Genomic DNA, 288,358 nt, shown 5'->3' on the forward strand with positions numbered 1-288,358 from the left:
AAGAATCAACCAAAATACCTATCTATTTCCTTGTGATCTTTCATCTGCATAATAATATATTTAATAGACGATTATTGCATCAATATTAAAAATACATAATTGAACAATCAATTTGCGACGCAAATACACAAATGCCAGTGACCTGACGCATTTTCCCCTCAAGGGGCTTCTTGAGAGGATTTTTAGAGCTGGCTTAATAATATGGACACAGTAACCTTTAAGGCCTGCTTTGCAGAGTATGAGCAATATAGTATAGCTGGATTCAGCATAGTGCAGCTGGATTTCATTCAGAACTGTGTATATCCCTCACCAGATTGTAACACCCAGCTAACTGGTCGCCCCCTCTCTCACCTCTCACCGCTCTAATGCATCCTGAGCACTACTGCCAGACTAATTATTCTATCCCATCGCTCATCATCTACTGCCCCACTGTCATTCCATGGGCTCCCGCTGATTTTGTGACCCATTACCGCCCACTCCCGCAACATGTGTGTCCAATCCCGCCCGCTCCTGCAACATATGTGTCCAATACTGCCCACCCCCTTACCTGAACTGCAGGTACACTCCCGCAAGGCTGCCTTCATGTTGCTCCCTCACAGCGTCTCTTCTCTTGTTCCGCCCAGGAACGGAGCAGAGTCATGTGACATGACGTAAAATCATGTGACTCTGCTGGGTTCCTGGGCGGAACAAGAGAAGATACGCCGTGAGGAAGCAACGTGAAGGCAGCTTTTGCGGGATTACCGGGACCCGCAGGTACATTGTCTGACGGCCTGCTCCCGCTTGCAACTCCCGAAAAACCGCCCGCAAGTTTTCTTGGCTGTAAGTTTTTCCCCCCAATGCAGTTCTGTACCCTATACCCTCCAGAATTCAAACTTCTCTCCCCGACCTACAGTGCCCTCCACTGCTCCCCTTAACTTTACTCTCATATCCAAATACTCTCTTGGCCCCCTCTTCATTCCCATGATATGCGGCTGTCTTCTACTGCTGATGTGTAGTAGATTATGTGAACGGTACAGATCAGGAGGAGATTCGAACTGGTGAGAACTTTCCCTTTTAAATAAGATGTCCTGGTTATCGCATTAAATATAATAATTTATTAATAATAATATTAATAGTTTATATGGTGCCAACAGACAGCGCAACGCTGTACAACCAGTTACCAGAGTTACTGCCCCCATTCATTAGACTATTATTTTTATATACATTTAAATAATATTTAGTGTCCATTTATATTGTGGTTTTATATATTTAATCTTCTTAGCTTGAGTTATGGGAATATTACGATTCTTAGTGCATGACGTTGAGTTGATATATACGTTGTTGCCGTTACTCGGCATTAATGTCTGTAGTTAATTCACATAAATCTATGCTTTTTCTGACTTCTCATTTCATCGTATTGCCCAGGCGTGGATTAAGCAGCGCGATACCGGATTCAATTATTCCTATGCCTTTATTTATTTTTATAGGGGTTGAGCAGTGCATCCAGAAGTTTCTAGATGTCGCCAGACAGACGGAATGCTTCTTCCTCCAGAAAAGACTACAGCTTTCTGTCCAGAAGCCCGAGCAAGTTATTAAAGAGGTAAAACACGCTGAACCAGTTGGTGTATTTTTGCGGCCGCACGGTATAGAACTTGGGTGTGTAAAGAGCGTGATGCGTTAGAATACCAAGAATACTCCCGCACTATATTTATCTTTGTGACTTTATTCTTCGTGGTCGATTTATTCTGACGGCCGTGTTCTTGTTCTGCCAGGATGTTTCTGAGCTGAGAAACGAGTTGCAGAGAAAAGAAGCCCTAATCCAGAAGCATCTGACAAAACTTCGGAGCTGGCAGCAGATTCTAGAAGAGATAAACGTTCAGCATAAAAAGTCTAGTGAAATGGCTCAAGGGCCGCTTGCCTACCTGGAACAGGCTTCTGCCAATATCCCTGCTCCCATGAAGCAGAAGTGACTGCGCACTCTGCACTGGGCGAACTTGTTTATACCTTTTTCACAGAGAACAGAAGGATGCTGTTGGCACATAATTCATCAGGTTAACTGTTTTTGTTTATCAACACACACAATAATTAAAGTGTTTTTTTCCATCTGGAAGTCCTGCTTTTAGCCCTTAGTGACTCGTTTCATCCGAAAGTCTTGCCTTTAACCCTTGGTGTGCTGTTCCACGCGTATCTAATGAGCAATCAATTGCTGCATATCACGAAAGTGAGCATTTGGCTCTCACCTTGTTGAATTTGAAGGTTGTGTATTACGGCGAGCACTATTGTGTAGTTTTTTTTTTTTTTTTTTCTTCCCTTTTATATATACTTCAATGTAAGAGGAGCATCCCTCCCTGGATACTTTTATTTTAATTTTATTATTTTTATTGTTTATCTGCACATGTTCACATTGAGGGTGCTCCAGTTCTAGTTTGGTTTTACCTGTTCTTTTTACTTTTAAGTGTAGGAAAAGAGTTGTTGCACTTGCCTGTTTGAGCAGCCCACTGATATATGATTTTTTTTTTTAATGTTTATATACACACCGATCACCCACAGCATTCGGACTATCGGCCTCATATTGTGTAGTTTCTCTGTTTTGCTGCCAAAACAGCCCTGACCCCTCGAAGCATGGATTTCACTAGATCTCTGAAGGTGTGCTGTGGTATCTGGCAGATCCTTTAATTCCTCTAAGTTACAAGGTGGGGCCTCCATGGATCAGACATGTTTGTCCAGCACATCCCACAGTTGTTGGATTGGATCGAGGTCTGGAGAATTTGGAGGCCATGTCCCCACCTTGAACTCGTTGTGTTCGTAAAACCATTCCTGCAAGAGGCCAATGCCATCAGGGAATACCGTGTCCACGAAAGGGTCTACATAATCTGCAACAGTGCTTAGTTAGGTGGTATGTGTCAAAGTAACATCCACATGAATGGCAGGACCCAAGGATTCCCAGCAGAACATTGCCCAAAGCGTCACACTGCCTCCGCCAGCTTGCCTTCCTCCCGTAGTGGTGCCACGTGTTCTCAATGTAAGCGACGTTGTGGCCCCATAGGCGACGAACTGCGATGCACTGTGACGAGCTAGCTACACTAGCTCGTCTGTTGGATTTGATCACAGGGCCTTCGTCCCCCCCCACGTGTATCAATAAGTCTTGGCCACTCATGATTTTTTTTTTTTTTTTTTTTGTTTGTTTTTTTCTTGCTTTTAACACATGAACTTTGAGGACATATTCACTTGCTTAATATATCCCCCCACTGACAGGTGCCATGATAACAAGATTATCAGTGTCATGTCTACAAATGCTCGCAGTTTAGGGAATAAGATCCATGAACTTGTAACAGTTGTGGCAACTGAGAATGTTGATATAGTGGCTGTTACTGAGACATGGTATAATGAGAAAAATGACTGGGACATATCAATACCGGGGTACTCTTTATATAGAAAAGATAGAAAGGGCAGGAAAGGGGGAGGGGTGGCCCTATATGTGAAAAATAACATCAAATCTAACTTAATACAAGTTGGTGAAGAGAACTTAGAGTCGGTTTGGGTTACAGTACAATTTGGCAAAAGTAAAGTAACTCGCATAGGTGTGATTTATAGACCCCCAGGACAAGTAGAAGAACTCGATAATCTACTAGTGGAGGAAATAGCTAAAATGACAGTGAAGGGGGATGTTATAATCATGGGTGACTTTAATCTCCCTGATGTGAACTGGAAAACGAAAGTAGCTGGTTGTACCAGGAGTGCGGATATTCTAAACTCCTTATTGGGATTATCTTTAAAACAGGTGGTTGAGGAACCAACTCGTAAGGAGGCCACATTGGATTTAGTGTTCACAAATGGAGATTTGTTAACAGATATTTCTGTAGGTGAAAGTTTGGGATCTAGTGATCATCAGTCTGTGTGGTTTAATATACGAACAGTGACTGAGTCACACCACACAAAAACAAAAGTTTTAGATTTTAGAAAAGCTGACTTTTCTAAAATGAGAAAATGTATAGAGGGGTCATTATCAGACTGGCACAATTTAAATGGTGTTCAGGAGAAATGGGATTTTGTAAAAGCTGTTTTATTGAAGATAACAGAAAATTGTATTAGGTTGGTCAGTAAGAGTAAAAAATTAAGGAAACCGCTGTGGTACTCTGCAGAAGTGGCCAAAATCGTGAAAGACAAGAAGTTAGCCTTTAGTAGATACAAAAATACCCAAAGTGAGGAAGATAGACAGATCTATAAAGTTAGGCAGAAAGAGGCAAAGAAAGTTATAAAAACTGCCAAATCACAGGCAGAAGAGCGAATTGCCCTATCAGTAAAAAATGGAGATAAAACATTTTTTAGATATATAAATGAGAAAAGGAAAGTTAAACAAGGATTAGTTAGACTAAAAACAAAAGGCATATATGTAGAAGAGGATAAAGGTTTAGCTGACTGCCTCAACGAATATTTCTGTTCAGTTTTTACAGATGAGAATGATGGAATGGGACCTCAGTTGGGAAAAAAGACTGAATCATTTGAAATATGTGAGTTTATCGAGGCGGAGGTTTTACTTCAGTTGTCTAAGGTAAAGACAAATAAGTCGATGGGGCCTGATGGGATACACCCCAAGTTATTAAAAGAGCTTGGGGGTGTACTAGCAAAACCGTTAACTGATATATTTAACGAATCATTGGTAACGGGAGTTGTCCCTGGGGATTGGAAAGTAGCGAATGTTGTGCCTATACACAAAAAAGGCAGTAGGGAGGAGTCGGGCAACTACAGGCCAGTTAGTCTTACATCTGTAGTGGGAAAATTAATGGAAACCATGTTAAAGGAAAGGATTGTTGAACATCTGAAGTTACATGGCTTTCAAGATCAAAAACAACATGGGTTTTCCTCAGGAAGATCTTGCCAAACAAATCTTATTGATTTTTTTGATTGGGTGACTAAAGTAATTGATCAAGGTGGTGCAGTAGACATTGCGTATCTGGATTTCAGTAAGGCCTTTGACACTGTCCCACATAGAAGATTTATAAATAAACTGCAATCTCTGGGTTTAGATCCCAATGTTGTTGAATGGATTAAGGAGTGGCTGAGTGACAGAAAACAGAGGGTTGTAGTCAATGGCGTATATTCAGAACAAGGTCTTGTTACCAGTGGGATACCTCAGGGATCTGTACTTGGACCCATTCTCTTTAATATTTTCATTAGTGATATTGCAGATGGTGTTGATGGAAAGGTATGTTTATTTGCCGACGACACAAAAATTTGCAACAGGGTTGATGTTCCTGGAGGAAGAAGCCAAATGGCAAACGATCTAGGTAAGCTGGAAAAATGGTCAGAGCTGTGGCAATTGGCATTTAACGTGGATAAATGCAAAGTAATGCACCTGGGGCATAAAAACCCAAGGGCAGAGTATAGACTATTTGGTACTGTCCTAACCTCAACGTGTGAGGAAAGGGATTTAGGGGTAATTATTTCTGAGGATTTAAAGGTAGGTAGACAATGCAGTAGAGCAGCAGCTAATGCTAGCAGAATGCTTGGTTGTATAGCGAGAGGTATTAGCAGTAGAAAGAGGGAAGTGCTCATGCCGCTGTACAGATCACTGGTGAGACCTCACTTGGAGTATTGTGTACAGTACTGGAGACCATATCTCCAGAAGGATATAGATATGTTGGAGAAAGTGCAGAGAAGGGCTACTAAAATGGTTTATGAATTACAAAATAAACCTTACCCGGACAGGTTAAAGGATCTTAACCTATATAGCCTGGAAAAAAGACGGGACAGGGGGGATATGATAGAAACATTTAAATACTTAAAGGGAATCAACAAAGTAAAGGAAGAAAGTTTATTTAAAAGAAGAAATAAAACCACAACAAGAGGACACAAGCATAAACTAGAGGGGCAAAGGTTTAATGGTAACATCAGAAAATATTACTTTACGGAAAGGGTAGTGGACGCATGGAATAGCCTCCCAGTGGAAGTGGTAGATGTTAATACAGTAAAGTCATTTAAGCAAGCATGGGATAGGCATAATGCCAAGCTAGATATAGGATAAGGGCAAGTACTAAAGGAGAGTACTCAGAGGTTGGGCAGACTGGATGGGCCTTCTGGCTCTTATCTGCCGTCACTTTCTATGTTTCTATGTTTCTATGTTTACTTCTCCTGTCAGTGGTCATAGTGTTATGGCTGATCAGTGTATTTTATATAGGAGCACTGACACGTATTCACTTTCTCTTTACGTGCATAGAATGTGCTCCCATTGATTTCACAAGAATCAACCAATATACCTATTTCCTTGTGATATTTCATCTGCATAATAATATATTTAATAGATGTTTATTGCATCAATTTTAAAAATACATAATTGAACAATCAATTTGCGACGCAAATACACAAATGCCAGTGACCTGACGCATTTTGCCCTCAAGGGGCTTCTTGAGAGGATTTTTAGAGCTGGCTTAATAATATGGACACAGTAACCTTTAAGGCCTGCTTTGCAGAGTATGAGCAATATAGTATGGCTGGATTCAGTATAGTGCAGCTGGATTTCATTCAAAACTGTGTATATCCCTCACCAGATTGTAGTCATCAAATTATTGTAACACCCAGCTACCTGGTCGCCCCCTCTCACCGCTCTAATGCATCCTGAGCACTACTGCCAGACTAATTATTCTATCCCATCGCTCATCATCTACTGCCCCACTGTCATTCCATTGGCTCCCGCTGATTTTGTGACCCATTACCGCCCACTCCCACAACATGTGTGTCCAATCCCGCCCGCTCCTGCAACATATGTGTCCAATACTGCCCACCCCCTTACCTGAACTGCAGGTACACTCCCGCAAGGCTGCCTTCATGTTGCTCCCTCACAGCGTCTCTTCTCTTGTTCCGCCCAGGAACGGAGCAGAGTCATGTGACATGACGTAAAATCATGTGACTCTGCTGGGTTCCTGGGCAGAACAAGAGAAGATACGCCGTGAGGGAGCAACGTGAAGGCAGCTTTTGCAGGATTACCGGGACCCGCAGGTACATTGACGGCCTGCTCCCGCTTGCAACTCCCGAAAAACCGCCCGCAAGTTTTTTGGCTGCAAGTTTTTCCCCCCAATGCAGTTCTGTACCCTATACCCTCCAGAATTCAAACTTCTCTCCCCGACCTACAGTGCCCTCCACTGCTCCCCTTAACTTTACTCTCATATCCAAATACTCTCTTGGCCCCCTCTTCATTCCCATGATATGTGGCTGTCTTCTACTGCTGATACCTTCTCTTTCATGTGTTTTCAGGACTTCACCTGTGCTAAATCACCTCTAGTGTTCCCTTCCCAATTTCTCAGTACCTTTATTTTAAATGCTCACAAAAAGCCACCTATATCCTTGCCTCTTAATACCCTCAGCCGGCACCCTAAAGAAACCATCTTGCCACGTAACCTACCGTAAGCAAAACAATTGTAAAAACTGAAAAACATTTTAAACTCCAAAAGGTGTGACCTCTAAATTAATCTGATTCTGGATTTTTAACCAGGAACATTTGAAACATTTTACTTATATGAAAGATCAACAAATCCTAGGCCTATGAGCAGTTGGTATCAAATGCATTGGTGGTGTGGAAAACAATTTATCCGTAATAAAGTGTCAAAGGTGTAAATGTAATTTAAGGAACTTTTATGTTGGTAGGTCAGTGGAACAGGTTCTCATCAGAAGTGGTAGAGGAAATTTAAACATGGATGGGATAGACATAAATCTATCCTGTGTCCAGGGCCGGCCTTAGGGGTGTGCGACCGCACAGGGCGCCATGGTAGCAGGGGCGCCTGCCCGGGACTTAACTTAAAACATCGTTTTTTTTTAAGCTTTATTTAACATCATTCATGTTAAATAAAGTTAAAAAAAAAACGATGCTTTAATCTAAGTCCCGGGCAGGGGCGACGAGTGGTTGCTCGTGAAGTTCTCAACAACCGCTCAGCGCCCCTTACTCTCCATGACTCCGTCGCGGTGCCGGCATCTCATGAAATGCCGGCACCGCGGCATAGCGAGAAGACGGATGCCTCCCGCTCTCACCGCAGGACTCCGGCAACAAGGTAAGTGGGGGGGGGATATAGAGGAGTAGTCCGCACAGGGCATCACAACGCCTAAGGCTGGCTCTGCCTGTGTCTAAGACAAGATCAATGATTGATTGAGGTCTGAGTCTGTAAACGATTAATACTATTTTAAGGATGTTTGTAAAAAAAAAAAAAAAAAAAAATAAGGTTTATAAGGTTTTAACTGATAAGCTGTCAGTTGCCTGGAAATCTGTTAAACAGGACTATGCATAGGACACGTGGTCAGCATTTAGACTGGAAGAAAGGAGATTTAGTCTAAGGCAGAGGAAAGGGTTTTTTTACAGTAAGGACAATAAGGATGTGGAATTCTCTTCCTGCAGAGTTAGTTTTATCAGAGTCTGTACATTCATTTAAACAGCAGCTGGATGAATACTTGCAAAAACATAATATTCAGGGATAAAACAGCTTCTTGATCCAAGGAGAGATCTGACTGCCATTCTCCCGGGACAGAGGTCACCATGAGGGGGATTTCCCTTGAAACCATATCTGATCAGTAAAGCTGGGACCCTCTGCTTAAGAATACAAAGCGTGTGCAGGACAATGTTCCCCGGTGCTGGCTTAGCAACAGCAGACAAAATCAACAAGGGCGGCAGGAGCAGCAGACCATAATCATGACATATCCTGCGCCAATTTTCCATAGTTGAAATATTTGGAATGTAGAGTTGTTAGTTTGTAATATTGTTATAGTGTCTTAATCAAAACCATGTCTAACTGATTTAAAACATATTTCGTGTGTGCCAGATTTAAGTAACAAAAAATACACATTTTTGACACAAAATTCAGATATCATTAGCGTTTTTGGCACACGTGAATTATACAATCATGTAAAAAATCAGAATGAAATGAAAGATCTGTATTAAAGTACCTAGAAATCCTGGGATTATTGGTTAAGACATTGTGAGTTTATATGGCTGTAAATGTATATTTTGTTATTGATATCTGGACCCTCGTGGTCTCATATATATATAGGCAGAGTGGCATATCAGGGGGCAGGGTGGAATATCTGGAGGACAGAGTGTCATATCTGGGGGCAGAGTGGCACATCAGGGGCAGAGTGTCATATCTGGGGGCATAAAGCATATCTGGGGGACAGATTGGCACAATTTTATGTGCTTTTTATACATGGAAAGACAACCAGAGAAGTTGCAAATATATTTTATTATATTTTAAACTTAATAATAATAGAAGTAAAATGCACAATAAATGTAGTGCACTTGAATCAAACCCAAAACACCCCGCCCACGGTCCGTGGAAAAATTGTCTTCCACAAAACCGGTCCCTGGTGCCAAAAAGGTTGGGGACCTCTGTGTTAAAGCACTGCTTTAGCCTATACGGTTTAACCCTTTTGGTTCCATAGTATCAAGCTCTTTTATCCAATATTGCTCCTTTTCACGCAGCCTCTCTTTATTTTCAACCTTTTGAATCACAAGAAGTGATATATCCTGCTCAGAGTGGTCAGCTTTATTGAAATGCATGGGAAGTGAAAGCGGCTTCTTGCATTTTATTGTAGACATGTGGTCCACAAACCTACGGCGTATGCAATTGCTAGTTTGCCCAACATATTGCACTTCGCATTTTTTGCACGTGACCAGGTATATGACACTTTTTGTTGTGCAAGTCACCACATGGTTGATATTGTATGTCTTCTTTGTACTAGAGCTTCTGAAGGTGGTGGCGCTGTGAATGTACTGACAGACTGAACACTTTATTTCTCCACAAAAAGTACATCCCGGTTGTGATACAGGGCTGAGGGCACGCAGCATGAACTTGGCAAGGTTATCAGGCCACCTGTGTAGATAAGGTAAAGCTTTCAATTAAAAAGTAAGTGTGTGGCTATACAAGTATATAATACAGGTTACATAAACCAACCACTGATATATTTCAAGCTATTTTCTAATAATGCAAACTAACGAAATGTCTCTAAGCTCCCATCGTGGATTTGTTAAATTGCCTGTTAGAAAGTGACTGCATATGCCCCAACATTTCATGGGTCCAGACAGTAGAGATCTTGATTGATATCATTAATTAATTGTCCAGGTATTCCACTTTTTGCCTTACCCTGTCTGTTATCAATCATGCATTTGTATCATTCCTTTGTTTGTCCTTTGATTTGTCTATATTGAATTATTAGTACCCTGTTAGCCATCCTCCCCTCTCCCCATGTGTCTGTGAGTCTATTACGGGGTAATTAATCAATTGGTAAATAACTAACAAGCAGCCATCCCTATGTCAGTAGTGACAATGGAGGCACAAGCCTCTTAGAGGCACAGGCCACATTCCATCTGTGTGCCACTTTCCACCCAAGTGCACTGTTTTGGAATTTACCAAGGGAGTTGACCAAGGAGGACAACAAGGAAGGACAAAGAGAAACCTGGAGGCTCCTTTCAATCAATACGCCACTGAACTGTAATCAAGTGCTCCCTACTGCTTATTGTGTTTGCTCCACCACCACTCCATCACCATCTTTCCCCAGTTACCATGCTCACAATCCTCTTGTTCCTCTTTTCACTTTCCTCTAAGTAGAACAGTTATCACTCTTCAGCCACCAGCACCTCCACACTACGTCTGTATTGCACCATCATTACATTCTTCTCCCCTTCTCTCATCCCAAGCACTTTTCAACTTCACCTCCTCCCTTTCCCCCACCTCCCCTCACTCCCAGCAATCTCTCCGCTCATACAAGTTCTATTCCCACCTCCTCTCACTCTCTCTTCTACTTCTTTTAGCAGCTAGGGATATTTCCCCAAATCCTGGCCCTCCTGTGGTTCTCTCTTCCCCATCCTCTCCCAGTCAACATTCCAGAAACTTCAACAATCTTGTCCACATACCCTGCCACTCCTCCTATCCCTATTTACCTTTGCACTCTGGAATGCATGTTCTCTCTGTAACAAACTAACAGCCTTACATGACCACTTTGCCTCTAGTTCCCTGTACCTTCTCGCTCTAACTGAAACCTGGCTAACCTCTTATAATACTGCATCTCCCGCTGGTGGGATAGGATTCCTAAAAAACCTATTCCCTCTGCTCCATCACTCTCTTTCTCCTCATTTGAAGTCCATGCTATCCGACTATTTAATCCCATCTCCTTACGCATAGCTGTTATATACCGCCCTCCTGGCCTGGCTAACATCTTTTTTGACCACTTCTCCTCATGGCTGCCTCTCTTTCTCTCTTCTGATATTCCTTCTGTTATCCTTAGGGACTTCAACATCCTAGTTGACACCCCATTAAGTCCCATGGCTTCAAATTTTTTTTCTATTATCCTCTTTTGATCCCACGCAACATATTAACTCCCCTACTCATGATCATGGTCACACCTTGGACCTTATTTTTTCTAGCATGTGCTCTCTCACTAACCTCTCTATTTCTCCCTTTCCCCCTCTCTGACCACCACTTCCTTTCTTGCCTCCTACTCACTCCCCTGCACCCTATCCTTGCCCAACTAGAGACCTCAGCTCTATTAACCTTCAGAAGTTCTCAACCAATTTACTCCCTCTCCTCTCTCCAATCTCTAACATGTCGTGCCCTAACAACGCTACCTTTCTCCACTCTCATATCTGCTCTTGAGGATGTAGCCCCAGTTACTACTCGCTCTTCCCACGCTCACGTTTCCAACCCTGGCACTCGACTGTAACCCGACACCTACGACGATGTTCCCGCACTACTGAGTTGGCAAAAGTCTCATTCCATGGCTGACTTTCTGCACTACAAATTTATGCTACGTTCCTACTGCTACGCTCTCAACCTTGCTAAAGAAATCTACTTCGCCTCCCTCATCTCCTCCCTGTTTCATAACCCTAAACGACTCTTTAGCACTTTCAATTACCTTCTTTGACCTTTCCCTAATACCTCTTCCACTAACCTTAATGCCTCTGACTTTGCCACATATTTCAATAATAAAATTGTTATTATCAGATATCACATATCTGTACAGTCACCACCCTGCCCTCACCCTCCCTTTGACTATGCGCCCTCCTACCCACTGACCTCTTCTCCCTTCACTACATTACATCAATTCTCTGCTGTCACTGAAGAGGAGGTACGTTCTCTTCTTCTTTCCTCATGCCCCGTTGACCCGATCCCTTCCCATCTCACCCAGTCTCTTTCATCTACTCTTGTCCCTACTCTAGCTCACATCTTCAACCTCTCTCTCACTACTGGATCTGTCCCATCCTACTTCAAGCATGCTACCATTACTCCAATCTTAAAAAAGCGCTCCCTTGACCGGACTGATCTGTCCAGTTACCGTCCCATCTCTCTACTTCCTCTCACCTCTAAGCGTCTTGAAAGAATTGTTTATACCCAATTAACTAAGTTTCTTGATTCCAACTCCCTACTTGAACCTCTTCAATCTGGTTTTCGCCCTATACTGCGACCGCCTTTACTAAAGATACAAATGACCTACTAACTGCTAAATCCAAGGGCTACTACTCCATGCTAATCCTACTGGACCTTTCTGCTGCTTTTGACACTGTGGACCACCCTCTTCTCCTTTAAACTCTTCATGCACTTCATGCTCTTGGTCATGCTTCTTGCTCCGTGACACTGCTCTCTCCTGGTTCACTTCCTACCTCTCTAATCGTACCTTCAGCGTCTCTGTCTCCAGTAACACTTACCCTCCCCCCTCAGTCGGGGCACCCCAAGGCTCAGTTCTAGGACCTCTTCTGATCTCTCTCTACACTTCCTCACTTGGCAAATTAATCACATCCTTTGGCTTTCAATACCACCTGTATGCTGATAAAACCCAGATCTATCTATCCTCTCCTTATCTCTCTCCTTCTGTCTTACATCATGTAACTGTCTTGCAGATGTCTGCACATTTCCTGAAACTCAATCTCTCCAAAACCGAACTTCTTATTTTCCCTCCCTCCAACACTAAGATTCCCCCATCAGTTTCCCCCAATGTTAATTGTGCTATCATCTCCCCATCTCCTCATGCCTGCTGTCTTGGTGTCACCCTTGACTCCGACCTTTCGTTCACTCCCACATTCAGTCTGTCTCTAAAAACTGCTGTCTCCATCTTAAAAACATTGCCCGCATCCGTCCCTTTCTAACACAGCATGCCACTAAGACTGTTGTCCATGCCCTTATTATCTCCCGCCTTGATTATTGTAACTCTGTCTCAGCTGGTCTCCCTCTTAAACGTCTCACCCCTCTACAATCCACCATGAATGCTGCTGACAGACTTAGCTTCCTCTCCCATCGCTTCACTAATCCCTCTCCCCTCTGTCAGTCTCTTCACTGGCTGCCTGTGCGCTTCAGGATTCAAAATCTTTACTCTTACTTTCAAAGCCCTTCACAGTGGTCTCCCCCCCTACATCTCCTCAAACATCTCTAAATACACTTCTAACCGGTCTCTCCGTTCATCCAATGATCTCCTTCTATCCTCTCCTTTGATTTCTAGCTCTCATGCATGCTTACAAGATTTCTCAAGGGCTGCCCCTTTCCTTCTGAAATGCTCTCCCCCGGTCTATCCGTCTTTCTCCGTGCCTTTATTCCTTCAAAAAATCCCTCAAGACCCACTTCTTTAAGGACGCTTAAAAAATTACACATTAACGTCATCCCATATTCCTTTAGCTCACCTTTCCTAGTCCCTCTCCTGCAATACTTTTACTAGTGTGGCTGGACCATCCGTAACAACGGCACTTTTACCTATTGTGTAATAAACTCTAAATCCCTCTAGATTGTAAACTCGTTTGAGCAAGGCCCTCCTCACCTGTTGTCTCCATAAGTCAATTGTTATGCTACATACTACTTATTAAGTCCTGTCCACCCATTGTACAGCGCTATGGAATTTGATGGTGCTATATAAAACAATAAATAATAATATCATAGCTCCATGGGCCTGCAGGAGAGAAGCAGCCCATAATTCCTTCTGCCTGTAAAATCGGTGGGACGGACAAACAAATGGGACAGTTGGGAGGTATGTGACTGGAAATACAGAGTTCTTGCTGAGCTCACTGGTTTGAGTGAAGTAATAGAAACTGTCTAGACAAAAACTAGTGGCCTCATTTATGAGGTCAGGCACTGATGTTGGACGAGAAGGCATGGCTCACAATCTCTGTTCCATGTCATCCCAAATGGAACATACCAAGACATTTTGGACAAAGTTGCTTCCAACTTTGTGGGAACAGTTGACTGTTCCCCAGTGCACAAAGCAAGGTCCATACAGACATTATTGGATGAGTTTAGTGTGAAAGAACTAACATCAGTGCCCGACCTCACAAATGCTCTACTGGATGAATAGGAAAAGATTCCCACAGAAACTCCAAAATCTCGTGGAAAGCCTTCCAAGAAGAGTGGCAGCTGTTATAGCTACAAAGGGGGTACCAACTACATATTAATGTCTATGTATTTAGATTGCAATTACTGTATTACTGCTCTTCAGTAGCTATTCCATGTCAAGTGTCTATGGAATCATCAGTCAGACTTTGGAGCAGAGATCAGCATACCTGGGAACTCTCAGTGATGTTTCTCAGCCTAGGCCGACCAGGAGTCCCCCTTTTACAAAACTGAGGACAGATCACTTTCTTGTGTGATCAAGCCCCATGGTGTCCCTCCGCACAATGGGCCGGTTACAAGGGAGATATTGGGTCTCCTTGACCTATTTATGCTATGGAGTCTGTGACAGCTCAGAACAACATCCATAGACTTTATTAGACACCCTGCTTTGTCATTTACCTGCTTTACACATGTAAGTCCCTGTTTTTACCTTCATCTTACCTTTCATCATAAAGGGAAATGACATTCATTAAGAAAGAGTTCTGTAGTTCCAACAAAACATTTTCTATGTTACTGTTCACCTACAAAAAAGAAACATAATTGTGATTGATCTTATGAAATCTGGTGCAACCCAATCAAAAAAAAAAGAAAAGAAATCTGGTGCAACCCAGCTTGACCACAATGAAAGCATTGGACAATTGCTGGAAGTAAAGGATAGTAGAAAGTCAAAAGACATTGTGTATCATATAAGTATCAAGTCTATACCTTATATATGTATGCAGGATAATGCAATACTCACATATCACTGCATAAGAAAATATTGTTGTATAGACTACATTGTTAAAATGCAAGCTGGGATTTCCACAAATCGTGGCCTGTTTAAGCTGTCATTAGCATAATTGATAATTATATGAAAAAGAAACATGACATTCTTGTTACCATTAGTCACTGATAGGAAACTCATATTTCACAGGATATCCCTCATTTCTGGGCAATGCTCTCCTGCCCTGGTGAGTTGTCTGACCGTCTTGCTTTTGAAGGGAATGGGGATCATAGGCCAGTTAGGCAGATCAGAAGATCTCCTCTGGTCATCCCACTGAGGTGTAAATAAGATTACGGTTTGTGCTTTGCACCTAAAATGTTGATGGTTATTAAACTGGGTATGGAGCAAAGGAAGACATTTGTCCATGAAGGGCTTACTGCTGACCTCGATTCCACCATTAGAAAAGGGCCCTGTGAATCAATGAGCTCTTTTACAATCAAACATCTATCAAAGCTACAGCATATTTACTCAGTGTATTGAATGTAGGCCTAAGAACTGGTGTGAGTGAAGAACATCCAGTATGTGCTCAGTAATGAGGAGCATCTGAGGGGTCTGGAACATCATTTTAGAAGAGTGTTTTCCAACTTTTTTCATGCGGATGGGTAGATGGACAATAATTAAATTATGTAATTAAATACATTTGGTGTGCTTAGTTTTAGATGATGGGGCATATGCACACAATATATATGACACATAATAGGTAACCATTTGGATAACAATAATCCATATTACTCAACTAGCAAAGAGTATGATTAACTATCATGGTAGTTGCAGCCCAGCAATAGTTGTAGGGCCACATGCTGCCAGATCCTTTTATATGGAATGACTGATAAGGAGGACAAGGGCTAATTTACTCGTCCTTCTCTAATTTAAAGATTTTGGGCCCATAGCTGAATACTAGAATTTCTTTAGTGAGCATTGAGTGCATACTTTAACTTTGTATTGGCCTGTTTGTTACTGGGCCATTTCAATGGGCTTTCCACAGCTCTCTCTTGACCTGCTAGCCAGCTAGCTGAGATCAGTGAATATTGCAGTAAGGCTGCATAACCATAGGCTGGACTTGATATTAAGATATTTCCAATTAACCAAGAATCCTACATTTTCCGTAGTGGTTTTAATGCCGCTTCTGAAGACTGGTTCTAATATGTGTTTATTCAAACTATCCTGCAAATGATTTTCAAAAATTTTCCTGAAGGTGTCTTCATTCAAACCAGAGCGCCTTCTCCCAAAATACCTGTCATAAATCAAATAATAGACAAGAGTTAAAGGAATACCCCATCAAGTTATTAGAAGATTTTACATGACGATCGGCTGGCGTCATAAATAAATCTTTCATGCTGGATTTCACTTCTTGTTCAGCTACGGCATTGTCTGACAGGTATTCCAATGCAATGTATTTATGTAAAATAAACACAGATAATGTGGTAAAACTGAAACCCATGTTGTTTCTCCTTGTATGCTCACAAGATTGAATTGAAATAACTATATTTTGCTCTGGAGGCTCCAGGTATAGAAGATAATTACTAGCCCTCAAGACCAGTTACTGACACCTGACCTGTTCAAGGTCTTGATGGCTAGGTTAGAAATCTCACTATAGACAACAGATACATAAATAAATGTGTATGTGTGTTCAACACCTGGATATAATCTTTTCTTGTACATATTATTGACAGAATACTCACTGCTTTATTTAAGAAGATCCAGGTACTGATTTTTACAGTTTTTACAGTCAAGGCTTTATCAATATGCCTCTTGAGAATAAGATGTGGTAAGTACTGAACCATGCCCTGTTAGTGTGTCATGAGGAATGGGTTAGGAACCACTGACCTAAGAAATTCACCTAAGAAATTTACACTAAGTTGTCCAAAATATTATCCAAGCTGGGGTTTCCTGGTATAATATCACAACACGTTCACCCCTATTTCTGAGGCTACTGAGAAACCTAAGAACTATCACTATGCAAGTACTGTGTCTATTTTCAGGACCTGATGCCAGTGGGTGCATTGAAAGGGTGTAAGCTTACATTTTTGTAGAACGCTTAGGACGGCATCTGTATGTAATATTTTTTCATATAAAAAGGGCAAAGTTATACAGGTTCCAACGCTAACGTATAACCATATATTAGTTGAAGAAAACAAATGATGAAGCTCACCAAGTCAAGGCAAACTCCAATGACCTTCCAGTGACTATGAGCACATTTGCTTTTCCTTGGTCTTTCAGCTCCTCTGTAAACATTGTGGTGGCCTTTGTCTGTTAAATATCACAAAGTTTCTAAATTACTGTACGTGTAATATATACATATACTTATTTTAAACACAGTTTTTGGGATTTGATCTTTTTTTATATATTATATTTACATTGCATTTCATATATAGGGGGCAAGCTGAATATATGTAGCCAAACCACTAATTGTTTTTAAAAAGCTTCAACTTTGGGGAAATATGTGTCTCTTGGTAAATTAAGTAAAACTACTTGTTTAGGAACCAGGTTATTACTATCTAATGGATTGTTTATATGTTGTGCTTGCAACACACGTCAACATTCTGGTATCATTAATGATAATTCCTTACTGTTAGCACAGTTACATCTCAGCAGTGCATGTCTACAGCCTCTTGTTTGTAAAATGTCACTGCTTAGTCTACCCAACATTGCCTCATGTGTGGGTGGTAGTGGGCACCATTGATGAACATTAAGCAATGGATGTGCACTGGAAGCCATAGTTGCTGTGAACTGTGTCTAGAAGTAGGTGGAAATCCCTTCTGACCTGCAGTCAGCCTCTGCCTCTACAAAGCCAGCTGACATATTGTAATATTCTTGTATCTGGTGTTATCACACTACCAGACCCAAGCTACTACCTGACAAATTTAGAGCAAACCAGTGACAGTATTGTCCCTTTTTAAAAAGCCTTTTAAATTTTAAGTTTTCTTCTTGTTGAAGCCCAAAATGCACTTTAGGATCTACTTACCAAACTCCGACTGTATGTGAGATGCCTATAAATGCTAGTTTGTGCCAGAGAATTGGGGGAACTTACAAATTTACTAAAGCCAACTTATATTTGCCCGAGAAAAAAATCACTCACAACACACATACATTTGCCTGTAGGTGAGCTGAACTAATGCAAGTTAATGTACGTTTTAGAAAAGCAAGCAACTAGAGTTTCTTGTGACTTTGGAACTTGGCCAATGTGTCTAGCCCATTTCTTAGTTAAATGATTTATCACTACATTTCCCCCTGTAATGAGAAGGCATCATACCTTGTAATCTGTAAGTGCATTCTGTAGTTTGGAAAACAGCTCTTCGAAAATTGGGTTTATATCTTGAATGAGCTTACCGAACAAAACATTGATCATTTTAACCTGAAAAAATGAAACAATGGTTTAAGCATCATATTGATTCACATAGAACAATGCAGATTTTGTATAATGTTGATGTTACATATAAACAAACATGCGTTATGTGCTATAGCTCTTCAGTAACATGTGGTTTCTAGTCATACCCCTGACCTCGGGACGGTGACCTGTGCCGTATGTCTGTGCTGACTCTGCGGAGCAGTGAGCACTGACCGCCCCGGGTAGCATGTCGCCACTCAGCGTGTCCTTCAGGTGAAGCTCGACTCTAGAGAGTGTCATTGTGTGTCCCCTCCTGAAAACACCCAACTTGGTCACCAGAAAAGGTTGTATCATAAATGCTTTGGGAAAATATTCACATTTCTAAACTTAAGGGAGTATTTTTCCTTGGTAAAGAATCAGGAATTTCAGCCCATGGAATATGTTTAGGGCCTCATTCGGTTTAATGACAAAAAAATGGATTTTCATGCTTTCAGTTTTCAGCTTCCCCAAGTGTCCAAACAAATGATGTTTCTCATAGTTATCTACCTTGAACTCGGGATGTTTTCCCTTGTACTGAGGATTAAAAATTCTTGTTTTAGTAACTGTGCTTTCCATCTCAGCCCACTTGCTCACAGCTATTGGCGTATATGATTGAATTTCATGTTTCATCTGAAAGAAAGATAAGATATATTTGAATTAACACGAATTAAGAGGTTCAATAAACCTCAATTGCTGCAAAATGATGGCTTAACTAATAATGACCTAATTATTACTTGACACTGGAAATCATATTCTCCTGGTTGAAATGTATTTTATCCTTTGGTAATCCAAGAGGTATCAAGGTCTTTAATTCCCAAAAATGGTCAGGTGCAGTCAACAAGGACTACTCAACATGAGGGTGTACTTTTCCTAAAGATATTCTGGAAATAGCTTCTATCCTGTCATACATATACTGACATACTTGAACAACGCTATTTTTAAGATACTACTTTTATGGATGGACACTCATTATGTTCACATGAGAATGCCATGATCCTCTTACATATAGATAATTTGGGTAGTAATTAATAAAACACTTACCGGTCCATTGACAGTTACGGTAATTATTTCCTTGTGCTTGTTTTTAAGATTGTTGAAGAGATCTTCATTTTTCTTTATAAAGTTTAATTCATCAAAACTAATGCAATAAATGCAAAGGTGTTAAAATAACAGAAGAGAACACCAGATTAGACAGTGTTATTTAATTTGTAGAAGTTGGCAGAGTGAAATTAATTTTCATTTCAACTGCATAGCATTGGTTTAATTTATTTCTGATGACGTTGATAACACCTACCTTATGCTTTGTGAAGCAGTCTCAATATTGCTCGGTCGTCTACTGTTTACATCATAGATGTCATTTTGAAAATCTTGCATTTTGTTTTCAATCTACAGTATAACGAGATGATAAGAGTTTTCACACAAACACATTATTTCGCATTTGTTTAGTTCACTTTCCAGCCATTAATACAACATTTTAATGACCTAAAATTTCAGGGCATCACATGGGAAGCTATAACTACAGATCCAATGTAAACACAGCCAGTTCTGTAGAGCTGTGAGGGCACAAGGACAGGAGATGGCATCATTATTCTGCTGTATCCAATTTGCAATATCTTTGTAGGCCAGATTATAGAAATAGGTATGGGGCCATCTAAATAAGGAGAGAGGTTGAGAACAGGGGACTAAGCGAACAACGGTTTTTATGTCCAATGGAGGCCGTGGACCATGAATGAAACCATGAAACTGTGACAGCCAACTAAGGTTTTAAATAAATCCTTTTCCGCTACTTCCAGCTTTCTCTCTTTTGTCTCGTCTCTCTTAGTAATTAATCCCCACCTCTGTCTCTACTCTGTACTCCTTCATTTTTCCCCTTTTTTGGTCTTCTTCATTTGCTAACATCCCTCTCCATTAATTTAACCCCTTAATGACAAAGCCCGTACATGTACGGGCTCAAAATGCATTGTTTTCAATGGGTTTAGGGGCCGCCCATTGTCCTGGGGTTAAAATTGTATTCTGCCCAATTATCCCTATTGCTTCACCATTACTGCTTTGGGTTCTCTACAGATAACATGGATACATTTTGCTTATGTCACCTTTGGATCCATACTGGATCATTGTGCCGGGCTCAAAGGCTGTGCCTAACACAGAAGAAATAGCAAATGAGACTGCCCAACGAATAAGGAACCAAATTTTCATACCTTGTGTCTTTGTGTTCGAGTCTTAGTCGTTGACATGCCCATATTGGAGTAAGCATATTTTGTTTTTTGCCATAATTTCATAATTATGAAAACACTTATTTAAACTCAACACCTGATGTATTCCTGTCCGACCCATGTACTTTGATATTTTTTTGTTTAATTACCAACTAAACAATGTACAGTTTCTTAACTATTTTTGTGCAGCATGTACCAAATAAAAAAATCTAATAGTCATTTTGGAGATATAATGTAAGTGGGTTTTGTTTAGACAAAATACAAGAACACCGAAACACGTTACTGTACCTAAAAGTTCTAAAGTGATCAAACAGATCAAACAGATCTGAATATAAAACACATTCTAACAACAAGCAGTTAATATAATTACCTCCTTGATCTGGATTGTCTGTCTCTGGAAAATACATTTATCAAGCTGACTTATTAATTGATTGATTCCAGTCTGCTTCAAAAATTCATAATTTTCCTCAATTATCTGATGTGGTATTCCCTGAGTGGAATAAAAACATGTTCTATTTCACAAATAATAGAGTAAAACACACAGCCACAGATTGGGTATACGATAAATGAAAATGACGAGACTAATCAAATGGCTCAAATAATGTAGCAGCCCATAAAAGTTAATTGGATTAACTGGGGATGGCATATAAACCTCATGACTGGAAGTCCAGGAATTCCGTGTTAGATAAGTGACACTGTTTTTTTTTTTTTTTTTTTGTATTCTGTATTTTTCTATCACTTTCCAAGTTAAATGGCCTTAACCTTTTCTGTATATATTTATTACAGAACACTTACCTTCTGCGCGTGAATTGAAGTATACAGTACAGGCAGCGCATACGATGTAAATATATTACTTTCCATGGTATGTGACAGAGAATTCTAGAGAGAAATAAATGCATAAAATGTACTTTTATGTGAAATCAAATGAAGTTCTGTACAGTCTGTAACATTAGAGTTTAGTAAGTTTAGTTAATGTAGTCTTTTTATAATCAAAAAGGGTTGCGATCCTTGAAAAAATAAAGTCTCATTTGCTAAATCAATACAATTACACAAATATTTTTATATTATAAATTGAAGTATATTTAGACTAATTAGTGAGGTTTTTGTAGTTTTGGGGTAGCCTCGTCACATGGCATAGTACCGTATTTGCTCGATTATAAGACGACCCTGATTATAAGACGACCCCCCAAAATCTGAATATTAACTTAGGAAAAAAAGAAAAAGCCTGAATATAAGACGACCCTAAAGGAAAAAAGTTTTACCAATAAATGTTAATTCATGTAAACTTTTTTTTTTAATAAAAGCTATGATTGAGAAAAATATTTTTTTTTTGTTTTTATTTCTTGTATTTTCCAACCTGTCCCCCAGTTACGCACATCTGCCCCCAGGCTTGCCACACCAATATGGCACTGTGGCCCATGATATGCCTTTTAACCCTCTATATGCCACTGTGCCCCATGGTATGCCTTTTGACCCCCTATGTGCCACTCTGCCTCCAGAAATGCCTTATACCCCTATATCCCATTCTGGCATTTAGGGGGTTAAAATGCATATTATGGGGCAGAGTGGCATATAGGGAGGTATAAGGCATTCCAGGAGGCAGAGTGGCATTAAGGGAGTTAAAAGGCATTATATAGAGCACTCTGCCTCCAGAAAAGCCTTATACCCCTATATGCCACTCTGGCATTTAGGGGGTTAAAAGGCATATTATGGGGCAGAGTGGCATATAGGGAGGTATAAGGCATTTCAGGAGGCAGAGTGCACTATTAAATGCCCCCTTAACGCCACTCTGCCTCCTGAAATGCCTTATACCTCCCTATATGCCACTCTGCCCCATAATATGCCTTTTAACCCCCTAAGTGCCAGAGTGGCATATAGGGGTGTAAGGCATTCCAGAAATGCCCTACACACACACACACACACACACACACTTACTTACTTACCGGTGCTTCCAATTTCCTGCTGTATTGCCGGGGCAGCGGGTTGACGTCTCATTCCGTGGCAGCCGGAAGGAGGTGGAGTTGGCAGCGGGGGTTTGTATGCGTCCGTCGCAAATACCTTCCCCGGCTGTCAGAGATCAGGAACTCTGGAACTCGGATCTCTGACAGTCGGGGAAGGTATTTGCGACGGACGCATACAAACCCCCGCTGCCAACTTCACCTCCGGAAGCACCGGTAAGTGTGTGGGGGGGGGGGGGGCGACGACAGGAGGATCCAGGTCCCCTGCAGCGGTGCGGGGGATCTGGATCTTAGTCTCCTAATCAGACCTCTATTTGAGGTCTGATTAGAAGACGACCCCGATTATAAGACGAGGGGTATTTTTCAGAGCATTTGCTCTGAAAAAAACCTCGTCTTATAATCGAGCAAATACGGTAATAAAACTGTCACCAATTTCTGAGCTTGATTCCAAAAAAACAAATAAAGTACATCAAGGTTTTTTAATTTTCCTACAAATGTAATAATTTCAAGTATCTTGGTAGAATTCCACATACTTTTTCATTTTAAGTAGCTTTTCATCAATTGATTAATACATTTCTGGAATGAAACCTAGACAATCAAGTTCTCATCTGTACATTCTGCTTGTTTGAAAACCTACCTAAACATTTTGAATCTGCCTGTGTAGAACTCCAAAATATGTTACTGGTCATTTTTCAACAAATTAAACCATACATTAATCATACATGGATACATTTCTCCAGGAAGTAGCTGAAAGACTTGTAGTGTCTCTTAGTTAGGCTTCATGAATATTATGAAATGATTCAACTCTCACCGGATGTATTAGTTTGCCAAATTCTTCCATCTCCTTCTTCCTCTTTACGGTTTCTTTATCAATCAGCCGCCTTAGTTTCTCTAAGTTATCTTTTCTAATATGGCACCAGTTTTCCTAAAAACAAGAAGCCAACCGCTAAAGGGTGTGCCTGCATATCTTAGCCATTACTTTTTCTAATTATTGCCTAATTGTTTATCAACATATTTCTCAATATCTATTATGAGCAGGTAGACTACTAAGAATAAGCAGGAGCAAAGTTATATGTAGTTCTAAGACATATTTATTTTTGGAAAGAGAAACCCGACATGGAGACAAATAATTAGCAGTGTAGTGTAAAGATTTTAAAACAAAAAAATGATTTTCTACATTATACTAGTTTGTGTTCAATAACATAATTCGAAGATGAATATACCTTTTCTGGGTAGGAAAGGAACATCAGTTTATACTTTTCTGGGTTGTTGATCCAGTTTTTCATAAAACCACTATTTTTCAGAGTGTTTTTAACTTCTCGTCCAGCATTTTTAAAACTGGACTCCAATAAGAGAACCACAGCATCAACCTAATTGGTTACAAAAAGATGTTAGTTTGCAATCTATTGGTCTTACTTTGATAGCATTAAAAAGGCTCTCATTATGAGTAATAATATAATTCTCTATATTTTATTGAAAGCTTCTTACAGTTGTTTTTCTAAAAGAAGAATGGGGGGGTTTGCAGGAAAGTTGCACTTTACTTTTTCTGCTTTCACCATGCATTAGGAAGAGACAACACTGGCAAGTTTCTTCAGCAAATTGGGCACTCGTGGTCCCGTATAATGCATATGTCATTGGGTGGGGAGCCTTTTGAGAAATCTCACTTATTTAACTAAACATTAGACAGGGCCGGCCAAGTTCTTGGCTCTTCGCACTGGGAATTATTTGAGACTTTACAATCTCCTTATATTGCTATGTTTAAATGGTAGGCTATACTGCACACTGAGTTATCGGCTCAGAAATATTTCTCCCCACAAAAACATCAGACTGAGATGACTGGCCCCGGTAAAGTAGGCTGCCCTTGTTTTTCATTGTGTTTCAAAAAGCAGCAGGAATAGATCGTTTGGAATTTTTATCTTGCAAGATCACTTAATACTGAAAATTACTGAACTATTCTGAAAATATGGTAGTATGGTGCATACGATACCTACAGTATGTGGCCCCTTTAAATATTTGTTGCATCTCTGTTTTGTAAATGCATTTTGGGGGGATTCTGCAGAATCCACCCATATGCACTTGCTCTTTCTTTGCCCAAGTTATTTTCAGCGCAGGAAATGCGTTATACTTCCCACCAGTCAGCTCCAGCGCTGGCTCCGCGAGTACTGCGGACGAGGTAATTGATTTTTTCTTTTTTTTTTTTAGTTGTCAAAAAAAATTAACGTTCTCACAGAGTAAGTTAGACGGCCACTTTAAGACTCCATCATTATTGTGCCATAAGAAGTAGTTAACTTTTAAGAGGCCTAAATCAACATGCACCTTCTGAAATTTTTATTGTAACCTCTAGAATAGACTCCTGCCCAAAAAAGTGGTCCTGGGCAGTAGCCTACTTTGAATCTGCCTGTGAACATAGGAGATTTGCCCTTCTGATGGACTGGATCTATAGGCCCCTGTTATAATAATAATAAAAGGTCACAAGCAGCTCCCTGGCCTGGGCTGTCCTTCATGTAGGGCAAAATGGAGGGCCCCCTGCTCCCAGTTGACTCTGTACAAATGTTATGTTCAGCCTGGATTAGTATTGTTTTATTTCTCAGAAAAATGCATAAATATTTTAAAATTAAAATAAAATCATTTTAATTTGTTGAGTAAAGTAAAGTATTCAGGTAAATAAAAATGATGAATCAGAACTCACTGTATCCAGAGCATCTTGTATAAAACTCATTGACAGTGGATCCGACTGATCTGTTCCTGGCAACTCCAAAATTTCTTTACCACCATACAGTAGCTTGCTGGGCAAATAAATCACAATGCTTTTGATTGCCGCTCTTTTCTTTGTGCTGTCTTCATTTGTTAGTTCATTCAAAAGTTCCTATATACAAATTATAAATTAATTAAATTAAATCAATACTTAGTAACCAGAAAGGCATTAACCTTATTAAAGGAACCTGCAGCACATACCACTGTCCAAGTTTATTACTTTTACACCCAAAAGAAGCATTGCTGAGGAAAACTGCCTACCCTGGGAGCAATTTAATTCCCAACACTTGGTGAGGAAGTTGAAAATTAGTAAAATACTTATGAACCCAATCCCATGCCCCCTATCCCCATCCTGTGGAATAGAGCAGGTTAAGCTTCATTAAATTGTAAATAATGAATCCCCCCAGCCCATCTCTAAGTCTCCTGAGGTCCATCCAGGAATACAATGGTGCCATGAGATTGGCACCCAAAAGGGGGCCACCTGCAAAGAAAATAGGGGTGCCTTCATTTTTAAGGGCCTATCTAGCAACGACTTATGAAGTTCTGGCTCCTCAGTATTCAGTGCATTAAAAGAGGCCATTTCCGAAAATACAGGCGAAAAAACAAAAACCTGACACATAAAGGAAAATAATCTTTACAATTCTAAAACTTACTGGTTGCGCTGCAGCACTCTTATATACTTTTGGTGTATATAATATTACACATTATATTTTAAAATATGATGCGTAATATTATATTTTATATTATTTTATATTGTAATTTACATATTTTGTAAAACAGTTTGTATTAACAGTTCTTTATCATAAACTCAAGTTTTGGTTGTTTTTAATGTTTTTTATTATTTTACTGACATCTGATGGCTTAAAGAAAAAACTATCCGTTCTAAACATGTAGCTATTTTGCAGGACTTGAACCCTTTGTAGGTATTGTATGACTTATACTTTTCACTATGTCGCATTGTACATTATGAAGTTATGTGTTAATTGCTGGTTTAACATGTTCATTCATGAACAAATAATAAGATCTTTATATTTGGAGATCTGATTATTCAATTATAAGAAATAAATGAGATGATTGCGCATATAACTTTTATATCACTGTTCTATAACTAGCATTTATTCTATTTTCTGGGTGTAAAGGGTTAATTAACTCCTCCTGACTCGGTGTTTACTCTGTATGAGAAGATTGCAGCTCACGGGTGTTTTCAATTTTTCATTCATTTTGTATTTACGTAATGGGACATGAAACATTTGTTTGTGGGCAGCTTCTGAGAAAGCATTGGATGTGCGAAACGCGTTAAGCATCTGCCTGTTTAGATGATCAGTGATATGCCTCTGATATTGTCTGGAATACATTTGATATTGTTATATATGACACAGTTACCTGGGATTATTTAGTGTATAGAGCTATACAATAGATTTACCTGTAATGCAAATCTGTCCTCAGCAGCGTGTATTCCACTTCCGATGTACAGCTGTGTTTTGCCAGCAAATGTCTTAACTTCCTCGCAAAGTTTGATGTCATCAGGAAATGTAAACAACTCCAGATCAGACCTAAATTTTTGCTAATTTTTTTTAAAAAAAATATACTTTATTTTTGTTATATTTAGAATAAGAAGAATAATACGAAGAATTGCACTTGTTGTACCTGGCTGTAATCAGTTAAAACTTCGAGTCTTGATTCCAGTGACTCCAAGGCGTTGCTTTTCATATTTTTGTATATAGACTGAGATTCTATATCATCTGACTCTGTAATATCAATGGTGATACAAGTATTTACCAGAAGCAAAGCAATTTCATACGTTATGAGATGCAGTGAAAGACTTCCAAAATAAAATTTGGATTTTTTGATAAGATGTTCTTTTTGATTAGTCCAATCTCTACAATGCAGACCAGTGTAGTGCTGTGTTAGCATATGTTCATCAATAGAGGAATGTATGTTGCTTGCCAATGATTGCCACTGTGCATATTTACCATCTTTTCAGGATCCCACGCCAAGACATTGGAAGTCATGTGACATCATTGGTGGCCCTACCAACAATAAATGGGTGGCATTCTAATGAGATGCTTAACCCAGATTACATTGGCAACGGCACAACATCACAGGGCCCACAGAATGTCCCATCTCCACCCCTTGGAGCTATGTTGAAAGTGATATGTTTGTAGTTACCGTAGGTACATCCTTATTATTTATGTATTTGGTAGCTATACTACCTAATAGTTTACTCTGTAAGATCCATCTTTATGCATAATATTTGACTGTACTATACCTTTATACAGCAGTACCAGTTCAAACAACTGATTTTGCAATTGAGCCTCATCAAAATATTCCACTTTCATTTGAAAGGTAGTGCCATATCTCAGATGTAATACACAGTTGGTTGTGGAGAAAAAAGCTCCATCAATAGATTTCCTGCAAAGTAGAAAATCTGGTTAATTTCCAAGAACCCTCCCTTGAGGGAGCAGGACACCAGCCTACCTCCTCTAGTGTGTGTGTGTAAGTATGTTGCTGTTTGTGTGTATGTTAGTATGTGAAAGTAAGGCTGTTAGTCTAGGTATATTACTGTTTGTGTGTGAATGTTAATATGTGTGTGTAAGTATGTCACTGTGTGTGTATGTGTGTAGGAGGAGCTTGAAGATCTCAATCTATGTCTCCTGGGGGGGCACCTGCATTTTTTTGTTATGCCAGCAGAGTTAGCAGTGTGTGTGTATACGTGTATGTATGTGTACTGTGCTATAATGAGAAAGAGACCTGTGTGTCGAAACAAGAAATTGGAATACTTAAACCCACTATGTGGACTTACTGTGGAAGTAAGTAAGGTTCAATGCTAATTTGTTCTCCATCTGCGAAATAACCACTCAGTGTGTTGAATAAATCTGTGTTTCTCCTTGGCTCCTAAATGCAAATATACAAATAAATGGTATGGTCAATATGAGGTATCATATACATACATAAATACACATATATATTTTTCAGTACTCACTGGATTATGCTGTCTCCTGCAAGGCATCAAGGTCATGAATGCACACTCAATATTGTGCAAACATTCATAGGCATTGGGGAAGTCGGCTTTCACACTTCTAGTTCTTCATCCCCTAGTAGCAGAGCACAGGACTGACCTTACTAACCTCGGTATGTGCCCATGGCACACTGTCCTGCTATAATATCCAACATAATATCAGATAGAACCAAGCCATTCTGCAGGGTGTTTCTCAATGAAGAGCATGAGAAAACTAGGAGAGGGCTGAAAACTTTTAACCTGAATGGCTTTGTGATCGTAGTACTCTTATTGCATATATAAAATAGAATGAAAGAAAAATAAATCACTACCTCTTCATTGGCGAAATGTAACTCTTGGCATAGAGGTTCTACGAAAGCTTTGAACTCTAGCTCCTCATCTTCAATATCGCTAATAAAATCTTTAATCTGCAATGTAAGAAGTGAGTGACGAATGAGACAGCATTTATATTTGTGAGCTAATACCTCTTTTACTTTGAAATCAATACTCTTCTCCTTTAGTTAGCATCGTATCTATCGTGTAATTCATGGAAAACGTAAAAACACATAATAAAGTCATCCAGTGGGTATACATGTTTATATCGTTTTCAATGGTTCTCCCTCTTTTCAAATGTTTAAGAAAATTCTAAAATAGTTTATTAGCTTGTACATCCAAAACATACTTTTCTAGAAACATATTAATATATTATACAATATGTTAATGCCATACTTCACATTTTAGTTTATATCTTACTTAACATGGATATTTTCAAATTTTATTTAATTCTTACCACTTCTGGCAGTTCCTCAAAATATTCATCCTTTACCATTTTAACTGTTGGATCTCCTTCAATCTCCTAAATGAAACAAACATTAAAAATAATTTCTGACAAAATATCCCTCAAATAATTGAGAGGTAGATCCTCTTGTTTGCAATGTAGACTATGTAGACACACATAATTTGTGTTTTAAGGTTGAGTCCTGGCCTATGTAAGATCCCTATCCTAGGATTGGCAGGTCGAAGGGGTGAGGGGGCCCATTTGAGGAGCACAGGCTCCATATTGACTTAGTCTGAACAGCACATCCTTAAAATCCAGCACAATGGGATACAAAGTCATAACCCAATTCTCGGCATACAAAATGGCAGCCACAGAAGCAAGTAGTGGGTTGGCAGGGCGCTGACTTGGATTAAGCACCATGATTTTAGAATCTGAGGATACATCTATTGTTGAGCATTATCATTACTTTTCTTCAAAGAGTTCAATAGGTGTTTCTTTTCAAAATCTAGTTCTTATAGAACACAGACTGGCCATACAGGTCTAGTTCCAAATGTATTTCCACAGTTATTGGTACACCATCCACCCTTTTCACTTAACAAGCAGATTGGATCATTTTAATGCTTTATGGAAAGCTCCACTTTTACCTTTTACCAAACATATGCTCAAACTAGATTGCCAATACATTAGATGAACAAGCTCAAACATTGACACATACCTTTGGTAGTTTTATCATTTTCTCTCTGTGGTTATTCTCACATTCCTCCTCACTTTCAGCAGTCAAAAGCAAGAGCAGATTGAGAAAGAAACTTTTACCTACAGCTGGTATACAAAAAGAAGGTATTGATCTTAAATTAAAAATGATTTTATCTGATTTTTTTCTTTATACAACAAACACAAATAAATAAAATATAAAAGCATTCATGCTAAACGTGACAATATTGTGTTTTATAGAATGACTTAAAATGGCTTAAAAATATAAAACACTTACGGTCTCCATTAGGCACAAAAGTTACAACTGTCCACGGGCTATACAAAAATATTATTAGTACTAATAAAAATATAAGAACGTTTAATTTCTTTTTTAAATCATGGAGCTCCATTTTATGAGCAGTATAAAAAAAAGATTTTTAAGGAAACCAAAATTGCATGCCGAAGGTATACTCCCCACTAAGCAATTCAACGTCCAAGGCATTTAAATGGTGGCTAAAATGATCGCTAACTGAAAGAATGCACATACATATTTGGCTAGGATAACATAACACACTGTGAATGGAGGTCAATGCACCTTCATCTTCAATTAAGATTAAAGATTTCAAAGTAGTGTCACTTAATGTTTGATTACATTAACTAGTCATGTCATTGTGGTACTTTTCTGGCATAAATCAAGGTGAAAAAGATTGTAACACTTTAAAATATTTTACAATTTAACCCTCTACATTTATTACGGTATTGAAAGGGATACATTGTTCATATTGTACTGTCTTCAACTGATTTACATTTTTACAGTTAATAAGTTTAGATGTTTGTACTTTTGAACGTCTAGAATGTGCACATAAAACGTATCCACTTAAGGCGTTCTAATACTCTAGGTGGCTCCACTGATTCTCTTAGGATAAGTAGTTTGTTTTTAGCCATGTAGCTAGATGTCCAACTATGCACTTTCAACCTCCATTTCCTCCTACTACTTAAGATTTAGCTGGCTCATTACATTGAGTCCATTGTATCCAAAACAACATGCAAGCGGGGTGAACATCATGATGCCATATATTGGCAGATAGTTGCAGGCATTTCAGTTCAACATACGTTAAGGATACCCTACAATATAGAGTCATAAAAAGACGCCACCAAAGTGTTTGGTTTAAATAAAATATATAAAATCCAAACCATTATGTGAGAATACAGCAATCCGAATTCTGCTTTCCTTTAGCTCGGTAAGTAATGTTTGGATGGCCTGTAATTCAGTAGGAACGATATCAGGATCTGCTTGTCTTCTGCTTTGCTTCACTAGGTTTTCATATTCTGAAGTCAGCTTATAATTCCAGAAGTCAGTTTCTGCAGAAATTAAATGTATGTTTAAAACATTATTAGTTTTTTTTTATATAATTATGTTAAATATACTTTAACATTTATAACGTAACATGAAGGGTTTACAAAGACCCTGCTCATGGACTTAATATACCATTTCAGTGTGAATATCTTATGTGCGTGATACATACACACATACAGAAGCCTTGCGTGCGGTGAGTAGACAGGCAAGTTTAAGCACATATAATGGCTCTGAGCAGAGTTATTTTTAAGGATAATTGTGACAGAATGACCTGTCATACAAGGCCAGAAGGTAGTCAGATATGGCTCCAGCCTGGCTGCCAAACAGGCAGGAACTCCATTGTTTAATAAATCCCATCAATAGGATTGCTGATTGGGGATTAAAGGTTGGGTTGAATACATGTATCTGTTAATTTATGTTAATGAAGTTCTGTGGCTATATCAGTCTATGTTTACTTCAATAAACTGTTCATTCCTGCTGTACTCAGTTCAAGGTAGTTGTGTCTACTTATTGGGTACACATAGCAGGGCTGACTGGTGCTGTAAGCGATTCCGGGGACAACAGGAGGATACATGTGGGTGATCTCTGGGAGTTACTACAGCTCTCTTGGTGAACCCGTTACAATAATAAACAGAAGTATTTAAGTATGTAGATAAATCATACAAGTATGATGCATCAGAAGAAAAAAAAAAAGGATCTATGATATTATTGATGTTCAATGAACTCATCTTTAAGCTTTCTTTCCTAGAATCAGCTCTGGTATTATAATGAGGCTGCGATATATTATTAAGACTAATCAGTAAAATTCAGAGATTGACAATTCTGTCGTAACAATGTCATTAATCCATTTCGATCTGCAACATTTATAGCGGTCATTTATACAAATGTTCAATGTATAACTAGAATTAACAACCCCGATTAGGCAGGACAGTAATAACATTGTCTGTTCTTTCCTGTAAAACCGCAACCTTTCTGCAAGAGATCACCTTGTCACAAGTTCCATACAAGATAGAAGAGCTTTTTCTAAGTAATACCTTTCTGCCAGCCACCACAAGCTTTAACACAACAACATAAAAGCTTATGGACTTTTTTCATCTTGCACCCACTAAATCATGGCTTCATAGTGCTAAAACTCTTTTATCCATACTTTTATCTAAGTTAGCCATTTAATACATTTTTAGAAGGTACGACAAGATTTAGAAGTTTTGTGGAAGAAATATTACATTTGAAATTTGTATGAAATTTTATTTTGCGTATTATCTTTGTTGTTGGTAATTACCTGAGATCATCGGCTGTGAAATGGTTGACAAATCCTCCATTTGATGAATTAAGACACCGGTTATGTTAAAATCTTGTAGCTTTGATTTGACTTGCTCTGCATAGCTCTGGAAATTATCTTCAGTCCACAGCACAGACGTTGTATAGTAAATAAACAAATTACCATCATAGTTTTTGCTGCATTTGTTATGAGGATGCCATTTAATATAGGAAAATTCTAGGCCAGACTTTTCTCCTGTTTCACATACTAATTTCTTTAGTACATGCGGTTGAAGCTTGTAAAAAACACGTATTGATTTTTTACAAGTAACAATGGGGCAGATAATTTTTTCAGATGTATAATCAAAAGAATCACATATCCGAATAACAACTGTAAAAGCTTCAGCACGCCTTAATTTTTTGGGATCTGTTGCCATTTTTTTTCTTGATTAAAAAAAAAAAACAAAGAAAAAAAACTTTTGATCCAAAAACAATCCTCTGCTTTTGAATTCAGCATTCAAAATGTGCTAAGCGCCTTGTGTCTTTGTGAAAAAAGTATTGAGCAATGAGGAAATAGATAAAGGAAGGCTGATTTTCTTTATGTAAAAAGAATGGGAGTGCCTTTTGCTCAGAGTATTAGAAGCACCGTCAACAGTGTCGTGCTATCTTCAAGTACACATTCTTTTTTTCCATAATAAAACTAAGTCAGCTGCACAGTGTACACAAGAAATGCTGAAATAAAGACATCAGCTTTCAGCTTCATGCTCTTACATGCTCACTAGCAGGTTGAGTGTTTTGGTATTTGTAGTCCACAACAATTATAGTGATTGCTGACTAGAGGGCCGGGGTGTATATATCTGACAGGCTCAACTTCAGTCTAATTCACTAATCTCAAACAAAAACGATAGTGTAGAGTGTAAAACCAATATTATATGTGAATAGAATATTGCACTCACAAAAATAATGGATGAATCAGACCCGTCTATGTTGAATGCAAAGTGTCTTTAATGTTCTTGTAAATCTAAAAAATAAACTTAAAATAGTGCAATATCCGAGAGGATATAAAAATAGCCAGCAGGAAATCCACTCACATTTTGTTCATGCACCAAAGTGCTTGGAAAGTGTCAGCAAGAAGTCCACCGGTATAAAGATGTAAAATGATAGTAGTAGTCCAAGAAAAGTACTTCCAAACGCGTTTCGCCAACCTGGCTTCTTCAGTAGAAGTATAATCCGTAAAGTAATTGATTTTATTCGATTGCTGTGTTTTTATACAGCTACTTCCGCATGTACGTCGTCTTACGTCGTTCGTTGTCGTCATCACGTCGTCCGTTTTCGTCATCGCGTTGTCCGTTTTTTTAACACGCCGTCTATTTTCGTTTATTGTTGTTTTTTCGTCAATTTGCGTCATTCCGCCCTATCACGAGTCATCTTTATCTTCCGTTTTCCCTTTTTATTCTTGTGTATTTTTCTTTCTCCATGTAGGTAGAGATCGAGGAGTAAAATGATTGTGTTGCCTGGTTCCGTATATCTACGAGAATCCTAGGTGAGCGACTCGAGTAGGCGGCTCAAATGGGCGGCTCAATTTGAGATGCGATCGTCTCAAGAATTAAAGAGAGACATATAGTTAAAATTGATTACCTAGGTAAGTAAAAGTTCTTATCATATCCTTATCGGCGGATATAGACGGTAAAGATACGAGGAGAGAACGCAACGGAGAGAGGACATAAAAGGAAAAACACATCCACCAAGAACAGAATTGTGTATGAAATTAAAAACAATATTACGAGTGTCTAATAAATAAATATAAAACGTGTCTCCTAATGAATGAATCAATATTATTTTTATGATATATTAAATAAAAATATAAATATAATATATGTGGTGTGGTCTGATGATTACTATTCTAGTATAGATAGAATCATTTCTCTGTGATGTGTGACTTATCTGTGATGTGTGACTTGTGATGAATGTGAATTAATGTGATAATGATTGGATCTTGTCTCTAAATAGATAAACACTTAATGTCTACATTCTGTTAATTCAATCTAAATACATAAATATCTGAAGTGTATAAAAGTTACATTGTATAAGTTATAAAGTGTAATCAATAAACCCACTAGATGATGCTAAATGTGATGCAGTAGCGTACCTAGCGTGGGGCGGGGGGGGCGGTCCGCACCGGGTGCCGCTCATCAGGGGGGTGCCAACTTGCGGCACCCGGCACCCCTCCAGAGACGGACAGTAATGTCCGCCGCTGGAGGAGAAGGCTCGCAAGGGAGCGGTATCGTTGGTCTTTAACAGACCTCCGGCTCCCTTCAGTGATTTTAAGCTGGGAACCGGCTTAAAATCACTGAAGGGAGCCGGAGGTCTGTTAAAGACCTCCGATACCGCTCCCTCGCGACCTGCGCGGCAACTGCTGCTGTGAGCCGGGGTTTGTTGTTTGATCCCGGCGCACAGCACTGAAGCCGCGCCCACCGCCGTCTGTGCCCTCTGAACCGGAAGAAGACAGAAGAAGAGGAGCGAAGAGGAAGAAAAGGAGCTGACTGCTGTTAGAAGAAAAGAGGAAAGGTAGGAAATCATTCAGTGAGAGTGGGAGTGGATTGGTATGTGTGGAATCTGTGGATTGGTATGTGTGGAATCTGTGGATTGGTAAGTGTGGAATCTGTGGATTGGTAAGTGTGGAATCTGTGGATTGGTATGTGTGGATTGGTATGTGTGGAATCTGTGGATTGGTATGTGTGGATTGGTATGTGTGGAATCTGTGGATTGGTATGTGTGGATTGGTATGTGTGGAATCTGTGGATTGGTATGTGTGGATTGGTATGTGTGGAATATGTGGATTGGTATGTGTGGAATATGTGGATTGGTATGTGTGGATTGGTAAGTGTGGATTGGTATGTGTGGAATCTGTAGATTGGTATGTGTGGAATCTGTGGATTGGTAAATGTGGAATGTGTGGATTGGTATGTGTGGAATCTGTGCATTGGTATGTGTGGAATCTGTGGATTGGTAAATGTGGAATGTGTGGATTGGTATGTGTGGAATCTGTGGATTGGTAAGTGTGTGAGAGTGATGGGTGTTATGCTGTACCATTTCCAATGTCTTTTTCATTATGCTCTAAAGTACATCATAACTCCCATCACTCTATACTGTTCCATACAGTGGCAGAGCTGGGAGACAGAGGCCTTGCACCCCCACCGCAGGACTCCTGAAAGGTAAGTGAACTTCAGAGGGGGGAGAGGGTAGATAGTTAGGAGGGGGAGATAGGGAGAAAGGAGTGAGACAGGGGGATAGGGGGTAGATAGGGAGAAGGGAGTCAGAATGGGGTTGAGAATGGTTAGATAGGGAGAAAGGAGGGTAGCAAGAATATTGAAATAAAGAGTCAGAATGAGAGAGCAAAAATGAATGGATTAATGTGTGGATGAATTGTGTGAATGAGTGAGAGAATTAATGAATTTGTGAGAATGCATCAATGAATATGTGTAAATAATCTGTGTAAAAGAATAAATGATTGTGTGAATGAATTGTGTGAATGAAAGTGAATTAGTGAGTGACTGTAAAAGTGTTTGTGTTAATCATAGGTGTATAGTTGATTTGTCAAAAAGGCAAAGATGGTATAAGCAAGGTGTTTATTGGACAAAAATGGCACAGGCAGGGTGTTTATGGGACAAAGATGGCACAGGTAGCGTGTTTATGGGACAAAGGTGGCGTACACTCGGCTGTTTGGGAACAATGCTGACTCATGCTGGGCTGTTTGGGGGCAAAGATGGCACGTCCTATGTGTGTGTAATTTGGGTGCTGGTCAGGGTCTATGTGGGCAATGTGGACGCCGTTTTTTTGGAGGGTTATTAAAGAAAGCACTATTATATGTTCAGTAAATGTTATTTAAACGTATTTATTTTACTTATAAGTTATTAATTTATTTTTTCAGATTTCTTGTTGTTTACAGTTGACATACAGTTTACAAATTGGTGCAATAAATATTCTTGCCAACATAATTTTGTAGATGTCTTTACATTTGGGGGGGGGGGGTGCCACTTACAGGATCCGCCCCGGGTGCCAAATACTCTAGGTACGCCCCTGATGTGATGAGAAATGCTTAAAACTCTAAAATAGACAACTTGTTATGTTTAGGGATATGAACAACTTATTATTGGTATCTCTCAATTTCAAGAGGTTGAGATATAAAAATGTCTAAAAGGGATATCAAGGGGTTAAACATCAAAAGGAATCTCTCCACTAAATGTATAAAATATCCAATTCTTAATAAATAATATGTTGAAAGATCATAAAGATAAAAATGAAAAATAAAAATAAATCTAAATATAATTAAAAAATGCTAAATTACTATATGTGTGTAAAGTAATTTAAATATAAATATTTGTATATATAATATATAAAAATATATTAAAAATATATTAAAAATATACATTAGAAAATATATATAAAAAGATGTAAAAATGTAGAGTAAAAAACTAATCCATAAAGGCTAAGATGTCAAGTTCCATATTTAGCCCCCCTTTTTTGTGTGTCTGGAATTTGTATATCCACTCGGTTTCACGTTTAGCGAGTGTTTCTTTAATGTTTCCTCCACGCCAGTGTGGAGTAACGATATCTATCCCTATAATTTTAAAACTTTCGAGGGAAAAGGCTTTACAGGTATTTGCATGTCTAGGCACACTGTGTTTTGGATTATTATTTCTAATGCCCCCTATATGTTCAAGTGCTCTGATTTTTAGTTTTCTTGAGGTGCGTCCTATATATTGAGCACCACAATTGCATTCTAACATATATATGACATTAGTGGTATTACAATTAATAAAATGTTTAATTTTATATTCCTTCCCCGTGTTAGTGCATCTAAAATCTGTACTTTTCAAAAGATTCCTTTTGATGTTTAACCCCTTGATATCCCTTTTAGACATTTTTATATCTCAACCTCTTGAAATTGAGAGATACCAATAATAAGTTGTTCATATCCCTAAACATAACAAGTTGTCTATTTTAGAGTTTTAAGCATTTCTCATCACATTTAGCATCATCTAGTGGGTTTATTGATTACACTTTATAACTTATACAATGTAACTTTTATACACTTCAGATATTTATGTATTTAGATTGAATTAACAGAATGTAGACATTAAGTGTTTATCTATTTAGAGACAAGATCCAATCATTATCACATTAATTCACATTCATCACAAGTCACACATCACAGATAAGTCACACATCACAGAGAAATGATTCTATCTATACTAGAATAGTAATCATCAGACCACACCACATATATTATATTTATATTTTTATTTAATATATCATAAAAATAATATTGATTCATTCATTAGGAGACACGTTTTATATTTATTTATTAGACACTCGTAATATTGTTTTTAATTTCATACACAATTCTGTTCTTGGTGGATGTGTTTTTCCTTTTATGTCCTCTCTCCGTTGCGTTCTCTCCTCGTATCTTTACCGTCTATATCCGCCGATAAGGATATGATAAGAACTTTTACTTACCTAGGTAATCAATTTTAACTATATGTCTCTCTTTAATTCTTGAGACGATCGCATCTCAAATTGAGCCGCCCATTTGAGCCGCCTACTCGAGTCGCTCACCTAGGATTCTCGTAGATATACGGAACCAGGCAACACAATCATTTTACTCCTCGATCTCTACCTACATGGAGAAAGAAAAATACACAAGAATAAAAAGGGAAAACGGAAGATAAAGATGACTCGTGATAGGGCGGAATGACGCAAATTGACGAAAAAACAACAATAAACGAAAATAGACGGCGTGTTAAAAAAACGGACAACGCGATGACGAAAACGGACGACGTGATGACGACAACGAACGACGTGAGACGACGTACATGCGGAAGTAGCTGTATAAAAACACAGCAATCGAATAAAATCAATTACTTTACGGATTATACTTCTACTGAAGAAGCCAGGTTGGCGAAACGCGTTTGGAAGTACTTTTCTTGGACTACTACTATCATTTTACATCTTTATACCGGTGGACTTCTTGCTGACACTTTCCAAGCACTTTGGTGCATGAACAAAATGTGAGTGGATTTCCTGCTGGCTATTTTTATATCCTCTCGGATATTGCACTATTTTAAGTTTATTTTTTAGATTTACAAGAACATTAAAGACACTTTGCATTCAACATAGACGGGTCTGATTCATCCATTATTTTTGTGAGTGCAATATTCTATTCACATATAATATTGGTTTTACACTCTACACTATCGTTTTTGTTTGTGCTTTTTTTCCTTATATGTATCTGCGCCCCATTATTGTCTGGTTCGTTGGATTTTTCACACCCTGAGGAAGAGTGTTCGTTTTTTTGGGTTGCTGCAGTCTTATCAGGGAAGTATTATATCATTTGTACACTATATACACCACACGTGATTTTAGGTTATTTACGTCTTTTTTTCTAATTCACTAATCTGCAAGTTGTTTTTAGTGAATTAGTGGCAGATGTAGAGACTGATCAGACTAACACAGACACTAACACACCAAGGAACTCACACTAACATACCAACACACACATACTAACACACCCAGAAACTTACCCAGATACATGCACAGACAACGCAACCACTCACATATACAGACCCACACATACACACATGCTAACATGGACACTAACACATCCAAACACACACATGCTAACATACTCAGACACACACAAATAGTTACAAACGCATGGAGCAGGGATGTGTAAATGTTTGTGTATGAACATGGATGTGTATGTCTAAGGATACGTGAGAATGTATTTGTAAGTGTGTGTGAGCATGGATGTGTGCCTGTGTGTGCACGGATGGGTATGTGTGTGTCAACATGGATGTGTAAATGTTTGTGACAATAGATGTGTATGTGAGAGTGTGTCTTAATGAGTATATGTGCATGTGTGTTGGCATGATTATGTAAGTCTGGGCAAATGTGAGTGTGTGTGTAAAAATGTGTGCAACTGCTTTTGTAAGTTACTTGGGGAGAGGCAAGCGTAAGATGGGGGAAATATGCCAACATAATAATGAATAAGAGAAGAGATAAGGAGAAAGGAAAGAGATATTGGGCAGGGGCGTACCTAGAGTATTTGGCACCCGGGGCGGATCCTGTATGTGGCACCCCCCCCACACACACACTTTAAAACTACCTGGCCGAAACTGAATATGACCCCCCCCCACACACCATAAAAAATATAACACTTTTATTTAAAGTAAGTAACACACCAAAATAGGACAAAACAATTAAATAACAATATATATATATATAATTGTTAACAGCAATCACATTCCTATCATGCCCAGGCATACCCAGATTCCAGGAGGCACTCGCAGACTTGGCATGATAGGAGTATGATTGCCCTATCTACCCCTTCTCGCTCCCTTCTGCCCTATCTACCCCTCTTAACTATCTACCCTCTCCCTCTTTGAAGTTCACTTACCTTTCAGGAGTCCTGCGGTGGGGGTGCAAGGCCTCTGTCTCCCAGCTCTGCCACTGTATGGAACAGTATAGAGTGATGGGAGTTATGATGTACTTTAGAGCATAATTATATAATGAAAAATACATTGGAAATGGTACAGCATAACACCCATCACTCTCACACACTTACCAATCCACACGCATACCAATCCACACGCATACCAATCCACAAACACATACCAATCCACAAACACATACCAATCCACAAACACATACCAATCCACACACATACACCAATTCACACACATGCACCAATCCACAAACACATACCAATCCACACACATACCAATCCACACACATACTAATCCACACACATACACCAATCCACACACATACACCAATCCACACACATACAATCCACACGCATACCAATCCACACGCATACCAATCCACACACATACCAATCCACACACATACCAATCCACACACATACACCAATTCACAAACACATACCAATCCACACACATACACCAATCCACACACATACACCAATCCACACACATACACCAATCCACACACACATACCAATCCACACACACATACCAATCCACACACACATACCAATCCACACACGTACCAATCCACACACATACACCAATCCACACACATACACCAATCCACACACATACACCAATCCACACACATACTAATCCACACACATACCAATCCACACACATACCAATCCACACACATACCAATCCACACACATACCAATCCACACATACCAATCCACACACACATACCAATCCACACATATACTAATCCACACATACACCAATCCACACACATACACCAAGCCACACACATACTAATCCACACACATACCAATCCACATATACCAATCCACACACATACCAATCCACACATATACTAATCCACACATATACACCAATCCACACACATACACCAATCCACACACATACACCAATCCACACACATACACCAATCCACACACATATACCAATCCACACATATACCAATCCACACACATACACCAATCCACTCTCACTGTATGCTTTCCTACCTTTCCTCTTTTCTCCTTACAGCTCCTTTTCCTGCTCTTCGCTCCTCTTCTTCTTCAGTTCTTCTATCTTCTTCCGGGTCAGAGGGCACGGACAGCGGTGGGCGCGGCTTCAGTGTTGTGCGCCGGGATCTGACAACAAACCCCGGCGCACAACAGCTGTTGCCGCGCAGATCGCAAGGGAGCGGTATCGGAGGTCTTTAACAGACCTCCGGCTCCCTTGAGTGATTTTAAGCCGGGTTCAAGGGAAATCCTTGAACCGGCTTAAAATCACTCAAGGGAGCCGGTGGTCTGTTAAAGACCTCCGATACCGCTCCCTTGCGAGCCTGCTCCTCCAGCGGCGGACATTACTGTCCGTCTCTGGAGGGGTGCCGGGTGCCGGCAAGTTGGCACCCCCCTGATGAGCGGGTCAGACAGGCAGGAGGCAGGGGGCAGGGGGAAACTGGGATCCAGAGAGCTCTGGTGCATCTCCCTGGATCCCTGTAGCCATTGCAGTTGTGGGGCAGAGGTCAGTGGCACTCTGCCCTGTTGCCAGTGCTTCAGGTGGGGCTAAGGGATCTGGGCAGACTGCCCACCATTCCAAGGACCCAGGTGTGGAGACCGCAGTCTTATCCACCCCTCCTGGGTTAACATCCTCAGACAAAAAAGCTAATAAATCCACAGTCTCTGGATCCGGTTGCTCCTGTATCGGATCCATGCTATCTACCCAGTATCCCTGTGATTCAGAGATGGAAAATGCAGCCCCCCCCAGTCAACATCCTCTGATGAATAATAAATAAAATCCATGGTCACTGGGGCATACTGTTTAACACAGTTGAACCCTTTTTTATATGCCTTCTCCAGTTCCCATTGCTGCGCAACTAAAAAGTCTAGATGACCTCCCAGTCCAAGTGCAATGGGGAGGTCCAACTCTCTGAGATTCCAGATGTCCTCAATCCGCCACTTCGCTGTTTTGCCAAAGTCCGGATCCTTCTGGAGACTGTCTCATATAAATCCCGAGCCGCCAAAGTCATAGCCCTCCATGGGCTCTGTATCCTCCAGCCACGAACACACCTGGGCTGCATACCATCGTAACGCCCTGTATCCGTCATCCCACATCATCTCTGTTTGGACCAGCCCATCCAACTCTGACACCCAGTATGCACCGCACACCTAGCCAAAAGGCTGGGGCTAGTGCATACAAAAATAAAAGGTGCATGGAGGGGTCCAAAGTGCTAAAAGGGGGGGCAGCTCAGAATAGCTACCTACCAAACCAGAAAAACCAGACCTTTTTAGGGGACCCGGCTCCACCATGGCTTTTCAGTGTGCGTCGTGCCTGTGTCCATCTTAATCTGATTGAAATAAATCCTCAAATACAAAATATCGAAACAAAACATATACACGTGCTCTGTGGAAAAAAACTGTGCAAATCGTGTGCAAAACTATATACAAAAGTGCTCCTCATGGAAGCCCCAGCCTTTCCGCTGGTGTAATAAACAATTATCCTGTATGCACCGCACACCTAGCCAAAAGGCTGGGGCTAGGGCATACAAAAATAAAAGGTGCATGGAGGGGTCCAAAGTGCTTAAAGGTGCTTACTGGCATTGTCAAAAATAGTGCAGTGCGCTTAACCACACACTAAGACCCATTGCGCACCGAGGCTTACGCCCGAGGTTCTTTCTTCGCTGTGAAGAAAAAAAAAAAAAAGTGCCGGTGCCAACGTGCCATAAGGCCGCAGTGGAGACCAGGTCCCCTTCTTCATTTTCTTCGAGGGTCGCACTCCCGAAGGATATGCGTCCCCTTCCGTCCCCGGCCATAAGGCCTACAGGAGGGCCGGATCTTCTAGGTCCTTCCCCGCAAGGAGAAGAGCTACCCACCAAACCCGGCTCCCCCATGGCTTTTCAGTGTGCGTCGTGCCTGTGTCCATATTAATCTGATTGAAATAAATCCTCAAATACAAAATATCGAGAAAAAAAGCATACACACATGCTCTGTGAAAAAAAAACTGTGCAAATCGTGTGCAAAACTATATACAAAAGTGCTCCCATGGGAGCCCCAGCCTTTCTGCTGGTGTAATAAAAAATGATCCCGTATGCACCGCACACGTAGCCAAAGGGCTGGGACTAGTGCATACAAAAATAAAAAGGTGCTTGCTGGAATTGTCAAATTCAGTGCGCTTAACCACACACACCCATTGCACACCGAGGCTTACCACAAGGACAAGAACAAGGACAAGGACAAGGACAAGGACCCGTATTAAAGTAAAACAAAAAAAATTAACTTTATTGAGGAAACAATCACCACCAGCCTCCAAGAGCCTTTCAATAGGGTGGCGGTGAGTTATGACTAGCATGCATCACACCATATGTAAAACGTAATATGCAGATCATATGCAAATTAGTTATACCAGAAAACCACACTAACAGAATCCTGTCAGCAGAACAATAATATTGGTCAGACAGGCAGGAGGAAGGTGGAAACTGGGATCCAGAGAGCTGTGGCTCTCTCACTGTTGCCACCCTGTACCCCTAAACAGGTACAGGGTGACATAAACATAAACCCAAGCAAAGGAACCAGATTTTGCACTGCAATTAGTGTCCACTGTCACCTACTAGAAGTTTGTAATGCAATCCAGGGGTCCACCGTCTATAATGGGAAGTACAGCCTCCAGGCTTCCCCCAAGTCCCAAGTCACGGAGGCTTCTGGGGGAGGGGGGTAAAAGGAAAAGGGGAGACATAAGAGAGAAAATGGAGAGGTAGGTAGAAAAGGGAGAGAGAAAAAGGAGGGTGAGAAAGAGAAGGAGAGAAAATGGAGGGGAGGTATACAGAGAGGAGGAGTGATAAAGAGAAAGGGGGATGATAGAGAACAAAGAGACATAAAAATAAAGGGAAGAGGTAAAGAGAAAGGGATGAGATAGAAATAAGAGGTAAAGAGAAAAAGGATGAGAGACAACGAGAAGGGGAGAGAGAAAGGAAAACAGGGAGAGATAATGGACATAGAAAATGGAGAGATAAGGGGAAAGAAGAGGAGAACTAAAGAGCACAGGGGGCTGAGATAAAGAGAAATGGAAGAGATAATGAAAAGGGGAAGCTCAAGAGGAGACCTGAGACTTTGAGAGGAGAGCACTGTGGGTGCAATGTAAGTGCAAGATAAGTCCTGCAAATGGAATCTGGGCAAATCCTGTGGGTGCACTCCGGGTGCTGGGTGCAACATATTATAGAGTTAAAATTGAATGTCTAAAGCAGATAGACTTGGTTGCATATTTCACAGAGTTTGGTGGAAATGAAGAAATCAGAAGTTTGTTAATTTATAAATGTTTTGCAAGCATTTGTGTGTGTGTAGGAGGGATCTTCTGCTAGTTTAATTAACTACTAACATATCCCATCTCCAGAAACATAACAACCAATTCTTTGGCCCTTTGTTGGTACATTTGTTCAGTACCACAAATGCTTTTGAGTCATAAAAAATTGTCCCTTGGGGTTACCCCTAACAAGAGGACATGGGTGACAAGAGTAAAAGAGTAATCTTCTAATTTGGCTTCCCGTATACATCCATATATATAACCTCTGTATGCATATCAATGTAACATCCAAATAGTGTATTGTAACAGGTTGGAAACTCAAATGTAACTGTTTAAAAATAGATAGAAAATGAGGGGCAAATTTGGCCACCGTAGCTGTTCCATATAATTGGAGGTAAAATTCCTCATCAAACATAAAAAAATTCAGCTACTTTAGGTGAAAAAAACCCATTACTCACTAAACCATCATCTACCAATATTTTCAAAATTGGCGTGTGGGATTATATTTCATTTTAGCATAAGAATTAGTGTATGATAATAGTCTTAATGCCTCCTGTATTGTATATAATCTAAAACTACTACAGCACCCCCTTTGTCTGAGTTTTTAATTATTTCTTAGATTGGTAAGGGCAGATCATTCGGCTCCATATTATTGCCTGTGATTTTGGAAAGGGGTGTCTAATATATACAATGTTCTACAAAAAAAGTATTTGCCCCCTCCCTGATTTTCTAAATTTTTGCATATTTGTAACACTTACATGTTTCAGATCTTTGGCTTGTTCTTGTGTAAGAACCTTGGTCTTAGAGTTCCTGCATTGTAGATCCTAACCAAGAACAAATCCTAACCAATAGAAATATTAGATAAAGAAACCTGAGTAAACCGAAAATCTATTTTTAAACAATGATTTTATGTATAAAAGGGAAAAATCTATCCAAACCTACCCGGCCTTGTGTGAAAGCTACTTCTTGTTTGTTCAGCTGTCTGTGTGTACGCGTCTTTCTAAGTAATTCTTAATATCTAATTTAATTCCTGGCCACACATGTTTACCAGCACATTGTTTCATAGGAATAATTCCCATCTGTCCTTCATATAATGAGTGCAGCATATGTCCCTGCTGACTTATTGGCAGTACTAGCCCAGTACCCAATAGGATACAATTATTTGAAATGAACAAATCCCATTTGTGATTTTTATATTGCATTAAGTTTGAGTCTATGATCCATGAAAAGCATATTGTGCTCAATTTCACTAGACACACCCAGGCATGATTACTGCTAGCCCTGTTGAATCTAGTGTTATCCACTACCAAGGATATTCATTGCCCATAGAAGTGTGCAGAACAGCAGTTGAAACAAGTGCATCCTCACCCTATGTCAAATAACTCTGACTTCATCAGTTGTATTCAAGTGTATTGGGATCAGAGGAGTCCCTGCAGACTTCCTAAAAAGGGAAATACTGTTTTAAATTCAGCGATTAATGGTGATTAATGGCTGTGCTGCAGTGACGTCCTCCCCGATCCTCTAATCAGGGAAGAAGAAGTCACTGAAAGTTCACGTGAGGGCAAAATGACAGAGCTTGTGGTGACGCCATCTCCTCCAATTGGAGCATCTGGAAGATGCCATCACCACAGTGCTGCGATATTGTCTTCAGTTCACCTGAGAGCAATATGGTGGTGATTGCAGTGACGTCCTCTCCCCTGATTTTGGCGTTGTTGGGTTATGTCGTGCGGACGAAGAAAGAAGATTAACGATTAAAGATTGAAGATAGAATAGAGAAGATAGAAGATGAAGAAGAAGATGTGGATGTGGTCGGGAGAAGCAGAAGTGGTTGGCAGAGAAGGTAGGGAAACATTTAGAGAACGTGAGAGAATGAACGAGAATTAGAGTGTGAGAGACCGAGCAAGAGGGAATGTGGGCACCAGGGAAATTATTTCATGTCCGGATTAAAAATGCCCTCAAATTTTCGGTTAAGCTAAATAAGCAGGGAATTAAATTAGTTGATGGAAAACAAATGGGCCAAAAACTAAACAAAAATGTGTCTGAATTATTTTCAGCCCATTTGCACATGTCTATTGTCTATATCCTTCTGGAGATAAGGTCTCCAGTACTGTACACAACACTACATTTGAGGTCTCATCAATGCTCTGTACTTCTTTCTACTGCTAATTCCTCTCCCCTATACAACCAGTAATTCTGCTAGTGTTTCCTGCTGCTCTATTGTTTTATTGCCCTAGGTGTATTATCTGGCACACATTAAATGTGAGTTGCCACAGCTCAGACCATTTTTCCAGTTTACTTAATCCATTTGCCATATCCCTCTAGGAACATTAGCCCCATTGCAAATCTTTGTACCATCAGCAAAAAGACATACCATCAAGAACTTCTGCAATATAACTAATGAAGATATTAAAAAGAATGGGCCCAAGTACAGATCGCTGAGGTACCCCATTGGTAACAAGACCTTGCTCCAAATATACAACCCTCTGTTTGTCACTCAGCCACTGCCCAATACATTCAACTATATTGGAATCCTGAGATTGTAGTTTATTTATAAGTCTATGTGGGACAGCGTCAAAAGCCTTACTAAAATCTATATACGCATTGTCTACTGCACCACCTTGATTAATTATTTTAGTCACTCAATCAAAAACATCACTAAGATTAGTTCGGCATGATATTCCTGAAGTAAACCCATGTTGTTTTTGATCTTGAAACTCTTGTGACTTTAGATGTTCAACAATCCTATCCTTTTGCATAGTTTCCATTAATTTCCCCACTGTGTAAGACTCACAGGCCTGTAGTTGCCAGACTCCTCCCTACTGCCTTTCTTGTGAATGCGTACAACATTTGCTAATTTCCAATCTTTTGGGACCACTTCTGTTAACTGTAATGATTGGTAGTAGAGGATCCCGTAAAGCATGGTAGGCCTGCCCTCAGACGACAATTCCGAATAAACAGAGAACCGAAGAAGATGTAGTCACACAAGCCTGGTCAGAACCAACTGACAATATCGAAGCCAAATCAGATCCAGAAGCAGAGTCAGGACATGCTGGGTCAACAGGGATAGGAATGGAGCCAAATCAGGAACCAAGAAGTGAAGTCAAGGGCTAGCATGGTCACAACAGGTTAATCAGCATCAAAATCAAGCAGGAGTATTAGCACGGACTATACCAACCAAGGGTACTGACAGAATAATGACTCAGAGCTAATATAGGCAGCCTGGAGTGAAAACAAGGTAATTGGGGTCATCAGAGTTCATATATGTGTGTCATTCATGCATTCACAAGTAGTGATCACATGACCCTGCATCCCATTGAGGAGGTACGCAGTCCACCCCGCAGTCTGCGAGGCTGCAAGGTAGTGGGTTTGAAGCTGATGCCCACTACCTCCGAAGGTTCATGGCGGGCAGAGGAGGTCTCCGGAACAGGTCCCACTGCAGTGGTAGAACAGATTTGCTAGTACACCACTAAGCTCTTTTAATAACTTGGGGTGTATCCCATTAGGCCCCAACTACTTATTTGTCTTTACCTTAGACAGCTGAAGTGAGAGCACATTTTTAAGTGTGTGTGGGTGAGAGCATGAATGCATATGTGTGAGCATGAATGCGTATGTGTAATGTGTGTATGAATGTGTGATTGTGTGTGTTAACATGGATATGTATGTGTAAGTGTGTGTGAGCATGAATGCGTGGGTGCGAATGTGTGTAAGTGTGTGTTAGCCTGTGGGTGTAAGTGTGTGTTAGTAAGACCCTGCTACCATTAACTACAGATGTTATTCTATAAGCTACAAATGAAGATAATACATTTTGTAAACTTTAAAATTTTTACACAATAGGTCTCTCCAGTTTTTTTTTTGGGCAGTTAAAAAAGAAAGTATCTTTTTTTTTTTTTGGGAGGGGGGGTCATTTTGTCATCAGAAGCTCCTTTCCCTAATTCACTCACTGGAGTTACAATGTAATGTACTCCTGACCCCTCATTCTCTCTCTGCCAGCTGTCACTGATGGTGGGGGAGGGGTCATCTGATGGCTATCATAATGAGTAGATCACTACTGCATTTTAACCTAATGTAGAAAATGTTCCCTACCTTCTCTGCCGATTACTTCCACCTCTGCTGACCACTTCAGCTTCTGTATCATCTTTTTCTTCAAGATCTATATTATATCTTCTCTCTTCATCCACATCTCTCTTGACATAACCCAGAGGTAATTCTGCCAAAATGGCAGTGCTTGCATTGACGTCCTCTCCCCAAACATCCAAAAGCGTGGTCATTTTGCCCCCACTTGAACTTGGGGGCAATATGGCTGCGCTTCCGGTGACGTCCTCTCCCTGATCTGATAGATTCGGCTATGATTACTTAGCAATGCTAAACTCATCTTACTCAGAGGTTGCCAAGCTCAGGAATACTTCATTAGAGCATGTATACAAGAGATTACAGGCTATATTTTCATGGCTTGGCATCCCTATAATCATTCGGACAGACAATGGGCCCCAGTTCTCCTATAGGTACTTTAAGTCATTTTCTGAAGAGGATTTCCTCACAAAAAAGAGACTACTTAAAAAGGCTAGTCACTCAGGTGAAGACCCATAGGTAGCTTTGCTTAATTATTGAGCAACACCTTTGGAGGGGCTAATCACCCACAATAGCATTCTAGGAGTAGCTTGCTTAGTCCAATATAGACAAGAAGGAAAGAACAAGGGAACGTAAGCTCTGTTGTTTCTGTAAGTCCAATTGTTATGTTTTATACTACATGTTATGTCCTGTCTGCCTGTTGAGCAATGCTGAGGATTCAGAAAAGGATTGCCCTCAAATGCAACATGACCAGGATGTAACCGGCCATTGTCCATTTCTTGTCCAGGAACCTGATGATGGGTCATCATTTAAGGATACTGACAACGCAGAGGACATTCCTGACCCAGACTCTACAACAATCTTCACAGGTGGACCAGCATACATCAAGTGGCAAAGCTGTGAGAAGGCCACAAAGACTCATTGCAGTTTGTAAACTACAGACTAACAGTAAACTCATTTCTCCTCACACTATGTTATATTCAGTTCATGTGTTCTATGTTGATTGCCATGTCACAAATTGTAGTACTATTGCAGATGCCTTGTCGCCCCAAGAGCATGCCGCAAGGGCTTTAGCTTGCCTATAAACCTTTGGCAGTTGGCAGCAGACTCTTAATCCAGTTCATACGCTACACATGCAAATGGAATAAGTGAACATGAATTAAGTATGGTCAGAAGAGGTCCCAGAAAGATGCCGTAGGCTTGAGTAAGTATATTGCCCTGTTCCCCCTTGTCATAAAGTCGGGCACTAACCTTTTGTAGTTCAATAATGACCGACAGAAGTCCAGATTAGTGGCGACAACAGGGGTAGGCAAATATAGTCTCGTCATCGGAAGCGCTAATACGGCCTTCCCTCTTCCCAAGGTTAACACCCTCTGCAGTTTGGTTTGGGCCAGAATTGGGCACTGACTTTGTGGTCAGGCCTGGCAATGGCATATGGCTGGGTGAAGGCATGCAATTCCAGTGATGGAATCGGTCGATGGTAAAGACTGATTTTGTGGTCAGGCTTGTTTTCAGGTCCCAATGGGGCTTTTGCCTGAGGCACATAAGGGTGCGGATGGGGAGGGCCATTCTGATAATGCAGTGGAGGTCCACCACAATAGCAGCTGGGTGTGGTGACCCAGCTCGCTATCTGTTTTGGGAGAGGGCTTGATGTCTAGTTGAACTCCTCGCCTACCCCTCGAGCCCACATGTCATGCCAGATGTAGGATGTAGGATGTAATGACTCAGCAGCTGTCCTCAGGGATAGGGGATGCCACATTAGTTTTAACTTGTCACAACACTTATGTTTCGGCCTGTTTATTGGTTACATAGTATTAAGAGTATTTTATGGGTATAAGTTAAGAGCCACGTTCAGGGGTACATTGTGGGGTATATGCACCTTACAACAGAACTCACTATGGGCTGGGTCCCTGGTGAGTGGCAAGCAGTGTGTCCACTGTGAAGGGGATGTTACGTGATGGTTATGCTGCGTGTATCCGCATATGGTGTTAAAGTGTCAGGGGCAAGTCAGTGTTTTTATGTACGGTGTAATAGTGAGTGGGTAACCCTAGGCTCAACCCTGTATGCCATTTTTAACAGAAGACCCCCCTAATAATTTTTATAACATAGATCCCAAGGACACATTTTGACCTTGTTCCTTTCTGTTTTCTTGTTAAGGTCCTTTGCATCCTTTCATTCAATGCACAGCAGAAATAATTTTTGGCTCCCCTGCTGTTTCCATTCCTCTCTTATTTTACACAATACTTCTCCTGCCCATTGAGTCCGGATGAAAATGGGGGGGGGGCATTTTTAATTTGGGAATGAAATTCTGTGCCTCCATTCACTCTCTCCTATACTCATTCACTCTGCTCACCTTCTCTTAATGTTTCCCTACCTTCTCTGCCAGCCACTTCGCTTTCACATGTTCTTTTCAGTGTTCCATTTTGCACCATATTATGTCCAATTCTCCAATTAGGTGAGAGGATGTTTCTGAAAGCGCAGACATTTTGCCCTAAGGTCGCGGCACTTCCCGTTATGTCCCGAAATGGGTGGCATTTGAAGGATCCCCAGGTTACGTCCAGGGCAGTGCAGATGAAAAGGGAAGAGGGAATATAAAAGAGAGGATAAAGAACAAGAAAATGTGCAAAAGGGAATTGGTCGGCAGAAAAGGTAGGTAAACATTTAGTGAGTGGGAGAGAGTGAACTAGAATGAGAGTGTGGGAGAGTAAGTGAATACGCCCGTGAATTAAGGGTGAAAATTCTGAGCTTTTTCCTTTGTTTTTGTCCACTTCGTGGGATGGGGAGGTCTGGCCTTTTTTCGTGGCTTTGTACGAATAGCAGAATTTGCAATTTGTAAGAATCTCTTTGCACAAGTCTAGTTCCTAACTATCCGCCAATTGGATAAGAAACTAGAGCCTGAAATGTCTCCACCTGGCATTTATTTCATAAACAGAACACCCCATATGCAGAGATGAAAAAAAAAAATCATACTTACTATGCAATATCAAGAGTTCATCCATCATAGTTAGTTGACAACTTAGTTATTTCACAACTTACTTGACCGTTAATATGACACATGAATAAAACATTTTAAAGTATGAAATATAATAATATGGAGTATATCAACCTTAAGGCAAGACATCTGCTCTCTATTCTGGTATGCTGGTAATTTCACAACAGTTTGACACGAAATGCTTAAGGGTGGAGGGAATAACCTTTTACCCTTTGAAAATACCATAAACTTGTAATCATTTCACATCAAATCTCTGCCTCGCAGCACAATGTATAGATATTTCAGTCACTTTTAGTTTCGTTTCTTGTTTGAAATTACATCTCTGGGTTTTCTTCTTGATTAGACACACCTCCTTGCCTTTATATAACGTATATATTTTTGCTGCAGGATATACCATATTGGCTTGGTTATAGGCCGCACCCGATTATAGGCCGCACCCTAAAAGTTAGGTGCTTTTTTAAAGAAAAAATTTACATTTTTAGAAAAAATACACATTAGTGGAATAGTAAAACAGTATTCTAACTAACACACTGTATTTTAACATTTTTGGTATCTATTATGCAGTTAGTCAACATATGTTACATACAAACAGAAAACCAATTTAATGCACCTTATTGCAACTTATAGATATGCCCATTTGCCCCCAGATATGCCACTCTGCTCCAGCAGATATGTCACTCTGCCCCCCCAGATACGCTGCCACTCTGCTCCCTTGAAGAGGATCAATGGGAGCTATGACAAGTGGGAGGGACTGTGTGTAGGAGGGTACATATCACTATGTCTCATTGATTGTTATGGCTGTGATTGATGGGTCCAACAACCTGTGGGAGTTTTTCCTCACTCTTTTTTACTCTGGCCAATCAGAGTTTACAAGGGGAAGGGCCCAGCATTAGATAAATAAGTGTGCTGGCGCCATTTTTACTTCTCAGTAGCAGCAGTTACAGACTGATGGGAGTTGGAGTGTGAGACAGTGACAGTTAACTTAGCAGAGGCTGAGATTGATGCTCATTAGTCATATGCAATACTGCAAGTTAATTAAAAGTTTTTTTAGTTCAGAAAATGTACTTTCGTAGGGTGGATTAGAGAAGCTGTAGTGACTACTATAGTGTATTACAGGGACTGCAGCAGACATTTTTTTCTCTGTTTGTGAGTAGCTTTCATTTGCCCGTTTATGCTACTTGCAAAACCTGTAATTTGTGGACAAGTCAATGTTTTATCTTTCTATCATATCATCTATTATTCTTCATTGATAAATAAATATTGGTGACAAAACCAGGCTTTTTAATATATAATATTGGGGAAATTCAGTTTTGCTTCACAGGGCTGCATGTGCCTATGATTTGCCAGTGTCTGCCTTCCCAGGCCCAGCACTCTTCTACCGCTGTTGCACCTCTTTGACCATCCTTACTCTGGGGGAACAATTTTTTAAAATTTCTATAATATTGGGGAAAACCTAGTCCTACTCCATAGGGATACATGTGCCTATGATGTGTGAGTGTCTGCCTGCCGAGGTCCAGTGCTCTACTACTACTACTACTGCTGCTGCTACACCTCTTTGACCGTCCTAACTCTGGTGGAACCTTTTGTTTTAAATTTACATAATGAGAGTCCAGAAGGTGTCCGGGTCCTCCCTCTTTTGGGAACACCTCCCAAAGGTTTCCGAATCAAAAAAGACCTCCTTCCGGCTGTAACTCGGGTCGACCGGGAAACAAAATTTGCTGCCTGAAAACGAACATGTCTATCATATTTGTCTTTGAAGCTGCTTACTGTAGTGTTCACAGATACAACTTGTATCTGTATACAGGCGAATTTGATCTGCAGTCAAATTACTGCTCTTTCACCTTCCAAAGACGAAATAATATTTGTAAAATTAAATCACTGCGGGACACTTAAAAGTTAGGATAAGCCATGACCTGGGTCAGCTGTACCTTTTGCTACACAAAATTGTCTTTATTTAGGCAATTGAAACTTTTAAAATGCTTGCAGCCTATTTGTAAAAAAAAGCCTCACAGTACAAAGTATAGATATTTCAGTCACTGTTAGTTTCGTTTCTTGTTTGAAATGTCATCTGTGGTTTCTCTGCTAGACACACCTCCTTGCCTTTACATAACGTATATATTTGCTGCAGCATATACTTGTCTATGAAGTTGCAAAATCACTGCGGGACAATGGAGCCTTCTGCCAAGAAAGCAAAAATTCAACCATCTTCTAAGAAAATCATCATTCGTCTGTGTGATGCATTCATTCGTACGGATGGAAATATTATTTGCCCGGTCATTAAGGCAGAAAACTCCATTCGGGTTTTGTACAAACTTGAAAAAGGATCTTTACTAAAAATTCTGCAGGATGTTGGAAGGCAAAATGAACTGATTTATCAAGACATCGAGCTGAAGTCTGTCACTGATAATAGAAAGATACAGGGCAATCTGTTTATTGAGTATTTGGCTTCAAAGAGCATCAACTTGGAACTGAATAAATACAAAGAAGAATTATTATCTAAACTAACTGAGATCTCTAATGTAAAAGACATTTTAATTCATAATGTCGAAGACAAAAGCAAAATGATTCCACAGCCAATCATCTCAGGTGCAGTATTTGAACTGATTTAGTGACATATATTATCAAGGCAGTGTATACAGAACAGCGTTCAGTGCAACCACCTGGGTTTGGGCATGGAAGATGCGGGTTGTCACTATTACTATGGCATTCAAAGGGCTAAAAGTGCTTAATATTTTATACTGTGTTTAAATGCATTAAATGTTTTGCAACAAAACGTAATCAAATTATTGCTTATTACAGGAGTCATACAAGTCAAGGTATTGCTGGAAATGTTTTTAATTTTTTATTTAATTATGAATTGATTTTGCATTTATTTCTTTATAGACTCTGATTTTGAAATGCACAAATTGGAATTATGCTCCAAACGCCTCTCTGAAATGTCAGAGGAATCTACAGCAAGACCCGATCTGGTTATCGCAGCAGATAACATCAAGTCTCAATTAGAAGATTTGAAAGACCACTACACCAGATTTGCAATACTTTCACAGAATGGTAGGTTGCTTTTCTTGTTTGTCATTTACTCAGGGCCAGATTTCCCAAAATGCACACTCGGGATTGCTTTCTATTGAGCCAGGGCAGAGCCGGCCTTGGGCGTTGTGGCGCCCTGCACGGACTACACCCCCCCTCTTCAAACTACACCCCCCCTCTTCAAACTACACCCCCCCTCTTCAAACTACACACCCCCCCCCCCTTACCTTGTTGCCGGAGTCCTGCGGTGAGAGCGGGAGGCATCCGTCTTCTCGCTCTGCCGGCATTTCATGTTGAGCGCCGGAATAGTCCGGCGCTCAACATGAGATGCCGGCACCGCGACGGAGAACTTCACGAGCAACCGCTCGGCGCCCCTGCCCGGGACTTAGATTAAAGCCTTTTTTTTTTTTTTTCTTTTTTCAAAACCGATGTTTTAAGTTAAGTCCCGGGCAGGCGCCCTGCTACCATGGCGCCCTGTGCGGTCGCACACCCCTAAGGCCGGCCCTGAGCCAGGGTGTGCTTAAATAACAAATCCCACTTCGAGCTGTTTCACCAATTATATTGTTAAGATTACTGTAGCATTAAGGCATGAGGATATGCATTTGTAGTAATGTTACCATGAACAATGTGTATAACCATTCAATATTCTAACATTTGCTTTACCAATTTAGGAAAAGGAAAGAGTTTCATACTTAACCTACTTATGCTGCTGACAGCTGACAACGAGGATGAATATCGTGAAAATAATGCAAATTTAAAACTACCGGAGGTTTGTACTTTTTGGTTTGTTCATTGGCATATCGAGATAAATTATGAACTGGCGTATCGAGATTAATCATGAAATATGATCAGTAAATTATATACACGTAAATGGGTAATATATGGATTGTGTGGTTTTATATTATATTTAATGTTTACCGACTGGTGTCAGGGGTATATAATCATTCTCATCCTCCTCTTTGGACATGGTTAATTTCTATTGGTAATTGGGATTACCGGTATTTAAACCCACACAAGAAAACATGAACAAGGGGTCGCCTGGGTGCCCTAGAGGGACGGGCCAATGTCGCAGATGCGACCCCTGTAGTTACACCACTGCTCCCTCCTTCATTGCCCTATATTCCTCTACAACTGCCATCTCTTTCCCCTTTAAGAAATGATTCATTATCTAAATTAATTAAGGTTAATTATAAAATTCCAAGTTATGATAATGTGACAGGAAAATTATTTTTAAAGGTGTACAGATATCTACGTGTATTTTATTGTAACTAAGAAATGTTAACCCTTCTTTCATCATACAGGATATTCCACAAAATACAACGTTGGAAAGTTTATCTGAAATTCATTTAACTAATCTTCCAGACGTGGTAATTTTTTTTTCTCTTATGTTACTGTAATATTCAAGTTAAAAATACATAACTTTGCTTTTTGAATTTTATACTTCTATATATTGTAGTCATAACGATTCCTGGTAAAATTACTATTGATAACATTTAACAGATTGGCAGACACACCTTAATGGCATAGTGTAGTGCAGTAATGGCGAACGTTTTTGGGCCTGAGTGCCCATTTTTGTGCATCAAAACAAGTTGCAGACCTCAAAGTGCCAACACTGCATATTAAACATGGAGAGGACGTTTTTTCGGTACAAAATGACTATACACAACAGTATGCATCAATGTAACATATTAATAGAAAGAGATTATTTTAGGAAAGGCAGTGGGACCCAGGGGACATTTCAGAGGACTGTGGGAAACAAGAGATGCAAACTATTGAGCTTAAATAATAACAACAGAGAATTAAGTATTAGCTCTTTCCAATATCTGCGGTGGGAGCGGGAGGCGTCCGTCTTCCCGTGGTGCGCGCTTCACAGCTGAGCGCCGGAACAGCAATCACATTCCTATCATGCCCAGGCATATCCAGATTCCAGGATGTACTCGCAGACTTGGCATGATAGGAGTATGATTGCCCTATCTACCCCTTCTCACTCTCTTCTGCCCTATCTACCCCTTCTCCCTCCCTTTTCCCCTATCTACCCCTTCTCACTCCCTTTTCCCTATCTACCCCCTTTCCCCTATCTACCCCCTCCTAACTATCTACCCTCTCCCTCTTTGAAGTTCACTTACCTTTCAGGAGTCCTGCGGTGGGGGTGCAAGGCCTCTGCCTCCCAGATCTGCCACTGTATGGAACAGTATAGAGTGATGGGAGTTATTATGTACTTTTAGAGCATAATTAGATCATGAAAAAGACATTGGAAATGGTACAGCAACACCCATCACTCATTTACCAATCCACACATATACCAATCCACACACATACTCATCCACACACATACTCATCCACACACATACTCATCCACACATATACACCAAACCACACATATATACTAATCCACACATATACACCAATCCACACATATATACTAATCCACACATATATACCAAACCACACATATATACCAAACCACACATATATACTAATCCACACATATATACTAATCCACACATATATACCAAACCACACATATATACCAAACCACACATATATACCAATCCACACATATATACTAATCCACACATATACACCAATCCACACATATACACCAATCCACACATATATACTAATCCACACATATACATCAAACCACACATATATACCAATCCACACATATATACTAATCCACACATATACACCAATCCACACATATACACCAATCCACACATATACACCAATCCACACATATATACTAATCCACACATTTACCAATCCACGCATATATATTAATCCACACATATACCCATCCACACATATATACTAATCCACACACATACCAATCCACTCTCACTTAATGCTTTCCTACCTTTCCTTTCTTCTTTCAGCTTCTTTTCCTCCTCTTCGCTCCTCTTCTTCAGTTCTTCTGTCTTCTTTCGGGTCAGAGGGCACCGACAGCGGTGGGCGCGGCTTCAGTGCTGTGCGCCGGGATCTGACAACAAACCCCGGCGCACAGCAGCTGTTGCCGCGCGGATCACAAGGGAGCGGTATCGGAGGTTTTTAACAGACCTCCGGCTCCCTTGAGTGATTTTAAGCCGGGTTCAACCCTTGCGAGCCTGCTCCTCCAGTGGCGGACATTACTGTCCATCTCTGGAGGGGTGCCGGGTGCCGCAAGTTGGCACCCCCCTGATGAGCGGCGGCGGTGGCGGACCCCGCGGCGGCGCCCCTTGGAGTGTGGCGCCCTGTGCGGTCGCACAGGTCGCACACCCCAAAGGCCGGCCCTGCGCGGGAGCCGACGTCATGACTACAGTGTATGACTGTAGTCACGGCGTGCCCACAGAGACGGCTCGGCGTGCCAAAAGCGGCACACGTGCCACGCGTTCGCCATCACTGGTCTTGTGCTTCAAACAACCTCACTAACCATAAATGCATTTTAAGTTACTAAGTATGCACCTTAATCTAGTAAGTACCTTAAACTTTGTGGCAGGAGGAGCAGGGCAGAAGGTGAACATTTTTTTTTTAGATTGGCCCTAATTCAAGGCAGTTTCCCAGTAGGCCTTTCCAGCCCTTAAAGACATCTAGACAGATTAAAAGCCAACATTTTTTCACTACGCTTATATTATTATACCTTCAGTATATATCATATGAGGTGACATGCCCCTTTCTCCTTATTATGTAGTAGTTAGGAATTTAAATAAAATAAACCTGTTCTTTTTCAGTGGTGCATAAAAATAATATCATGTATCTCATTTTTTTCATTTTCTAGGTAAAAGGCTATGTTAAAAGCATTCTAGAGAAAAAGCAAGACACAAACCAAGACACAAACCAAGACTTCCATACTGTAGTCACCCCTGTTTGTCAGCTGCTTAACTCTGATTTAGTAAGTATGTTAAGAAAAGCACCGTGGGAATATTTTAAACTGTAGCTGCAATTCAATAAAAATGTAAACACAAGTAAAATAGATTTTTCTTCTAGTAAAATATTTTGAGAGGCTCAAAACAATACTTTAAATAAAATACTTACAAACATTTAATCTTTAAGCAATCCATGCCATCTCCTACGTGTAGGAGACAAGATTTAAGATAATTTCCTTACTTGATTAAGATGCTTACTAGACTTGGGCACCAGGGGGCTCTTCGTGTTCGTCTTCGTGCTCGTCTTCAGCAAAAAAAAAAAAAAAAAAAAAACTTCGTATTCCGAGAATATTCGCCTGGTCCTGTCTTCTCTTCGGGCGAATATTCGCGGACATTCTTCGTGCTCGGGTTTTCTTCGTTTTCCCCGGTTAAGGGGTTAAAACGGGGTTAAAGCTGCTCTGGCGCCAGGAGTTTAAATGTCCGTATGAGCAACTCTATTGGTCGTCAGCAGGGGGTTCGTCTGCCATTGGTTGATGGAAGACGAGCCCCCTGCTGGCGACCAATAGGGTCGCTCGTACAGACTGTTATACTCCTGGTGCCGTAATTGTTCGGCAGATCCCGCTGGTCTCCCTGTTCTATCATTTATTAACTGATCGAACAGGGAGACCAGTGGGATCTGCCAGGTAAGTTGCAGCATTGGGATTTTAAAAGTCTGTACGAGCGACTCTGTTGGTCGCTCGTACAGACTTTTAGGGTCCTGGTGCTGTAACTTACCCGGCACATCCCACTGGTCTCCCTGTTCTATCAGTTAAATGTCCGTACGAGCGACCAATAAAGTCGTTCATACGGACATTTAACTGATAGAACAGGGAGACCAGTGGGATGTGCCGGGTAAGTTGCAGCACTGGGGTTTTAAAAGTCTGCACGAGCGACCAACAGAGTTGTTGGTGCAGACTTTTAAAACCCCAATGCTACAACTTACCCGGCACATCCCACTGGTCTCCCTCCCTGTTCAATTAATTAAATGTCCGTACGAGCGAACAATAAAGTCGCTCGTACGGACATTTAACTAATTGAACAGGGAGGGAGATCAGTGGCATCGGCAGGGTAAGTTGCAGCATTGGGGTTTTAAAACCCCAATGCTGCAACTTGCCCTGCCGATGCCACTGGTCTTTAACTAATTGAACAGGGAGGGAGACCGATGCCACTGGTCTCCCTCCCTGTTCAATTAGTTAGTCTGTGCCGGGTTAAATGTCCGTACGAGCGACCAATAAAGTCGCTTGTACGGACATTTAACTATCTGTACAGGGAGGGAGACCAGTGGCATCGGCAGGGTAAGTTGCAGCATTGGGGTTTTAAAACCCCAATGCTGCAACTTGCCCTGCCGATGCCACTGGTCTTTAACTAATTGAACAGGGAGGGAGACCGATGCCACTGGTCTCCCTCCCTGTTCAATTAGTTAGTCTGTGCCGGGTTAAATGTCCGTACGAGCGACCAATAAAGTCGTTCGTACGGACATTTAACTATCTGTACAGGGAGGGAGACCAGTGGCATCGGCAGGGTAAGTTGCAGCATTGGGGTTTTAAAACCCCAATGCTGCAACTTGCCCTGCCGATGCCACTGGTCTTTAACTAATTGAACAGGGAGGGAGACCGATGCCACTGGTCTCCCTCCCTGTTCAATTAGTTAGTCTGTGCCGGGTTAAATGTCCGTACGAGCGACCAATAAAGTCGCTCGTACGGACATTTAACTATCTGTACAGGGAGGGAGACCAGTGGCATCGGCAGGGTAAGTTGCAGCATTGGGGTTTTAAAACCCCAATGCTGCAACTTGCCCTGCCGATGCCACTGGTCTTTAACTAATTGAACAGGGAGGGAGACCGATGCCACTGGTCTCCCTCCCTGTTCAATTAGTTAGTCTGTGCCGGGTTAAATGTCCGTACGAGCGACCAATAAAGTCAACTTTTTTTTAAAGGGTTAAGGGGCCGTGCAAGTGAGCCTATTGGTCGCTTGCACGGCCCTTTAACCTATGGATTTCCGCTCCCGTTAACCCCGAAGGGGGCGGAAATCCATAGGTTCGCTGTCAGGGGTTACAAAGACCGTGCGAGTGAGCCTATTGAGCCAGAGGGGGTCCCTGTAGGCGACCAATAGGCTCATTCGCACTGCCCTGTAACCCGTGACGGCGAACCTGCGGATTTCCACTTCCGGGAACTGCCGCGATGCCGCGAAGCCGCGAAGACAAGACAAGGTAAGATAGAAGGGGGGGAATGGTAGACGAAGACGAAGACAATCACGAAGATCTTCGTGGTGTGTGTCTTCGTCTTCGCCTACGTTTTACCGCCGCCGTCTTCTCTTCGGTGTGTCTTCGGAACGAACACGAAAACGCACTCTTCGTGTTCGTTTCCATGTTCGCCCGAAGACGAATGCACAAGTCTAATGCTTACTAGAGTTCCTTTTCAATTAGGTGCTAGATTTCTTTTTAAAAATATGAAACAATTTTAGTATAATCTGTTTTATTTGAAAAACTCGCCTTATATTGAGAAACACGCTGTATATTAGAAATAAACAGCAATTTTGTTGCGCATGAAACATCCACAGCTATACGTTTCTGCCATGCTTAATCTAACCAATTAAAGTAATCCATGTGATTAATGAAAGCTCCATTTATCAGTTGCCTTATTTTAATTTGAAGAAATAATATTTGCTGTGTTTTTTTCTTTTTCTTCTTTTGAAATTTGTGTGTATTATGTTTTTAGGAGACCGGTACCTCATCAGCATCGTTCTCAGATATAAGCAAATATTTTTCCGAAAAGAAAGGGCTTGATATAGAACCCTACATTCTTCCTCAGTAAGTTTAACCTTAATTACCGTATTGGTTTGATTAACCCGATTATAGGCCGCACCCTAAAAGTTAGGTGCTTTTTTAAAGAAAAATGTTAATATTAATAGATATGCTGCCACTCTGCCCCCCCCCCGAGATATGCTGCCACTCTTCCCGTGGGAAGTGCTGGCAGGGAAGGCTGTCTCAGCGTATGGGACCCTGCAGCGCTGTGGGGGATCTGTCTCCTAACCCTGCTGCCTGCCTGTAAGAAAAAAAGCTTTACTCATAAATATGAATTCACTTGTAAACCATTTTTTTCATATTTAATTTAAAAAAATGCATTTTATTTCCTTTTATTTGCCAACCTCCTCTCCAGTTATGCCTTATACCCCCATATGCCACTCCGCCCCCAGATAAGCTTTATACCCCATATTTACCACTCTGTCACCCAGATAGGCCTTATCCCCCCTATTTGCCAATCTTCCCCCTCTGATAAACCTCATACCACCCTATATGACCACTTGGCCTGCCAATGCATCCCCAGACTTTTCCCCCCAGACTCCCTGGTGTCAAATGAGGACAGCCGGTGGACGTCTGCGCACAACCTCCACTGCTACCCGACACGGAAGGTCACGTCACGCTCCATCATAGAAGCCCCAGAGGAAGTGCCGGCAGCAGCGGAGATTGTCTGCGCGCCTTGTGCAGATGTCCACTGGCTGCAAGAGAGGAGGATCCAGGTCTCCTGCAGCGCTGAGGGGGATCTGGATCTTAGCCTTGTAGTCACACCTCTATTTGAGGTCTGATTATAAGACGACCTCGAATATAAGACGGGTATGTTTCAGAACATTTTGAAAAAAACTTGTCTTATAATCGAGCAAATAAGGTAATTAAAAATTGGATATCTGCGCTATAGTAATATAATATCATATATCATATATTGGTAGAGAAAACCAGTAGCTAATTATACACCGGATTATCTATTTTATTTCAAACAGGAAATACATTCTCCAAAATGTGGCAAAAGAAACTAATAGTTGTAGCACAAGTGTCTCTTAATAGATAAGGCACGTGTGTATATATATGCAGTATCTCACAAAAGTAAGTACACCCCTCACATTTTTGTAAATATTTTATTATATCTTTTCATGTGGCAACACTGAAGAAAGGACGCTCTGCTACAATGAAAAGTGGTGAGTGTACAGCCTGTATAACTCAACACACAGCCATTAATGTCTAAACCTTGACTCTATTGAGCATCTGTGGGGCATCCTCAAAAGGAAGGTGGGGGAGTGCAAGGTCTCTAACATCCACCAGCTTCCTGATGTCGTCATGGAACAGTGGAAGAGGACGCCAGTGGCAACCCGTGAAGCTTTGGTGCCCACAAGGGTTAAGGCAGTGCTGGAAAATAATGGTGGCCACACAAAATATTGACACTTTGGGCCCAATTTGGACATTTCCACTTAGGGGTGTACTCACTTTTGTTTCCAAGGCTTAGACATTAATGGCTGCGTGTTGAGTTATTTTGAGGGCACAGCAAATGTACACTGTTATACAGGCTGTACACTCACTACTTTACATTGTAGCAGAGTGTCATTTTTTCAGTGTTGTCACATATATACACACACATACATACAGCACATCAGTAAATATTATGTCCTATGTATACTATATTTAGAGTATTTTAATAATTTGCAGGAAAGCAATGCTAGGAAGCTATGAATCTACTACAAAGTGCATCATTCACCTAAGGTATGGCACTGTTTACCAAATGAGAGTGGACTATTTTGAAGAAAAAGAACTTCAAAATCAACTTTTTGAGCTGGTGACATTAAATGAAAAAGGTAATTTTTACTGCATTATAATGCACTGAATAAAATTAAATAGGTACTGAAGTCTGACTAAGACTGTGGTCAATAAGTACCGAGGCATCAGATCATTCAAAATAACATCTGGGAATTCCACATCCAAATTCCAAAATGCCACTGCTTTCATGATATTTGTTATCTGCCACCAAATTTGTCAAAACTTTTCCAAAAACCTTTGAGTTAAATGGCTTTATACACTTGGGCAAAGAAGAGTAATTGGTATGACAAATATGCCTATTTTTCTGATGTAATACACAAATCTTAACCAGTCCTATGCATGTTTTACCAAAAACAAATTGATTTAAATTGCCCTTTTACCCCAATGGTGGCCATAAGTCTTTAACAAAGTCTAACTTTGCTATTTCTGAAGACTGTTCAAGAACATTTTTACACAAGAAAAACAATTATTGTCATTTTCTCTAAAACTTTAAGGGGGGAAATGTGAAGATACATTTGTAAATTATGATGCAAGCCAATAATGAGACCTCTCCCCCATCCATTTTCTAAACTAAGTTTAGCTTAAGCTGTTGCATGCTTTAATTTGTCAGAAACATCAAGTGACATGAATGAAGACATAAAAGAAAAAGCCATTGAATGTCTTAAGGCCAGATTCGAAATTCTAACTCAGCAAAACATCTCAGAAAATGCAGAGGTAAGATTTACTTTGCTTAGTGGCATATTTCATCAAGCTGTAGGGGACCTAATTCAAGTGTATGTAAAGAAACATATATGCAAATAACCAAAAATAAAGACACAACAACAAACATTGGATGAACCAGGCCATGGACTTTTATTTAGTTTTACCATTACATACAAAATAACTTTCAATATAACTTGTAACCGATACATTTAAACCCAACCACTTCAGCCCTTGGCACAAGCCCCAGAGCGCTTACTTAATCAAAAACCTATTGCCAACCGCCCTATAAGCCAGCTGGCATAACCTTAAACATCAGTTCACCCCATTAAATTATAGGGTAACCATACCCTAATAAAAGCGCAAACACCATTTAGGTTATATAACATTTTTTTTTATATACTCCTGACCTTTTCCTGACCCCTGTACTAAAGCTATAAGCACCAATATAACTAAACCTGTCCCCACATCTTCATGTCAGCCTGCCCTATGGGTTGCAGGCTTTATCATTATATAATTATATACATTTAAAACCCATAAGCTTTAACTTCTGAGTATACGGTATGTTTCAGTTGCTGGAAAGTTTAAGCTCCCCTGAAGATATTAAGCTTTCTGAAGAAGTCCAGCAATTCGCAGGAAAAACAGAGTTATACTTTGGTAAAGGAAACAATTCAGCACAGGACCGCCTGGCTTTGAAGGTAACCAAATATAAAAACCGTGGAATACATGCCTCTCTGCTAATCCGATACGCTTTCAACAATCACAGGTAGGGGCCACATGGGGGGACAGGAACAAAAACTGGGGGCAATTATGAAACCCTGTATATAGAGATGTAGCCAAGTAGTGCGCATGATCTATGTTACTGCTGAGCACCGGGATATCACATCAGCATCAATAGTCATCACGCTGAGGGAGCAGTGAGACAGGACAGTATGAACAGACCATTCCCTCCCTTTATTTTGGGCTTGTTAGAGGGAGATCTATGACCTCTCCAACCAGCCCTAGTCCTCCAGCAACGGGCAGTCATTGACAGCATTTCAGTTGGGGGGACAAGATATGCATACCTGGAAACTTCTTCACTCCGGCTACCCGGAGCCTTCCCTTGCGGGATGCGTCCAGGACTGCCTGCTGCTGTTGGTGGGAGTTCCTGCCGACGTCGGGGACGTTCCCGCTGATGCCAGCGGTCCAATGGGGGAATTTTGTTTTACCCCATGTAGAATGTTGAAAAAATGCCAGTCCCTAACTACTGGGCAGATATTTTGGGCACTATATCTTTAAATTTCCACTTTAAAAACACATATTGTAAGATATAAAAGAGGGTGTGTGTGTGAGATATGTGCAGTGTAACTGTGTTGGTCCAATGGAGGAATTTTTTTTAACCCCATGTAGAATGTTGAAAAATCACATTTGCTATCTATTGGGCTGATATTTGAGGCACTATATCTTTAAATTTCCACAGTAAAAATGCACCATATTCACAGATATAATAAAGGGGGTGGATGTGAGATATGTGCATTGTAACTAAATTGGCCCAATGGGGGAATTCTTTTTAACCCTATGTCGAAAGTAGAAAAATGACATTTACTAAATACTGGGCTGATATTTGGGATGCTATATTCTTAAATTTCCACAATAAAAATGCACCATATTCTCAGAAATAATAGAGGGGTGTGTGTGAGACATGTGCAGTGTAACTGTGTTGGTCCAATGGGGGATTTTTTTTAACCCCATGTAGAATGTTGAAAAATACCAGTTGCTATCTACTGGGCTGATATTTGGGGCACTATATCTTTAAATTTACACAGTAAAAATGCACCATATGCACAGAAATAATAAAGGGGGTGGATGTGAGATATGTGCAGTGTAACTATATTGCTCCAATGGGGGAATTTTTTTTAACCCCATGTAAAATGTTGAAAAATGACAGTTGCTAACTACTGGGCTGATATTTGGGAAGCTATATTTTTAAATTTCCACAGTAAAAATGCACCATATTCTCACAAATGATAGAGGGGTGTGTGTGTGAGATATGTGCAGTGTAACTGTGTTTGTCCAATGGGGGAATTTTTTTTAACTACATGTAGAATGTTGAAAAATATGCTGGGCTATCTGGAGCACTATATCTTTAAATTTCCACAGTAAAATACACCATAATGTAAGATATTATAGAGGGGGTGTGTGAGATATGTGCAGTGTAAATATATTGGTCCAATGGTGGAATTTTGTAGTATATGCAGAAATGTTAGAAAATGTAATTTGTTGGCTATGAGCTAAAGAAAAAGAATCTGATTGTATGACCACTGATTTGAAACTGTCTGATAGCTTGACTCCAGTTGAATGAGAGGGGTGGTAGGAAATTCGATAGCTTGGTCCTTTGCTGGGAATTCCAGCAGGGACAGGGCCGGCCCAAGACAAAATGCCGCCCGGGGCGAAGTTTAAAATGCCCTCACATTATCTACCCTTCCTCTCCCGCACTGCCGGCCCCCCCTCCCTACCTATTATCTACCCCCCCTTGTACTTACCTTTCAGCAATCCTGCGGCAAGTCTCCCTGCTCGGTCCCGGTGCCGCCTTGTGATGCTGAGCGCCAGAAATTATGTCATCTTCTGGCGCTCAGCATTACAAGCCGGCACCGAGACCGAGCTAGAGGGCTCGCAGAGGAGAGAGAGAGGGGCGCCGAGCGGGTACTGATAACTGGGTAAGCGAAAACCACTCGGCATACTCTCTCTCCTCCACTTTAAAAAAAAAAGGGCTTGGGAGCCACTCGGCTCCATTGTCGGGCTGGCCCTGAGCAGGGAGTTATGGAAGTGATGGATTTACCGAGTGAAACCAGTAGATCCTGTTTTACATTTCACTGTGGATCTCAGGGCAGAGTTAGCTAGATAATGTGACAAGCACGTGTCCGCTTCTCCACTCCACACAACGTGATTTCCGGTTCCCCCTCCACACCAAGGCAGCGTTGACTGACAAGGGTGTAGGTCCTTCACTATGCAGCTCAGCCCTGAACTTTCAATTCCTCCAGGTTAACAGAGCACCAGTCCCCTTTAGGTTCATTTCCATCTGGAGCATGATGGGAGTTGGAGTCTGCAATCATCTGGAATGGCCCTGGCATGATTGCACAAAACCCTAAAATCAAGGAGTAATGATTTTGAAGGGAAATGCAAATTCTTGATTACTTTAGAATAAAAGTAAGAAAATGTAAATGTAAAAAAATTGTACAAGCGCTCCCTTTTGGCTGTATAAACTGTCAAACACTGTGTCTGTATGAGATTAATTGTGTAGATAGTGTGTCTAATCGTTTATCATTGTTTAACCCTTGGGCCTGCATTGTATTATATTGAACCCCCCCATCTTCCCTTTGCAGAATCTTTTTATTTATTGTTACTTTTAAAATACACATTTTCCCCCAAGAAAGTGTATATTTGTCTTTTATTCTACTGAAATCTATATCTCAGTATCTAATATATATATGTAATTATTCTTCTACTTCCATATGAGAAGTCAATGTATAAAACATGCTAGGCAACCACAAATGAAATTTTTTATTGAAATCATTTTTTATGCTACCTCAAGGATGTTCTTAAAACATTTACACCTTCTCAAGATGACAATTTTGAGCAATATCAAAGAAAAATTGCTGCCGTGAAGAAAATTGTGGTCTATCTGCCCAGCAAAATATTACATGGTGGAAAAGAGATTCTAGAAATGCCAGGGACCGATGATTCTGATCCAATGGCTACGCATTCTATCAAGAATGCCCTGGAAGATGTGAGTACACACACCTTATCCAATTTCCTGTTAACACTGTTTTTTCTTTAAATGAAACAATTTATATATTTTACATTTTCAAAGACATGATTTTAACCCATGTGCATGGAAGCCTTCAATAGACAAAGGTAATGTTTATTTAGAACATAAGAGTTATGTTACGGTTTATCACACGAGCATCTGCCAACATTTTATTTTAAGCTTTTGATCAGTGCGATCATTATAAGTAGTATTTATACCACTGATTCTTTTTATTGTTTATAACTAGATTCAATTGGAATACAGAATTTAGTTGATTAGTATTCTCATACTCAGTTACTCATAGTAAATTGGGAAATTTATTCATTTAATGTTTTTAAAGTAATATCATTTTCAGAATAGCATTACTATGTAGTCTTGTAAATTGTTTGGTTGGCTTTTTGGCAAAGTAGGGTGTTTATTAAATTTATTTTGTGTAAACAAACTTACACAAATTCACACATGCTAACACACACACTATATTACTAACACACATGTACACACTCATTCTAACACACACATTGCATATCACAGCACGTACACATACATGCTCATATATACACTTATACATAAACATCAATGCTCACCTACACATATACAAAGACATCCATGCAAGCATCTGAAATGGCCTTGGCATGATTGCACAAAACTCTAAAATATAGGAGTCATGGGGTACACTGGGGTCACTATTTTTTATTGCTATTTTTTTCTTTTTTACTTTTGCTCTTTGTGGGAAGGAGGAGAAATGTTTTTTTCTCACTCTCTTCTCTCTGATCTCCCCTGCAGTGATCACACACCAACTTGTTAGGTGCTGCTAGGCTCTTAATTATGTGTCCAGATGGCACTTGTATACTGTATTTTGCACCCTTAATATAATTGATATTAGAGAACTTAGCTACACCTGAAGCAATATAAGCTCGACCGTGGTACAGGAGGTGTTCACAATTACAGTAGTTTAACACTTGACCTGTCACAGAGATTTACTATTTTGTTGTCATGAAGAAAATAAACAGGTCTATGATGTAAATAATTATTTAGATACTAGGCATCCATTTAGCCCATTTAGTGCTAACCACAGAGGTGAAACATGGTTGGCAAAGTGGACCCAGGATGTCAATCACCTATTTTATACATGGCGGCACTTCAGGGTCCCCTCTCAGAAAAATGCTAGAAGACACTAAATAATAATAATAATAATAAATTACTAACTGCACAAAATTACCTCTAATTTAAAAGACAATATTAAGTTAAAAACAGGCAAATCCATGGAACCTGATGCATCCAAAGTTATAAGAAGTGCTTCAAAGTGGCAAATCCATTGGCAGGCTTATTTAACCAATCACTAGACAAAAGGAGTACTTGCTGAAGACTGGAAGTTGGCAATTTTGTAGTACTATTTCACAAAAAAAGTAACCAAGGGAGCCAACCACAGTAAGTTTTACATTAATAGTTGGGAAATTAATGAATAACCATCCCAAAGGAGAAGCTTGTAGTTCTCACTCCAGGAGAACTACATTATAGTAAAATGGATTCCTTCCTGGCACCTAGCAGCTGGGAGGTGGTAATACAGTCTAGTCAGATTTTAGAAAACTAATTGTTCTCACACCTGGAAGAGATTATCTCAGTAAATGAATGACAGTAAATTCCAACAATAGCTGTCCAGGATACCTGTACAATAAAATAAAATTCCCCATAAATTTAACCAGGTGAATAAATCCCCATTTTAAAACAAGGGTACCCCAAATTTGTCGAGCACCACAGTCTTTAGAGTCTCTAGTAATTGGGGAAACGTGATACTCTGTACCGGGGAAAGAAGTAGTCCCAACGGAACCCTTCTAACCACCTCCCCAAAAACAGAACTCCTTCCAAGGCCAAGGCCCATAGTCTGTAGGGAGTCTGTCCCCCTCCAGGAGCCCAGGACACGAAGGCTTCTGTGGCAAAATACTTTCACAAAAAGGCGGAGCCACAACATGCACCAAGGGAGAAGCCTTGCCTCATTCTTCCAATCAGGGGAGAGATTGTGTGTGGAAGCTCCACCCTTTTATGAAATCAGTCTTGGAGGCTTGGATAGCGGGGAGAAGCAGACCAAGAAAGAAGAAGCAAAGAAGAAGAAGAGTCAAGAAAACAAATGGAGCTGGAGATAAGGTGGCAGGGACACAGAAGTGGTTGTTGGAGAAGTCAGGGAGACATTGGAGAGTGAATGAGGGTGAGTGATAAAGAATTTCCAAATGAAAAAGCCTTTTAAAGTTTGTCCCAGCCGAAAGGACAGGAAAGAAAATTTGTTGTCCAAAAACGAATGGACCACGACAAAATGAAAAATGTGTCCGAATTGTTTTTGGTCCATGGGCAGTGTCTAGTAGATATAGCCTGTCTTGGTTTCAGTAAGGCATTTAACACTATCCCTCATATTAGGCTTAACAATAAGTTCCAGTGTTTGGATGTTAAAATAGTTGAATGGATGAGGCAATAGTTGAGTTACAGTGTAGTTTATGGTGTAAATTCAGAGGAAGGTCTTGTTACTAGTGAAGAACCTTAAGCATCTGTATTGGAACCCACACGTTTCAATATTTTTATTAGCAATATTACAAAAGGTTTTAATGGTAAGGTATGTATTTTTGCAGATGATACAAATGTCTGCACTTGGGTAGACATTGCTCGTGGAACAAGCCAAATGGCAAGTGAAATTAGAAGAATGGTTCAGAGTGTGGCAGTTGTAGTTTAATGTTGATAACTGTAAAATAATGCACTTGGGACGTAGAAACCCCAAGGCAGAATATAGGATTAGTAGCACTGTCCTGTCAGTAACAACAGAAGAGAGGGACTTGTAACTATTTCTTTTTGAGGACTTAAATGTAAAAAGGAAATGCAATAAAGCATCAGAAAAAGCAAGCAAGGTGCTGGGTTGTATATATAGAGGCTGTGTTTTTACATTAAAGTATGGTTATTGGGAGAGCTGGTGGCATAAAACAGAAGTAGTGTTTATATTTGAGGGTTTTTTTTTAATGAGAATTTATATTTTTAATGAGCCATTTATTGAATAGCAGTACAGAGCAAACAGCAGATCCAGACCAGCGATTACATAGCACTGAAGACTTTTACTGGCTATAAATTACTTTTTAAAACAATGTTTGTCAGACTGTTCACATTTAAGCAGCTTTGGGCAGTAGACACCTTCTCCAGTAACTTGCCCCAAGCAGCCTTGTTGGCGTCAGTGAAGTCCTCTGGAAAGTGAGCAGCCAGGGCAGTCTCGACGGCTTGAGACAGCAGCTTGAAGTGTCCCGGATCTACCTTCAGTTTGTCCACGTGTAGCTCGGTCAGACTGGCCATGCTGGTGGGAAGGTTGTCCACGTTCTTGATGACATCTCCAAGGGCATTCATGATTTTCCCGCCATGCTTAAGGAGGTCAGCAGACTTGGGAGTCAGGTCAAAGTGGCCGAAGTGATTCTTGGCTTCTGGGTGACTTGTTAGAAATCTGTTCATAGCTTCCCCTCCAATGTTATCAGCCTCCGGGGCAATTTTCTCCCAGAGAGCTTCCACTTTTCTCACTGTCAGAAATATTCGGTTGTCATGAAATACCTCATAGAAAGTGATCATAGATTGATTGTTACCTGACCGTTTTTTGTGTGACATGCCTGGTCAGTCATTGGACATTAAGGGGTTAATATTGTGTGACAACTGAAAAAAAAGACAAATCTGCTTGATAGTTACAATTTTGGTAAATTTACTTTAAGGACATCAACTTACCTAGAAGGCCTATTTTTTACAACCTTCAATTCATTTTTTGTGCTTTTTTGCAGGTGGATGCTGTAATCCTTATTTCTGACTTTTCTTTCAAAATTGTGGAAAAAGAAGTAAAAGATATGTTAACCGAATCTACATTTCTCTCAAAGTTTTTGAGTAACCCTAATGACTACAAACTTATGCTTCTTTCATATCCAGAAAAGGTAATGTAATCAGAATATGGCGTGCTGAAATGCTTTATTTTCATTTTCCCAACTTGGGTACTATGGAAAAGAAAAGCAATGGAAATAGCTGGGGCAGCATCCCCCAAGCGGGACCACACTGCTGTCATACTTCCCTTTTAGAAATCTAGAATTAAATTAGCATGTGGGCTGACAAAAATCTTCTTACAGGAGAAGCTCGTGGGGGTTTGCCCTTGATAAGCCATAGTGATATCTAATAGTTAAAATGTTCTACTTTTCTGCAAATTTCCTCTTTAGTGAATAGGCAACTGACCTTCACCCTGTTGGCTATGCCATATCAGGGCTTGTTTTTTTTACCATGTTGCATGCTAGACTGACTCAGCTAGCATCAAGCCCTGCCACACAAACAGCTGGCTTGACTCCAATGTATATGGTAAGAAAGTTGATCTTTTCAAATATGTCTGCCACTTCATTTAGAACCAAGGGTTCCAATATAGAAAAGATAGTAGTCGTCAAATAATAAAACTGGAACAGGAGGAGCAGAAGAAAAGGAAAGAAGAATTAAAAATGATGACCAAACTGATAAGGATGGTAAGTAATTAAATTATTTTCAAAATCACTCTTCCATTGTTCCCAAGGCATCTACTGTATTTGCTTGAATGTAAGACAAGGTTTTTTACAGAGCAAATGCTCTGTAAAATACCCCTCGTCTTACAATAAAGATCTAACTATAATACTAAGATCCAAATCCCTTGCAGCGCTGCAGGGGACCTGGATCCTCCTCTCGGGCAGACGGTGAACATCTGTGTGCGCAACCTCCGCTGCTACCTGGCACTTCCGCTAGGGCTTCTATGACGCATCGCTGGCGTGACATGACTTTCCTGTGCTCAGTCACAGAGGCCCCAGCGGAAGTGCATCACGCAGACAACCACCGGCTGCCCCACTAGACACCGGGGAGGCAAGTCTGGCCATGTATTGGTAAGTTGCATTTTAGGGGGCAGAGTAGCATATAGGGTGGTATCAGGCATATCAGGGAGGCAGAGTGGCATATAGGGGGGGTATAAGGCATATTTGGGGGCAGAATGGCAAGCCTGGGGTCAGATGTGCATAACTGGGGGGGCAGGTTGGCAAATAAAAGGAAATAAAAACAAGAAATGCATTTTTATTAAATATTAAAAAATAATTAACATGTGAATTAATATTTACTAGTAAAACAGGGTCATCTTATAAGGCAAATGCGGTATTTGAGTTAATTTGCTCATAGCTATACTATTGAATGCAATTCCAGTGGATGTGGTGGGCATTCTTGTCTCATATACCTCCCCTAGTACTTGTTGAGTGCTGCTAGGCGTCCTAATCATGTGTCCAGATGGTACTTCTATGTTTTGTGCCTTTAATGGAATTTAAATGAGAGAATTTAGCTACTCCTGAAGCAATATAAGCTTGAATGGGGAAAACAGTTTAACACGACCTTGTCATGGAGCAAATAAACACAGGTCTATGATGTAAATAATTATTAATAACAAAACATCCGCCAAACACAGATTTCCTGATAGTAAGGAGTGATCCATCAAAGCAGAGAACACATTTCCACTGCTTCAGAGTCCAGAGACTTACTGATATATTCCTGTCACACTGCTCTTCATCTGTTGCCTTACTGTGCCAGTCCCTCCATTGGCTCTCTACATCCTCCAGAATGAAATTCAAACTCCTCACCTACTGAGTCCTTAATTCTTTTGCATCCCCTTTTATCATCTTCATTCTTCCCATGACTTACATGACCTCTCCCAAGCAGTGATCCCCTACTGTCTCAGTGCCCCTTGGCCCAACATATTGTAAACGTGCAAGGGCAGTGCCTTCTCCTTCTGTACCAGACTGTCTTAACATCTGTTTAAGTGATTACCAGTGTGACAGAATGACCTGTCATACAAGGCCCAAAGGTAGTCAGAGATGGCTCCAGCCTGGCTGGCTAAAAAAGATTGCACAGGCAGGAACTTCATTGTGTAAACTAATCCCATTAACAGGATTGCTGCCAGGGGGAGATTCAGTAGCTAAAGGGGATTATAGGTTGTGTTGAATACATGTATCGGTTAATTTATGTTAATGCAATTCTGTGGATATATGAGTCTATGTTTTACAACAATAAACTGTTCATTCCTGCTGTACTCAATTCAAGGTAGTTGTATGTCTACTTATTGGGTACACATAGTAGGGTTCCAAGGTGTGCATGCTGGCTGGTGCTGGAAGTGATTCCAGGGACAACAGGAGGATACATCTGGGAGTTACTACAGCTCTCTTGGTGATCAGTTTTAAATATTTTTCACTCTTCCCAATTGTAACAGCACTATGATATCTGCATGTGCTATTTAAGTGAATGTAATGTAATCTAGTCTATCATTAGCAAAAAAGTATGTATATAGTGTTTCTTAAAGGTTTGTCTTTTCTGTAGGACGCAATATCTGAAGACATAGAAAGAAATATCATTACTTCCTACATACTACCTGTGCTGCACACGTCGATCCTTTCGCAACCGGTAACAAATTTAATCCTAAATCTTGTTTTTTCTTTGTTATTTAAGCAGGGTGCCACTGTATTTTTGGTTGTAAGCATGGGAATTATGGCTTGTTAATGGCCAGGGCCTAGGAATGACATCATATCCTGGCACGTTAAAGGTGGTATAACAACCTCCTGGAAGAAATGTTGGCGGGTGTGACATACATTTACACACAGGCCAGCAGACACACTCACTGTAGCAGAAGCACTTTAACACACAGATACACACGCACCTTTGCAGCCTCTGTACTGGTGTACATGGTGCCGTTGCATTCTACGTCGAGTGCATCATTATCACTGCAGTGTTTTTGGCTGCTTAAAACCAACCAATGGCAGGAAAGTGCTTCCATTGTAATATTGTTAGACCCCCTGTGACAAGCAAAGAACCACTAAACAATATTTTAAAGGGGACACAAATCGAATGTATTTATAACTGGATATATAATATCTTACTTTAAAAATCAATCATTTGTGTACAGTAAAAAATGTTTTACCACAAACCTTTGTACTCATTTTTTTAAAAAAATATTTACTTATTTTCTTTATTAGGGACCAGAACATGAAGTGCTCACCAAACACGATATTTTTTTACGCCGTACTGGAATTCTCAATCTCATCAATCTCAGTAATGAATATGTTGCATCAAAACACAGGTCTACCTATGATGACGTAAGGAAAATAGCTAATAGTAAAGCGAATTGCAGATTAATCTCATTGACATTAGTGTATATTTGAGCATTGCTGGGGTCAAGTAGCTAAATACATAGAGAAGCTCCGTTGGAATATAGCGGCAGAGAACCCAAAACTAGAAGGTAGGACCCAGTGATTTCCATTTTCACAGAGTTACTAACAGAATGTATGATTTTACTTGAGAAAACAAGCACTTCTCACCTACAGGGTTTGTATCTATAAGGTAGTAGAAGTCATATTGTAAGCACTGGTTACGTCTGCCATAGATTAGATGATCGCCTAAAGGGCCATTTGCTATAATTGGCCTGTATTCACAAGGTCAAGAGAGATAAAGAATATACCGTGTTTGCTCGATTATAAAACGACCCCCCAAAATCTGAATATTAATTTAGGGGAAAAAAAGCCTGAATATAAGATGACCCTATAGGGAAAAAGTTTTACCAGTAAATGTTAATTCATGTAAGCTATCATTGAGAAAAATATTTTGTTTTTAATTCCTTTTATTTTCCAACCTGCCCCCCAGTTATGCACATCTGCACCCAGGCTTGTCACTCTGCCCCATAAATGCCTTAAACCCCCTATATTCCACTGTGCTCCATGATATGCCTTTTGAACCCCCTATGTGCCACTCTGCCTCCAGAAATGCCTTTTACCCCTATATGCCACTCTGGCATTTAGGGGGTTAAAAGGCATATTATGGGGCAGAGTGGCATATAGGGAGGTATAAGGCATTTCTGGAGGCAGAGTGGCATTAAGGGGTTTAAAAGGCATATCATAGAGCACTCTGCCCACAGATATGTATTATGCCCCCCATTTAACACCCCCCCCCCAAAAAAAACTTACCGGTTCTTCTGACTCCCGGTGTGTTGTCCGAGCAGCGTGTAGACGTCTACGCAATTCGCGTAGACAACTTCCGCTGCAGCCATCACGCAGACCATTCCTGGCTGTCAGAGAGAACCCCCCCCGCTACTAACCGCACCTCCTTCCAGCTGCAGCGGAAGTTGTCTACGCGAATCGTGTAGATGTCTACACGCTGCCCCGGCTACACACCGGGAGTCAGAAGCACCGGTAAGTTGGGGGGGGGGACAGGAGGATCCAGGTCCCCTGCAGCGCTGTGGGGGATCTGGATCTTATTTTCATAGTCAGACCCAGAGCCGGCCTTAGGTGTTCTGGCGCCCTGTGCGGACTACTCCTCTGGCACCCCCCCATCCCAAAAAAAGAAAGGAATAAAAACTTGTAACAAAACCCCATATCACTATAGACTACGCAAAACATTGATGTGGTGTAGGCCTACCACTTCATTGTCTAGCTTAGTAGTAGGGATGCACCGAAACGAATTCTGGACTGAAACCGAAAGTGCAGCATTTACCTGGCCAAAACCGAATATGACCCCCCCACACCATAAAAAAATCTAACACTTTTATTTAAAGTAAGTAACACACCAAAATAGGACAAAACAATTAAATAACAATAATATATATATATATATATATATATATATATATATATATATATATATATATGATTAACAGCAATCACATTCCTATCATGCCCAGGCATACCCAGATTCCAGGATGTACTCGCAGACTTGACATGATAGGAGTATGATTGCCCTATCTACCCCTTCTCACGCCCTTCTCCCTATCTACCCCCTTTCCCCTGTCTCACTCCCTTCTCCCTATCTACCCCTCCTAACTATCTACCCTTTCCCTCTTTGAAGTTCACTTACCTTTCAGGAGTCCTGCGGTGGGGGTGCAAGGCCTCTGCCTCCCAGCTCTGCCACTGTATGGAACAGTATAGAGTGATGGGAGTTATGATGTACTTTTAGAGCATAATTAGATCATGAAAAAGACATTGGAAATGGTACAGCATAACACCCATCACTCTCACACATTTACCAATCCACACATATACTAATCCACACGTATACCAATCCACACATATACCAATCCACACGTATACCAATCCACACGTATACACCAATCCACCAATCCACTAATCCACACATATATACCAATCCACACACATACTAATCCACACATATACCAATCCACACATATACCAATCCACACATATACCAATCCACACACATACCAATCCACACACACCAATCCACACACACACTAATCCACACATATACCAATCCACACATACACTAATCCACACATATACCAATCCACATACACATACCAATCCACACACATACCAATCCACACATATACCAATCCACACATATACCAATCCACACATATACCAATCCACACATATACCAATCCACACATACACTAATCCACACATATACCAATCCACTCTCACTCTCACTGAATGCTTTCCTACCTTTCCTCTTTTCTCCTTACAGCTCCTTTTCCTCCTCTTCGCTCCTCTTCTTCAGTTCTTCTATCTTCTTCCGGGTCAGAGGGCACGGACAGTGGTGGGCGCGGCTTCAGTGTTGTGCGCCGGGATCTGACAACAAACCCCGGCGCACAGCAGCTGTTGCCGCGCGGATCACAAGGGAGCGGTATCGGAGGTCTTTAACAGACCTCCGGCTCCCTTGAGTGATTTTAAGCCGGGTTCAAGGGAGATCCTTGAACTGTCTTAAAATCACTCAAGGGAGCCGGAGGTCTGTTAAAGACCTCCGATACCACTCCCTTGCGAGCCTGCTCCTCCAGCGGCGGACATTACTGTCCGTCTCTGGAGGGGTGCCGGGTGCCCCCCTGATGAGCGGCACCCAGTGCTGACCGCCCCCCCCCGCTAGGTACGCTACTGCCGGCGTCGGACCGCGCGGCGGCGGTGGCGGACCCCGCGGCGGCGCCCCCTGGAGTGTGGCGCCCTGTGCAGTCGCACAGGTCGCACACCCCAAAGGCCGGCCCTGGTCAGACCTATTTGAGGTCTGATTATAAGACGACCCCGATTATAAGACAAGGGGTATTTTTCAGAGCATTTGCTCTGTAAAAAACCTCGTCTTATAATCGAGCAAATACGGTAATACCATTATAGAAATATATAATAATAAGTGTCCCGGTCTAGTCCTAATTGCATATTTTTGCAAGAGAAATTGGTCCTGAAGGGAGATAAAGCTGAAGTATCTATGTCACAGAAGAAATGAGATTCAGAAATTTGTATACTTGTGTAGTTGACATTGTCTGATTAGGGATGAAATGTTTGTAAATGTGTTTTTGAATAGGTAGCTAATATTTGTTTTTGATGGTGGCTGTTGATGTTAACATATCTACTGCTACCACCAGAATGCAGATTTTGCCCTCTTGACAATTATTCTGCTGGGGCACATTTATCACCATATTTACGTATATGTGTGCCATTCTGCACATTAGTAGATGGCTCTGCAAAAAAGAATACATTTACCTACAAGCTTCAACAGGCCCGGACTGGGACAAAAAATAGGCCTGAGCATTTAAGACTGGGCAGACCTTTTTTTTTTTTTTTTTTCTTAAACCAAATTCTGACAAATTTAATATACAATTTCTTGTTGTCTATTAGTTATATTTCAGCATGCTTTTGTCACTGTAATCAATTAGCATTACATAAATATATAATAAATGAATCATAAAGTCATGCAATTTATAAAGTGCTATATCTTTATTGAAAGATTCAAAACAGTAACTAATCTTTGACCATTTAGTTGGTACTTAGAAAGAGGTAGCAACTTTGTAAAAAACAAAGAAACTAAGCCTTGTTTACTTAAAAGGGTACTCTAAGCACCAAAACAACTTTAACTTAATAAGGCCGTTTTGGTGTATAGATCATGTCCCGGCAGTCTCACTGCTCCTTTCTCTGCCATCTCGGAGCTAAATCACTTTTGTTTGTTTATGCAGACCAAGTATACAGTGTGGCTGGCCCAACTGAGCGCAACTGAGCGCTCATTTGGGCCAGCAGAGCTCTAAAAAAATCCAGTTTTGGCCCAGCAAGAGGAAACTTAGACCAGCCCAACTGAGCCTGTCACGTTGCGCTCAGCCAATCCTCTAGGCGGAGCAATGTGACGTCAGGTAAGTATGCAGCCCCATGACCAGCCTCCCAGGACTGTAATGCGCAGTGGCGACTCTAGAAACAATATAATGGGGGGCATATAAAATACCACAGTCAAAACTGGGGGGCATTAATAATTTCCACCATTAAATTATATTACTGAAAAAACATACATATACATACATAATACTTGGTCATTCAACATGGGAAGCCTGAAGCCACAATTTAGTGCGACTTGAAATAAATATTATAGAGTAAATAACACAATACCTTATCTTTTCCACTAAATGATTTCAGGTCCTTGAATGTTTTGTCCCCTGAAGTCACTACAAATTAAGAAGGGCATTTTATCTCTGGATAAGTAAAAATGAAATAGATCCTACTGTAAATTAAGTGCCAGGAAACCGATAACCAAACACCAGGACAGGCTTTTCCACACAGACACACACACCAGGACAGGCTTTGCCACACCGACACCCAAACACACACACATACACTAATCCACACATATACCAATCCACTCTCACTCTCACTGAATGCTTTCCTACCTTTCCTCTTTTCTCCTTACAGCTCCTTTTCCTCCTCTTCGCTCCTCTTCTTCAGTTCTTCTATCTTCTTCCGGGTCAGAGGGCACGGACAGTGGTGGGCGCGGCTTCAGTGTTGTGCGCCGGGATCTGACAACAAACCCCGGCGCACAGCAGCTGTTGCCGCGCGGATCACAAGGGAGCGGTATCGGAGGTCTTTAACAGACCTCCGGCTCCCTTGAGTGATTTTAAGCCGGGTTCAAGGGAGATCCTTGAACTGTCTTAAAATCACTGTAAATTAAGTGCCAGGAAACCGATAACCAAACACCAGGACAGGCTTTTCCACACAGACACACACCAGGACAGGCTTTGCCACACCGACACCCAAACACACACACCAGGACAGGCTCTGCCATACCGACACTCAGACACACACACACCAGGACTGGCTCTGTCACACCAACACACACACACACACCAGGACAGGCCCTGCCATGCCGACACTCATACACACACACACACACCAGGACAGGCTCTGTCACACCAACACCCATACACACACACACCAGGACAGGCTCTGTCACACCAGCACCCATACATACACACACCAGGACAGGCTCTGCTACACTGACACCCACACACACACACCAGGACAGGCTCTGCCACACCGACACCCAAACACACACACCACGAGAGGCCCTGCCACACTGACACCCGCATCTGGAGGGTTTCACACCGGTCCAGAGTGGGCCTATTTTAAGGTAGGGGCCTGGAGCTGCAGCTCCATCAGCCCCTGCGTTAATCCGGCCCACCGTGCAATTGCCCGGTGTGCCCGATGGCCAGTCCGGGCATGAGCTTCAATGCAGGGCTGGTGCAAAGTTTTTGCCATCTTAGGTAAACTCTAATTTTGCCCTACCGTTGGGGGCAGAGTCATGTGAGCACAACATACACATGCCCCCCCCACACACACACATTGATGGCGCCCAAGTCTCCAGTCCTTCTCCATTACAAAATGGAGGAGCTGGAGTCACGAGTACACACACACACACACATATATATATATATAACAAATAGCCCTGCACTCCTACCAAAACATAAATATGGTGACATATACTACCGTATTTGCTCGATTATAAGATGACCCTGATTATAAGATGACCCCCCAAAACCTGAATATTAATTTAGGAAAAAAAGAAAAAGTCTGAATATAAGACGACCCTTTAAGAAAAAAGTTTCACTAGTAAATATTAATTCATAGAAACTATTTTTTCATATTTAATGAAAGCTATGATTGAGAAAAAATATTTTCTGTTTTGATTTCCATTTGCCAACCTGCCCCCCCAGTTATGCACATCTGCCCCCAGGCTTGCCACTCTGCCCCCAGAAATGCCTTATAACCCCATATTTGCCACTGTGCCCCATTATATGCCTTTTAACCCCCTATATGCCCCTCTGCCCCATGATATGCCTTATACCCCTATATGCCGTAACTACCGTATAATTAGATCATGAAAAAGACATTGGAAATGGTACAGCATAACACCCATCACTCTCACACATTTACCAATCCACACATATACTAATCCACACGTATACCAATCCACACATATACCAATCCACACGTATACCAATCCACACGTATACACCAATCCACCAATCCACTAATCCACACATATATACCAATCCACACACATACTAATCCACACATATACCAATCCACACATATACCAATCCACACATATACCAATCCACACACATACCAATCCACACACACCAATCCACACACACACTAATCCACACATATACCAATCCACACATACACTAATCCACACATATACCAATCCACATACACATACCAATCCACACACATACCAATCCACACATATACCAATCCACACATATACCAATCCACACATATACCAATCCACACATATACCAATCCACACATACACTAATCCACACATATACCAATCCACTCTCACTCTCACTGAATGCTTTCCTACCTTTCCTCTTTTCTCCTTACAGCTCCTTTTCCTCCTCTTCGCTCCTCTTCTTCAGTTCTTCTATCTTCTTCCGGGTCAGAGGGCACGGACAGTGGTGGGCGCGGCTTCAGTGTTGTGCGCCGGGATCTGACAACAAACCCCGGCGCACCCCGGCGCACAGCAGCTGTTGCCGCGCGGATCACAAGGGAGCGGTATCGGAGGTCTTTAACAGACCTCCGGCTCCCTTGAGTGATTTTAAGCCGGGTTCAAGGGAGATCCTTGAACTGTCTTAAAATCACTCAAGGGAGCCGGAGGTCTGTTAAAGACCTCCGATACCACTCCCTTGCGAGCCTGCTCCTCCAGCGGCGGACATTACTGTCCGTCTCTGGAGGGGTGCCGGGTGCCCCCCTGATGAGCGGCACCCAGTGCTGACCGCCCCCCCCCGCTAGGTACGCTACTGCCGGCGTCGGACCGCGCGGCGGCGGTGGCGGACCCCGCGGCGGCGCCCCCTGGAGTGTGGCGCCCTGTGCAGTCGCACAGGTCGCACACCCCAAAGGCCGGCCCTGGTCAGACCTATTTGAGGTCTGATTATAAGACGACCCCGATTATAAGACAAGGGGTATTTTTCAGAGCATTTGCTCTGTAAAAAACCTCGTCTTATAATCGAGCAAATACGGTAATACCATTATAGAAATATATAATAATAAGTGTCCCGGTCTAGTCCTAATTGCATATTTTTGCAAGAGAAATTGGTCCTGAAGGGAGATAAAGCTGAAGTATCTATGTCACAGAAGAAATGAGATTCAGAAATTTGTATACTTGTGTAGTTGACATTGTCTGATTAGGGATGAAATGTTTGTAAATGTGTTTTTGAATAGGTAGCTAATATTTAATAATAATATACGGTAGTTTCCCTAGTTTAAAAATGGTGCCTGGTGCTTTGCTGTTAGCAAAATAACAATAATCAAATGTCTCACACAGTCTTCAATATTACTTAGCTTTTATTGCAAGACACTAAAATATCAACGTTTCAGTCCAACTTGTGGACTTTCATCGGGACATGGCTCTCCTCTGCAGTCTGTCATAAATGCTGCTGCTAGGCTTTTCTTCCTTGCACGCCACTCCTCTTCTGCTTCCCCACTCTGTGAAATCCTCCACTGGCTCCCAATTGCTCCTCCATACATTTCTGCCCTCATAAGCAAATACTCTCCTACTCGATCCTTACGTTCTTCTCATGGGCTAAGGCTCTCCTCCTCACTTATCACCTCTTCCTTTTCCCGTCTACAAGATTTCACTCTGGCTGCCCCATATCTCTGAAATCTACTTCCACCGAACCTTCAACATTCACCCTCCCAACATTCAAGAAACATCTCAAAACTCACATACCATCTTAGCTGCTAGAACTTCCTTGTCATTGATACATCCACCACACTACCTCTCACCCTTTCTCTGTGCCTTATGTTTGTCACCCCATTCCCTCAAGATTGTAAGCTTGCGAGCAGGGCTCTCTCCACCTAATGTAGCGGCTTGTCTTAGTCTGTCAATTCTCGTCTTCTCATACCCCTTGAATATTTGTATTGTATTAAGTGCTGTGTAGATTGTTGGCACTATATAAATAAAAGATAATAATAATAATAATACAAATATAGCATATGTTGGTATAGAGTAACTGAATAACACACAAACCCAGCATTGCAAGTATAGACCAACTGAAAAATCACAAGCAAACTCAGCATTGAATAAATCAAATAAATAATGTATGAAAACCCTCAATTTCATAGATCACAGGTCACACACCCCAAAATCAGCCCTGGCATCCATGTAAACATAGAACTTGCCCTAATACACAGGACTTGTCCCATCAAGCAAGTTGCATCCACGGACTTTCTCCAATACCCAGGTTGCATCCTTGGAATGCCCCGTACACACATACACTCTACCCTTACACAATCATCAGGCTTACACTGGCCCCTGCATCCACACATGTTTACCCTTAGACATACTTGCCCTAACACATTGTCTCTCTTCTTTCTCTTTATCTCCTTAGATAACACTTTGATCCTCCCCTTTTTCGTTCTCTCTCCAATTTCTCTATCTCATCTCTCACTTTTTCTCTCTCCCTTTTCTCCCTACCTCTCCCCTTTTTCTTTTATCTCTCTTCTTTCTCATTATCCCTACCTTTTCTCATTATCTCTCCCCTTCTCATTATTTCTCAGCTTTCTCGTTCCTCCTCTGCCCTATATCTTTATATCTTTTTGTTTTTTTTTAATACCTATTCTATACTACCTATCCCCCCCTTTCTTCCAATCTCATCCCTGGTCCTGTGGCGGAAGTGTGTGCTCTCTTCTCCTCAGTTTCACTGCTCCCTCTCAGGGCACACAGCTTCAGTGCTAAGGTGGGGTTATGACATCATATCCCTGGGCTCAGGATCAATTGCCAGGAACATTGCCAGGGAACATTGAAATCACGCACCCTTTATTCTCCAGAGGCAAAAAGTCCAGTCATCTGCAGAGGGGAAACCTCAAGCAGATCTGCGCTCTAGACGGGTGCATACCTTTCCTATAGCATTTTCAGCATCAGTTAGAGTATTTTTAATTGTTGCAAATGTTCTCAATATTAGCATAGGTGTTTACGACTTCTATTTCGCCAAAAAGAAAATTATATTGCTGAAAAAATCTTAGCAATGTTTTGTTCTTCATATTTTAGGTCTATACTGAACTTTCTCGCTTTAAAGATGAAATAACTGAAGGGATGACTGCAGAAGATGCCAAGTGCATACTAAATTTGTTAAGCAACAAGGAGTAAGTAGTCAATATTCTGTATGATAGTAATGGATTTATGAACCAAGAGTCCTCAAGCCAGAATAATTAACTGCTCAATAGCTAATAATTTTGGTTGAAAAAACTACATGTCCATTATGTTCAAACCCATCATTGATCCAAGAGAAGGCTAAAACCCCATATTTAAGCAATTTTCAGTTGTGAAACAAAAAAAGGATACATTCTTTGCTCGCACCAAAATGGATATCGGATTTTAATACACTATAATCATTTATGCCCTTTTTACTGTTATATCACTGTATATTCTTCTTTGGTAAAAGTATAAATGCTGTACACAGTAAATTCCACATGTTTTTTTTTTTTGTTAAAGAATTGTCTATCCTTAAATTAGAATTAGATCCTTAGATTAGAATTTCTTTTATCCGCAGGGTAAAAAAAATCCGTGAACCAGAACTTACTCGTAAAAACGAACATTTGTTGATTGACCTCAAGAAAGAACTAGACAATTTGCTAAACATGTGGGTAACTAAAGAGGTGAGTATTTTATTTAACTTTGGTATTTGTACCAGTTTAGTTTAAACTTTTGACACATCCCAAGTGCAGGGACAATACAAAATATACTGTCTATTCGAGTGCATCGAGTGTTATTGTTTTTCATCTTTGTGTCCATGTTTCCTTCTCGTAAGAGTTCCTGGCATTTGTGTTCTGGTGCATCATTTTATCTAAGTGGTGAAATGCTTTTCCTCAGTCCATTCCTCACACAATTGCATAGATATCCCACTTACCCCAGCATGTTACTCCTTTGAGGCATGAAAAATAGCCAAATATAAAAACAAATATGAGACTTTAGCACTTCAGTAATTTGTTCTTGTTTTGGCCATTTTCCATATCTGCTGCCCAGAAAATAGGAAATGGGTGCACATTTAATTTAACCCTATACGAATTTACACCTAGCAGTATACAATCTTTTTAAGGCGCAAAAACAAATTTATTTTTAGAAAAAAAGGTGCATTGACATTTAGGCTGGAGTCACAAAAAGATGTAGCTTCAGCTCAAGAGCTCGGCTCAGCCCAGTTACCCAAGAAAATAGCACCACCACAAAGTATGGGTTTCAAAATGGCACAGCTGTTTTATTTAACACAGTCATTGTCCTGTAAAACCTGACATAGTAATAATGGATGCATTTACCGAGACAATGCCTTCACCAAAACCAACCTAGCTTTTCAAGTTACCCAGGTACCATGCCACACACATACCCTGATGCCCCAACCCAGACCTGATGTTCCAAGCACCACTCCCTGCAAGGAACCTCCAACCAGTTATGACCACCAATGATCATAACCACCACATTAACCCCTTGGATACCTGGCAAACTGCTGCTGACAACTGTGACAAACAAAGCAACACTCTCCCAAAATTCAAACACGTAAGGGAAGGGTGACACTGTATGTAAATTAGAGCTCCCCTCTTATGGGGTGCCTTGGAATGGCAAATATGTGATTTGGCCAAAATACAGTATTAAAGCCTCATATATTTTTAAAGCATTAGTAATTTGTGCAACTCTCTGTTTAAGTCTTGCTCCGATATAATACGAGAGTACCCCTAGCTGCTACACCACACACACTAATAGATTAAGAACCCAGAAAACGTTAAAAACGTTTGTACACGTTTAATGCATCAAACAAAAACATAACTAAATTATATAGTGATCTCTAAAATTCCTAATCACCCTATATTACTGCCTGCATAGGGCTCTGTTAACAGAGTAGTCCAATAATCTGGTTCATATAAGTCTAAACAAGAAAAGCCTCTATATCACTGTGGGAGAGACTAATGGTCATACCTGGGAACTCCTAGGGTTTGACCCAGAGTTCTACACTGTTGTGATCATACATAAGAGTCCCGGTTGGAGCTTTTGCCACCAGTTTGTAATTGCTAATATCCCTGCTTGAAGTTAGGTGACACAATTAAGTGTCAAACAAGTCAAACTCTCCATGAGGATGGGTATTTGGTTAACACATTTGGGGAGTCACTACATATAATTCTCATGAAGTGCTACTAAAAAGTTAATATAAAAAGCGTCTCAGGGTCAGCTCATTTGGAAAGTTCCTAGGTATGCAACGTTCAAAGTCACTTAAATCCCCTTTCTTCCCCATTCTGATGCTCGGTTTGAACTTCAGCAAGTTGTCTTGAACACGTCTTGTACCTAATAAAGTGAGTGTATGTTAAAATAACCTATTTGCAACCACCACAATTAATAGGTTAAACAAAATAATTATCCTGTATATAATTAAACAGGTTCTTACATTCAGGTATACTTATTGTCCTTTGAAGAGCACCTTGAATTTTAAAATTTAAATTACAGTCATGCAATTTTATATATGCCACATAACAAATATGTGTTATTTGCACACATACTTCAGAGCACTATGAATGTGGTATTATGTAGACGTGGGTGCTGGCCAAACCTTCGTTTTAGTCTTCGGGGAGAAACAAATCTTTGTGTTCTTCGAATATTTGCCCGTTCCCTTGCTAGTTTCAGGCAAATATTCGTAAAAGTTCGAGAGTATACGCCACAAGTGTCACGACATAATATGCCACGAAACAAAATTACATATAATGCACCTTGATATTTTACTTTCAATAGTTTTTTATTAATTTTCAAAGAAATAAGAAGTACAAATAACACCAATAGTAATACATGGGAGACAGTCACAGCTGTCAGTTATGATCAAACCAAGACAGTCGCAGCTGTCATTACATTGAAAATTCAAACCATCTTGATAAGCATGTATCTCAGTTACATTGTAACGTTATAAGGTAATAAAAAACGTAAACAAGAAAACTTCCCTGTAAAGGAAGAGGAACAGAACAGTATGCCTGAGTGAATTTTTTTTAAAAAAGTGTATATCTGCTCAAGTATTGTATAGTGAATAGTTTTAATAGTTGACATGCCATACCAGTGAGGATGACTGTAGTTACAGATAGCATAGAGAGTAGGTCTGGAATCCTTAAATATACTAAAGAACCTCAAATATCTATACAATAGGATGAAGAATACCATGGTTTCCATCTGATAGAGAATTTTTTTGTGTCGCCTGAACCTCTAGCTAGAATTTTTTCGTAGGAATATGTAGTATTTAGTTTGGAAATGACTATATCAATAGAGGGAATCTCCACAGTTTTCCATTTGCTTGCAAGAGTGTTTTTTGCAATAATGCAAATGATACAGAATAATTCCCGATATTGTGGGGAAACAGTTTGTATCCCTAGAAAAAGTAAAATCAATTGAGGCGACCAATTTATAGGGCAGTTTAATATCGTAGAAAGAAGGCTTTTACACTCTACCCAATATGATTGTATAAGAGGGCAATTCCATAAGATATGGTATAAGGTTCCCTTCTGGCCACACTTTCTCCAACATTTATTTGAAGAGTTAGGGAAAGCTTTAACTATCCTATCTGGAGTATAGTACCAACGCACCTTGATATTTTATAATTTAGCTAAATGTTTATTGTTTGATCTATTAAAAGTTAAGTTTTAACTTTCAGTGGGTTATTGGTTAACATATCAACCTAAATAAAATATGCATATAAAATGTATAAAACGTATTAAAATATTCTGATTTTGATACAGGTAACTAAAATGTTACAAGAAACCATAGAACACGCAAAGGAAAAGTGGGAAAAAGAAAAGCATAAAGTCACGTCCATTTCACTTTATAACCCATACTTTTATGGCAAAAATCCTACAGCTAAGGTAAGAGTTTTCTTCCAAACCATACTATCAGGGAACATAGAAATGTTATATGCTAACATTACTTAAAGAGGTCTATTCACTATTCACTATACATGCAAACTGGTCTACCAACTCACATTGGTTGGAGAAACTGACACAACTATCATAGACCAAGTGGCACCCCAGGCAAGAATATTCTCCTGAATCTCTGCTATCCATTATTTTAAATACACAGCAATAATTTTCAGATATAGCAGGATTGAGTAGAAGCTGTACCCAGTCACAGGAAATAATTGCCTACTCTGTACAACTTCTTCACTGCTCTTGCCCCGTGCATGTAACTCTGTACATCACCTTTCCGGCAACATATGTAAACACACCCTCTGTCTAACATCATATGCTAGAATACATTATATTATATTCCTCACACATAATACACCTAACACAGGTCACTCTCTTACATATCACACCGCCCTTACACTATGACTTATCACACCTCATGCCCTCACACATAACATATACTCACACACACACACTAGAATATGTACCTTCATCTTCATCATAGCCCTACCTTCACTGCAGCCATTTTCTCTAGCTTCTCCCAACCTGTGCGAGAGGCCACAATATAACTGAAGGGTGACGTAACATCACGCTAACTGACCGCAGCACATTACCACCTCCAAGCGGGCTGGTCCAAGTAAGAAAGTCCTGTTTCAAAAATTTTTGACCTGTCCCCTGGCCACACTTGAATTTAAATAACCAGGCCAAGGGACATAGGTCAGAAAATAGGTCAACCAGGTGTCAGTCCAATTCAAAACACCAAATATCAAAAAAGTCCAGGGAAACAATCTAGGGGGTAATTCAAGATCAATGCAAAACGAAGGTGCAGAGAAAACGATCCAATGCAGCAGAGAACGAGACCGCCAAACTGAACACAATCCAAATAACTCCACCAAAATCCGTATGCAAAAGGACTTTATTAGGTGGCAATAAACATGGTGGGACAATCAGCAGGAAGTAGATTTAGAGTGGCATGGATTATTTTATAGCTTACTACAGTCTACAGTTTGGTGGTTTTCTAGTTTGTTTTTGTTTATATTGTCTATTGAGTAATTCAAGAGCCAGGAAAAAAACAGGCCATGCTAAAAGCAGGTCATGCAGGGTATCTGTGCTGCTGTTTTTTTTTCTGTCTAGTACTGTTATCAGTTCCTGATTCAAGCAACATGGGAAACCTGAGGACTCACTAACTGAATTTAATACCTGGCTCCTAATTGATTGGCCGCAAGTGAAAAGGAAGCCATCCAGACTGATCACTACAGCCACGTAGTCTCTAAGTGTAGACAATGGTGCAGAGCAGGGGAGGGCTGGCAGCCTAAGGTCTGGGGGGCAAGTCAAGTGAAGTGGCTCCGTCCCCTCGCACTCACCTTTCGCCCCTCACGCTGCTCCCATCACTATGCTGAGCACTCTGCCCACAGATATGTCTTATGCCCATATCATATCATATTAGATTCGATTTCCAACAATCTGATGGCCGCATAGTGATGGCCGCAGCGTGAGGGGTGAAAGGTGAGTGCGAGGGGGCGGAGCTTTCACCCCTCACGCTGCTCCCATCACTTGGCGGCCATGGCATACGGCCGCTGGGTGCTGATGCCGCCGGCCGGCGCTGCTTTAATACTATTGTTTTTTTTTTCATTTAATAGCCGATCCGGCTTGCCATATTCAGTTTTAAAAAAAAAGTATTAAAGTAGCGCCGGCCGGCGGCATCAGCACCCAGTGGCTGTTTAGATTAGATTTCGGGCGGCCTGGGGGGCAATTGCCCCCCTGCCCAGCCCGCCCCTGGTGCAGAGTGCTTGGTAGCACAAGGTTGCAAGTTCAAATTGTGTGCCCACAGTTATAAAGTTGATAAATAATTAAAAATGAATGTTGCAGCACAAATCATTTTTGATGACAGCAAAGATCAAATCTAAATGTTCAGCATGCATGTGTTAGCAGTTATGAATAGAACTAATCCAATGTTGTCAGGTAGCCAAACTGGTGCTTCGTGATTCTTTACTGGATTTAAAAATATGCACACAGATCAAGGAAATTATGTGCTATGCATTTCCTAAGGTATTACATTAAGTTCCCTCAATGCATTTGTAACATATCTTTGATTCATATTTAATGATATAAAATCTCTTTTACGTACCTAAATTAATCTGGTTTTGCTTATGCCCAATTGTTTAATGTTATTTTGTTTGTACTACAGGTGCGCTTATTCAATGTTTTTTTTGATTCGCCGGTAAAGGAGGAAATATTTTCTATGATTAAAGATAAAATTGAACTCTGTCTCCAGAAATATAAGGTAAGTTAAATGATAAGGAATAGTGTCTAAGGCTTCTATCTGAGAAAACAGCAGGTGTCAAAAAAGATGTCTCTCCATATATAAAGGCGGCTCATTCTTTGTTTAATCAGAGTGCTTCTGCATCTAGGGGCAATCAGAAGCAAGTGATGCAGAGGGTGCAAAAAGAGTGACATACTGTACATTTGGAGATGCTTATTAATTACAAAGAGTCTGTTTCTTTTCCATATGGTATGGGGTGTAAACTTCTAAGATATCTCTGCCCTGCAATCACATATATTATTTAGTTTTAGATGCTTTTATAATTTGATTTGGAGTTTTGGGATAAAACAAAGTGTAATCATTTTTTGAGGGGAGGGGTGTATTTTACCATAGCATCACACCAAGGGGTGTGACTTAGAGGGGGGCGGGGATAGCCACATATGCAGACGGGGCGTGGCTATCCCTAGATACCTTAAACCTGTATAGGGAAGGGGAGTGGGCGTGTCTAAATACCACCCCCACGACACAGAGATACGGATCAGTGATTCGGAGAACCAGAGAAACAACACCTTACCCGCAAACTCCAAGCAAAACAGATCGTTTCCAGGCATATATATACCGTATTTGCTCGATTATAAGACGAGGTTTTTTTCAGAGCAAATGCTCTGAAAAATACCCCTCGTCTTCTAATCGGGGTCGTCTTCTAATCAGACCTCAAATAGAGGTCTGATTAGGAGACTTAGATCCAGATCCCCCGCACCGCTGCAGGGGACCTGGATCCTCCTGTCTCACCCCCCCCCCATCATACACACACTTACCGGTGCTTCCTGCTGTGTTGCCGGTGCAGCGGGTTGACGTCTACGCGATCCGCGTAGACAACGTCCGCTGCAGCCGGAAGGAGGTGTGGCTAGCAGCGGGGGTTGTCTGCGTCCGTCGCATAGACCTTCCCCGACTGTCAGAGATCAGAGTTCCCCGCACCGGTGCGGGGAACTCTGATCTCTGACAGCCGGGGAAAGTATACGCAACGGACGCATACAAACCCCCGCTGCCAACTCCACCTCCTTCCGGCTGCAGCGGAAGGCGACGTCAACCCGCTGCCCCGGCTGGACGCACCGGTAAGAGAGGGGGAAGGGGGGTGAGAGAGAGGGAAGGGGGTGAGAGAGGGGGGGAGAGAGAGAGAGAGTGTGTGTGTGTGTGTGTGTGTGTTAAATGGGGGCATAGGGCATTTCTGGAGTGGCGTTAAGGGGGCATTTAATAGAGCACTCTGCCTCCTGAAATGCCTTATACCTCCCTATATGCCACTCTGCCCCATAATATGCCTTTTAACCCCCTAAATGCCAGAGTGGCATATAGGGGTATAAGGCATTTCTGGAGGCAGAGTGCTCTATACAATGCCCTTTAACTCCCTTAATGCCACTCTGCCTCCTGAAATGCCTTATACCTCCCTATATGACACTCTGCCCCATAATATGCATTTTAACCCCCTAAATGCCAGAATGGGATATAGGGGTATAAGGCATTTCTGGAGGCAGAGTGGCACATAGGGGGTCAAAAGGCATACCATGGGGCACAGTGGCATATAGAGGGTTAAAAGGCATATCATGGGCCACAGTGCCATATTGGAGTGGCAAGCCTGGGGGCAGATGTGCGTAACTGGGGGACAGGTTGGAAAATACAAGAAATAAAAACAAAAAAAATATTTTTCTCAATCATAGCTTTTATTAAAAAAAATAGTTTACATGAATTAACATTTACTGGTAAAACTTTTTTCCTTTGGGGTCGTCTTATATTCAGGCTTTTTCTTTTTTTCCTAAGTTAATAATCAGATTTTGGGGGGCCGTCTTATAATCAGGGTCGTCTTATAATCGAGCAAATACGGTATATATCTTGTTATGTGATACACATATCCATAAACTAGGTGTCTATGAATAGCTTAATACTCTAATTAAAATGTAAGGCATTTCTATGGTTGTCATTTAGATATAAAATATATAAAAATACAAAATTGGCTTCCCGTGGGGAAAAATGCATCATGACTCCCAACACTCAAAAAATTGTTGTTGCTCCTGTTTAAACCTCTCTGCATTTCTCTAGTGAAGGAGGAGGCTGCCAATTGTCTCCTGAGGTGACCAGAGGGGGAGGAATATACACAAGATTGTGATATCACAGGTGCACCCCACATTGTAATAAGAATGAGGTTCAAAAATAAACAAAAACCTACAAGAATGTTGCATTCTTTTTAAAAAAGAATAGGGGTTTCCTCTCCAAGAGAGATCCATAAAAATGAGAAAAAATGGAAAAAAGGAAAATAAAGTGAACTACATTGAAGGATATGTTTTCTATAGTGTATATGTACAGTATATCACACACACACACATACATACATATATTCACAAGACTTGGGTGCCGGCCAACTCTTCATGTTCGTCTTCGTGGGGGAAAAATCTTCGTATTCCATGAATATTTAAATATAATATATGAATATTGGTCACCGGCAGTGAGCTCCTCTACGAGCCCCTTACCGGCGACCAATAGAGTCGCTCGTACAGACTTTTAAAATCCTGGTGCGACCAACGAGTCGCTCGTACAGACCTTTAACTCTTGGAGCGGGGAGACAATGGTCTCCCCAGGCCAAGTTGCTCCATCAGGAGTTAAAGGGCCGCGCAAGTAAGTCTATTGGTCTCCTGCAGGGGCCTACTCTTGCATCAGCCAATTGGTTGATGCCAGTGGAGGCCCCTGCAGGCGACCAATAGAGTCGCTTGCACTGCCCATTAACTCCTGAGGGGAAACTTGGCCTGTCTCCCCTCTACAAGAGTTAAAGGTCTTTAACTCCTGACGGCGAGCCTACGGATTTCCACTCCCGTTATCTACGCAGCATTGCAGGGGTTAACGGGAGCGGAAATCCGTAGGTTCGCTGTCAGGAGTTAAAGGGACATAAGGAGCAACCAATAGAGTCGGCCACATGTACCATTGGTCTCCCCGCTCCAAGAGTTAAAGGTCTGTACAAGCGACTCTATTGGTCTCCGGCAGGGAGCTCCGCTGCCATTGGTTGATGGCAGACAAGCCTCCTACCGGCGACCAATAGAGTCACTCGTACAGACCTTTAAAATCCTGGTGACGCAACTTAGCTCCAAGAGTTAAAGGTCCGTACGAACGACCAATAAAGTTAAAGATCCAATTTGTTGATGCCAGAGGAGGCCCCTGCAGGTGACCAATAGGCTCACGCGCACGGCCCGTTAACCCCTGCGATGCTGCGTAGATAATGTAGGCTAGATGGGGAAGGTACCAGGGAGATTAGTAAACGAAGACGAACACGAAGATTCTTCGTGTTGTGTGTCTTCATATACGATTTGCTGCCGCCATGTCCGTTTCTTCGGTATTCGGGCTGAACAACGAAAATGCTCCCTTCGTGCTCGTTTTTATGTTTGCCGGAATACGAATGCACAAGTCTAATATTCACAAATATGGGTAAATGAACATCATGGTTGAGGTACAATGACCCAAGGTGAAAGGGAGACAGATCTTAGAAACATAGAAACATAGAAAGTGACGGCAGATAAGAGCCAGAAGGCCCATCCAGTCTGCCCAACCTCTGAGTACTCTCCTTTAGTACTTGCCCTTATCCTATATCTAGCTTGGCATTATGCCTATCCCATGCTTGCTTAAATGACTTTACTGTATTAACATCTACCACTTCCACTGGGAGGCTATTCCATGCGTCCACTACCCTTTCCGTAAAGTAATATTTTCTGATGTTACCATTAAACCTTTGCCCCTCTAGTTTATGCTTGTGTCCTCTTGTTGCGGTTTTATTTCTTCTTTTAACCCCTTCAGGACCGGGATTTTGATACTAACGTGTCGCTAAAGGACCGGAGCCGTTTTTGTGTTTTTGCCATGTCTTTCTTCAACTGTAATTTCTCTCTTATCAATTGGTGCACCCACACAAATCATATATTGTTTTTTTTAGGACAAGTAGGGCTTTCATTTGAAACCATATTTAGCTGGGTAGTACATTGTTTTGTTTGAAATAAACTGGAAAAAGTGGTGAAAAAATGAAAAAAATGCATTTTTTTACAGTTTTGTATACATACAAATTGTACACACATTGAACCAATGGGAAAAAATTATCCCAAATATATTCATTAAGTTGTCCTGATTTGGAAACCACCCAACATGGCCAGGATTTTCATCTATTTTGACCAGTATAGGGCAAATATTGCTAGGCATGCATCGTGTTTTTGAAATGTAATTTTTTGCAAATTTGGCATGGTAGTCTAATAACTGCAATAGTTGTCACAGATACTGATTATCCCCCCAAAATTATATGTTTATGAAAAGTAGATAAGTCAAGGTGTACAACTAGGGTCATTTTGACACTTTTCAAACAGGGATTTTATCGCCAGTTGCTGCCAAATTTTGAGGTATTTGTATATTTTTTTGGGTTTTTTTGCATATGTTGCAATGTTGCTTTAGATTTTATATTATATTTTGTATAGAATATGTGCAACTGCAGAAAAAAACACCAAATTGTGTTCACCAACATCCCCCGGTTCCAACAAGGCCTCACATGCATGGTTCATGCATTTTTTGAGGAAGCTATGAGGGCAAAACTGGAACATGTGCATTTTCGTTTTCATATTTGGAATTTTCAGAAATTGGTTTCCTGGGCCCATATCCCATTTGGGACATTTTGGAAGCCCCCCACTGTAAATTACCCCATAAAAGTATATATTTATGAACAGTAGACAAGTCAAGGTGTTCAACTAGGGTAGTTTTGACAGTTTTCAGCTAGCCATTTCTTCACTGATGTCTGCCAAACTTCACAGGGAAATTATTTTACTGCTTTTTTAACGCATACATTTCAATGTTGCACTGAATTTCTTGCACACCATAAGTGCAACAGTGGAAGAAAACACCACATTTTGTTCACCAAGATCCCCTGATTCCAACAAGACCTCACATGCATGGTTCATGCATTTTTTGAGGAAGCTATGAGGGCAAAACTGGAACATGTGCATTTACATTTTTTTAAATATTTTTTTTATCAGATTACTTGTAAGTGACAGGTTTAGGCCGCTGACATCAATCAGGGAGACCGATCAATAATCAGCGACTTAAAATGTCACCGACAAGTGATCAGGTAATAATTATGATTATTTCATTTATTAATAATTTGTGTTTTTTCATAATTACCCTAGATGACCCCTCTCTCTTTGTAGAGCAGGGTCATCCGTGGGCTGCCATAATGATCCGATCACTCCTATTGGCCAGGAGCGATCTGATCAGCCCAGCCCAGCATTTGACCTGGAAGCACCCTGGACTTTCAGGTCAGTGCTGTTATTTTTTTTTTTTATTATTATTATTTTATTATTTTTTTTAAATTTTTTTTTTAATTTTTTTTTATTATTATTATTATTATTATTATTATTTTTTACATTTTTTTTAACTCTTTCAATGCTGATGCTCCATTGAAGCACAGCATTGACTGATATTTAGTCCCCACAAGCTTGTGGGGACTAATATTAACCCCTGCAATGCTGCGATGGGGGTCATACACAATCGCAGCATTGAAGGGGTTAATTGAGGAAGAGGGGGGGTAGGGGTTAACTGAGGAAGGGTGGGGGGGGTCTGGTCTCCACACTCATGTGGAGACCAAAGAACCCTGTCTCTCTGTCCCTGAAGCTGCCTCTGGCAGCTGGGACACAATCTCCAATAGACTGGAGATTGTAGGGGAGGAATCTCTCTGATCAGTCCTACAGGACTGATCAGAGGACTTCTGGGGGGTCGTTTTTGCTGTTGCTGGTCTGCCTGGGCTTTCAGGCAGACCACCAGCAGCAGAGCCCCCTACAAAACGGGAATTAACCCCTTCAATGCCGCGATCGCGGTATTGAAGGGGTTAACGCTGCACTGACGCTCTCATGGAGCGATCAGGCAGCAGGGGGGTGTTGGATCAGGTCCCCACACTTGTGTGGGGACCCATTCAACACCCCCCCCCTTCCCTGAAGCTCCGTGGGAGTGATCGTAGGCTTGGGGGCGGGCTTAGACAGGCTGTGCTGTCTGCCCAGGAGTCCTGGGCAGACAGCAGCAGCAGCGACCCCGCGATCACCGCGATTGTGGTGATGTGGGGGCGTTTTTTGGAGGAGACGTACCTGGTACGTCCCGGTCTACCGGTGACTGTTAACCAGGAAGTACCAGGTACGTCCCGGTACGGAAGGGGTTAAATAAACTTTCTTCCTTTACTTTGATGTTTCTATCATATCCCCCCTGTCCCGTCTTTTTTCCAGGCTATATAGGTTAAGATCCTTTAACCTGTCCTGGTAAGGTTTATTTTGTAATCCATAAACCATTTTAGTAGCCCTTCTCTGCACTTTCTCCAACATATCTATATCCTTCTGGAGATCCGGTCTCCAGTACTGTACACAATACTCCAAGTGAGGTCTCACCAGTGATCTGTACAACGGCATGAGCACTTCCCTCTTCCTACTGCTAATACCTCTCCCTATACAACCAAGCATTCTGCTAGCATTACCTGCTGCTCTACTGCATTGTCTGCCTACCTTTAAATCCTCAGAAATAATTACCCCTAAATCCCTTTCCTCACACGTTGAGGTTAGGACAGTACCAAATAGTCTATACTCTGCCCTTGGGTTTTTATGCCCCAGGTGCACATGAGCTGACTTGCTCTATAGATGCAGACATGCAGACACAGGTCCTTGGGGCAATCACTGTGAGTGGCAGCACTATCCTGCCTACTCACAGTGAGTGTACTTGAGATGAGGTGAAAATGTAATTTACATAGTTTTCTGTTGTGTCACATCTAAATTCTGCATGCAGAAGAAGGCATAAGTAAAAAGTCATCCTGATGCTTTCACCTGAATTCTGCCTGATTCTACTTAGATGGAGTTTAGGATTAGCTACCTGGGTAGTTTTAACTTTGTGATATTCAAAAACAGGCCCTTAACATACAATGAATTAACCATTTTCCCTATTTTTTCACTGCTTTGTCCACTAGGAGAAAACAATTTTGCTGTTCACCGAAGAGTTAAATAGCCTGTTGACAATTGAAGAAAAGCCCACTGTGTCTTCAGATTTCGTTGGAAAAATCATTAACAGCCAATTGGACGATGCCCTAAAGTGGTAGGTTTCAATTATTTTATAGATCAGGTCATTCCCTGGTGGAAACAATAGTGTAATAAGTGGGAGGAGGGTGTGTTTTGTCAGGGAATGTTGGGATTACAAAACACAGTATATTAAAATATATAGAGTTTGCATTCATAACTTGTTTACCATTTGTTCAGGTATGAAGGTAATATAAAGCGCCCATTCAATATAAAGACAATGACAAAAATGTTTCAAGAAAGCCAACGAATCAGTCTGAAAGACAAAATATTGATACCAAACTTTAAAAAATGCTCGTTAGAAGAGGCAAAATCTAAGGCAAGTCATAAGCATGCTACTTAAGTTACTGTTATTTTCATTTACATACAGTTTTGCTGTCTTTAGCAATCAGTTTTTTTCATTTTAATTTCCTTTTTGCAGACTTTGTTGGCATCTTCATACTTCGTATAAATGCTGCTGCTGATACTTCACTTTTATAACGTTTGAATGCCATTTTCTTGTTTTTTTTTTTTTTAATTTTATATCTTACGTTACTAACAAGCCACATTTGTTTTAATTTGCTTCTTTTGTATTGTTTTCCAAAGGTATACATTGATGTGTCCAATAGATGTCCTCAGCCTTCTAAATTTGAGGTGTTTTGGTGGAGTAGTTACCCGTTTGCTTTTTTAACCCCTTCAGTCCCCTATGGATGTACCGGTATGTCCAAAAAACTCATCCCAAGAATCCCCTATGGACATACCGGTACGACACATCCCTGCTGTTGCAGGGAGATCAGGCTGGACTCCCGCCTAACAACAGAAGCCAGCATCGCCGGCTTTCTGCTGCCCGATCTGATGTAACAGCTTCTGGCACGCAAGCCGGAAAACTACATTTTTAGACGCCGATCGCACGATCGGGCCTTCCCTTCCGGGTCGCGTCACTGCTGATGTCACCTGGAAGGGGATATCCTGTCCTCCGATGAGGGACAGACACTGTGATCTCTATGCAAGTCTGTGGGGACTTACATAGAGATCACAGTGTGATTGGTGCAGGGGGATCGCAGGGAGGAGAGTGAGAAACCATGTTTCTCACCCTCCTCCAATGCTGAAAAACGAAACTGAGGGGGGAAAAAAAAGGTTAGTGATTAAAAAAAAAAATCACTAAAATAATACAATAAATAATAATTAAAAAAAAACAATAAAGTGAGCTAAGTTATGTAATTGTAACATCACTGGCATTAATAACATGTTCAAGAGGACCTCTAACCATTTAAAAAAAAAAAAAATATATATATATATATATATATATATATATATATATATAAATACCAAAAAAAAAATATATATATATATATATATATATATATATATATATATATAAAAGATAATAATAAAAAGAAAAAAAACCTTACATACCATTGCCCTAACACAACATCTGCCCAGTATAACCCTCCTGCCCCCGTTCACAACCCCCAAACCTGTTAAGCCATAAGCATAAAAATTCTACGAATAATGTACACCTTATAGTATGTTCCCTAGAAGTCCTGGGAAAGTATAGAAAATCTATATAAATTAGGTATTTCTGAAATCAGGACACCTGAATTGATAAACTTGGAGGGAATTTTCCATCACTTTACCTAATTTTGTGAGGATTCAGAGGGAAAATTTATTAAAAAAAAGTAGGTGTTTTTTTTCTAATTTTCGCTAGTTTTTACTAAATTTCTCATTCTAAATTTTCAGCTAATCATCTAACTATGGTATCAAAAGAAAGCTATATCTCTCCTTAAAAAACAATATATAGTTTACATGGGTACACTATTCACAGGAAAAGAGAATAATCGCTGAACCGACATAGCGCAAAAATGGCAAAATTGCTCTGGGACTTGAGGTACCAAAAACCCCTGGGATTGAAGAGGTTAAATTAATCTCAAATGAAACCATGTTTTGGTCACTGTTAGATTATTCTTTGTCTTGAATATCTAAACTGTTCCAGTGACCAAACAGCAATCAAGGCCACAGCTTCTAAGTCTTCTTAAGCGGGTCATAGGAGCAGTCATAGGATACACCAGCACTCCACAGAAGTTTTTAAGAACCTATGTTCCTGGCACTCAAGCTGCATTCAGGAACAGAATAAAAGTAAAACAATGATTTCTTACAGTCACTATTACATCTCTTACTTAGATGTTTGAGATCCAGAAAGGCATCCATTCTGGTTGGGGTCTCTACTAATTGTGACATAAATTTGTAATTTAGCAGGTTAAAAAACTTGATTCCCTTAGTGGAACTAGTTGTACCACAATTCTGATCTATATCTGGGTAATTAAAATTAGACATGCACCGAAATGAAAATTCTGGAACGAAACTGAAAATTTAGGATTCCCTTGGCTGAAACTGAAAATAACCCCACACCTTTAATTAAAAAAATGATCACTTTTATTTAAATGTAACACAACAAAATTGGACAATATTACCGTATTTGCTCGATTATAAGACGACCCCGATTATAAGACGACCCCCCAAAATCAAAATATTAATTTAGGAAAAAAACAAAAAGCCTGAATATAAGACTACCCTATAGGGAAAAAGTTTTACCAGTAAATATTAATTAATGTAAATTATTTTCATGTTTAATAAAAGCTATGATTGAGAAAAATATATTTTTTAAATTTCCTTTTATTTGCCAACCTGCCCCCCCCCAGTTATGCCACTCTGCCCCCAGAAATGCTTTATACCCCCCTATTTGCCACTCTGCCCCATGATATGCCTTATACCCCTGTATGCCACTCTGGCATATAGGGGGTTAAAAGGCATATCATAGGGCTGAGTGGCATATAGGGGGGTATAAAGCATTTCTGGAGGTATATAGGCATATCATGGGGCTGAGTGGCATATAGGGGGTTAAAATGCATTAAAATGCCACTCAGCCCCATGATATGCCTTTTAACCCAGCATGTACTGGCTGCCTTGGCTTGATAGGAGTGTGATTGCTGTTAGCAGTTTGATATATATATATATATCAAACTGCTAACAGCAATCACACTCCTATCAAGCCAAGGCAGCCAGTACATGCTGGAACCTGGGGATGATAGCAGTGGGATTACAGCCTCCATATGCCATGCTACAACCCCCACCCCCCTTACACATCCATGCTATCACACACACACTCACACTCATTCACAAACATTTAAATACTCATTCATTCCCTTAATCACACACACTTCACACATACTCAAAAACCCTCCCCCACCCCCTCACCTGAACTGCAGATCTCCCACTCGCAGACTTCTGCAGGGGACCGGCTGTAGCAACTTCTCTGGCCCCGCCCTCAGAGGAGGGAGGGGGGAGATAGAGTTCTGTGAGGACGCTGCAAGCTTCCTGCCCTGCTTCTAACAGAAGAGACGCTGCTCGCGATCGGTAAGCAGCATGGCGCCAGCATTTATTTGGGGTCTGATTAGAAGACGACCCCGATTATAAGACGAGGGGTATTTTTCAGAGCATTTGCTCTGGAAAAAACCTCGTCTTATAATCGAGCAAATACGGTAATATATATATATATATATATATATAACCGCAATCAGGCTCCTATCATGCCCAGGCAACCAGTACATGCTGGAATCTGGGCATGATAGCAATGTGATTGCTGTTAGCAATTACACTCCTATCATGCCAAGTCAGCCAGTACATGCTGGGATCTGGGTATGCCTTGGCATGATTGGAGTGTTATTTCTGTTTACAATCATATATATACATTTGATGTAGCACTCACACTCCTATCATGCACAAGCAGCCAATACATGCTGAAACCTGGTTAGCTGCCCCCCTTGTATATTGATGCTGCCACCACAGATACAATGGTGCCAGCAGTATGGAATCTGCACATCACTTACAGCCTCCTGTGGACGATTATTTTTGGCCATTTTTTTTATTCTGGCATTTTGCCGATAAAGCCATTTTCGGCTGATACGTTTCAGCCACCAATATATCAGTTCATCCCTAATTAAAATCTCCTATGATTGAAACTTCACCCAGATTTACAGCTTTTTTTTCAGTTTGCAATAAAGGCTGATCTTCCCCATCAATGCTCGTGCTTGGCTGCTTGTAGCACATATGTACAAGTAATGTGCGCCCCTTTTTAAATGTCTGTGCTAATCTCTACCCATAGTATCTCCACATTAGTCCCAGTGTCATCCACACCTTCCTTAATACTGGGCTTTAAAGTAATATAAAGAAACCCCTCGTCGTTTTCTAATTTCTCTGTCCCTTCTAAAAACCGAGTAACCTTGTAAATTTACTGACCAGTCATGTGTATCTTCCTACCACATTTCAGTAATACCAATCAAATTATACTGTCCCTCACTTATATGATTTAACTTCATATTTGTTTACAAAGTAACTGTTACTTAGTCCAGACGGCCTTTCTAAGAATAGCAGAAGGGTGAAAATTGATTATACAGTATATGCTAGTTAAAGACTCAGACACTAATCAGCCCTTGTTCTCATTATAGATTCACAATAGCTTTATGCCTATCCCATGAATGTTTAAATTCCCTCACTGTATTAGCCCCACCACTTCTGATGAGAGCTAAAAAGAAAACTTAACTTTAAAATAACCAGTGTAAAACAAATTGAAAATCTGTGGCAGGTGCCAAACGCTGCAAATCACACAATAAGTGAATCAAAACGTAAATCAAAAAAGTGCTGGGCAAAAAAAAATAATGTACAACACATATAATTACCAGTAATATGCTTAAACTAAAGTACAACAAATACAATATCATGTTGCAGCGTTCTACTATAAGCAGTGATATGTGCAAAAATATCCTTTTTGGGGGGTGCAGCTTAAGGTGAAGGAGCATCAAACCTGAATGTTGATTGTGAAAGAGTTAGTAGACATCAAGGTCTTCCTTCCTTCAAAATACCAAAAGTGATAGATCATTTATTGACCAATATTAGTTTAGTGTAATCAAACCTCAAATAAGCAAAACAAATACGATATAGTGCAATATGTTACTAAAAACAAAAATGTAAAATAATGTATCCTCCCCCGCACCCTCCAAAGTGTAACTTACACAGAGAGAGCCTCAAACCAGGCTCTTGAAAAGCAGTTGATTGTAGCGAAAGTATTTCTTCTGATCACGGAATTGGCAATAATGGATTACAAATGGACAGAAACGTAGGACAGAACTTTGGTACAGACAAATTTATTATGGATGAAGAAGGCTTACTTTAAACAATGGTGATATGACAGACCACGCTACGAGCACATAAAACTGCAATCATCACTACTGTAATATTTTTTACTGGATATTTTTTCAATTTTGTGTGATTGTAAGGTGCAGATTGATCTGCTTTATCAACATTATAGTGTCTGAACATTTTCTAGGTAATCTACATTATTTAAAACACAAAAGAAAAGTACAAAAATACATCTATTCTTTAGAATTAAAGTGCATGTGGTACAGAATATATGGGTAAATTAATATGAAATCATTCTCCCTGCAACAAATTTGCAACCGTTGTAACAACATTGTGAACTTTATTTGTCTTTTTTCTCCAATACAGACAGAGAGATCAATGTCAACCTGCATATTAGGAGTGGCAAACTATTTTTTTTACAGACTGTTAAAGCTGCATAACTACAGGTAAGAATATACTCTGGTGCAGGGCAGGACTGGTAGCATTCAGCCCAGTGGAGAAGCCCACCCAAACAAAATAGTCCCCGGCATTATATTTTTTTAAAACATATTTTATTCCATTTTCCAATACAATGTACTGCACGCAAACTGCAGTATACATTCTTTAGTTACCGGAGTTAGAAAACAAGACCTCTACTTCATCAAATTCCTCTTCTTAAATTTAGGCATAGAGAGGAAAAAGGAGGAGAGAGGAGAGGGGTTGGTGAGAGAGAGAATGAGATGAGGGAGGGTGAAAAGGAGGAGGGAGAGAAAAGGCAAAAGAAAAAGATTTGCCTACATAATTCCAATGGCAGACACATACGTTAGTCACATATAAACATTGACTTAAATGGAGACCCAGCCTCCATTTACTTGGGAGTTCTACTGAACATGTGTGAAAAACTACTGAGAAGAACTATGGGAACAATTAAATAAATAAAAGTGTTATTATAATTATCCAATAACTAATGAATATCACCTAATTTCCTGTACCCTGTGAGTGGTGAGGTGGTCATCATAAAATAAGCATTGGGGTTAATATATAAGAAATACCCTATGTGAGGCAAAGGCTATGGAGTCCATTTAAGTCAATGGAAGGTGCATGTGTACGAAACAGAACTATGCACACCTGTTGATACAACATTTTGGACAATGTTATGCGTCCAACTAGGAACAGTTTGGGGAAGGACATTTTCTATTTCAGGATGACTGTGCCCAAGTGCAAAAAGCGGGTAGATAAAGACATGGTTGGATGAGTTTGGTGTGGAAGAACTTGACTGGCCGCGTAGACCCCTGACCTTAACCCCATCGAACACCTTTGGGATAAACTGGAACGGAGATTACAAGCCAGGCCTTCTCATCCAACATCAGTGCCTGACCTCACAAATGCTCTATTGGATGAATGGGCAAATATTCCCACAAAAATACTCCAAAATCTTGTGGAAAACCTTCCCAGAAGACTGGAAGCTGTTATACCTGCTAAGGGGGACCAACTACATATCAATGTCTATGTATTTAGAATGCAATGCCATAAAAATCCATGTTGATGTAATAGTCAGGTGTCCAAATACTTTTGTCCATATAGTGTATGTGTCATTTTGTAAAACTGGATTTCTTATTTTTTAAGATGGAAAAGCCTGGAGTCCAAGCTTAAAATGTCTAATGGAACACCTAAGGCTTATCAGCAACTGGTGCAGCGTATCAAGCTACTGGCTAAAGAGAAGGATGGACAGGACTATAAGGAACAAGTGTCAGCACTGAGTGAAATGGTAACTAAACAATTACATGCAATTGTTTTGTTTTAATATCTTGGTTATATGCAATTGATAAACAAAGAAAACTGGGAATGGGAAGTGTACTTGTGTAAGAAAAAGTTGAAATCCGTTTTACATATTTATGGATTAGTATGTGCGCCTCACCCTATACTAGACATGTGCAAATGGGCCAGAAACAACTCAACAACAAATGTTTTGTTTCATTTTTGGCCCATTTTTTTCAACAATGAATTCTGGTTTTCGGCTTTTCAGATTGGATGACATTCTAAGGGCTTTTTACATTTGAAAATGAAATTCATTGTCCCACACTCTGAATTACTCTCTCATGCTCTCTCACACCCTCATTCACTCTGAATGTCTCTCTACCTTCTCCGACGACCGCTTGCACTTCCATCTCTCCATGCTGCACAGATCCACTTCTTCTCTAGCTTCTTCTTATGCATCTCTTTCATCTTCTTGTCTTTCTGTTTTCTGTGTCCAGTCTTCCTTTTTCATTCGCTTCTCTATGGGCATGACATGTGAACTTCCAGAGAATGGTGGGACTTCAGGGCACACCTTTCCCCCATTCCTCCAGTCCTTCACCCTTCCCCCGTTCCTCCAGTTTCCCAAAATTTTATCCGGAGGTCAGAATAATGAAGACAGCTTTGTTGAGGGGTGGATAAAGAGGAAATCAGAAGGAAAGTGCGAGAGATCATGAGTAAATGTGAAAGAGTCCACAAAAACGGAAATACAGAGCTTTTTGTTTTCGTTTATTTCATTGGGGACCCAACTTATTTTTCAGAAACTGGCAAATCATTACATTTGCAATTTGTACAAATACAAATGTACAAGTCTACCCTATATCAACAGACACTGATGATGTGCATCTGGGTATTTACTTTTAACTTGGCAAGATGTCTCCCACTGTTATTTTTCCTGGGTTCAAAGTTGCCTCACTTTAAACCAACCTAAACGAGAAAAATTATCCTGCCTGGAAAGCCTTTCAAGACACAATATGACATCAGGATCACAAGAGCCCTGCTGCTTACCTGTGGGAGGTTCTATTGTACTGCACAGAGGAAGCAGAACCTGATATCACATGACTCTGCTCCAGTCCTTCTTCCTCTGTGCAGTACAATTCTGATGAAGTGGCCCACTGCAGAAAAAACTTGGACACCCCTGTTCTAAAGCATAAAGAGCTTTCACTTGATGTAGATGAGGCAGACTGTTGCAGGAAGTGGAGGTCACGTCTGCTGCATCTACATCAACGCTGCAAAACTAAAGTTTAGGTAAGGAGAGTGGGAGCCTCCTACCATACATTAAATGTAAAAAATAAAAATAATAATAATAATAAGTTTAAAAAAATAATAATAATAATAAAAAAAAAAAATTTCTTTAAAATAGCACCAAACTATAAGGGTACGGCCTATAATCGAGCCAATATGGTATTTGGCATATTAATTATTTTTATATTTTTTTATTTAATTTGTTATTTTTAATGTTATAATATTTGATTACTGCCTTCTTGCTATTGGATAACTTAAACTTGCTGCCTCATTCTCAGATTTTCGTGATAACCTCTTAACAGAGCAACTGCACTGTTGTAAATAATTCTTAGCACCAGATAGGGGTGCATCACCTTGCTGCTAACATGCTGTGGTATGATTTATGTATTAGTCCGTATTGGGGTCCACTTGGTCCATGGGCTCCATTTACTACAGCAGGAGTATTTCCAGAAACACAAATTCCATTTCTGGAGTATGATCAGCAATGGCAGAGAGATCTTCCTATGTCTTGTCATGTGACAAACGCAGTGAGTAAAAAACTAATTGTGTAGCCATAAGCAGTGTTCTCTCTAAGCTGTGCGCTTGTGCACGCGCACATAGCTTTTTTAGAGAGCGCACGCCAACTAAGAAAAATTAGATGGAACATTGGCCATAAGCTGTCTGCTTGTAAGCAAAAGGCAAGGCTCAAAGTTACTGTGTTAAGATCCCCTAGACAGGAAGCTGAAGCTACTGGAAAATAGATACTTTACATGTTTGGTTTGTGTGAAAGTCAACCTGTAAGCATTTATGTGCATTATACATTGTGTGTGTCTGTATATCAGTGTCTAAACACAAGAATAGAAGCAGCTTCCATGACAAATGTTAAGATTTGTACCGTATTTGCTCGATTATAAGACAAGGTTTTTTTCAGAGCAAATGCTCTGAAAAATACCTCTCGTCTTATACTCGGTGTCGTCTTATAAATCAGACCTCAAATAGGTCTGACTATGAGACTAAGATACAGATCCCCCGCAACGCTGGATCCTCCTGCCCCCCCCAACTTACCGGTTAGCCGGGGCAGCGTGTAGACGTCTGCGCGATGGACGCAGACAACCCCCACTGCTAGCTGCATCTCCTTACGAATCGCGTAGACGTCTACACGCTGCCCGGAAAACACACCGGGAGTCAGAAGCACCGGTACGTTTTTTTTGGGAGGGGGGCCACTAATGCCACTCTGCCTCCAGAAATGCCTTTTAACCCTCTATACACCACTCTGCCTCCTGAAATGCCTTATACCTCCCTATATGCCACTCTGCCCCATAATATGCCTTTTAACCCCCTAAATGCCAGAGGCATTTCTGGAGGCAGAGTGGTACATAGGGGGTCAAAAGGCATATCATGGGGCACAGTGGCATAAAGAGGGTTAAAAGGCATATCATGGGGCACTGTGGCATATAGGGGGTTAAAGGCATTTATGGGGCAGAGTGACAAGCCTGGGGGCAGATGTGCATAACTGGGGGACAGGTTGGAAAATAAAAGGAATTAAAAACAAAATATTTTTCTCAATCATAGCTTTTATTAACCCCTTAAGGACAATGGGCGGTCCCTAAACCCATTGAAAACAATGCATTTTGAGCCCGTACATGTACGGGCTTTGTCATTAAGGGGTTAAAAAATAGTTTACATGAATTAATATTTACCGGTAAAACTTTTTTCCTAGAGGGTCGTCTTATATTCAGTTTTTTTCCTTTTTGTTCCTAAATTAATATTCAGATTTTGTGGGGTCGTCTTATAATCGAGCAACTACGGTATTTATACTGCCTTTTCTTCCCATTGAGAGAAACCGTATGCTATTTACTAACTGACATATTTTATCTTTCAACAGATGAAGGTGAAATTCGATTAATCCTCTGGCATTGCAGAAAATCCAGCACCTTTCCTGTCGAATAATATAGAAAGATTATATTTGGGAGAAATATGTCAAAAATATTTTCTGACTTTTTCTTTTGCAAACATTTTAGCATTTCTCAAAATAATGCAACAAATTTCTTTGTATAGAACATTTCCATGGTGCAAATAATTATAATTTTGTGTATGCAGTTATTACTCTAAACTTACATTGGTGTTAGTGCTTCCAATATAATCAATTAATAATAATCAATTTATCAATGATCAATTTGTATCACGCTATTGAATTAATTAGAAGTGATGTAGTGACTGAGGTTCAAAAAGCAACAAATATATAATTTAGCGTTATTCACTTCCAAGCTGTTGTTCCAAAATGTATGGGCCCAGGACGTAATATATTACATCCTCTGCTGCGATAACTGATCACGGATAATTGTAGCTTGAAGACCCAATCATACGCACAATGCCTTTGGCAGCGATCACTGCCTCTCTTCTTCACAATAATCATGAGGCGGAGAAAAGTCAAGAAGAAAGCTGGAGTGATCTGTTTTCTATAAATTTGTATTTTTAGCTGCTTGATCAACAGGCGTTGTATAGATCCCCTTTTTTTATACCTAAAGGCTGAATTTTGTAACACTTAAGGTAGGGAGGATAAGTGATAGAGGGGTATATCTTAGTGCTTTGGGCTAACAGTAATATAAAAATAAACACAAAAAAATGAAAAAGTGGATGTACATGATCCAATTGTAACTTCCAGATTCAGGACACAAATACCTTTTTTATTCATCTGATCTGGCTATCTATATTTTTTTAGGTAAAATTCTATTTTTTCATACTAAATGATGATTTTTCAATTTGTAAGGTTTTTTAAAAAAACAATATGTAATTTTGTGGTCATACTAAATGAGAGGGGGGTATGCTTAAAAAGCAAGCGTGCTAAAAACCCCTTTGGTCCTTAATTGTAAAAAAACAAATACCCTTGATCCTTAAGGAGTTAAAATGATGATGCATTTTATATGTAAGCTTCCCAGAGCTGATGATAAGGATTATTATGTTTTTTTTAAGGGAACAGTTGAAATACACCACTATATATTCCATCCAGACAAATATTTATACTTAAAAAGTAAAGATTATTATAATTTTAATTTACATACAATGTCTATTGCAAAAGAAAGGTCATAGCTAATTGAGGGACTCTTTGACAATAAGAATAAGAAGAACTTGCTCAGAATTTGCATGGAATTCCTTGAGGAGATTTTTTATTCAGCTGTCTCCATTTTGATGTTGAGGTTTAAATTTAGCTGTAGATGCCAATAATTGGAATAAAATATTAAATACAATAAAAGCATCTCATTGTATGGATCTACAAGAATTGCAGTTAAACCCCTTGATGACAATTGACGTGCCAGGCATGTCACAGAAATGCATCCTCATAACCACAATTGATGTGCCTGGGGTTAAACGAGTGTAGAAAGTGTTCAACGATCACCTCCTCTAAGCTCAGCCAGTGTTGCTCGATAGTGCCTCGATATCAAGGCATTCAGCCACACACAAAAATAGTCAGGGGCTCTCATAGGAGAGTCTAAAAACACCAATTGAAAGAGACATGCTTGGCAGCAACAATTCAAAATGAAGGAGGGTCTGTTCAGGTACTGCAGCTAACCATGCAGGTCAATGGAGCGCAGCCCACTAATCACTATGTGATAAGTAAAATAAAATTAAAAAAATAAAATAAAAATAGTTTAATAAAATGTAAAAATTAAAATACTCCAGTGATGTCACTATGACATCATAAGGAGAACCATCCAGTTGTTTATTTTTATGAGCAAGTCCTAAAATTGGCACTGTATCTTCCCAAAAATCCTGACATGGGAAGAGTAAAAAAAGTAAACTTCTTCCTTCTCCACAAATTGCTTTATTACACTTGACTATAGATTGTTTGAGCCAGAATGAACAACTTCTTATCATACATATTTTATTGGCAAGAAAATGGAGACAGAATTCAGAGGTTTTATGGTTTCAGGTGAGGAACTAGGGTTCAGGCATAGTATAGAAAAGGGCTCATCCTTTGCTCATCCCTTGCTTCATTTAGTAGTATTACTTGGTGTTTGTAACAGGTAAAGCAGCATGCATCACCACAGCGCTAAATTCAAATTGTAATGGTAATTGACCTTTTAAGAATGACAGGATCTGGTATATTTTTAGCAAGTATTTTATAACCTTTCTTTTTGCTAAATAATACTTTGTTTTATATTTTGACATGTTTATGAAATGATGTTTTTTGTATTTCATTTTTTTGTATTTTATTCAAACCTTATCCGAATTTATCTGAAATAAAATCCTCATAAGCAATCCGCTGAGACTGTACTAGATTTCCTCCTTTACAATGGGCTTAATTATTCTGCAAAAATGTATCTTTTTTTGTTTTTGGAATAACATGAAACCTTAACCGGCTAACTGAATTGCATTAGATTCCAAGTTTTAACGCTACCTATGATGTTTTATTATTTATTATTATTTAACACACTTTGTGAGCGTGGTGGGGATAGGCAGAGGCATACAACCCCAATTTGTTAAGGACAAGGGGGCACTTGGTGACCCTGCTGTAAACAATGATATGATTACGTGATTACGTTGGAGCTTTAATACTTACATTTGGGGATAATCAAAATTTTAATTGAATAAGAGTGTCATACATTGCTTCAGTGGGTGTAAGCAGTGGTAAGCACACTTAGAAGACAAAATAATTCCTGGAAAGTAATATGTTAGCATTCAGACTTACAAAAAAAAAACACACACAATAGTACCACGACTCCAGATCCATTATTATATTTATGCTGAACCAGTGGGGACAAAGCTATGCTTGCTTTAAAAAGCATCTTACTGTCACCAACCTTTGTCACAATAAAGTAGTTATTTTTATGACGTTTTTTAAGCTGTTGAGAGAAGCAGAATATACCTGCTGGGGTGGTGGCTGCCACCTCGTTATGATCACCTTTGCTGCCTCCATAAGTACCAGTGCCTGCTTATTTTATGACAAACAGATGCAGTTGCACTTAAAAACATTACTGCTGCTAAATACACCATTGGACTCATTAGGACAGCAAACAAACGGGGAAGAAACTAAGAACATGGGAGGTATTTTTCCCTTAATAGCAGAAGCTGCAGGGAAAGGAGGGGTTTTCCCTCGCGTTGCAGTAGAAGCAGGGCACTATATGCAAGCTGGGCCCATCAACCCCCCCCCCCCCGCTAAAAGGTGAAAGCCCTTCCTTTGGTAATCGTATCCTTTCTCCAAAGCAAACAAGTACAATTTGTTATGATACATGGTTAAGTGACACATCACTGGTACTCTCTGCATTAAAACCTTCACCTTTACATGAATACGATGGTGTTGAGGCAATATCTACCACGGGGTAGTGTTGTGTACCGTTTACTAACATATATTCACTTCCATTGTTTTCATCACGCCAAGAAGATTATTCACAATAAATGTCAAGTCAAAATTCTTGCAAAGGGTTTTTTGCTCCTCCCAACCACTTGTTACTCATAATATTCATGTAAAGAAGTGGTTGTTAAACCTTTATATAACCTTTATATAACCTTTACTTTCTCATTTTTCTTGGGTAAATGTATGGCTTTTCCGATCTTAATTTGGTCACTTTAATTTTAGTAGAAGAACAAACAAAAAAACACATTCCATTAATTATTTTAAATTGTTCCAATAAAATATGAAGATGTCAGCTCCAGTTTGTGTGTCACTAAGAATCTGTTCATTCACCCTGAGAGTAGAATGAAACATTTTAGACTCTTGGTTGAACCATGCAAGCTCCATGGTATGCCCACATTGTGCATATGTGCGTGCATAGACCTGGTACAGCCAATTGGTTAAGTGAATGAGCAGAATGTTTGCTTAAATGCCTGCAGCAACTAGTTCCATGGCCAATTGTTAAAGAAATTCAGCCCTATAGCATGCTGCTGGATGTATGTCTCCATTGGTGCAGTTGTTGCTGGTCTTATAATGCAAAATCAAGTTTGGATCTTGAGATGGTGCCCTTGTAAGAACGCATTTGGAAATGCCCCTGAATTCTGTGCACAAATCTGATGTCCTCTTTCTCCCATGTTGTTTGTTGGAGCCCCTGATTTGGGCAATATCAAAGAATCCTAATGTTCAGGGTCACAAGGAATATAAGGTCACAGTCTACACATACCACCTTTTGTTAAAGGTTTTCACAACTGCGAATATCATTGTCTAATTTAGCAAAAAAAAAAGGGTTATTTTGGAGACCTTGCAAATTTTAAAATTAACACAGGTCAGAAACCTTGAATTTTTTTCACCGATTGGTCTGAGGAGGAGAGGTTAAGCAATTCTTTACATATCTGATGGTGCCAGGGCAAACATAAAAACCTGGGACCTCCATCACGAGCAACATATCGCAATCATACAAACAGAATTTTTATCCACTGCTAATGACCCTTCAAGAATACCCATAGGAGCCCTCGGCTGAGATACACTTTGCTGTGTCTTCACATGTCTCCAGACATGCTCAAATGTTATCAAGCAACCTACTGAGGGGGCTCCTGTTGCCCCAAGACCCAGACTTCCCAGAGGGCTGTTTATCATCTGTTTGGGGGTTCCTTCAAATCCCACAGCCACTTAGAGTTCAAAATGTTGTTTTGGATGGTTCGCTGAAGGCTTTTGAGCGGTTACTGGCAAAGCTCTGAGCTTTAACATACTCCAACTGCTATCCATGAAAGTAAAAAATTATCATTAGCATAAAATAGGTACTCAGAATTAGTAAATCCCTATAGGATTGTGGCTTCAATATTTATCCAAATAATGAGGGCAGCAAAACACACAATTTATATATATATATATATATATATATATATATATATATATATATATATATATATATATAATATGACAAAGTCTGTCAAAAATAGCAGTGAGAATGTATTTTCCACCAATTACATATAAACAATATGCATCGGCACTTTAAATAAAGCATACATTGTGTAATAACTAATGCTGGATGTTTTAATTGCTATAATACTGTAGTCAGTACAAAAAAACTGACATCGTATCCTGACACTTCCCATGTCTCAAATTTCTTGTTTCAGTTTCAATTCTTCTTCAAAATTTGCCTTTGCCCCTCCTGGCTACACCTTTATATACAAACTTTGTATCTTGAGCCTCAGCTGTTTATTCTGTTGACGGCGGGAGATTTGGCTTGTGCTAAATAGAAATTCACCCTCAACTTCTCCAAGTAATCAATTTGAAAACCTGTTACCAGAAAAGAAAAAACTATGGAACCTCTTCGTAAAAGAACAAAGTTTGATATAACGACAGGTACTACGCTGCTACTTCGTCTGTGTGATGCATTTGTTCGTACAGATGGGAATGTCATCTGTCCCATCATTAAAGCAGAAAACTCCATTCGGGTTCTGTACAAACTGCAATACAATTTGTTCAAGGATATTTTGGTAAAAGTGGTGAAAGAAATTGGACTGAACAAAATAACGATTAACTACAAATCACAGACTTCCCACACAATTAGAGACGGCAACCTATTTATGAAGTGTGAGGTTTCATGGTGGGCAAGTGCTGAAAAACTCACTGAAATACTGGCATCGGCTTTTAAAAGAGATTCAAAAGTGAAGGATGTTTTGATTGATATAGTACAAGACGAAGAAGAAATACTCCCACAACCTATGATATCAGGTGAATACTTTTCTTTTAAATACGGTTTCAAAATGCTTTCATTTTTAAATTTCATGTAACAAACAAGGAAGTACCTAGAGTACCTCCTAATGGGTGGCACTGGGCATCCCCCTGATGGGTGGCACCCGGGGTGGACTGGTAACAAAGTACTTGCGGTTTTATTATGTTTTAGCGTGTGCTTTGCAGGGTTTTGCCTTGCAGGAGAAACACTCTGTTTAAAAATTAGAAAATAAGTTTACCAAGTTTTTTCACTGGGTTCTTGGCTACAACAAGGTCAGGGTCTTGCCGAGAGATCACGGGTTGATTAACGAAGCTGTTATAGTTATATATGGTTTATTTGATTTTCTAGGATATGGCTTCTTTTAATATTTATGTTTATGATGCCCAGTGTGATTTATTCCAGCACATATTAGCAGCCAAAATCACACAGCAAAACTGAGAAGTCAGTGAAAGCTGGGCAGATTGTTTTTTTCCATAGTACAAAGTAGACTTGTGCATTCGTCTTCAGGCGATAATGAAAACGAACAAATGTAGAACAGAATACAGTGCCGGTAAAACGTAGGCGAAGACTCACAACTGCCAAAATTTCAAACAGGAGTGAGCTGATCCTCTTCTGTCCAATCAGCTCGCTCTTGTGATGTCACGCCAAGGGTCTCGTCCAATGCCTGTGCTGCTGTTTTTTGAATTTCTGAAACCGCCTTTATAAGACCAGAGCTTGCCTGAGAGATCCATTCATTTTTTGCTGTGACTGCTTTGGCAACACTGCTGTGCTGCATCCGAGCGTTACAGAGAGAGATTGTTCTGTTCTGTGTGAGACTGGTAAGCCTCAGCCTTCCATCTCTCACAGTGTACTGTTCTTCACTTCAGTTCTACTGAATTAATAATTTTATTAATTTAGTCATTTTTTAATTACATTTTTTTCAGTGCTTCTGTCATCAACTGTGTAGTGCTGTTGAGTTGAGGCACTGGGGTGCCCTTGCCCTGGGCTGGCAGTGCCTACTGCCTGCCCTGTTTTCACTTAGATAAATTAAAGAAATAACAGAATTTATAAATAATAATTTAATAGAATATATAATAATTTAATACATTATATTATTATATATATTTGTCAGTCACATATACTATAGTATACTAGTGTAGAGTGCAGACATTCAAGACAACTACTAGTGTCTAATCTAAAATCATTATAGTAATATTATATAATTAATTTTAGCTAGCTTAATAATTAATTAGCTATAAATAAAATTACTACTAGCTTATTTTGCTTGAGACTGTCTGTCAGGTAGAACGGTTAATAATTTATCCAACATAAAGATTAACCAGTCCACTACTACCTTTAAGCTCAATCTAGAATTTGATAATTAATTTTATTATTAATTAATAATTAATAAATAATTATTAATAATAACTTAGTTAATAATTTAGTTAGTTAATAAGTTTATAGTTCAGCTAATCTTATTAGTACTGGTGCTGCAGCTCTTTAGTTTGTGCTTTGTTTTAGCAAGAGCAAGAGACCAAGTACATTTTTCTTAATTAATATTTAATTTTATTTCATTTGTTTTGCTCACCTCAGTCCATCAGTGAAGTGAACTTGTTGGGCTAGTGAGTGCAGCCGCATAAGTGCTGTGTGTTTTTGTTCAGCAAGCAGTGATGCTAACTGTTTTGGTGTTACATTTTATTTTCTAATTTCTGCTAGATTGACTGTGTGACAACAACAACTGTACTAAGCAAAGCTTCAAGGTACTAGCTGTAGTACTATTAAAAAAACAAAATAATTCTAAGATTTAATCTTAATCTATAATATATTATATAACATAATATAATAAATTCTAATTCATAATCTATATTCTATCTATAGACCATAATATAAATCATACTAATCTATTAATATTATATAACTTAATATTAATTAATAAATCATATACTGAATCTGATTTAACCTCACTTTAGCTTAGTGGGCTTGAGAGCGTCTGCCTAGAGTTAGACTTAGAATAGTAAGGAAATATAACTTTAGCATTGTAGTAGGCTAGGCTCTTAGGCCCGTGTAAATTTAAATTAAAAATAAAATACTGCTAGTTAAAATAAATAGTTAATCTCGAGTTAATAACTTAAATAACTTGAGCACTTTGGCAGATTGCACACAACAGCACAGTGCCCTTGTGCATAGTTTTACTTTTTCAGCAGTAGCACTGAAGAGAAACTTCCTCTAATTTTTTTGTCTTTAATTTTTTTTTCCTTTTTTTATTTTTTTTTAATTAGTTTTTTATAGTTTTAAACACTACACTACACACACAACACAAAATTTGAAATGTATCCTCCTTTTAGGACTAAGGAGGGACAAGCTCCATCTACCACCACCACCACCAGCATCACCACCAGTTCTAAGATGCAGCCTTTGCGTCAGTCTAGTCTGCCAAGTAGGCCAAGCTCTCGCTTATCGTTTGGGGAAGCATTGCTTGAAGGATCATCAAGTAAAGGAAAGGCACCAAAAGCAGGCAGTAGTAGTGCTGCTAGGCCCACAAGCTTTATGGTTTTTTACGGAAAGCCTAAAGCACCAGAAGCCAGTTCAAAGTTAAAGGGTAGCACAACTAGTACTTCTACTAACCCAGTGAGTAAAAAGAAGCGCTTTTTGCCCCAAGCAGCATCTTCCCCATCCACAAGCAGCATGCAAGGTATCAAGCAGAGCCAAATTAGCAGCACGACTCAGAGGGGTTTTCCCAAACCAAAGCTATCTCATTCCTTCGTAGGGAAAACCACCACCTCTACCACCACTAGTGCTGGGCTTACTGTTCCCACAGGTACCGCCACGCCATGTCCTCCTAGCACCTCTAGCAAGCCACCAAGTCCTTACAATATTTTTGTAAAGACAGTTAGAGAGAGGGCTACACATAGTGGAACTCCACCTAGCGAGGTACTAGAGGAGCCTGAGACTGAGAGGCCAAGTGCAGAGTCTGTTCTTCCTGCTCACACTACAATATGATATCAGTCTTAGCTCCAGCCTAGCAGGAATTCCATTTGATCTGGTTAATGAAGAACTAGACTATGAGCCAGAGGAAGTAGAGGAGATGAGTGGTCAGGAATCATATTCCTCAGGGAGCAGTGTACAAATGACTAGTGCACAACTTTCCCCTGAGCCTCCACCTTCTCCACTACGATCATCTCCACCACCAGCAGCAAAACCTACCAAATCTGGTAGAGTTAAAGCAATTAGCAGTCCCACTATGGCCAGTACTGGTACCACCAGTGCCACCACCACTAGTTTTGCCGCTGTTCATCCACCCCGAGCAGTAGAAGCAGCACCCAAGGCACACCCCAATTTGGGAGCACTTTGAAAATGTCGAAGAAGGGCACTATGGAAAGTGCAAACATTGTGGGAAGCTAATAAGCAGAGGGAAAGTGTCTGGACATTTTACCAGTGCTAGGATGAAGCATCACCTCAGCACTCAACACATGGCTGTGCTATTGGGGAAAGATGCAGCAGAAAAACGTAGTGCAGGTAGCATAGCTGGTGGCCGTGGTACTACAACAACAACTAGTACTATCTCCAGAGAGAGGAAAAACTCCAACAGCTGCTTCCGAGCCAATAGCAACAACAGCTAGTGCTGGCAGCCAGATACCAAAGCAGGTTGGAGCACTGCATATCCAGCCCACCCTGGAAGAATTTGGGGCATTCCACTCCAAGAGATCAATGCCCAAACAGCAGGCCAATAAAGTAACTCGACTTATTGGTCAGTTCATTGCTGTTGGAGGGGCATCCTTCTCCATGATTGAAGGGGAGCCTTTCAAACAATTGATGGCGGCTGTGGCTCCACAATACACAGTTCCGTCACATTCCACTTTCAGTAGGAGCATTGTCCCCTCATTGTATCGGTCCTGTGTTTCAGCAGTGAAAGAGGAGCTTTCCAAGGCTGCTGGTCAGTGTGTTCATTTCACAACAGATTTGTGGAGTGCACCTAGTGGGCAGCATGCCTTTCTTTCTTTGACAGCATACTGGTGGCAGCCCGGTGTGTCTAAGGAAGCTGCTGCAGCAGGCTACCAATCATTCCTTCTCCATGGAGAAGTGATGGATGAAAAGCACACTTCCAAAAATATTCTGCACGCAATGAGGAAAATGTTTAGCCTTTGGGTGGGAGCAGAGGTGGGCACCAATGTTGAAGTTGGTTTTGTGGTAACTGACGGAGGTGCCAATATGATGAAAGTGCTGCGAGATGGTCATATTGTTGGTGTGCGCTGTGCAGCCCACATCATCCATCTTGTAGTGAAGGCAGCAATGTCAGAAGGAACTAACGTAGCAGCAGTAGTTCTGTCCCGCTGCAGAAAGATCGCTGGGCACTTTCACCATAGTGTTAAGGCTAGCCAACTTTTGAGGGAAGAGCAAGAGAGGGCAGGTCTTCCCGTACACTGCCTACGACAGGATGTCATTACGCGGTGGAACTCCACTTTAGACATGCTGGAGAGGATTTTGGAGCAGCAGAGGGCAATCCATAATCTTGCCTCAGAGCATAATATTGGGATTACATCTCCATTGAATAGGGAGGAATGGACAGTGATCGCCCAGCTAGTGGCAATTGGTTCAAAAGGTACATGACTGGAAGCGTAAAATGGGAATGCTGTCCGAGGAGGGAGAGGTGCAGGAAGAGGAAGAGATGATGTGGTCCGCTACTCCTAGCAGCAGCAGCAGCAGTGCCACAAGCAGCACAATACAGCTGAGTGGAGCAGCTGCATTTTGGGAAGAGGCACTTGGGAGTATAGCTGGACCATCTGACAGCGCTACCAGCAGAAAGGAGAGTAGTGCTGCTGAAATGGTCAAATTTTACCTCTGTAAAGTTCCTTCTGCGCCTAATGTTGACCCTCTTAGCTACTGGGATGAAAGGAAGAGTGTGTAGCCTGCACTCTCATGGGTTGCGTAGCAGCTACTATCATGTCCGCAAACCACTGTTCAAAGTGAGCGCGTGTTTTCTATGACTGGAAACATACTGAGTCCACAGCGCTCACGCATGGCACCTCATCTGATGGAGCAGATTGCCTTTCTTAAATTCAATCTGCCCAAGTTGGGTTACTCAGCTCTTAGTTTGGAAAGTTAATTTTCTCTAATGTTCAAGGTAGTTTCTCCCCCTGGTTGCACGAGTTTGCGGTGTGGCAACGTCTGCTACCTCCGCTGGTGTAGCCAATTTACGCTAGGGCCTTGTGTCTGAGTTCTGGAAGTCCGCTCCCAAACGTCAAGGACTGACAGTTTTTGGATGCTTTGCTCTGGGGTGAAACAGGTGAGCGGGTCGCCAATTGCCCACTCATTCGCTTTTCCCAATGCTGCTGCTGGTGGTGGTGCCAGCGTCTCTTCTCTGCCAGATCGCTTCCTGGCTAGTGTCATAGCTCAAATGTCCCTAATGTTCAAGGTTCAAGATGCTTTGCTCTGGGGTGAAACAGGTGAGCGGGTCGTCAATTGCCCACTCATTTGCCTTTCCCAGTGCTGCTGCTGGTGGTGGTGCCAGCATCTTTTGCCAATTCGCTTCCTGGCTGAAATCATGCCTCAAATGTCCGTAATGTTCAAGGTAGTTTCTCCCCCTGGTTGCACTTGTTTGCGGTGTGGCAACGCCTGCTACCTCCGCCGGTGTAGCTAATTTACACTAGGGCCTAGTGTCTGAGTTCTGGAAGTCCGCTCCCAAACGTCAAGGACTGAGAGTGTTTGGATGCTTTGCTCTGGGGTGAAACAGGTGAGCGGGTCGCCAATTGCCCACTCATTCGCTTTTCCCAATGCTGCTGCTGGTGGTGGTGCCAGCGTCTCTTCTCTGCCAGATCGCTTCCTGGCTAGTGTCATAGCTCAAATGTCCCTAATGTTCAAGGTAGTTTCTCCCCTCTGGCTGCGTCTGTTTGCGGTGTGGCAACGCCTGCTACCTCCGCCGGAGTAGCCAGCTTACGCTAGGGCCTAGTGTCTGAGCTCTGAAAGTCCACTGCCAAACGTCTAGGACTTACAGTTGTTTGGATGCTTTGCCCTGGGGTGAAACAGGTGAGTGGGTCGCCAATTGCCCACTCATTCGCCTTTTCCATTTTTCAATGCTGGTGGTGGTGCCAGCGTCTCTTCTCTGCCAGTTCGCTTCCTGGCTAGAGTCATGCCCAAAATGTCCCTAATGGTAAGGGTAGTTTCTCCCCCCCTGGCTGCCTCTGTTTGCGGTGTGGCAACACCTGCTACCTCCACCGGGGTAGCCAGCTTACGCTATGATTTATGTGATGCCCCAACTAACCCCCTCCCTTGTGTATTGATGCCCCCACCACTTTTGTATTGGTTAATGTGACACCCAAGCACACTCTTGTCTATTGTTGATGCCCCCTGCCATGTGTATTACCCCCAGCCACACATTTGATATTGATTTTGTGATGCCACATCCCAGCCTTTTGTATTATTTAATTTTTAATGATGTCCCAAGGCAATCCCCCCTCCCTTGGATATGGGTCTGCTTTTCTTTAACCCCTTATTTTTTGGTAGTGTTTTTTTTTCCTGCTGTCCTCCTACGTGACGATCCTCTCCCTGTCACGAGGAACTCTTGACAGCCGCTGAGCAGATGCGAGCGAGATTGAAAGCGGCCGTTGTGCGGCAATAATGAAATTAAAGTGGCTAGCATGCACACACTGCGCTGCCCAATGGCTGTGCCTCAACTCTTTGTCCCACCACTTTTGAGACGTGGGATGAAGAGCTGAGGCACGGCCATTGGGCAGCACGGAGCGTGCACGCCGGCCGCTTTAATTTAATTACTGCGGAGATGACCTGACTGCCGGACGGCGGCCTCTTTCAATCCCGCTCGCAGCCGCTCAGCGGCTGTTTTGAACTTTGCAGCCGCCTTGAATGTTGGACGGCCGGCTAGCCGACGGACCGGCCGGCCCACCAGGAAAATTCCCGGTATCCCGCTGGGCCAGTCTAGCCCTGTCTAGGAAAATGCATAGGACTATACAGGATTCATAGTGAAACTTTTAGGTATGTGATAAAAGTACAAAAGAGCATTTCTGGTTGCTGGTAGACATATACTTTTCAGGGACAATGTCTGTAGGCAGAAGGAAGGATGTCTTTTATTACCCTTTTTAATTTTAAACTCCTGACTTTTACTTTTAGAGCACTTAACAATACCATGGCCTCTATATATCTGCCATTTTTTATTTTATCTGTCCAGTACCTAGTCTCTGGAATGCCCTACCGCATTTTGTCAGACTATCACCTAATTGCTCTTACTTTAAAAGCTCACTAAAAACCAGACAATCAGAGAAACATACAATGTACAGTTTCTTCTAATATATCTTCTAAAGATTCTAGTTCTTTGAATGCTATGCTCTTTGAAAGCCTAGGATCCAGCAAGTGGGTCTTTGTCATTGATATTACCGGTTCTGAGATCTATTCTTTTAACATTGTATTTTTCTGCTTTCTAGAAACTGACTTTGAATTATATAAGCTTGAGTTATGTTACAAAGCTCTGTCTGATGTGACAAGTGACTCAGATGCACAGGATGAGTCACATGCGACTGCAGAAGCTGTTAAAAACTTGCTAGGGGACTTAAAAGAGCATCACACAAAGATCGCTGTCTTGTCACAAAATGGTGAGTATTCTGGTTATAAGAACTTTGTTACAGAAAATATGATGAAAATATTTACAGTTCATGACTTATTAAGAATATGTTTTTATTGTTTTGCAATTGAGGTGAGAGAAAAGAACAGACAATCGTCCAAAAATTCCACTTATAATAGGGGTTGAATCACAATATACATGACTAGATGGGCACCCTGAAAGTCCACACATGAGCACAAAGATGCATTCATGTCCTAAAAAAATAGACATTCAATATACACTCACTGGCCACTTTATTAGGTACACCTGTTCAATTGCTTGTTAACACAAATAGCTAATCAGCCAATCACATGGCAGCAACTCAATGCATTTAGACATGTAGACGTGCTCAAGACAACTTACTGAAGTTCAAACTGAACATCAGAATGAGGAAGAAAGGGCATTTAAGTGACTTTGAACGTGGCATGGTTGCTGGTGCCAGACGGGCTGATCTAAGTGTTTCAGAAACTGCTGATCTCAAATAACCACTCCTTACAACCGAGGTATGAAGAATACATCTCTGAACGCACAACACATCATCCCTTGAAGCAGATCGATTACAGCAGCAAAAGACCACACCGGGTGCCACTCCTGTCAGCTAAGAACAAGAAACTAAGGCTAAAATTCGCACAGGGTCACCAAAATTAGACAATGGATAACTGGAAGAACGTTGCCTGGTCTTATGAGTCTCGATTCCAGCTGCAACATTCAGATGGCAGACTTTTGTGTAAACAACTTGAAAGCATGGATCCATCCTGCCTTGAATTAACGGTTCAGGCTGGTGGTGGTGTAATAGTCTAGAGGACATTTTCTTGGCACACTTTGAGCCCCTTAGTACCAACTGAGCATTGTTTACATACGACATACGAGTATTGTTGCTGACCACAGTGTACCCATCATCTGATGGCTACTTCTAGCAGGATAATGCACCATGTCACAAAGGTCACATCATCTCAAACTGGTTTCTTGAACATGAGAATGAGTTCACTGTACTCCAATGGCCTCCACAGTCATCAGATCTCAAACCAATAGAGCACCTTTGGGATGTGGTGGAACGGAAGATTCACATCATGGATGTGCAGCCGACAAATCTGCAGCAACTGCGTGATGCCATCATGTCCATATGGACCAAAATCTCTGAGGAATGTTTCCAGCACCTTGTAGAAAGTATGCCATGAAGAATAAAGGCAGTGCTAAAAAGCAAAAGGGGGTCCAACCCGGTACTAGCAAGGTGTACCTAATAAAGTGGCCAGTGAGTGTAGGTAGAGCATAGGTGAAAAAAGTTTAAAGAATACAATGTTGTAAGTAGAGCATTTATCAAAAAAGTGGCTAGCCTGCCTTATGGAGGATCTAGCCATATTCAAACCACAACACATATACATATATGAGTAGTTATTTCTCCAATCAACTAGTGATGGGAAGTTCGGATCAGTAAACTGAATCGGTTCATTTCGAATCGTTCACCCCATTAACCATAACTGCCCCTAAATTAACCCACACCTCCCCTAACTTTCAGCAGCCCAAATATTAATTTTATACTTACTGTTAGATGAGTTTCATGAGCAGTGTGGACGCTATATGGAAAGGGACGGGACCAATCGTCAGTGTGACTGGAGGGAGGGACTGGGAAGTAGAAAGGGACGGGACCAATCGTCAGTGTGACTGCAGGGAGGGACTGGGAGGTAGTAACTGCTGTGAGTGACATTGAGTAAACCGAAGAATCGGATCATGAATTGTTCGAACCGATTCATCCAAATCATTGAAAAGAATCGGTTCAAAAGAATGATTCGTTCATGAACCGGACATCACTACAATCAACACAAAAATGTTGATGACACCATTATCTAATTTTGTGCTGTAAATATACAATAACACCGTAGCAACTATGCTATTACAACGACTCTTTACTTGGCAGATCTAAAGAAGGAACATGAATATAACCATATTAACCCAAAATTGATTCTATATTCAACAGTGAAACTGGGAAACATACAAATGATGTAAAGTCATGTAAAGTTTCCATCAGAGGAAGAAACCGCTAAGGTCTAGAAAACTTAGGAAGTCTACATTGCTTCTATGTTGGCCCAATAAAAGTCATCATTCTTGACCAAAGAGTCCATCGTTGTGACATGTCATTCTAATCATAATCGGACATACATTCATCATATTAAACATCTTTCTGTGACTGTAGATTAAAGTTACAAACTAGTAACAACTGTTTGCATTCGTTATTTCAGGAAAAGGAAAAAGTTTCTTTTTGAATTTGCTGTTTCTCATGACCAGCGATATTGAAGAAGAATATAGAGAAAACAACATGAATTTAAAACTACCAAAGGTTTGATTGACTGTGTAACTGTGTGCATTACACTAAAATCAGAAAGGGAGCACCTCAGCTGCTGTGTTTTCTTTTCTTCAAAAGTGTCACTAAAGTGCTCCTTACAGCCCTAGCAATAAATGATGCATATTAAAGTACTTTTGTAAGTACTTTTACATACAGTGGAACATTTTCACTTAGGCTGAATAGGCCTAGGGCAGCAGTTCCAGGAGGAAAGCAGCCCTTCTTCTACATGACTGGGTGCAGATCGTTCTATTAAGCAATCAGGCTGCCCAGCTCACCAGTGTGTGGGCTAAGCATACTATAGCCATATGATGTGACTAAATCTCCAATTGTTATCATATAGTCCTAGGTTAGTTCTGTGTTTAAGTCTGTCAGTATTTTATGTTACCTTTGCCCTCTTATCCATGAGTTAGTTGAGGATCTAGGTTCCTCTCCCCATGTCCCAGTTAAGAATCCTATCCTTGCAAAAAGGAGAAACATTGGATAATCCTGGCTCCTCACTCCATCCCTTGTGTTCTTTGCTCCTTGTCCTTTGTTGTGCCCTGTACCATGTATGTCTTGTCAGGTTATATTTAGAATCTGTGTTCTGTGTATTCTTACTTATGTTCAACTTTGCTAGTAATGCTTTATTCAGTTTCCCATGTATTTCTCTCTTCCTGAGTTTCTTGCTCAGTCTTCCTGTTTCTTGCTAAGTTCTACTTGCTTGCTATGTCCCCTTGCTTCTTATGTTTCTCTAGACCCTTTGATAGTACTCTGCTTATCCTCCCTTATCCTGCAGCATCCTGCATATTTTTTAGTAGCGCTATCTCTCATGCCTGCTCCAGGGTGCCTGCAGGATAACATCTGCTGTTATGACAGGGCCCTGGAATGTGGCCATCACCTGGGAGAGAGCAGTTGCCCTGTACCAGGTCTTGTCCGACTCCACTAATGGTCACTTTGGGTCAATACAGCTTACCCCTGAGACACTGCTTGCATGGTGACCTTATTTTGCACTGCACATGCAGCACCCAAGGGGTTTTTGCATGCCTGGGACAGCACCCAGCCAAAATACACCTACAATTGCTACAATTGTAAAATCATTCCTTCAATTTGGAAGAGCCACAATAACACAATTAGAACAAGTTAAATGCCAGCTCAGACCATATATTATTAAGCTGTATGGCAGATGAAACAATCTCTCACGGGTGCTCAAGCTAAAGCAAATCAAAAGATGAAACACTGGCACTCCATTACAGACGACGAGTGACTAATAGTTAATAAATCCTTTATTCGGATTCTTGATTTTATATTTAAAAAAATTCCAAAATATATAACAAATAAAAAAAATAAATAGAACTGAAAGTCTGTTTAATACCAAAGGCGCTTTATCAAAGCACATCCCACCTAATATAAACCCAACAATTAAGGTGTATAATGTGAGATAATAAACAACACCTGGTAGTTGCAATACCAATACACAAAAAATATGAATATAAAGAGCAAAGGAAGAATAATATAATAATAAATAATATTAACATAAGTATGGGGAGAGAAAAAGAGAAAGAAGGAAAAAAGGTGTCAAAGATATACCCATAATAGACCATGCTGCACCTAAATATTCAGTTAAATTTTACATTTATTAAACTGTGTAATACCTTTGTAGCAAAACACCTTAACTGAGTTTAACTTAATTAACTGAGTTTAACTTAATTAACTGAGTTTAACTTAGCTTAGTTTAACTTAAGGCAAATCACTTAATTGTACAGTACATTAGGCACAGCTCAACACTTGCATTCACAGCAACAGCTAGAAGAAATATAGAATATCATCTGCAAATAAATCCCCTGGGATGCAAGTTCCAACTTGCAGGTTAAAGAATCTGTGAGTTATTTGCTGTTTCTAACTCCCATCGTCCCTACTCATCTGTAATAGACTGTGCAAAATGTGTGCTAATCATCCTAAAACATTACGTCAAAGGGATATTTTTATGCCTTGGTGAATTTTAAGTGTTTACTTTAATGCAGTTTAACAATGTTTACTGATTTATATAATCTTCGCTGTTAGGATGTTACTGGAAATCCAAAACTTCAAGACTTGGAAAATGAAGACTTGATCAACCTCCCAGAAGTGGTAGGAAGACATTTTGTGTGAAAAATAATGTTATAGCTCATTTACCACTATCTAAAGTCTTTATGTAGTTAGACACAGTTATATAGCAATGGTATGGACAAGGAATGATTATTAATTATTATTAACGTAATGCAAAAGAACCAGGCAGCTTCAGATCTTTGAAAAAGTTTTGGGACCGTTTCCAGTGATACAGTTATGCAGTGATTGGGAAATATTTGATTGTGCTATATAATTCTTTCATGTTTTACCTTTGTTACTGAATTATTCAGATTTATGTATTTAATGACAACATTGAAGGGTGTTTTCAGTAGAAGGATCCAATAAATATTATTCCAGATTTTTACAAAGTATTTTTGTGTAAAAGTGTAAATGTTAATGGATGGTTGTGCATAATTGTGTTATAGTGATGGGAAGTTCGGATCATTAAAGTGAATCGGATCATTTCGACTCGTTCACTGAAATGATCCGATTCATGATCTGAATCTTCGGATCACTCAGTGTGACTCACAGGAGTTACTGTTTCCCAGTCCCTCCGTGCATGCACACTAACGATTGGCCCCGCCCCTTTCATTTGAGCCAATGAACCCTAATTACCTAATAAATTGGTATGGTTGATGGGGTCTTTAGTGTTAATTTAGGGGCAGTTATGGTTGATGGGGTATTTAGGGTTCATTTAGGGGCAGTTATGGTTGATGGGGTGTTTAGGGTTAATTTAGGGGCAGTTATGCTTAATGGGGTGTTTAGGGTTAATTTAGGGGCAGTTATGCTTAATGGGGTGTTTAGGGTTAATTTAGGGGCAGTTATGGTTGATGGGGTGTTATGGGTTAATTTAATTTAATAAAGTTAACTTAAGGTGCAGTTAGAGGTAAAGGGGAATGTAAATCCTGGGGGCAGTGATTATTAATATATTTATTTATAAAAGTATGGTGATATTCTCTGAATGATTCGAATCCCTGTAAGATTCGGATCCCTGTAAGATCCGGATCCTTGGATCATTTGAATCATTGAATCATATGAATCATTTGAATCATTTGAATCATATGAATCATTTGACTCATATGAATCATTGAATGACTCTCTGACTCTATGAGTCATCGTTCCTCTGTGAATTAATGAGCTGTAACCCGATCCCAGAGTCTGTGTCTGAGTGCTCTGCAGATGACTCTCTCTGGGATCAGACTACAACTGCATGATTCACAGACTGAACTGCTACAAATGAATCGTTAAGTCTACTGAACCGATTCATCCGGATCACTAAAAAGATGCGGATCAAATGAACGATTGGTTCATGATCCGGACATCACTATTGTGTTATCACCACTTGCTAGAGGAATCCAGAGGTATACCTTATTTACAGTGCGTATGTTTTTCTTAAGACTGTAGGACTTATGTGATGCTGGAAGAGATCTGTGCTCCTCCAGCATAGATCTTCAAGGTCCCATGCATCTGGACTTCCCAGCCACAAGAGAGATAAAGGGGGGAGATTAATTCAGAAAAATAAGAGATTTTTTTTTTAAAAAAAATGTATATTTGAATTTACACTCCAAGATTGCTTTAGAGAAATACCTTTATTGTCATCATGTATTCAATGTCGCATGGTTCTCAAGAATATAGCATGTGTACATTACCCAAGAGTGAAATCCAATGGAGGATACGATTAAAAAGGTGCAATAATAGTCTCTCAATGTCTTAATAAGCGGTACTCTAATTGGTATTCCAAAGTATCTCAAGTAAAGAAAACTCACCCAATCATAGTAAACCTAGCGATGAATATGGAGTGCCATGCAAATTACTTCTTTGATTTTCCCTTTTTAGGTAAGAGACTTAATCAAAACAAACCAAAACGAGAACCAGGACTTCAAATCCTTAATGGAATCGGTGGAGTTAAGCCCTCTTATCACTCAAGTAGGCTTACTGTAATTTATTATGGTTTTCTAATTTTTTTAAAGAAAAAATCATCCTTGTATCCTGTTCACAAAGTTACTCTTGTATCCTCAACTTTGCTTTGCTTCAACATTTAATTAAATGAGTACAGGTATATAATTAATCATTAATCTGAAATGTCACTCAATTTGAGGAGAATGGGAAAATTTAACTAAGCACCACTTGCATTTTATGCACACATGATCATCGGAAAATGTGTTTCTTATTTTTTTGTTCAAAGGATGTGCAGAATTCAAATGATGAATTTTCAGGCCTGTCCACATATTTCACGAAGAGAAGCAGGATTGAGGTCGCACCTTATCTTTTGGCTCAGTAAGCCCAGTATTTTAAATGGTTTTACTACAATGTTTTAAAGAAATCTTGTGCTCTTTGTTCTTCAATCAGGGTAATTATTTTATAGGTATTTTAATTAAACCTTGGGGAAAATTGCCTGAAGAGTACCAAGTTATTGACATTTGGGAAACCCTATAAATATTCTCATATTAAGAAGTGTTAAGGGAAAGGAGAAATGCATGGGGGCAAGAAAGGGTTAAAAATAAGGGAAGAAATGGTTTATAGAAAATTGCCAACTGAAAGTTGGGGAAGGGTTGGGAGGTGGAGGAAGTCAAAGTGTTTAGGGGTAGAAAAAGGAAAAACAATAAAGGAAAATGTACTTTACTTTGCTTCCATTCTAGGAAAAACCTGCAACGGAGCTATGATTCCACAACAAAATGTATTATACATCTGCGATATGGATCTGTCTACCAGTTAAAAGTAGAGTATTTTGAAGAGGAAGACTTACAGGCCCAGTTGTTTGAACTGGTGTCATTAATCAAAGGCAAGTACATTTTTAATATACACACAATATACAGTTAAGTATACAAAACAAATGTCATTATAAACTGCAAGCTCCCTCAATTACTTTTCGATCTTTTTTTTAGAAGTTATACAACTAACATGCAGAGTAACAAATATTATTTGAGAAACTTTATAACATGAGACCAAAAAGACAAAATCATAAAGGTAAATTATAAGCCACTGTCACTGGCTATATCTAAAAAAATCACATCAAAGAAAATAATCTATTAACCAAAAGTGTCTTACATAATTACAATATCTCAGAGCACACACCCTAGAGACAATTTCTCTGGCATTTTGCTCTTTACAAAATCCAAATCAAGGACTTACCCAGAGCCGGCCTTAAGTGTTCTGGCGCCCTGTGCGGACTACTCCTCTGGCGCCTGACTTCCCGATCTGCCGCGGTGCGCGCTTCACTGCTGATCGCCGGAATAATTCTGGCGTTCAGCATGAAACACCGGCACCGCAACGGAGTCACGGAGAGTTAGGGGCGCCGAGCGGTCGCTGAAAACTTCACAAGCAACCACCCAGCCTGCCCGGGACTTAAATTGAAACATTGTTTTTTTTGTTTGTTTTAACTTTATTTAACATCCTGCAACTTTATTTAATATGGAGGATGTTAAATAAAGTAAAAAAAAAAACAAAAAAAAAACGATGCTTTAATTTAAGTCCAGGGCAGGTGCCCCTGTTGCCATGGCCGCACAGGTCGCACACCCCTAAGGCCGGCCCTGCTTATACCAATCACATAAAAAAGATGTAGAAAGAACACATACTGTATAATCCTCAACAGTCGTTTAGTGTGCAATCACCATTTTTAGCGAATCTCTAAATTTTAGGCAGGCCAGTGAATTGAGCACCAGATGTTCCATTCTGGATTCACTTATGGTTTCACCTTTATTACAGATGCCCTCAAAAAATGTGCCTAATGTACATATTTTATCTGTTGTAATGTCAGTACATCTTTTAAATTAAATTGTATTGAATTCCCACCGTCTTACCAAAAGCTCTATTGTTTGTTGGCAGGAGGCACATCAAAACATGGCATAAACAAGACAGTACAAGATAGGTCTATTCAGTGCTTAAAGGCTAGATTTCCTCTTTTGACAGACTATGGGATTTCTGAGTTAAATGATTTAAACAAGGTAAGAATTGAGTGTTCGAATTTAAATTATTACGTTTAGTACTATTAAACTTCTGCTTTAATACTTTTGGGATTCCTCTAGTGAGTTCAATTTACGTAAAAGATAAAATTGTGATATGTCCCAGTTATTCTAAAATATTTACCACTGCCAGCTACCAGTCAGCTGACAACTGATCCTATCCTATCCTCTCTAGCTGATTCAGATTGTTACGGGTGAAAAAGATTAACTGCACCTGGCAATAACTTTGCTGTAGTTTTGTCACTGACCTTGGTCCTTAGATTTAAACAACTTGTTAAGAACGCCTGACCATTGCTAGCATCTTATTTAACCCCTTGATGACAATTGCCGGTCCGGGCACGTCACCGAAAATCAAGTCGATAACGACAATTGACGTGCCAGGACCGGCTCTTCTTTAAACGGGTGCAGAAAGCGAACTATTTTCGCTTTCTGCACCGAAACAGCGTTGCTGTAATGCCTCGACCTCGAGGCATTCAGCAACGCCATGATCGGCCTAAAGGGGCCATCTCTGGCCCCTCCCCGGGGCGTCAACGTCCGCCATACTTTGTATGGCGGCGGACGCCCGTTTTAAAAGGGGGCTGCCGGTGATCTTCACCATCAAGCAAGATGGTGGCGGCCCGGGAAAAAACCCAATAAAGACGAAAAAGTTCGCTAGACGGTCTCCAGACCCTCTAGAGAACTCTGGCTCCACTTGCAGGTTGAATACAGGTACTTCATTCAACCATGCAAGTCAATGGAGCTCAGCTTTCTAATCACAGTGTGATTAGTAAAAATAAATTAAAAATAAAATAAAAATTAATAATAATTAGAAAAAATAGTAAAAAAAACAGTAAAATGTAAAAATTATTTCCCACTGATGTCACTATCAGGGGAACCTTCAAGTTGAATTTTTTTTTAAAAAATAAATAAAAAAAAAGGCAAAAAAAAATATATATATAAAAAATATATTTTTGTGAGCAAGTCCTAAAATTAGCATATTAGCTTAAAACAATTCTCGCATGGAAAGAGTTAAAATACTGGCATATTAAATGCCCATGGGGTGTCTACTTTTAAAAAATGTATGATTTGATGGGGTAAATTGAATTGGCCAGGTTCAACAAGGTCCCAATTAACACGGGGGGAAGGATGGCCACACATCTAATTTCCAATTAGAAAATTGCACACGTACCAAATGTGGCCTTTTAGTTCCCCCAAAAAATGACAAACCCATGCATGTGGGGTATCACTGTACTCAGAAGATGTTGCTGAACACATATTGGGGTGTCGTGTGACAGCGGCATATACTAGGAGCTGTAAATTCATACATAAAGTAGGTGTGTGTGGGAAAAATACACACACAAAAATACTACTGCAAACTTTGAAACAATGCTGGTGGTAAAATGTGTGCATGCAAAGAGTTAATATACCAGCATTTAAAATACCCTGGGGTGTGTAGTTTTCAAAAATATATGGGTTTATTGGGCACACTGAAATGGCCCGGCTCAAAGATGTACCAAATAGGGCATGGGCAGTGGATCCCCAAATGCCAAAGTTCAACATTGAAAAATGCGCATGTCCCAAATGTGGCCCTTTTGCCCCCAAACAGCCAGGCAAAATCATTCATGTGGGGTATCACTGCGCTTAGGAGATGTTGCTGAACACATATTGGGGTGTTTTATGATAGTGACATATACCAGAACCTGTTTATTCATACCTGAAGTAAAATGTGTGTGAAAAAACAAATGCAAAAAAATTACTACCATAAAGTTTGACAAAGGCTGATGGTAGAATTAGTGCTTGGAAAGGGTTAAAATACTAGCATTTGGAATACCCTGGGCTGTCTAGTTTTCAAAAATATATGACTTGATGGGGTAAATTACATTGGCCGGGTTCAAAGATACCCGGAATGGCACATGGGGGGAAGAATTACCAGATTTGGAAAAAATGGCTTTGAAATAGCAAAACGCTACCTGTACTTATTGCCCCATAATGTGTAGAAAAAAGCAAAAAAACATAAAAACATTGGGTATTTCTAAACTCAGGACAAATAGTAGAATCTATTTAGCAGGTTTTTTTATTACCTTTTATAGATGAGTTAAAGATTTTTCAACTAAAAGTTAGAAACAGTCATTTTCTTCTAAATGTTTCACCATATTTTATACTTTTTTTAATAGTAAATAATATGATACAATCAAAACAATGTCATCTAAAGAAAGCCCTTCTTGTCCTGAAAAAAACAATATCTAATGTGTGTGGGTTCAGTAAACGGGAAAGAAGAAAATTACAGCTAAACAGGAGCAGCGCAGAAATGTTAAAACGGCCATTGTCACGAAGGGTACAAAAAGTAAAATCAGCCTTTGTCACGAAGGGGTTAAATAGATCAGAAATTTGATGCTATGACAAAATGCTCTACTTCTTTGGCGACTTCTGGCTGACAGGTCCTCCTACATCCCCAGTGGTTCCTCCACTTTTCAAGTGTTTTCGCAGAGATAGTCAACTGTATTAGGGCTTTTGGAATAAATGTGCTCTATATTCCTGTACTCAACCATGTCGTGTAGCATTAGTCTCCCCATCTTCTGGTTTCTTAAGGATGCAGCCCTGGCATTGACTTCACTGTTAGATGGTTAAATATCTCATTTATTGTATAACACAACTTTGTTTAAACATTTCAAATAATTTTAAATGCCCTGTCTTAAAATTATGGAGTCTATGCTTCTTGAGTTTGTCACTGCGTTTCAAACAATTTATAACAAAGGGTCCTTTAAGAGAAGCAGGCAGAGCAACATTGTGCTGCAGACTCCTCCACATTTCAGACTTCTGGTTCCTGTCTCCCTCTGGTGTAACTCTCATCCTGTGGCTACTCAGCCCTTTTTAAACCCCTAGGGCAGTTGAAATGTTCAAAGATCACCAGTGGGCCAAAGCCATTGGCAATCCACAAGCCAGTTCCAGTCCCCATAACACGGTGAAAGGTAGGACTTTGGGTTCCAGATGAAAACAAGATTGACTTTAAATGCCTGCTTAGGTTCTCTATAGTACATGTTTCTGGAGGTAATTGAATTGCTGAATAGACGGATGATCCTGAGCCTTGACTAGTGTACTATTCAACATGTATGCTTCCCATTTTGTCCTCTGATGGTAATGCAAGATGGAGTACTCAAACATTTTCAAGTAATAAAGTCAACATTTTTTCCCCAAACCCTATAGCATTTTCTTCAAAGGTTCAATTCATATGAAGACATTACACTTTCCAAAAATGTCAAACATTTTGCGGGAAAAACAGAGTTGTACATTGGAAGTGGAAAAAATTCATCAGCTGATCGAGTCGCTCTGCAGGTAATAGACACAAGAACTTGTATTAGTCAAAATATGTGGAACTGTTGCACCATAGCATAATGACTTAACCCATCCTAAATATTAAAAAAGGAATACCAATAATCAACTGTTAAATCAATGTGGGTCCAAAATGATTTGATCAAAACTCCGGTAGGATGAATGCACGTTTCCAATTAATGCATGTAATTTTTCAGACTGTTCTGAGAAGATTAACAAGTATACAGGACGTGAATGAATCAGAAACGCAAGAATGGAAGCACAGAGTTGCAGCAGTGAAAGAAATTGTTGTGTATTTACCTAGTAAAATACTATATGGTGGAAAAGAAATATTGGAGATGCCAGGAACAGATGATTCTGACCCTCTGGCAATGGATTTCATACAAAAGGCTTTGAATACGGTAGGCATCTACAAACACGTTACTAGGAACCTTTTCAAATTGGAGAAGTCGTGGCAACACAAAAAGCGACCTTTAGAATTGGCAGCTGAGTGCAGAGAGTAGCAATTCACCCTGTTTGTTTAGGGAGTACCTACCAGGTCATTTACACGGGGCTGCCCTCATAGGACCACAGGACAGACCTGAACCCTGATCTTCAGGGTCCTCTTGCCTACTTAGAGGCGTAGCGGCCATCCAGTGGACCTTCATGTGTAGCCGAGTTTCCAACAAGTCTTCATGCAGGAACTTGGACTTCTGTCAAGGTGTCCTAACACCACCTTTACAAAGGCACTTTTAGCTTCACGGAAACAGGAGATGAGATAGAACATTTCCAATAAAAGATTGATTGAGTGTATTAAATAACTGGGCATACATTATGTACAAAGTAAACTGTGATGCAGCACAGAACACAGACAGCAACAGCTGAACCAAGTATATACAGCCATAGGATTTGTAGACTGTAAATAACCAAGAGTATACCTAAAACCAAAATGCTTTACACCCAATAGGTGATGCATTACGAAATACCAGTAAAAGCGGATTCTTCATTGTCACCCCTTTTGTTTGAGTTTACAGGTGGATGTTATATTTATCATAAGTGAATTTGCGTTTAAAATCGCAGAAAGAGAAGTTAAAGAAATCCTGCTGAACAGTGAATTTATGAAGGCCTGGAGGAAAACTCCTGAAAACTATTCAATTATGTTCCTGGCATATCCAGAAAAGGTAGTAAGAGCAGCACAGGGTGAACAACATGTGGATAAATATTTATACGATCATAATTGTTATAGTATAGTTGGTACTTGTATGGGTTCAAGGCCTGGTTGTGATCCAAATAACATGCAATAGTAATTTATATAGTAAATCAATGTTTTTTCTTTGTTGTATTCGTCTAGGATTCAAACTTCCAGTTTTCAGAAAAAAGTGGAGATAAAATAAAAGAGCTACTTAAGTTAGAAAAGTATAAGAGGACCTCAGAACTTGAAGAGCTGTGCAAACTGCTAGATATGGTTAGTAGCGCGTATACCGTCTCTATATTCCCATATAGTTTACTCTGCTGCAGTATTTGATATATATATAAGACGTTCTTTATCAGCAGACATGGAGATCGCCATCATAGGCAGTATTCTAAGCATTGCACAAGTCAATGGTTCGACACAAATGCTAATGAAATGCTTATCTCCATAAATGTTCATTATTAGGTCTTTTTAAAAAAGAGGATGATATCATTTATCTAAAAGCTGTTAATAAAAAAACCTTTATGGCAATAAAGTCATAATATATGTATATCTAAATTCCTTTTTAAAATAAAACAATGGGTTTGGAATTACATTCCCAAAAAGAGCAAAACGTAAAAAAGGCTTTTCTGGACTTAATGCATCAGAGGAGAAAATCAATCTGTCTTACTGATATCTTAATACATGTCATATGAAAGGTGTTTAGCAAATGGCATTACAATTTTAGGAACCTAAGGATGATGAAAACCTGCTCTGGACACAGGCTTACCATAGGGCCCCTCTAAACATCCACCACAATCTGGTGGTGGAAATTCTGCGTAGCTGCTGGAACAGACCATATCACTAACATTTACTTTCTCAAGGACTGCATGCCACCTGTTGGTGCAGAGCACTGGGATACAATGTCTTATTCCAGTGCCCAGTGGCAGGCACCATGCAGACCAAGGAGGAAGCATTAGTGGAGGGGTCTATGCTGGTGGCTGCCCAGACCATCACCTCCCTCACACTCAAGTAAGAATGTGCTGCTCATGTGAGCTTGTCCTAGCTCCTTTTATGTAGACCTTGAGAGGTCGGTTCTGAAGCACCTTAGAAACAAGTGTACACACGCTGTTTTAACTTGTATATATATTTAGGTTATTCAGCTTATACTCAACTCATTTCCCTTATTGCTAAATGACTAATTTTGCTGTATTATTTTTTTGTTTTTTACTACAGGACTCATTAACTAACGCAATGGATAAATCCATTTTTACATCATACATATTGCCAGTTCTGCATACCTCCATCCATATGCAAGAGGTATGTAACATTTCTTTGTGTGTACTATAGTTTAAAAACACACAGGTTTTAAAGTTTTTATTGGAGCCCCCAGGCCAGTTCAGATCTGGAGACAAATAAGAGTGTCTGCGATGGCCATCAGACAAGTAATCCGGCAGTGCTTTGTAACTCCCATGAAATCTCAGTAGAACAATTAAAATAAAACTATACACTATAAAGTGTAATAAAATGTTCAGGGCTATTATGTTACCTAAAAAAACTCATCTTCCATGCATATGGCATAACTTTTTTTATACACAATATAGTTTTAACATTGAACCTTAAAAATCTCAGGAATCTAGAATGAGAGAATAGCGGTGCCAAGGTCAGCCCAAGGGTAATAATTGTAACTGGGGTAATTCATTGTTGACTTTAAGGAATGCACTCTTTTCATAGGAGAAAAGAGTTACTTACTACCACATACCTGCTGTGTTCATATTCAGGATTCCTTGAGATTCCTTGTTTGTTTGCAGCATCAGAGCTGGATACAATTTTTGATTCTGGGTTATATTGACAATTTATTAAGTCCATAAAACCCTGTACATTTTCAAAACATTTCCTGCAAGGCACAAAACTCTCAATGAGAAGGTCTCTGTATGCATTGTTTTAGATAGTAAATCTGATCAATAGAACCAGGAAGACTAGCATTTAAAATACACAAGGAAATAAATGGGTGATAATCTGATCTGTGCACAAAACTACCATGCCAAACGAAGTTATGCCACACTTAGAAGGAAATTAGAAATGTGTGACTATTTAAAAACAGAAATAAAGGAAAAAAATAGAGTGAAGACAAAAGATGTGTTAAGAAGGAAAAAGATCTATCTTTCTACATCAATGATGTCAGTGTACAGTCCTGGCCGCGCCCTGCAAAGGAAGGCTCTGGGTAGCCGGAGCCAAGAAGTTCCCAGGTATAATGATTTATAGTATGACACATGCTTACACACAAATATCAGATTATTTTTCATTAAGCAGCCAGTATTCATGTACTTTTGTCTTTAACAGGGACCTCCACAAATGATAATTAGAAAGAATGCAGAATTTCTTAAATTTACTGGAATTATGAATCTAATCACCCATCTTGATTCCTTTGTTGCATTTAAACAAAAGGATTCCATCAATCAGGTAAGATTCTTTCAGTTCCTCAAATTACATAAAACTGAGATTTTTTTACATATGAGGGATCATGTGTTTAGGCCTAACACACAGTAGTGTATTGTGCTTTTATTCTATAATTATAAAAAGTGTAATTAAAGGGGTATTGTCACATTCCAGATGTAAAGTCCAATATCTTATCAGTAATTTGTAATTTGTTTGTAAATTACATTTTTATTGAGTTTGTTAATATAATAGGGTAGGGATAGGGGTAGAGAAGAAAAAGGACAGGGCAAGGTATTTGAACAGTCAGATAACATATGGATAGACACATGAACAGGTTAAATACTAAACATATTGCCTATCTATGTGATTCAACAACCCGTAACACAAAAGTATCATACACGAAAGACCCGATATAGGCTCTTGCCAAGAAAACATAAATGGCGGCGGTGTTGAGTGTCCACTTCATCCATCTAAATACAAAGCCCACTTAAGAGCAGCAGGAAGCAAATGAAAGCAGAGGGAATTGAAAGAAAACAGTAAAGAAAAAAAACCACTCAGCTTGTTCCTATCAGCGTTCTAAACTCCTCAGAAGAGATCAATTGAATCCAAGCCATCCAGGTTCCCACATATTGTTCGTACTGATCCGCCAATTGCTTGTCAGCTCCTCTAACTCCCTTGTCTACTATATCCAATCTACCCAATCCCTTATTGTAGGGATTGGGTAGCACTTTTCCAAAAGAGGGAGACCAGGCACTTTTCTGCATTGAGAAGGTGTATGGTGAGAATTTTCCAAATTCTCAAGACGTCTTAGGGGTCCCAAGAACCTGTGTCTAGAGAAACATCACCAGTCCTGTGGGATGCAAACCAGTCCAGAGATCCCCCTTAAGACCCCCTTGGAAATCTGGGCAAGGTTTTGGGGATTTGGGCGAGGGACAATAAAGGCGAGGGATAGGACGATAGGTAACCTCCGACCCTCCTAAGATGCCAAATGCAAAGTGTTGCCCGAATAAATGAGGGGGACCGACACTCCAAGAGTAGCAGGCCTGATCCACAAACAATTCCCCAGAGGGACCAACGCCTGTGACTGCTCCAGGTCAATCCATAACTTACCCCGCAGACCTACCGATCACTCCAGGGCTTGAAGCAGATATGTGGCCCAATAATATTTTTAAATATCCGGCAGAGCTTAACCTCCCCTTGTCAAGGTACTGACCAAAAGATTCTAAGAAAACTGAAACATGCCGGCAGCATTACAAATATCTACTCATACAGTGATAAAACAATATGTGTGCATTAAACCACTCAGCCAAGATACATTAAACACAGCAGGTGTAAGGCCTACTACAGCAATGGGTTCATTGTGGGCAAGTGAATGTGTGCAAAAGGGACTGCTGCATCTCCTGTAAAAAAAAATATATATATATATACTCATATTATATAAACATACACACATAGTAGGAATGTGTGCAAGGACTGCTGTGTTCCCTGTATGCAGAAGAAAGAAAAAAAATTCTGTATATACAGTGGGGCAAAAAAGTATTTAGTCAGCCACCAATTGTGCAAGTTCTCCCACTTACAAAGATGAGAGAGGCCTGTAATTTTCACCATAGGTACACTTCAACTATGAGAGACAGAATGCGACAACAAAGTCCATAAATCACATTGTCTGGTTTTTAAAGAATTTATTTGCAAATTATGGTGGAAAATAAGTATTTGGTCAATAACAAAAGTTCATATCAATACTTTGTTTTATACCCCTTGTTGGCAATGACAGAGGTCAAATGTTTTCTGTAAGTCTTCACAAGGTTTTCACATGCTGTTGCTGGTATTTTGGACCATTTCTCCATGCAGATCTCCTCTAGAGCACTGATGTTTTGGGGCTGTCGCTAGGCAACACAGACTTTCAACTCCCTCCAAAGGTTTTCTATGAGGTTGAGATCTGGAGACTGGCTAGGCCACTCCAGGACCTTGAAATGCTTCTTATGAAGCCACTCCTTCGTTGCCCGGGCGGTGTGTTTGAGATCATTGTCATTGAAAGACCCAGCCACGTTTCATCTTCAATGCCCTTGCTGATGGAAGGAGGTTTTCACTCAAAATCTCACGATACATGGCCCCATTCATTCTTTCCTTTACACGGATCAGTCGTCCTGGTCCCTTTGCAGAAAAACAGACCCAAAGCATGATGTTTCCACCCCCATGCTTCATCGTAGGCATGGTGTTCTTTGGATGCAACTCAGCATTCTTTCTCCTCCAAACACGACAAGTTGAGTTTCTACCAAAAAGTTCTACCTTGGTTTCATCTGACCATATGACATTCGCCCAATCCTCTTCTGGATCATCCAAATGCTCTCTAGCAAGCTTCAGAAGGGCCCGGACATGTACTGGCTTAAGCAGGGGGACACATCTGGCACTGCATAATTGGGTCCCTGGCAGCATAGTGTGTTACTGATGGTAGCCTTTGTTACTTTGGTCCCATCTCTCTGCAGGTCATTCACTAGGTCCCACCGTGTGGTTCTGGGATTTTTGCTCAGTGTTCTAGTGATCATTTTGACACCACGGGGTGAGATCTTGCGTGGGTGGTCCTGTATGTCTTCCATTTTTGAATAATTGCTCCCACAGTTGATTTCTTCACACCAAGCTGCTTGCCTATTGCAGATTCAGTCTTCCCAGCCTGGTGCAGGTCTACAATTTTGTCTCTGGTGTCCTTTGACAGCTCTTTGGTCTTGGCCATAGTGGGATTTGGAGTGTGACTGTTTGAGGTTGTGGACAGATGTCTTTTATACTGATAACAAGTTCAAACAGGTGCCATTAATACAGGTAAGGAGTGGAGGACAGAGGAGACTCTTAAAGAAGATGTTACAGGTCTGTGAGAGCCAGATATCTTGCTCGTTTGTAGGTGACCAAATACTTATTTTACCGGGGAATTTACCAATTAATTCATTAGAAATCCATGGAAAACAATGTGATTTCCTGTATTATTTCCCCCCATTCTGTCTCTCATAGTTGAAGTGTACTTATGGTGAAAATTACAGGCCTCTCTCATCTTTGAGAGTGGGAGAACTTGCACAATTGGTGGCTGACAATACTTTTTTGCCCCGCTGTAAATATATATATAAAAATAAAATAATATATTATGTATAGTAATATATTCCAATTCCTTCCTATGGTACCACCAAGTCACCGATTTTCTATATTTTAGAAAGAACGAAGGACAGTTTACATTCCCGTGTGCCCCAAAACGTTAGACCTCATGGTATTTTAAAGGGGAACTCCTGTCAAAATTTCATTAAGTGTAACCTCTTAGTGGTGCGCCACACTTAGCAACGCCTTAAGTATTTACGGTTCTGTAAAAAATCTATAAACTGAATTCCCTAATGAGATTATTAATTGACATGGCATTGCCTTAGCTATAGTTATGAATTACCCTACAATTAATTCAATAATGACTATTTAATTAAGTATCTTTATACTCATTGGTCATAAATCATACCAAGATGGCGAAAAAACATGTTTGGCGGAGGTTGGCATCTTGGATAATTCGTATCTTGTGAGTGCCTTCAAGTGCCCGAGACACAAGAATTCGGGGACATGTTGGTTTAGGCCCAGGCAGTACTTGGCTCCAAACTGGGATTTGTAGAGGTTTTGTATGACTTATTATTCCAGTCCAAATCCTTTTTGGAGAGTCCAATATCAAAGCCTTTGGGTAGGGCCTATACACTGTGCCTATCTCATCCGACTCATCTGTCAGGAGCTCAGGGGTTGCTGAAAGGAAGGCCACATTATCAGTCAGCAATAGGTGATATGGGAGCTACACAACTATCACATTAAACTATTTCAGATTGGTTGTATTTTTTTAAATGAAACAGAGCTAGGTTTTTAGCTAATTCAATATTTTTTAGATCACTGTATATGTGTTCCATTCCAGGGAGCCCCCTAAAAAATCAGTGCACGTGAAAGTACTTTTTTACTGGTCTAAATCCCTGAACTCAGATGAATTGTTATGAACTTGATGGATGCATGTCTTTTTTCAGCCTATATAACTATATAACTTTTCTTCCAATATCCCTGATATTTTACATTATTGATCATTGGTTACTCTTTCTTTTTAGGTGGAGAATTACCTCACAAATGTGAATAAGAAGACGCAAACAGTAGTGACAAAACAAGAACCAAGACACCTTTTACAAATGTTGAAAACCAAGGAGTAAGACAGTCACTCCATTGCCATTAAAGTGTTTTATTATTTTACAAAAGAAATTGCATCTTATAAGCCAAATTACCTTGGCTGCTAAGCCGTTTCCCACCTGGGTGCTAAACTGGTTTTCGGCATTTTGGTGCATCTTTCGTTTAAACGCGTTTAGAAGTACATTTCTTGGGAATAAACTATGCAAACCATATATTGTTTTTTTCAGCACACGCAGCATATTCCAAATATACCATTTTGATATGTGTATGTCTCATTAAGTTTGCACAATAAAGCCAAAAATGGGAAAAAGTGTATTTTTTCACTTTCGACTGAATAAAAACTAGTTTGTAAATTTTTTTTTCTAAACTCTAATATCAAAACCCATATTGCTAAATATTTGTAGTAGGTAACCGGTCTAAAATAAACAGAAATTGAGAACAGTAGACTGTTTTTCTAATATTTTATTGCTAAAAGTTAAATTTATTAGACTATCACAAAAGACATCTTTCAATTTAGTGCATGGCTGCCTTCAATTAAACAGCTCTAGCTGCCCGGGATGTTAAAATATACCAACAAAACTATATATTTTTACAAACTAAACCCCTAGCTGCAGTAAATGAGGTCTTATTTGTATTTGTATCACAAATCTGACGTGCACAACAAATAAGTGAATATCACACTTATAAAAATTAAAAAAAATTAAATTAAAAGCGACAAGTTCATTTATGTCTTGCGCACTCCAGTCTTGTGCTACTAATACATGCAGCCCCTCATTTAATGCGCCAAGGGGTGTAGTTTCTGAAAATATATACTTTATGTACCATAATGTAACTTTCCAGCTGTCTAGAGCTGTCTAATTGCAGGCATCACCCCTAAATGTTTTAAGACAATTTTTTAACAAGATTCTCAAATCTGCCATATCTGAAGTTAAGGTTGTCTAGACATCTGGGAAGTTAAATTAGGGTACATAAAGTACACATTTCAAGAAACTACACCCCTTGGAGCTTCAAATGAGGGATTACATGTATTTCTAGGACAAAATTTGAGTGCACAAATAATGATGGAATATGTCGCTTTGGCTAGAAAATGTTCTAACCATAGCGACATGTTCATTTGTGTCTTGCGCGCTCCAGGTTTGTACTGGAAACACATGCAGCCCCTCATTTGATGCGCCAAGGGGTGTAGTTTTTGCAAATGTGTACTTTTTGTGCCATAATTTAACTTCTTACGTGATCAGTAATGCCACGTCAAGGCTTCACCCTAATTACTGACCGTTTCATATTTCCATTCACTTGCAGAAGCACACACCGCCAAATTTTTTTTTTTACTTTTTTTGTACACTTTAATTTTTTTAACTTAATATTTTTTATTCTTTTTTCACATGCATTATACCGTTGGAAAGGTGAGGCGATTACCTTTCCAACGGTATATGTTGGGGGTCTGTAGCTGAGATACAGGCATCTAAGCAGCATGCCCCCATACCTCTTTAACTGACAATTGTCAGTTATTAATAAAGTTGCACGGTGACGTCATCGCGTCATTGCGCGTGCCGTCACCGGCCGGATCGGGTGGCCCCGGTGATGCCCTTTAGTGTGAGGGGCAGATCGAGGGGGTAGGTGGTGATGGGGGTCCACAGACCTCCATCAAGTTAGGGTAGTGCTAGAGACGGCACCATGCCGTCGTTAGCAGTCAAGGGGTTAAATGCCCCATTTATTACATGTTATTATGTTTAAGGCATGGATGACCCGTAAGTACTGTATAATTTGGTAAATAACACTAGGAGCAGGGTGAAGGAGAGCAACGGCTTGGGGTCCGTACCTCCCTTACATTAGTTTTATGAACTTTAACCACGCTCCCATGTCATTGAGCAGGGTATTGGGGTTGATGGGGAAATATTTGGGCAGGTTAATTTAATTAACCCCCTGCCCCACCATAAATGGGATTGGGAGAGGGGAGAAGATTGCCGACCCATGTTTCTATTTATTACTTCTTGAAGGTTTCTTTTGGAATTTGGTGGGGTACCAATTCACCTTGCAACCCCCAGGAGCTGCAAGGTGAATTTTGCAAGTTTGAACTTATTTCCAGGTCACATTTGTAACTTGCAACGTGTGTATAATCAACTATTCTCCAGGTGAATGCTTGTGAGTTAAAATGTATAATTTTTTTTACAAGCACTAATGCAAGTTGGCTTTAGTAAATAGTTTAGTGAAGATACCCAATTATGTAAGATAATCCTAAATTATATTACAACAAAGTTAAATTGAGCAGAAAAAAATGTACATATATTCAATGGTACACTTTGTGCTGACATTTTTGTTTTATTTCAGTTTAAAAAGCATAATTGAAGATGCAGTTTACAATAGATTTGACAGACTTCTCTCTCATCTGCAACTCCAGTTAACTATAATGTATGGAAAGAGACTTGATGACATGGTGAGTTATATATTACATTTCCGGCTTTCACAATGTTTTGTGTTTGTTATGTATATTATAGTTTTTTTTCCCAGTAATAAATTGCATATAAAACATTTTATTCAATGATATTATAGCTTAAAACAAAATTAATAAAATTCAATCCAAATGACATGCCCAGAAAAATAACTTTTAAACATGCATTTTTTGTGCAATTGGGATATGAAAACACATAATCTTGCCCATGTTATAAATTGCATAAACTACTGATGTTTCCTTTTTTTCCAATTTTTGATTGACTAAAATATTATAATAACGTGAAATATTTATTAAGCATATTTGTCTTTATATATTCCTCCTTCTCCACAATTTGAGTAAGTGACATTTTAGTTAGGACATACCATTTGTGTGTGTGGAATATAACATACTGTACCAACAATTACACAAAATGTAGATCTACTTAAAACAGAATGTCTCTTACCTGTACAGCCGTAAAACCATAATCTCAAATCCACCGTACATACACACATCTTCCCACTTGCTGTGCTTTATTTGAAATGCATTACCTGTATTTGCTTAAGCCTACTAATATATCTCAATCAGTTGAAAAAGCGTCTGGCCTCTGCTGTACAAGAAGCAGAACAAAGATGGGAAGACAACAAAGATCAAATAACTCATCGCGGAATTTTCAATCCATACTTTTGTGGCAATAATGCTACCTATAAGGTAAAATCCCTTACAGGTGAAGTAATTGTCATAATTTTTATTTGAAATATTAAAATAAAATATTAATTAAAAACATAAGTGATACTCATTCAATATTAATCAACTTTTATTACAGGTGAGGTTAACCAACGTATTTTTTAATGATACAGAAAGTCATGTTACTGAAATTTTTGACTTCCTGATGGGTGAAATAAAAAAGTTACATAACGAGTACAGGGTAGGTATTTTTTTTTAATGTAATCACTAATTGTAAAATACATCAGAAGTTATTTGTGCAGAAAGCAAAAACAAGCTTACGAATATGCAATGTAATACGAACACGTGACTGTTCCTGCTTTAAGCATTACTTTTAAATGGTTCATAAACATAAATATAATTACCGGTAACTGCTATGCTGTTATTCTCTGTTATGTACTTTATGTAAATTAGACCCATTATGAATCTATACATACCAACTATTTTGTAATAATCTGATTTATGTTATTTTATGCAGAATAATGTTTGGAAGATCTTTGCTGAACAACTAAACACGATGTGGTCCGACACTGGATTCAAAAATTATGATTTTTCAGAGTTTGTCAAGCAGACGTCAGAAGATCATTTGTCTGAGGCTCTAAAATGGTACGTTATATTGTGGGACCCTTTTAAATAATGAAAACTAGTAGTATTTTGCAGTATTGGATACTGAGGTCCACACTTGAATAAGCAGGCATTATTGTAGAAGTTGGCTGCAGGGATTCAGATAGAATTGTTGACTGTAACACTTTCTTTTGCAGGTATATTGGAAAAAAGAGGATGCCAATTGATAAACAGACCATTACGAAATACTTTGACAACAGTAAAAAATCAAGCTTAAAAAGGAACATTTTAACACCTGCTTATAACCTGAATGACCTGGATCGAGCAAAACAAATGGTACATTTTAAAGCAATGATATAAAAGATTGTGAAGTTCAGCGAGAGAAGCTCGCCTAAAGTGCTCATTTGTGGGGTCAGTCCCAGAAACCCCAACTGGATCCATACTGCAGAAGCACAATTAAGGGGACACTCCAGCCATCATATGCACGTGAATGCATATGATAGCTGCGTGGCACCCTTACACCTCCAGCTAAATCATGTGCAGGAGATGTGTTCGTTATGGGTTTCATTCATCAAAGTATATCCCTGCTTAAGACTATGTCTTTATGTACCACTGAGCCCATGTTTAGAAGAGCATTGCTCCCCGCACTTCATTCATAGAGTTGGGCGTTTCTATGTTTTTAATGGCTTTGTTTACTTTATTGAATATCTTTCTAACTACCTTACTTACTCGTCCTTATTTGTTTGCCAATAAGTGATGTGGCTGTCTGGCTGGCAAGTTCTAATAAAAATAAGTCTGTAACTTCTCACTCATGTCTATTCTTCCAGCCAAAGAGCTGAGTATTTAAACTTTCTGGCCAAAATCTGCTGACATTGAGAGATGCATGAGTTTGAAGATTATGGGCTACTACTTTCTTTTTACAGGACAAATAGTCCTTAATTATGTGATAGATTGGATAGTAGATATTCAGCAAACATTGGTTAAATTACTGTGTTTTCCCCCATGTTTTCCACCCATCCTAAAGTTGGCTACCTACTCTGTTTCTGTAAACTGACTATAGTGTTAAGGTCTGGTACTTGACCCCAACACGCTATCAGCATAGTATATTTACCTGTGCATAAAAGATAGTTCAGCCATGACGTGTGACTGTTTATTTTGTAGAGGAAGGAATTCTAGCATCTTCTAGACCATTGTCTGCACTAAGTAATGCACGCAAACACGCAAGAATGAGACAAAGAGCTAGAAAGAGTGTTTTGTATGTGGTTTGGTTATAAGAATATTTTATTCTCATTTAGACAAAGAGAAACATTTCACGAGCAGTGATGGATGTAAGAAATTATTTCATAAACAGTTTATTCAAACTCCATAACATCAGGTAAGTGCTCGTTTTTAGATTATCTTTGGGTGTATGAGTCGTTACTCAAATTTCAGAGGTGCATACGTCCCTTGCTAATAAGATTGCAATTGCAGAAGAAAAAAAAAAGCTTCATATTACAGTCGCTGTTCACAGATTAGTAAAATCAGACATGTTTTAAATGTGCTTTGGACTCACACATCCATTGTAGATGCGGACAAGCCAACCTAAGCATAAACCAAGCTGAACTCACCATAAAATCTTTGGCATAATCCACACAAATTACCCCTTTTTCAAAAGTTCTGAAAAGACTGTTTGTGTTATACCCCAGTACAAATTTTGTTATGCTGCATGATCACTCCATTAGAGTCACAATCAGTAACACAATCGCAATGATGCACTTGCTCCTGTCTTGAGTGCACCCAGGCTTGTGGGGGCTAAGTTATAATCAATGCTGTGCTCCTGTGGGGCACCAGCATTAAATCTGTTAAAAATAATTGAAAACTTAATCTTCAACAGCACGGTCATGTAAATCAGTTGCATCTGCAGCAGATAACCCCTGTCTCATCAATGAGAGTCAGAGATAGAGAGTGGTCATCCAGGTCATAAGATAAAAAAGAATACACACAGTATTAATAAAAAGAAAATACATATTTTATTATCTTCACACTTTTATTACAAAATTTACTGATAACAAGTAACATTTTAGGTCACGGATTATTGATCGGATTCTCTGATCTATGTCAGTGGTCTAAACTTGTCATTTTCAAGTTATTTTATTTTTAGCAGCTTTTAACCTAATAAATCACTACATGATCAATGATTAATGACTCTTTAAGTCACTGATCATTGTTCAGTCTCACCGATCATCTAAAGACCTCATTTACTGAGTGCGTATTATACAGGTTTCTCCTACAAAACTGAGGTTAAAATTACAACTGCATATCGTACACAGATGAGTATTATATCCAATATTTTATGGCGCACTATGGATGCCATGATCTTCATAAAAGTTCTTTTTTTTTTAACTGGCTTGGCATTGGCTAGAGCTCCTTCACCCCGTTAGATGCCAGGCTGTGTTCGCTCTAATATCTTTGAAAAGCAGATTGTTTATGTCATTTGGATGATGGCCATTGTCTCATGTATATGTTTTATTGTTATTTACCATAAAAGAATAATGCTTAATTATTCACCTTTTTGACTCACCAGAACATTTTTATTTATTTAAAAAAAACATTTTAACAATGGCTTTCACATTATATATTTTTTTAGATGGAAAAGCTTTACGTCGCAATTAAAAACAAGAAAAGGACAACCAAAGCTGTGGCACATTTTACTCGGAAGACTAAAACAAATAGGCTTAGATAAAACTGCACCATCTAAAGAATTATTTGAAGCGGTGAAACTGGTAAATAACATTTAACAAACTGGCCATACAATCAATGATACCTTTCTATGCGCTGAATGTGATTTTTTTTTTTTTGCTAATAGATGTCAACAAGATATAACAGCTGATCCCTGCTCGTCATAATTACAGACCTGAAGACGAACAGAGAAAGAAGACCAACAACTTTCACTTACTATTTTTATGTGTGTTATATCACAACACAAGTAATGTATTGTCCTGAGTAATGTGTTTTTACTCAAACCTTGTGTTTTACACATCTTTTCTAATTTAGTAAAAACTATTTTTAAATAAGGTCATGTACATAGTATGTTTTTATATATAAAGTAGTTTCCTCAGGTTCAGTTGACCCAGGGCTACCACAATTTTGTACTGGAAATGTGCTTTTATTGGATTTGTTTTGTAAAGCATTTTTAATATATTTGCATATATGGCCAAATGTGGAGAAACAAGGGTTCTTCTGTGGAAGCCTAATATTAATTATCAATTATCTGGTCTGTATATTTTTAGTAGTTATAACAAGGTGCAGGGTGTTGTTATGGATAGGGTATACATCCCCCCTCTATTTTACAGGGTTTTGTATGATATATAGGGCAGGCTGGTGCTCCACTCTGCAGTTTACATGCACCTGGACTGACGTGGGATCCAGGCCAGGAGATTAGGCTGACTCCAATGCGCTGGTCAGCTGCAAGTAATTAGCTGCACTGACCGCAATACAACCTTACCTGTTGGACAGAGGGAGAGAGAGAGTTTTGTTTGGAAGCAGCAGGGCTTGCTATGTATACAAGAAACCATCAAAAAAGGTTGGTGAGATTCCGTTATGTTAAGTTTAGACCCTGAGTAGTGAGGGACTTCTATGTTAGTAAGTGCTCAGACGAGGCTTTTGTTTATAGGGAATGTGTCTCGTATAATCCTGTTAAAATCTGAATATGTGGATTACAAATAAATTGTGGTTGATTACCTCACTGAGACTGTGGCTTTAATACACTAGCCCCTTAACGACAAAGCCCGTACATGTACGGGGTTGCCGTGCAACGTGATAACGACAATGCCTGTACATGTACGGGCTGCCGTTAAATAGCTGCATCACCAGCAGCTTTGCAGCATCCACGGAAGCCTCACAAGTGAGGTTAAGGGGCCCCTTATTCGAGCAACTGATTTCCTGTATAAGATGTCAGAGACGGATGACATGGAAGCTTATCTCACAACTTTTGAGAGGGTCGCTACCAGAGAAAAATGGCCAGCGAGCCAGTGGGCGGAACTACTAGCTCCTTGTCTAAGTGGGGAACCCCAGAAAGCCTATGAAGATTTACCTTATGACCAAGCCCAGGACTATACACAACTCCGAACAGAAATTCTAACACGTATAGGCATAACCCCTGCCCTTAGAGCCCAAAGGTATCATAAGTGGGCTTATGACATGGGTACCTACATGGACCCAGATGTACGAGTTGCTGAGGCTTGCTCAGAAATGGCTGAAACCTGAGATCAACCCTGCTACCAAAATAACAGAGATGGTGGTCATGGATTGCTTTCTCAGGAATTTGCCAACAGAACTGCAACAATGGGTCAGCCAAGGGGATCCGAAGGATCCAGAAGAGATGATGTGTCTGGGTGAGAGGTATTTGACCGTTAAGGAGCTGCATAGTACTTCTCCACAGCCAAAGTCCAGATCCCTAAACAACCAGACAAGCGTGAAAACCGGAAGCAAAGGACCTGTACCCCTGTACCCCGCATGGGACAATATGACTATGGTGGTAACAGGCACCCGAAATTCCTGTTACGGCCACATGAGCAGACTGAGGAACACATAAGTTGCTTCAAATGTCACGAGCCGGGACATTTTGCACATAACTGTCCAGAGGGTGAAGAGCCCAAAAATGGGTGTGGTTACTAGCGCTGTTGATACAACTCATTTAAGACCAGTGAGGGTGGAAGGGAAGAGTGTACAAGCATTGCTTGATTCTGGGAGTGAGGTTACCTTGATAAAAAGTGCTCTGCTTCAGCCAGAGAAAGTAGATAACAGGCAGCTGCTTGATATCGTATGTCTATGTGGTGACACCCACTCATACCCCACGGCCGAGGTTGATATTGTCACGGATGTAGGAAAGGTCAAATGGCAGGTAGGGGTGGTACCCCTGTTGCCCTATGATGTAGTATTAGGGAGGGACTTCCCCCATTTCCGCAACATAACAGGAAAACCCTCAGTTCCTCAGGTAATATGCTCTGGGGAAACACAGGAGGTAGAAGGAATGGATAACGTTTTTCCTTTCTCCAGTATCGATTGGGAGCCAGGCAATGAACAAGAGTCACCAGTAGTGTGTCTGGGTAATGAAGTAGAACCTCCCCATAATGAGGCCCCCCTAGCACAAGTAGAGTTTCAGGATCTGGGAGTGCACCCTGGAAATTTCCGAGCTGCCCAATGGGAGGATACAACCCTGACAGAAGCAAGAGAGAACGTGCAAGTAATGGAGGATACCATTGTAAATCCTGACAAGCACTTAAGTTCTCCTTATTTCAAAGTAGATCATAACCTGCTTTATCGTGTAGAGAAGAAAGGGGAGGAGGGGATGGAACAGTTGCTGGTCCCACAATCGTATAGACACACGGTGCTAAAGCTGGCCCATAGCCATGTGCTAGGTGGGCACCTGGGATTTGAAAAGACCAGAGAGAGAGTTCTGACCCGGTTTTATTGGCCAGGTATATATGCTGCAATAGAGAGTTATTGCAAATTCTGCCGCGAATGTCAAGTAAAGGCACCGCACAAAGGTTTACGCAACCCACTGGTACCCCTTCCTGTCATTGAGGTCCCTTTTGAACGAATTGCTATGGACCTCATAGGGCCTCTGCGTAAGTCAGCTAGGGGACATCAATACATTTTAGTTGTTGTTGACTATGCCACAGGTTATCCTTAGGCAGTGCCCCTATGGAATGCCATAGGGGTAAGAGTATTGCAAGGGAGTTAATGATGATGCTCAGCAGGACGGGTATACCAAAAGAGGTTCTAACTGACTAGGGAACCCCTTTTATGTCCAGATTTATGACCGAGCTATGTAAGCTGCTCAAAATTAAACAGCTAAAAACCTCGGTATACCATCCTCAAACAGACGGACTGGTAGAGAGGTTTAATAAAAAGTTAAAGGCAATGCTACGCAAAGTGGTAGACAAAGACGGTAAGAACTGGGATTATCTCTTACCATATCTTATGTTTTCTATTAGAGAACTCCCACAAGCTTCCACTGGGTTTTTACCCTTCGAATTATTATATGGCAGACACCCCAGAGGCATTTTAGATGTTGCCAAGGAAACATGGGAACAAGAGCATACCCCTCACAATAGTATTATAGAACATGTAGCTCAAAAGCAGGAGCGTATGGAAGTTATAATGCCCATAGTGAAGGAGAACATGGAAAAAGCCCAGAGGGCCCAAGTCAGTTATAATAGGACTGCAAGGCTTCGGGTCTTTAAACCGGGGGACTGGGTATTGCTTCTTATCCCTACAGTTGAAAGCAAGTTCCTAGCCAGCTGGCAAGGGCAAATGAAATTATTGAGTGTGTCAGTGAGGTGAATTATAAAGTAAGACAGCCAGGTAGGCGGAAGGCAGAACAGATCTACCATGTGAATTTATTTAAGCCAGGTAGAGCGAGAAGTCTTCACCATGACCAAAGGTCAACCCACTCACGTTGCTTGTGGGAAAGAACCTGAGGTGTACATTGCTGACACTCTTGCCTCTCATCAGAAACAGGAAGTCAGAGAGTTTGTGTTAAAAATAGAGATGTGTTTTCCCCAGTACCAGGAAAAACACACATAATTAAACATGATATTATCACTGAACCTGGAAAGAAAATCAATCTGAAGCCACACAGAATACCTGAGGCTAGACGCGAAGCGGTTAGTGCAGAGGTAAAAAAGATGCTAAAGCTAGGGGTGTGAAGTGTCACAAAGTGAGTGGAGTAACCCGATTGTGTTGGTGCCTAAACCAAATGGAGAGATACGCTTCTGTAACGACTTCCGTAAATAAAACAATATCTCCAAGTTTGATGCCTATCCAATGCCTCGAGTGGATGAGCTCATAGAGAGGTTGGTTAAAGCTAGGTATCTGAGGGTCCACGGCGAGAGAATCCTCGCCGCAGCAACTCACCTGAGTACCCGCCGTTAGCGGGTACTGTCTCCCACGCCGCATCCTCCATCTTCCCGGAACCAGCTCCTTCAGACTGTGTTAGGCGCGCGCACGACGTAGCCTGGGGAATGCACGTCAACGGCACCACGCAAGGAGGAGGGGCGACATCTAGTGGAGGATTTAAAAACTGGCACTGAGTTTCATTCAGTGCTCAGTTATTTTCCCTGACAGAGCTATTTAGTTTGTGCTCCCGATTTTGTAATTTCTGGTTTGACCCTTGGCTTTGTACTTCATTTATCCTGATCTCTCCTACCCTGAATTTTGGCTCGTCTTTCAGACTTCGCTGCTTTCTCCCACCCTGACCTTCGGACCGTCTCTGATTTGCCTTATCCTCTAAACCTTCCCTCATCTCCTGGAAGGTAGCCTGCGTACTGGGTTCCTCTCCTCGCTCCTACCAGCCTGACAGTATCTGAGTACATTGGACTTGACCAAAGGATATTGGCAGGTTCCCTTGACAGAGAGAGCAAAGGAAAAGACCGCTTTTTCTACCCCTGAAGGGTTGTTCCAATACAATGTGTTACCGTTCGTTTTGCATGGTGCCCCAGCCAGCTTCCAGCGTATGATGGATAGGATACTTAGGCCCCATAGAGAGTATGTAGCTGCCTATCTGGACGATGTAGTGATTCACAGTGCGGACTGGGAAACACATCTGATGAAGGTTCAGGTGGGCTGCCGGTTTGACTGCCAACCCTGCTAAGTGCTCTTTAGGGTTAGAAGAGGCTAAATATCGGGGTTATACAATAGGTTGGGGGCTCCTTAAACCACAACAGAGCAAGGTAGCACCCATCTCCAATTGGCCATGTCCTGTAACAAAGAAACCAGTAAGGGCATTCTTGGGCTTAACTGGCTATTATCGCAGGTTCATCCCTGACTTTGCCACCATTACTGCCCCGTTGACTGAGCTCACCAAAGCTAAAGGCCAGGTTATGGTTAAGTGGACCCCAGAAGCGGAACATGCCTTTCAGTTCTTTAAAGAGGCCTTGTGCTCCGACCCCGTATTGGTAGCTCCGGATTTATCTAAGCAATTCATTGTACAGACTGATGCGTCGGATGTTGGCCTGGGCGCGGTTCTTTCTCAAGCATATGATGGAGAGGAACATCCAGTCATGTATCTGAGTCGGAAGTTAAATCCTTATGAACTGAGGTACTCAGTGGTTGAGAAAGAATGCCTGGCTGTTAAATGGGCAGTAGAGTCCTTGTGGTATTATCTTTTGGGTCGAAGGTTTACATTGATTACTGACCATGCACCTTTAACCTGGGGCAGAACAAGGAAAAGAATGCCAGGGTTACCAGGTGGTTCCTTAGTCTCCAGCCATACCAGTTTACTATGGTTCATGGGTCTTGTAGAGCCCATGGTAATGCGGATGGCCTCTCTGTCCTCCACTGTTTGTGGTCCAAGGCCACTCGCCCCGATTGGTCTGAGCTGGGGGGGAGGATATGCAACAAGGTGCAGGGTGTTGTGGATAGGGTATACATCCCCCCTTGATTTTGCAGGGTTTTGTATGATCTATAGGGCAGGCTGGTGCTCCACTCTGCAGTTTACATACACCTGGACTGACACAGGATCCAGGCCAGGCTGACTCTAATGCACCGGTCCGCTGCAAGTAATTAGCTGCACTGACTGCAATAAAACTTTACCTGTTGGACAGAGGGAGAGAGAGAGTTTTGTTTGGAAGCAGCAGGGCTTGCTATGTATACAAGAAACCATCAAAAAAGGTTGGTGAGAGTACGTTTTGTTTAGTTTAGACCCTGAGTAGTGAGGGACTTCTATGTTAGGTAAGTGCTCAGATGAGCTAGGCTTTTCTTTATAGGGAATTTGTGTTCTGTATAATCCTGTTAAAATCTGAATGCGTGGATTACAAATAAACTGTGCTTGATTACCTCGCTGAGACTGTGGCTTTAATACCCTAGAGGACCGTGCTGTTTAGTGCCCTGCGTGGGTGCAGGATCACAGTGTATAAATGTTTTACAGAATTTTATACTGAATAACTTCACAAAAAAATGTATTAATGACAATTTTTATTATTAAACATTTGCAAAAGGCTATATATCAGTGCGAGCTGTGAGAAATCTGTGGAGAAGTATTGAGTATTCAAAAAGATGTTTTCCGATATCCTCAGAATGAAAAATATTTTGTAAACCATTCTGGCTTCTTGGATTCTTGATCCTTTGCATCTGATTTTGTTGATATGTCGCCTTGGTTTCTCCTTAACATAAAAACAATATGATTGACATTTATTATGGTTATTTATTATGATTTTACTTATTATTATAATTTTATCAACATTATTAATTAAGTGGAGCAAAGCTGAACACAAACACAAAATGTTGTAGGTAATTTAGGGTTCAGTGAGCATTGCAAGAGCTGAGACCCTGATCTACGCCTTCACTAAAATAAATTGGAAATCCCACCAAGACAACTTTAGGGCAACTCATTGTCTGCAGCAAATGTGCTTTGAAATTTTAGGTTCCTAAAGAGTAATATGAGGCCAAGTCTACCCTTGGTAAATAAAACCTTCAAAAACCTTTTTATGATCACCCCTTTCCTGACCATTGTCAGGAACCTGGGTCCATACAAATTACTTTAATGACCCAGAGCGCCCAATAATGGAATTCAGGCGTTATTGCGCAGTAGTGGAGTTGGACAGGGTCTGGTGCAGGCCGACTGCACTCTCCAGGGTGTTGAGCACCTAGGGTTGTGCGGCCACATATCTGCGCCCTGACATAGCAGCGTATGTTGTCCAGAACAAAACAAAGTGATATCCTGCAGGCACCCTGGAGCAGGCAGGAGACACAGCTCAACAGACAAATGTGCAAATGCTGCTGAGTAGGGAAGCTAAGCAGAGAAACAGCAGAAGCAAGGGGGACAGAGCAAGGAACAGGGTGACCGAGCAAGAAACATAGCTAGACAAGACATACATGTACAGGACACAACAAAGGACAGGGACCATGGCAAGGAACACAAGGGATGGAGTGAGGAGCTGAGATCCTCAGACACTTCTCCTTTAAGCAAGGATAGGAAATCTTAACTGGGACATGGGGAGAGGAGAGAGGAGCCAAGATCCTCAGATGATTCAGGGAAAAGAGGGCAAAGGCACATAAAAACCTGACACACATAAATACAGGACTAGCCTAGGACTATATGATAACAATTGGAGATTTAGTCACATCTTATGGCCATAGTATGCTTAGCCCACCACTATGCCAAAATACTCCAATATTCGGTGGGAACTGTAGCGAGACAGGGGAACTGAGATAAGCAGCTATGCAGCCTGAATGGGGCCTGACAACCACATTGCATATATCACCCTGGAGAAGAGAATGAAGCTTAGTAAGGTCTTGGTGTCGAAATATGAAAATAAAAAAGTACTCGTTATTCCATTCCCTAAAGACTGAATGAAACACCATTAAACCTACTTAATTATATCACTGAATAACCATGTCATACAGAAAATGTTTAAAAATAATCCTGTGTGAACAGTAGTTCGCAATTAATATACATTACCTATTAGGACGGATGATGTCTAGGAGTTGTGCAGGTGGTTTGAAGGGATAACCATGTTTGACACTTGGATCCAATCTTGGACAGTTTCTTAATGTCTTGGTTACCTTCTCAGGAATTATACTGCGATTTGTGAAGGTTTTCTCATATGCAGCCAGATTTGGAACACTGATTACACGAGATGGTATCTCGCACATTTTCTTTTTCTGTTTCCAAAAGAAGTTAAAGCTTTAAAATTGCAATATGTGTAAATCTTTAAATCTGTATTCCTAAAGCAATATTTGGACAGAGGTAAAAATTCAGATTTATGAATATTGGTAAACATTTTATTCTGTCCTCTAGAAAAGAATATACTGTTAAATATATTATGATACGTGTATGTACTGTACATAGTAATTTGATAACTAGTAGATATTAGATGCTAGTTATTCTCCAACAGTTTATCTCAATTTATATTTTCTGACTTTCTTTTCAAGTGAAAATCAAACAATGCAGCCAAAAAATTCAGATAAGTGGCTCAGTCTAGAATGGACAAATAGCTTGCCCGGCAGTGAGTCTCTCCCATTTTAACTCACATGTGCCATTACAGAGCACAAATCTCAAACCGCGTATCAGTTTAACCCACAAGTACAGTCTAGAACCAAAATGTGAGGCTAATTTTGTCTACATGAGTGAACCAACAACCCCAGGCATACATTGTGTTCTTCATGGACCTTGTTTTTTTTTTTTTTTTTTTTTTTAAATATTCTTTATTTTCTTATATAAAAGGTATGGAAGACAAATTTACATACACATAATTAAACGAATAAATACGTACAGCAAATACAAAACAGAAAAAAAAAAAAAAATAAAAAAAAAAAAAAAAAAAAAAAAAAAGACAATGAGGTATTCGGTCATGGAGAGAAGGAAAAGAGGTAAGTCTATGCAAAGAGGATTTGGCTGCCTAATTTATCTTATTTATTATTTGGAGGCATTTTTCCCATATTTGGGTTTTTTTAAATGAAGTATACAAAATTTGGGAGACCTCCTTCTCCATTATAACCTGAAATATTATAACCTGAGACATATTAAATTGGTTATCATTTTTCCATTCCCTGGCTATCAATCTTTTGGCTGTTAAACATGTGTGAATACTTAGATTTAATTGTGCCTCAGTCATAGAGGGCCAACCTAAATGAAATAACAAAGAAAGAGGAGAGTCTGGTATAATAATATTATCTATAGATTTCAAAAAACACAAAATCTCATTCCAAAAGTTATTAACCCTGGGGCAGGACCACCAAATATGTAGGTAGGACCCTATTGCCTGGTGGCAACGCCAACATACATTAGAATTATCTGAGGACATTTTTGCCAATCTAGTTGGTACTAAGTACCATTTGTTTAGGACTTTAAATTGGGTCTCCAAAAGGGAGAGGTCATGCACTCTAGAGGATAATTTTCTAATCTCCTTTAACCAGTCATCGGACGAGATTGGAGTGTCTAATTCCTTTTCCCATCTTGTTATCACTTTTTTAATTGCCTTATTTCCTTCTTTTAGCCTCATTAACTCTAAACATTTGGAGAAAAGTTTTATTGGGGGATTTGGACAAAAAATTTGGGCTAATTTCTGAAGGATAGCATCTTGTGATCCAACCAAATGTTTATTTATACAGTTTTTAACTCTTAAATAATTGAAGATAGTTGTTTTCATTAACCCAAATTTATTTACTAAAGTAGGAAAAGGAGACATCTTACCATATAACAAGATATCTGAGATTACATTAACACCAGCCTGTGTCCAGTTTATCAGTGAGATGTCTTCTATAACATCTTCAAGTAGCTTAAAATTTAAGGACTCGATTAAACTATCCTTAATACCCAATCGCTTTTTGATTTTTAGCCATTCTGGTATAATATTTTGTAGCACTATATTTTTATCTTTAATATAAATTGTTATGTCTCTATCTTTTAGAGACCAAATAAATTTGTTTAAGCTACTAGTTTCAGTAGTTTTTTGTTCTATTTTATACCAAACCTCTTGCTTAGATGATTCTTGATAGGTTTTAGTGATATGGTACACTATGCTGGCTTCATAGTGTTGCTTTATTTGAGGAAAACCCATACCACCATCTCTGATTCGAGCTCCCATCAATCTGCCATTGGTTCTTGGAACCTTTCCTCTCCAGACAAAGTTGATAAAACACGTATGTGCAATATCAAGCCAATTTTGGGGGAACTTTAATGGGAGCATTCTAAAGAGGTAAATCCATTTCGGCATCAAATAAGAATTGAGAGCATTGACCCGGCCCCACCAAGAAAGATTAAGTTTACGCCATTCTCTGATGGCTTCATTTGATGTTCTTAAAAGACGGAGGAAATTTTTCTCCACAACATTTCCAATTTTTTCAGGGATAAGGATTCCTAGGTATTCGAATTCCTTTTGATTTAAATTTAAAGAAAAACATTCGTGTAAGTTATCAATAGTCCCTCGATTAATATTTCATGGACCTTGTTGATGAAGTGTATAGTATCCTTCTAGGTACTGTAAACAATGGCGTCAACTGAGCCACATCTCATAGACCTCACTAGATGAAAGGTACAACTAGGGTTGTTGATTCTCTACTGCAGAGGAAACTTGCCTCATATTTTAGTTTTAGACTCGTGTGTGTATTTTTAGACTGATAAAATGATTATGATTTGTCTTCTATAATGGCACATGTGAGCTAAAATCTGAGACCCTTCCATGCAGGTAATCACCTAAAGTAAGCACTCTCTATTCTCGTCTGAGATAGTCTTATTCTTTGATACCCAGACTTTTTTTCCAAATGTAGCTTTCCCACAACTATAATACCATCCATCTAGAATGTCTCTTACAACCTGTGTCTACATCTATTGCCTCCTCTTGAAACCAAGCACTGAAGGGCCCTTACGATTCATACTGTATATCCAGATGTATTACTATAATAAACACCTATTATTAAGTAATTGCACATTACTTTTTTAGCACCGTTTCTTTTCTGTGCAAATGTTAACAATTTTTTGGGGGATGTTACCTTTACTGTTGACGTTAAACTTGCTGCATTAGGGTTACAGGAAAATGACTGGCTCCTGTGTGTTTCTGAATGTATTAGTGTATCTTCTTCAGTGTTACAATGTTTCAGTTCCTTATGGAAAGAGAATACAATTCACAGAATTTCATTAACTTTACATTATATGTGTATACATTTTTAGATAATACTTATGTATTTGTACAGTTATTTTACTTTCCTTAATGTATAAAAAAAACAATATTTTAAATAATAGCGGAACAGTATTGTTTGCTGTATGAAGATCTAGGGGGTCACCTTAGATGATATTCAAGAAGCACACTGAGTAATATGCACCAAAAGTATAATAATAATAAAAAAAACCTTTTATCCAAAATTGTGAAACCATTAAGCTACAGGACCATCATTAAGCAGCAGGACAAGCAGTGGGGGAGGGGAATCATGTTGGCCAATGCTTCCTGATGTTCAAATATTTTTAATGTAACAGGGCTTGCGCCAACCACTGTTACATTGTCTCTAACAGCTCCGAGCCAGCCTGGCTAGCTGTTGCAGTCATAAAGAAGGGCAGACTATCATCAGACAGCCTGATCTCCCCCCATCCATCAGCAGGGATGCCCCTAGTCAGGTACTACCGCCACTGGCCAATAGTGCCATACATTCACCCAAACTTCCGATCCAACGGATAGCCCTGCAACCAATGGTTGGATATGCCCGGCCGTGCACTACGTTAGCCGGCCATGCTCCTAGTTGCATAATTAATGGAGGTTCTACCAAGGAGTACTTTTACATCCTGCTCCCAGTAGGGGTCAAAATAATTATGTGAATACCATTCTCACCAACAAGCGTTTGATGACTTGGTCTTGATCGGCTAGTTTATCCTTCAAACAATGTATGAGCTTCAAATCTTCTGGCCTAGGCTGTTTCCGTGATTTTTCCTCCATTTCTTTGAGTCTACAAAAACAAGATTATTTTGTTGATTTAATTTTAAAAACGGCAAAGATGGTTAAAAAATCATTATATGTAACACTTTAAAGTCTAATTCTTTCACTCACGTGACAACCAGTGTAAAGGTTGTGTACCTTTTGGTAAAAACAATTATCAACAAAACATCTGAGTTTCACCCAGTGATCAAAACAATGTAAGTTAAATGCAAAATACCAATTCTAACTTTTAGGCCAAACTTCAAAGAATCAAATGCCTCCAAAGGACTTGAAAGAACAACTAAACTGCAACTGTAGTGCTATTTTTAGTGCTTTATAGCTATATATCATATGTAGCTTTATAGCTATATATCAATTTTAGTGCTATATATCATATGGGGGATGAAGGGCATTGAGATCTAGCTAGGGCTTCAGGGGAATGCGCCGCTATTCCGTTTATAACTTAAATTCCATTTATATCTCATCTCTTTAGGTCTTCTCCTAATATTATATTTTTTACCTGCTTCTGTTCCCCAGTAATTTACCCCATATAACAATATAGTAGCATTGTTTTTTAATTTTTGTGTTTATATAGACTTGAGTAACATGTCTTTTGGTAGCAATAAACTAAAAATAAAGCTTGCCTTTCATTGCATAGTTTAATTCCAATATCTCCTGTACTTGTTGCCCAGATTAGCCCTTCTAGCGCATTTTGGAAGCTCTCAGGCATATAATATGTTATTCTCTGTGTCTTGCTTTATATTAGTGGCAGACTGGTAGATAATCTCAGTCAACGCAATGCTACGGACTGTATTTTCATTCAGGACATTTGGAAAGCCAATGGGGTTACAAAGGATAAAATTAGGGCTAGATAGGAAAAACACTAAAACATAGACTTTTCCACCTTTGTTTTAATACATTTTTGAAGTTTTAAAATGTAAAACTGTTGCCTGGACTGTTTGAGCAGCATAATGGTGGATAAATCCGACACAATGCAATAATCCTGCTTACGTGAATATTAAGAGAATTAGACTTACTCGGCTTCTAAGGAAACTATCTTTGTTTGAAGTAATGTTTGAGCATTGCTGAAATTAGACACCATGCAATGGATTTCCTGTCGCTGACTTTGTGTCACGCCATCTGATTCCATCTTCTGCTTTAGCTTTGGTGCATCAGAAATTCTTCAAAAAAATTAATTTATTATTGAAAAAAATATTAATTAAAATAAACCTTATATACCTTAAATAACATATATGCACACCTCTATAGTGTACAGTATATCTATGATCTTCGCAACTGGCCTTTTAAGAATTTGATGCATTAGGAAGGCTGACCGCTCTAAAAGGACGACTGGCAGCTTGTGTCTAAGAAGGGCTGCCCCTCTGGACCTGCTACCCTCGGCCTAGTTGGCCTAGGCCAGTGTACGCCACATTTAGATTTGTATATATGGGTAAATGTGCATTAAACCAGACGTTTAACATATTCGGTTTATGCCAGACTCTTACTAAATTATGTTGCAACAACAAAAAATACAATAGCTGATGGGTAGGTGGATATTTTATCAAATGTGTTGATATATTTTTTAAAAAAATACCCTCTAATTCACATTACGCTGCCATGTTTACTCACAAACACTGTAAGTGTGTTAAAACTTTGGGGAATAAACCAGGCATAAGAATTTTCATTATCAGTGCACCTCTGTGCCCATGCATGGTAGTGTACGATGGCGTCACAAACACCCCACTCTGACATTGTCCAAAAAAAACAAAAACTGATGACTCCTATGTACAATGCAAGCGTATCAAGTCCTGTTTTAGAAGAACTCACTACAACACAGCGTTTGGTAGGGTGTCATCTCATTATATGAGTCTGGTTTATGCAGCCAACTTGCATGCGCTTTCACCAACTTCACAGTATAAATAAAATAAATGCACTCTTACCTGCTTTCTTTTAAACTTGATGCCGTTTGCTTTAATATTGACATGTCTTTGTTGAGAAGTGCCAATGAATCCTTCAAGACGGAATTTTCCATCTCTAACCTGGATATTTCTATTTTATTTGATTCCAGTTCATTATTCAACCATTTTACATTATTTTCAGAACTTTCATCCTAGGAGTTATAAAATATATTGTATATTAACAGGATTGATAAATGAGTTCTAAATATAATTGCTACATTAATCTATCTAATTTTCAATAAAAATTTCTGTTTGTTTTTCCACGTCGACACAGTAAAACAAATTCACCTTTGTGAATACATGACGTGCATTTACCTGGGGTTTATCAAAGCCATTATGAATACTATACCTGTTGTGAATTCAAGACATCTTCATTGTCCTTCTCATTTGTACATGTCTGGATGGTTGTTTTCTGCTCTTGTTCATTACATTGACTTTTTAAGTCAGCTAGTTTGTTAACAGATGTGTTTTCATTTGACATCATCTTCATCTTTTCTATTAAACAAAATGTGTATTTGTTTAATCACAAAACAGATGCTTGTACAAGAATGCAAAATAAAATGAACATATCCTACCTATCAGATTATGGATTTCGTTCTCCTGCAAAAGATGTTTCTCTTTAGCAACAGCGAGTTCCTCCTCCACCAGCGCTTGCTTGGCCTTGGATTCCATAACAATGTGTCTTTTTTCTTCCAGTTGTGTTTCCAAGACCTAAAACATAATTTGCATTTCTTAGCATGCCTTCTTAAAATGTTTTATTCAATAAAAAAACTCCCACTCTCCTCTCCATCCCCAAGTCTCCTCTAGGAGAATTCATGTCATGGTTTTATGATCCAGCTGAAGAGTATGATATTTAGATTCAGCCACCATAGATCTCTGTATAGCATGGCTTCCTAGGGCTAAGCAGGTCTTCAGACAACTGCGCTGGGTTAGGACATCACATCTAGGAGCTCTCTATCCTAAGATCTTGTAAAAGGGTGCAACCATGTTGGTGATGTGTGGTTGACAAAATGGACCCCAAGAACCAATTATCTCATACGTGGCGACACTTTAGGGTTTATTTTGTAGTGCTGTTCAGCTCCTGAGTACATGTGAGTCTCCCATTAAAAAGAGTAAAGCCATTTACTATTAAACATGCTGGCTTCCTCTGGGGAGAAGAGAATGGTGCCATCTGATCTATTGTGCGATCTGCTGGGCGACATGCTGGTAAAAAAAGCCTGATCCCTAATTTTTTAAAAAAGTAAAAAAAATGGCCCAAGGATGTCATGTGTACAACATCGTCCATCACTCTCAATCAGTAAGATGAGAAAGGTGAGCAAGTTGTAACTCTCAAAAGCAGATACACCAGACGCACAAAAAATGCCGTACTTGCCCCCATTGTTGAAAGCTGCAAAATGTGATGGTGCTATATAAAACAATAAATAATAATACTGATATGTATATTGTGCATGATTGCGTAATTTAACTCCTGAAGTATCTATGATTAGCTTAACTTGTCCTGGGTTAATATATAGACTGTTTATATTGTTGCAACCTAAATGTAGCTATAGCAAAACTATAAAATGCCCTGAGAACCAGCACCCTATGGGTTAATGACACAAAGGGCCAAAACATGTCCTACCCTCTTATAGGAGAAAAAGAAGATTATAGAGAATTATGCCTGATATAGGAAAATAATCAGATCCTTCTACAGTGATGTTGCAAATGCAATATTTTAACCTGTCATGATTAAAAAAAACATGAATACGGTAATAATAATTATTATTAGTAGTAGTTTTATCCTTTAATATCCCTAATAACGCAAATATCTACATATATGTGAAATATAATTAAAAAAACACCAAAGATATACATGTAAACACACCATACATTAAATCATTAACATTTTAACTTTATACAGGAACATGCTCTGTTTCATAAAATAATCTTTTTTTGTTTTGCTAATTATTCCCAAAGCAACTGGTCTTAATTGGCATCACATGCCTAGAGCAAAGAGCTTTGTGGAAACCTTACGCCACTGGGTAGGTCAAAGTACATTTATATGTAAATATATTCATACACTGTACTGCAGGCAAAGGCAACACAAGCAATGCAAGGAGACAAAAAGGAATTTCACCGAACAAATTATTAACAGGGCAATTATTCAAGAAATACAGTATAGTATATGCAATTTATATAAAAATAAGATATTGCATGGCGTGATGACCTTCTCCTTTACAAGACTTGTATCTCTATGTCATTTGCATGGATCTGAACTCCTTCCAACACATTATGATTCCACCTGAAGAAGAGACTTGGTCCTGAAAGCTTATCTAACTATACTGTCGGCCCAATAAATGGTATCAACGTTGACTTCTGACTCAATCTTCATTTGCAGTAATACAATATCATTTTACTAAACACCTAAATGTGAAATTGATTTTCTAAACAGTATTACATTTTTTATGAGAACTTGATTCTACCTGTCATCTCTCAGGTTTTTACATAGTCCACTTTAGTGAATACTACTTGGGTTGTACATTACAGACCAGTATGGAATGTACTGGAAATCAAGTATGCTCTTCCACAACAATATTACGAACATAGTTGGTGTACTTAGTGGGGTGATCAGTAAAAAAAGGGAACTGAACTTTGGCAAACTATATAACAGTGAAGTAAAGTTCTCAATGGGTTTCAGGAAACTCATTCTTCATAAGGAGTTATTTTTTTTACTTTTACAAATACCATCCAATTTACTGGGCATAGAAATATTCTGTGTACCTGTATCTTTTCTTTCATCTTCTCAGAATCCGTCTTTATCTGTAAATGTTCCTGTGTTTTTGCCTCAATATCCCTCTTTAGCTGATTTACCTCCCGTAGCATGGCCTCCTCTTTGGCCTGAAGACTTTTCTTCTGTTCTTGTTCCTTGTGCTGCAGTTGCTGGATCATCTCTGTAAGAGACTGCTGCAAGGCCTTCCTTAGGTTCTCTCGCTCCCTGCTGTAGCTGCTGTGCAGTTTGCTCACTTTCCGCGTATACTCCTCTGTTAGAATTTTGTTCTGAGTTTTAAGGCTCTCCACCTCTTTATTTAAAATGTGCACTTCTTTATCCAACTTTCCATTTACTTGCTCAGTTTGTTTATCATTTTTGTACCCTTCACACATCTTCCTCAGCCCATCCGCCTCCTCTGTCAGTTTGTGAAGCTGATTTTCAAAGTCACTTTTCAGAGAGAGCATCTCCTTGGATAGGGCTGATACCCTTTCATCATGCTCAGATTTGGTTTTCAACTCCCTTTCCTCTGTTTGTTTTTTGTACATAGCAAAATCGGCTAAAGTTTGCTCCTGGAACATATTGGCTTTTTCCAAGGCTTCTTCAAGATTCTGTATTTTCAATCGTAACGTCTCTTCTTCTTCTACTTTGGTCTTACACTGGAGGCATTTTCCCCTTGGCTCAGTTGAAAGGAGATCAATTTCATCTTTATGGGCTTCTTTCATGCCTTGAATACTGACCTCATATTCATCATTTTTTTGATTTAGGGCATATATTACCTTTGAAAAGAAAATGTAAAATTATTTTAATTCTCAAATAAAATTGTTGATTTTCATTAATCTCTGTATTATACAGAAATTCAGTTTGTGGAAAACCTTACATATGATGTTTCTTTTGCATTCAATAATTTATTACAAATTAGGTCAAAGTCACTAATTATTATTATACTATAGTTGTTTAGCTGTTAGTTTTGGAATTATTATGCAGATCACACAATTTCTGTCAAGGCAATCCAAAGCCTTGCTTGTCAATGACCACAGTACACTGCCGCGAGATCTCTTCAGGGAATAGTAATCTTAGGCACTGATTTTTTTTATGTCAAAAGCTAGAGTATATCAGTATGGATAAATCAATCAATAAATAATACTAACGAAAGTCTAATTCCCTAGCTGAAAAATTATTCCGAACAAATCTGTAACAAAAAGGGCTGGCCCTGCTATGTATTACATGTAGGTGACCACTGCCATGGGCACTCCCCTGGAACGCCAGTTCTCTCCTCTGTTAAGCAAGTGCATGCAGTAAGCGGTGCCAAAGCCTTTGAGCTAGGCCCAATTACAAAAACACAATCTACTAAAGCCAAACTCTTTCCAAAGAATGGGGCTAAGAGATCTCATGGCATTTTAAACATAAAAGTTACTAGGAAAATTGGAAATAACCATAAACGATATGTATCGCGTCCCCATACAATATGTTTCTCATTAGCATACAGCACAAAGCAGACATTATTATCATTTTTCTTTATTTATAAAGCGCCAACAGATTTCGCAGCGCTATACAAGATGAAAAGGTAACAGATAACGACAAGTACAATACAGCAATTGACCTACAGATACAAGAGGAATGAAGGGCCCTGTTTCCGCAGGAACTTACCATCTAGGTGACATGGGGACCTTCAACTGTTGGCCACCAGGGGTACCTCCATTCCAGGAGGCAGGTAGGAGTCATGGCCAAGCTAAAGAGGTAGGTGCTATTCATGCATTGTGGTGAGGCTAGCCACGCATAGTGGTGGGGCTAGCCACCAAAAGACTTGAAAGGGGTGGGAAGTGGACAGGACCTGGGTGGAGAGTGGGCACGGTGCCCAGTTTCTCCATCCAGTAATCAGTTTTGAAAGCCAAGATTTCCAAGATATGAGCTAAAAATAAGAGCGCAAAGGATTTTAAGAATCTAAGCGAAGCAGAAGGGTGTACTGCACTTACCAAATCTGTCCATATATTATGTAGGATTTATCAGCAAATATTTGCTGGCATTCTAATATCAATATGTTTTATTAGCATGCAACAATTATAGGATCAGAATATTTTCCTAACTTCCTTAGTTTCAGATTTTAAATACAAATTATTATTTTAATTAAGAAAACTAATATCTACTATTTTAATATCTTTGTCCCCAAAGTTTTAGCCATTTTTTAATCAATATATACTTTGTACTTTTGAAATCTCTAACATAAAAAAGCAAACACATTGAATAAACTGATGTTATTGAATTTTAGTTAATAAAAGTTCTATCATTTATTTTCTTGTACAAAGTAAGGTTTAAGTCTCATGCTTAAACTAAATACAGAATTATTCAGAAGTGCTTAATTTTCTGTAAGCAATATTTTTAGTGCACGTCTTCTAGTACATTGTGTATATTTTATTACTGTCTAGCCATCTTTATTCTTAGAAACACAATCTATGTGCGGGGGGTGTTATATTTTAACATGGGATTATTTTAAATTAGATAGGAAACTTTAAACCATGCTCAAGGAAGGGAGGGTGTTATTATGTGCTATTTTTATTTACAAATTTTAAGAAACAGAGAAATTCCAGAAAAGAGAAAAAATGTAATACATGCAGTCATTTTAATAGGTATTTGCAGTATTTGGAAATAAGTCTATTAATGGTTGGAATGAAAGGTTTGAAGCCTGACAGCCAGAAAAGGCACCAGACAAGTAGCTACCACCGTGGACCGTTGTGTTAAGACTAATGTATTAAGTAGATGGGAATTGTGCCAACTATCATAGGCCCCTGTTAAAAAAAAAAAAAGGAACTACATTGGCAAGCAAAAATCTGGCTGCCTACAACAGGTTCATACTTATATATTATAGCTTTGCCCCCTCCTATTTGGTTTCCATGACCATTTTACATTAGATAGGATATTATACCCGCTGTAAGCCCGTGGAAAATATCTTACAAAGGCAAAGTAGTTCAGATTCCGTGATAACATACAGTATTTGCTCGATGCCAGAGTGGCATATCGGGGTATAAGGCATTTCTGGAGGCAGAGTGGCATATAGGGGGTTAAAAGGCATTTCTGGAGGCAGAGTGGCATAAAAGGGGGTATAAGGCATCTCTGGAGGCAAAGTGACATATAGGGGTTTAAAAGGCATATCAGGGAGGCAGAGTGGCATATAGAGGGTTAAAGGCATATCAGGAAGGCAGAGTTGCATATAGGGGGTATAAGGCATATCAGGGAGGCAAAGTGGCAAGCCGAGGGGCAGATGTGCATAACTAGGGGGCAGGTTGGCAAATAAAAGGAAATAAAAACAAAAAAAAATGTTTCTCAATCATAGCTTTTATTAAACATGAATTAATATTTACTGGTAAAACTTTTTTCCTATAGGGTCGTCTTACATTCAGGCTTTTTCTTTTTTTCCAAAATTAATATTCAGATTTTTGGGGGTTGTCTTATAATCGAGCAAATACGGTAATACCAGACATTGTTCATGCAATTAAATGTGATTTATTATGTCAAAAGTTGTCAAAAGATATCCCTTCTTGTAGCTTTTATGAAACATCCACAGACCACCATCTGAACAGAAGCACTAAGAGAGGCCCTTGCAACAATCAAAAATCTGCAAGCACATTTACTAATTCATATTTTGTATTATAATGCATGTTTTTCCTGTATATGTACCAAATATGTATTTTGGGGACATTGTTTCTTTTTTGCCCAAATGTTGTTTACCTTGGGAAAGTACATTCCTTTCGTTTGATCCCCTTCCCTCTGGCATCCTATAACCATAACCCCTCCACTTTTTCTCACCTTAAAGCTACCTTCTCTTATTTCTCCCCATTGTACAGTGCTACGAATTTGATGGCACTATATAAAACAATAAATAATAATAATTATTATTTATCTCTCTTTCCCCTCTTGTAGCTTTCCTGAAATATTCCAAGCCCTCTGCAAACCACCATCTGAAACCAGGCAAATATTTTGGCAGTAGCACTATGGCTGTGTGCCAAGAAACCAGTAAAGCAAGGAGAAAGATAAGAAAGAACACCAAGGAGAAAGAACAGCTGCATGAGCACTAAAGAGCCCAAGAAAAAAAGAACCCTGTCACACTGTCTTAGTGTACAGTAGGATATTATTGTATACTTAGTAGACTTGTGCATTTTAATTTGTACAAACTTTATTTTTAATGAAATTTGTGTGCGTTCATAGGAATCTCTGATAATGAGGAGGGTTCCAGACAAGCCATCAAAGACATCTTCTGTGACCCAAGGGTTAAGGGCGAATTGGCCCATAAAAATAATGTTAAAGTTGGGAAGGATGTGCTTGTGCATGAGATCCAGCACAAAAGGGGCATGCCAAGTGAAGGAAAGGTGCAGAAGTTGGAAATGGAAATTCACAGCAGCAGTGGCAGTAGCGCCATCCACACGACCAATTCCCAATCCCTTGCACCCAAGCAGAGCAGAAGCACTAGATCCACCGGAGAACCAGCCATTTGGGCAGCAGCCTACTTTGGTGAGTAGTACTACCCAAACACTCCAAAGTCAGACTAGCACCAAAGCTTATCTAATGGCCAAAGCTTATCTTGAGGAACTACCACTATGTCTTAGTATGTCTTGGGACCAGAAAGCTGCTGTTTGGCCAGGCCTTTCCTTAGTGGCCCAGCAGCTGCTTTATTGCCCACCCACCAGTGTCTAAAGCTGGAGGGTTTTCTCTGGGAACGGAAACATAGTCAACCCCCAGAGAACACAGCTGTCCCGAAACTTGGTGGAGCAGATGGCTTTCTTGAAAGCCTCCCCAAATTAGGTTACCCAGCACTCAACTGAGCAAGGTTCTATAGTTGCTGATCTATTTCCTTCCCTTCTCTGGGGGATCAGTTCTTTTTATTTTTCAAATATTGGGGAATTCAGTTGAGCACCTGCTAATGCCTGCCCAGGCCGTATACCCTACTACTTCCGCTGCTGCTCCTCCCTCATTTTCCTTACTCTGAGGGACGTGTCTGTCAGTGCTTTCCTCTGGCCCAGAACCCTCCTGCTGCTGCTCCTCTCTCACCTTCCTTACTCTGTGGATGTTTTTACATTTTTCAAATATGTTGAAAATTCAGTCCTGCGCTAAGTGGCTGGATGGGTCTGTCTGCCAGTGCTTGCCCTGCCCCAGTGCACTACTGCTGCTGCTCCACTTTCACCTTCCTTACGCTGTGGGTTCAGTTATTTATATTTTTTAAATATTGGGGATATTCAGTCCTGCACAAAGGGCTGCATTTGTCTATCTGCCAGTGTCTCTCCAGGCCACATACCCTACCACTGCTGCTACATTATCTCCTTCCTGACTCCTGACTTGGCCAATTCTTTTAATGTTTCAACATTGGGGAAATTCAGTCCTGCACCAAAGGGCTGCATGTGACTATATTTTGCCAGTGCCTGCCCAGGCCACATACCCTACTACTGCTGCTGCTACTGTTGCTCAATCTCCTTCCTTACTTTGAGGGATCAATTCTTAATTTTTTTCCAACATTGGAGAAATTCAGTTCTGCAACAAAATGCTGCATGTGTTTATTTTCTACCAGTGCCATAGGATCATTGGTAAGTGAGTATTAGTATTAATCATTCAGGTGTGAATTGTTGTATGTATGGATTTAGTAGTTAGAAATACCTAGAGTTATGGCATTGTATGACCAAAGGGTAAAAGCATGTTGTAACATCCTTACCGCAGACGCAGCCAGACGGGTGCCTTGCATCGCCGCACCATTCCCAAGATGGCTGACCGGCGTTCCTTCTCCTCCAACGAGCAGGCCCGCGCCACTCCTAAGATGGCCCACCTCCAGCTAATTGTAGAAGTAAACTGAAAACACGCTACTGCCTCTTTAAATTGCTGGCTGCACATTCGCAGTCTGCAGCAGGACAAGGCGGTCGGCCATCTTGGATGTGGCGACTGCGGGAGACTGCTACGGCCGTAGTAGTCGCAGGTAAGGACGTTACACACTGTTCATTAGAATGAGTTTGGAATGTTGATTTTCTTGTTTACCAGGTGAAAGAGAAAAGAAAGGATGATCATTCTGTAAACTAATTGTCCTTATCTTAGTTGGTATGAGGAAAGTGAAAAAAGACAGAAGGAATCTGCTGTAAAATTGTGGAAGCACACTACAGACAAATTTAAATCACAAACAGAGGCCTTACAGGTATGTGCCAGTATACCTTCTGCTGATATTGGCACAAAGGATTATTTTCTTGATGAATATAATAAAATGAAGCCACCTCCACATTCCAAGAAATTAAGGAGAAAACTGGAGGTAAACGTAAGCCCATTATTTCTCCAACTCTTAAATATGTACCACCTGAATGTTTTAATAGATTGGGACATGATAAGGTAGAACAATCCCAACCTGAGCCTGATGAGCAAAGAATGGTAATTAGCAAATGCTGCAGTAGTAGCCAATCACATGGCAGCAACTCAACGCATTTAGGCATGTAAACGTGGTCAAGACAATTTCAAACCGAACATCAGAATGGGGAAGAAAGGGGATTTAAGTGACTTTGAACGTGCCATGGTTGTTGGTGCCAGACAGGCTGGTCTGAGTGTTTCATAAACTGCTGATCAACTGGGATATTCACGCACAACCATCTCTAGGGTTTACAGAAAATGGTCCAAAAAAGAGAAAATATCCAGTGAGCGGCAGTTGTGTGGACGAAAATGCCTTGTTGATGTCAGAGGAGAATAAGCAGACTGGTTCGAGATGACAGAAAGGCAACAGTAACTCAAATAACCACTCATTACAACCAAGGTATGTAGAATACCATCATTAAACGCACAACACGTCGAACCTTTGAGCAGATGGGCTAGAGCAGCAGAAGACCAAACCGGGTGCCACTCCTGTCAGCTAAGAACAGGGAATTGAGGCTACAATTCGCACAAAATTTGACAATGGAAGACTAGAAGAACATTGCCTGGTTTGATGAGTCTCGATTCCAGCTGTCACATTCAGATGACAGTGTTATTCTTCCCCATTCTGATGCTCAGTTTGAACTTCAGCAAGTTGTCTTGACTACGTCTACATGCCTAAATGCATTTGCTGGCATGTGATTGGCTGATTAACTATTTGTGTTATCAAGCAAGTGAACAGGTGCACCTAATAAAGTGGTAAAGAATTAACACATGATGGAACTTTATATGAGATAAAAAGTAATGAGGGCCATGCTCATGCCAGCTTACAACCTAAAGTGAAGCATAAGAGGAAGATCCTTGCAATGCATATCTGCAAGACGTTAATGTATTTTGGAGATTTTGGTCTACATACAAGTTACACTTTGCTCTGTACATTCCATGGCATGGAGTCAGAATTTGTATTTATTTCACTGGAGACAGTAAGTCTCCTCTCTTTTTATTCATAGTCTCTGTGTCAACATGTGGAATGTTTTGGTCAATTGTTCATGTACATAAACATTCAGACACAAAATGCAGATAGTAATGGCCACAACATTTACTCATACATTTATACATAAAATAAAAGGACCTTGCCCGCACAATATATTATATATATTGGCCGGCTTTACCCAATATATCGGTTTGTCTTTCACCTGTCAATTCTGGTTTTGTCATATCCTTTGAACGTATGTAATGTAAGAAGCACTGCATAATTTGTTGGCGCTATAAATTAAAGATAATAGGTAATACATTTTAATTCTATAAGAGACACTTCTACTCACTGATGCTCTACAACAAAATGTTTTCACTGTCTGTTCCACCATGTGAGGGCAGCATCATGCCCCCATATTCACCATTGAACTATAAGCACATGTGGATCATTACCTGGGCTCCAAAGGAAGACTCTAATTTAATTCATTTGCAATTATTGCCTGGTTTTCTCTAAAATGAACCAACCTGTTAATCTGATGTTACCCTGCTGAAAATCAGCATTGATAATCAAATTGTCCAAAACTGAATTGAGATTAAGTTTTATTTGTCAGCCTCTATTTAGATTTTTATTTATTTAGCACTAACAGAGAGAGGCACTTAGTGCGTTATAGTTTACAGTATAATAAAAGAGAAGATAAAATAAGTGAAGTTATATAAAAAGGGAAGCAGCCATGCATTCATTGTCTTTGGGATATGAATACTTTAGAATAGCTTAGAGTCTCTTGGCCTGAGACTGTTCACTGGTGGATGCTTTCATTAACCTGGATTAGTTGGGTTTTTGTAGTGGGTAGAAATGGTCTACGAATCAAATTCGACCCTCACCATGAAGTCTCGTGTGTGGAAGCTCGCTGGATACAAGTGGCAACAGGCTAAAATCGCATCCACCCAGACCGCAAAGTGCGGTTAGGTATATCCATTGAATGGCTGCAAGGGAAGGCACAAAGGACACCATTCAGGCAAATGGCCATTTGATTAGTGCACAAAAGACCATTTGTTTTTAAACCAGAAAAGGAAACTCTTATTAAATGAAAAAGAGGGTGTGTAAAATAAAAGAGTAAATGGGACTGACACAGAGTGGTGAGGGCTATGGTGCCACTTGGCTATACATGCATTTGGGGCCAGAAGGTGACAGCCCTCCCATCTTAAATGCTAAAATTTTATTTAAAATACTAGTACTAACATGTAAGGCCCTCCATAACACTGCTCCTCCATACATTTCTGCCCTCATAAGCCAATACTCTCCTACATTCGTCCCATGGGCTAAGGCTCTCCTCCTCACTTCCTTTTCCCGTCTACAAGATTTCACTTGGGTTGCCCCATATCTCTGGAATCTACTTCCACCAAACCTTCAGCATTCACCCTCCCTCCCAACATTAAAAAAAAAATCTCTAAACCCACTTCTTAAGAGAAGCCGCACAATTACTTCCCTGTCACTGATACAACCACCACACTACCTCTCACATTTCCCTGTTCCTTATGTTTGTTCTCACCTCTCCACCTAATGTATCGGTTTGTCTTAGTCAATTCTCATCTTGTAATACCCCTTGAATATATGTATTGTATTAAGCGCTGCGTAAACTGTTGGCGCAATATAAATAAGATAAGATAATAAAAATAATAATAAATGCATTTTGAACAATCAGAACTGTCATGTTCATTAATGTTGATACTGTGAAAGTGCAAACAAAAAAACCTTGAGGGATATAGCTACTTCCTTGCTCCACCCTAATGGGTTAAATTGCTCAAGAACCCTTTGGAGATGCATGGAACCATCCAATGTCTCTCTCCTTCCATCCCAGATCTATGAAAAATAAACAGTTGAAAACCCTACACGCAACTATTTCCTGTAAATCTTCAAGGCAGTAGGGTATGAAGTCAATTAAAGCACACTCCAGGGTTTGCCTCCAAGAGCAATGGATTCTAAAATGGGAGCTTACTGTGCAATTTGTGTATACTCCTTTGCACAGTGGCCCCATGTGGCTGGAGGATCCACTGTATTCTTCTTTGACATGAATGGGCCCCATGACACACCACATACATATGACATCATATGACATACAATTAGCAGGTACAGTTGCTCTAGGACTATTTAAGCCTAAACTACCCTTCTACCTTGCCCTTTGGTCGTGTTACTCGCGTGTCCAGTAACAAGGGTTTCCTGATTCCTAGAATCTTGACCCGGCTTTTTCCTGTTTAATTTGTTTCGGGTATCCTGACCTGGATGGTTCCTGTTTAACTTGCTCTCTGCCATCAGGTCCCACCAAGCTTGTGTTCGATCCTCCCACACCAAGTATAACACAAGGGTCCTGGGGACTCCTGTTTCTTCTTTTATAAAAAATATTTACGTTTTGTGTCAATAAACTTTTTAATTTACATGTTGTAGGGGAAGGGGGTCTTTTGCAAGTTTTAGTTGGGAACCTCACTTCCTCTGCATTCTTTTACATATATACAATTAAAGTGACTTTTGTAAAACCATTTTTGAAGATCATTAACTGTCCCTAGCACGGGAAATGCATCTATTGCACCCCTAAACATGTTTGATAAAAAAGTTACCTATACATTTTTTCATAAAACAATATATAATACTCCACACCATCTACTTAAAATAGTTTTTTACTTAAATTGCACAAACCTATTCTAATATATCTAACACATTCTTCCTTGAGGGACCACTTTAGAACTAATTGGCTGATTGACTATTAATTAACATAATTCTAAAAATGCGATAGGTTAATTATCTTCAGGCATTAGGTAGATTAGCTTTGACTGATGCATTGAGTATAAAGGATTATCATTAAGCTCTAATTAACGGTTAATGAACTAATCACTGCCTGTCAGCAACACTTGGTACAATATGTAGGGGTTACTGCTGATGATTTTAACAGCCCTTAAAAGAGCATTCAGTTTTGCTCTTTAAGAGAGACATTAAATACATATTTTCCTGCATTTTCCATTATTTTCATTTTTCATAAGCTCTCAGTTTTTCTGAGATATAATAAAGCTTAGATCCTACATGCGTGCGTCAGGTTTTTATTTCATGAACAATGGGTGCTGACTGGATCCAAGGGGATCAAGATGGATCACATGTAACCCTTCATAACACTGATTCAGAAACTCAGCTTATAACTTACTGTCACAGGAACAGCATTTGTGATGGAAATAACTTTTTGATTCCACTTTTCATTGACAAAGTTGTGCTTGGCTATAATGTCCTAAAAAAGCAATGTGTACTACTCTCTAATCAGTAATATACATAAACTAGATATCTATGAGAAAAGGAAGATGTTTCCCCACAGTACAAATGGATGCCTCAAAAATATTTCATGCAATTGTCAAATATGGAGTTTCTGTAAAAACAAAACAAAGTACAAAAACAGCACCTATTGTTTCTACTTATGTCAACGAAACAAATTAATACAAAGATGCCCTCGTACCTTACACCTGACCACTATATAGTCAGGCTGTCTTTCCAAAGATCTCAAATGAGGTCAAAAAATGAAGGAATGAGTTTGGTAAAACAAAAAGCCAACTGAGCTCTGGTCAGCCTCTCTTTACTACTGTTAATAATAGAAAAAGATGCGATAATAATATAAGAATATGTGAAGTTGAAGATGATGTTAAAGTAAGAAGAGTAAGATGATATGGATTGAATTACCGTATTTGCTCGATTATAAGACGAGGTTTTTTTCAGAGCAAATGCTCTGAAAAATACCCCTCGTCTTCTAATCGGGGTCGTCTTCTAATCAGACCTCAAATAGAGGTCTGATTAGGAGACTAAGATCCAGATCCCCCGCACCGCTGCAGGGGACCTGGATCCTCCTGTCTCACCCGACCCCCCCCCCCATACACACACTTACCGGTGCTTCCTGCTTTGTTGCCGGGGCAGCGGGTTGACGTCTACGCGATGCGCGTAGACAACGTCCGCTGCAGCCGGAAGGAGGTGTGGCTAGCAGCGGGGGTTGTCTGCGTCCGTCGCATAGACCTTCCCCGACTGTCAGAGTCGGGGAAAGTATACGCGACGGACGCATACAAACCCCCGCTGCTAGCCACACCTCCTTCCGGCTGCAGCAGAAGGCGACGTCAACCCGCTGCCCCGGCTGGAAGCACCGGTAAGAGAGGGGGGAGAGCGGGGGAAGGGGGGTGAGAGAGAGAGGGGGGGTGAGAGAGAGAGGGGGGGGGAGAGAGAGGGGGGGGGGAGAGAGAGAGAGAGAGGAGAGAGAGAGAGAGAGAGTGTGTTAGTTAAATGGGGTTATAGGGTGTGTGTGTGTTAAATGGGGGCATAGGGCATTTCTGGAGTGGCGTTAAGGGGGCATTTAATAGAGCACTCTGCCTCCTGAAATGCCTTATACCTCCCTATATGCCACTCTGCCCCATAATATGCCTTTTAACCCCCTAAATGGCAGAGTGGCATATAGGGGTATAAGGCATTTCTGGAGGCAGAGTGCTCTATACAATGCCTTTTAACTCCCTTAATGCCACTCTGCCTCCTGAAATGCCTTATACCTCCCTATGTGCCACTCTGCCCCATAATATGCATTTTAACCCCCTAAATGCCAGAATGGGATATAGGGGTATAAGGCATTTCTGGAGGCAGAGTGGCACATAGGGGGTCAAAAGGCATACCATGGGGCACAGTGGCATATAGAGGGTTAAGAGGCATATCATGGGCCACAGTGCCATATTGGAGTGGCAAGCCTGGGGGCAGATGTGCGTAACTGGGGGACAGTTTGGAAAATACAAGAAATAAAAACAAAAGAAATCTTTTTCTCAATCATAGCTTTTATTAAAAAAAAGAGTTTACATGAATTAACATTTACTGGTAAAACTTTTTTCCTTTGGGGTCGTCTTATATTCAGGCTTTTTCTTTTTTTCCTAAGTTAATATTCAGATTTTGGGGGGTCGTCTTATAATCAGGGTCGTCTTATAATCGAGCAAATACGGTAAATAAAATATGATATGATACAGAGCAAAAATGATTTATAGAGAATGAGTGCAAGGAAGTGGCACGATACGAGAAGGAGAATGTGATGTATTAAAAATCAACTCCTAATCATCCCACCCACCCCTTGAATATAATATCCAATATCTATATATCTATATATCTATATATCTATATATATATATATATATATATATATATATATACACACACACACATATACATCTACTTAAAGCCTCCCTCCGCCAAAGAAACTACACTTATGTCTTTTGTGTTTTTCAGCTGTAATCCCCTTAAGGAGACACAAAGAATAATTTGTATAAATGAATACAAATCATTCCGGCATCTCTATTGCAGCAAAAAGATTTCTCTTTTAGAAAACTGCAAAGACTAAAATGCATTACTGAATTCTTATTCAGATTTCCTGTGACCCGTGTAACATAGCTGTTGAATTAAACAGACACGCATGAGGAAAATAACATTCCTTGTCTTACCTTAGTGAGTTGAGCGATCTTCTTACACATTTTAACATGCATTTCTGGAGTGTATTCTAGAGACGCCAATTCAGTGAAATTGGATTCATTTTGCACGCAAGCCTTGTGATTTTTTCCTGAAGCCATTCTGCCACATTAGTGAGTAGGTGCAGTGTTGCAAAGACGCGGAGCAGGTTTATGTACGGCAAGACTGTGGCAGAACAGACAAGCTGCCAAGGCCCCCCTCATTCCTCCCCAGTAACTGCAGATGTCCTGATCCTTCAGAAGGCAGCCAGACTGCAGCATGTGCACTATGTATTCCTCAGTGGCAGAAATACTGACTGAGGGATGCCAGGGATTGTTTTGTGTTAATTTCATCTAACAGAGTAACTGTTGACAATTGTGTATAAACAATATTATTTGCAAGGCTTGGTTTTATCTTCTATGCCCCTGTTAGATTGGGTAGCTTTTGTACCTCTGACCACTTTGTACTTAAAAATAAAAAAAAACATAGTGGTGTAAATAAAAGCATAGACATAGACCTAATTCAATTAAGTGGTAAAAATTAATGTCTGAGACACCCTCATCAAATACAAATGCATATTAAAAGTACTTTATGAGTAAAGGCGCTAAAAAATTGTGCTTAATTTAGGACACACCACATGGCCCAGGAGAGGAGTTCAGACATAGTAAGCGAAGCAAGCAAAGACAGTTTTAAGTATACAGACGAGTGAAAAAGAAATTACATCATCTTTGAATTCTATGTTTTATTCATATTATGATATAATAACAATCATCTGTTCCTTAGCGGGTCTATTAGAAACCTCAGATGATCAACAACGCATGATTTATTCAACTAAAATAAAGCCAAAATGGAGAAGCCATATGTGAAAAACTAAGTACACCCTAACTGCTTCCATAGGAATTAAGATGCTAAATAGCAGACAGGTGCTGCTAATTAAATGCCCTTGATTAACTGATCATCAGCAAGTGTGACACCTCTATAAAAGCTAAAGTTTTAGCAGTTTGCTGGTCTGGAGCATTCAGGTGTGCATTACAGTCAGGTTCTTCAACGCCAAACTCATCCAACCATGTCTTTATGGACCTTGCTTTGTGCAGCACTATACAGACAAAAGTTTTGGGACAAACTTCTTGATCATTGAAATCAGGGTTTGGGATAGCCCCAGTGAAGGGAAATCTTAATGCTTCAGCATACCAAGACATTTTGAAAAATGCTATGCTTCCAACATTGTGGGAAACGTTTAGGGAAGGCCCTTTTCTATTCCAGCATGACTGTGCCCCAATGCACAAAGCAAGGTCCATAAAGATATAGTTGGATGAGTTTGGTGAGGAAGAACTTGACTGGCTCGTACAGAGCCCTGACCTTAACCCCATCGAACACCTTTGGGATGAACTGGAACAGAGGAGCCAGGCCTTCTCGTCCAACATCAGTCCCTGATCTCACAAACAGGCAAAAAATCCGTTCCATGTCATTGCACCCCAACTTTGGATTTATTAATATGTATTTCCAATGCTGGTATTTTAACTCTTTGCATTCACACATTTTAGCACCATCATTTTTTCAAAGTTTGCAGTAGTATTTTTTGTGTGTATTTTTCACACACACAATGCACTTTAGGTATGATTTTACAGGTCCTGATATTTGTCACATAACACCCCAGTATATGTCAGCAAAATCTTCTGAGTACAGTGACATGCATGGGTTTGTCGGGTTTTTGGGGGGCTAAAAGGCCACATTTGGGGCATGTGCATTTTTCAAATTGGGAATTAGACATGTGGTCATCCTTCCCCGGTGTTGATTGGGACATTATTGAACCCGGCCAATTCAATTTACCCTTACGTTTTTTTTAAAGTAGACACCCCACGAGCATTTAACAGTATTTTAACTCTTTCCATGCAAGAAGTGTTTTAAGCTAAAGCGCTAATTTTAGGACTTGCTCATAAAAATATTTATATATATATATATATATATTTATTTAATTTTTTTGCCCTTTTTTACTTTATTTATTTTTTGGAACTTGAAGGTTCCCCTGATGGTGACATCAGTGGGATTTTATTTTTACATTTTACTATTTTTGTTTCAAACTATTTTTTTTTTTAATTTATTTATTTTACTAATCACATTGAGATTAGAAAGCTGGGCTCCAGTGACTTGCATTGTTGAATGCAGTACCTGTATTCAACCTGCAAGTGGAGCCAGATTCTAAGGAGGGTCTGAGATCTGTTTTCAACTCCATTTGTTTTTTTTAAAGGATGCCGCCATCTTGCGAGTGGCAAAATCACTCTCCAGAGCGGTCACAGCGCATTCTGGGGTGGGAGTTCGGTGTCGCTGAATGCTTTGGGGAGGGGCCAGACATCGCAGTGTTGCTGAATGCCTCAATGCTCACACACACACACACGTACCAGCAAATGCTCTGAAAAATGCCCCTCATTTTATAATCGAGGTAGTCTTCTAGTCAGACCTCAAATAGGGCCATGATGCTTACCAGTGCTTTGGTCGCACAGTGCGCGAGCAGCGTCTCTTGTACCGGCCAGGAGAACAGGAACCCAGCAGAGTTACATGAATGCACGTCACGTGCCTCTGCTCCCCTCCTTCTTACTCGGGGGGCGGGACACGAGAAGTTGCAGAAGAAGCCGGGCCCCTGCAGAAGTCTGCGAGTGAGAGATCTGCAGTTCAGGCAAGGCGTGGGGGAGGGTTTATGAGCAAGTATGCGTGAATAAGGGAATGAATGAGTATTTAAATGTTTGTGAATGAGTGTGCATGAAAGCATGGATGGGGTTAAGAAAAATTCCCCCATTGGACCAACACAGTTACACTGCACATATCTCACACACACATACCCACTATTATTTGGGAGAATATGGTGCATTTTTACTGTGGAAATTTAAAGATATAGCACCCCAAATATCAGCCCAGTACTTGGTAAATGCCATTTTCCAACATTGTACATGTGGTTAAAAAAAAATTCCCCATTGGACCAACACAGTTACACTGCACATATCTCACACACACATACCCACTATTATTTGTGAGGATATGGTGTATTTTTACTGTGGAAATTTAAAGATATGGTGCCCCAAATATCAGCCCAGTAGATAGTAAATGTGATTTTTCAACATTCTACATGGGGTTAAAAAAAATTCCCCCAATGAACCAATACAGTTACACTGCACATATCTCACACATACCCAACTATTATTTGTCAGAATATGGTGCATTTTTACTGTGGAAATTTAAAGATATAGCACCCCAAATATCAGCCCAGTACTTGGTAAATGTAATTTTCCAACATTGTACATGCGTTTCCAGGGCTGGCCTCAGGTGTTCAGGCCAAAGGTCGTTAACAGACCGTTTTTGCGTGACGGCCCTGAACCATCAAAGGTCGCTAAGGGGTTACATAGTTACATAGGCTGAAAAAAAGACATGCGCCCATCAAGTTCAGCCTTTCCTATATCTGTTAATTTGTTGCTTTTGATCCAAAAGGCAAAAAAACCCAGTTTGGCTCTTTCCAATTTTGCACTAACCAGGGGAAAAAATTCCTTCTTGACCCCAAAATGGCAGATTTCTCCTTGGATCAATAAGCCGTTTGCCCATAATTAAAGATTATATCCCTGAATATTATGTTTTTCCAAGTACCCATGCAGTTGCGGTTTAAACGTCTGTACTGACTCCGAAAAAACTACCTCTGCAGGCACATAATATTGGCTCCGAATATATTTATATAATGCTATCATATACCATCTGAGGCGCCGGTTTTAACAGATTTAAATTTGTTAACCTTTCTTCATCACTATAGTGCTCCATTCCTTTTATAGCCTGCCTCTGCACCCTTTCTAGTGCTATATCCTTCTTTAGAATAGGTGCCCAAAATTGCACAGCATATTCAAGGTGCGGCCTTTCCAGTGATTTATAGAGGCAAAATAATATTTTTTAACCCGTGAATTGATGCCCCTTTTTATACACAACAGTACCTTACTGGCCTTATCAACTGCTGACTGACATTGCACATTGTTGCCTAGTTTGTTGTCTAGGCAACAATTCCCAAATCCTTCTCATTTGTCGTTACTCCTAATTCACTACTGTTTAGGGTGTAGGTTGCTTGTGCATTCACTAGCCCGAAGTGCATAACTTTACATTTATCTACATTGAATTTCAACTGCCATTTGTGTGCCCAGTCCCACAGTCTATCTAGATCCCTCTGCAGCACTGTAATATCCCGCTCGCACTGTATTACTTTACCCAGTTTAGTGTCATCTGCAAACACAGAAACATAACTTTCCACGCCTATTGCCAGGTCATTTATAAATATGTTGATTAAAATTGGTCCCAGAACAGAACCCTGAGGGACACCACTTACCACTTTTGAACAGCTTGAAATTTAACATTTATAACAACTCTCTGTACTCTATCTCCAAGCCAATGTTCTACCCAAGAACAAGAATTTGCATCTAGACCAATTTCCTTCAGTTTTAATACTAACCTATTGTGTGGAACCGTGTCAAACACCTTGGCAAAATCCAAGTAGATTACATCCACTGCCACACCCTGATCTACACTTCTACTTACTTCTTTGTAGAATGTAATTACATTAGTTTGACAGGACCTATGTTTCATAAAACCATACTGATTTGTGCTAATAATACTGCTCTTCCTAATGAATTCTTGAATATTATCCCTAAACAGCCCTTGAAATACTTTATCAACCGAGAAGTTAAGCTCACAGGTCTATTTAATACACATACCTGTTAATAAACTTTTGTATATTTGTTTGAGAACTCTACTTAATTCATTCAAAATTGTTATCATTATATGATTATTAGCACGTTTGCAGTTTTTATACACCTTTTGCTAATCTAAAGAAAAAGCTTCTGATGGCATGACCACTGATTTGAAACTGTCTGATAGCTTGACTATGAGTTGTGGTTTGTACCCAATAAAAATCTTCTGTAACCATAACAATGTGCAGGTTGTCTAGTTCAAATGATAACATCGAGTATTCTTTCACTCTCCAATATCCCCAAATTAGGATCGAGACCCCCTGGCGCAGCATCTCTGACAGACATCGCTCCTACACTAACGCATCTCCCACGGAGTTCTACACACAAGAGACTAAACATATCCTGCAATCTCTATTAGCGACATAATGCCATTTTGTCGGAGCCAATACGCAGACATTGGGCCACCCAGTATTCTTATCCGAAGTGTGACTATTTTCCTCTATAACCTACTCAGGAAACACGTTTAAAAACTATTCTGGAATGCCAGGGCTTCCTATCCAGCGGCGCAATGCGCGCCAAAATCCTGTTACACAGTAGGCGTCGCATAGAAGTGACGTAATTGAACATCAGCAAGCTACTCTGCGTAGCACCTTATTTTTGAATGCTGAGGCGGGTTCGCAGTTTCGAACTGTTGCAGGCGGGAGCGGGATTTGTGAGCTGCTGTTTCTGCTCTGCTTTTTAGGCAGAAAATAAAATACTATTTAGTAGAAGCGATAACGGTGATAATATAAGTACATATTCCCCGAACCCGCACAATGACGGGAGAGAAGAGTCTACAGATAAAAGAGGCTTTTGACTTGTCTCAGAAGCCGCATCAGAACCATGCAAAGCTGGTGTCTTCTCTGAGAGCCACCTATGATAAGGTGGGTGATAGAGCGGGGGTTTGGTAAAAATGTCCACCTCTGGCTGCTTTTATTAAATAATTACATAAAGGGGGGAGGGTCAGGTACGTGTATTAAATGTTATACACGCGTGTGCATGTATTTGTACACACAACACAACGTTTTGGAGAATATTCTGGATCCAATACCGGATCGTGATGAAATCCATAGCCAACAATGGAGGACCAAGCAAAAAATAAAAAAATACATTTTATCTGCACCGATTGCCTGTTTTTAATCTCAATTCCTCCATTCATAATCTGCAAATTGCTGTTTAATTCCTTCCAGTTTTGAAAGCTTTATATACACACAATCACTTATATATTGTGTTATGTAATACACAGCTTTTTAGCTTCTGCATACATTCCATGTTTTGTTACAAAAATATACTATATATATTTAATTAGATCAAATATTAACAGTTTGGACATGGATATTAACAAGAAATAGAGAAAATCGATGAGGATCTGCTTGCGATAGATTTGGGTTTATCGTAAAATTGTTGAGTATCCTGCTGCTGATGTTTTGTTGGTGATTGTTTCCAATGGTCCAGCATAATAGAAAGAAAACCTAAAAAATTTTGTTTTGTAAAAAATGTCTATTTTCTGATCTGAGTGCTTTGTTTTTTGTTTGTGTGTTTGTTTGTTTTTTATAGCTGGAGGATAAATCTATCTTTCTGGAGGAGTTTATTCACTACCTTAAGTACCCTCTAATTGTCTACAGAAGAGAGCCTTCAGTGGAAAGAGTTATGGATTTTGTAGCAAAGTTTGTGGCGTCTTTTCATAACTGTGAAAACGAAGAGGAGGATGAGACTGATGAGGAAAACTCTCCAGTGAATTACTTGTTTAATTTCCTGCTGCAGGTATTTGCTTTATGTGAACAGATCGGCTAAAGCAAGGGTGTCCAACCTGCGGCCCCTTAGCTGAAAGAGCATTATGGGAGATGTAGTCCTGCAGCAGCTGGAGGGCCGCAGGTTGGACACCCCTGGGCTAAAGTAACACACGTAGTGAATTATCTTGCTAAAGCTGAAATGATCCTGCCCCACGTGAACAGATTCAAAAATGTCCGGTGAATCAAATACTGCCGCGTTTCCATAATTTTCAATTTGTGTTTCTGTGAAATAAAATGTATAAGATTCTAAACTTCTAAAACATAATTAACGTATGACTGTTATTGAATAAGGGGCACATCTGCTTTTTCCCAAATTCTGTACATGAAATAAGCCTATGTAATGGTGTTTAGAAAGTAAAATAAGCAATATATGTGTATGCTGTGGGGGCAGCCATCTAAACATCCCATTCCAAGGAACTGTCCTTTGTAATGTTATGTCGCCTGTTTCTTGCAGCTTTTGTAAATGTAAGAAGATGTAGTGCGTAAAGCAAGTTGATCAGATAATTCTGACACTGCCACAGGCTGCCACCTTTAGGCAAACGTTTAAACTGATTATCGGTATATCCAATTCAGACAGCCTAGTTATGACAGCACTTGGAAAAAAGATGTTAAATCTGCCTTGGTGGTGTAATGAGATTGTTTGTTTGTTTTTACAGTGCATTAACCTTGAAGTATTTTCTCTTCTAGTCACATACCGCTAATAGCATGGCTGTGAGGTTCAGAGTTTGTCAGCTCATTAATAAGCTTTTGGTGAATCTACCAGAAAACGCTCAGATCGATGATGACTTGTTCGATAGGATTCATGACGCAATGCTCATCCGCTTGAAGGACAGAGTTCCAAACGTGCGAATTCAGGCGGTTTTGGCCCTTGCCAGACTTCAGGACCCCAGTGATGTCAACTGTCCAGTTTCAAACTGTAAGATAAGTTGCTCCTGTTTTTCCACCGCATTCTAATTACTACTGTTTTGCCGCTTTCAAACAAACAAAAAAAAATACATTGACGTTTCATTCCGAGAGTCAGTCGCGCAATTCGTGTTCTGGTATAGTGCTGACTCGCCAATTTACAGGATTGGGTTTGACTTGTGATCAAAATGTGACATGCATTGCTACATGTGCCCCACAGGATAACCAGATTTGATTTTTATCCCTCCCCCCTGTATGGTAAAATTTCCCATCGTATTGCTGTGATTTTTTTTCTTTTCATAACAAATTAGATTTATATAAAATGACTGTAGCACTGCTACAGTCTGCTGTTTATTTCCACCCTTCATGCTTTTGGTTTAATGCCAACTTTTAGAAAAAAAATTCTAACCTTGGTGGGCAGCCATTTAATTACTTCATATAGTGTAAAAATAAGACGCTGATGATGTCTGTAAAGGATTGATTAGTCCAAACAAAATGAAAATACATATGCATCTGATCTTCTTCAGTTTTATAGCAAGCGATCTGGAAATGGACTAATTTGTGTTGCTCCTGTACTTAACTCAAAAGAAAATTAGATCTATCTAGTGCTAGTTCTCAAAATACTGTCTTGTTCAGTGTGATATCTGGATAACTAAGGTCAGTAGTATGAGGATATGTTGTGGCTTAAATTGAGACCAGTTGCTATGGAAACAAGAGATGAATGCTTTACATTATACATAGCTTGAAAGTGTCTGTAATCAAATTACAAAGAATTTAACAGCTTCACACTGAAACATAGACCCCGAGATGGGAAAATTGCATGTTCTTATTTAGGAGCCAAGCTGAAATGTTCTTTGTCGTTCTGTGGAAAGTGGACGGTGTGGCTTTCACGTCAGAGGGCTGTTGGTAGATTTGCCCATAAATACATCCGTTTTTGACCTACATCTCCAATAATTCACATGTGTCTACATCTATCTAGAACAAACGGTTTACTTTATGATGTGTCTGAGTAATCCGTTCACCTAAATATAGTTTATGTTACGTTGGGTGCTTTGAATACGAACCATACAATTAAAGTTATCAGTAACTGTTGTAGAGCCGACTTGCATTTATTTCATTTGGTAATTGGCAGTCTGAGATTTTTGTACTCCTGGCATGTGACGCTGTGTGCGAGAGGTTTAAGCCGTGGCAACTGTACAGGGACACCTAGTGTCAAAACCTGGTTGTGACAAAATCATAATACTGGTTTGAACTGTATCCTTCCTAGTGGATTGTAAATATTGTGAGCTGAAGCTTCTCCTGCTCATCCTTGCAGAAATCTTCTGGGATCTGTTGCACACTCCTTATACCAAAGTGATTTCATCTTGCTGTTTCTCCCACGTTAATAAATCTACTCCTTGACCATCACTCAAAAGCTATAGCCAAGCCAAACAGTCAATGTGCATGACCCCTAACTAGGCGATGAACTGTAATTATTGAATGTTTACGAGACGATTGGAAAAAGCAACAGAAAAATAAACGACGAAAAAACCTTACAGTGTAAATGCCAGCTATGTGAACCTTTTGTTTTCTCTGTTCTAGAGGCAATCATTGTGTTTACACGTGTGCGCATATAACATTTTGATTGGTTTTTGGGGTTTTATCAATTTTGTGATTCATTTGCAAGTCAAATCAAAGTTTCCGTGTTATCTTTTATTTTTTTAAAGCTTACATGCACTTGCTAGAAAACGATTCAAATGCCGAGGTTCGTAGAGCTGCGTTATCCTGTATCGCTCCTTCAGCACACACCCTGCCAAAAATTGTAGGTCGCACTATGGATGTGAAGGAACTTGTGAGAAAGCTAGCGTACCAGGTAATTCTGGAGTGGAGTAGGGCTTAAAAACGTTACACTGACTATGATATCATAATAATCTTAAAAAGTAACCTATGGAGTAGTAATTGATTTATTTTCAGGTTTTGTCAGAAAAAGTTCACATTAAAGCTTTGTCCATTGCCCAGAGAGTGAAGCTTTTGCAACAAGGACTTAATGACCGATCAGGTAAATGCTCTTCGTCTATCTGCTCTAGCAAATTAAAGTTCATTATAAGAGATTTCTTATGGCTGAGGATGTTGCATACGACATGGTGATAAATGTCACATATACAGGATGCTGTCTCTGCTCACTAGAAGTTACTTGTAAATGAGTTGAGATAAATATATCTCCTATCATTATTGAACTGTATGCAGGGCCAGAAAATGCCACCTTTCAGGAGAAATTTATCAATGTTTGGCCTTCATAAAGTATGGTTGGTGAATTGAAATGTTTTTTTGCTTCTGTTCAGCTTTCTCACCCTAAACAATTGGATGCTGTTTATCGAATAAATAGTGGCAAGGGAAAAAACATTAGTTTAATGACAATGTTAGCTGTGAAACTGAATCAGTTTTTGTGTAGGATAAACCTACTATGTTTGGCCTCATTGGTAGTGCCTGATGGCTAGCTGTACTTGAGCATATAGCAGAACTGCATATGAACCTACTGCCAATGTAGCTCCATGGCTCCTAGGTACACTGAAGCCAACCATCGCCCTAGCCGTGCACACACTATGCAATCCCGTATGGCCTGGGGGTGCATTGTAGACGGTTTTCTCGTGTGAGCCCAATTAAAGTTAAGATTTTTCACCTTACACACAGTCACTGCTTTTAAGAAAGGAGTATTGATGATAAATCTGTATTGGCAGCCAAATATTTGTTACATATAATAAAAACAAAGTTTAATTTTACAGAGGCGGTAAAAGAAATCATGCAGAAGAAACTTCTTCAGGCTTGGCTGAGATATACCGAAGGGGATGTCTTAGAACTGCTTCACCGTCTGGATGTAGAAAACTCTCCAGAGGTTGCCGTGTCTGCACTGAATGCGATGTTCTCTTTATCTCCTGTCGATGAGCTTGTTCAAAACTGCAAAAATATTGACGACAGGTAGACCCACAAGTCAAAATATTTTGTGCGAGTGCTAATACAATTTCAAGTAAATATTGCATGTTTCTTGATGGAACAGTAAATTACATCTGTATAGTAAGAGAGTAATTTTTCATTTGACGTTTCTCACTCAAGAAGTGCTCTTTACCTCTAGCAAAGAAAGTTAATTGCTCTAATGAAGGACTTATGTAAAATATTTTTTGTTCCGCCAGTGTGCTGGAGGTCTTTTCTAGCAATAAAGTCTATTGTAATATCTATGTGTCGTCTTTTGAATGTTCTAGAAAACTGATCCCAGTGGAGACTCTAACGCCAGAAAATGTTCTTTATTGGAAAGCTCTTTGTGAATACTTGAAATCCAAAGGAGATGAGGGAGATGCAGCGCTAGAGCAAATTTTACCAGAGCCAGCTGTTTATGCTGAGTATCTGTCAAGGTAAGATTTGTGATTTTGATTCCTACAACTCGATGTATAATTATACAATCCTGTAGATTGTAAGCTTGTTTGAGCAGGGCACGCCTCACCTGTTATGTAAGTTAAATTGTTATGTTATACACTACTTATTTCCTGTCTACCCACTGTACAGCGCTACGGAATTTGATGACCCTATATAAAACAATAAATACATAATCTATTTTATATGCCGTAAACTATATTTTTTGTAATTCTTACACCTTTAACAGCTGCAGTAATGTGCAGTAATTGAGGGAAACCTGGAACATTTTACCATTCATCCTTTAATATGCTTTGTGTACAGTTAACTCTGTTCTAAATAGGTTAGAACACATCGCTAACATTTGTGAATTATACGATTGTCAAAAGAAATACCTACTTATGCCTTAAATCTGCTTACAATTTTCTGCTGTGTGTATTTTTCTTCAGTTACCTTCAGAGCCTTCCTGTTCTTACAGAAGAAGAGAGAGCTGATATTACTAAAATTGAAGACTTGATGACAAAAGAATTCATAGGCCAGCAGCTGATTTATATAATAGGCTGCCTGGATACCAGTGAAGAGGGAGGCAGGTAGGTCACAGTACTTTTTGTTACTTGCCTTTACCTTTGCTATAGAAACCATCCCACACATTCATTATCTTTTTTTTTTTTTTTTTTTTTTTTTTTTTTATAACCACCTAGAAACAAAAGTGGTGACATATCAGTTGCTAAAAGAAACGTACTTCATTTAAAGGAATAGTTTTAGATTATTTAAACTTGAAGATGATCAGCAAGTCTTCGTTGCCTTTGTCCTTAATACAGCTGTATGTGTTTGTGTGATATATTTAAATGTAACGGTGAAGTGTATATATATAATCATCAAAATCATCCAGTAGAGCATTTGTGAGGTCAGGCACTGATGTTGGAAGCATAGCATTGTCCAAAATGTTTTGGTATGTCCTGTTCAGCAATTTGGGGAAGGACCTTGTCTATTCCAGCATGACTGTGCCCCATTGCACAAAGCAAGGTCCAGAAAGACATGGTTGGATGACTTTGGGAAGAACTTGACCAACCGCACAGAGCCCTAAACTCAACCCCAACACCTTTGGGATGAACTGGAACGGAGATTACCCCTGACCTCACAAATGCTCCACTGGCTGAATGGGTGAAAATTCCCACGGAGACGCTCCAAAATCTTGTGGAAAGCCTTCCCAGATATAGGGGGAGGGAGAACACAACTTTAATATTAATGTCTATGTATTTAGAATGTGATGTCATATAAGTCCCTCTTGGTTTAATAGCCAGGCGTCTCAATACTTTTGTCCATATAGTGGTATGTATTAGAGGGCCACCTTGAGATTATACACATGGGCGTCTGTTAATCAAATGTGAGATCTGATTGGGAGCAGGAGATTTGTGGTTTCAACATCTTATGAAGGACCAACCTCAGTGAGCTTCTGCAGGAAGTGCTTGTTTGGCTCTGTATAATGTTTAGTTTAAAACAGCGAGATTTCAGAGTCTCCTCATCCATTGAACTATAAAATATCAAGGGACAACTCAACCTTTATCAGTGCAGAAACAGGGCATTTGTGGTCCTTTATAATAGTGAAATGAGGTAGTCAAAACCTAATTCTACTAAAATCTGGTACCTACGCTTGGCACAAGAATTGCTTTTTTTAATGTAAGACTCACACAAAACCAGTGATTTTAAATTCTTAAGATTTGTATGGATTTATTTTCCACCAGAGGCCACTGGATTCTGCTTTGTTGAGGGAGATAGTCTATAACGCTTAAACCAAATATCCCCAAAACTGAAATAAAAAGGTATATTTTAGCTACCCTGTTGGCTTTGAGTGTCATCTAGGCAATTTATGAAAACATTTCAACATTGAAGTGAATGGGTAATGGGAAGAGCATAATATGTTTTAATCATCTGTTTCATATGGACACCTTTTTTGTTAACGTATTGATTTTTTGCTTCAATTGCAGAAAGCGGCTTATTGCTGTTCTCCAGGAGATCCTTGCTTTGCCTAATACTCCGCCATCTCTAATATCATCCCTAGTGGAATTGTTGCTTGTGATTCTCAGAGATGATGATCACAGAACTCAAACAGTATGTAACCTAATGTGTTGAAATACTAGACCGTTACCAACTATGTAGATGTTTGGCCTTTAGGCATTTTTGCATGGAATTATTTAGGAAACAATTTGCAAAGATATGGCCGTACCTGTGAAATAAATTTAGACTGTGTGGTTATTTTCCCTGTAAAATTTTAATCTGTAAAACGTACAATATGCCTTTTTAATGTTTGGAACAAAACAGGTAGCAGAAATTATCTCTGAGCTTCGAGAGCCAATTGTCACCGTGGAAAATCCTACGGACCTTGCAGCATCTAGGAAGCTACAGTTAAAGGTAAAGGGTTTTATTTAAATGTCTTCCTATGTTCCGGTGTTGCCGCATGACTATATGTCTTATCGATTATCTTCTTTTAAGGGATAGTCCTCTTCAGTGCAGTAACGTGTACAGTAACCTTTTAAAAGCTAGAATACATGCATGTACTAAATCACTCAGTCTGTGCTACCTACCAGACGGTGGGCAGAAGCTGTGTTTGAGTGAACCACTTGTATTGCATGGCATCTGCTGGGTAACTACTGTTAGCTTCACTGTTATGGTGTAAAAAATGGTCATTACTAAGCGGCTTATTGCTATTCCTCAGAAGATTCTTGAAACTTTCCAGCCAAATCATTTTTTGTGAATAAATTATTTCTCGTGGTGGTTTACAATTTTACATACAATTTGCTGGATCTCCTAATATTTTCCCCTTTGTTAATACATGTTGGCCGTTCTGGTGGTACAATATACAGTTTTTTTTTTCTGTAAACTTAACTAAATCCCCTAACGTATCCCTTAAAAATATTAGGCATTTTAGGGGATAAATAGAACAGATGTTAGAGTGGTCTGATTCTTCTAACAGTCTTATTGTCCGTTTCAGCTTGCTGATGTAAAAGTGCAACTTATTGAAACCAAACAAGCATTAGAAGACAGCATAAATCTGCAAGATTTTAATCGTGCATCTGAGTTGAAGGAAAAAGTGGCAGAGCTGGAACGTCTGAAAACACAGCTGACCAAAGAAGCTGAACAGCCAGAAATCAAAGAAATGCGAGTGGAGAAGGTGGAACTTTTTTTTTCTTTTTTTTTTTTTTTTTTTTCCCCTCCTTCTTGTGCTCTTTATTGCAAATCACATTAATTCATGCTCTTGATTGACATGTCTTTTTTAAATTTTAGAATGACCCAGAAACACTCCTTAAATGTCTGATTATGTGCAATGAACTTTTGAAGCACATCTCTCTTTCCAAAGGTCTAGGAGGGACATTGAATGAAATTACAGAATCCTTGGTGAGCTCTCATTTCTTTGCACACCCCCTCCCCTATTTTTCAAACAAATTAGATAGAAACTTCCATTAAAGGTACTTTCCATGTAAGCAAGAATCTCTGACAGATGAGCAGCACACACTTTACATGAATAGAGCATCGTGTTCATTCAGATTCGTAAATGGGGGGTTTCAGGGGACTGCCTCAGATGCAAGACTGTTCCCTAAACCAGGAACTGTCAGGTAGTGGTTTGCACCAGGGCGCACACCGTTACTTCATGACGTTCCATGCCATCATGATATGTTTTTTTGGGCTACTTTTTTCATGATGGCATGGAATGCCAGTGAGGTGGATCCACTGAGGTATAAAAAAAAATATCCTGGCACTAAAACAATTACTACACTATTGCATATTTTTATTTTTCCTCTGGTAGGGTTTAGAAAACAGACCGGCCCACTTTATTAATTATTGTCCTAAGTTTAAATATGAATTGCTATTAAACTATATTCTCCAAGTGTATTTTTATGTTTGCGACTTCTCATGTCCGTTTATACTGGTTCAAATTCTAGACGTATTCCTCTCGAACTAATTATTGGGGTTTTATGTTTCTGTCAAATATTTATGTGCGGTGTTATAGTTAACAATGTCCTCAACAGATCCTCCCAGGAATAACTAATGTTCATCCATCCGTAAGAAATATGGCTGTGTTATGCATTGGATGCTGTGCTTTACAGAACAAGGATTTTGCTAGACAACACCTTCCTTTACTCCTGCAAGTAAGTGTTGCCGCGTCTATATTATGTTACTATGTGTTTAACCCCCTTAGAGACCAACTTGTGAGTTGGAGAGACAGTGTGGTGTTTTTTGCATTACATTAGCAAAAAAATAAACTTTTGGTGGTTAGTAGGGAATTTGTTATTGTGGAATTTGCTGGTTAGGAAGAGAGAAAAATAAACATTTATTTTAAGAAGTGTACCACTGAAGAGGCATATGGTATTTTGGGGGTAGATCCTGATGCCCCAAGTACTGAGCCTGACCCTTCTATGGAATGGATCCTTGCAGCAGGCTCGTTGCCAGATATTTTCCTTTCTGCTGCCAACCCCAGCATTCATCTTGATAACTCCAGTTTAAGCCCATATCGGTTTTATGGCACTGTCATAAAGGTCATCAGTGAACAAAAAAAGCTCTTTTTTTGTCTAAACACAGTGACCTGTGATACCTTAAGACGAAACCACTAAGAGTTTCCAAAAAAAAAACTTGCTGATACCAAGCTGTTGGTGGTAAAATGTAGGCACAAGACACGTGTTTGGTTGACTGCCATGCATAATGACATTTCTTATTTCTTTACGGCGTAAACCTTGAAGTCCAGCTCCAGTAAATTGGGGATATTTTAGTGCAAGATGATCCTGGTCCTTCAGTATCTCTAGGAAATCCTGAGAGAATTGGGGATGCAGATTTTATTTGCCTCCAACCTCCACAAAACAAAAGCACAGAAGCGGTGCAGTGTGCTATGGAAAAGCATACCGGAAGGACACAACCTTTTACTCCCCTGATAAGCCTAGTGTGTGCATTGGCAGCTCTTTTCGGAAGTACAACACAGTTGTCAATTATGGAAAATTGAATATTCATTTTATGTATTTCTTTTCTGGAATCGTGTGGTTAATGTTATATTTTGCAGCTTATGATTTGCTATTAAGGGTCAATTCAATTACCACTATAAAATATATTAGCTGAACATAATTTGAGGTAGTAATTTTGGAGTTTAATTTGTGGTATCTAAACAGACTTGCAGAAGCAAATCAGCATGCAGGTTTTTTTTTTTACACAGCCATTTTCAAGGCAATGGGACTCTGCTTAGCCACTGTTAGAGCCCAAGTGACCAAATGAAAGTCACAAAGAACAGCTTCCTTACTCCTGATTCCACCTTCAGGAGCACTGGACAAACATGGAATTCATGAGTACTAAGGTGGAGATAATTTCTCTCAAACATTTTGCCATCTTTATGTGTTTATGGTTCATGTTAATTTTTTTCTATAGATATCTCAGCTTGATGAAGTTAAAGTGAGAACAAGTGCCTTGAATGCTGTCTTCGACATGCTTCTGCTGTTTGGCTTAGAAATTTTAAAGGCAAAGCGAGAAAATACAGATGATTCCCAATGCAAATCAGATGAAGACACAAATGATGAATCTGAGCACCAGGAACAAAATACATCCGATGAAAGCAAAACTAGTGAAGAAGTAAAAGAAGAACTTTCTACTGTTAATGGCATCTTGCAACTATTTTCAAGCTTCTTGGATAGCGAGGTATTTGAACTTATAAACATACTTATTAATACACATTTGATGTGATCAATGTAGCCTTATAAACCCACCATTCAGAAACAGGCTTTGTTACTGTGTTTTATGAAGACTGCGCTGGCATTTCAATGTCTGGTCTTTGCAGGTTTCAGAAATCAGAACAGAGACGGCAGAAGGCTTGGCTAAACTCATGTTCTCTGGAAGACTAATAAGTGCCAAGCTGCTTTCACGACTAATTTTGCTTTGGTATAATCCTGTGACTGAAGAGGACACAAAACTTCGGCATTGTCTGGGGGTTTTCTTCCCCATATTTGCTTATTCTTGCCGGTATGTGATATAAAATGTATCTCTGACTACAATATTGGTTTTTTTTTTAACTTATAACGTAATCCTGTTTTAAACTAGTGCCAAGATTAACAAGGGAACCTTTAAATATTATTAATAGAATAATGTTTCTTTCCGTAGAGCAAATCAGGAATGTTTTGAGGAGTCCTTCCTTCCCACCCTGAATACTCTGTTTAATGCCCCGGCTTCCTCACCTTTAGCAGACGTTGATGTTGCTAATGTTGCAGAATTACTGGTGGATCTGACTAGGCCAAGTGGATTAACTACAAAGAATAAAGTTTTGCAGGACAATCAAGTATGTGTAAAATACTTAACTTTTTCCTTTATTTGAAGAATGAATCTACAGCGTTGACTTGATGAATCAAATAATGCAATAACTAATTTTACATGGTATATACTATAGTATAATGTAATTAATATTGTTAAAAATTTTTGTGCTTCAGGGTCCCTCATTGCATGACAGCTTGGCAATTAAAATTTGCAATGAAATAATAAAAGATCCTACTTCTCCGGATGCTCGTATATATGCTAAATGTTTAAGCTCTTTAGAGCTCCTTCCAGAATATGGGGAAGACCTTCTACTTCCACTCCTGGATACAATTTTGGAGGTATGTTTTGTTTTGGGGGTTTGCCAGTGTTTTTTTTTTTCCTTAAAGTTTTGTAATTTATGCACTAGTTAAATTAAATCAATTTAAAATAAAAAACACATTTTTGTTTTTGTAGGTTATGTACCAGCATGGTTGATTGTACTACCTGTCTCAGAACACGATTTAGCACACTGTTTCAGAAATATACACCAATCAGTCATAACATTATGACCACTCACAAGTGACGTGAATAACACTGATAATCTTATCATGACACCTGTCAGGGGGGGATATTAGGCAGCGTTGAACATTTCATCCTCAAAGTTGATGTTAGAAGCAGGAAAAATGGGCAAGACTGCAGCTCTTGTGGGTTGTTCACGGTCTGCAGTGGTCAGCACCTATCAGGTGGTCCAAGGAAGGAAAAGCGATGAAAGGCGACCAACGTTCATTGGTGCACAAGGCTGGCCCGTGTGATCAAATCCAACAGACGCGCTACTGTAGCTTAATGCTGGTTCTGATAGAAAGGTGTCAGAACACACAGTGCATCGCAGTTTGTTGCGTATGGGGCGATGTAGCCACAGACCAGTCAGGGTGCCCACGCTGACCCCCTGCCCATTGCCGAAAGCCCATGCAATGGGCATGCGAGCTTAAGAACTGGACCACAGAGCAATGAAAGAAGGTGGCCTGGTCTGAGGAATCACATTTTCTTTTACATCACGTGGATGGCCGGCTGCGTGTGCATCCCTTACTTGGAGAACACACGACACCAGGATGAATCCATGGAGCCCCCCACAACGCGACTTAAAGGATCTGCTGCTAATGTCTTGGTGCGGATACCACAACACCCCTTTAGAGGTCTAGTGGAGCCCATGCCTAGATGGGTTAAGGCTGTTTTGGCAGCAAAAGGAGACCTATACAATATTAGGCAGGTGGTCATAATTTTATGGCTGATCTGTATAAATATGAATTCAAGAGAAATAATGTGAATCGTTTATTTCCTGTATGTTTTTCATTTTGAAGGATGTGACAGACAAGGTCTGTGAAAGAGCAATAGAAAAGGTAAAAATGCAGTTTAAAAAATCCCAGAATTCAAGAGAGGAGAGTGAGGTATCCCAAGAAACAGGCCATGCTGCCGAGCAGGAAGACGAAGGTATTTGAAATTCTGATTTCTTTTAATAGAGGTAAACTGATTTATGGCACGTTTCTAGGGGTAAGTTAACTGTTCTTTTACTGCTAGGAAAACATAAAGATGAAACCGAGGTGTTTGAACAAAACATTGAGAACGCCAAGCCGAAGCCTGGGAAGGGGAAATCCAATGCAGGTATGAACTCCTAGCATAATATTTATGATTCATGACTACACGATTCAGCACAGACTGGCTATACGTTCATACTATATATGCTTAAATTTTGAGTCATTTATAAATGTTACAGGGACAAAGTGCCATAACATCCCCATTTATGGTACTTTGGCATGTTCTATATACCTTTTTATTATTATATGCTCACTCTTGGGAAACTGTAAGTATGAAATTGCATACAAGAACAGACACCCTTGCTACAGATCTCTCCTCGAGGAATCTGCTGATTCTGACACCTCTAGCCGCAGCTGTTGGCTTTAAACCAAATATTGCAAAATCAATCAATGATAAGAGAAGATAAAACGCACACAACCACAAGCAATTTAATGTGTTAAAACACATTACGTTAGTCCGTTTTATTACCTCCATTGAATGTGCTTAATGGAGAGCTCTACACACATTTCAACGATATTATATTCTTTTAACAAATATTTCTTATATGCTGATCCAGGCCATTTGAAATTTCTACCAGTATTTTATTTCCTCCCATGCATTTACATTCAGTTTACATTTTAGCACTTAATTATTGTTTTGCTCAAATAACATTTACCATATATTTTACTGCTAGGAAAATCAAAAGATGAACCTAATTTTTTTTTAAATATCAGAATTCAGATAAAATAAAACAGAAGCCAGGGAAAGGGAAAACCAATGCAGATACACGCTTGACCTTGTAGCCCAGGATATCAGAGACATGACTGCCTTTATCTTATTCACGTGTTTAAAAGTTACGGGTGGTTTGCTCAGTTTGAGTTGGATTGTCGGATGTGTCTGTATCACAGATGCCAAGGATATGGGTGATTGTGTGACACAATGTCATGTTTTGAAAGCAACTCATCTTTCAGATATTCCGCTATGATAGGTAATATGCTTTTGGTATATCATCTGCCGTTTCTAGGTCATCCAACGCACTTTGCGTTCTCATCACAGACAGGCAGAGATGTTAGGAATGTTATTTATAAAAGCCATTTCAAGTGGAAATGTTTTTATCAACTTAAAACAGGCAATGGAATCTACAGCCTATGTTTTTACATTTCAAACTTTGCGGTCGAATTGCTCATAAATCCCACCCGTGTGTATTGGAAACCTTTATGAGAGAGACAAAGTTATAGCTCGTTGTATTTTCAGTCCCCTATAGAGATGCATTATAAAATGATCCACGCATAGTACGCTGTAATCCAGTTTGTGTGTGTCCATCATCTAATCTGGAAAAACAATTTGGATTCAAATGATTACAGGTCGCAGGAAAGGGTCTACCACCACAAACAGACGAAAGGCCAGTAAAACGTCACAGCTGGAATCTGGAAGGTAAGCCACAAAATGATTTTGCGCTAGCAAGACTGTAAGCAGCATTGTATAGAGGGCTGAGTTAATGAAGTCAAAGGTTTGCTACAGACTGGCATAGTAAAATAAACTTGTGCATTTTTATTTCAGCCACACAATTGTTCACCATGAAAGATACAGCTTATAAAATTAGTCTTGTGTTTGTCTAATTGTTTGGTTATTAAGGGTAAAAAACTGAATGTTTACTAGTGTATGCTTTTGTATCTCTGGATGAAAAATGGCCTACACCATTTCAGTAACAATGTGTGACAGTAACACTCGCAGTCGCCAGAAAGATAACTAGGGTGCTATATCCTACCAGCAGGTTCCTTATTCTGAAGCGAATATAAGCAAGGAGACGCATGCTTAAACTCTTAATTTTCCTCATGTTTTTAGTGACAAACCTGAAGACCCTACACCTGTCAATACAAGACCGCCAAGAAGAGCAAAAACAGCCGCCATGGAGAAAACCAAAATGAATCTTTCAAAGCTTCTTAATGAAGAAGTCAATTAATAAAAATATTTCTCATACTAATTGTAAAAAAGCCTTTTTTATCATTTTGTCTTTTATATATAAAATAAAAGAATTTCATATGCTTGATGACTACGCCACAAAACTGCATCTATGTTACTATATAAATATGCAAATAAGGCTAACAATTATCACCTTTGCCTCTATATCTACTGTTTCCTCCAGCTGTCCATGAGTGGTGATCTGGCTATTGCGCCTCCTCCCGAGTTTTGTCTAAAGGTTGTCTTGTACAGTGGGCAATTACTTTCAAGGGAAAAACAAACCTCACTATCCCACTACAAGCCTAAAGTCTGGCACCAAGCAAAGTAACAAGTTGTCCATAGGGAAAGCTTCATACCTGGTGGGCTGCAGCTGCTCCTTGACTCAATCTCTCCTACACACTGCAAACCTAACAGCCCTCTCTTTTAAGGCTTCCTCTCCCAGTAATAAGCATAGGAAGCCTCACCTGAGGGCCCCTGGGAGTAAGGAAAACCCGTAGTGGACTAAGGGTGTGGACTGGAGCTCTCCCACTTCCAACCTGTCCTCCAGTCCAAGAAATCCAGCCCATGTAACTTTAAACAAAAGAGCCCTAGCAGACTATGCTCTGCTAAAGCAGCATGTATCCTCCTGGATGTGTGCTACCGTGCCTGGCTGAGAAAACCAGGTGAGATATATACCCCATCCACCACTTTCCCATACACTTTACCATAATATATATAATGTATTAGTATTAGATGGTTATACGCCGCATCCCTCATGAATGCAATATGAACGCCAAGCCACCTTTAACCCCTTTTTTTTCAGGTGTATGTTTATTTTATCTGCTAGTTCTGTCCTTGTTCCTCTCACCTTCTATTACACACTCAAACAAGTCAGGAAGATACCAGCCAAAACCATATGCCTTTCTTTTGGAGGCTTAATTGCTGTTTTATGAATATCACTTTTCTAATGTAGAGGAGGAGGCTTCTTGGGAGAAACTTTCTTCACTTGTACTTAAAAACCTATTTGGCAGGCTACACACTGGCTCTCCTCACTGTGCATGACTGCCGGTAAGTGCACCTCTATAGATCTGCCCGGGCGGATCATTTACCCAAGACCCACGGCGGCTCCTTAACCCCTTGACTGCTAACGACGGCATGGTGCCGTCGCTAGCAGTCCCAGTCAGGTGCTAACGACGGCACCATGCCGTCGCTAGCACTCTCCTACCTTGATGGGGGTCTGTGGACCCCCATCACCACCTACCCCGGCGATCTGCCCCTCATTCTGAAGGGCATCACTGGGACCACCCGATCCGGCCGGTGACGTCGCGCGTAATGACGCGATGACGTCACCGCGCAACTTTATTGAAAACTGACAATTGTCAGTTTTCACGGTATGGGGGCATGCTGCTTAGATGCCTGTATCTCCGGCATCTGAGCAGCTACAGACCCCCAACATATACCGTTGGAAAGGTAATCGCCTCACCTTTCCAATGGTATAATGCTTGTAAAAAAGAATAAAAAATATGTTAAAAAAATAAAAATGTACAAAAAAAGTAAAAAAAAAATGATTTGGGGGTCTCTAAAGGCAGATAAATAAAGATCAAAATTGCCTAGAGACCCCCAAATTAAATTATCTAAACACAAACTGGTTTAACTTTAAAAAAAAAAAAAAAAAGTTTAAGTATTCTAGCTAAATGATCACTGTGGGAGCCAATGTTACCACAGCGATCATATAGCTATAAAAAGTTACATTCCCTTTTTAAAAATGGCCGATACTAAATTTTAACCCCATGATCCCTTTGATCATGGGGTTAAATTTAACCAATGGAAGAGGAAGGCAATTTTTGAAATCCAGATGAACTGCAAAAATCAGCCGTATAGCCTGTAGTACGTAAGTTAACCATGTCATCCCTGGAGCCCCTTGCATTTTTACTGCAAAACTTATTTTTGCTGTAAAAGTTATTTTTTTTCTCCCTTTACGATCATCTCCTTGGGATTGTAAGGGGAAAGAATGGTGTGTGTGCTTCTGCGAGTGAATGTATGGAAAGTATGGTGTGTGCTTCTGCGAGTGAATGGAGAAAAAAAAGCCTGTGAATGGTCAGTAATTAGGGTTGAAGCCTTGACGTGGCATTACTGCTCAAGTAAGAAGTTAAATTATGGCACAAAAAGTACATATTTTCAAAAACTACACCCCTCGGCGCATCAAATGAGGGGCTGCGTGTGTTTCTAGGACAAACCTGGAGTGCGCAAGACACAAATGAACATGTCGCTATGGTTAGAAAAAACATATTTTCTAGCCAAAGCGACATATTCCATCATTATCTGTGAACTTAACTTTTGTCCTAGAAATACATGTAACCCCTCATTTGAAGCTCCAAGGGGTATAGTTTCTTGAAATGTGTACTTTATGTACCCTAATTTAACTTCCCAGATGTCTAGACCACCTTAACTTCAGATATGGCAGATTGGAGAATCTTGTTAAAAAATTGTCTTAAAACATTTAGGGGTGATGCCTGCATTTAGACAGTTCTAGACAGCTGGAAAGTTAAATTATGGTACATGAAGTATATATTTTCAGAAACTACACCCCTTGGCGCATCAAATGAGGGTCTGCATGTGTTTCTAGGACAAACCTGGAGTGCGCAAGACATAAATGAACTTGTCGCTTTTAATTTAATTTTTATTTTATTTTTAGAAGTGTGATATTCACTTATTTGTTGTACATGTCAGATTTGTGATACAAATACAAATAAGACCTCATTTGCTGCGGCTGGGGTGTAGTTTCTAAAAATATATAGTTTTGTTGGCATATTTTAACATCCCGGGCAGCTAGAGCTGTTTAATTGACGCAGCCATGCATTAAATTTAAAGATGAATTTTGTGATAGTCTAATAAATTTAACTTTTAGCAATAAAATATTAGAAAAACACAGTCTACTGTTCTCAATATCTGTTTATTTTAGACCGGTTACCTTCTACAAATATTTAGCAACACAGGTTTTGATATTAGAGTTTAGAAAAATAACATTACAAACTAGTTTTTATTGAGTTGGAAGTGAAAAATTAAACTTTTTTCCCATTTTTGGCTTTATTTTGCAAACCTAATGAGACATACACATATAAAAATGGTATATTTGGAATCTGCTGGGTGTGCTGAAAAAAACAATATATGGTTTGTATAGTTTATTCCCAAGAAATTTACTTGAAACACGTTTAAACGTGAGATGCACCAAAATGCCGAAAACTAGCTTAGCACCAGGGTGTGAAATGGCTTAGCAGCCAAGGGGTTAAAGTGCCCAAAAATCACATCAAATAAAGTCTGTGTCTCGGACTCCAAAGTAACTTGTGATTTATTGCAGTAACAAGTGCCAGTGAATCAAGAAGAAAATAGGCAGCTTAATGCATTTTGCGCTTAGTTCTGCACTTACTCATAAGCTTAGCAGAAAGAAAAACTATGTGCCTTCTAGAACCTTAAGTGTAGAGGAAGAAGACTTGGGAAGAAGGTGTTTCAAGTACAACCTTTCACAAAGGACGTGATGCTACATAGCAAGTTCCTAGCTTTGGCAGAACTGTAGCTACTATGGAAACTACTGTCCTTGAGGGCTTCTTGGGCTTTCATGGTCGCCTTGATTTTGTTTTAGTTATGTTGTTTTGATTGCTTATAAGCTTTGTATCTGGGTTTCACCGTATCTTTGGTAACTAAATTAGAAGTTGCTGAGGGTTAACTCAGCTGACCAGACTTCATGGCGCTTACAAAATTTATATTCAGTAAGCTGTGTGGGCTTGTGACTTAACTGTGAACTAGTATGTCTTTGTGTGAAAACTAAACTAGTGGCTAGGCAGAGGGTGAGGGGCTGGTAGGTGAATAAGAAATCTAGAGGGATATATTGTCAATAAGGCAAGTGGTTAGAAAAGAAAAATGCCCTGTAGGAAGCGCAGATCCCCAGCTACAATTTCCAGCGGGCTGGGGATTAAAGTATGAAACAATGGTTCTTGGAGGACATCTTTAATCCTGCTGCTGCCAATTGGGGAGAGGGAATGAAAATATAAAACATCCCACAGGAAGAGGGTCCCATCCTTGCCCTAAGGAATTAAAGGAGTTCGGTTAGGGGTAAAAACCACAAACCCTGCCTACACCTAAGGTTCATCCAAGCACTCCAAAGGTTGCCAGCAATATATTTTGTGTGTACCGTATTTGCTCGATTATAAGACGACCCTGATTATAAGACGACCCCCCAAAATCTGAATATTAACTTAGGAAAAAAAGAAAAAGCCTGAAAGACGACCCTAAAGGAAAAAAGTTTTACCAGTAAATGTTAATTCATGTAAACTATTTTTTTTTAATAAAAGCTATGATTGAGAAAAATATTTTTTTTGTTTTTATTTCCTTGTATTTTCCAACCTGCCCCCAGTTACGCACATCTGCCCCCAGGCTTGCCACACCAATATGGCACTGTGGCCCATGATATGCCTTTTAACCCTCTATATGCCACTGTGCCCCATGGTATGCCTTTTGACCCCCTATGTGCCACTCTGCCTCCAGAAATGCCTTATACCCCTATATCCCATTCTGGCATTTAGGGGGTTAAAATGCATATTATGGGGCAGAGTGGCATATAGGGAGGTATAAGGCATTCCAGGAGGCAGAGTGGCATTAAGGGAGTTAAAAGGCATTATATAGAGCACTCTGCCTCCAGAAATGCCTTATACCCCTATATGCCACTCTGGCATTTAGGGGGTTAAAAGGCATATTATGGGGCAGAGTGGCATATAGGGAGGTATAAGGCATTTCAGGAGGCAGAGTGCTCTATTAAATGCCCCCTTAACGCCACTCTGCCTCCTGAAATGCCTTATACCTCCCTATATGCCACTCTGCCCCATAATATGCCTTTTAACCCCCTAAGTGCCAGAGTGGCATATAGGGGTGTAAGGCATTCCAGAAATGCCCTACACACACACACACACACACACACACACACACACACACTTACTTACCGGTGCTTCCAATTTCCTGCTGTATTGCCGGGGCAGCGGGTTGACGTCTCATTCCGCGGCAGCCGGGAGGAGGTGGAGTTGGCAGCGGGGGTTTGTATGCGTCCGTCGCAAATACCTTCCCCGGCTGTCAGCGATCAGGAACTCTGGAACTCTGATCTCTGACAGTCGGGGAAGGTATTTGCGACGGACGCATACAAACCCCCGCTGCCAACTTCACCTCCGGAAGCACCGGTAAGTGCGTGCGTGCGTGCGTGCGGGGGGGGCGACGATAGGAGGATCCAGGTCCCCTGCAGCGGTGCGGGGGATCTGGATCTTAGTCTCCTAATCAGACCTCTATTTGAGGTCTGATTAGAAGACGACCCCGATTATAAGACGAGGGGTATTTTTCAGAGCATTTGCTCTGAAAAAAACCTAGTCTTATAATCGAGCAAATACGGTATTTGTGTGTGTGTATATGTGTGTGTGTATATATATATATATCTTATTTTTCACTGAGAGAAAATATGGCCTTTTAGCTTTATAATGCATATTAATACAGGGTTAATTTGGTGATAAAAAAACTGTTCAACTGCTTTTTTAATTGTCAACTTTTATATGTCATTCTATCAATACTAAATTACTTAAAACAGTAAAACAAAATCAGTCCACAAACCATTTAAAACAAGTTAAGCCAAATAAAACTGCACAAGGCTGGAGCACACTGTGGTTACAAGCTGGATTTAAGATGGCTGACGCACACTTGAGGCAGGGCCGGATTAAGAGCATCATGGGCCTGGTGCTGAGGATTTTGGTGTCCATTTTACGGAAATAAATAAATAAATAAAATAGAAACTCCTCGGTATCCATGTGTACTGGATAAAGATGACATCAGCGCTCGGCAGATTAATATAGGATAGAATCTTATGTGATGGGATTGGGAGTAATCAGTACACTAAAAAAGTCATACACTGGATGCCTAAAGCCACAATTTAGTGCCACTAATCCTTTTTAATAAAATATGCAGATTGAGTAGAGTAGATAACACAAAACCTTTACTTTTCCTCTCTGATTTCTAGGACAAGGAAGTTTTGTCCTCTGAAGTGACTACAAATTCAGGAGGGCATTTTATCTCTGGATAACTAAAAATTAAATAGTTCTATTTATTCCTGCAGTAAGTAAAGTGCCAGGAAACAGACAACCAAATACACACCAGGACAGGCTCTGCCACACCAACACACACACATGTACACACACCAGGACAGGCTCTGCCACACCGACACCCAAACACACACACACCAGGACAGGCTCCGCCACACCCAAACACACATCAGGACAGGCTCTGTCCCACCAACACACACACCATGACAGGCTCTGCCACACCGACACCCAAACACTCACACACACCAGGTCAGACTCTGCCACACTGAAGCATAAAATATGTATTTTCTACCCTGCTTTGTCATTAACTCCCCCTTTTATATTTTTGCCCTTTGTGTATTGATGCCCCAGCCCGGCCCCCTTTAGTATTGATTAATGTGCCCCCCCCACAACCTTGTGTATTGCCCCCCACACCCTTGTATATTGATTTATGTAAGGAAAGATGCAATACAAACAAAACTCCTTAAATTAAGTGGAAGTGTCAAGAGCGGATGCTGATTTCCACCATCCGACCTCCTAGCACCCAAAGCATGATCGGTTGGATCACAATTTTACATGGTGGATGTCAAAGAAACAACCCCGCTACGGTCACAAGATCTCCACTGAAAATAAAATTCATCTGTTGCCACTGCTTTATGCATGTGACTTGTGCAAGCGGCCATTCAGCTTTGTAACATTACAATCTGGAATTCAAAATGGTTTTATTGTTGTTTTCATGTAAGGACATACACAAAATAGCCCAAATTTGTAAAGTGAAGAAAATTAACTTTAAAAAAAATAAGTCTGTCTTAGACTTATTTTTTTAAAGTTAATTTTCTTCACTTTACAAATGATAAAGTGGTGTGTGTATATGTGTATTTACCCCCATGGCTATGAAGCTCCTAAATAGGATCTGGTGCAACCAATTACCTTCACAAGTCACATAATTAGTGAGATACAGGGAAATTCTTGAGGGAAACATGTTCTAGAGATTTGAGACTGGGACGGAGGTTCACCTTCTAGCAAGACAATGACCCTAAGCATACTGCTAAAGCAACACTCAAGTCATTTAAGGGGAAACATTTAAATGTCTTGGAATAGCCTAGTCCAAGCCAGACCTCGATCCAATTGAATCTGTGGTATGACTTAAAGATTGCTGTACACCAGTGGAACCCATTCAACTATCCCTTGACTTAGGCAAGTCCAATTTTCCTTCCCATAATTTTATTTGTTCAATAAGCACACCGACACCTTTTTTGGATTGAGAAGGCCACAGCTTTATTAACATGAGATATAAAAATATTAACATGAGTGGATAAATATATCAACATATATTTCCATAATACCACCACTGGGGGAAAGACCGGTAACCCTGTCACCCACGGCTAAGCACCAGCCCTAAACCAACTGATATTTTCTAACCCCCTAGCCGCAAAACACCAGCTCAGAGGGCCCAATGTACTAAACCAATAAGTACCACCACCTGCTGGCTAGCCGTTGAAGTGACCCCATTAGCAACAAACAATTCTATTAACTAGGCCGGACCTCCCCCCCCACCTTATTTATCCACCCCTTCACCGCCAAGGAGGGCAGTTTGACACCTTAAACTGACCGACTCCCCCAAACCACCAAAGCCTTCTCAATCCCCTCCTGCAAACCAGAACAAAGGATATCCAAACCGATATCGGTAAGGTGCACCCCATCCGCACGCAAAAGATCCGCGTTATCACCCTCTAAAGAGCGATGCCGAACCACCACCCCCCCATTCCGTGAAACAAAACGCGAAATCGCCTTATTGACCTTAATGCGAGCCTTATTTAAAGCTGCCGTAGATCTAGCCATCCTCCAAGAGACCCGGTGCACAATTTCCGACCAAACCACAACTAAACCCGGAAAACGCGACCATAGGCGTAACAAATCAGATTTAATATCTTTGATAAGACAACGAATTGGAACCAAACCCAGGTCATTACCCCCCGCATGAAGTACGAGAATATCAGGATGTCCGGCCCAGCGCGACCGCCGCACCACCTCAGGTAAGACTTGAGACCAAACCATTCCACGAACGCCAATCCAATGCAACAGAACTTGAGAACGAGAAAAGCCGAGCTGTCTCCCGCTGGGACGAACATCCGAACGTCTGGACGCCCAATAAATAAAGGAATGCCCAAAGATCCAGACGGACACTGCAGGACCTAAACAACGACACAACCAAAATAATGAATGAAATCATAACAAATGTGGACGAACATATGAACGAAAACGACGAGATTCCCACCTCCCAATTTTCTTAATAGCCTCCTCAGGGAGGCCCCAGCGAGCCGCCTCAGTGGCAGCCCCGATCCTAAAGGAATGGGAGCTGTAACGCTTATCAGACAATCCCAAAGCCCCAAGCGACTTCCGAAACACGGCAATGAATTGGAACCGGGACAGCGCAGAACCATCCTCATGAATCAAAAGAGGGGCGTCCGGTCCCGACGAAGGCCGAACCCCCAAGAAGTCCCAAAAACAAGCCACAGGGCACATACCGGACCCAGTCAGATTATTCAAAGTAACCTTAAAGCCTTTACCCGACTTATCAGTTTTGGACCCCCACAACCAAAATTCCACCGCAGTAGGAAAACCCCTAACATCCTTCAATAACACCCCCCCGCAGCGAGACCTGCTAGGACTAACCAGTTCGCCAATCCTACAAGCACCGAAAAATGCCCACGAAAACGGAACAACACCGAGTCGTACGCCGAAACACATACCGAGGATAAAACCACCCCCAGATCAACCAGTAAAGACAAGGAAACCGGAAGACGAGCATCCCGTCGAAGGAAACCCTTACGATACCCTTTTAACGCCTGCTTAACTTTAAAGGATTTGGTAATATCAATGAAGTTAAAATACTTAAAACAAAAAGCCAAACCTGCCAATTTTTTAGAAATCGACGAATAAGACACCCCGTCCACGAAGGACAAACTTACAAACCAAAGAAGCGCGTCCTCATCTGGAGGACCCGCAACGTCCATACCTGCGGAGGCCAAGAATCTCACCCAATCATCCCAAACCGCGGAATACGCGGACCACGTGCCCGGAGCCACAGACCACCGAATTAGCTCGTCGGCACATCGAAGACCAAGTCCCACAGCGTGTCCGGGAAAGGAGTACCCTGCTGCTCTGCCGAAGGAGCTAACAGCCGGAAACGGTCCCACTGAAAACGAGACAACGCATCAGCGATATCGTTAGTAACACCTGGAACATGACGCATCCGCAAGGACACATTAAGCTGTAAACAAAGCAAAACCAAATGCCTAACCAGCGCTATGACAGGGGGGGAAGAAGATGTTAGATTGGTAACAACCTGAACCACAGACATGTTGTCACAGAAAAACAGAACCTGTTTATTCGCCAAACTGGCACCCCACAACTCCAAAGCAACCACAATCGGAAACAGTTCCAACAGCGTAAGGTTCGCCGTGAAACCCGCCTGCACCCATGAAGAAGGCCAAGCAGCCGAACACCACCTGCCCGCATAAAATGCCCCAAACCCATGACCGCCGGCTGCATCCGTGAAAAGCTCTAAATCGGCATGAAATTCCTCAGACCCCAACCACACCGAACGGCCATTATAAGCCTGCAAAAAGGATGCCCAAACCCGCAGATCTTCCTTCAAAGACCGAGTCACCCTAATGAAATGGTGAGGAGCCCGAATGCCACACGTCGCGAGAGCAAGACGCCTACAGAAAATCCGACCCATGGGCATTATGCGGCAGGCAAAATTAAGTTTTCCCAAAAGTGACTGCAACTGGCGCAAAGTCACCTTAACCGCGGACCGGACCAGCACAACATGTTCCATCAGATCAAACAACTTATCCTGGGGCAAACGAAAAACCATGTCGACCGTATCAATTTCAATACCCAGAAATTTCAACGACGTACAAGGACCCTCCGTTTTGTCAGGCGCCAAGGGAATACCGAAATCAGCCGCCCGAAATTGTAACGAAGCCAACAATACCCCACAAACATCCGAATCTGGAGGCCCGATGCACAAAAAGTCATCCAAATAATGCAAAAGCGAAGAAACACCGGAATCCACACGAACCACCCACTCCACAAAGGAACTAAAAGTCTCAAATAAGGAACAGGAAATGGAACACCCCATCGGGAGGCATTTGTCAACGAAAAACCCACCATCCCAAAAACAACCTAGAAGGTGGAAACAAGAAGGATGAACGGGCAGCAACCGAAAGGCGGCCTCTATATCAACCTTAGCTAAAAGAGCCCCCCGTCCAAAATGCCGAACCCAGCCCAAAGCCGCATCAAAAGACGTATACGAAACCCTGCAAAGCTCCGGATCAATCCCATCATTCACCGAAAAACCAGGCGGATGGGACAAATGGTGAATAAGCCGGAATTTACCCGGCTCCTTCTTGGGAACTACTCCCAAAGGAGAAACCCTTAAATTGACCAAAGGCGATTCAACAAACGGGCCAGCCACCCGACCCAACTCCACTTCCTTTGCCAGCTTAACACGCACCACATCAGGATGCTCCAACGCCGATTTCAAATTCCCGCTGACAGACAAACCAAACGAATCAACAAAAGGAATACGAAAACCATCAGTGAAACCGACACGCAACAAGTCCGCATCCTCCACCCTAGGATACAGACGCAGCCACGGCTCCATCTGTGTTACGCGCACCGGAGTCGACCCCCTTTTTAGCAAACTCGGATGCCTTGGAAGAGGATTTGATCTTCCGAAAACAACGGGTAAGCGGGTGAAACCCATTACAAGTGGAACATTCATGGCGGAACTTGCACGCCGACCCCCAACGACACTGCCCTTCATTGTACTGCCAGCAGACGCCCTTTTTACCCGAACTGGAGGAGTGACTTCCACTACCTGTCCCCCCAGAAACCTGAAAGGACGGCCCAGCCCGAACCGAAGGAGCAGAAACCCGCAACCACAACGCTATTTCCTTGTGATCCCAACGCATACCAGGGCGAACCGCCATCCGTTGACGAAATTGCTCATCATAACGAAGCCAGCCCTGACCGCCATAAACCCGGTATGCTTCTCCGATACTGTCTAAATAACAAAAAAGTCCAGAACAATGCTCAGGGTGCTTTTCACCCACGACCCCAGCCAAAATTGCAAAGGCTTGCAGCCAATTGGAGAAGGTCCTGGGGATCAAACGATACCTCCGTTTTTCCTCATCCTCCTTCTTAGAATCATCAGTCTGACTACCCTTATCCAAATTAAAACGCTCTAGCGGGAGTAAAGAAAAAATATCAACATACTCGCCCTTCCAAATCTTCTCCCTGACATCCGCCTTAAGATGCGCCCCCAAAGGTCCCTCAAAACACACATACACATCACCCTTAGCAGCATCATCTAGTCTCGCCGCCGCCATACCGACCCCAGACGCCGACGCAGAATCACCCACAGACGCAGCTACCTGCGACCCACCTGAACTAGGCTGTGCCACAGAACCCGCACCAGCCACCACCGGCAGAGGCCCAGCAGCTGCCTGCGGGACCGGCGTCTGCAGAGACCCCGAACCGGCCTGCGCAACAGGGACCCACGGGCCCAAGGGAGACAAACCCCCCTGAGCAGAAGCGGAAGCCTGAGAACCCCAAAACGGCACAACCCATGGGAACAAACCAGGCGAGCAATTCCCGCCCCCAGTCCCACCAAACAAGAAAGGGTTAACCGAAGGAAAAGAGGATAGAGAAGAAGGGAAGGGACCCAGCGGCCACTCACCCCTTGACTGCGCCACGCCAGCCTGGCCAGCCGCAGGTCCAGCTCCTGATGCCTGTTGGCAGGGCGAGACACCCCCCAACGCTCCCTCCTCCTGCACCGGCCGTGCAGAGGGCAAGGCTGCCGCCGGACCACCCGAACTAGGAGCACCGGCCATCCCAGGGTGTGAACCAGAGGGACCCCCGACCGCCCTGCGGGAGTTAACTCTCCCCGGAGCCCCCCTGGAAACGCCTGCAGACACCCGACCCCCCGAGGTACCTCCATCCAACGCTGAGCGCCCGACACCGGGAGTCCCTCTCTGGCGCCGCGTCGCCACCCGGACCGACCTGCCCGGTGGGTTCACCGCCCGATGGGAACTGCCGCGTTGCCCCTCCGACCGCCTCCTCGCCGACGTGCCCGTCCGCGACGACACGCCGTCCTGACGACCAGCCACAGCTCCCCTCCTCCGGGACGACGGCAGCCTGTCACCAGCCGGGGGAACAGCATCATCCCCGACAACCGCGCCACTGCTCCTGGCCACCGGCGACCCACGGAGTTCCCAGCTCCCGCGAGAGCCGGAACGAGAGCGGGATCGCGAGAAGTCTGATCCCGCACGGGAGACCTCAGCATCAGGTGAAGACCCGAACAGTGAAATGACCGGCGAAGCACACGGAGACGGCCCAGGAGCCAAGACACGCTGCTCACCGGAAACGCCACGGCGCTGGGACCGCCGAGGGACTGAACCGGGACGTGCAGCTGCTGGAACCGTGCCACCCGCCGTCCGACGAGTGGAAACAGCCGCAGAAGGGTTAAGGCGAACCGGAGGTCTGGACACCCTGCCGCTCGCAGATCTTCTGGGCTCAGCAGCCGGTAAAGGGACATCAACCGGGAGGGCCCCCAGCAGGGAATCAACCTGCTGTTGCACCCAATCTGCACCTTGAACAGACGCAGCAGCACGCAGCCTCTCAAAAACTTGCTCCATATTCAGAAAAGGAAAGACGTGTTCAGCAACAAGGTTAGCTAGTTAACTGAATGAATATGCCATGTGCTCAATCAGGTACCTTTTATACCTTTTCCAAATCTGGTGACCTCTGCTTCACCTCCCTACCACCTTTTAACAATCCTGCTAATTAAATTGTTAACCTCTTCATGGTCAGGCTGTACTGCCCCAGTCATGCAGCCCTTCAACTAATTGTTTCCAGGGCTTCCAAGAAAGCTTTAAATGGGCTGAGAATAGAACCAGTAAGCAGGTGGGGAGTGAGCACTGCCAAACACCACTCCCCTGCCCAGATAAAATAGGAAAAGAGACACACAGATCCAGAGAAGCAGACCTCTCACACCCAGAGAGTTCCTAGTATGCTAAAATTGTGTTAATTTATTGTTATAGCACCATTATATTCATTCATTGCACAAACCGCTTCACATGGTATTATTGGTACTTTATTTTCTACAAATGTGAAAGGGAAGGAAAAAAAGAAACAAACAAAGCTCTTTGTGAAATATCAGATTTTATGGGATCAACATAAAGAAAAAAACCCTCATACCCATTACACAGCTTTTTGTTTTGGAGGTAGAATTTCTCCTAATGCTACCTAGTAATTTGCATCACAAAGCACTTTTAAGGCAAAAATTATCATCGTATCTATAACAATTAACTAGAGCTAAATAAAAATAGAAAATGCATTTCCCCCCCAAGAGATTATAACATTTCAGCAATTTTACAGAAGTCCAATGAAAAAAAAGCAATACCATACACATAAAACAAAAAACATAAAATAGTGCAAAATCTAAACTACAAATTTCTCCTACAAAAAAGCAGATATGGCACAGATGTTCTATTCGCCATCTTGGATGATCCGAGATAAGGCACTTGTCTCCCTGTTTTCCATAAGTTAAGTGTTCCCTTGCTGAAAGACGAAAGAGAAGAAGGAAGTTTATTAGAAGAGTGAACATGTTTTATGCCTGCACATTGAGGGCATAAATCATCCAATAAAGGCTTGTGTAGTAAACTGTGACATGAAATTGTCAGTAAATATATCATTTTTGTATTCAATTTTTGCATACAAGGTACTTTTAAGAACACATCCATTGTTACAATGTACTAAGATGATTTGTCTGAGGGCAAGGGTAGATTCTATTACCAGAGGCGGGAAAACACCAGTCTAATAATAATTCTCCCCCAGACTGCAATAGAAAGAAGGGATAGCTTTTAGGTCGCGTAATATAATCTATACAAAATTAAGTTGTTCAGAAAAATAATTGTAATAAGCGGATTGTTAATACCACCTAAAACGAATGCATGGAATCTAAGTACAGATAGATCTTACAAAGTATTAATCTTCAAGTACATAAGTAAAGCCATAACTCAATATTTAATGTATGTTTTAACCTTTCCAGTGGCAAACATGACCATTCAAAGCTCAATCTATGTGTTTATTAATACATTTTTCGAAGATCATTTTTTAGGAGGTGGGAAAAAGAATGATGCTCGCTACAATAAAACATGCCCCACATCCTCTAAAATGATAAATAATTTCTCTTTACACCCCTTGAAGTTTCTCTTAAAATTCTCAGCATGACAAAAAGATTGTTAATTCTAAAAAAAAAAAAAAATGAAGATAAGTGGAATTATAAATATTGCATTTTAATGTAATCAGAGTCACACAGGGATACTGATTTCATGCATTCAATGTTTTTAAAAAACGCATTTCAAATTGAAACTTTAAAGTATTAGAATCACGCTAACAAAAATATCCACTTTTAACTAAGAAGAAGGACAGTTTGAGGTAGTCAGTTGGCCGGAGCAGCTACATGCCATCATACCCTGAATAGAATATTCAAACTCTGTGAGAGTGCATAGAATACTCAAATCTAAACAATGTATGATATCTTTATAATAATGTGCATTACTACATATTTACTTTAATGAAAACGCAAATTGCCTACCCAAACAAGACAAACTGCTCTCAAGATGTGGCAGATTTTGGGTGATTTTGTGTTAATATGTATTAGTGTTAAACAGCGTTACACACGGCCCTCCGCATATATGAGATAATGAGAGATACGATTCCTTCAGAAAAGTGCTCTGCACCATTGGGTGATTCTCAAGCAGGGCTAGATATAAATATATGTTCTAGCAGATTTTTGAGTGGAAACATGGGACAATACGTTGCCACGGATGAGATGCAAAGAAAAAGTATGAAACCTAAAAATGTTGATGTTCTAACGTTTCCCCTGTAACATCTAATAAACATGATGTATATATATATAGATGGTATGCGGGACATTATGCGACCCAGTGATTGTTTCTGAATATAAAAAGGTTTTCTGTGCTTGCATATTCTGGAGGAAAAAAAATCTACTGAATATTTTTTAATTTTTTTTATATTATAGTAATATTTTGTTTTTAATATGTCCCTATTGAAATACTTTGGGTTGTTAACATCTATGACCTATTGAGATTTGTTGAGTAGTTTTTTTTAATATTCCATGACTGCTAACAAAGACTCCAATAACAAGACCCGCATAAACCTACTGTTTGGACAGCTTTTCATATTTGCCCTGTAGTTCAAAAACAATTTAAGACAATTTAATGAATCTATTTTAATTTTTTGTTCTGTATTGAAATGGGTTCTCTCTCAATTTTCACCCACCTTCTTTTCCTATATTTGTTTCATACTAAGGAATAGTTTATGGCTATGGTTTTCAAATTAAATCCCTAATTTTCTTCAAAAGAAGTTAAAAAAACCCAAACTTTTGTGGGTACACTATAATAAAGTTATTAGCGTTTGGGCCCTTTATTATAAAATTACAAAAATAGAATTGGTTACCTACCCCAAACCTTTGTTTTCATGTAGCTTATTAGTCTGCAGATATTTTTACATTACTTACCCTTGATTAATTATTGTTAAGACGACTTGTTGATTTTTCGGTACATTTTCTTACAAAAAATGTACGTAACTGGTGCTGAACAGTTAAATCGGTTTATTAATTACAATGAATTCAGCCATATGATGTAATTAAGAGAATGGTTTATAAATGCCCCCCTTTGCTCTAATTCATTAACTCTAATAACGTATAGAAAAACTTACTTTGTTTGCAAGGTGTAATTGAAATATTTTTAAATTACATGTTTAACACAAGAATGAGGAGTCAAATGAGATAACTAGATAATAACATGCCTGTTTCAGGCTGCTGCACGTATGTATTGGTAGAGTTGTAAAACGGTTACGATGTTATATTTTTTTGGTTTTGTGTTTAACATGTTCTTATCATACTTCTATCATGTTTACCAGGCACATAAATCTTAACGTGAAATATTCCTAAAAAAAACCCCAAACCTTTACAAAAATACAATTTAGTTGATTTTGTAAACATCAGCTAGACGTCAGCTGAGCTTGTGCAAATAATATGAAATATTACTACATGCCGTAGATACTATAAATGCAAAAATGCTTCCAAAAATATCTAAAAAAAAAAAAAATATATATATATATATTTTAAAATGTTAACAAAATATTGATTATTTTGTTACTGGACTACATTTCTCACAAGCCTACGGTTTGACTTTTCTATTATGCAAAATGCGCCAAAGTACGTTGCTATGTCTTATTATTAATATTTATTGTTTTATATAGCGCCATCAAATTCCGTAGCGCTGTACAATGGGTGGATTATGCAGGCATGCGCTGGATCGTCAAACATTTACACAGGTTCAAAGAACAATCAGAAGTGCTTTCAGTTATATATACCTCAAAGCTATTAACCTGGTAGCTAGCTGATAGAGTTACCGTCTGTGTTGGAGTATTATTTTATTGAAAGGGGAGAGGTTGTACATATGAGACAACCACTGCCAGCACTTAGTATTTTATTTGAACAGGCTGGTTCTAAAACATTTTGAGCAACATTAAATGAACTGTCAAGAAACATCTGAGACCTTTGTTCTTCTGCTATCCGGTATACGAATCGGAGTCAGCGAATACATGCCATGCTTGCTGGAAAGTCCTTTCGTTGAAGGTAACCTGACTGGCTTAAGAGGACCTGAAATGAAAAAAAAAAAAATATTTACACGTAGCAAGTTTTATTTATGTAGCTCCATCATATTCCATAGCTTTCCATAGACTCTACTACTGCTAGGCCGTGTAACATGTTACATGACTCTGATGAATATCTGCCTCACACAGCAGGCTGGCCCAGTGTTAAAGCTCACATATTACATTTTCAGACTAGTGACCAAATCATTTTAGGGAAACAGAAAACATTTGGGTAATTTCTTTTTTTTTTCAGGCAAAAAGCAGAGTAAATTAAGACTCGGGAAGAGCTATTTTTATGGAAGATGCAGAACAATCACACAGCGATGATACAAATTTTATGATTGCAGTAGTCATAAACATGGCATTGGATGCACGTTTAGGCATTATATCGTAAAATATACTTTCAGAGAACCACTTTGTGTAAGCGCTGCTGTGTTACCAAGGAATCCAGGAATAGCTAATGGTTAACACGCCTGCTAAGACCATGTCATGTCAGAAGCCAATAAATAACACAAATATGCCCCAGAGGTTTACAGAAACTCTCCGATGAGCGAAAGAAGACTATTTACATTGAAAGAGTTTCATAAACGCAAACAGAGATGATGATCTTATTCCGAGGTGCAAGGATACCCAAGTAAAACATTAAATCGAGCCTAAGCTTATACTGGGCATGAAGATGAAAAACAGGTTGTCAGCTGGGGCAGCATGAAAGCCAGTGAGTCGGGGACAACAAAGTTTTAATGACCACGTCCTATCATCTATACTAAATCATGATCAAATTATCAGAGCTATATTTCTCCTCGAAATAATTTAATTATTAGATCATGGATCAAGGCTATTAAAAAAGATTGACCCTGTATTGCCGGTTAGGTTGGTACACGTGTTTACTGGACTTTAGAACACGTGTGGAATGTTACAGTTTAAAGACATTTAAAAAAAAAATCCAAACATTTTCCACATAGTGATGAGATAATCTCCTACCATCTTGTATATATTTTAAATAACATTATATGCTCTAATTACAAATCGAAGCCAACTCATTCCCCAATTATTAGACAAAAGATATGCTACATCACATAATCGGTACGATTATGAAGGCACTCTTATTTTTCCTACCACTTTAAATATTTTATTTTAAAACCCAATCAATTTAAGACAAATTCAAACATATACTAAATACATTTAAGGAGTGCATACTTATTTCAAACTCACCTAAAATAAAAAGTCTTACCTAGCAGGTACTTGGAATAGTCGTTCTCCATCTTCCCGATGACAGAAAGTAGTCTAGGTTTCTTAGTGTTTCTGCATACAGATGTAGTTTTACGCCTTTTTCTATCATTCCTTTTCTCTAATATCCATGCACTGGTAGGGCTAGCTTTGGTAAAACCAGGTCCTCTGGATTTTCGTAAGTTTCTCCCTGGCTCCTCGTTAAGAGAGTTTTTTGTTTTAAGTGTAAGGCTTAGGGTCTTGAGAGACTTCCTTCCTTGAGACTTGGCATCTGTGTTAAGATCAATTTTAGGTATTGATTGTATAGTGCATTTTTTTAGTTCAGTAGCATTGCTTAAATGTAGCTGTTCCAAAGAACATACGTTTCCCTGTGGGGTTTTAGTTTCAATATCTTTGCACTTTGTGATAAAGACTTTGCAGCCTTTAAAGTTCTCTGTGCTTTTACTTACATATGTGATTCTTCCTTTTGCCGTTTCCTTCTTTCCTAACAAAGGACCATGTTTCCTAACATGAGGACCATTAGGTAACGAATTAACACTGGTGGAAATACGTGTTGAAGCCAGTTCACTTGATGATTTTCTTTCTTTGGGTTCTAAATATTTTCTTTCATCAACATTTGCATCCTCTAAATTGTCTCCGAGGTGTCTAAACTTTAAATGTACAGGTTTAGACTTGCGGGTCACGCTTTGAATATTGTTTAAATTCAACTTCTCTTGGCATTTTAACTCACGTATCTTTGTATTTGTCCCAACAACATTTTCAGGTTGAACAAATTTAGAAATCATTTGATGTCCATTTAAAGCATCCAAATGGGTCAGACGCATACAGTTTCTTTGCCGTTTTCTAGAATTCCTGGAAATCACGCTGACATGTGTTTTTCCTGCCTTAGCTCCCTTGTGATTACTTATCTCCATAGGACTCCGAGCATTCGCTTTTGGTAGAACTGAGAGAGATTTGGTTTCTGTTGTTTGCATAAACCATGTAGAAATGTTACTCATATCATATTTTTTCTCAAACAGCATCTGAATAGGAGACTTTATCTGTTGCTGGACCTGTAATTGGAAGGCTGGAGAAAAGTGGTTCTCACCGGTATTTTTTTGCCATGTATTTATCATCTGCTCATATCTGCTATCTAAATCTTTTAATAGAGAGTCACTGGGAGTAGATGTAGACCACCACTTTAGGACTTCATTGGACTGAGAAACAGAATCCACAGAAGTTTGGGACGTTATCACAGGGCTTTTATCATTGTCTTCCAAGAACTCCATAGTTCTCGAAGGAGACTCACACGGTTTCTGTGTAACTAATGTCCTATCATGAACTTTATGTTTATTAATGCTTTGTGTATTTGCTTTATCTAGCAGAGATTGACTAGAAGACAATGCAGAGAAAGCTTCGCTTGAATGTAAAGCACTTGTGCCCCTATTTGCTTGGCTTGGGATTTGACAACTTCTCAATGCTGATGATCTAGTACTTCTAGTGTTATAAAACTTTCTTTTCTGGCAGAATTTGTGGCTGGTTCTATGGTCTTTAAATCCAAGACCTTGTTTTGGAAAAAGTCTGGTCTTTTGCAAATGGAACACAGTATTAGCTCCACGTCTGACTCCTTCTTTAGGTGGAGTACATTCAGTAGTCACAGGCAATGGTTTGTGAGTTACAGAAGCTCCTGAATGAAGCAGAGTAAAACGTCTTGTGGTTGGTACACTGTTCAAACCCTGTGAGACTTTTTTGGTGGAATCATATGAATGCGTTTGTGACTTTTTCAGATTAATCTCTTCAGCAGGAGGTGGATTCATTTTTAAAATTTGTCTTTTAAAAGTTGATTTTCCAAAACGAATAGACAGAGTAATCTTTGAGTGCTCAGTACTCTTATTTTGGCTTGGTAATGTGTTACTTCCTTCAGGCTCATTGGGTTTATCACTGCTTTGCATCCCTTTATCGTGTAGCTGTGTTGGTTCCCCTTCCAGTCTTATCTGCTTCAAACACGGACTACCCACATGTTTGGATCTTCCAGCTTTTCTTTTTTCAATACGTACCTCTCTACAACGATGTTCCTTTGTAGATCTATTTTTCTCACAATCATTGGTTTTCCGTGTCCTTACAGATGAAAAATACAAGGGATCATTAACCAACTGCTTTTCATGAGCAGCTGCTGCCTCTTCCCCTTTATCTGATATTTCTAAAAAATTGACTTTACTTTTTTGATTAGACGAATTATAGACCGAGCTTAAAGTATACTTTATGCCCTCAGCACCATCAATTTTGGAAACAAACATAATCTTTACTGGGCTACAAAGTCTATTGCCAATAAGTGGATTACATTTATGATTTGCAGCTGCCATGGTCAGTTTACTTTTGGCACTTTCGTCCTGGGGCACAGAGATGGTACATGTATTTTTGTTTACATTAGGCCTTAGTGACACTTTATTGTCGTAACACGTATTTTCTATGCCACTGTGTAACACAAACGAAGTTTCCTTCCGTTTTGATTTGTGCTTCCTTTTTAATCTGCTTGATTTCGTATTGGTTGACATAAATGGATCCTTTAGACGTTCAATTACAACCTTTAAATGTGTGTTCCTCGAAACACCAGCAGTAACGACAGGCTGAACCCCATCAACTCTTGTGTCTTGAATTGTCCCTGAGAACTGTTTAGAGGTACACTTGCAAAATAAGTTACTAGCATTTTGAACAGAATATCTTCCTTGTGACACAAGGGACTCTTTATAGCTTTCTAAACCACCTCTACAATAATTTGAAGATAGACCATCTCCAACAGTAGTATTGGGGCCAATATGGCTCTGAACTTTTTCTTTCCCATGTGTATTTGTTTGTATTGGAGAAAGTGCTGAGTGATCAGGTAAACAAAGGTAATTGTTTGAACAGTCCACAGTGTTGGAATGCATTTTCAAGTTACAACGAGGTAGATTGGTTGTAGCTACAGTTGGAGTGTTTCCATATTTTTTTACGACTAAAACGCCATAGGCTCTCTCTTTATTAGAGATTCTTTTTTCGGAATTATTCACCGGGGTTGTTCTTGCTTGAGAAAAGGTTTCCATCAGGTTCCAAAGTTCTCTTTTGATTCGCAAAGACTGACGCCTAGATAAAGAGAGCGCGGGTGAATTCCACGCTGCCGCTTTTTCCTGACGTTTGCAAAACCTTGTCTGGCTAAACCTGGTCTCGGTACTTTTCAGATATTGGTTTAGAGCCTGAGTGAAACTATAGCCATTTTGTTTAATTTTGTTTATGAGATGATCCACTAGGTTTCTCATTTGAACCGTGTCTATAAGTTTCGGAATAGAGCAAAGTTCTTGCGGATATGGCTTTGCGTCGGTGCCATTAATTTCTTTTGCGATACAGCAAATCAGATCTTCAAATAAAGAGTTTATGCTTTTGTCCAGTATGCCCACATTGCTTATTTGCTTGCCAGGCAATAATGAGAAATTCAATTCTGAATGCGTTGCATCATCCCGTTCTGATAGCAACGGGATAGCTGAGTAACACATTTTCCTCCTTTTACCGGATGATGGAGAATCATGACGGTTAAAAATGCCAGAATATGCATGTTTTCTTCTTGAGTGTATAGTTTCGCTACTTGAAACTGGATCACATTGTTTAATGTGCAAGTCCACATGCTCCTTGGCATTCAGTTTAACAGTTCCACGGGCTATATTGGGGCAAGTGAGACGTAAATCCTTTAGACGCACATAAACAGGGGGTAGATTTAGATATGGACTTTCTAACACACCGTTCCTGGCAAGCCTCTGATTCATAAAAGTGTGAACTGGGATGGGTGACTTTTCATTCTTGTTGCACATCTTTGAACAGAGTTTATGTTCCTTTGTTAAGAATCGAAACATAAGTTTTAATTGCTGTTTGTGATATTGACAGAGAGAATTGAAAACTTCCATTAAAGCAGAGATTTTCTTGTGTGGCGCAATAGATTTTTCCAGTTTTTTTAAAATACGGATGTTGATTACACTGGAAAAAAAATACATGCACATGTGAGAATAAAATGTAACCTAATAAAATTATTTTCAATAAACAAGAAAACAGGATTCTATAAAACAATAACCATTTAAAATACTAAACAATTAAAACATTACACATTAAAATTTTAAACATTATATATACACATGTAAAGTAAATTAAGGCATGTTGAAATTTTTCATTTGAGTATTTTTTATTTTATTCTTTATACTATATACTATATATAATGTTTCAATGTAACATTTGTTGCATTAAAAGATTTAAAAAAAAAAAAAAAAGAAGAACTTACTTGTTTCAAGCATTCAATGCAATCATATTTGAAGAAACATAAAAGAAAATGTAGTTTTACATTTTTAATCTGTAATACATATGTGCAGCAAACTCGGTTTTAGTTACGGAAATAGTGAAAAGGAAAGGGAATATGTAAAAAATGCAGAGGAAACCATAGTTTTGTTTGTAGGGAATACTGTATCTTACACACAATGTAATACATTATTAAATTTTGATGCGAAAAAATTCTGAACAATTACTACAAAAATATTGCATACCTCCTATGGGCAGTTTATATATAAACTGTATAATACAGCATGAGGGGTTTTCACTACAAAAACCACAGTATTTAATAGCTCATAGGAAGATTAGGTATACACATACACATATGTGCAAAGTGGCAAGAGTAAAAGTGTGAGCCGAGAGTGCTTGTTGTGGTAGGATGTGTCACTGTCTTACAGGTACACCAAAAGGCAGTGTGTAAAGCTAAGTGGAAGAAAAATTGTCCATCTCCAAACAATGGAGGAACGTAGAACTTTGTAACCTAAGGAAACCCATGCACGAAAAACTTTGGGTGTCTGAGTATACGTTACAAGATGAATATGTCCAATGGCTGATCGTGATGTCTGATGACAGGCCCGTTTCCCTCTTCTGTTTTTTCTGATAACAGATGACAACTTGTTTTTGGCCAGCTGCAATTGGCATTCTGTTACACTTTGTGTAAGACGCCTATAGCTTCACTGCACAGCCTATGATGTGTACTAATGTCTCTCCGTGCATATAATTGTCCTCTCACACTTGTTAATCCCTCACTTTCTCATACTTTTCAAACCAATTTAAGGCATCCAGGATTCCAGAACATACTCACGTTTTAAAGACAGACCTTATTCCTTCATGTTTTGTCCCACCAGAGGGAGAGATAAACCTACTCCTCAGAACCAGGAGGACTTCTCTACCCGTAAGTCATGCTGCCAGAAGCACTCCAGTAGGGGGCAACTAGAACGGGCCCAAGTCACAGACGCTTGGACTCTGGGGCTCATTTCCAGAAGGTAAAGTCTGGAGCTTATCAGGACTCCCCGCAGAGTGATTCCTAGTTTCAAGAGTCTTCAAATTATGATAGTTATTTTTATTAAAGTTTTGTTTCTGGTACCCACAGACCAGAGAGGAAGAGGCGTCTTCTACTCTTTGGTTCAGGTTAATTATAGATCTCGGACTCCTGATCCATTTTCATTACTTCTCTCTCAATTTGATTTTCTAGCTACCTTAGATCTCCGGGATGCATATCTTCATTTGTCAATCAGAGGGGAATCTCCGAGTTTTCTATGCGTGGCAGTACCCACCTCAAAAGGGACTTATGATTTCAACAAGACAGGTCCCTGTCTTGGACGCTACTGCATATGTGGTTTCTTCAGCGTTTTATCTTGAGGATCTAGCACTGGTCTTATTTGTGTTCTCCACAAGGGTGTGCTACTCCCTCAGGTGGTGACTACAAAAAAAAAAAAAAAAAAAAAAAAAAGACTGGAAGCAGGGTTTCAGTTCTACCAGGGAAATTAAGCCTAGACTATGCTACATTTCTGAAAAATACAGATTAATAGGGTATGAGGAAGATGAAACAAGAAAAATGATTTTCCTAGCCCCGGATTGGTCAAAGAGGATTTGGAACCCAGGGTTAGTTTGTCTGTTACTGTTGAGATCAAACAAGGCCTATTGAGACAATGCCCTGTCCTCCATCAAAATCCTACAGGCACGATGGCATGCCTTTTGAAAGAGAGATTAATCCTTTCTGGTTTCGGCATAATGCAGAGGAGGAATCACATTGCACTATGGCAAGATCTGGAAAAGTTTCTGCTCCTGGTGTTTCATCTCCAACTAAACTACCTCTCTACAGACCACGTCCTATACTTCTTACAGTCAGCATTTCGTAAGGGTCTCTCTCCTGCTACCTTGAAGGTCCATGTTGCAGCTCTAAGCGCCTTCCTGACAAACTGGCTCTTCAACCCTGGATCAAGTTTTTTATGCAGGTTGTAAGCAGGATTTAGCCTTTTAAGAGAACTCTGATCCCTTCGTAGGACCTGAATTTAGTCCTATTTCACCTTTGCAGCAAGTCTCTCTTAAGTTACTTACATTGAGAACAGTTCTGTTAGTGGTTCTTACACCAGCCAGAAGGGTAGCAGAGATCCAGACACTCACTACATTGGAGCCATAGTTCTATGTACTCCTCCAGAATTTATAAGCAAGGTATTTTCTCCTTTCCACCATCAGCAGGACATTTTGCAGATTTTCTGCTCCAGACCTAAGAATGACAAAGAGCATCAGCTTCACCGTCCGGATGCCCACTGATGTCTGAAGATCTGTCTAGAGAGAATCATTCCTTGGAGATGTTCATCTAACCTGTTTTTTTCCCCCCATTTGCTGGAGTTGTAAAAGGATTTGCTGTTTCCAGGAAGTCAATAGTACTGTGGCTTGTTCTGCCGACTCAGAGACTTAGAAGGCTGTGGGGAAGTAATCTCCCCTGGACTTATAGTGCACTCCACTCAGGCTGTCTCGACATCTTGGGCAGAGGCAGCTGGGGTCTCCATGGCCCGGATTTACAGAGCAGCGGTCTGGACAGTGTTGGAGGCTGTTATTTCCTTACCCACCCCTTGGCTTTGTTATATCTCCTAGGCTATCGTGACTGGGAAACAACAAATGTGTACCAAGTAGGATTTGCTATCTGAAATGCCGTAGAGCTTACACTATTGCATGGGTGTTTCTTAGCTTCTGTTTTCCCCCAGAAGAATATACAGGCGGTACAGAAAGTGTTCACTGCAGGTGCATGTCACCTTTCCTAGCTGCACACTCAAGGTCACTACATCGGGAGCTGAATTGACGTCCGAAGCGCCGTACTTTAAGCCAGAGTGCATTTTGCTTTTTTGAGACAATATGTGGCTTTTGTAACGATGTTTGAGGACTAAATATTTACATAATTATAATGTAGCCTGCATCACTTGAGACTCAACTGGTGTCATATTCAGATCTCCAAGAGGCTCTCGGGTCGCAAAAAAAACTAACTTCTCAAATGGGTAGGTGAGTACTTGTGTGAAACAAACCAATTATAGTTTTCAATCAATGACTTCCTGCAGCAAATATAATCTATTCCTTAACACCATAAGCCAATAAAAGCATGGTGCGAGTTCACCATAAATATGCTTGTACTATTATTACGGTTTTATATGCAATATCATTAGATGAAGCTTTAGAGATCAAGAACTCTTCCTAGCTAATAACAGTAAGCGCGTAGGACCAATATTTTTAGTCCATTGATTATGCATATACATACATACATGTGTTTTAAAGTCTGAGTTTGCACAAATCCAGCTTCCATCCATCCCACACACACAGCAAGGCATCATCCATAGCCAAGCCACCAGGTACCACCGCATCTGCTCCAACACTGATGACAGAGACATGCATCTAAAAACACTGTCTGAGACACTCAAACAAAAGGGATACAAACCCAGGATCATCAATAAGAAAATTAACTCTGCGCTACAAACACCACGCCAACACCTGTTGCAATACAGAGACAAACATCCTCACGCATACCTTTGGTAGCCACATACAATCCTGCCCTAGAAGAAATCCGAAAAATCATCAAGGATCTGCAGCCAATGCTAGCAGAGGATGTGGTGTTAAAAGAAATTTTCCCTGAACCCCCCATCTTGGCCTTCAGACAACCAGCTAATCTCAAACAAAAGCTGGTGAGTAGCAAACTACATACTGAAACACACACAGATAATGGAAGCCAACCATGCAACAAAGCCAGATGCAAACTTTGCCAACACATCTGTACCAGCAACACAGCCACCCACAACAAGACATACAATATTAAAGGATCATACTCATGCACTTCACAGAATGTTGTATACGTGATTCAGTGCACCAAATGTACAATAGGGTGCTACATCGGTGAAACCTGCCAGAAACTTAATAAAAGGATGAATCTGCACAGATACTCCATCAACCATCATGGTGAAGAAAACCTTTGCACTCCAGTTGGGCGCCACTTCACCCAAACCGGTCACTCCATACATGACCTTAAAATCAAAACACTGAGAGGTCATTTCAAAAACACCCAAGAAAGAAAGACATTTGAAGCCAAAATGATACATTTTTATGATTGTAAAAACAGAGGACTTAATGTGGATTTGAGCTTCTTAGCACACTATCAAAACTTCCTATAACCTGTGCTTTTTTTTTTTTCTTCCTCTTCTCTCTCTCCTACACGCTTACCCCTGCCCCCCCCCCTTGCCTTATCTGTGCAGTATATGCCACTATTTACTATTTACGACCCTCTTAGTTTTTTGTCTGCAAATTCTCTACCTGTTGTTTTAACCCCTGTTTTAACCCTGTATCAGAACATGTACTGGTCAGTTTTAAACTGTGTTTTTCACTTGCTTGGTCAGAAATGCTTTTGACTTGATAAAGGGAGGACTCCCGAAAGCTTGTCTATTATTTTAAATACTGTTAGTCCAATAAAAAAGGTATTACAAGATTCTGCAACATTCTGTTTTTTGCATTCGTATACACTGGACTAATACGGCTACCCCAAACTAAAGTCTGAGATGAAATGCATAGAAAAAGGTAAAGACCTCTCCTGTACTCTAATTCCTGCTGACCAAATTAACACCGGAAAGCACATAACTCTGAGAGACCAGTATGCCATATTTCACAAAGTTTCTTTTGCGAAGAAAAAAAAGTTTGTGTAACGGGGTATATAACACTTACTACTTATTTCCATTTCTTCTTGGGAGAAGGGAGACCTATATTAGGAGGAATCTCCTAGTCTCATGTACATACGAGGTGACACCACCCACTAAAGTTGGTATAAAATTTACATTACCTATATAGTATGTCCACATATAGACTATAAGAGCAAAAGTACAGTGTTTAGGCGTTTCAGCCACCTCCGTCGCGAACAGTTGTATAACATCATGCACTTAACCAACCATCTTCATAGACCAACATTGGTAGTAGAATGGGTGGTACTGAAGAGCTCAGCGACTTTAAACATGGCATTTTCACAGGATACCACCTTTGCCACTAGTCAATCCCGGAAACGTCTGCCTTGCTAGACCTGCCCTGGTTCACAGTATTGTGAAATGGACATTTCTAAGAGTAATAACAGCTCAGCCACGAAGTAGTAGACCACACACACACACTCAGAGGAGGCACTTGGAAGAACTGAAAAGAAAAAAAAAAATGGACTGTCCTCGCAGCATCACTCACTATTGGGTTGCCTCTGGAAGCAACATCAGCACAAGCACTGCAATAGAACACACCTCAATTTTTATAATTTGGTGGGATGATCATAGAAGATTTTCTTAACTCTCTAACCACCCCATGATCCCCACTGCCAAAATAAAAATCAGGACTGGTGGGAGGTATAACACGAAAAGTACCAGGGAAAATGTGTCAAGCAAAAGCCTAATAAATGCAAGGTTTTTTTTTTTTAAAAAAAACAAAAGTTTCTGTGCCACATTAATAGGAAACCAACAGCTAGGAGGCGTATTAGGCTTTTGACTAAAATTTGGCCGTATATTTCAAAGAGTTCAAGAGCTGAAAGTTTGACCGTAACGGTAAAACACATGAATTTATCCTTTCTTCACTAGGAGATAAGTACTACAAACACAAGCCAAACTATTTGCCGTTATATGGATACTTTCACCACATAGGACAAGAAAAAATACTCTTTCAGACACTGAAAAGCAGTGAAGTGCTTTACTAGAAATTATAATTTAGGAATACATTAACCAAACGATTAACTCCATACAATCAGGTTTAGCTTCTTAACAGAAAGAAAAACAGAATTACAGTACGTTTACAACACAACAGTTAGGTACAGAAATTCATAAGAAAATAATGTAATAAATAATGAATTATAGTGCAATTGATTTATGCATAAATATAACTCACTGCCTAAAAAAAAAGTTAAATAATATTAAACAAAATATTTTTTTGGGAACAGAAAAGGCAGCCACATCGTTTTAGCAAATTACTGTGAAATGGACTGTGACAATGGAAATGCTGCAATTAAAAATAAAAAACACACTAACTGGAATTTTACAGTAAACAGCTAAACAAATTTCAGTAATATACAATGTAATATAAAACGGTCATCAACTACAAGAAAATGCTTTCAACAATGTTACTCGTCAGTAGTCTTAAAAACAGAGGCACAGTATTTTTTTTTGTTGATTTTAAGTTTTTCAATATAAAATATTTCAGAAACATTCAAATAAGCAGAAGGGCGACTTTTTTTTGCCTCCGGGTTAAAAGTTTATACATGAGTAAGTCTGCCAAGTTACAAGAAGTGAACGGTGGAATTAAGACCATCACTTAGAAGCATTTGACTGAATTTTCTATTTTCAAAATAGACAAAAAACATCTCGAAGTTGTACACGGTTCTCATTGGAGTCTAAAATAGATAAAATATCCTTACAAAATAAAAAATAAATAGTAGTACAAAGCTGCAAGGATACAAAAGTAGTGAAGGCTGTTTACGAGTAGACTGTCCCTGATAGTTTGATTTCTGTAAGCAGTAGGTGTGTTCTATCACCTAAAATTATATACATTTCATAGTAAAATTAACTTGATAGAGCCTGAGCTGAGTACCAGGCGTATTATCCACACGTTACTTAAAAAAAATAATAATGAAAAGGTGATCAGGTTCCGAGACTGAACTGCATCTATCGCTGTCAAATAAAAAAATGACATCACTGACCGTTAAAATGTGGTTTTGAACAAAGGAACTCCATGCACAAAAATACACAAAGCTAAGTTTTAAGTGCAAATTAACTGAAACCGGTTTTAATTTAATAAGCGCTACCCGAATATTATCGTGATGTATGAAAATAATCTTCTAAACGTCAGAGGTAAAGAGAACAGTGTAACGCCTTAGAAATTTGACAGAGTGCTCGATAAAAGGTACAGTTGCATGTAGATAGAAAAAGGAGCGTTGAAATAAAAAAACATTCATGGTTGCCAACGGTTTAAGTACAATATTAATATCTGAAGTGTACTAAGGGTGTACTTTTGTGTTTTTAAAAACCCTGAAACTGCAAATTTGGTTATTAGCAGAAGTATAATAAATTGGCCCATGAACATGAAATATTAAAAGGTCACCATCTGCAATGGTTTCTGAAATGTATCAGCAGCAAGTCTAAAACTGTTAAATTGAGGTTAGTAGCAGTTTGAACAACCTTTAAAAAATATATATGAATAAATATAGGCTAACCCGAACAATTTACCCAAGTATTAAGCTTATCTTGTGCACATAATGAACATGCTTTAACCTGCATTCCAGGATCTCTTCATCGTTTAAAAAGTTCATTTTCAAAAAGTTATTTTCTTAGTTTTTTTTATGCATTATATATCTATTATGTCAACGTGAGCCATGACTTTCTTTTACTACTGGTATGTGAGCTTGAAGTTCATTAGTGTCAGTCTTGTTACTAAATGCCTTTAAATAAAAATCAGTATTTCTCATACTTTTACAACATATTGGCATTCTAGATTTGAAGGATCGAGAACGCTCTCTCATGCGCTTCCGTCTGCTGGGATGCGGTTACTCTGTATTATGGTAATACTGCATGCATCCGTAGCCTCTTAACATCTCACGATTCCAGCTGGTACAGATATAGTTTTAACCATAAATATAAAAAAAAAAAAACTTGGTAGAATCTTAAATATATAAGATAAACGGTAAATTATGAGGAATGGAAGTTATTTTTTAAAACAAATATTTGTTTTGTCATTTATATATATTTATATATATATATATGGAGTGTTATATGCTCTGAACTATAAACCAAAAACCCTGAATCTCTTCATCAGTTTCTGCAACTGTATGCTCAGTAGAAAGTATCAGAATTAGGTGTGCAACAAAATTAGTCCACAGTGAAAACCCTGAATAAAATTATTTGAAAGGCATGTATGTGGTTTTTCTTTTTTTTTTTAACCATATTTTTTTTCCTCGTTTCGCAGCTCTTTGAGGGTCTTTTGCCGTATAAAAATGTATGCGTACACCAACTGTGTGCACAAATACACACAATATAGTTATTTCATAACTAATCTACATTGGCGTGCTGTTATTTCTAGAGTTGCCAGTCCCTGAATTCACAACACTGTATAACTCGGTATCCGCTAAGCGAAGCTTCTTTTTCGGTGGATTTTTCAGCGTTCCAGACCTTTCTTTGACCTTGTATTCTAAAGTGCTGTGCGGTACTCCATATATTCCTTGTGCTTTGGAAACGCTCATTTTTCCGCTTAATACCATGCCGATTGCCTCTTCCATTATTTCATGATCGTACTGCCTATACCGGCCACGTTTTTTCCTTGGCTGCTTATCCTTCCGATCGTCATCTGGATTGTCTGAAGATACATCACCCGTTCCGTTCTTTGAATTAAGACACAAAGGAGAAAGGTCCCCGTGGAGAACGTAGGAATCGGCATTTGAGCGCGTTATGGCTCCAGAACATTCGACCTTGTTTTGCTTAGGGAGTATGTTTTTCAGTTTCTGGAGAGATGGTCCTTCCAAGACTGTAGATGTTTTCGTGACTTGATACATAACATCCAGAAGACCAGAATTATCTGGCTGTGGTTTGGGCAAAGAACTAACTCGTACCTGAGGAATTTTTAACTGTACAGGAGGAACCGATGATTCATAATGCACACCTTCCTTTTTTTCTTTGAACTGAGCGACCATTCTCTGTAAAGTCAACTGATGGAGGTAATTGGAAGCTGTTGGGAGTTTCAGTTCCGAGGTTTCAAGTAGACTGAGTTTATTTTTCTCTGTGTGCTCTGCTTGAGCCTTGGCCCACAGGGCCACCTTCTGCAGGACTGCACATGTTTCAGTAGCGTCTTTGTACAAATACCCATCGTTACAATTTTGAGCTGTGTGTTTTAAATATGCAGGCTTGCCTGCCGGTAAGGCTTTTAAGTGAAGTAGCAAGGTTTTTTGAGGTATGCCATAAAGTATGGCTGCTTTATTAACATCCAGTGTTCCCAACTGAATATCTTTTAGTGCCTTAGAAAGCAAACCGTCTGCAAATTCAGGACTTCGCTCCAAGTAGTCCTCTCTGTCTCCCTGCAGTCTCCTGGATGAATGGAATGAAACGATGGTCAACTGATGCATGAGACGTGCACACAGGTATGGAAGGGGATGGTCCACTCCTTTATTAAACGCCTTGCTTAGGTAACATCACCGCTTTTGACAAAGTTTTTATTCAAAGGTGGCATTTAGAGGTAAAAAAAAAAGCATTGTTACACTTCTGCTTGGACACTTTGTCAACGAAACGATGGCTTCTAGATCAGCCCGGGCAAGAATTCAAAAGCCTCTTGTAAGTATTTGCTTATTTGCAAAACTTTTCTTTAGTACATTCTACTCCATTTGACATGTGCTTGCGGAGCCAGAACGGTTATAACGTTTTACTTATGTAATTAGTAAGCCCTTCGAGATTCAACTTTTGTTAGTAGAAACGTGACGTTACCGCTAAACAAGTAATAAAAGAGTAAACCCCCTTTTAAACAATTTGTGTCAACAACACAAACTCACGCACAACACTTCTACATGAATTACAGCACTCAAACACACATACAAGCGGTGGGTGGGGGGGGGGGGAAGTGTTCAGGATACGCATATATTGGCAAGGTCACAATTAATACATCAGACACAATGTATGATGTAAAAAGCCATTGCAGAACAGTGCTACGTTAAAGAAAATAAAGAAATATAGAAAATTATCTTAAAATATCTATAGCAAAGTAAACAATGTCCCTGGCATTTAAAAATAATAAAATAAAAAAATATTGTGTTCTGAATTGTTTGATGTTTGTAGTAATGTAATTTTATAGGAATGGCCTTTATAAACTTACACCCATTAAAACATAATATTCCCCATAATATCTGGTATCATGTATGAACAGCAAAATATTAAAATACATTTAAGTTCTACAAGTGCACGTGAACACATATATGGTAACACACAAATAAGCTACGCTAAATAAAAAGGCGGGAAATATGTTGTGCTTACCCTATCTTTGAGTTTTTCATTTTTGAATTTTCTTCAAGACCATTCTTTTTAATTGAGAGGTCCAACACGCCATCCTCTGCAGACAAGAAGAAAGCCGCCGTCAGTATTCAGTGCAAAGAAACAAAGTAACTTGACTTTAAGCAGCATAAAAAGTTGATCATTTTAGACAGCAGGCATGACGAAAACATCCAGCCAGGCAGCAAAAACAGGGATTTTGTGAGCAGGCATTCAGCAAGCAATTTTTTAGGTAAAATTGCATGCCATGTATTTTTGTACAAAACTAAATCTGAATCTGCACTGGTGGCAGGTACATGTACTGGTAATTCTAGCCACTGGACATAAAACATGTTAAGCATTATAATCATCTTATCAGGATAGTGTAATGTGCATAGTATAGATAATATATTTAAGTTTATGTGTAACTAAGATGAAACAAGCTTATACAATAAAAGGTTACCCTGGAGCGGAAAAGTCTAAAAAGCAATGGAATGGATTAATCGGCTCAAAGCAAACCATTCATTGACTGCTGTGGTGACAAGACTACTTTTGAAAGCTTCATCTCTTTGTGGAAAAGTATAAAACAGTTCTATCGTAAACAGAAGACGGAATCAATGTAAACGAAAACTACAGAAGGAAAATACCTTATTATGTTTCTAGTTATATGTACTTCATCTACATTTTAGTAAGATCTATGAGTCAGACTCCATGGACAAGAGCAGTAAAGAAAACACAAACCAAAAAAACCCCGAAACATGTGGAATACAAAATCCTTGTTAACAATTGGAGGGTAACGAAGGGCATAATATGATAAAGACATTGAGCATGAAACACGCTTCAATAATCGTGTCTGTTTACAAGACACTGAAAGACGTTTTCACATACAGGCTTCTAACTATTGACTGTAAACTGAAAACCGAGGTTGGATGTTCTCTGCAACAAAGTCCCCGATACCCACAATACGCAGAGCCGTGTGTCATCTGCCCTTTCCCAGCATCTTAGCACATGTAGCGCCTAAGGGTTTACTCTGGGTCCCGGGTATAATCCTTACCGCATTGAAAGTTTTCTTCTATTCGAGTGACAGTGAGGTCTAAAGGCCCATCTTGTTCTTCCTGAAGTAGGTCCTGGTTGAGCTGGACGCTGTTGCGTGCCACGGCAGGGTCAAGCAGCGTCCCATTGTTTTCCTGATGAAGCTTTCGACTTTTCGAAACGTATTCAATCGCAAACTGACGTATCATTTTTTTCATTAGTTCCTGAGCTACAAGTGGAATGTTAGGATCACAGTTCTGAGGAAGATCTATATAAAACGGAAAAAGTAAGACAAACATTATGTCATAACATAACACGTAGGCAGAGCTTGAGAATGTTAGACACACACATAAGGGGGGGTAAATAAAACCGTTACCTTGGTTTTCTCAATCTAAGAAAATATTTGAACACCCGCCCCCCATTCATTACACCCAACACACAATACATTCAATGATATAGCTGGTAACACTTGTGCCTACCAGAGAAGCAGTATATGACGATAAATGATTAATCAAACTCAGACCATGTATGCCAGGGATCCTGTAATACACTGAAAACGCTCTCCAGCTAATTTTTTTTGTTTGTTTTATTTGTTTTAGTGTTGTCATCTCTTCTATTTAACGTTTTAGTGCAAAAAAAATGGTTCCCCATAATGCCTTTACAATAAATTTAATTTGGATTTGCATACCAATTTTACAACCAACACCTGCGTCATTTCTCAATAATGTTTTACAAGTGTGCAAATAATTGCTTTCATGTCAGGTACAAAAAAAAATAAAATAAAAATCAATGGATATTATGGTCCAGGGCTGAACAAACATATACAGGTACACAGGAACATTGTAAAAGACATGGAGGGGGGGCTGGAGGAATAATATAATTTATACTCAGTGGACAATTCAGGTACACATACAATTTCAGAGATGCAAGACAATAAATGACAAGTCAATGCTGAAATGCTAAAGCTACTTTGTAGTTTCTTTGAAACTAGCAAAAGAACGCTTTCCCTAAGAAAATGATTACAAAAAGTTACAGGCAAATGTACCACAATTCCTTTTTATGGTAAACTCACCTTTCTTTTGAAAGAGTGCATTTAAGTAATTTTCAGCTTGGCATTCAATTTTCTCTGCATTGAACTGGCCCTGAGATATCAGTTCCCCTGTAGGTGTGGACTGTGCTGAATCAGCCGATGGTGTGCAGTCCTTTAACAATAATAAACAAGTATATAAAACCACACAGGAAAAAATAAACGTTACAAGTAAAATAACGTTCATAAACGGAACGCTTACACTGACTGTATCTTTACGAAGGCTACATAACGAACATCTATCGTCCGCACACCAATCGACCAGTTCTTCAGGTTCACAGTCTAAATAGAACGGGGAAAAAGTTAAAAAACATTTATAGTCCTTAATAAGCAATTATAAAGATATAACTATAAATTATATAAAGAGTTTAAACACCAGTAAACATGTGCTGTAAAACTTTTTGATGGGACCAAGAAAGCAATAAAATCATTGAAGTTTTTAATAGGCATTGACTTCAAAAGACCTTGATCAATAGTCTATTAATAAAAGTAAAATGAGAAAATGACAGTCCTCAATTTGAAGTTAGAATCGAATGTTCCTGTGGATTACTTTTTATTTAGAATAGTTCACGTCTTGCCTTGATAAATATCGTTCATTCTGTACGGATACAGGTGCGATTACCTATAGTAATATCATAGCTATACAAAAGAAACTTACCATCAAATAAACTGAGGTCTCTACGTAATCCTGGTCCATACAGCCCTTCTAAGATGCTCTCAAACCCTATTAGGACAAAAAGCACCGCAGGACATTTATAACTGCAGCTAGCGATTGGATTTTAACAAAATTATACAACATCAATGTTATCTTTAAATATATCCTAAGTGACCAGCGAGGCAAGAATAGATCCGACAATGACAATAATAAAATAAAAAAATATATATATTTTATAAATTTCATAAGCCGTGGCTACATGACTCCTGTGTGGGGGGGGCACAAATACAGCCTTTTTATTACACAGTCTGCAACAAAAAATGGAGTTGTTGGTTTTAAGTAACTGATAACGAAGTCCACAAGCACACATTTTAGGGCAGATATGAAATGTAGTGTGTACTAAGGCGATCATAAATATTTCAAACATTATGGAAGCCAAACAGAAAAGGCGCACTTTGACCGAGTGATATCATATAGCGTGGCAGCTAAGTCTAGTAAGGCACTAATGACTTATTGGATGTCTGAGAAGGAGTCGTAAGCCTTAATTTAAATTTATAAAAGGTGCAGGTAATTTTTTTTGGATTGTTGGACCTTTAATTCATTGGGGTAGAAGGTTATGTCCAGTATGTGCTACTGATGAACATTTACAATTACACAGAGACCCATAAAAAATATCAATTATAGAATAAGGGCAGGGAGCTACCTACCATCAAGAGCCAAACTGAATGGCGTCAATTAAAAGAAATAACTTCTATAAATGTATATCAGTTAAAAAATACAACATATCAAGAAACATGGGATCTATAATTATGTCCTTGGTAAATTAGGCATTTTTTTTCGTAAAGCACAAATATATATTATTGCATATAAGATAATTTACTAGATATTACACAAACAGTGCCGAAATCAGATACGACAACATTTATGTTAAAGAACTAGATGTTATTTCTTCCCCCCAGATGTGGATTTGAATATACATATGTAGAGCTCCATTAAACCTGTAAGCAACTGACCACTTATCACTTGCGTTTCCATAGGAACTGATGAATAATGTATATGACACGAATATAGTTTCCATGGAATCAAGAAATTTCCTAATACCTACACAAAAGCTACTTATAAAAAAAAAAGTAAAATAAATGGAAGATACAGGATTATAAAAAAAAGAAAATAGAACCAACCCATTGTGTAAACCTTTGTTACTCCTTAGTAGCAAACATAACTCATGAATATGCCTTTTTTTAAATCAAACAACTTAAACCATTCATATCATGTAATAATTTAAATATTACGCGCAAGTATAAAAATTCTAAAAAAGCGTGCGTGTGTTTGGCTTCAACTGGTAAATAAGATCTATGTTAAAAATGAGCAAAAGCGATACAAGCAGAGGCAAGGATACGCAATAATTAGCACGAGAAATAATACCATGCTGAAAATGCACTTGGGAATAGTTTTCCTTGCACATTGGTTTACTGCTGCTGTGTGATTTAATACTATATATGAATGTTACAGCAAACCTGAAACCCCACGGCCCTTGAGCTTACATTTAATACAAACTTACAAATGGAATCTGCATTATTCCTGAAGCACTAAATCCCAAACAAATGAAACGACACTCTGTACACCTTAAAGGAAAGGAGACAAGTAATGTAACCAGCACTCAACATATATAACTATATGTTTGGTTTGTTTAGTTAGGGGTTCTATGCTGCTGTAAGATTACATAACCTTTTATAATGAAAAAAAATGGTTTCTTTAATAATAAATAATGCCCTAATAAATACGTAATTCAGAATGTCACAAACAAGAATGTGAAGATATTGCTGGGCAAAAAGAAAAGTAAGAAAATGTTAGGACAAGAGTACCCATAAACAAGACAGAAGGACATTAATGGCAACAACAGGGAACTTTGAAGCCTTTTAGTGAACCTCTGTTCAAAGAGTAACACAAGATCACATGAATCAACACGAAAACCAACACACATGATCAATTGTTTTTGCTGAAAATCAGGAGTTGTGTTCTTCTGCCTGGCTAAGTGTTGCAAGCATGGGTGTGTATTAGGGCTGCAACTAACAATTATTTTCATAAGCGATTAGTTGGCCAATTATTTTTTCGATTAATCGGGTAAAAAAAAAAAAATGCAAATTTTTCATTTATTTAAAATAAAAACGTATAATTTACATTAAGATGTGTCATTAACACTTATCTCTATCACAATGGCATTTCAGGAATTCCCTTCTTATTTTAAGGACATAATAATTAAAGCTATATTTTAACAGGAACCCCAAAAATACCAAAAAAAGCTTTACTAGTAAATATTCATGTAAACTATGTTTGCCCAGTTATGCACATCTCACCCCCAGCTTGCCTCTCTGCCTCAGAAATGCCTTATACCCCCTATATGCTACTCTGCCCCCATATATGCTTTATACCCTCATATGTCAGATGCCACTGTGCCCCCTTATACCTCCTATATGCCACTCTGTCCCCTGATATGCCTTATACCCCCCCTATATGCCACTGTTCCCCCCTGATATGCCACTGTGCCCCAATATGCCTTATATCCCCGATATGCCATTGTGCCCCCTGATATACCTTATAGCCCCCTATATGCCACTCTGTCCCCCAATATGCCTTATACCCCCATGATATGCCTTATAGCCTGCAGCGCTGTAGAGGGCTTGGATCCTGCACATTGCGCGTAGACAACATCTGCGGCTGCCTGACACTTCCACTGGAGCTTCCATGACCTCCTGGTGCTCCACCATTGAAGCCCGTCAGAAGTGGTTGTCTACGCGCATCGCACAGACCTTCACCAACTGCCCCACCAGACACCAGGGAGCCTGAAGCACGGGTGACAAGTCTGTGGATGCATTGGTAAGCCGGGGGGGGGCACAGAGTGGCAAATAAAAGGAAATAAAAACAAGAAATGCATTTTTCTCAATCAGTTTTAATATGAAAAAAGTTCACATGCAAATATTTGCTAGTAAAACTTGTTTTCCTATAGGGTATTCTTATAGTCAGGTTTTTTTCCCCCGTAATATTCAAATTTTGGGTCGTCTTATAATAAAGCAATTACAGTACTTTATGAAATACCAAGATCATGTACATGCCTATGGCTCCTGATAGGCATCTAAAAACCATCCGGCCCTCTACTAAATTTAGTTTGAGACGCCTGGTTTACCTTCTATAATTATTTAGGATTTCGAGCAAATAAGGCTTCAGGGGAAAAATAAAAATGTTGTAAAGAAACCATTTTGTTTTAAATAAAACAAACACACTCAATCCATATTCCATTATTGAGCTAAATTCTAATAGTAATACAAAATATGCAGATACATTAAACGCAAATTTGGGATTACATATTTATTAAGAATATGCTTACGTGAAGAATGTATGTGTGGACTTGTAAGTAAGGCAGCATCCATGCCGTGTTTGATTATTCCGGCTATACATGTTTGCATAGGTTTAAATAAAACATAAGACTATCCTCGAAATAATGGAATTAGCTGCCAGTTACTAAGAACTGGGGGGGGGCAGTCTAAAATAGAAAAAATCAATACGGTAATAAGCAATGTGAAATTAGCTGTATTTCAAATATCTCCGGTATGATCATGATTTGTCATAAAAAGAAAAACAGAAGAGCCCTGGAGCATATATTTTAAAGATTCCCTGCCTAAAGGAAATAGTTTTCTCAAATACAGCACCGCAGGTTACAAGGGCTGCTCTCAGGGAAATTCTCCAATACAAACCTTTTTTTCATTCTTACTTGAATTTGGTTTATTTTGTGAACAGAAGAAAATTAAATATAAGACTTTGGAAAAGTGCCGGCTCCACTCCAGAATGCGGCTGCCGCTCGTATATTTAAACACTGGGGAATATATAAAGCAGAACGGCACCGTTACATTAATCACCGAGCTGGTGGTCAAATAAATTGGGATTTTAGGTGAAAGTTTTTTTTTCTTCTCTCTAATCAACAATTTGCTTAATTTCTCCTATAGTAATATCTTTACCCATTTCTATAAAATATTTTGGTCCATTTATAATTAATGGCATCAATGTGTTATTAGGGTAATGGAGAAAAGCATGCGTTACTTATTGTACAGAATTGAATGTATGAATAAACGGTTAAACGTATGACTAATGCGAAACCTGTATGAGCCTATAGAGCTGCAATTAGGATCACGGGACGATACAGAAATTGGTGTCTAGTAATATTCTGTACCGGGTGGGGGATACAGATACATAATGTGGTGCAGCAACGTTTAGTAACGTGGAAGCATTTCCGCACTCCCTGTGAACCTGCGGGTGTCATTAGCCGATTGATTCAATCTATGACTGATTTAGCGAGGTAAACATTGGTACGATCCAATGTTTCATTTACCATCTCAATTTTTTGGAAAATGAGATATACCAACTAAGGAAAAATATATAATTTCTTGCAGTAGCCTAACTGAAAAGTGCTAGACGCATGTATACTCTCAACACGCATCCCAGCCAGTCAGTCGGGACAGTAAATAGCAAAAGACTATAGATCGTGGGAGACATACAAAATAGACCCCCCTTGATCAAAATAGCTCACGATGGCATTGGTATTGTAGAAGCACACCACTTTGGGCAATGTATTCTGGTCTATGCCCAGGGTGGTAAGTCTAGGGGGAGGCTGCCCCACTGCTGTGCCCATACTCAGCTGTCTGGTTACAAATGAGATCTCTTATCTCCCAACCAGCTCATTTAAACTATGTATGCATTAAAACACCCTTTGTGCCTTTAACATTATAGCCTGTCTCTCCCCAATAAGGATGTGTAGGGGGCGGCAGGGGGCAATGCCCTAGATCAGCCCTGGGGCAGCACTCAAAATAAATACCAGGGGGGTAAAAAAAAAAAAAAAAAAAAAAAATCAAAGAGCTCTGGAAAATTCGACAAAATAAATCTGATTGGAAAACATTCAAGCTTTTAAGCAGAGAAAACACTTGATTCATGCAAGACGTTTAGGTCGAAGTTGTTTAGTATTTGAAGGGAGGGAGTCGTTATCAGACACTGGTTAGGTAAGATAAAAAACTGCCCGTGTTTATGTTCCAAACATTAAGTTGGGGGTGTGTGCTATTTTAGACTACATGTATATGTTTTTCATTTAAAGGATACGTGAATAATCTACAGTGGGAATTTATGGTTCCTACATTGTCTATTTATAAAGCAGTACGTGTGCATCGGGGGAAATCACATTTCAATAGAATCCTAACCCAAGATGGGAAATGCATATCCCCCAAAGTATATAACTACATCTGTTGACAGCGCCATAGGTGGAACAGACCGGTCCTTAAATAGCAGGTTTGCAGAGCAATTTGCAGCAGACGGGATGTTGCTTTCTCCCTTTTGGCTCATAGGGAAATTATTATAATTAACAGGCGTGTGCAATCACAATTTTAACAAGATTTGCCAATTTCATTAATTCTAAAAAAACAAGGATCAAACGAAATCAAAATAGAAACCCGAAAATGTGTTTGCATTTCGTTGCTCTCGCTCTCGTTTCCCTACCTTCTCCTGCCGAAATTCGGAGGGCTTCTTCCATACGGAATGAAATTCGTTGTCACTCACGCTCCCTCACACTTTCTCTCAAAGTCTCTGTTGACAGCTTCAGTGTCCCTGTCTCCTTTTCCGCAGCTCCGCTTCTTCTCCTGTCTTTTCTTGTTCTGCCACATAGCGCGCGAGAGCATGAGAGAGCGTGCGAGAGAGCATGAAACAAATTTCATTCCTGCATGCGAAAAGCCCTGCAAAATTCTTCCGAACCGGAAGGGAAGGAAACTAAATTCGTTGTCCGAAGACAAATGGACCAAAAACTAAACACTTTGCCTGAATCTAATTAACGTGCCCTCCATGTACACCGTTATGTTCTTATAAATATATCAAAATTGGTAAAATCAGTAGCAGCCAGCTACAAATTTCATTTTCCTATTTTGTTAACAGCATTCCTTACGATCTGCAAGTAAAACTCAATTTTAAAGCCACTGCGGAGAGAGAGAAAAAAAAAAAAAAAAAAAAAAGCATTGTAGTTTAGCAAAAGATTTTTAAAGTCGGATTTAGGAAAAGAAAAAATCGTTTATTATGTTTAACACCAATCCTATAGAGAGAAATGTTGGTGCCTTCTCAAAGCTAACCTTATGGATGCATTGACTTTAGCCTGATTTGCATGCTAAGTCCTTGTAATTTCTTCGAACCCTGCTAAATTATCCTGGCAGACTCAAAAGGGTGGTTTAGGTGAAGGGAGGTGAGCTCGGGATAGGGGAGGGAATAATTATTCATCCCTGCAAGCGAAGCCCACGCCACGCATGAAGAAGATCTTTATAAAAGAGAAAATAATCAATAATCCTAGGTAGTGACTAAAATATCTTTTACTTCGTAAGTAAAAATGAAGAACGATCTACTAAAATAAAGTTTTAGACTCAAAGATGTAATCGGCATTCTCATAAAAAGCTAGAAGCAGCTTTAGAACAGAGGGAATGAGATTTAACCCCATATAATCCCATTAAAGCAGTTCAATGAATGATAAACCTCATGCAGACACATACACTAATACAGAGGACTCCGTTACAACCATGAAGGTCTGTTTCATGGGGGGGGGGGGATCAGTATTAGATCAGAAGTATGTCAGGAATTGTATAAATAAGCTGTTTGGAAGCAATGTCTACTAGAATTTGTCAAGCCCAACTTTATAGAAATATAAAAGCTTGCCGCCCCATGACAAACAAATTAAAAAAAGTTAAGTGAATATAAATCATAATTTAAAACGTGATCTACTAAAAAGAGGAAACATCTGCAAAGTCTCTCTCTATGAAATTGCTTACCAAATTGTGAAAGGGAAGCAGTTTGGAAAGCCCTGCTGTTACCTGTACGCGGGGTTTATCAGACACTGGGCTTTCACAATATGTTTTCAAAACTTGCATCTGTGTCATTTGAGCGAAGGAATGAATATTTCAGTTGGTTTCCCAAAGCCAGCTTTTCACGCGCTATACTGGAACGGATACTGATCAAGCTTTTCAGCTACCTATGGCTTGTCATGCGGCACAATTTGGAAATATTTTGGTTAAGGAGTATAGGAATATTTAAGTCTTACGAAAGCCAAAATCTGTGTAGAAAGAAAGAAAAGAGGCATTTTAAGCCTTCTAAACTAGATACTCTTTCTTTCAATGATGGATACAGCAGTCCTCTGATACATTTTTTTTAATGCAATATATGATTTATTTTGAATATAAATATTTTACTTAGGATTGCTTCTACAGATTGCATTGTAGTTATTTTTTTATAACTTTTGGAGGCTGTGGCAAAGGTTTTTTTAGTTTATATGTTTAGTGGGAGGGTATGAGGTGTCTGATCCTGTTTAGAACAATAGTAATAAAGAGTTTTTTTTCTTTAGTGTTTTAACATTTTTTGGAACTGAAAATAACTTGGGTCTTTATATGCCCCTGCAATCTCTTTTGTAACCACATAATACATCTTGTGATGCCATGGTGGCATCATTAAAAAAGTTTACGTGTATTTAAAATATTTCCATTTATCTTTTTCTCCTTCTTCTCACTTTGATCTTACTGTAGCTGACCACAGAATGATCAGATATACCAGCAGGGACTGGGTGGACCCTTTGAGAACTCTTCATTTCTTACGTTACTGTAAATGGTGCTTCTGCCAACTACCATTATTCTTCATCCGCCAGCACGTACCAGCGGGGAATGTACTCGTACTACTACTATATCCTCAGGGTCTTCTGCCCACTTCACTAAGGATGTACTACTACATCCCATGGGCGTCAAGTGGTTAAATACAATTCATACCTTTTCCTAGGTAAAGCCTAACCTGTTTATAAAGCGGTAAATATTACAATAGTTATATAAATACTAGTAAGAAGTTATAGCACAACTAAGCCTCCAAGGTCTTCCAAACTGAAAACTACTCAAGAAGGGTTTATTCACTAAAGTGAACCCCTTTCAATCACTGTGCATTAAAAAATGTGCACCTCTGGTCAGTTTCTCTGCAAAATGCATAGTTTAATCAGTGAGAAGAGCTTCAAACCAACCGATTTAAGTATGTTTTATACAGGGCCGGCAAGCTGTTACTGCAGCAGAAGGTCCCTAGGGTTGGTGCTTCATAATTACAGTGAAACGAGAGAGGTGAGGCTGCAACTCTCCTGCCAACCCTCGAACGAATAAAACCCAAAAGAGTAAAACAAATGAACAGTGGTGAGGGTTTAAAGCGCAGACACAGAGGTTTCCGAACAACATTTCTGCCTTTAACAAGGTCATCTGCCTAATAAAGAGTTAAAAACAGAAGCTACTTGTATGGATTTATTTTTTTTAATTTTCTGAGTCTGCTGATCAGTCTCTGACCAATCAGCATCACTCATTCTCTGCGAATGAGTAGCCTTCGTTGAAAAGACTTTTGGCGTGGAGAGGGTGAATGACTGTGCCCTACCTCCGGAACTGTCGGGTAGTCCATCATCACTCTAATCATGATGCTCCATACTGTCATTATAAATTTTTGGGTGCACTTTTTTTCATGACTGAATGGAATGTCAAGGTTTTAAGGGGTTAAAGCAGGAAAGACAACAAAAAAAAAACCCCAAACCAACAATGTTTTCTATGTTTTCCTAATAGGAGAGGAAGGCATCATAAAACACAATTCCTTTAAACTTTACCCTCTCCGAATAAAATAAGCTCCCATAAAATGGTTAAGATTTCCTTACGGCAAAACCCCTACATTATCTGTATGAATGGATGCACAGCCATTTCTCCAGGTTAATCATCACTAAACTCATCTATTCGCATGCAGGAGAATCATATGATTTAGAAATCATATCCAAATTGCGAGTAACTTTCCTACTCTTGGAATTGATCTAAATTTAGCCAATTTTGCCATAGTAATCTCCCCGACCCGTCTCCATTAGGGAAATCCCACTATGACAGTACACAGCTAGTGGAGGCTCTGGAGAAGCTCGCCGGTTCATAACAGCCAAATTGTAACCTCTCCAATCCCGAACGGTGCCACAACCATCAAATACAATACTTTCAGACTGATCATATTATGGACATAAAACACGAGTTTTTGTAAATCTGTGTGATTTTGTCTTACAGATATAATGAACCCTGAACAGCTGTTTTAAGAAAATTATCGGGACTGCAGTTTTACTTTCAGTTGCAGGGGTTAAATTATATTTTGTTTCCATTTGTATGTGTATTAAGAATGTCTACATTTACATGTCACTCTACTAATCCCCTTTCCTTTGTTGTATGTTTGCTATTGTCTGTCACAGACGATTAGTCTAGTCCCGATGTTGTCTGTGTAATCCGTTGCTATTGTGTTTAGTGTTAATCTTTTCCTGTTTCCTGTTGTATGTCAGCTCCCTTCCCCTGGTAAAGCGGTTATATAAACAATAGCCAAGCCAATAAAGAGAAACGCTCACTTTTAAATCTGGACATCGGTGTGTTATATTGTGTCGTTACTAGTGGTACAGCTCTCTCTCATAAGGAGCACTTTTAATTTAGATTCATTGGAGGTTAGTAAGGAATTTTGTTTATTATTAGGTTAGTTAATGGTGTGTGGAATTTTTAGGTTAGGGTAACTTTAGTAAATTAGTTGCATGGATGAGCTGGGACTTGTTACATCTTAGTTTTATGAACTTGAAAGTTACATTTTATTTGAATTTGTAAATATGATTGCTAGGTGGGTTAGTAAGCTAACAGGCATTTTTGTTAAGTTAGTTTTTAATTGTTTAATAAAATTTTATTAAATGAACTTTATACAGTAGGACTATTTAATGTGATTAGGGCGCTTCCCCTACTCACATCTCATCACTCTTACAAAGATTCTCAAGGGCTGCCCCTATCCTCTGGAATGCCCTTCCCTGACCTATCCATCTTTCCCTCTGCCTTCAGTCCGTCAAAAAAAAAATAAACTGCTCGAAACTTGCTTCTTTTAGGACACTTACAAACTTATACATAAACAGCCTTCCTCCCATATTCCTTTAGCTCACCTTCCCTAGTCCCTGTCCAGCAATCCTTATACTAGTGTGGCTGGTCTGTCCCTCACAATGGAACTTTTATTCTAATACCCCCCCACGCCCTCTAGATTGTAAGCTCCTTTGAGCAGGGCCCTCCTCACCTGTTGTCTCTGTCAATTTGTTATGTTACATACTACTTATTCTGTCCTCTCTACCCATAGTACAGCGCTATGGAATATGACGGCGCTATATAAAACAATAAATAATAATTTTTGAGTGGGTGCATACTATATAGGTATTTTTAAAAATACTTTAGAGCATATTTATATATTTTTTACACATACACTTTCATCCATAATAATAGAATCAGTTAAAAAGCTGTTCTCCTTTGTCCACAGAAGTCATATGGGGTGGCATACTAGCAATGCATAATTACAGAACCTTATTGTGTATGTCACAAAGTGGATTTACAGCCATGTTATTGTATCCTGCAGGGCCGGCCTTGACACAAGCCTTTCAATAAACCCCCACAGGCAGCAGAAAGGTCACTTTTTAATCCTTTATATAAAGACGGAACTGGGGGGGGGGGGGTACATTCTGCTCAGTGCGGTCTTTCATATAAGATCACCTTCCTTCACCCCCTTTAACAAAGCGAGAACGGCTGGGATCTGGAGAGGCATGATACTACATGTAATGTACCTTTATCGTGTGCCCTCACACCTGAGGGTTCACCGGGGTTCATTTTATTATTATTATTTATTTCTTTCTACATACATGCTGTCACAGCAATCTTTCTAAAATGTCACAAATGTTCAAGGCTTCATTACAAGTCCCATCTAAACCTTATTATAAGCCGAATATTAACATTGGCAGATCATTTTATTTCTTAATCACAGCAGAACATGCCATAGAAAATGAACCCTTTTCTCTTACGTATTCCTCACCACCAGCACCTCAAGGACTATATTATATAAAATAGTTTTCCTCCCGTATTAAATCTGGTCATTGTCTTCCACAGAAGCAGCTTTCAGAGACACGTTTCATACATCCAAATGAAAGATCCAGCATGCAGAACACTATTTCACTCCACGTTTTAAGAGGAAAGCAGATAATTTGTCTATTTCAGAAATGTAACACCCCTGCCAGAGACATTAACCAGGAAAGGGGTTGTGCTCAATGCAGCAAACCAGATACTACTTAAAGCAGGTCATGGCCAAAATATTTATGGACATGACTGCTCCATTTGTTTAATTATTGGAGTGCCCCCCCCACCGCGCAGTATAGAGTGTTCGTGTAACACACTTCGCCAGCATTCTCAGCCCTCTACGACAATATGGTAATAAACCAAGCGTGCCATCAGCAGCGATGGGTCATGTAGGGGTTAATCTTTAAACCTGCCTTAGCGGGAGAACGAATTGGAAGTGTGTTAACCCCAACGGCTCACACACAGTTTGCATCAGTTAAATTATTTGCGCAGGCAGGAGCTGGCCGGCCAGCCAAAAACCAGAGACGCTGCCACGCTACTACTACAGGGTAATGTGACATCTCTTCACGTGATTCTGCCTTCCAGCAGCACTTACAAAACAAAGGCGTCTAGATTGTAAACTCAATGAGCAAAGACATTGTTACTTTTTTCTTCTGTAACTAGTACTACCACACGTTATGCAACGTACTATTTGTACAGCGCTACAGGATATGATGGTGCTATACGAATCAACAAATAACAGCAGCAAAGGCCGGCTCCGTACAGTGACTATACACACGGGCCCCACATAACAGCAAGAAAGACCCAGATTGCCCGATAACCAAGATACAGGCAACTGGATTATCACAAACAAGTTCTGGTCTCAAATCATAAGTAAGAGTTTCAGTTAATCTGCGCCTAAAAAATAAATGACAGAGTCCCTCTGAGGGAGGGTGTACAGGTGAAAGTTTTTTGGGGGGGCGGGGGAGCTTAGACTTCATTGATATAAACTATTCATTCATTATTAGTAGACAGAACACATCTGCATCCATTCCACCTGACGAGCCAGGAAAACTTCAGGTAAGTTGTATCTAAAAACATCCTTACCTGTCACCCATGGGTTTGAGGATGTCCGGCCCACCTCAAGATGGGCTTCTGCGTACATTAGCGAAACAAACTTTTTACAAATAAAGTTTGGTGAGCGTTTCACATTTCTCTACATAACCTGCTGGCTGCAGCGTTACTTCACAGCAAGACGCAGAAAGGGCTTTATATGCCGAAAGTCATTCTGTGCTACAGTTTCATCTCACGCAATATGGTGAGAAACACAAGGTAATTTCACACAACACCGCCCAAAAAAATAAAATATAGCTCATGAAACGGATAAACCAAAAATACTAAATCCTAAACAACAAAGTATAGTATTAGGCGTTTATGGTAACAAAATATTACATTATGGGGATAACAATGCAGAACAATCTGCGCATTTCACAAAGGAGACACTGAAATTAAATAACTGTAAAAAAGAAAAGAAAAGAAAAAGCCGCTCCGATCACACGCCAAAACATTCACAGTGTATGAATTCAGACACACGATTCATCCAGTTTGTTTTTCTCCATCTAATCCCCCAGCACTTAGAAAGTTGTCGCTCTCCACTCGGAATGAAGCTCCGATTACACGAAGCACCTTAGCTTTTAGCTTGCTCTATGCACGTGGCTACTGAGCAAACACAACGGGCTGCGCTGAATTCAATTACCCGACGAAAAGATGGCGGCTATAATAATAATAATCACAAAAACTGGACATTTTTCAGATCAGCGATCATTCCTATCCTCTTGCTTAATTATATCCATCCAACGTCTCGGCGTATGAAACGCAATAATTCTCTCTTAATGCCTTTATGACACACAACTAGAGTATTTTTTTTTTTAAGATACTTCAATATATTCCCTTTAGCGAGACTATGGAAAATTCCTCAGGGGGAAAGTCAATTATGATTTCTAATGAGTTAAGATCACCAGCAGGTATTTTGGTTTGCGCGGCATGGATGGATGGATGGATGGGGGGGGGATGCAGATCATTATGCCATAATGAGAGATTTGGAAAAGGACTAAAGCTAATACAAAACTAGTCCTGTGAAAGATTATTACACCGCTAGGTATCTAAGTCTCTTTAGCAATTAACCCTTTACTGGAAACCAACGCTGTACATAAAACTATTTGTTCCGTGCACCATTTCAAATATCTGAAATCTCAATTCGCTTTTTGCACGTTGCAGCGCATAACAAAAAATGCCGAAACCTGTATGGATCATATGCAACTACAGACAAAGCACATGAACACATACAGCTGCGTCCACAACGGATATAAAACCCCCAAGATCGAAGCCACGGCACCATCCGACACGAATAATCAGACAAAACAGACCACCGATTAAGGTGCATTATTCAAAAAAAAAAAAAACTAATCGTAAAGAAGCGTTTTGGCAGCGGCAGCAGCTGTCATGACACTGACCTTTTGACGATCAAATTATCTGCACTGAAAAATGGAACTCCCTTCCCCCACCTTATGGGTAATGTTTAATTATGATCACTTTGTTCGCCAGTTAACACTGACTAACCAGGAGATAGATAGATAGATATATATATATATATATATATATATATATATATATATATATATATATATATATATATATATCCCCAATCCTGCCATGTAATTGTGACACGTTTGGGAACATGAGGATGCGCTTGCCTCAGTACCAACAGCAAACATTACCGTAAGAGACAGGAGTCCAGCTCGGCTAACATGCTACATATGATGCTGGCACCTTAAAGTCACACGGAACCACAACACCTATAATGATCGGCACGTTACCCCGTAAAGTAGCGCGATGCCCAGTTTGTAGCCGGTCCTTATGGCAACAAAGTGGTTAAGGGATAGTTTGGCTGACAGATGGGACCTTGGCCCATTCCCCCCCCCACCGCAGGTGCAATGAAGAAAGGCAGTTTAGAGCAAAGCTCCTTTTAGCTGCTGGTAACATACAGAAGCTAAGCCACATACATCATTAAGGGGAGGAGTACACTGTCAACCCTTAAACATGATTCCCATATTTGCATTTTTACTGCAAAGGAAACGTGGACGATCCCCTTCCTAACAAGGCGACGGCTTGGACCTTCCGCAAGCACTTTATATTAACGCCATGGGCTAAAACGTGTGTGTATAATATATATATTATAACACACACACATATATATATATATATATATACATACATACATATATACACACACACACAACAAATAAAAGCATAGTGTGGGGGAGGGGGAGCATGCCAGTTGTGCCGTGATCTTAAGACTCATTGCTTGTTAGCCTCCGGTACGCCAGCTGCCGTGGATGCCGACTACTAAAGGCTAGCCGGGCATGCGAGGAGTTAGCCGTACACAGCAGCCGAGGCACCAGCTTCTTCGCTGAATTCAACTGAAACAACATTGCAACGAAACAGCAGGTCAACAGCGGTCATTAGTAAATCAGCCGGACATTCCACCCATGCTGGCTTCAAATATTGAGCTGTCACTGTATTTTTTTTTCAACACTTTGCCCCAAATAACTGTCATCATAGTACCAGCAACACTGGTAAGCGGACAGGAGGCCCCAACACTGCGGTTAACAAGCGAGGCATAAGTTGTACAGGAATATGAAGGAGTAAATGCCTAGAAAAATAATGTACAGCGTGCGGACATGAACAACGTGCACACAACACACACACGAACAACGTGCACACCACATGAACATGCACCGACCGGCGAGCGTGTAACACACTCAGCAAAGTGAAAAGCAGCATATCTACAGAGTCTCATGATTGATATATATATACATATATATATATATATATATATACATATATATATTCTATCCAGGTACACGTAAAACAGACGACAGTTATGATTTTGTTAAAAGTTTAGTTAAAGTAAGTTCCGTGAGACACGACCATCTGCTTGCTATTGTGTGATATATATTTGTATACTTACACAGACACACATTTTATATATATATATATATATATATATATATATATATAAATAAATAAATAAAATATACACATACACACAAGCAGGGGGTGTGACCACAAGTTCAGCACACCATCCACCTGGCCTCCCACCCTGTCCCCCGTGATACCCCCGCACTCTCCGCAGGGCACTCACCCCACGCCGGACACGCAGCCCGCTAGTGGTCCGGAGAGTGCCGGTTAGTCCCCTCCATCAGCGAGGAGCTGCTGCGGGGCACACAGGGGATGCTCAGAGGATTAAATGCTGACAACGGCAGGAGTTGGAGGGCTGCCGACTTCGCTCATCCCCCGGTTACAGCCAGTGACCGCGGAGACTGGCACCATGGAGCCGATTAGCCGTGTGTTTTGCTTCCCTCATCCCTCCTCTTCCTAATTCCCATTCCGTCCTCCGCCTCCTTCATCTCCTCCCCTGTCAAGCCATGCAAGTGACTACCCGTTCCCCACTTATAACGTGCGCGGGTCAGGGAACGTGTCTCACCTACACAGTGGATGAGCCGGTGCCGCCAGGAGTCAAGTTCCCGCCGGAATCCCTTCCTCTCCGCCGTGCACCGAGGGCTCCGGCACTGGGTAGCCATTCCGTCGGTTCCCTTTTTCCATCTGCGTCTGACGTCACCGCTCGTCACCTACAACTCACTCACAGAAACAGAGCTCTACACACAGGACGCGCCTCAACCAACGGACACAAGCGTTTGGAAACTGTCTTCATCTTACTAGCGTAAATAATGCGGCGGCGGCCATTTTTCTCGAGACCAACGTGCATTGATATTTCCACTAATTGTCTTCAACAAAATGGCTTCCAAAATGGAGCATACCGTGGGAAAGCTACACAGCAGCTTTAGCAATTAGAACTGTGCGAGCTGTCTGAAGCACACGAGGAGGCGGAGCGTAAAACCTTGATTGACACGGATTCTGCTTGACGTTTCACGTGGATGAGGTGTGGCCACAGGAGACTGACAGCTTGAGCTGTCAAGCTGTAAAGCTGCTGTTCCACTTGCTATATTTTTTTTTAACTGAAACTTTATCTGGTTACTCGAATGGATTCTGGACTTACATTTTTTGTCAAGCAACAGATTAGCCATTGATTTAAACATAGTCCAAAACCTGAAAATGTCATGATGCTCATGGCTGTGTTAACACTGTAACAACTGTACATGCCACATTATACATGGACTTCTCTTTTTCCCATGGTGCTCTGTGCCTTTTGTCCTGTTAATGGCATTAATGATTGTTCTCGCTTCACACCTACCCAGTGTGTTAGAATGTGTCTTTTTGTGGGTAACCTCGTTGCACGGCTCCACAGCATCGGTTGGCGTTTTATAAAGAGAACAAACAATAAAACAAACAATAATAATCACTAAAGGCATGTAATATTGAAAATATTTTTTACTTACACTTTGGAACAAAGCCTCTCAGGGAAACTTTACCCATTTCTAGAAATCGTTTACTTAATATATATATTATTTTGTGAAAATGTGTTTTGCTATTTTTTCTGTATTCATGGTACATACATTTATATATATATATATATATTGGATTGTGATATATATATATATATATATATATATATACCGTATATATATATATATATATAAAGGAAAGGGACATTATATATATATATATATATATATATACACACCGGTGTATATATTCTTTTGAGAAAATATAAAGTTTATTTATTGAAATATAGAAAAATATAGGTCAACTTTTTGGCATTATGTATATATGTATGTGATTATTCAAATATCAGGTTTCACAAACCCTTCTGGCACTCAAAGGGTCCAGGTTAGTGTCCAGGGCTTCTTATGATTTGTGTAATTATTCATTACTATTGGTTGCTATGGAAATGTCCCTTTCCTTTGCACAAATACATTTTTTCATGTTTTGGATTTAGTATAGATATACATTTTTCAGTTTTCTGCAGCGTTTGTTTGGTCAGAGAAGTCTTTTTCTTTGGCAATTAAATACTTCATTGTGTTAGATTTATGTTGCTGTGCATTATTTAGCATTTTTAATAGGACTATTTTATGCATCACTTAACGTGTAATTGCAAAAAAAAATTGGGGGGGAGGGGAGAATTATATTGTTTTTCAATCTGCATTTGAGTTAAAAATAAAATGTAAAAAATTGTCATTTTTTTGTATTTCGTTGGTTTACATTTTTTCGGTTTTCCGCCATAAAAATCTGTACTTCTCAACTATTTAGCCATTTATTCTTCACTTAATTACTCAAACCAGTAAAAAAAAATATATATTATTTTTTTTATATAGAATTGAAGAGGCCAAAACGTTAGGATCATACACAGTTTTACTTATACGATGTTACTTTAATTCCGTAAAAGATGTTTGTTAAGAGGAGACGTACCTAACTTGATTTTTCTGTATTACATTAATGTATCCGCGCTCCAATCACTGTTTTAATCCTTTAAGTGCTACTTTTGGCAAGGGTTAAGTTGAATTGTAAAATTGCATAACCCACTTGGCATTTAAAGGATTAACATGGAATTCCACCCCCATAAACTATCGTAGGCATTAGTGTTAAGGTACAACCTCAAGAGCCACGGTACTGTCAGTTTTCATTTTTCTCCAGCTGACGCGTCTTTTATCTATATGTTATGTGTTTTATAGAAATTGTGTCATTGTGTACTGATTTAATATTTTATTTTTGAAGGGTTAATTCTGTGCTCTGCCATGTTTCTCATAGACTCCCTTATGTTTAGTACTAAAGATTTTTTTTTAATATTTACAAGCACTTTACCAGAGTTTGAACTTCCATGAACGGGTTATTAGGTTTTTTTTCTACATCCGCCTGACCCTTGAATTAAATTTTCCATTATTTATTCATAAACACCATGCTGCACATATGTAGGGACCGCAGAGTAATCTTTTTTTTTATGGAATAGAAAAACTTTTTATGAACAAGCCCCTAGAATTGCTGATATGAGCCTCACGGCAGTCATGTTTCCATTTTTTTCACAGGATACTTATTGACAGTAGAAATCCAGACCTAGATCTTGTTGAAAAGGGGATCGATTAGAACACAAACACCCTGTAATAGCGGCCTACAACCAGGGAAAGTGGTCTTCAGTGTCTTCCGTGGAAAGTAAAAGGGCCAGATTAGTAAAAAAAACATTTAAGGATATTTTTAATGCCATTGTGTAAGTAACTTAAACATACATATATCTTGATAGATCTGTCTTGATCTCATGTACATGAATCAAACATTTTTTTGATTCATACACTAACCACATTATTAAACCTAATCTAAACAGAGACAGAGACTCTTGTCAGCATACCTGCAAACTTTCAGCATGGACCTCAGTAGGATCTCATTAGGGTTGGGCCTTCAGAACACATGGTGATGCTTAGAAACTGAAACATTGCACCCCTATGCAAGCTCATGGCTTAGAGCTTCAAGGTCATCTCTGGCCAGTCAATAAGACAGGGATCATTTCCATTGCTGCTCCTGGGGCTTTTCCTTATTTCACGTGGCTTTTGGGATGTGTGACTATACACATGGAGCGTCAGGAACACTGGAAAAGTTAAATGGATTCTACTTTTCAATTAGGGCCAGATGAAAAGAATTACCTTGTGCCCAAAACTTGCGTGGGACAAGCCTTGATCCTCGTATTGGTGGCTTCTTCTTGTACATACTCCTCAGGTGTTGCGACGTCACAATGCATATGGCATGGTGTGATATCGGTGTCCAGAAACTTTCGATTTCCTTTCTCTAGTTCATATTTCATCAAGCGCTGATTGTAATAAAACATTTTGTTGAGGTACCAGCTACTGTGCCCCTCGCAGAATGTTTTAATGTAAAAGATCCAGAGGAGCTCCCTTTCTTTACCTCCCATTTTGCTTACCTGTTTTGTCTAAGTGGAACAGCACCTTTAATCTATTTATAAATGAATCAAGGCAAAATGTTCAAAACATCCTGTTTTCAGAAAAGACATTTGAGGTCATGCTTATTTGACATTACATCATTTTCTATGTTGCCCTGATAAAATGTACATCTACTTCAACTAAAGACTCTATCTTCTCTTGGGCTTATGTGGCTATAACGATTTCCCAAAATTTCCCTTTTAAGTATAAAAAAAGGTTTTAATAGTACAAACCCTGAATAGTATGATCTGTATCTATTTGGCCTGGGCTACGGTTAATTTGACGTTTGACCCTATTATATTTTACTATTTTTTTCCTATTTAGTGCGCAATTCTCACTATTATATTCCTTTATCTACTGTTAATTTGGTACCTGGGGTAGTGACACATCCTTTAAAATGCGTTATGGCCCTAATAATATTGCTCTCACGGCTTAAGCTCCCAAACAATCTATTTCACTTTATATTTTGTAATCTGTTAAATCTTTTGGACATTGTGGATATAAAACAGAGGTGGTGGTATTGATTTTACCGCTTTTTAGGGTATATTTATTAGTGTGTTTACTGCAGGTGAAATTTAACATGTACTGGGTGTAGTAAATCAAGCGCTGGTTATATAGATAACTAGGAATCTTTGGATTGTGATAAAATGTGCGCCTTTTCAATTAAAATGAAACCAGTCGCAAAATACAAGCTGCTTACGTGGAGATGCGTTTTAACGATTACAAAAAGACTAGAGAAAGCATGTTATGTGTGCACACGAAACATCATGTAAGAAAAAACATCTATGGGGTTGGTTTAGATCCAGGGCAAACAATTACAATTCTACCAATGAATGAATGAATTTGCCATTTTTCGTATAAATTCCCTTGATACATATTATTATGGTGCAAAGGGTGATTTCATTACGAATCCATCAACTAACTCACCCCTATATGTCTAGGTGGAACTGCATACTAGAAATGGCATTTTTCCCCCCTTGAAAGTTAACTGTAAATTGTGTGATTTGGATTATTTTTTAGCTCAAATTTTTTTATTTTAAAAAGTACATGCTGAACAGTGACATATTCTGGCCTAAGCCAACTAGGCCTAGGGCACCAGGTCTAGGAAGGGACAGCCCCTCAGGCCCCCCCCTGCTACATCACTACGTAACAGGCTAGTTAAAAGGGATTTCATTTTGATCTTGCTAAAAAACGGAAACAGATTATATATATCTATATATCTATATATATATATATAGATATATAGATATATATCTATATATATCTATATATATATATAGATATAAATATATCTATATATATAGATATATATAGATAGATAGATAGATAGATAGATAGATAGATAGATAGATAGATATATATAATCTGTTTCCGTTTTTTAGCAAGATCAAAATGAAATCCCTTTTAACTAGCCCGTTACGTAGTGATGTAGCAGGGGGGGCCTGAGGGCCTGTCCCCTCCTAGACTTGGTGCCCTAGGCCTAGTTGGCTTAGGCCAGAATATGTCACTGTTCAGCATGTACTTTTTAAAATAAAAAAAATTGAGCTAAAAAATAACTTATCCAAATCTATCTATCTATCTATCTATATATATCTATATATATATATATCTATATATCTATATCTATATATATATATCTATATATATATATATAATAACAATGCTATTATGTAGTGCATACGTTCCAAGGTGAAATAATTGTCTTGAAAACAATGATGTAATTAAGAAACAACAAGATATTATAGTAATATTATATGATAAGAGGGTATTGTACAATTATCACAGTGTGTTTGGGTGACAGATCTTACAATGTCTGCAGTAAACAGCTAATTATGCAGCCAGTTCTAGCATAATAATGAGACATATTGTTGATAAACTAGAAATCAAGAATGTAATAAAATAAGAAATAATACCTCTCGATTTACATGGTGTAATTTCGTCGTGTCAGATCTATGATGGTAGCCACACTGGGACTGTAAATAATCTTAAGAACAATAAAATAATGAACCGCACATCGCTCAGATATCATATATTAAAATAAGACTGGAAAGACTGGAAATACCGTCAGAATTACAATAGAATATATTGAATCAGATGAGATTGTTTGAAGTTAATGACACATAGTTGCAATGTTTTCAAACACACCCCATGGAACAGGGTGTTATAGTTGGCTGAAAAATATTTTGGACGTTGAAGAGGGAGAAAAAAATATTCCCCAAGAGGAAAATTGTGGGATCTAGTATTGCGCTCCCAAGGGTAGCTATGCCATCAACGCTCTGATACCAGCCCATTTGCAGGTATCCGTCGCACCATGCAGACAAGCCACAATTGTTTTTAATTTATTTTCTAAAGATTTAATGGACAATGCCTCTAAAAGATTGACCAAAACACATACTTATTGTGCATTTTGATTGAAACATTGTGTCATGTACACACTGCTGTTGGATTTCCCCACTATAAGCTATTTTATTATTAGTAGCGGAAAAAATCACTTTCATGTGGATGCCATGCAACAAATGCAACGATTCAATATATTGGTGTAGCATCCTTGAGATTGCCCATGTAACACCAGGACAATGGTCAGATGTAATCTGAATTCTAGTAAATTCCATAAAAAGGCTACCTAATTTTATTCTACTCGTACATGCTAACCTGAAAGAAGGAAATAAAAATACACCCAAATAAGATCGGCTCATGAAATAGTTGCATCATGCTGTTTTGGGACTCTTGCATAGCAATTCCAGTTCACCTGCAGCTTTTACGACGTAACGTATCTGTGTTTACCCTCACATGCCAGGCAAGATGCAGAGATGTCTGTTAATACATCTTAGTACTGCGAATCCTTTGCTAAACCATCATTATTTGAAGGGTTACGTACTAAACCTATCTTATCAAAGTGAAGTAGAAACCGAACACATTTGTGCTCTCTTTAGTACTCTTTGTCTGACAAATTATATTTTTGGTTGAGTACACTAGGGAGGCCAGAGAAAACACGTCCTCCTGGGAATCAATACATCCAAGGTAATTGTTGTATGTAAAGAACAAATATCTGGCTTCCTCTTCCTTCCCACAAGGTTAACAGATGGCTCAAGGTCACCAGGGACATGCAGATTAAGTGTTTTTTTATACCTTTACTTAATTTCAGATTTGTAGCTCTGGTTTCCTGTAGGAAATTACATTTTCAAAAAAAAACACACTTTCCATGATGAGATATTCTCCAGAAGTATGCTTAACTTAAAGCATAACTTTTAAAATTAATTTTGTATTCAAATGCAATATTAATGGAAAAACTAAATGTAGATTAGCACTGCAACTAAATGTGGTTATTTGATGTACTGTATCTATACTATGTATGGATACCAGCCTTTTATCCTGACCATAAGGGTTACAAGAAACAATACAATGCTCAAAGTTTACATTGTGAGGTTTAAAGTTTAAACCTTTAAGGTTAAAGTTATATTTTGAGATGTTGAGAGTTTGACTTGAGACTCATGCCAAAATCATTTTGGGTATGAGACACGTGCAAATGAGCCAAAAATGATTCAGACAAATCAGGGGTCATTTTAAATTTGGGAACAAAGTTAGTTGTCCAACCCCTACATTTACTCTCATTCTCTCACACTCTCATTTTTGTTCACTCTCTTTCATGCTCTCTGAATGTCTCCATATCTTCTCTGCCAACCACTTCTGCTTCTGTGTCTCACATCTTCTTTTCTCCTTTCTCCTCTTTTCTCACTTCTTTTTTTCTCTCTTCTTTCTTCCGGTGACATACTCTCCTCCGATTCTCCAATCCGGGGAGATACACTAACCAGAAGCTCAACCATTTTGGCGTAAGTTCACAAGGGACATTCAGAGAGTGTAAGATAGTGGGAGTGAAAGAGCACGTGAATTTTGGACTAAAATACATAGCTTTTTGTTTTTATCCAGTTTGTTGGAGGTCTGGCCTTATTTTGGGAGATTCATATGAATTGAATGAATGAATTCAAATAAACGTCTATTGTTCAAACCTAATGCTGATTTGATTGTTCTGTTCATTCACTTTGCATTTTGTTAAAAAATGAACATTTTTGAAAGCATTCTTGCTTTATATGATTTTTTCACACCTTCCTAAAACATTTTCACAATACTGTACATATACATAATTTTATCAGTGTTATCTAACCCTTGATGATGATTATTATTACAAATTATGTAAAATGATGTAACTATTCCAGTATGGCCTTCATAGCAAACCCGTCACGAGCGTCATTAAAAGGAGGAGCATCAGAATAATACATCATATCCTGTCGCTCAGCATGTTGAATGCCGTCCAAGGATGTAAGTGCTTGGGGACAGCTGGTGTGCTATAATGTGGGTAGTCAAAATACAACACTGAGTACACTCACAGTATTACCATCAAAATAAACACAGTCCTTTTTCTGGTACAAATTTTAGTTATTACATATTCTAACATTTTGGTATTTTCCAGACCCCAGCTTAATTGGATTGTTCCATGCATGTACTGTGTCCCAAGTCAATGGAGCAAGAGGGTCCTTGGGTTCATTCCTTGAATTGTCTCCTCGTGGCTCCCTTTTGTGCTAAGTTTCTTAGAAATAATGTCCTCATGTTTGTTTTAAAATATCCCCTTTATCTTTACTTGTAAACTGTATGTCCCCAAATAAAACTTTCAAAGGGCTGTTCTCATTCATTGTTTTCTTGTTTTGCTTGCACAAGCTGGCCACCAAGACAATAGAAGCAGGGCAAGTGGTCCCAATATTCATATTTTAGTTCCCTTTGTGTTTATTTACTTTTGTTTGGATCGGATAAAAATACCCCCTCTCTTTTTGTCCTGTTTCTGTGAATTTAGCAGTCCTCGGGCTTCATTCAAAAGGCACATCTGCAGTATCCCCCAGGCATTAGATAGGGGGACACTACAGAAACTTAAAGGGACCTCCCAGCTATCACATGCATTAAAGTACACATGAAGGCTGGAGTGCACCTTTTAATATAGAGTAAAAAAGGTTCATTAAATAGCTAGTTTACCAAAGTCAACTATTGTGCTCTAAGAATAAACAAGGCAGGGCTATGTGGTGGCTTTTCACTAAGTTTCCATAGGCGCAACGTCCTCCCACAAACCTTGATAATGGACACAAGCAAAGTACCTGATGCAGGAGACTATATAGTGTGGTCTACCTTCTACACCTGTGATCCTGTAACAGTTCTCAAAGATTGTAGCAAGTTACCTTGCAGGTTGTCTTATTTTGCGCACATTGTAAGCATGAGACAAAGTCCACAAGTCATTAAAGCAGTGGCATACTGGTATAGACTAGAGGGCATATTATTATTATTTTTTTTATTATTATTAATATTATTATTATTATTATGTTTTATTTATTAGACACCAACAAATTACGCAGCTCTGTGCAATTGAAATGGGGCAGTTAACACACATAGTAAATATACATTAATACATATAGACACATCGGGAGATGAGAACCCTGCCTGTAAGCTTGCCATCTAGCCTTATTGTACATTTATACAAAGTTCCTGGCAGGAATGGTGCGCTGTTGAGGGCTCGGCTTGGGAGCTTACAATCTAAGTGGCATCAATGGTGGCAGCAGAATAGAGATGCAGGTGTAAATGTTAAAGGCTGAACTCAATAAACGTATGTCAATTAAAGGTAAATTAGAGGAATTATTATTTATAGGGACTAGGAAAATGCAACTTTTAGGCCACTAATGAATTCTGATGCTCATGATCCCCTTACCCCCCCAAAATATTTTAAAAATAAAAAAAAAGGAGGTTAAAAAGATTCTGATGCATATTCTGAAAACAAACCAAGGCTAAAAGTAATTAAAATGGCAAAAAATGTAAATTCTATCCATAACATGAATCACAATAAACAAACACGTGGAATAGATAGATCTAATAGCATAACCTCATATCATGAAAACCTGAAACATCCATGATTGCTTTCGTTTTCAGACTATGGGTGGATGTGGGCCATGAAAAGCTTAGTTCACCTGAAACAAAATCTAAATTACATGGAGCAAGATTTATGATAATGTGTTTATTGTTGCAACAGCAGTTGTGGAGGAAGTTACAGATCTATTATTCTATGTTGCTTGTTCAGGTCAGACACTATGAAGGAAACCCATTTACCTTTTTATCTGATTCCGCACATGAATAACATTGCAAATAACTTCCATTTACTCCATATTACCTCCAAAAACATTTTCGTATATAACTTCCATAGAGAATACATCCCAAATTTAGTTATTTTGGGTATCGTAATATAAAGATGAATAGAAATTGATTTGTAAACCATATCATTGTTTGACTCATTTGTCCTTTATCTATGCTGTTGCAAATAAGGAAGGGGGGGGGTGAATCTCCATAGAAACCCAAATCCTCCCCCAAATAGCTATCCTTACATCTACAGGACATTAAAAATGTCTTTATGCGAAAACAAATTTCACTTGACCTTGATTCTGGAATACGATCTACTTTGTTCTACAAAGCAAAGAAAACACGGAGATCAAGGAAAAACAGACCCTTTTTTATTATTTTGTACAGTATGTGCTTATATACATATGCAGCACTAAAAAAAATAAATATATGAATTCTACAAAAGAAAACAATTGGCTTTATTTATTTCTTCCTTTTATTTCTGATTGCAGAAGATCCAGGCCAGCAGTACAATTTGATTAGTGCACAGAATATATTTATTAGATACAGCTTGTGGGCTGCAACAGAAAATAAATATTGTAATGTTATGCACTGATAGAAAAAAAGAAAAAATATATAATATTGAATCTATAATTCATGAATTGGATCACCATTAAAGCTTGTAGACTTTTTTTTTTTTATTTTATTTTAATTTTATTCTCCAAAACATTAGTAAAGCAATCAGATTTTTAGTAAGCACAATATGTTCAAATATTCATTACAGATTGCAACTAATTGTATTGTATGAAATGCAGCTCTGAATATAAAGCAGAATGAGCTACATATGTGATTAAGCAATTGGGGGAGGGGAAGTTTTCAAAATGACTGAATTTGACTACAAAAAAAGGTAAAAGGAGGGACAAATGACTTCTATGATCAATCCTAATTAATCAAAGGCAGCAATGCAATGGAATTTAGCCACATTTAATAAGCAAAGTAGAACAAATGACTAGTGCTCAAATCCAAACCTATAAGTGTATATGTTAAATAAACGTGCAGATTAAATACTGTAATTTGGTGAAAGTACTCAAGCTCATCTACCACATTAAGGCTAACTGTGGGAGGTGTTCTTAACTTAAATATGGCGTTACTAAACTAAAACAAAATGGCAGGGCTGCTACATTTCTTTGATAAGCGGGTAAGCTTTATTGATCAAAACATTATATTAAGTCCAAATGTAGCCCTCTGCCAAAAAATCCTAATTATTTATTGATAAATGCCAAATCCAGTTCCGGGCTGGCCCAGGGGGCAGGGGATAACCTGGAACAGCCCTTGGTGAACAATTTTTGACCAGCCTGGAGAGGCAAGAATGCAACAGGGTCACATAACGCAAGCATCTAGAACAAAAGCCGCTGAGGTAAGGAGGTGAGGGGATGTGTTAGTATGCATGTGTAAGAGTGTTTGAATGTGTATGTGCTTGTGAATGTGTATATGTAAGTGTGTGTTAGCATGAATGTGAATGCGTAAGTGCTCATGTGTTTGCATGAATCTGATAGCATGAAAGTACAGTATACTGTGTAAGTGTGTTAGAGGGACTATGTGTTAGCATGAGTGTGTAAGTGTGCCTCCCAGTCCAGAAGGTGCCAGCACTCGGGTGTTGGTAACAAAAACAAAACAACTTTTGTAAAAGCCCCTACCATCCATAGTAAATTTATCCAACAGATGTGACTGTACATACATGTTAATTGGATAAAATATGTGTGATTTTCTAACTGTTTTACTGACCATTTTAACAGCGCTACAGAATCTGCTGGTGCTATACAAATTAATTTTGTGTAATATGAAGCCCATGTAGGTGAGGGTACACAGCATATATCTCAGGGTAGGCACACCTAAGCTTGGCAGTAAATCCCTTTAGTATTCTAGGAATTACTTAGGATTTTAAAAAGCTTTATGCAGACATTTTTTAATAAAATAAATATTGTATTGTGGAAAAACAAATCAGAGAATAAAAGATAAACATTTACTTTCTTTATACATGTTTTACAATATGTTATTGTGACCATAAGAAATATGTAAAAGCTAGGTATTGATCAAACCTCACCCAATCCAATCCCAAGCAGCAACTTGTATATGATATCTGTGTGGTGTCCCCTTTGCAGATGTATGGATTGATTCTGCAGAGTCACCCATATCCATTTTCCCCTGGCCGCATCTGTTTTCCATGCAAAAGATGCGTTTGGCCGCTTGCCTCAAGTTTTATCATCTACGTTCATAATAAACTATCACTGTTATTGTTATGATAGCTTTAGTGGAATTATATCTTTTGAGCACAGTGTTTAATAAATAAATAAAAACCTTAATCAATCACTGCTATTTTTTTTATTTCAGTTTATTTATTGTTTTTGCTTTTGCGTAACCACAGACTTTAATCACGTGTATATTAAAATTGAATATACTGAGCGGATTTCCCAAGATGGTTCTAACCTGGATTTAGACGAGGAGGTTGGACCACATAAATCTCAACAGTTAAACAGTTCATTTAGCAAATGCAACAGTCAAGGAAGATTTAAAGCACTACCGCAACGCTAGAACACGTTCTCCCTACAAAGAAATGGAACTGAACTTAATTTAATTAAGAAGGGATCATTTCTAGTTCCATAAAATGTTAATGTTATAAATGAACATTGCTATTCTATTATCAAAGAGATTTAGTAATGAATTTATTCTAGCATTTCTTTCTCTGTATTGTGGTATAATTTATTATCATAGGTAGAATATGCTAATTTAGGAGCATTTTTAAAATTGGTTTTATGGCTAAAAATATTCTAACATACTGATCATACAATTGATTCATTACATGGAGTCTTTTTTCTTAAATTAACAATCATAATATAATCATACTATAAACAACGTCTTCAAATATCACTTAATTCCATTAAAAGTGCGGCTTTCGATGACAATTTCATCAACATGAACCATTTGTTCTAGCAAATATATAGGTGAAATGTATGGAATATGGATGAACTCTACTAGTAGGGCTGCTGGACTGACTGGACATGGCTACACGGGCACTAGACTTATGCAAATGGACCAAAACAATTTGGACACATTGTTTGGTTATTTTTCGGCCCATTCGTTTTCAGGTGACAAATTATGTTCCCTGCTCATTTGGTTCAGGCGAAAATCGGGGGGTACTTTTAATTCAGGAGTGAAATTTGTTGCCCGATATCCACATTCACTCTCATTCACTCTCATTCACTCTTTCACACTCTCACATACCTCCCAACATTTCAAAATGTGAAAGAGGGACACTTTTTTTAAAAAATCTCACGGAACTCACCGATACAAGCAATTGCACTTTACAATGTCGCGCTTGCATCGCCACTTAAAACACACTTCGTTTTTGTCAGCAGTCATGCATATTAAAAATAACCAACACATTGAATCGAATTCCGATGAGGCTCAGCCAGACATACTGCTTCCATGATGCTGGCTGAGCAGCAAGAGACATGTCTGGATTGCTTGCAGTGTTGGGGTTGTTTGAACTTTAAAGGCAATTTTCTCGTATGCCTTTTTTTTCTGCAGGAAAAATACAGAGGTAATAACCGAGTTTAAAATGATGATACTGTAGCAATAATTTGGATTGTGTGTGATATTGTAATGGACAAGGTGATTAACCTCTTCATTACCACAGCAACTTTCATTCTTTTTTTTTTTTTTTACAGTTGCTGTGATTGATTCACAGTACTGCAGAGAGATAATCATCTTCGTGTGTCTTTAAATTTGTTACTCTCAGCTCTGCAATAGTTCATGATAATTGTCTTCTCGGATGAGCAGCATGAAGACTTCAGAAAAGTACTGACATCACTATTACAGATTTTATAAGAAGAACTTATAATAAGGCAATTGTATACTTCACCCTACACCTGCAGTCAATAATTTAATTCCGCCATAATGACAGAAGAAACAGATAGAGTGCTACTCATTCATTATAATGAAAAAAAAAAGGAGAAATTCACTCAAAACGGTCCATGTAAGGCCTGTCAATAATTGTTGATTTACTGTGTTCTGTGGTAAAGCAAATAATGAGATAAGTAGAAAAACAGATAGATATTTGGTATATAGATAGACAGATGAAAACTGGAACTATCCAACAAACTCTCCCAACAACTCCTATTAAGAAAACAAACCCTCTTATCTTGAGTAAGGCCACAGTGGTGGAGTGTGTCCAGGACTCGTGAGGCCTGACAGAAACACTGGAAATATTAGAACATCATTGAAACATGGGATATACATTTGAATTCTGCTAGTCTTTTCTTTGTCACTTACTCTGTTCTTCTTTAACCCCTTAAGGACAATGGGCGGCCCCTAAATCAATTGAAAACAATGCATTTTGAGCCTGTACATGTACAGGCTTTGTCATTAAGGGGTTAAACATAAAGATTGATTAAACTTTAATATGTAAGAAGTGCAAGTATAAGTATTGCTGTATTCTGTCGGGTCAAACATCAACAAATTGATGTCTAACCTGACAATAGACGCCTTATCTACACTACATATACATGTATGACAAACATGCACCATCGCCTTGACAAAAGGGTAATGTTAACTGCTGAATTAATTGCAGTATCCCAGAACCACATGAAACAAAAGGAAATTGTGCAGGATATGTTAACTAATCAAGAACATACATCCTGCAAGTGAATGAGCCATAATGAAATTACCACAATATGTACAGGTTACAAGTAAAATTGTAATGTATTAATCAGATTTTTAAACTCTCAGTTATGTCAATGTTTCCTATTGATTTAAACAGTAAAAACGAATAAATGCACCCCACCCCATGTGTCCTGCAGAATGTTAATCACTCAGGGCTTCTCTCCATTCCATAATATGAAACATTAAATTCTTGTGATAGAAAGTGTGTCAGCCGTGTCTTAGGTTGTGGCTGGGTCCCATAGAAAACCTAGCTACTCGACAGAACACATTGAGAGTGAATGCACATTTTCTATTACGAGTGAATGCACAGATTACCACCATATAACATGCAAAGATTTTAGTGTCGATGATTTTACAAATTCAGAGTATCCAGCACCACTCGATGACAGATGTTTATTCTTTAGCAATTCTGCATTCTAAATGGGGAGGGACATATGTCATCTAAAGGGAGCATATTATCTTCTTTTATTGATGTAATACAACGTAATGTAGTATTTTCAGACCAATTGGGCACAGCATGTATCCATTTTGACAACTACATTTGAGTTCAATTACCTGGTCACTTTATAAATATGCTTCTTGAAGGCGATATGGCCAAACTAGAGAAAAGTTGCTAGTTGCAAGACTAACCAGGTCATTCTGGGCAAATTGAAATCATCACATTTGACTGGAAGGCACCATGAGGACTGTTTTCCAGATGGAGGAGACCTAATCATATTCATTCAAATACTTGAGACTATCACTTGATCCAGACTTGAGACTATCACTGCAGGTCATCCAGTCCTCCTCTGTTGGCTAAAGACTTCAAGAGACTCCAAACCATTCAAGATTATAAGAACCATGGTTACTTGACACATTAAAGAGCTATTATATAACCTGCAATCAAGATATTTGGAGCATTTTCACAATCTTTGACAGGCGTTGAGATTATCCAGTCCAAATTGCTGTCATACAATGTGAACACATTTAGCTTCTCAGGCACGCTGTCACCAAGAATCATCCTGGAAATGTTGAATGTTGCAGACAAATGCATTTTTTGTAGCAGCGCAATTTTTTTTATGTATCTTGGTAACGGACATTCAACTTCATGTAATAACATTAAGCACTTAGACATGGATACAATTTATTATAGGATAAAAATCTTGACAGTTAATTTATTCAACTGGGTTATTTTCATTAACACCTTCAGCGCCAGTAAGTACAATAATATATAACTGGAAACACTGGTAACAATAATGTACCTGAAATACATTAAATATAGGAAAAATACATTCTTTGTAACAAAAATTTTTTTCCTTTAAATATTGATTTATTTCTTTTGCACGCCCTCCCCGCACCCTAGCATGCAATCACTCCCTCTGCTCCCACACCAAAACCAAATATATATTTGCCACACTGACTGTAGACTAGGGGAAGTCAGTACAGTCTTCCCTCCTTCTGACTTTGAAAGGTCCATAAACACCCTGCCTGTGCCATCTTGGTCCCCAAAGCTCAAACACTCTGCTTGTGCCATCTTTGCCTTTCCCCAAATCACTTATACATCTGATACACACAAAACACTTATACAGTCACTCACTCATTCACTCTGTCATTTACATAGTTCCTTCACATAATTATTCATTCTCTCACTCATTCACACAAATCATTTACACATATTCATTAAAACAAAGGAGGCACAGGGGACCAATCGGTTGCTAAAAACGTTTTCATGTGCGACCACTTGGTGCCCCTCTCTCTCCTCCTCTCCCTGCCGCTTGCTGCCTCCGCGCGGCCCTGGCCTTGGTGATGGAACGGCTGCATGGGGCCCGCACACCCCTAAGGCCGGCCCTGCATATACTTCAAGTTTTTCTCTAGCCATTGTATTGTGAGTCTTGCAGTCACGCACCCCTGCATTCTAGCAGTTGGAAAACAACATGTATGATTACTAACATTCGTTCAAGTGCATACTTACTTATGTTTGTCACCCTTGCCAGAGTATGGGCCGCTAACTACAGATCTCCTCTGTCCTTGGGCCATTCTCTCTAGCTGGCTCCAGGTTTAGCCCTGGTGCTGTGGCGGAACTACCGGGGCCGCAGGGGTCGCGACTGCGACCGGGCCCTGGAGTTCTGCCAGTCAGGGGGGCCCAAGGGGTGCCGAGCGGTTGCTGAAAGAGGCGTTTGTCTCGGGTGCCGGCGCTTCACGCTGACCGCCGGCATATGACATCATATGCCGGCGGTCAGCGTGAAGCGCCGGCACCCGAGACAAACGCCTCACGTTTCCAACACAGGAGTTGACGGTAAGTGACCTACAAAGGGGGTAAGGGAGGGAGTGGGTAGATCGTGAGAAGGGGGGGTAGGGAGGGAGTGGGTAGATCGTGAGAAGGGGGGTAGGGAGGGAGTGGGTAGATCGTGAGAAGGGGGGTAGGGAGGGAGAGGGTAGATCGTGAGAAGGGGGGTAGGGAGGGAGAGGGTAGATCGTGAGAAGGGGGGTATGGAGGGAGAGGGTAGATCGTGAGAAGGGGGTAGGGAGTGAGAGGGTAGATCGTGAGAAGTGGGGTAAGGGAGGGAGAGGGGAGATTGTGAGAAAGGGATAGATGGGTTGGGGGGGCCCTTAACAGATTCTCGCACCGGGGCCCTGAGGTTGGTTTCTAGTTACGCCCCTGCCCTGGTGTTAGCCTTGAGGTACCGTTGCCAGGTTTTTCTTGGACAGCCTCTTTTCCTCTTGCCTTGATGGTTTTACCTCAGTGCCTGTCTAGTGATGTTGGTTGGTGGCTTGCTTAGATTATGCCTTATTGTGATGGCACCCAGGGCCGCATCCGTCACACCGCACAAGGCTGGCCCATACCTCCACTCCTAGGGGTTGGTTCCCGCCTTATACCACGTCAATCCATCCTCAACACTACTGCTAGATTAATCCTTCCCTGTCACCCTTCCTCATTTCCTGCTCCACTCTGTCAAGTGCAGCCTTTCTTCCTAACACTCCCAGCCAGCATCCTAATCAAGCCATCTGAATGACCAACATCCTTTACAGATCATCCTCAATTTAACCCAAAATTTAGAACTCTTTGCTTTGGTTTTGTTTGTTTCATTGTCCCTCCTCATTTCTGTAAATTTGCACAAATTGACAAAATTGGCAAATTTTGTTAACATTTTAATTTGTTTGAATCCTAATACACAAGTCTAAAATCTATGGTCTTATGAATAGCAATATCTCTATTTAAATTACATGACGTGCATTTTTTTTTTGTAAAGTAAAACAAAATCATAAATAAATATGATATATATTATCTAAAATATAATATATATAATATAAAATATAATATATAGACATGACTTAGACATGCATGCACTCACCTGAAAAACCAGTGCATGAAAAGTGCATGAGAGCATGAAAAACGTGTGCTCCAGCCAGGCCCCGTGTTGCCCACTGGGTAAGTCAAACAGACCCTGTACCCTTCACCAATATGTTATACTATTAAAACATGTTTTGTGCAGTACTGGACAAGAATAGTAAAATTGGCCGTGGTAAGTGGTCACTTAATATCATAGGCAGGGCCCTCTACTCCTTACGCATCCAAATGTCTTACTGTGCAGGCACTCTATAAATACATTTGGATGTATAATACCATCCATGATAAACTGTACTTTACATTTTCTGATGATGGGATATTATCACATAATCTCAGTATTTATAAAAATATATAAAATCTATGTAAGATTACGTTTATTACATCTGCATTCACAGAATAGGACAGAAACGTCTTGTGCCTTGTCACTGTCCTACCCTTTGATGTGTATGTGAAGTAGCTATTCAAGTTCCTTTGATGAGAACATTCAGTTCAAAAGTATTTACAACATACCTTAGTCCTCTATGGGTTAAAACAGGCAGCTGACCTATCACTTGTTTGTTAAACAATTTGATTTTAAGTTCCACTATTTTGCATGGGAACTAATTTTAACAAGTGAGGACAGCTGTAGACAGCTAATTACTTGACTACATTTTCACTGTTTTCGTGAACTGCTCTGTGGGATGTCAGAATATTTAATTCAGGATGTTAAAAAGATTCCAAAATGTCACAATAATTATATCACAGCAGGCAATTAAAACACTGGAAAATGCCAACTGACTGAATATGTTCCTTGTTATTTAAGAAACTAATGAGTGACTGACACTCAAGAAAGAATATAAAAATGATAAGCAGTGTATGAATAAAACTCAAATGGTTGTGAATTCACTTGTCTTTTGATGTACAATATTAGGAAATTACTACGAATACAAGAAACAAGAACTAAAGCTGATTTATGCTCACTATTTGCTTATCTGGTTTATAGCATGGGAAAAAAACAGATAATGTTTAGAAATATTATAATGGTTTTCCCTTTGGACTATAGAATGTTGGCGTAAAATTTTGGGTTATATATAAAGTACAATTTTGCTTGATAGTTAAGTTTACAGAGGGTATCCCCAAGCACACCTACACCACCTGTCATGCTGCTTGTTCTTGGAGTCTTGGTGTAATAGCAGAGGATTTCATTGAGTCAGAATGTGTGTGTGTGTGAAATCTAGACAAAATTACTCGAAGAAACCTTCCATTCTACAGGAGAATAGGAATGTTGAGAGTGACACTTTTATATGCACCATACCTTCTGACAACCTGTCTACTTCTATCTCCCACCCACCCCAGCTTATCCTAGTTGTGTAATACAGTTTTCATTAAGAGGTGGTAGTAACATAGCTTTCAAAGAGAAGTGGAATAGGTTAATACAGGGTACTTAAGCATGCATAGGAATACCTACAAACATGTTTGCAAAGCTGGTTCCCTTATTGGCTCATGTAGGGCCATGGCAACAGTCGGTACAAGACTAGGGGACTTTACGCACCTTAAAGCCAGTGACACTTTTCCCTGATAGCATTATGCTGATAAGACATATATGCAGTGACGTATCCAGGCCCAGACCAAGCAGGTCTATGGGGGCAGGTCTAGGGGGCGGTAGTCCCCCTGCTACAAAAATAGGGGTAGGTTCCCCTCCCATGATGCTCCGCTACACAATGGGACAGTTACAACTAGCCTACTTATGCCATGGAGGCTATGCCTGCTCAACGTAGTCTTCTAAACTGCATTTCTGACATCATAGCCCTGTGCGTTGTGTCTTAAAGACGCCCAGCATCTTTTAATGCATTTAGGATGCCAACTGTAGAGGTTGGACTGCCATTAGTTGAGCCTAGGGCCATGCCTGAGGTAAGTACACCACTGCGTACTGTATATGACTGAACAGACCATTTCCCAATATATAATCTGTTTTTCTTTAGGGAGCGTGGTCATAGAAGTCATAGAAGTCATTCGAAGGCACTTACCAAGACTTTTACTGTGACTTATGTAATTGTACTGAGGCATAATAAAGTATTTTATTTAGACAATTTTATTTCTTAACATAAGCACTGAAGCTATTGTAGACATTTTTATTCTTATTATTACTATATTTAGGGCTATGAAACAGTGTGATACACTGAAAGTTTCCTTGCATAAAGATATGCTTTCACCATTCCAATAGAGAACACAGCCCTTTGTGCGAGATGGCCTTCATTTTTGGTATTGTAAGGCTGGTTGATGGTGACATTCTATAAATAATGGAGCTCAGAAAAATGTAAGTGTGGCTATATACTATCAGCTTTTGTTGCTGATCATATCACAAAATTATCCTTGCCACAGCATTTACCTTTTAAACACAAAGGTTTTTGCATCAAGGTCACTTGACTTATTTGTGCACTTTTATAAAAACCTGATATTATTTTTTGGAAAAACATTATTCCAGGTCTTGCAAAAAAACACATTTATGCAAGTACATTATTAGCTGAAAAGCATTCTACTAATTGACACTTGCAGTATGGTGGATAGATAGATGATGAACTGTCACTTTTTCTAACTGCTTTACACTTCTAACTCTTACTGGTCTGTGGCTGCCACTGACAAGTTAAACTGGCGTCAGCACAATTATATGTCTATGCTTGTCCCTTCCATATATATATATATATATATATATATAGTGATGGATATAGTTATGCTGTACCAATGTCAATGTCTGGCTCATTATAATGGGATAGCAGTTATGCTGTACCAATGTCAATGTCTGGCTCAGTATAATGGAATGGCAGTTATGCTATACCACCGGTAATGGGTAAAGGGACGAAGCCAGGAAGAGGCATGGTCAGGATAGGTTGTGGCTATGGGAGGGGCATCACCATGGGGCCCCATGACTTTTTGTTGCCTGGGGCCCTGAATGATCTCAGCCTGCCCCTGTTACAAATCTAATAACATCAAACAGTTACAAATCAGAGAGAATACAGGATGCAGTATAATTTAGAGAAAAAAATACATGAACAAAAAGTCCTAAATATGTAGCTTCAGGTTGTATACCTCAGGAACATGTTTTAAAGGTTTTCTGAGCTGAGTTGCTGGGGGAAGAGTGATGTCTGTAAGGGATAGCTCAGGAACATGTATTATATATTGTGGTAAAGTGTATGGGAGAGTGGTTGATGGGATATATATCTCACCTGGTTTCCTCAGCCAGGCACGGTAGCAAACCCAGGTGCTCTCAGGTGAGGCTTCCTAAGCTCGTTACTGGGGAGGAAGCCTTAAAAGAGAGGGCTGTTAGGTTTGCAGGGAGAGAGGAGAAACTGAGTGAAGGAGCAGCTACAGCCAGCGCTGCAGCCCACCAGGTATGAAGCTTTACCCATGCAAAACCTGTTACTTTGCTTTGTGCCAGACCTTAGGCTGGTAGAGAGGTATCCTGATGTTTAGTTAGAGCCGGACAGGCTTAGAGTTTGTTTTGTTTATAAGGTGCTCTGTGCCTACAGCATCTAAATAAACACGCTTTACGTTTGAAACCTGTGTGAATGCTGTCATTGCCGCCCCATGCGTGAGCTGTTCCCTACAATATATACTGTATCTATTATATTCTCAATAAATAAATACTGAAATAACAGCCAGAAGAATACTGCAATTTATCCTGTTACTGAACATCATGGCAGCTGATGAATGGTATTAGACAACGGGGGATTAAGAAGGTTACTCTCAGTATAGCAGCAAAAAATACACTTTCCCATCCTTATTCTGTCTGGATTATTGAGGAAAATATATAAAACAAAATTAGCATCTGAAATTAGGAGTAATTCCATACATCCCGTCAGCAGGTGCTTTACTAGGTTCCCGAACGATCTGGGGCTAAAGCCCAAAAGAAACTTGTGCTGCAATTGTTACTTATATTTCTTTGATTGTTCTTTAAAAAATATGCATGTGATGTATTTATTATTATATATTAATATTTCTTATGTAAGTATAAAAAGCTATTTATTTTGCAAGGTAAAATAAAAACATGCCTTTCAACGTATTTGCATAATAGTGACTTCCCATCTTTCATTAAAGTGGTGCCACGTGCATTATGGAGAGTCTGCAGCAGTACCCAGGTGTCCCTCTTTTTTTGGGACTATACAAATCAGTTAAGGCTAACTGAATATGATGTGTTCTGGAAACTATGTATTTCTAATATTAATGATTAGGTAATTACATTAAAAGTCTACATAAGAATGGGAGTGGTTACAGCAGAGAGCACAGAGATCATTTTCAAGACGGATTGGCACTTTACTCTTATTTTATTATTGCAAGAATGTATTTATTGTACTTTACCTACTCTCATTAGTTATATTATAGTTACTTATTTACTGAATAGAAGAATTCTTTAATAGAATATATAGAATTAAAATATTTGCTGTCAGTCCTTTCTTAAGTTCTGACTTAATTTAATGTGAGGCCATTCTTAATATATAAAAATGAAGGTAACTAGTAATTTGTACTAACAGTAGGGCATGCAAGATGGCAGAGAATGCAAGTTTGTAGCAGTAAATTCACTACTGTGAACTCTCAAATGTACCTGCAAATAAAACAAAAATATCTTAAAAATTTGTATTTGGTTGCAAGTGTTAAATGTATATTGGAATTTAGTTCCAATCCGTATAGTTAACCTTGCATCCCTAAAGTGTTGTGATATGACCTGCAAGTCCCTAAATCACCCCCTTCTACCGCAATAAAAAGAGATAAGAAAAAAAATATTAGTAATGTATCATAAAAAAAATAAAAGAAAACAAATAAATGATTCTCCCTCCCTTGTTTGTTGGGGCGGGTGGTAATAAAATGACCTTGGACGGTTGAGGGTACAACTATATTTCCCTCATTTCACACTAATCCCATGGTTAGGGTGTTGCTGAAAATATCTAAAAAAAAGCCCCTTACCTACCTATGACCCTCAGTCCCCCAGGAAGGTGGAAATGAGGTCCATCAAAGCACCGTTTGAATGATTAGTGAATCTGCAGTCGAGTCTTGTCAAGTTAATTTAATTAAATACAGTTTCAGCTCCCATGTCCTTACCTGCAAAAATACATGCACTAGCAAACTTACCTGTTCAAGACCAAATAAGTGTTGACGAAGTAGCCCTGACACTTTAAGGCCACGGCTGCTTGATGTGCATGGCTGCACGCTATGTTTTCATGCTCATGGAGCAGCAGATGAGTGTGGAGCTGTCAGCCAGCGGCCCACAAGCATTTGCCTTTTCTGCCAGATGACCAGTCTGGGCCTGAGTCATAAATTTGTGAATATACAAGTGGTTTTGTTAGTGTTGGCATGCAAGTGCAGCCCTTGGAAAGAAAGGTAAAACCTGTTTAAATGCGCTCTCAAGCTAATGGTGCTTAAGGAAAATGAAATCTCTAGTTTTGTGTAATCTGTCAAATACTTTTTTTAATATAAGAAATCTTCACTCATGCTGTCTAATGTTTTCAGTCTCCGTGTTGAGATTGAAAGGAAGTCAGGTCCCAGGTCAGTCACACATGGCACACTCCAGCAGGTATTCCAAGGCAGGTACATTTGCAGAGACTTCCAGCTCTCCGAATTGATGCACAGAAATAACAGCCATACAGTCCACTCACAACCAGAGTATGCCCTAAGTTAGCGCAAAACGAGTTATGCATGGATTGTTCAAGTTAAATGTACGTGGTATACTCCCGCATTACATTTTTACCTTGTATGAAGAACCTACAATGAGTCAAGTTTTGTTTTTTCTGTGCCCATTATTCTGTAGATCTGTATAATGTTTTTGTTGTAAAAGTAGAAAATGTGATCACCCTAAAGTAAATTTAGAATGTTCTTTAACCCTATTTCCCTTTATACCAGTTTACATATTTTCAGTGAATATTATTATTGTGGTTTACTTTTTCTGTTTTTTTTTTCTCGTTACTCTCAATTTGAAACATATTAATTATCAGAGAACACCAGTAGCATTTGAAAACTTCAGTCTTACCTTTAATACTAAACACAAAAAATACATTTGTTTTGCTACATCTTGAATTGACTTAAATATATAGTCAACTAAGAATACATTAATATACACTGCTTTTATATAATTTGCAAAGTGTTCAGTATGTGTTTCTTCCGTATTATTATTACTGAATAATTAAATAATAACATCTGTCTCTTTGCATAACAATATTCTAACCATCTGTAAATGTTTAACTTATTGTGTTGGCAAGCTGTGCTACTAAACGTTGAATCAGCCCTAGTACTATTATGTATGTTCTTGCAATGGCTATCGGAAATGTCTGTGCGCCATATATTTTTAATTATTTTTCTTCAACAGATGAACAGGCACACCACAGTTTAACAGTGCTACAATTTGCAACAAATGGCAGGTTCAACCCTTAATTTGCACAAACCTGATATAATGATATTAGTATTGTTGCTAGGATCCTCAGTGGCCTGGACCTGGACCTAAAGTCTCATACACAGCTTTATCAAAAACATAAGGTTTGTCTAAACACCAGTGGATTTGGTTATTTTCCTAATGAAATATTTTATTTTCTATCCTATAAATGCACCTATATTGAGACCAAGTAGTTTGTCTCTCTAATCATGTACAAGCACGTCAATACAATCAATAACACTATCTGTGGAGACCAAGAAGGAGGACCTCTCGTTGGAAGTAGAGTTATGCTAGAAAAGGACTTAAAAACCAAAGTTCTAATTCCTCAAGGTTGATTGGCATAGGCAATACAAATCTCTTTTTGACTTTTTTAAAGTCACTAAGGACGTGAGTGATATTTGCAGTGTAGGTTGCATCCTGTGTCTATGTGTGGCAATGCTTCGGTGGCATGTATGGTAGATGAGCTCACATGTACTGGCAGAATGCATGGCAGAATACTTAAGTATATTGCCTGCTTCAGTAGAACCAGGAAGAGAGGAGAAAAGGAGACAGAATTTTCTAAATCTAAAGGCTTTCTCTAGTTTGCATGAGGTACACTGTATTGGAGAATGCAAAACAGACTCTACTATGCATGAAACTGAATGAGGGGGTGTTTCCTATCAAATCCCTCCTTACTTATACTAACAACAGTGCCTCTGCAGTTACGATTATCTTAATCAACTAATCTTAAGATTGCTAAATAGAAAACAAACTCAAAAATCACATTTGTGATTTGAATAAGGAAACATGTTTTTATAACACTGTCACATTCACAAAACTGCTTGTGGCAGCCAAGCCCAAGCTGTTGCTTCTTTGACTGCTTGCTTCCCCGATCTCCGCTATCTCTGCGATCACGTTGGGGTCATTAGCAGAACAGGGGAAGCCTCTGTGAAGTGCACTAGTGGATGTGCCGTTGACTCTTGGCAGGCAGGTTCAGCACCATAATTTAAATTCCCTATGTTGCTGAATACAGGCACCCTAGTGTGGTCCTCAGTTTGTCTGGAAGTGCCTCTGTTTCTTGGCAAATCTGAATTCTGTAGCATTGTATGACCCTGGCTCCTTTGACTACTCTCTGCCCAATGATTTTGTGTCCTGCTGACCTGATATGTGAACTGAACCTGGCTATACCTGAGTAAGACTCAAATTTTATTAGGGTGAATAACTCCTGTTGGGTGTGCGCCTGGGTTTAGGCGATTAAGAGAAATAGAACATTATACTTGAAAATAATAAACTATTTTAGTAGTCACTTCTTACCTTTCTCCTTTGACACTATATTTAAATGCATAGGGCACTAGTGTCATAGCGCTATGAAATGTTAGCTTATCATTTTTTTTTTTAAAAAAAAGCCAATATATTTAACATTTATTCATAATATCTTCAGATTTTATTGAGAAGTTAATCAAAACCTCTTTGGCCTTGGGAAGAAGAGATTCAGGGAAATATTCATACAAAGACAAACAGTGTAAGAGCTGAAAAAAAATATTCAATATAAATGACATGTAATTATGTACAAGAGACAAGCGTCACAGAAAGTCAAACACAATACATGTCAAATTCTGAATAACAGAGAAACACAAAAAATACCTAACAGCTCTTGATCTCCTAGAAATATTCACATGAAATTTCTGGAGTGGAACAAATAGAGAGCTATTTCCTTGAAAAGCAAGTAATAATGACAGGCACTAATTTATATTTAATATGTTTTTACGGTTAGTTTGATCAGGTTTACCTGCATATATTATTTTTTGGCCAGCTTACATTTTAAAACATTTATGTTAGTGTTACAAAATCTACCATGGCACATTGGCTGGAAAAAGTGTTTTAGTAATCGTATAGCCAGTAGAATGTAGCAAATAAAAAAAATATAATATATTGTAAAATGTTGTAAAGATTTATTTTCAGTTATGTTGCCAAAATATAGAACAATAGGAAACTACATGCCCAACCATATGATACGTGAGCATAAAAAAACCTCTTCAGGTGGCCGCTGGCCATAAAGTGCCAGGGCCGCCTGTCCATCCTTGGTATAGAGTGTTCTTATTCATCAAGACGCCAACATAATTTGTTCAAGGTTCAACTAAGTGGAACAAAAAACTGTCATAGGGCAAATTTCTGGATTGAAAATGTTCACCAGATTCTACAAGATCCTCATCAATATTACACACCAACTCTAGTAATTATATGCTAGTAACATATCACAATATATATAATGAATGGTAACCTGTGGCCTGTGTATTATTTCCCATTAAAGATAGCTATTAGCATCTATGGGTGGTACTAAGGAGAACAGACTTAATCAGCTTGTTATTATATAATCAGATGAGGAGCACGGACTGCAAAGTGAACGTATAATTTCTATTCAGAGACATCTGAGTCACATTCTTCCAAAGGACATGAGCAAAATTTTTTATGAATTTTAGTAGCTCCCCTTGAGCATTAAAGTGCATAGTCTTCTTGAAATAAATGTGCAGTATAAAGTACTATGCCCTAATTGTATGAAAAAAATGATGCAAAGGTTGATCTGATGAAAGCTAAGAAAGAGAAAACAGAGACAGTTTGGATAACTCATTAATTTAGAAATATAATGGTCACTCACATGGGTGTGATCTATTGTCCACTTGGACAAGGAGTCAGATCATATGCTGGTTGATGAAATAACTAACATAAAATTATAGCGCATTTTCTCATCTCCATGTAGAGATCCAACTAGACTATGTTTTAATGTAAGAAACTGGGCAATAGTAGAAAATGAGAAGGAATGCTTTTAAGGATTTATTTTTACAGCTGGTAATTTATTTTTACCAAGGGAAAGTCAGCCTTGGTTGTATATATATATATATATATATATCTATATATATATCTATATATATATACATTTAAGCATCTTCCAGGACACATGTTTTATTCTTATGATGCCTCGAGAAGACTGTAAAATGGTACTGGAGAAGTTCGGATAAACGTGACACAAAGCAGAGGTCAAGAATTGGAGAAGTCAGGATAGCCGAGAGACGAAGCCGAAGTCAAGGGTTGGAGAAGTCAGGATAACCGTGGTACAAAGCCGGAGTCAGAACTGGAGCAAACACAAAACCACAACTGAGCCCAGAGAAACAAAGCATGAAACTCTTTGACAGGCAGTGAGTGGACAGCTAAGGAGCCCTCAAATAGCCCCAGGCAGATAACCCCGCCTACAAACTATTAGCATAAATAAACAGAGAAAATGTCCGGCTATCTTAGTTGTGGCGTGCGCATGCGTGAGGGTCTCGTCCGGCAGTGTCTGCGGGAGGCAGGGCCGGCCTTTGGGGTGTGCGACCTGTGCGACCGCACAGGGCGCCACACTCCAGGGGGCGCCGCCGCGGGGTCCGCCGCCGCCGCAGCGCGGTCCGACGCCCCTGCCGCCGCGGGGTCCGCCGCAGCGCGGTCCGACGCCCCTGCCGCCGCGGGGTCCGCTGCCGCCAGCATGGGGGCACCCGGCACCCCTCCAGAGACGGACAGTAATGTCCGCCGCTGGAGGAGCAGGCTCGCAAGGGAGCAGTATCGGAGGTCTTTAACAGACCTCCGATACCGCTCCCTTGTGATCCCCGCGGCAACAGCTGCTGTGCGCCGGGGTTTGCTGTCAGATCCCGGCGCACAGCACTGAAGCCGCGCCCACCGGTCTCCGTGCCCTCTGACCCGGAAGAAGAGAAGACAGAAGAACTAAGAAGAAGAGCGAAGAGGAGGCAAAGAAACTGAAAGAGGAAAGGTAGGAAAGCATAGAGTGACAGTGAGAGTGGTTTGGTATATATGTGTGGTTTGGTATATATGTGTGGTTTGGTATATGTGTGGATTGGTGTATATGTGTGGTTTGGTGTATATGTGTGGATTGGTGTATATGTGTGGATTGGTATATATGTGTGGTTTGGTGTATATGTGTGGATTGGTATATATGTGTGGATTGGTGTATACGTGTGGATTGGTATATATATGTGGATTGGTGTATACGTGTGTGGATTGGTGTATACGTGTGTGGATTGGTGTATACGTGTGTGGATTGGTATGCGTGTGGATTGGTATGTGTGGATTGGTGTATATGTGTGGATTGGTATATGTGTGGATTGGTATGTGTGTGTGGATTGGTATGTGTGTGTGGATTGGTGTATATGTGTGGATTGGTGTATATGTGTGGAGTGGATTGGTGTATATGTGTGGATTGGTGTATGTGTGTGGATTGGTGTATATGTGTGGAGTGGATTGGTATATATGTGTGGATTGGTGTATGTGTGTGGATTGGTGTATGTGTGTGGATTGGTATATATGTGTGGATTGGTATATATGTGTGGATTGGTGTATATGTGTGGATTGGTGTATACGTGTGGATTGGTATATGTGTGTGGATTGGTATATGTGTGTGGATTGGTATATATGTGTGGATTGGTGTATATGTGTGGATTGGTGTATATGTGTGGATTGGTGTATATGTGTGGAGTGGATTGGTGTATGTGTGGAGTGGATTGGTGTATGTGTGTGGATTGGTATATATGTGTGGATTGGTGTATATGTGTGGATTGGTGTATATGTGTGGATTGGTGTATATGTGTGGATTGGTAAGTGTGTGAGAGTGATGGGTGTTATGCTGTACCATTTCCAATGTATTTTTCATTATATAATTATGCTCTAAAGTACATCATAACTCCCATCACTCTATACTGTTCCATACAGTGGCAGAGCTGGGAGGCAGAGGCCTTGCACCCCCACCGCAGGACTTCTGAAAGGTAAGTGAACTTCAAAGAGGGAGAGGGTAGATAGTTAGGAGGGGGTAGATAGGGAGAATGGAGTGAGACGGGGTACATAGGGCAATCATACTCCTATCATGCCAAGTAGTCTACGAGTACATCCTGGAATCTGCGGGCATGATAAGAATGTGATTGCTGTTAATTATATATATATATATATATATATATATATATATATATATATATATATAAATATTGTTATTTAATTGTTTTGTTATGTGTTATGGTGTGTGGGGGGGTCATATTCGGTTTCGGCCAGGTAAATGCTGCACTTTTGGTTTCAGTCCAGAATTCGTTTCGGTGCATCCCTACTACTAAGCCAGACAATGAAGTGGTAGGCCTACACCACATCAATGTTTGGCGTAGTATATAGTGATTGGGGTTTTGTTACAAGTTTTGATTCCTTTCTTTTTTTGGGATGGGGGGGGCGCCAGACGAGTAGTCCGCACAGGGCGCCAGAACACCTAAGGCCGGCTCTGGCGGGAGGCTGCTATGGCTGTAGCAGCTGGAGGTAAGTTGTTAGCTGTTACAATTATAATTGTTTTTTTAAAACAAATATTGTGTCTTGATTTAAAATCTATGCTGAAATGTATTTTCTGGTAGGAACACCAGAATTGATATATATATATAGCTGCACGTGGATAGAGTAGGACATTTTCACTGTAGTCTGTAGGAGGAAGCGGCATCTCCTGCTCAACACTGAATGTTGTTTCCAAATGAAAAGAATAATATTACTTTAGCTGCACTAATTCCATGTAGATAACCAAGATTGTTAAAATAGATTTCACAAACTTGAAGACAGCTGGCACCACTAATCTGAAATTTTGCAATGGCTCTACGTGAGATGATAATAATTACTCTCTCCTATAGGTCTTGGCTGGGGAGCTATTATCATTCTGGTGAGATGTTAATTTCATTGCAGCCATATGAAAAACATGACTTTCTGTTTAACAGGATAAGCCTTGTAAAATTAAGCTAAAAAGACAATTGTTTTCGTTTTTAATGTACCATTTAAAATTGTTTAATGAAGAGTGGTCATAGAATAGCATGTAGACATTTTCATAAGGAGTTGGGCAAACAGTAACATGTTTGCTTAAAAACTCATGATATATCCTGTACTAAACACATGTGTGCCCTAACATGACACTGTGCCAGTGGTTGTGTACATCTGCAAATATACTGTATATCTGTCACTGGGTAAGCAGGTTAGCGAGGGGCCACGGTGCAGGGATAGCGTTGTCTGTTTGTACACTGCGATTCATGGTGCAAGGTAGACAGGCACACAGCAGACAGAAGTGCGGGACTGGAACTGGCAAGGCTGATGCTGAAATAGAAGCCCACCGGCAGGGCACACGACTGGAAGCTCACTGGCAGAGCACAGGACTGAACATGCTGCTGGAAGCCCTCTGGCTGGGCACACAACAGGAAGCCCACTCGCAGGGCACACGACAAGAAGCCCACTCGCAGGGCACACGACAAGAAGCCCACTCGCAGGGCTGAAGGCAGGAGCAATACAGAATCAGGTACAAAAGGAAGCCAGGAATAATTCAGGAACAGGACCAGGGCAAAACAGTCCTATTACTACAATGCCAAGGCCCAGTTTGCAGGAAGCTACCGCCCTTATTACTGCAGGGCAGCAGGTAACGAGGCCAGGTGACAACAAAAGGAGGAGAGCAGAAACATAGGCAGAGCGCCACTAGAGGCTGAACTAGGAACAGTCCAAAAACCTGAAAGCACAATACAGGAGCCAGGAAACCAGGGCAGAATGTCACATTATCTTCTTAGGCACATACATTTTAGACTTAAAATCTTCTGTTGAAAGAGGTACAGTTTCAGTAATAACAACATGGCACCCAGTGGTGTCTTCTGGCCTAGGCCAACATCATATGCCGGCACTCAGCAGTAAGGACGGGGAGACGGAGGGGACGGATGGTATCGCTGCCCTGGATTAGGCCTGAGGCAGTGCTGAAGGGGTATTAACCACTGATGGCATTGATCCAAAAAAGCTATAACTTTAGAAAGTCAGATGTCCTTTTATTGCTGTGTTTGCTGTTACAATGTTTTTGTTATTGTTGCTCATATAATAAAAACATGAAAAAACTTATGCAAACGTGATATCTCAGGAAATTACATGGTTTTGTAATCTATTCAGTCTACACATATAGTATTTATTACTTAGGCCCACACAGTGGCATGACAATGTAAACAAGGGAGCTATCTATAATATATGATTCTGTTAGAATATTTTCTTGACATTCAATAAATAAAAAAACACATAGCTTTGCTTAATATTTATTGCTTTTGCCGTTAATTTGTGTACAAATGAAAAGAACGTTCTTCTGAGTGAAGGATGCATTCATAATTCGATAATTTAATGCGATAAAGCTGTAAATTAAATCTAGATTTCAGCATGTCGATTTTGAAATTTGGTGATTTTGACCATTACATTTTAAATCATATATTTCTTATATTTTTTGGTAAACAATTGTGATAGTGTTTAGTTTTTTGTTTTTTTATTCATTGTTATCATCATGAAACATTAATTTCATTGGTAGGCAGAATAAAATGGGATGTGTTTAGTAGCAATAACCATAAGGCATATATAGAAAACTTTAATTTGCATTAAGTATTTGTAGACACAATTTGATAAGAAAAAAAATCAATGAGGCCTACCAGGTCACCAATTAGCAAAACGCTGCAAAGCACTGCCTGTTGGTGCTGCAATCAACTGAAAACAGCTGGTCATAATGTCTTCTTTAATGTTAATAATTCCACTTAGATAATTAATTCTATTTTTACAGAAGTTGATACAGTCATTATAAATACTAACTGGAAATGCAGCTCAGAAAAAGATCATTGCATTTGTATTGGAATGTGGCTTCAGAAGTAATAATTTGAATAAAGCACAGTAAATAATGAAAAGGAGCAATGCTATTAAACAAAATAACTGCATAGAACTGTTTTTACTGTTAAGTTTCAGCCTGGTATTCTTAATTGTAGATTAAAGCAAAAATTACACTAAATATCTATGCAAAAAAAAATCTGTTTTGAACAAAATGAAATAATTTCATACAAATATGGGAAAGACAAGTTGGAATGATTGGGCCATTTTGCTTGGTATGATTGGATGCTATTTCTTTACAGTAAGAACAAAAGCTGATATCAGAAAGTAATATCACATGATATCTTAATTGCAGCTGCTAGTGTGACATATAAATGTAAATGAGCTGAATAAGGGTCTTAAGATTTCTTTAAGAGAAATGGATAGAGCCATATTGGTCCAAGAGAGGGTAGCCTCTTTAGTCCAAATGTGATTGATTGACCTAGTTGATAACCTTCAACTAAAGACTGGAGTCCTCAATCTTTTTAGGAGAGTATGGTCTACAAAACAAGTGATTAAGCATGTCTATATGTGAAAATCAGCTTTAATATTATGTTTAATGGCAAATATTTCTGTTGATCAAGTGGTTTTTATACTGTGAAATTAGCGGTGTAGGGAAATATTGCCATTTGACACACATAAAATCAAAGATTTGCAATATAAGAAAAAACAAAAGTAACAATGTAACAGTAGGTCAATGAAAAAGAATGAACACATCTCCCTGCATGATATACTCACCTCTAGTCAGCTCCAGAGATGGTTTGGCGAACGTTGCAGACAGGGGTCTATTCATTTCAATGGGAGTACTTTCCTGGCATTGATTGGCTGCTTCAGGCAGCTAATCAATGGCAAGAGTCATTGGACCATGGAGGTACAGGTCATCTTTTTATTTATATCCATTTTTTAAAGAATGCATATTAAACTATTAATTCAGTTCTTTAATATATGTTTTTACTAGGTCTGTCAGATACATTAAACTTTCCCTTTAAATACTCAATTCTATTTGAGCTGTACACCAGAACATATACCCTGTTTTTGTTTCAGGCACTGAGAGAACCTTGGGGACTAATTAAGAGTCAGTCTTTTGGAAGACCATGCTGCTAATGTGATATTTTTTATTTCTGGTGAGTTCTGTCCCTGTGGACCACACAAACCTTATAATTAAATGGAGAGACCAGCACCTCAACCAATTTGAAAACAAAACCCATATTTCTCAATATAATGAAAGGTGTGACCTTTGTGAGGTGTATAACTAAATTATAATTTGTGGTACACCTACCTCCAGCAGTCATTTATCTGTAATGGGTGTATTGATTTGAGTTTAACAAACAAAATAACTATAGTTTTAATGTGCTGACATGATTCAATGAAACAGGTTTGGTCCATGAGTGCTAAAAAAGCCTAGAGATCCATTAAAACAACATCACCTAAGCAGTTCAATGGAGATCCCCCAACATACTTTTATATTGTGTATTTTTTGTCCTATGGTTGTAAGAAATAAGAGAGCACAAAGTGTTATAAATAGTAATTTTGTCATTCATTTCTATGTGTCACATGTAATCACTAAACCCACAATCCTATGCTATTTGAGAAGCAGGTTCTAGTGATTTGGAAGCTTTTTGGAGATCTCGAAACTATGAAAATGTAAATTCTATGTCACGTGATAAGATGTGCAACATTATTGTGTAAATATTTATGCTGCAAACTGTATAAAACGCTCTTGCACAAGTCACATATTGTTAAAAAACAAAGTCGTTTGCAACAATACATTAGCTTCACGTACAGCAATTCTGATGTCAGAATAGACAACACTTAAACGTAGTGGGCGCTGGATTTACTGCAAATAAATGGGGAAAAAACAGTAACTAAGTTAGCTTTCCTGTTCTTTTGCTTTAAGTAACAAAATTGCTAGTCACCTTACTGACAATAGAAAATGCAAATATAACAGCTACACACAAACAAAAATAAACAGTGTTAAATAAACAATAATCACAGTTACACTTGTTACAGTGGCAGCATTGCAGGGATAACTTTTCAAACTCCTTTTTTTCTAAACCTTTTTACTTTATTGATTTCTGGGATGTTTGCCAGCAACTTGCTAAAAATCAGTGAAAATCAACCACATCAAAACTGTTTTAGTGTACAACTTGCTACAATGTATCAATGTTAAGAACAAGATGGTTTCCACCAATGAAGATTTACAGAATTCTGACAAGTAAATCTTCCTACTTGGTGATTGCCAGGAAACTGTTGGCAAATGTCAAATAAATTGAGAAAGGACATAAAAAACATAACACAACAAAAGAAGGTTTTAAAAGTGACTCTTGCAATGCTGGTACTTTTTTTTTTTTAGCCTTAATGCTCCCTATTCTCTTTTTTTACTTATTCTGTTTTTTTGGCAGTTGATATATTGATGATTAGTATTACATTAAATTATGTATAATTCAAATACACCTATTCAAATTGCTACTCACAGCTGGAACATTAATATGATGATTATGGGTAGGGTGTTAGTTATTTGTATGTAAAGTAAATTCATTTTCAGTTAGTATCAAGAGGATCTGGACACATATTTATGGCTAGTTCAGCTTAGTTGAGACTAATTCTTCAATTCATTATCTCAGTTGTCAGCCCAGAGATTTGCAGTCATCTTTTTAACAAAATGATCATTTTAAATTGAAGATAGAATCCTCTATGTGGAAATTCTGTGTTTTGTTCCTGAAACATGTACATGTAAGTGGTTAGCTCTTAAATATGTTCCCTGGCGGTTGATCACTGTGACGGACTCGTCCCTTCAGGCACACCGCTGTGGATATTATACGGCCCAACCACCCGTTTGCCTGGAACCCGGTTTCTATGTTATACCCCTTTTTCGTATTGCCCCGACCCAGAAGCTGCCCTCTGCCGCTCACACCGCCAGGCCCAGTACCGGGACACACAGGTTTTACTTTTGGAACTGCTGGGCGGCCAGAATAGCCTCCTGCCCCACTATGCCCTCTGTGAACCAGACAGGATTATCTCCACAGGGTGCCCAGCCAGGGCTCCTGCCTGACGATCGGTGGAAGATATCAGAGGTGGGGGTCTGTTTGAGGCTGATCCCTTTATCTCCCCTATTGTTCCTGGGAGACCTGAATCCCACAGCTAAAGGGGGTGGTTATGTTACTCAGATTTCTCATTCTGTGTGTTGATGTGATTATGTGGATATATATACCTGTGCCTGGAGGAGGTAGTCGGTCGGACTAGCCAGCTCCGTGACAATTACCATTTAGTATGGTTTTAACGTTCATTTGGTGTCAGGATACTAGAATTCAGTAACAGAGCTCAGAGCGCAGTAATAGGCACAGAGAACTAACACCACCAATAAGTGCATTGAAAAGAGAGTTTTCCCTTTAATTAATGAAGGATCTCCGATGTCACAGCAGGGTCACCAATCAAATTCCCACAGGTCGCTGCTAATTGATGTCAGGAACACATGCTCCATTTTACTGGTTGTCAGGAGAAGACCCTGTTATGGATCTTCCAGGGGAGACACCGGGATCCTGCTGCAGGAGAGTGAAGGATGGCAACAAACTTAATCCAGCAGCATATTCTGACATATGGCAGCAGGTCAAAGATGTAGCAGTCACCCTGCAGCAAAGCCAGAAGACAGGTCACCCTCTTGGGTTACCAGGCCCTTGGTGTGCTTCTACTCAGTGGACTGGTTACAAGGCAAAGCCTGCATGAAATTCATTACAATGAGCTCTGGAATATGTCATATCCTGGCACTCCACAGTGTGGATGGTGTCTATAGAGAGGGGAACTGGAGGTGATGCCTGGGGATAATCAACTGCAGTGCTCAAGTACCACCAAGTATCTACCTGTTAAAGAGCGCTCCTTTATAAACTTGTAAATTATAATATTTTGAATAAAGCATTAGGTGGGCTGAAAGAAGTGATCCCTGCAGCTGCATATTTTCTGATGGCACCGTTCTTGCTACCATGGATGTAGAATCCCTCTACATCAACATTCCCCATTTTGACATGATGATCTTTACAAACTTAATAAAATTACATTTAAAACAAAAAAAAAGGCAAACATATGAAGCACTTCAATATATGGGGAGAGAAGTAGACTTCCGCATTTGTTATTGTATGAATGTGTTTTCGTGCCGAATTTTTCTGTTCCGCCCATTTGTCTGTATAATGAACGAATGCAACATTGGATGAAAGAAACAGAAAACAATTGTGTGTAATATGAAAATATTTATCCATTCGTTTGTCGCAGAATCCTCCATTTTTACTTCCCTAAGAGGATGAGAATCTCGCCATTTTAATTCAACTCCTTCTACACCTTTATTTCTTTTTTTCTGTAGCAACTCAGACGGATGAATGGGATTTCCAAAAATGTTGGACAAATTTCGTCAAATATGAAAATGGCAACGGACGAAGTTCGTCAAATACTAAGATTCCCCCCCCAAAAAATGAACATGAAAACTAACACAAACTTTCTGCCAATAGCCAAGTCCAGAGAGAATACAGATGGAGGCTCTTTCATACCAGAGTTTTCAGATACTATGGAATAATTGTCCCACTCTGTTGCTAGATCTTGTGAAAAGTCTACAGCACTAATATAAACCCCAAGTATACATTTAATCCTTGGCATATCTTACTTTACATTTTTGCACACCATAGTTGCCAACATTTGAAAAGAAAATTCAGGGACACTTTGCAGAAGAACTGCCCCAAAACTCCATGCACTCTGCCCAACCCACATAATTAGCAAGAGTTAGCTCTGCCTAGTTATTACAGTACAGATTTTATCACCAAATTCTCAAACTGACTTGCCATTGCACCCATAGGACCTGCCATTGCACAGGACACTATAGTTTTAGTTGAGTAGCTAGCAGGAAAATGTTCTAGGTTTCCATGTTTCCTGGTATTGAACCCTGCAGGCAGCTGTCTGTGCTCAGCAGGCTAATGTGCCATCACAGGGAGGGTCTAGGAATGACAGCTCCATGTTAAAATAAATAGATATTTGGTTGTAAAGCAAAGGTCATAATAATTCATAATAATTTGGATTTACAGAAACAAAAGGTAAGGGCTCTGCTCAAACAAATTTACAATCTGAAAAGAGGTGAGTGTATATTATTAAAAAGTGTATGTACAAAAGTTTAAGGTGAACCAGCCACACAACTGTATACCAATGTGACCAAGTGAATTATATGAAAAACATATGTATAGAACGACTGAGGAGTAAGAAAGTATCGTGAAAGACACCCAACAGGAGGAGTGAGACTACAAAAAGTAAAGTGGGAAGAGTCAACCCATCAGTTGATAGGCATCTCTGTAGGAGTGGATTTAAAGAAAATTTTGGAAGGACTGAAGACTATAGTCTATATAGCAGCCCTTAACAAATCTTGTATGCAAACATTTGAGGTAAAATAAAATCTGTGGGCAGACAAACTTCATCCGATTAATGGAAGGAGTGTGTAGGCATATTCTTGGAAATACAGGAGGATAAATAATTAAAGGAACCACTATGAAGAGCTTTTGAGGTGACAGCAAGGTTTTTAACTGATTCCTGTAGAGATTTACAGAGGGGAAAAGTGTTGTTAGAGTGATGGGCAAGGAAGATAAGTTGGGCCGCAACATTTTAGATGGACGGGGCAAAACAGCGATTATGAAGTAGCAGCAGTCAAGATAGAAGATATGAACCTTTGGCTTTAGGAGTGAGTAAATCATTGGTCACTTAAATAAGAGGGATCTAGATTAGGTACCTAAGATAAATGTGATCAAGAAAGATAGTCAGTTGATTATATATAAGATGTTGAACAAGCTTGAAGGTGAGAGGAATTTGAGAGATGGGGGGGGTAATTTGACTGAATGGTAGGGCTCAGTGAGGGCTTTTTCATTGTAGGAACTATGGTGGCATGCTTAAAGGAGGTTGGAAAGAATCAAGTGGTGAGGATGAGACTTAAGTTGTTTTAGTTGTTGAAGATCCTGTTGGTACAAGACTGGATAAGAAAGACCGGGTAAAAAGAGAGGGCATGGGCTCAAGGGGATTGGTGGCTGGGAAAGTGGAAACAACTGGCTTATAGTATAGGAAAAAGGTAAATTGAGCTATGTGAAAAAGAATCAAAAGGAGGATAGATGCAGGAGACAAATACCTCATGTCTAATTCCATTCATCACTTTACTGTGTTAATTTTAACTTTAAGTAATAAGACTGGTAGAAGAGGTGATCATGTCAGGACATAATTAAAGACACCAAAAAGGTTTAAGGGTTGTGAGATAATGAGAAAGTAAGAGAGGTTAAGTAGAGATGCTTAGCAAGGAACAGTGCTGAGCAAGGAGACTCACAGGAGTTTTATAATTAATAGGCGTTAATGACGCACCACTTATAAATGTATCAAAATTAACCATTTTAATACATGTAATAAAAATGTTCAGGTATCCAGAAACAATGACCAAATCTAATTGGTTCATGCTGGAAAAGAAACACTTATGAGTCAATATGATTTTTGCATACACGACATTTAACAGGGCTATACAAAGTACTCAATGAAGATTCTATTTATCCACGAGGCTATTCAGGTAGTGCAAGGTCATCCATTATCACTAGAGAAGATGAAATTTTCACAGTAATGTTAGTGAAAATGTGATATTAATTAGTAAGTCGTATTAGAGAATCGGAATATGTGTTGTGAAGGTGTTAAACTAATGTCATTCTTGAAAAGCAGGATAAACAGGGTTTTCATGGCTGATTTTAACATAGGAAGTTTGATCCAGAGAAAAGTATATTAGTGTAAAGAATTTATTTAATGCACACAAATAAATTTATTTGGTGCCAATTATTATACAAAACATATCGGCAATTTTTACTTAGTAAAATAATAAGAGTTGTATGCTAGTATACCTGGCTCATGCATGATGCAGTGTTTTGTGATGTAACTGGCAGTGGGGTAACTACAGTGGTAGTTGTAGCTGCAACCACCTGTTCCTGGCTCCTCGTCCCAGCTGAATATAGTTTAGACCGGTTCAGGTTGGAAGGGCTCTTTCTAAACTATTTTGAACCGGCACCTGGAGACAGGAGCATATCGGGGTCACATTACATCACTTGACACTGCTTTGAAAACGAGGCTGATCACGCAGTGTACGATCAGCCAGACAGGAAGCTGCTGGAGCGGTGAGAAGTGAACAGGGGTATGTATGTATGTATGTATGTTTGTATCTATGTATGTGAGCATGGGTGTCTATGTATAAGTGTGTGTAAGCATGGATGTGTAATTGTGTGTGGGTATAAGCATGGATGTGTAATTGTGTGTGTGAGCCTGTATGTGTAAGTGGTGTGAGATGGAGTGTGTGTAATTTGTGTAAGTGTGTTTGCATATGTGTGTCAGACTGTATGTTGGAAGGGGCAAAGAAGGCACAGACAGGATACCTAGGGGTAATGATGACACATACAAGCTGTTTAAGGGCAATGATAGCACATACCAGCTGTTTGGGGCAAAGATGGCACAGATAAGCTGTTTGGGGGCATTGACAAGCTGGGGCAAAGGTGGCACAGACAGTCTGTTTGGGGGTTATGATGGCGCTGTTTGGGGTAAAGGCACTCAAGCTGTTTAGGACAAAGGTTGCACTGTGGAACATGCTGCTTGGTGAAATTGGGGGCCCCAGGGCAATTCTTGTACCAGGGCCATGTGGTTTCTAGTTATACCCTTGGTAACTAGATATGTGAAACAAAGAAAAGTATTATCACATTTTAATTTGTTGTACGCTACATAGTCTAAATTAATCACTTTCTTTAGTCTAAACTCACTAAATCACTAAAATAATCTTTACAAATCACTAAATATTTAAACACATCAATTTAAAAATTGCTAAACAAAATAACTATTAGTCATGGAAATTATGTCAAGATGAGAAATATTTTCTTGTTTAATAATGTTAGAATGCATACTTAGACTTGTGCTGTGGTTGTTCAGTGCATGACCCCGACTATGAAGGTTTTTTTTAGTGCATCTGTTTCTATAAACTGGCTATGTAGAAATATCATCAGTCTTAACATGTACGGCCATTGTTTCTTTTTCTATTGGTATCAAACTACTGAAAAAGAAGTAAAACTGTTACTGAGGGTGAACCCACAGGAAGAGTAAATGACAATTTTAATTATAGCAGCATGATGTTTTAAAGAAGTTTATATTTAAACAAGTATATTTCATAATGGACACAGATATTTGGTTACGTGCAACTACTCGGAACACAAATTATAAGATTAAGGATATTTAGGTAAAACTAATAAAATACATGTCACTGATTAACAATCACCTCACTTTGGAAAATTTGCTTAGCGACTTTTACATGCATTCCAAATACCTTCTTCAATAGAAGGAACAATTCATCTTTAGACCCTCTATCTCTCTTTTGTCCCAATGTCCCACTTTTCTATGACCTTTGGTTTGGTGGGTATAGGTTTTATTATAGTATTATAGCTCTGAATGCCTCCATAGTGTGCACAATGTATACATAGCACATAATATGTAAAATTCTGTACAAGTTTTCTAAAAGTTTATTCAATAAAATAATAGCTAGAAATAAGTCACGTCTCAATAAATCCCTGCTTCTCAACACACTCACGCTCTAAAAAATCGTGTTACTATAGCAATTGACATACTGTTGACATATACATTGACCAGATTGGGGTTTATTGTTAACTCTTTATGCAATACCAGACAGGACCTTTCAGACATAGCCATTGTCATAGAAGGACCAAAAACATATATGGATTAAAAATCTAATCCTATATCCTACCAATGGATTTGTGAACAAGAGGGGGTTTTTTAAAAGTACTTTCATGGCAACAAACATCACTATTGTTATAAACAATCATTATGCAAATACAGTTTTAGAATTAATGGAAGGAATTAAAGGACTAAAATATATTTTCTGGAATTTTCAAAATAATACAATCAATGTGTATATATATATATATATATATATATATATATATACATATACATACAGCAGCAGTTTCCTTTTAGTGGATTGAAAGTGGACCAAGATACTGAGGAGGTTGCCATAGGGATGGCAAACAAGTGGTGCCCTTTACCTTGGAAACAGTAAAAAGCAACCTGAAATAAAGAGCTTCTACGGGTGGGGGAGGTAATGCAGATAAAGCAGTAATACTAACGGAAAAAAGACTGGGACTAAAACAAATATAATAGAGCAGAACATAACGACAATAGACTTGGCAAAAAAGAAACCAAGTTGTACAAAACTGGCCTTTTGTATACCTTTCAAATAAATTTGATGACTATTTTTTTGTATGCACAAATCCTTTTTGTCGTAACAAAAAATTGATGTTTGACTTGGCTGGGGTGTGTACATCCCTCTTTCATGAAATAAAATGTTGACACACAAATATATTCTGATATAGTACAGATAATATATATATATACATATGTATATAACTATACTGTATATGCAAACTGAACAGAAAGTTAAGAATGGATCTACTGAATGCTTGTAAATATTATGTGTTATGGATGCTGGATTCTCAAATTATTTGCACCCATTACATTCTGCTTTTCAGACATTGGCATGTGCATATTAGTCATCCGTATGTGTTCTAGCTATGCTATCTTAGAACAATTTACTAGACTAACACCATAAATCACATGACTACCTACAATATCAACTTCCATGTCTGTAGGAAGTTTTTCAATCAGAATAAAATAAAGCTTGGTTTTCTTTAATGCCCAGCGGATACACATGCTACTTGAATATAAAAATATACCATAGGGCTGCATGTATCCAGCTGGGAAAAAGGGAGGAGATAATGAGAAAAGGGGGGAGGCAATGAGAATAGGGAAGAATAGGGTAAAAGGGGAGAGATAACGAGAAAAAGGAAAGATAAATATAAAAGGGGGAGGTAGAAAGACAAGGGAGACATAAAGAGAAAT

General features: G+C 39.6%; 7 protein-coding genes across 11 annotated transcripts; 4 read left to right on the forward strand and 3 right to left on the reverse strand.

Annotated features, from left to right (window-relative positions):
* The first annotated feature begins 201 nt into the window (after window positions 1–201).
* LOC128477411 (mediator of RNA polymerase II transcription subunit 28-like) lies at window positions 202–2,101 on the forward strand. The gene is made up of 4 exons (XM_053458074.1): window positions 202–316; window positions 996–1,037; window positions 1,467–1,579; window positions 1,752–2,101. Exons 1-4 carry the CDS (start codon window positions 202–204, stop codon window positions 1,947–1,949), a joined length of 468 nt encoding a protein of 155 aa, XP_053314049.1. The 3' UTR covers window positions 1,950–2,101.
* Window positions 2,102–9,181: 7,080 nt separating this feature from the next.
* On the reverse strand, window positions 9,182–32,856 carry LOC128480756 (uncharacterized). The gene is made up of 22 exons (XM_053458313.1): window positions 32,482–32,856; window positions 31,040–31,207; window positions 29,871–29,974; window positions 29,168–29,233; window positions 28,710–28,805; window positions 28,183–28,274; window positions 27,649–27,791; window positions 27,027–27,127; window positions 26,803–26,943; window positions 25,315–25,491; window positions 23,849–23,995; window positions 23,437–23,550; window positions 21,463–21,546; window positions 21,038–21,157; window positions 19,749–19,840; window positions 19,496–19,592; window positions 18,962–19,084; window positions 18,341–18,442; window positions 17,240–17,337; window positions 16,186–16,321; window positions 14,766–14,845; window positions 9,182–9,830 (listed from the first exon to the last, which is right to left on the reverse strand). The coding sequence occupies exons 1-22, from the start codon at window positions 32,519–32,521 to the stop codon at window positions 9,365–9,367; spliced, it is 2,787 nt and encodes a 928-aa protein (XP_053314288.1). The 5' UTR covers window positions 32,522–32,856; the 3' UTR covers window positions 9,182–9,364.
* Window positions 32,857–53,441: 20,585 nt separating this feature from the next.
* On the forward strand, window positions 53,442–107,715 carry LOC128480772 (uncharacterized). Of its 2 annotated transcripts, XM_053458314.1 has the most exons (23): window positions 53,442–53,903; window positions 54,201–54,368; window positions 55,016–55,113; window positions 55,646–55,711; window positions 58,102–58,215; window positions 60,945–61,036; window positions 62,705–62,850; window positions 63,423–63,526; window positions 64,084–64,209; window positions 67,083–67,277; window positions 71,093–71,239; window positions 71,696–71,809; window positions 73,668–73,751; window positions 74,321–74,440; window positions 83,658–83,752; window positions 84,160–84,265; window positions 87,368–87,490; window positions 89,718–89,813; window positions 96,805–96,929; window positions 97,091–97,233; window positions 102,456–102,531; window positions 103,691–103,832; window positions 106,968–107,715. In XM_053458314.1, exons 1-23 carry the CDS (start codon window positions 53,459–53,461, stop codon window positions 106,986–106,988), a joined length of 2,946 nt encoding a protein of 981 aa, XP_053314289.1. In that variant the 5' UTR covers window positions 53,442–53,458; the 3' UTR covers window positions 106,989–107,715. The 2 variants fall into 2 exon arrangements, with proteins under 2 accessions (XP_053314289.1, XP_053314291.1); XM_053458316.1 differs by lacking the exons at window positions 97,091–97,233; window positions 103,691–103,832; window positions 106,968–107,715 and having other exon boundaries at window positions 102,452–102,531.
* A 4,469-nt stretch (window positions 107,716–112,184) lies between these two features.
* On the forward strand, window positions 112,185–147,214 carry LOC128480798 (uncharacterized). Its single transcript, XM_053458317.1, has 23 exons — window positions 112,185–112,712; window positions 120,126–120,293; window positions 122,539–122,636; window positions 124,683–124,748; window positions 126,564–126,653; window positions 126,913–127,004; window positions 127,367–127,509; window positions 128,553–128,671; window positions 131,873–132,001; window positions 132,196–132,399; window positions 133,012–133,158; window positions 133,329–133,442; window positions 134,385–134,468; window positions 135,492–135,611; window positions 139,697–139,791; window positions 142,101–142,206; window positions 142,789–142,911; window positions 143,027–143,128; window positions 143,405–143,532; window positions 143,688–143,826; window positions 144,786–144,865; window positions 146,117–146,252; window positions 146,336–147,214. Exons 1-23 carry the CDS (start codon window positions 112,298–112,300, stop codon window positions 146,357–146,359), a joined length of 2,922 nt encoding a protein of 973 aa, XP_053314292.1. The 5' UTR covers window positions 112,185–112,297; the 3' UTR covers window positions 146,360–147,214.
* A 5,219-nt stretch (window positions 147,215–152,433) lies between these two features.
* FAM184B (family with sequence similarity 184 member B) lies at window positions 152,434–175,634 on the reverse strand. 3 transcript variants are annotated; one of them, XM_053458319.1, is made up of 10 exons: window positions 175,422–175,634; window positions 162,599–163,363; window positions 160,414–160,549; window positions 160,188–160,333; window positions 159,821–159,990; window positions 158,918–159,061; window positions 157,797–157,911; window positions 156,967–157,077; window positions 153,935–154,137; window positions 152,434–152,636 (listed from the first exon to the last, which is right to left on the reverse strand). In XM_053458319.1, exons 1-10 carry the CDS (start codon window positions 175,545–175,547, stop codon window positions 152,546–152,548), a joined length of 2,007 nt encoding a protein of 668 aa, XP_053314294.1. In that variant the 5' UTR covers window positions 175,548–175,634; the 3' UTR covers window positions 152,434–152,545. The 3 variants fall into 3 exon arrangements, with proteins under 3 accessions (XP_053314294.1, XP_053314293.1, XP_053314295.1); XM_053458318.1 differs by having other exon boundaries at window positions 157,788–157,911; XM_053458320.1 differs by lacking the exon at window positions 158,918–159,061 and having other exon boundaries at window positions 157,788–157,911.
* Window positions 175,635–180,794: 5,160 nt separating this feature from the next.
* NCAPG (non-SMC condensin I complex subunit G) lies at window positions 180,795–196,075 on the forward strand. The gene is made up of 21 exons (XM_053458321.1): window positions 180,795–181,063; window positions 181,737–181,943; window positions 182,660–182,888; window positions 184,582–184,727; window positions 184,829–184,913; window positions 185,638–185,830; window positions 186,112–186,261; window positions 186,709–186,849; window positions 188,248–188,371; window positions 188,582–188,671; window positions 189,252–189,431; window positions 189,545–189,655; window positions 190,288–190,407; window positions 191,669–191,935; window positions 192,075–192,256; window positions 192,395–192,569; window positions 192,718–192,882; window positions 193,882–194,011; window positions 194,099–194,182; window positions 195,460–195,529; window positions 195,941–196,075. The coding sequence occupies exons 1-21, from the start codon at window positions 180,956–180,958 to the stop codon at window positions 196,056–196,058; spliced, it is 3,075 nt and encodes a 1,024-aa protein (XP_053314296.1). The 5' UTR covers window positions 180,795–180,955; the 3' UTR covers window positions 196,059–196,075.
* Window positions 196,076–225,805: 29,730 nt separating this feature from the next.
* On the reverse strand, window positions 225,806–246,857 carry LCORL (ligand dependent nuclear receptor corepressor like). 2 transcript variants are annotated; one of them, XM_053458322.1, is made up of 7 exons: window positions 246,737–246,857; window positions 231,239–231,304; window positions 230,783–230,862; window positions 230,566–230,695; window positions 229,516–229,761; window positions 228,468–228,543; window positions 225,806–227,531 (listed from the first exon to the last, which is right to left on the reverse strand). In XM_053458322.1, the coding sequence occupies exons 1-7, from the start codon at window positions 246,831–246,833 to the stop codon at window positions 226,508–226,510; spliced, it is 1,719 nt and encodes a 572-aa protein (XP_053314297.1). In that variant the 5' UTR covers window positions 246,834–246,857; the 3' UTR covers window positions 225,806–226,507. The 2 variants fall into 2 exon arrangements, with proteins under 2 accessions (XP_053314297.1, XP_053314298.1); XM_053458323.1 differs by lacking the exon at window positions 228,468–228,543 and having other exon boundaries at window positions 227,332–227,531.
* Between the last annotated feature and the right edge of the window lie 41,501 nt (window positions 246,858–288,358).

This window comes from Spea bombifrons, chromosome 1 (assembly GCF_027358695.1).
Source record: "Spea bombifrons isolate aSpeBom1 chromosome 1, aSpeBom1.2.pri, whole genome shotgun sequence".
NCBI classification, from domain to species: domain Eukaryota; kingdom Metazoa; phylum Chordata; class Amphibia; order Anura; family Pelobatidae; genus Spea; species Spea bombifrons.

What these genes read in the sequence shown, in the direction of transcription:
- LOC128477411 (XM_053458074.1), top strand. Translation starts at nt 202, where the DNA reads ATGGACACAGTAACCTTTAAGGCCTGCTTTGCAGAGTATGAGCAATAT. An exon ending in TGTATATCCCTCACCAGATT is followed by an intron (nt 317 to 995) that starts GTAACACCCAGC and finishes GCTGATGTGTAG; the next exon opens with TAGATTATGTGAACGGTACA. An exon ending in CCGAGCAAGTTATTAAAGAG is followed by an intron (nt 1,580 to 1,751) that starts GTAAAACACGCT and finishes TTGTTCTGCCAG; the next exon opens with GATGTTTCTGAGCTGAGAAA.
- LOC128480756 (XM_053458313.1), bottom strand. Translation starts at nt 32,521, where the DNA reads ATGGAGGATTTGTCAACCATTTCACAGCCGATGATCTCAG. An exon ending in TGCTGTATTCTCACATAATG is followed by an intron (nt 29,975 to 31,039) that starts GTTTGGATTTTA and finishes TTTGTATACCAG; the next exon opens with CTGTAGGTAAAAGTTTCTTT. An exon ending in TTGAGGAACTGCCAGAAGTG is followed by an intron (nt 28,806 to 29,167) that starts GTAAGAATTAAA and finishes CTTACATTGCAG; the next exon opens with ATTAAAGATTTTATTAGCGA.
- LOC128480772 (XM_053458314.1), top strand. Translation starts at nt 53,459, where the DNA reads ATGAAGTTGCAAAATCACTGCGGGACAATGGAGCCTTCTGCCAAGAAA. An exon ending in TAACTAATCTTCCAGACGTG is followed by an intron (nt 55,712 to 58,101) that starts GTAATTTTTTTT and finishes TTCATTTTCTAG; the next exon opens with GTAAAAGGCTATGTTAAAAG. An exon ending in TTAAAGCTGCATAACTACAG is followed by an intron (nt 102,532 to 103,690) that starts GTAAGAATATAC and finishes TTATTTTTTAAG; the next exon opens with ATGGAAAAGCCTGGAGTCCA.
- LOC128480798 (XM_053458317.1), top strand. Translation starts at nt 112,298, where the DNA reads ATGGAACCTCTTCGTAAAAGAACAAAGTTTGATATAACGACAGGTACT. An exon ending in GAAAGAGACTTGATGACATG is followed by an intron (nt 142,207 to 142,788) that starts GTGAGTTATATA and finishes TATCTCAATCAG; the next exon opens with TTGAAAAAGCGTCTGGCCTC. An exon ending in AGTTACATAACGAGTACAGG is followed by an intron (nt 143,129 to 143,404) that starts GTAGGTATTTTT and finishes TATTTTATGCAG; the next exon opens with AATAATGTTTGGAAGATCTT.
- FAM184B (XM_053458318.1), bottom strand. Translation starts at nt 175,547, where the DNA reads ATGGCTTCAGGAAAAAATCACAAGGCTTGCGTGCAAAATGAATCCAAT. An exon ending in AGATCGCTCAACTCACTAAG is followed by an intron (nt 163,364 to 175,421) that starts GTAAGACAAGGA and finishes TTCTTTTCAAAG; the next exon opens with GTAATATATGCCCTAAATCA. An exon ending in ATGTCTTGAATTCACAACAG is followed by an intron (nt 159,991 to 160,187) that starts GTATAGTATTCA and finishes TATAACTCCTAG; the next exon opens with GATGAAAGTTCTGAAAATAA.
- NCAPG (XM_053458321.1), top strand. Translation starts at nt 180,956, where the DNA reads ATGACGGGAGAGAAGAGTCTACAGATAAAAGAGGCTTTTGACTTGTCT. An exon ending in TGTTTAATTTCCTGCTGCAG is followed by an intron (nt 181,944 to 182,659) that starts GTATTTGCTTTA and finishes TTTCTCTTCTAG; the next exon opens with TCACATACCGCTAATAGCAT. An exon ending in TCCTGGATACAATTTTGGAG is followed by an intron (nt 192,883 to 193,881) that starts GTATGTTTTGTT and finishes TTCATTTTGAAG; the next exon opens with GATGTGACAGACAAGGTCTG.
- LCORL (XM_053458322.1), bottom strand. Translation starts at nt 246,833, where the DNA reads ATGGCTACCCAGTGCCGGAGCCCTCGGTGCACGGCGGAGAGGAAGGGA. An exon ending in CCGGCTCATCCACTGTGTAG is followed by an intron (nt 231,305 to 246,736) that starts GTGAGACACGTT and finishes TTGTCCTAATAG; the next exon opens with GGTTTGAGAGCATCTTAGAA. An exon ending in TTCGTAAAGATACAGTCAGT is followed by an intron (nt 230,696 to 230,782) that starts GTAAGCGTTCCG and finishes TTATTGTTAAAG; the next exon opens with GACTGCACACCATCGGCTGA.